The sequence below is a fragment of the Ahaetulla prasina genome, chromosome 10 (genome assembly GCF_028640845.1).
Source record: "Ahaetulla prasina isolate Xishuangbanna chromosome 10, ASM2864084v1, whole genome shotgun sequence".
Lineage (NCBI taxonomy): Eukaryota > Metazoa > Chordata > Lepidosauria > Squamata > Colubridae > Ahaetulla > Ahaetulla prasina.
This window is the reverse complement of record NC_080548.1, coordinates 30,737,682-31,023,120: the sequence shown is the minus strand read 5'-3', so window position 1 is coordinate 31,023,120 and position 285,439 is coordinate 30,737,682. Positions and strand designations below refer to the sequence as shown.

Sequence of the window (285,439 nt, the reverse complement as noted above, 5' to 3'; positions counted from 1 at the left end):
AGCCCAGTAGATGGCTGCCACGGACCAGGCGACCCCCAAGCCCAGGAAGACGTTGACCGCATTGCTGCCCGTCACGTTGCCGATAGACGCATCCGCGCACTGGTCCTGCAAGGCCGCCACTTTGCTGGCAAAGGTATCTGCGGGAAGAGGAGAGCGTTGAAGCACGTACAACAGGGGTGTGTCAAACTCAAGGCCCCTGGGCTGGATGTGGCCCGTGATGTGGTCTACTCAATGTGAAGAGAAAAGATTGGGCCAAGTCTGGCTTCGGCCCGGTCTACCCAATGCGAAGAGGATATATGCCAGCAGTTTGGGGAGTGGCGTCAAGCTGGCCACGCCCACCCAGTGACCACACCCACCCAGTTGGCCATGCCCACCCAGTCACCCACGCCCAGCCTCTCCCCCGCCCCCCGAGGTCAATCACAGCCCTGATGCGGCCCTCAATGAAATTGAGTTTGATACCCCTGATGCAGGGGTCTGCAAACTTGGCTCTTTTAAGACTTGTGGACTTCAACTCCCAGAGTTCCTCAGCCAGCAAAGCAAAGCAGGCTGAGGGACTCTGGGAGTTGAAGTCCACAAGTCTTAAAAGAGCCAAGTTTGCAGACCCCTGCCCTGATGTATAAGTTCAGGACAACCAGCCAGCCATCGACTAAATCTCAACTGTCTATACAGGTAGTCCTTTGACTTCCATCGGTTCGTTTAGTGACCGTTCGGAGGTGACCTCGGCACTGAACAAAGGCACTTAGGACCGTGTTTCACCCTTACGACCACTGCACCATTCCCCAGGGTCACGTGATTTACATGCTTGACAATGTGGTTCGTCTTTACGACGGTCTCTGTGTCCCGGGGGTCCCTTTTTGATCAGCAAAGTCAACGGAGGAAGCCAGATTCACTTAACGACCGTGTGACTCACTTCATGGTGGCAGGGATTCGCTTAAGAACGGCGGCGAGAAAAGTCGTAAAACGGGGCAGAAAAACCCGCTTCAGAGATGTCTTGCTTAGCAACCTAAATTCTGGGCTCAGTTGTGGTCGTATGTCGAGGACTACCTGTAACTGTCCTTCCATCTCCCACGCCATCCCAATGCAACTGATGAAGCTACCGGGATAGGGAGCGAAACGTCTTTTTTTTGCTTCTTTCTTCCTCAAAAAAAATAAAAAAAATCAGTCCAGTTGACTTTTTAAAAAATAAAAATACCACTTTGGATACAGCTAGCCTTCTATTCCCCGGTGATCTGCCTCTGTCTGCCCATTTTCAAAGCCCTTCTGCACAGGTGGTCCTCAACTTACAACCACAATTGAGCCCCAAGAATTCTGCTGCTAAGTGAGACAGTTGTTAAGGGAGTTTTGCCCCATTTTACAACCTTTCTGGCCACAGGGGTAAAGTGAATCACCGTTACGTTGTTAAGCAAGTAACACCGTTGCTAAATGAATCAGATGCTTCCCTATTCCTCAGAAGGTCACAAAAGGGGATCACATGACACCCCCCCCAGGATATTGCAACCGTCATAAAAACGAGTCAATGGCCAAGCATCTGAATTTTGATCACGCGACCATGGGGACGCTGCAATGGTCGTTAAGTGTGAAAAACAATCCTAAGTAACTTTTTTCAGTGCCGTTGTAACTTCGAGCGGTCACTGAACGAACAATTGCGAGTCGGTCAGTTGTTAACCGACTGGAGTTTGATTTCCTGGCTGATTTTCCAGCAGAAAATACAAAAAAAAACCAAAAAAAAACCACCCGCCCATTGGAAACGCTGGATTCATTTCGTCATTCCTCCTGGTTCACTTAATGACCGTGGGATTCGCTTTAAGACTATCCTAAAACAGTTGTCAGATCGACACAGGGTGCCTCGACGGACAACTGTCATGCCTTACGACCAAAATTCTGGGCTCCCCGGCGGTAGTAAGTCAAGGGGCCTCTGTGGCTCAGACTGCTAATGCAGCCTGTTATTAACAGCAGCTGCCTGCAATTACTGCAGGTTCTAGTCCCACCAGGCCCAAGGTTGACTCAGCCTTCCATCCTTTATAAGGTAGGTAAAATGAGGACCCAGATTGTTGGGGGCAATAAAAAGTTGACTTTGTATATAATATACAAATGGATGAAGACTATTGCTTGACACAGTGTAAGCCGCCCTGAGTCTTCAGAGAAGGGCGGGATATAAATGCAAATAAAAAAAATAAAAAAATGGATGGATGGATGGTTGGATGGAGGGTGGATGGGTGAATTGATAGGTGAATGAATTGCTGGAGGGATGGATGGATGGGCAGGTGGATGAACTGATGGATGGACAGATGGATGGATGGATGGATGGATGGAGGGCCCCTGGTGGCTCAACAGACTAAGCAGTCTGTTATTAACACAGCTGCTTGCAATTACTGCAAGTTCAAGTCCCACCAGGCCCAAGGTTGACTCAGCCTTTCATCCTTTATAAGGTAGGTAAAATGAGGACCCAGATTGTTGGGGGGCAATAAAAGTTGACTTTGTATATAAATATACAAATAGAATGAAGACTATTGCTAACATAGTGTAAGCCGCCCTGAGTCTTTGGAGAAGGACGGGATATAAATGCAAATAATTTAAAAAAAAGGACCACCGGAAGTGGCCGACTGGGCGAAGGGTCTACTTGCAAACGGGGTAGCAGCACACCTGGGATGGAGGTGCCTAAGGCCACGAAGACGACCGCATTCACCGAGTCCTTCAGCCCCACGGTGCAGCCGAAGTGGGAGGCCAGGTCACCGATCAGGGCAGTCAGCATGCCGATGACCAGGATGCTAACACTGAAGCAGGCCCAGCCGTTCCAGTACTCGGTGGGCGGCACGCAGGCGAAGAGAACCTTCCAGAAGACGGTCAGGAAATGCATGACGTAGTCGAAGCAAGACGGCAGCCTCTCCTCCCGCCCGTCTTCATCCTCGTCTTCAACACCTGGGAGGAAGAATACCCCGAGTCAGACGTTCAGCACAGACGGAAGACGGTGGGCAGGAAGAAGATGGGTAAGGGAGTTGAGACACGAAGGTCTCATAAGGTGGCATATAACAGGACCTTCCCGTGTGGTCCTTGGGAGCGGGACCCGGGGAGCAGGGTTCGGGAGGGAGGAGGAGGAAGAGGAAAAGGAAGAAGAAGAGGAAGAGGAAAAGGAAGAAGAAGAAGAGGAGGAGGAAGAGCAGGAGGAGGAGCAAGAACAGGAAGAGGAGGAGGAGGAAGAGGAAAAGGAAGAAGAAAAAGGAGGAGGAGAAGGAGGAGGAAGAGCAGGAGGAAGAGCAGGAGGAGGACCAGGAAGAGGAAGAGGAGGAGGAGGAAGGAGGAAGAAGAAGAAGAGGAGGAGGAGGAGGAAGAGGAAAAGGAAGAAGAAGAAGGAGGAGAAGGAAGAGGAAGAAGAAGAGGAGGAGGAGGAGGAAGAGGAGGAAGTGGAAGAGGAGGAGAGGAAGAGGAAGAGGAAAAGAAAAGAGGAGGAGGAGAAGGAGGAGGAAGAAGGAGGAAGAAGGAGGAGGAAGAAGAAGAGGAGGAGGAGGAAGAGGAGGAAGAGGAAGAAGAAGAGGAGGAGGAGGAAGAGGAAGAGGAAAAGGAAGAAGAAGAGGAGGAAGAGGAGGAGGAGGAGGAGGAGGAGGAGGAGGAGGAGAGCCAAAATATTGCCAAAAAACAAAACCATCAAACAAGTTCTAGATTTCTGTTATGTAGGAGGTTGACCAATAGAGGGCGCCCTGGCCTTGCGAGAACATTACACCAGACCCAATGGAAGGGGTGTTTTTTTTGTATCACTGTCCATGGGGGGGGGGAGATAAGAGGAGAAATAAGGACCCCCCCCAAAGGGGTTCAACTCCAGCCCCTATTACATCCTTCTATTACTCTAGGAAAGATCAAAATAGTGCAGAAATCGATGCTTGCATACGGGCAGAGTCCATGAGCGCACATTTAAGCAGTTTTCTGGGCCATTCTGTCAATTTTATTTACAATTTGGCTTACAGAACGGTCAAGATTTTCTCCTGATATCCTTCGGAAGCAGGACAGAAATGGGGACTGTTACTTCTGGAACTCTGGGGAAACTCCTGAAAATACTACGAAGAAACAGAAAAAGGAACAAATGCGCAATCATTGCACAATCACGCCGGAGTTCTCTTTCGAGGCACAAAGGACCAGGCACAAACTGTCCTATAAATGGATGCATATTATGAAAAGTAAATGGAAGGAAGAAGGAGGGAGGAGGGGGAGGAGGGGGAGGAGGAGGGGGAGGGTGGGGAGAAGAAAGAAGAAAGAGGGGGGAAGAAGGGAGAAGAAGGAGAAGGAGGAGGGAGGAGGAGGAGGAGGAGGGGGAGGGGAGGAAAAATGGGGAAAGGGGAGGGAGAGGAAGGAGGAGGATGAAGAAGAAAAGAGGAAGAAGAAGAGGAGGAGGAGAAACAGGAAAAGGAGGAGGAGGGAGGGAAGGAGGAGAAAGAAGGAGGAGGAGGAGAAACAGGAAAAGGAGGGGAGGAGGATGAAGAAAAAGAGGAAGAAGAAGAGGAGGAGGAGGAGGAGAAACAGGAAAAGGAGGAGGAGGGGAGGGGAAGGAGGAGAAAGAAGGAGGAGGAGGAGAAACAGGAAAAGGAGGGGGAGGAGGATGAAGAAGAAAAAGAAGGAGGAAGAGAAGGAGGAGGAGGAGGAGGAGGAGGAGAAGAAGAAGACCACCACCAAAGCGTATGTCGGAAGGCAGATTTGCTAAACAACCACACGATTCACTTAACAGACTGTAATGATTTGTTTAACCATGGCACAAAGGGTCATAAAATCTACTCCCGGCCCACTTAACAACTTGTCTTGCTTAGCAACGGAAATTCTGGCCTCGAGGACAACCCATATTGACGTCCAAAACAGCCAGAAGGATGGCAGCCCATCCCAATTTTGACTCTCTCTTTTTTTCTTTTTTTTTTTTGCCTCCTTACACGTCTGCATTTGCGGAGAAGGAAATTCGCAGCCGGAGGCAGCCTGATCGAATAACACAACTCCAAATGTCTTTTATCTCCAGAGCTTCTTAATTCCAACTTTGGAAAAGGGAGAGAGGAGGAGGAGAGAGATGAGAAAAAGGGACACCATTGTCTTGTCACGTGAATTCTGCATTCGGAGAAAGACGGTTCCTGGAGACAGATGTACTCATGAGTGTGTATAGGACAGTTTGTGTGTGTGTGTGTGTGTGTGTGTGTGTTTGTGTGCACACATGCGCCAGGGGTGGTATTCACTTACCTTCGCTATCAGTTTGCAAATGTGAGCGTGTGCAGAGCATCAAAAACGGAACGTGATGACGTCCGGGCAGGTAGGCAGAGCCTCCTGCAGCGGCCGCTAGCGGTTAGCCCGAACCGGATAGAACCAGCTGAATACCATCACTGGTGTCTGTGCGCTTGCCAGGTAGAGCAAAGGAGCCGGCATTTTCTTAGCAAGGAGTAAAAGGTGACATGTGGCCATCAGCCATTCTGGTTTGCTTGCTCCTTTGTGGGTCACCAGGATTTGCTAAACTGGCTAAACGCTCCCACCAAAGTAATCCCAGTCTGTTCTTCCTGCATGTGCAGATTTCTCTCGTCCTGAGCAAGGACGAATAACGGACTTGATTCTCAACCGGATCCATTTTAAGATGCGTGGATTTCAGCTTCAACGGAAGCCTTCTTTTTTAGTCACTCATGCCCCGGTCATCTCTTGTATGGACTATCGCAATGCGCTCTATGTGGGGCTGCCCTTGAAGAGTATCCGGAATGTGGCTGCCTGATTTCAATTATTTTTTTGTTTTGTTTTGCTCTTTTAATTTGTTGTGCCAGTTCTTCTTTTTCCATGATATTTAACTTAGGTTTAATTATTTCCATTTGATTTTTTTTAGAGTCACCTTTTGTGGTTCTTTTTGTAGCTCTGATTCAAGTTTTTTTATGCTGTTCTTCTAGTGTCTTTTGGTATTGTTTCTTTCTCTTATTTTTCCTTGCTATATAGCAGCGTTGGTGAACCTTTGGCGTTCTCTCGTGCCGGCCCGCTTGCTGGAAGTGGCACGCAAAACTGTCCCGTGCCAAATGCACAGCCTTGCCGGCTCCCATCGCATTCCTGTATTCAAACGTGCGTCGGTCAGCTGGCCGTCGGCGCGCATGGTGCCATCAACCCTGGAAGTGTGACCGTCCATCGCACATGCGTGCAATGCCAACCCAGAAGGCCGGGTGCCAGCTCGCGTATGCGCGATGGACCACTGCACTTCCAGGGTCCGCCGGCACCGCGTATGCTACGGCCAGCTGACCGGCATGCGTTTGACCACAGGAATGGGATGAGGAGCTGGCGAGGCTGTGCATTTGGCACGGGATGGTTTTGTGTGCCGCTTCCAGCACATGTGCCATAGGTTCCCCAACACTGCTATAAAGGTTATAGCCAGAGCTGGTATTCAGCCGGTTCGGACCGGTTCGGGTGAACCGGTGGTGGCGATTGTGGGTGGTTGGCCACCCACCCGCCAGCCCTGGCGTAATGCAATCCTATTTAGTCACTTTTTGAGGCCAGGGGCATGCGCAGAAGGTAGGTGCACATGCGGCGAACCAGTGGTAAGAATATTGGAAACCCACTGCTGGTTATAGCTAGTCCCCTAATAGATGCTTTTACTGTATCCCAAAAATTTTGTAGTGAAGTCTCCCATTTCCTTTTCCATCATCTGCATAAATTCTTTTGTCTTTTAATCTAGATCAGTGATGGCGAAACTTTTCAGCACCGAGTACTTCCAGAACTTGTTGAAGTCTGCCCATCTTAAAGCATGCTGGCTGGGGAATTCTGGGGGTTGAAGTCCACCCATCTTCCACCTGTCAAGGTGAGGCTATCTTGCAATAGGGTTTTGTATCCTGGCATTTGTCTACTGGCTTCCTAGCAGCTTCATTTGGTGGCACAGATTTCCCTAAGGGTGCCGTCTCTCGATCCCTCCAAGCTAGCTCCAGTTGGGGGAGTGGTAGTGTGTTTGTGTGTGCGTGCGTGCGTGTTTGAGTGGGGGAGGAGTGTCACTTAACATAACATAACAACAGAGTTGGAAGGGACCTTGGAGGCCTTCTAGTCCAACCCCCTGCCCAGGCAGGAAACCCTACACCATCTCAGTCAGATGGTTATCCAACATTTTCTTAAAAATTTCCAGTGTTGGAGCATTCACAACTTCTGAAGGCAAGTCGTTCCACTTATTAATTATTCTAACTGTCAGGAAATTTCTCCTTAGTTCTAAGTTGCTTCTCTCTTTGATCAGTTTCCACCCGTTGCTTCTTGTTCTACCCTCAGGTGCTTTGGAGAATAGCTTGACTCCCTCTTCTTTGTGGCAGCCCCTGAGATATTGGAACACTGCTATTATGTCTCCCCTGGTCCTTCTTTTTATTAAACTAGACATACCCAGTTCCTGCAACCGTTCTTCATATGTTTTAGCCTCCAGTCCCCTAATCATCTTTGTTGCTCTTCTCTGCACTCTTTCTAGAGTCTCCACATCTTTTTTACATCGTGGCGACCAAAACTGAATGCAATATTCCAAGTGTGGCTTTACCAAGGCATTATAAAGTGGTATTAACACTTCACGTGATCTTGATTCTATCCCTCTGTTTATGTAGCCCAGAACTGTGTTGGCTTTTTTAACAGCTGCTGCATACTGCTGGCTCATATCTAAATGGTTATCCACTAGGACTCCAAGATCCCTCTCACAGGAACTACTATTGAGCAAGGTACCACATATATGGTACTGGTGCATTTTGTTTTTTTGGCCTAAAATGTAGAACCTTACTTTTTTCACTGTTGAATTTCATTTTGTTAGATAGCGCCCTGCACTTACCTGCACTCACAGTGATGGCCTCCAGGAACTGCTCCCGCCAGGAGTGTGTGCCAATCACCAGCGCCAGATTGGTTTTCTTGATGAGTTTGTCCACCGTGTTCTGCGGCAGAAACAAACGTGGTGAGGAGGCTGGGTTGAGGAGCAGGTCTTGGTATCTCGGTCAGCTCCAGGTAGGGAGAGTGGAGGTGACAGCAGGGAAGGCATCTCCTGGGGAGTCACTAAATTAACGCTTGTAAGTCGGGGACTTGTATGTGTTGTTATGCGGTTGGTAGTTTACTTTACTTTGGCAAGATTCTGTCTATAGGTGCGGAACCAGGGGTGAAATGTTCCCGGTTCGGACCAAGATCGCGCGATCTGGTAGCGATGGCGGTGGGTGGTTCGGAGAACCGGTAGCAAAAATCCTTGCCCCCCTCGCACCATTCCCAGCTGAGCCACACGATCATCAGAGTTTTTTTTTTTTACTTTTAAAAGCATTTTTTCTTCTGCCAAAAAAATGCTTTTAAAAGTAAAAAAAAAAGCCCCAGATGATCACGCAGCTCAGCTGGGATCGTCAGAACTCTTTAAAAGCATTTTTTCTTCTGCCCAAAAAAATGCTTTTAAAAGTAAAAAAAAAAGCCCCAGATGATCACGCAGCTCAGCTGGGATCGTCAGAACCCTTTAAATGCATTTTTTCTTCTGCCCAAAAAAATGCTTTTAAAAGTAAAAAAAAAAAAGCCTCTGATGATCACGCAGCTCAGCTGGGATCGTCAGAACTTTTTAAAAGCATTTTTTCTACAACCTCTTCAGCCGAAGAGGCTGCAAAAAAATCGCTTTTAAAAGGATCTTTCTGGCGATCCCAGCTGAGTTGCCTGATCATCAGGGGCTTTTTTTTTTTTACTTTTAAAAGCATTTTTTTTACAACCTCTTCGGCCTCTTATTTTGCTTTTAAAAGTAAAAAAAAAAAAAAAGTTGGCTAGGCCCACCCAGTCGCATAACCCCACCCACCAAGCCATGCCCACAGTAACAAATTTTACATTTCACCCCTGTGCGGAACTGTAAAGAAATCTGCTTGGTAGGTTCACCGTGTGACTTTCTTGGTTTTGGGGCTGGGTGGGGGGGGCTGACAAGTCACCTCTCTCTTCAGCATCTGGCAAGCGTCGGTGTAGGAGGGTGTCATGGAGCGATGTCACACCACTTCCCAGAAAAAAGACACAGCCTTCTCGTGTCGTTCCCTCGAGGGGGTCTTGAAACTCCCTGCAGGTTTTCTATGTACATCTCCCCAGAACAGCAGGGCCCCCCCCAGGGATATTCTCAGCCCTGGAGGAATTAGACGGAAGGTACCAACTGAGGCAGGGACAGGCATTCTGCACAACGTCCAGAGGGACCCCAACCCCCACCCCCGTGTTCAACGAGCGGCCATAATAATGGCAATCATAAATATGACATTGTTCTTAAAGGAGCCGTGGGTGGTTGGGGTGAGCAAATCAATTCGGTTTCCGTTTTGATCGGCTTGTCGTGTTTGCAGATCGATGGGTTTGGGGTTTTGTTTTTTTCCTCTTGATTTCTCATTCCACATTCATTCTATGCCATTCGTTAGATTAATCAACTTTTTTTTTTTAAAAAAGTTTGCATTAAAATGTATCTATATTGCTGTGCAATTTTGCAAAGCCAATGTAATGCATCACTCAATCATTGGTACAAAATTTTCTCTAGTCTGTCTGCCTGCCTGCCTGCCTGCCTGCCTGCCTGCCTGCCTGCCTGCCATCCATCCATCCATCCATCCATCCATCCATCCATCCATCCATCCATCCATCCATATTTGTCTGTGTCTGTCTGTCTGTCTGTCTACCTACCTACTGTATCTATCTATCTATCTATCTATCTATCTATCTATCTATCTATCTATCTATCTATCTATCTATCTAATCTATCTATCTATCTATCTATCTATCTATCTATCTATCTATCACCTATCTATCTAATCTATCACCTATCTATCATCTCTCAATATCTCTCTCTCTCTCTCTCTCATTTATCCATCATTTGTATCTGTCTGTCTGTCCGTCTGTCTATCCATTCCCTCATTTATCCATCGTCTGTCTATATCTATCATCTACCTGTCTTATATCTATCTATTTTAGAATAACAGAATTGGAAGGGACCTTGGAGGCCTTCTAGTCCAACCCCCTGCTTAGGCAGGAAACCCTACACCACTTCCCAGAAAAAAGACACAGCCTTCTCGTGTCGTTCCCTCGAGGGGGTCTTGAAACTCCCTGCAGGTTTTCTATGTACATCTCCCCAGAACAGCAGGGCCCCCCCCAGGGATATTCTCAGCCTCGGAGGAATCAGACGGAAGGTACCAACTGAGGCAGGGACAGGCATTCTGCACAACGTCCAGAGGGACCCCCACCCCCACCCCCGTGTTCAACGAGCGGCCATAATAATGGCAATCATAAATATGACGTTGTTCTTAAAGGAGCTGTTGGTGGTTGGGGTGAGCAAATCAATTCGGTTTCCGTTTTGATCGGCTTGTCGTGTTTGCAGATCGATGGGTTTGGGGTTTTGTTTTTTTCCTCTTGATTTCTCATTCCACATTCATTCTATGCCATTTGTTAGATTAATCAACTTTTTTTTAAAAAAAAAAGTTTGCATTAAAATGTATCTATATTGCTGTGCAATTTTGCAAAGCCAGTGTAATGCATCACTCAATCATTGGTACAAAATTTTCTCTAGTCTATCTGCCTGCCTGCCTGCCATCCATCCATCCATCCATCCATCCATCCATCTATCCATCCATCCATCCATCCATCCATCCATCCATCCATCCATCCATCCATATTTGTCTGTGTCTGTCTGTCTGTCTGTCTGTCTACCTACCTACTGTATCTATCTATCTATCTATCTATCTATCTATCTATCTATCTATCTATCTATCTATCTATCTATCTATCTATCTATCTATCTATCTATCTATCTAATCTACTATCTATCTATCTATCTATCTATCTATCTATCTATCTATCTATCTATCTATCTATTACCTATCTATCTAATCTATCACCTATCTATCATCTCTCTCTCTCTCTCTCATTTATCCATCATTTGTATCTGTCTGTCTGTCCGTCTGTCTATCCATTCCCTCATTTATCCATCATCTGTCTGTCTATATCTATCATCTACCTGTCTTATATCTATCTATTTTAGAATAACAGAATTGGAAGGGACCTTGGAGGCCTTCTAGTCCAACCCCCTGCCTAGGCAGGAAACCCTACACCACTTCAGACAAATGGTTATCCAACATCTTCTTAAAAACTTCCAGTGTTGGAGCATTCACAACTTCTGAAGGCGAAGTTGTTCCACTGATTAATTGTTCTCCCTGTCAGGAAATTTATCCTTAGTTCTAAATCTATTTTTATTATTTATTCTCTCCCTCTCTCTTCTATCCATCCATCGATCTATCCCTGAGCTTAAGTTTAAATTGTCATCCAAAGATAATTTTTTTCCTTCAGACCCAAACTGGGCTCCTCTGCCGTCTCTCGCTTGAAGGGAAGGGGAGCAGCCAGAGGTGGGTTTCAGTGGGTTCTGACCAGTTCTGGAGAACCGGTAGCAGAAATTTTGAGTAGTTCGGAGAACCGGTAGTAAAAATTCTGACTGGCCCCTTCCCCCATCTATTATCTGCCTCCCGAGTCCCAGCTGATCGGGAGGAAATGGGAATTTTGCAGGATCCTTCCCCTGCCACACCCACCAAGTCATGCCACACCCACCAAGCCACACCCACAGAACCGGTAGTAAAAAAATTTGAAACCCACCACTGGAAGCTGCCCTGAGTTGGTGCTCTGCTCCTTACCTTGAAATCATAGGACTCTTCTATGACGACCTCCAGGCGGGAATTCTCCCCCAGGATGGGTTTGCCCATCTCAGCAATCCGCCAGGCCTCTTCCTCCTCAGCGGAGAGTTTCTTGTCACCGTCGGCTAAATAAAAAAAGAAACAACATCACCCAACATCTTGATTGGACCGGATGGTTATTTTACTCGAGTGTATTCCAATCTTCCCTGCCTCTTTTCCTCTTTTTTTTTTCATCACAACAATCCTGCGAGGTAGGCTGTGCCTGGGCCAACGTCAGCTGGCTGAAGTTGGAATTCAAATCTAGAGCTCTCCAGTCCTAGTTTACTCTGGAGTTGTTGTTGTTTTTGGTCTATTTTCTATTAGATAAGAGATACACTGCTCCTAAATAGGGAAGATCCATTTAATTGTCAGAATAAATCACGTTTGATCAGGAGTGGTGTTCACTTATCTTCGCTACTGGTTCGCAAATGTGAACTCGGTTCACAAGTGCGGTTCGCAAATGCGCTTGCTTAGCTCACTCGTACCACCTCCGCGCATACGCACAGACTTTCGCGCATGTGCAAGAACAGGATGTGATGACGTCCAGGCAAGTAGGCGGAGCCTCCCGCAGCTGCCGCTACAGGTTCATTGGAACCGGATAGAACCGGCTGAATACCACCACTGCGCTTGATGTATTCCCTAGTTCCCATGTTGGTTGGGAATTCTGGGAGTTGGAGTGCACCAGTCTTAAAGAGGTCGAAGATTGGAGACCCCTGTTTTCGAGCACTCTTCCTGGACTGTGTGATGAAACTGCGTTCTCTATTTTTCTTAGCTTATCTTATTCTTGGGCAGAAGGGGCCGTGATAGCTCAGGTGTCAAGGTTCCAGAAAAACCTCTTCTGCATTAAAAAAAACTCAGAAGCCATTGTTTTCCAGAGTTCTTTACTAGCATGAGGAAACTGGCACATGATGAGTGAAATTCCAAAACTGAATTTCCGGATTCTTTTCCCAGTTATACAAACCCCAAGAGTCCCACCCCCCTGACCCCTTTGATGGTCACATGGTCCCACGTTCTCCCAATTCATTCAAATATCTTCTTGCCACTCTTCCTGCAGATGTGAACACCATCCGACCTTGACCGCTTGAAGAATGTTACCATACCCCTCAGCCCCCCTTCCTCCCCTCAGGGGAAAAATATGGCAGCGTCTGGAACCCTAAAGTCTAATATGGTTTCCAGGCCTGACATCCGGCTGTTAAGAAGCCTGTTATTAAAACACAGCAGCCTGCAATTACTGCAGGTTCAAGCCCGGCCCAAGGTTGACTCAGCCTTCCATCCTTTATAAGGTAGGTAAAATGAGGACCCAGATTGTTGGGGGGGCAATAAGTTGACTTTGTAAAAAATATACAAATAGAATGAGACTATTGCTTTATACACTGTAAGCCGCCCCGAGTCTTCGGAGAAGGGCGGGGTATAAATGTAAATGTAAACAAAAAAAAAAGAAGTGAGAGCTAGGCAGAACCCCCCAAAAAAAATCGGAAGGAAAAAAATATTAGAATTTATTGAGCATTCCATTGTCAAGTTTCCCTCCACCATCCCAAGATGTATACTATTTCTCAAATTCAGCAGCTGTTAAGCTGGGCGGATTTCAATTCCCAGAATTCCATGGCTGGCTGGGGAATTCTGGGAGTTGAAGTCCAGGCGGCTTAAAGCGGCTGAGGTTGAGACCCACCGGTCTAGAGACTTGAAAAAAGAAATCTAATATTGTAGCTTTGCTTCTCAGGCTGAAAAACACAGTCCAATTCCAAGTAAAAGCAAAATAATAATACTTTAAAAAAAAATATCCCACATTTGTGCAAGATACACTGAACACTGGAAGGCATACATGGGACCAACAACATGAAAATTATTTGCAGATGCTTTGGCTGGAATATTTGCATGGCTCTCCAGAAAATTTTCCCAGTTCTTCCATCTCTCTTGGAATTCAGGAGCTCCAGCTTGGCTGTCATGTCCCCCCTCCGACGACCGGGTCTAGGAAGTCCGTATCAAACGTGGCAACGAAGTCTCTGCAGCTTGTCAAATTCCTTCGAGGTTTCTCAGGGCAGGCAGGAGTCCAAGTTGTGACTTCAGCGATAGAGTCCGATAGCAGCAAACTAGATGAGACTTTGCTTGACTCAAAAGTTGGAATGCCAAAAGCAGGTCCTTTATATAGGCTGTGGGGTGTGGCTCCATGACTTAACATTTATCCAGGCCTGCCCCTCCCTTCCTTCTGCTGGCGTCGCCTCTCAGATCTCCGGAAGCGAGGATCCTCCCACTTTGAATTCTCTTCAGCTGGATCTGCTGTCAGTAATTCCAGCACATGGCTGGCTTCCTGCTCACACGCTGTAGGAGTGAGGTTTATCGGGTTTGTTTGTTCATTCCTGGAATCCTCTCCGGGCATGGGGCCAGGGCCGGGGGCTGGAGGCATGACAGGCCGTTCATCTTCATTATCAGACTCGGAGTCTGATAACAGGCCCGGATGGAGACGGGAGGGGCCCGGCTGAGGAGAGGAGGGAGGACGAGGCACAACATTGGCTCTTCCCATCGAAACTTCATATTCTCCACCTTCTCATGCAATTCAATTGTCTTCTAAGGTCTGATTTGGTGCATCGTGTGTCAGGCCTGGAAACCATACTAGACTTTAGGGTCTGAAAAACAATGGCTTCTGAGTTTTTTTATGCAGAAGAGGTTTTTCTGGAACCTTGACATCGTGGAGTCTACCCAGAAGTGTCATCTGTCCCACTTTACTGGGGAGGCTATTCATGGCCAGCCATTCCCAAGTCAGGTTATGCTACCACTTCAAAAACCCCAAAGGGACACAAATGTGCTTTGAATTTTTCAGCGAGTCAGGAACAGGAACAACCGAGAACGGTGGGGGTGAGGTGGGGGACAATGTCCCTTTTCCTCTGAGCAACTGGGGACATTTAAAAGATCCTAGGGAAGACAGAGGCCTGGCCCAAAAGGCATTTGCATGTCGGCTTGCAATTTGGTGGCGATTTAACAGAACAGATTTAACATCATTGGGAGGGACTTTGTGGGTCTTCTAGCCCAACCCCCTGCTCAAGCAGGAGACCCTATCCCATTTCAGACAAGCGGCTGTCCAATCTCTTCTTTAAAACCTCCAGGGTTGGAGAATTCACAACGTCTGGTGGCAAGCAGTTCCACTGGTTAATCGTTACAACTTTTCAGGAAATCCCTCCTTAGTTCCAGGTTGCTTCTCTCCTCGGTTAGTTTCCATCCGTTGCTTCTCCTCCTGCCTTCAGGCGCTTTGGAAAATGGCTTGACCCCCCCCCCACCTCTTCCTTGTGGCAGTCCCTGAAATATGGGAAGGCTGCTATCGTGGGCCCCCCCCACATTGCTTCTTCCCTTTTTTGCAGACGCTACCAGTCCATTCCTTGCATGTCTTTCTGCCAATAAAGGAGAATATTTATAGCTCAGGGTTGACCTTGGTGCCAGTGATGGGTTCCTACCGGTTCCCCCCGGTTCGGGAGAGCCAGTAGCGGAGATGTTGAAGTGACAGCGAACCGGTTCGTCCCGACCGTCATCTGGGCCCTCCTGCCTGCCCCTGCGCTATACCTACCTTTCTTCTTCTGCTTTTAGCCCAGCTGAAAGCTGTGGCAGAGCGGATTGCACTGCCTCAGCTGTTCAGAAAATCAATGCTCTTGCATGAAGCGCAGGTTTGGCGTGCGTGCGAGCGAGCAAAGTGAGACACACACGCACTGATTGCACACAAAGCACGTGTGTGAAGCGAACCGGTGGTAACACCGGTTAGAACCGACCACTGCTGGGTGTCCTCTGAGCTGGGTGGTTTCTCTTGCATTCTCTTGTCTCATTACCCAAACTAGGGTAACATCATTTATTCGGGAACAAGGCCCAGCGAGCAAGATTCTGAACATTTTGCACGGAGGTGGCCGGATTCTTGATTCCGCCAGGTTTTAATTTTGCCTTTTGGCAGTCATGAAATTCCATCTCCATGTGTCTCTCTCTGCTGCACCCTTCCCTTAAACCCCCTGGTCTCTTGGCAGGTGCTGGAGAATTGGGTGGGGGGACGGTCTTTTCCCCAAGCAAGAAGGGGCTTCTGAAGCAGGACAGGCAGGCTCGCTCTCTCGAAAACAGCTGCACACTCCCATTCCTTGCACAGTGCATAGTTTCTCACCCACACATTCCCTCTCCCCCAGAACGGAGCTAATGTACAAAATGCTCAAGCGCACCGCACACACTTTCTCCTACGCACTGCCTCCCATGGCACACACACACACCCCATTGGACGGAGCCCTCCTCCTCCTCCTCCTCTCTGGCACAGATGTTGAGAAGCAGGCAGCTGTCATGGATCTGGGCTCTGTGCGGCCCCTGACGGTGTTTCCCTTCCAGTCCAGTCGGGCGGTGGGGTAGGAAAGGGGTCTGAGCCCCCATTTGCCAGCAAGCAAGCAAGCAAGCAAGCAAGCAAGCAAGCTAGCTAGCAAGGCAGGGCAAAAGTTGCAAATCATTATTCTGGTTGACAGGTGCCCATTTCCAGCACCTGGGTCAGGAGGTGTGAAGCAGACACATTGCCTGTACCAATCTGTGTGCCCACTCGCCCCACACCCCCCCCCCCCCGCAAAGGAATTCTTTCACCCTCCTTGGAAATTCAATTTCACATTTTGCAAAGGTTGTTTCGACAGAATAACAAGAATGGGAAGGGGCCTTGGAGGTCTTCTAGTCCAACCCTCCCAGGCAAGCAGGAGAAGACCCTATTCCAATCCGGACAAATGGCTGTCCAATCTCTTCTTTTTTTAAAAAAACAACCCTCCAGTGTTGATGATGAAGAAGGTGTGAAATTCTGCTTGACTTTCCCTTTGGTGCAGATTCAAAGGCTCACGTGAGGGTGAAGGGGATATATTTAGCAATAGCAATAGACTTATATGTACCGCTGACTTCATTGCACTTTCCAGCCCTCTCTAAGCGGTTTACAGAGTCAGCCTCTTGCCCCCAATAATCTGGGTCCTCATTTTACCCACCTCGGAAGGATGGACGGCTGAGTCCAACCTTGACTGGTCAGGATCAAACTCCTAACAGTGGGCAGAGTTAGACGTCAATAGCAATAGCGGTAGCATTTAGACGTATATACCGCTTCACAGTGCTTTTACAGCCCCTCTCTAAGCGGTTTAAAGAGTCAGCCTCTTGCCCCCAACAATCTAGGTCCTCATTTTATCGAACTCAGAAGGATGGCAGGCTGCGTCAACCTTGACCTGCTCAGGATCAAACTCCTGACAGTGGGCAGAGTTTGCCTGCAATGCTGCATTCTAACCACTGTGCACCATGGCTCTATATCTATCTATCTATCTATCTATCTATCTATCTATCTATCTATCTATCTATCTATCTATCATCTATCTATCATCTACCTATCATCTATCTATCTACCTGCCTAGTAGCATTTAGACGTATATATCGCTTCACAGTGCTTTTACAGCCCTCTCTAAGCAATTTACAGAGTCAGCCTCTTGCCCCCAACAGTCTGGGTCCTCATTTTACCGACCTCGGAAGGATGGACGGCTGATTCAACCTTGAACCGGTCAGGATCGAACTCCTGGCAGTGGGCAGAATCAGCCTGCATTACTGCATTCTAACCACTGCACCACCAGGGCCCTTCCTTCCTTCCTTCCTTCCTTCCTTCCTTCCTTCCTTCCTTCCTTCCTTCCTTCCTTCCTCCTTCCTCCTTCCTTCCTCCTTCCTTCCTTCCTTCCTTCCTTCCTCCTTCCTTCCTTCCTTCCTTCCTTCCTTCCTCCTTCCTTCCTTCCTCCCTCCCTCCCTCCTTCCCTCCCTCCCTTCCCACTTAGCAATAGCATTTAGACTTATATACTGTAAAGCTTCATAGTGCTTTACAGCCCTCTCTAAGCAGTTTACAAAGTCAGCCTCTTGCCCCCAACAATCTGGGTCCTCGTTTTACTGACCTCAGAAGGCTGAGCTAACCTTGAGCCCGTCAGGATTTAACTCCTGGCAGTGGGTGAAGTTAGCCTACAATACTTCTTTCTAGCCACTGCGTCACTATGGCTCTTTACACAAACAAACACTTTGCTAACCATCTATATCACATTGATGAAACATTTAGAATCTGATCACTGGTCAAAAGAATGACTACATCAAACAGCAATTAATATACAACCCTTCTTGTTTAGCGGTAGTAGCTGGGGTGAAATCCAGCAGGTTCTGACAGGTTCTGGAGAACTGGTAGCGGAAATTTTGAGTAGTTTGGAGAACTGGCAAATACCACCTCTGGCTGGCCCCAGAGTGGGGTGGGAATGGGGATTTTACAGTAGCCTTTCCCTGGAGTAGAGAGGGATTGGAGATTTTGCAGTCTCCTTCCCCCAGGAGTGGGGTGGGAATGGGGATTTTGCAGTCTCCTTCCCCTGGAGTGGGAAGGGAATGGGGATTTTGCAGTCTCCTTCCCCTGCCACGCCCACAGAACCAGTAGTAAAAAAAATTGGATTTCACCACTGGCTAGTATATCTTTGACCTAACCATCCCTTTGTCTCCCCGCCTTATGGGGAGGAAGCCAGCATTTCTCCCTGCAAATTAAGATCAATTAATCCTACATCACTGGAATTGTTCAGGGAAATTTAGCACCTCCCGTTGCTAAACTCTTCATTGGTCTGTTTGCAAATGCAAGAAAGAAACCGCAGAACCTGCTTCGACCTGGATTTTAGAGGATATTCCCATTTCCCCCAAACTGGTTTCAAAGGACTTGCCCCTCTTGCCTGAGAAAAACAAATTCCAGACTAAAATCGGAGGTTATTTGGAGCGAACATGTAGGAAGGAAGGAAGGAAGGAAAGGCCCTGGTGGTGCCTTTTCTTCTCTCAGATCCTCAGTCGCTCCCTCTGTAAAATGGGTGCAGTAAAACACCCGAGTACATTACTTTGATGCAGAAAGTGGGGGGGGGGAAACTTATGGCAAGCGAGCAAAACATCAATACATTTAAGAGCTGGGCCCCAAAAACTCATTTGCAGCTGGGCAGATACCGTTGGGTGGCCTGGGATGCATTCAGAGTAGGTACCCCAATTATTATTATTTTATTATTATTAAATTTATTTGCCCTCTAGCTTGCCGTGGGGCTCATCTAGATCAGGGGTCTCCAACCTTGGTCCCTTTAAGACTTGTGGACTTCAACTCCCAGAGTCCCTCAGCCAGCAAAGCTTGGAGGTCATCTAGTCCAGGGGTCTCCAACCTTGGTCCCTTTAAGATTTGTGGACTTCAACTCCCAGAGTCCCTCAGCCAGCTTTGCTGGGAGTTGAAGTCCGCAAGTCTTAAAGGGACCAAGGTTGGAGACCCCTGATCTAGAGCGGTTTGCAACAATAATAAAAAGGAAAAAAAAAACACATGAAAAACAGATGTAAGATAATAGAACGATAAAATAAACAATGAAAGAGAGCACAGCGAGAAAGACAGCTATATGACTACCCAAAAAGTAAGAAAGATGGACAGATAGAGAACAACAAAGTGAGGAGGGGGTCAATCCAAATTGTGGAAGGAAAACTGGCTGGAGAAGGGGGACAAGGGGAAAAAGAGGAGGGGGCTTACCTTGATGGAGCAGGAGAGCTGCAACCAGAGAAACAGAGAGAGAGAAAGAGAGAGAGAAAAAAAATTATGCAATTAGCATAATTGCATAATAATTAGCATAAGGTAGCACCAAAGCTTAAGACCCTAAATTGGGTTAGTCCTCGACTTAGAACCATTCGTTTAATGACTGTTTGAAGTCACAAAGGCACTGGGGAAAAGGAGCTTATGATCGGTCCTTGCACTTACGACCGTCACAGTATAGGGTGGGCTTCAACTCCCAGAATTCCCCAGCCAGCATGCTTTAAGATGAGTGGACTTCAATTCCCAGAATTCCCCAGCCAGCATGCTTTAAGATGGGTGACTTCGACATCCAGAATTCCCCAGCCAGGAAGCTTTAAGATGAGTGGACTTCAACTCCCAGAATTCCCCAGCCAGCATGCTTTAAGATAGGTGGACTTCAATTCCCAGAATTCCCCAGCCAGCATGCTTTAAGATGAGTGGACTTCAACTCCCAGAATTCCCCAGCCAGCATGCTTTAAGATGAGTGGACTTCAACTCCCAGAATTCCCCAGCCAGGAAGCTTTAAGGTGGGTGGGCTTCAACTCCCAGAATTCCCCAGCCAGCATGCTTTAAGATAGGTGGACTTCAATTCCCAGAATTCCCCAGCCAGCATGCTTTAAGATGGGTGGACTTCAATTCCCCGAATTCCCCAGCCAGCATGCTTTAAGATGGGTGGATTTCAATTCCCAGAATTTCCCAGCTAGCATGCTTTAAGATGAGTGGACTTCAACTCCCAGAATTCCCCAGCCAGGAAGCTTTAAGATGGGTGGACTTCAATTCCCAGAATTCCCCAGCCAGCATGCTTTAAGATGAGTGGACTTCAACTCCCAGAATTCCCCAGTCACATGCGTTAAGATGGGTTGATCTCACCAGCCACCCAGCCCTAAAGCCACCCCATATTACCACCTCCATAGGGCCTGTTTTCCTCCTGCCCTAGAGGGGGCATCCTCCTCCTGACACCCCACTTACCAGAGATTCCTCTTTTCAACCAACGGGGTTGGCCCAGTTCAATGAAGAAACTGTCTTTTTTCTCATATTCTTCGACGTCCACAATTTTCACGTGAAGCGATTTTCTGGGCAAAGCGAAGAAAGTGAAATGCATTAAAGTGGAAAGGACTGGATCAGCCTAGAAGTTTCTACTGTAGTAGATCCCTCTCTAAGTGGGTCGATTAATTGATCTGACTTTTATCCTGCCTTCATTATGGTTTCCTGAAGAGCACAAGGCGGCGAGGATACTTTCCCTCCTATTTTTCCCCACAACAACCCTGTGACGTAGGTTGATTGACTGAGAAAGTGATTGACAGTCACCCAGCCAGCTTGCATGCCTATGGTGGGATTAGAACTCACCGTCTCCTGGTAATTGGCCTATCGCCATTCAACTGACGGAGGACATGAAAGGAGCCTTCCTGAAGATTGAATTACCTTTGGCAACCAGGTACCCGCTGGCCAGAAAGTGGTCACCAGCAAATCCTTCCAAACCAGAAGCACCCTTTGGTTAGTTTTATAGGTGCTTCTGACCCAAATATAGACAGATCCAACTGGCTTTCACGGCTAAGGTGGAACTAGAACTCACTGACTCCTGGTGCTTGGTCCAAAGATACTCCCCCCACAAGCCGGCTTTCCCGGCTAAGGTGGAACTAGAACTCACTGTCTCCTGGTGCTTGGCCCAAAGATACTCCCCCCACAAGCTGATTTTCACAGCTAAGGTGGAACTAGAATTCACTGTCTCCTGGTGTTGGCCCAAAGATATCTCTCCCCAGCCAGCTTTCACGGCTAAGGTGGAACTAGAACTCACTGTCTCCTGGTGCTTGGCCCAAAGATACTCTCCCCACAAGCCGATTTTCACGGCTAAGGTGGAACTAGAATTCACTGTCTCCTGGTGTTGGCCCAAAGATATCTCTCCCCAGCCAGCTTTCACGGCTAAGGTGGAACTAGAACTCACTGACTCCTGGTGCTTGGCCCAAAGATACTCCTCCCACAAGCCGGTTTTCACGGCTAAGGTGGAACTAGAACTCACTGTCTCCTGGTGCTTGGCCCAAAGATATCTCTCCCCAGCCAGCTTTCACGGCTAAGGTGGAACTAGAACTCACTGACTCCTGGTGCTTGGCCCAAAGATCTCTCGCAGCCAGTTTTCATGCCTAAAAGTGGGACTAGAACTGGTGATTGGCCCAAAGATACTTCCCATCCCCCTCCCAGCCGGCTTTCACGGCTAAGATGGAACTAGAACTCACTGTCTCCTGGTTCCTAAGTCAGCAGACCAAAATGACAATGGTCGCCACTCTGCAGCCACTATGACCACAAGACCCCATGATGGATACAGGCAGAGAGGAAGAGGAACGGATACTCTCATAACCCTGGAGAGTTTGATTGAGGGGTTTCACCTAAGAGGGTCAACATTGTCACCTCTCTTCATCCTTCCCCCACTCCTAGGATTCTTCATCTAAAAAAAGGGTCCCTTGAGATCATCAAGTCTAACCCCCACCCCCGCTCCAGGCAGGAATTTATTTATTTATTTATTTTGTTTATTTTGTCACAACATCATACAAAAAGATTATATAGTATATAAACATATATATGAGTAAATATTAGGAGGTATAAGCATATATATATATATATATATATATATATAAGCATATATATATATATATATATATATATATATATATATATATATATATATATATATATATATATACATATATATATACATATATATATAGGAAGAAGAAAAGAAAAACAATAGGACAGGAACGGTAGGCACGTTTGTGCGCTTATGCACGCCCCTTATGGTCCTCTTAGGAATGGGGTGAGGTCAATAGTAGAAAGTTTTTGGATAAAACTTTTAGGATTGTGGGAAGAGACCACAGAGTCAGGTAAAGTATTCCAAGCACTGATGATTCTGTTACAGAAGTTGTATTTTCTGCAATCTAGATTAAAGCGGTTGACATTAAGTTTAAATCTGTTGGTTGCTCTAGTATTATTGCAATTAAAGCTGAAGTAGTCTTTAACAGGAAGGACATTACAATAGATGATTCTGTGAGTTAAACTTAGGTCTTGTCGAAGGCGATGGAGTTCCAAGCTTTCTAAGCCTAGGATTTCAAGTCTGGTGGGGTAAGGTATTTTGTTGTTTTCAGAGGAATGGAGAACTCTTCTTGTAAAATATTTCTGGACACGTTCAATTGTATTGATGTCAGAGATGTGGTGAGGGTTCCAAACAGGTGAGCTGTATTCTAGAATTGCATCCCTTAAGTGGAAGCGAATTTGGGGCTGGCACGGAGGCCTTTGAGAAAGGAAGGATTGGGCACCGCCTCCCACCAGCCCCCTCCCGGGCGCAGCACCAGGGAAGGGTTGTCATGGAAACAGAGATTTTTGTTGTTGACATGAAACGCTAAGAAATCAATTACTGACAAATGATGGGGTGGGTGGGTGGGCTTTCTCTCTCTCTCCACCGCCCGCCTCTGGAAAGGGAGTGGCTGATGGGTTGGGCAGTCAGAGAAAGAGCTCAAGTCCATCAGAGGATTGGGAGTGGGGGTCGGGGGTGGGCTCAGGCAAAAAATAGAGAGGGGAAGCGCGACTGATTTTGACTGATCGATTGGTTTGGATTGATCGATTGGCTGGATCCCAGATTAGCATCCCTGATCTTAACTGCAACTGGTCTCAACATTTAGGAAAAGATGATGCAACACGAGCAGGTCCCATACATCACCAGGTCCCCCCATGCACCCCTGCCCAGAATCTAATCTCATTCCAAAATCAAGAAATTGCCAAACTACACTATTAGGATAGGATATGTAAGGATAGGAGAGGAGAGGAGAGGAGAGGAGAGGAGAGGAGAGGAGAGGAGAGGAGAGGAGAGGAGAGAATAGAATAGAATAGAATAGAATAGAATAGAATAGAATAGAATAGAATAGAATAGAATAGAATAGAATAGAATAGAATAGAATAGAATAGAATAACAGAGTTGGAAGGGACCTTGGAGGTCTTCTAGTCCAACCCCCTGCTTAGGCAGGAAACCCTACACCACTTCAGACAAATGGTTATCCAACATCTTCTTAAAAACTTCCAGTGTTGGAGCATTCACAACTTCTGGAGGCAAGTTGTTCCACTGATGAATTCTTCTAACTGTCAGGAAATTTCTCCTTAGTTCTAAAAGTTGCTTCTCTCCTTGATTAGTTTCCACCCGTTGCTTCTTGTCCTGCCTTTAGGTGTTTTGGAGAATATCTTGACTCCCTCTTCTTTGTGGCAGCCCCTGAGATATTGGAAGACTGCTATCATGTCTCCCCTAGTCCTTTTCATTAAATTAGACATACCCAGTTCCTGCAACCGTTCTTCATATGTTCTAGCCTCCAGTCCCAATTGTATCTATCGGATTTAAAACTGATTTTAAACCACCTCTTGGAACCTATATTGGGTATTCATTTAATGAAGAGAAGGACTGGGGGTGACATGATAGCAGTATTCCAGTATTTGAGGGGCTGCCACAAAAAAAGAGGGGGTCAAATTATTCTCCAAAGCACCGGAAGGCAGGACAAGGAACAATGGAAGGAAACTAACCAAGGAGAGAAGCAACCTGGAATTAAGGAGCAATTTCCTGACACTTAAAACAATTAATCAGTGGAACGGCTTGCCACTAGAAGTTGTGGGTGTTCCGACACTGGAGGTTTTTAACAAGAGATGGTCCGGAATGGCATGTTGCAGTCAACATATGACCACAATGGAGCTCAAAATTTACGTTGGTAAGTGAGACCTTTGTGAAGTGAGTTTTGCCCTGTTTTACGACCTTTCTTATGACAACCTGCCTTCCATTGAGGACCTGTATACTGCACGAATCAAGAAGAGGGCCGTGAAAATATTTGCAGATCCCTCGCATCCTGGACATAAACTGTTTCAACTCCTACCCTCAAAACGACGCTTTAGAGCACTGCACACCAGAACAACTAGACACAAGAACAGTTTTTTCCCGAAGGCCATCACTCTGCTAAACAAATAATCCCCTCAACACTGTCAGACTATTTACTGAATCTGCACTACTATTAATCGTCTCATCGTTCCCATCACCAATCTCTTTCCACTTATGACTGCATGGCTATAACTTTGTTGCTGGCAATCCTTATGATTTATATTGATATATTGATCATCAATTGTGTTGTAAATGTTGTACCTTGATGAACGTATCTTTTCTTTTGTGTACACTGAGAGCATCTGCACCAAGACAAATTCCTTGTGTGTCCAATCACACTTGGCCAATAAATTCTATAAAATTCTATAAAAGCACAGTAAAGCGGTATATAAAGCTATAGAGCACTGCACACCAGAACAACTAGACACAAGAACAGTTTTTTCCCGAAGGCCATCACTCTGCTAAACAAATAATTCCCTCAACACTGTCAAACTATTTACTGAATCCGCACTACTATTAATCTTCTCATCGTTCCCATCACCAATCTCTTTCCACTTATGACTGTATGACTGTAACTTTGTTGCTGGCAATCCTTATGATTTATATTGATATATTGACCATCAATTGTGTTGTAAATGTCGTACCTTGATGAACGCATCTTTTCTTTTATGTACACTGAGAGCATATGCACCAAGACAAATTCCTTGTGTGTCCAATCACACTTGGCCAATAAAATTCTATTCTAATTCTAATTCTATTCAATTGCTAAGTGAAGCACTGAGTGGCTAAGTTGGTAACACAGTTGTTAAGTGAATCTGACTTTGCTTGTCAGAAGGCCACAAAAGGGGAACATGTGATTCCAGGAGGTTGCACAATATGCGTCGGTTGTGCCAAGCATCCGAATTATGCTTTGGGTGGCTGCGGGGATTGCTGCAATGGTCATAAGTGTGAAAAATGGTCATAAGTTTTTTCACGCTATTGTAACTTTGAACGGTCATTACACGAACTGTTGTAAGTCAACGATTACCCATGTAGGATTTCTGGCTTGAGCCGAGGGTGGGGTTGGACTAGAAGACCTCCATGGTCCCTTCCGACTCTTGTTATCCTCTTATCTGTGGACCAGATTCTTTAAGGAGACCCAAAAAATCCAAACCGCCTTTTAAACTTTCTGCCTTCAGCTCCCACGGATTGAAAACCTCTCTGTGGCGGGGCCGGATCCATTAGCCGGGTTTCGCTGAATGCATTCGGGCCAAAGAAATTCCCCTTTTTCGCCCTCGAACAGACACACCGACACAAACAGAAAGTAGGAGCAGCTGTGAATATTTCATTCGGTGCTAAAAGATTTATGGCCAGCAGCCCAGCAACCCAATCTCAGCAACTGAAGCAGCGCATATGGGTCACCCCCTATGCTAAATAGATGAGCAAGAGAGAGAGAGATGTGAGGAAAAGAGATGCAGAGAGAGAAATGATAGATAGATAGATGATAGATAGATAGATAGATAGATAGATAGATAGATAGATAGATAGATAGATAGATAGATAGATAGATAGGGAGATGGAGATAGCAATAGCAATAGCTATTGCACCTAGCAATAGCACCTAGTCTTGTAGACCACTTCACAGTGTTTTCCAGCCCCCTCTAAGCAGTTTACAGAGGCAGCCTCTTGCCCCCCAAACAATCTGGGTCCTCATTTGACCCACCTTAGAAGGATGGAAAGCTGAGTCAACCTGAAGCCTGGTGAGATTCGATCTGCCCGCAGTCAGCAGAAGTAGCCTGCAGTACTGCATTCTAACCACTGCACCACAACAGCTCATAGATAGATAGATAGAATAGAATAGAATAGAATAGAATAGAATAGAATAGAATAGAATAGAATAGAATTTTTTATTGGCCAAGTGTGATTGGACACGCAAGGAATTTGTCTTGGTGGATATGCTCTCAGTGTACATAAAAGAAGAGAAAAGATACCTTCATCAAGGTATTATCTATCTTCATCAAGATAGATAGATAGATATGATAGAGAGAAAGAGATGATAGATAGATAGATAGATAGATAGATAGATAGATAGATAGACAGATAGATGATAGATAGACAGAGAGAGACAGACAGAGAGAGAGAGAGAGAGAGAGGAACTGCCAGGGCACAACCTGTTCCAAGGGGAAAAGAGAGCCAGCCATAGGTTTCATTTTTCTCTCTTTCCACCTTTCCCTTCGGGGAAATCTTTCACAAGCTCTGATTTTCAAACCAGCTTCCTTCCTCCCCCCCTCTTTTGAGAGAAGGCCGTTTTAGGCCCTGTTGATCAAGTTGGATTGAAATAGCCCTTTTAGCTGGGTGGAAAAAATGGATTTTTATGGTAAATTGCTGAAGGAGGAAACTGTCTGTTTCTCTCTTCTTCTCACCTGACCCCTTTCTAAAGTGTTCAATAGCAAAGAGTTTTTCAACCTTAGCTATTTTAAAATGTGAAGTCCATCTGTCTTAATGGAAGTTGCCTGGGGAATTCTGGGAGCTGAAGTCCACCCATTTTAATGGATGTTGGCTGGGGGATTCTGGGAATTGAAGTCCCAATTTAAAACTTCAGAGCTTGAGAAACATCATTCTAAGCCACCAGAGGCTTTGGTTTCTTCGTTTATAAAATGTTACTCCTACTCAGTTCTCTTTTTGCTAGGTCAACCTACTCCCTTTTGCCTCCACAACTATGTAAAACTTATTCTCACATCTCCTGTTCATCCTCATGGCTGATGAACCGGAGGAACTCTCTGCCCCTTGATTTTAAGGCACCTCCAGTGCACCTAGGGAGCTACAACTCTCCTAGGGAAGCCGGCTGAGGATGAAGTGGGCACATCTGAGCAGATGCTGACAGGCAGGGGAGGAATTCTGCTTATGCTCTGAAGCCCTTTGTCTTTGCTGCTGGGATTTTAGCAAGGGAGCGGACCGTCCTCCAATGCCTGTCCTGCTTTAGCAGCCTAACTTAATAGGATAGGATAGGATAGGATAGGATAGGATAGGATAGGATAGGATAGGATAGGATAGGATAGGATAGGATAGGATAATTAGAATGGAATGGAATGGAATAGAATAGAATAGAATAGAACAGAACAGAACAGAACAGAACCCAACAGAACAGAACCCAACAGAACAGAATAGAATAACAGAGTTGGAAGGGACCTTGGAGGTCTTCTAGTCCAACCCCCTGCTTAGGCAGGAAACCCTACACCACTTCCAACAAATGGTTATTCAACATCTTCTTAAAAACTTCCAGTGTTGGAGCATCCACAACTTCTGGTGGCAAGTCGTTCCACTGATTAATTGTTCTCACTGTCAGGAAATTTCCCCTTTGTTCTAGGTTGCTTCTCTCCTTGATTAGTTTCCACCCATTGCTTCTTGTCCTGCCTTCAGGTGCTTTGGAGAACAGCTTGACTCCCTCTTCTTTGGGGCAGCCCCTGAGATATTGGAACACTTCTATCATATCACCCCCTCGTCCTTCCTTTTCTTAAACGAGACATACCCAGTTCCAGCAACCGTTCTTTAACATGCTTTTTAAAAAAAATAAACACGTTTGGGAAAAACAAGTCCGTCTACTCTAACTGAGCAACATAATCCCCAACGGGGCCTGGCATTAACCTGTCAAAACATCCCTCGGTACCATCGCTCCGGAGCCTGACGCTCCCCGAGATACAAACAGGCAGATGATTAATAAGCTTGGCAACCTTTTCGCCTCCCTCTAGCAGCCAGACCCTGTCCAAGACACGGCTGGTGGGGAGGAAGGATTAGTCAGATCACGATACCCATTATCCTCAGCTGGCCTGGTTCATGCTAGGTTAGAGGGGCTGGATCCTGTCACCGATAAGCCAACCAATCTCCTAAGGGTTGCATGCTAGTGAGAAACCATCTTTATCAATGGCCATTGATTCTGGTTTGTACAGGGGAAACTTGGAGTCGGTACCAGGGGTGAAATCTACTTACCTTCCCTACCGGTTTGGAAGCACGTATCCTGCGCACGTTCGTGCGTAACCTGCAATTTTGGACCCTTTGCGCATGTATAAAGACTTCTGCGCATGTGCAGAGGGTAAAAAACCCATTTTTTTACCCTCTGCACATGCGCAGAAGGATTTACACAGGTTTTAACCAGAAAGAAATGATGTCCAGGCTGGTGGGCAGAGCTTCGCACCGCTGCTGCTACCGGTTCTCTAAACCGGTGCAAACCGGTAGCATTTCACCCCTGGTCGGTACCCTGGTTCTTTGTTAGGCTGGGTTGGAAAAGCCGTCCTTGAAACTCCGCAAAAGTTTTTGGCTGTCACCTACGTTAGCCTAGATCAGTGTTTTTCAAGCTTGGCTACTTGAAGATGGGTGGACTTCAACTCCCAGAATTCCCCAGCCAGTTTCAAGTAGCCAAGCTTGAAAAACACTGACGTACCCTAGATGGGTGTCCCCAATCTCCCATCATTACCTTCCTAAGGGAAGAGAAGCTCGACTCTGCTTCCACCTGTTAGATTCAGAGCCCTCTTAATTCCAGAGGGGAGAGTGATCTCATTCAAGAATTGAATCCTGACCCATCAGCGTTTCCCCAGGGTGACTGCAAGAAAAGGTTGCCTCGTTTCTGTTTTTAAATATTTTCCATTCAAGGGAGAAACAGAACTGAGTATCTCTTGGGCACTTGCAACTCCAGGTGGAGATCTTCAGAAGAGATTGGTAAGCCGTGGATCGTCTGGCGCTTAACCCTTTCTTTCTTTCTTTCTTTCTTTCTTTCTTTCTTTCTTTCTTTCTTTCTTTCTTTCTTTCTCTCTCCCTTCTGTCTCTTCACGGCCGACTGAATCCACGCCGGCTCACGATAATGGCAATATCGATAGAAGAGAAGATCCGTAGCTCGGGGGTTGAATGCTGGGGGTCCTTGGCGCTCTCTGAGCTTGATGGTTTTCTTGCAGATTGTTTCGTGACCCAACTAGGGAACAGCATCAGTGCTGGAAGGGACCGGGGTTTGTGGAGAAGAAGAGGAGGAGGAGGAGGAGGAGGAAGAGAAGGAGGAGGGGGGGACTGTGGGGACCTTGGTGTTCTCTCAGCTTGGGTTTTTTTCTTGCAGACCTTTGATTATCAAACTAGTAGCATCATCAATGCAGTAACAAGAATATGCTTTGCAGGCCTTCGTTTCTGGGAGTTGCAACAGGCCGATTTACTTTCCTCCATCCAGGATTCCTTCCTTCCTTCCTTCCTTCCTTCCTTCCTTCCTTCCTTCCTTCCTTCCTTCCTTCCTTCCTTCCTTCTTCCCTCCCTCCCACCCTCATCTCCATCTGTGGACCTGTTAAAATTGCAGCTTTTCCAGCCATGTTCCTCTCCTTCCACCCACAATGTGGCTGGTTAGGGGCCACGTCGCCTCCAAACCAGGGCACGCTCCTTCAAACGAAAGACAACATCTCTCCCTCCCTCCCTCCCTCTCTCTCTCCCTCCCTCTCTCTCACACACACACACCATTTCGGATCTTCTGTTCTACTCGATCCCCCTGCTAAATTTAGTCCGGCAGACAGAAACCTGTGACAGGTAGCAAATAAATAACTTGCGCTGAATAAAACGCACCGGCTTTGGAAAAATATTGGCAAAGATCATCCATCATCTCGGGGCTCTTGGATCAAGAGAGGCCAGGGAGGGCTCTTGACACACCGGGCCGGGAGAGACGGGAGAGGGGCGAGGGGAGGGCGGTGGGGGCGGCTGGAGTGCTTTGCTGGGAAATGCACCCGGAGGCTGGGAGTGGGGGTGTTGCGAGAAGTGGGGGTGGGGAGGAGACACCAAGGTCTCTCCTGCGGCTGGCTGGCTTGTGGGAAAGGGCTCAGCCCGCCTTGTTTTGCTGTACTGGGCTGGAGAGCCAGGATTAGGGCGGTGTGGTTCTTGGGCTCGGACTTTCCGGAGTGGTGGAATAACAGGGTAAGAGAACTGGGAGGGCTCTTGGAGGTCTTCTAGTCCAGCCCCCGGCTCAAGCCCTCACACCACCTGCTGACACTCTTGGCCAGCGACCGCAAGCAGATCTGCGCCCCTCTCTTTTCCCCTGCAGGTCTTGGAGCCCCTCCGGCCTCTCCCTTCCCTTGACCGGCAGTTCAGGAGCCTCCGCACCGGCGGCCGGAGAGGCGGCGGCGCTGCCGGAGGGAAGGGGCTCCTCGTCGGGACTGGAGGCGAGCCGCGCCGCGCCGGCCTGGGCTGTGTGGGCGGATGATGGAGAATTCGCCGGCTGCGACGGCGGGGGTGGATTTGGCAGCCGCCAGAAACGAGAACACGCGTCAGGGTGCGAATTGCATGTGCCGCGCTGTTGGAGCAGGAAAAGAGGCGCTGCTCAGGTGCGGAGCTCAGCTGCCAGGACGACGGAGAAGGAAGGAAGGGAGGGAGGGAGGGAGGGAGGGAGGGAGGAGGAAGACAGGAGGGGAGGAAGGAAGGAAGGAAGGAAGGAAGGAAGTGGGAAGGCGGGAGGGAGGGAGGAAGATGAAGGGAGGGAAGAGGGGAGGAAGGAAGGAAGGAAGGAGAGAAGAGGGAGGAAGGAAGGAAGAAGAAGGAAAAGAGGAGGGGAGGAAGAAAGGAAGATGAAGGGAGGGAGGAGGGGAGGGAGGGGAGGAAGGAAGGAAGGAGGGAAGGAGAGAAAAGGGAGAGAGGAAAGAAGGAAGGAGGGAAGAAGAAGGAAGGAAGAAAGGGGAGGAAGGAAGGAATGGAGGGAGGAATAGAAAGGAAGGGAGGGAAGGGAGGAAGGAAGGAAGAAAGGAGAGAAAAGGGAGGGAGGGAGGAAAAAAGAAAAGAAAAAGAAAGATAAAAGGAGCGCGAAAAGAAGGAAGGAAGGAAAAAGAAAAGGGGAGGAATGAGGAAGGGAGGGAGGGAGGAAAGAAGGAAAAAGAGAAAAGGGAGGGAGCGAGGAAGGAAGGAAGGAAGGAAGGAAGTCCTCCTCCACATAAACCTCCCTCCCTTCGAGCACTGATGACGTTACCTAGTTGGGTCATGAAATGTCGGCAACAAAACCACCAAACTCAGAGACCACCAAGAACCCTAAAGAGATTTCAATTTGGAAAGCTCTATAGGTAGGACAGAAGGTCTTCAGAGGAGGAGGTCCCTGGGCTTCTCTCTCCTTCTTCTCCTCCAGGTCATAACCTCTCCAGTCCCTTCATCCTGAAACCAGGAGCGGAATCGGGGTGGGGTGGGGGGATAATTGCTTCCTTTATCCTTGGGCTTACAGGAGATTAAGCCCTGCTTTGCATTATGACTTGGTTTGGGTGGGAGGGGAGGGAAAGGTGGATGAACAGAAGAAGAGGATGTGCCGAACGGAGAGGGTTGACCTCGCTGGGGAAGGGGCAGGAGGCACAGCCGGGATAATTGCACACCAGCAGCGGGAAGCTGACTTCTGGATTAAGTTCTCTCTTCCTCTTGCAGAAAGAGGTCACTTTGGAGCAAAGTTTCCCCACAAAAGGCCTGGAATCCACTGGCTTTTAAGGCAGAATATCTTAAATTCCCTTCCTTTTTCCCCCAGCTTCCTAGAAGCCCCGCTTTCAGGGGTGAAATCCAGCAGGTTCTGACAGGTTCGGAAGAACCGGTAGCGGAAATTTTGAGCAGTTCGGAGAACCTGCAAATACCACCTCTGGCTGGTCCCAGAGTGGGGTGGAAACGGAGATTTTGCAACATCTTTCTGCCAGGAGTAGGGAGGGAATGGGGATTTTGCAGTCTCCTTCCCCCAAGAGTGGGGTGGGAATGGGGATTTTGCAGTATCCTTCTGCCAGGAGTGGGGTGGGAATGGGGATTTTGCAGTATCCTTCTGCCAGGAGTGGGAAGGGAATGGGGATTTTGCAGTATCCTTCTGCCAGGAGTGGGGTGGGAATGGGGATTTTGCAGTATCCTTCTGCCAGGAGTGGGGTGGGAATGGGGATTTTGCAGTCTTCTTCCCCCAGGAGTGGGGTGGGAATGGGGATTTTGCAGTATCCTTCTGCCAGGAGTGGGGTGGGAATGGGGATTTTGCAACATCCTTCTGCCAGGAGTGGGGTGGGAATGGGGATTTTGCAGTACCCTTCTGCCAGGAGTGGGAAGGGAATGGGGATTTTGCAGCATCCTTCCCCGAGGAGTGGGAAGGGAATGGGGATTTTGCAGTATCCTTCTCCCAAGAGTGGGGTGGGAATGGAGATTATGCAATGTTCCCAGAATTCCCAGAGCCAGCATGGAATTGAAATCCACAGGTCATAAGGGGGCCATAGTTCTCCATCCCTGGTCCAAGGTCCAAGTTCTTCAACCTCCCATCCTCCAGATCTGTTAATCTACCTCTAGAAGTAACAGGTTTTGGGGAGACCAGTGGTGTAATTCCATTGACTCATCATTTGCATTTTTGGCTACCACCACTGGAGAGACAAACACTTTAGCCCTACCTACACCCTGTAGGTCAGGGGTCTCCAACCTTGGCCACTTTAAGACTTGTGGACTTCAACTCCCAGAGTTCCTCAGCCAGCAAAGCTTTAGAACAGGGGTCTCCAACCTTGGCCACTTTAAGACTTGTGGACTTCAACTCCCAGAGTTCCTCAGCCAGCAAAGTTTTAGAACAGGGGTCTCCAACCTTGGCCACTTTAAGACTCGTGGACTTCAACTCCCAGAGTTCCTCAGCCAGCAAAGTTTTAGAACAGGGGTCTCCAATCTTGGCCACTTTAAGACTTGTAGACTTCAACTCCCAGAGTTCCTCAGCCAGCAAAGCTTTAGAACAGGGGTCTCCAACCTTGGCCACTTTAAGACTTGTGGACTTCATCTCCCAGAGTTCCTCAGCCAGCAAAGCTTTAGAACAGGGGTCTCCAACCTTGGCAACTTTAAGACTTGTGGACTTCAACTCCCAGAGTTCCTCAGCCAGCAAAGCTTTAGAACAGGGGTCTCCAACCTTGGCCACTTTAAGACTTGTAGACTTCAACTCCCAGAGTTCCTCAACTCTGGGAGTTGAAGTCCACAAGTCTTAAAGTGGCCAAGGTTGGAGACCCCTGCTCTAGGTGGTTTTCTTGACTCAGTTTTCTTTCTCCAATGAAGGGGAAGAATCCCACATCTAGTGGAACCAAGGACAAGACCCACAGCACCCCCAACAAAGCTCTCAAGTTGCTTCAAGCTCCAAAAAGGAACCAAGATCCAGTTTGGGACTCTGCAGAGACATTTTTGATTGACATCCAGCCAAACACAGCTGTGAATGACTCATCCTGTGGGGCCGACTTCCCAGGAACACCGGTTGTGTGTGGGGGGAGGGCTGGGCCTGGAGGGTCTGGGGGTGGACTTCCGAAGCCCAACTGCAGAACAGATTCTATGGAGGCAGCTTTGAGTCACTCCTAGGGAAGCCTTTTCGCCCTGTCTTTAAGCTTTGCCATTGCCCGCCTCTTGAAACTTCTTGGGAACTTTCAAGGTGTTGGATTTTGTCAGCCTCCAAGTGCATTAGAAAGAAAGATGGAGGGAGGGAGGGAGAGAAAGAAGGGAGGGATGGAAGGAAGGAAGGAAAAAGATGGAAGGAAGGAAGGAAGGCAGGCAGGCAGGCAGGCAGGCAGGAAGGAAGGAAGGAAGGAAGGAAGGAAGGAAGGAACAGAAGAAGGGAGGGAGGGAGAAGAAAGGGATGGAGTGAAAGAAAAAAGGGATGGAGGGACAAAGGAGAGGAAGAAGAAAGGGATGGAGAGAAAAGGGAGGAAGAGAGAGAGGGAGGGAAGAAGAGAAAGAAGGGAGGGATGGAGGGATGGAAGTAAGGAAAGAAAAAAGAAGGGAGGGAGGGAGAAAAAGAAAAAAGGAAAGAAGGAAGGAAAAAGGGATGGAGGGATGAAAGGAAGGAAAGAAGAAAGAAAGAAGGAAGGAAGGAAGGAAGGAAGGAAGGAAGGAAGGAAGGAAGGAAGGAAGGAAGGAAGGGAGAAACAGAAGAAGGAAGGAAGGAAGAAGAAAGGGATGGAGTGAAAGAAAAAAGGGATGGAGGGACAAAGGAGAGGAAGAAAGGGATGGAGAGAAAGAAGGGAGGGATGGAGGGATGGAAGTAAGGAAAGAAAAAAGAAGGGAGGGAGGGAGAAAAAGAAAAAAGGAAAGAAGGAAGGAAAAAGGGATGGAGGGATGAAAGGAAGGAAAGAAGAAAGAAAGAAAAAAGGAAAGAAAGAAAATGAAAGAAAGAAAGAAAGAAAGGAGGAAGGAAGGAAGGACGGAAGGAAAAAGGAAAGGAAAAATTTCCTCATTAATTTCCTCTCGTTTGTCAACAAAGCTCGTGAAGGCGGGCATAAAGCATCTCCCAGAGTGTCCGATCAATATCAATCAAGGCCTCTTTTCAGGCTGCTGGGTTGGGAGAGGCAAGACAAACACCAGAGTTTCCCCAGGAGCCCCAAAACAAACCTCAAGCTACCATCCGGACCTCATTTCTCTACGGGAAAGTGCTGAGCTTTCAGATTGTCCAGACTGTCTGATGAAGAACTACGGCACTCAAGGGGAAAAAGTCCATCCATCCATCCATCTATCGATTGACCGATCCATCCATCTATCTATCTATCTATCTATCTATCTATCTATCTATCTATCTATCTATCATCTCTATCTATCTATATCTCTATCTATCTCTATCTATCATCTCTATATCTCTATCTATGTATATCTATCTATCTATCTTTTATCTATCTATCTCTAACTATCTATGTATCATCTCAACTATCTCTGTCTGTCTGTCTGTCTGTCTGTCTGTCTGTCTGTCTGTCTATCTATCTATCTATCTATCTATCTATCTATCTATCTATCTATCTATCTATCTATCACAAGAACAGTTTTTTCCCGAAGGCCATCACTCTGCTAAACAAATAATTCCCTCAACACTGTCAAACTATTTACTAAATCTGCACTACTATTAATCTTCTCATCGTTCCCATCACCAATCTCTTTCCATTTATGACTGTATGACTGTAACTTTGTTGCTGGCAATCCTTATGATTTATATTGATATATTGACCATCATTTGTGTTGTAAATGTTGTACCTTGATGAACGTTATCTTTTCTTTTGTGTACACTGAGAGCATCTGCACCAAGACAAATTCCTTGTGTGTCCAATCACACTTGGCCAATAAAAAATAAATTCTATTCTATTCTACCTATCTATCTGTTGTTGTTAGTTGCAAAATCATGTCCGACCCATCGCGACCCCATCTATCTATCTATCTATCTATGTATGTATCTATCTATCTATCTATCTATCTATCTATCTATCTATCTATCTATCTATCATCTATCTATCTATCATGGTTCTGTAAATTGAGGACTTCCTATAAATCTAACATCACTGATTCCATTTCCCCAAAATGTAGACCACCCGCCCCCCCATTAGCCAGGGCTAATTCTACAATCAGAATTCTCGCTCTTCAGGAACCATGTTTAAAACTCGGGAACTTGGGTTTTACTTATCTGGCAAATGTTTGCAAAGTTCATCTCCCCAGAAGCCGCCCCCTTCCCTGACCTTCCTGTTCCTGCTATCATCACCCTCCTTCTTGGCGGCCCAGGTCAGCTATTTCAGTCTTAAACCCCAGCTTGAAAAGCAAAGTGATGGACTGGGAAGGGAGAAGGTGTCTCACTTTCTCCACTCAGCTAGTTTGGCTCTGCTCCCAGCCTTTCAAAATGTACCACCCCCAATTTTTTTGGACATCATCCCAGAGAAGGGCTGGGGGTGGGGGAGAAAGCAATCCCCAATGGCGGCTTTAATTCGCAAAGCGCCAGATTGCAAACCAAATTTCTTCACCAGGGATAATGAATTTAAATTGTAACTTTATTCTCTTTTGCTTACTTTTTCCAATAAAACATTCTTTGTGTGGGGGGGGGGAGAAAAAGAGCATCACGCAGGGGTGGCGATAAAGTTTAGGCTGGATCTGGAAAGAGGTCATCTTCATTTTTAAAGAACCTGAAATTTTGGAATGCTTTGACGATCTACTGCTGGCTTAATTTCTCTCTCTCTCTCTCTCTCTCTCTCTCTCTCTCTCTCTCTCTCTCTCTCTGTGTGTGTGTCTCTGTGTCTCTGTCTCTCTCTGTCTCTCTCTCTGTCTGTCTCTGTCTCTCTCTGTCTCTCTCTCTCTCTGTGTCTCTCTGTCTCTCTCTGTCTCTCTCTGTGTGTCTCTCTGTGTCTCTCTCTCTCTGTCTCTCTCTCTCTGTCTCTCTCTCTGTCTCTCTGTCTCTCTGTCTCTCTGTCTCTCTGTCTCTCTCTCAGTGTCTCTGTCTCTGTCTGTCTCTGTCTCTCTCTCTCTGTCTGTCTGTCTGTCTCTCTCTCTCTGTCTCTCTCTGTGTCTCTCTCTCTGTCTGTCTCTGTCTCTCTCTCTCTGTCTCTCTCTCTCTGTCTCTCTCTATCTCTCTGTCTCTCTCTGTGTGTCTCTCTCTGTCTCTCTGTCTCTCTCTCTGTGTCTCTCTCTGTCTCTCTCTCTGTCTGTCTCTGTCTCTGTCTCTCTGTCTCTCTCTCTGTCTCTCTCTGTCTCTCTCTGTCTCTGTGTGTGTGTGTGTCTCTCTCTCTCTCCTTTTAAAAAAGGGGATGTGAGGTTTGTGGAGTGGAGGAGGAGTTGGAGGAGGACTGTGACTTTGGGCCAATCACCAGGAGACAGTGAGTTCTAGTCCTGACTTAGACATGAAAAGCAGATGGGTGCCTTTGAGCCAATTCCTCTCTATCAGGCCAAACCACCTCATAGGGTTGCTGTGCAGAAAATAGATAGAGGAAGGAGTATTAAATTTGTTCACCATATACATATATATATAAAACAAATAAATAAATGTTTTGGAAGACACCCTTGAACCAGCTCTCTGCGCTCCAGATTAAACTATCTTCCCCAGATGGACATCAGGTGAACCAATTCAATTCAACCCAACCCAACCCAACCCAACCCAACCCAACCCAACCCAATCCAATCCAATCCAATCCAATCCCATTCCATTCCATTCCATTCCATTCAGTTCAATTCATTCCCCTAGTAACCACCTGTTTCTGCTATCAGGAATGTGATTTCCAAACATTCATTCAGGCTATCTAATTTCTGTCCTCCGCTCAGCATCACAACTGACCTCCGCAGAGACGGGACCCCCTGTTTACTTACACAGTTTCATCGTCCTTGAACTCCAGTTCCCCGCAGGAGTCCTCATAGTCCACACCCCCTCCTTGAGCAGTTCCCTCTACCGTCTGGTAGGGGACCATCACAGTCCCTCGGGCCCCCGAGCTCCGGGTGACTTTGACCTCCAGGGTCCCTTGGCACTCACTGACCCGTAACAGTTTGTCCTGGAAAGCAAAAATGCCAGCATGGTCATCGTCCAGAATAGTCACGGTGGCCACCAGCGGGGCCACCAAGCGTCCCTTGGGGTGCTCAGCAGAGTCCGACTCAAACATGCCTTCTGCATCGCCCACCCGCAGGTTCAGAAGCCGGACGAAAAAATGTTCATCTTCTTCAAAGATGTCATCATCAATGATGCCAATCTTCAGTTCCTTCTGGGTCTCGCCGGGTTTGAAGATCAAGGTGCCCTCACTGTACTCGTAATCTGAGCCTGCTTTGGCTGACCCATCCTCGGTCTTGTAGTCTACGTAGAATGTGTTGTAGGTGTCTCCACCTTGTTGGCAAGACACAGTCAACGTGACCGAGCCGCAGTTCTCCAAGCAGTGGTACATGAATGGCTCAAAGAAGATCTTGCTGAAGTTCTCCTCCACCTCGGCTTCTGAAGGCACCTCCAGAAGGTTGGTGGCCTTCTTGGAGAATTCCGTGACGTGTTTCTTGAGGATGTTGCCCGCCCCGGTCATCATGCGTGTCGCCTGGATGCGGTAGAAAGCTCGGCTCTTCTGTTGATGCAGTAGAGCGTAGTAGTTAGCAATCTCCACCAGCTGTTCCAGCTCTTTATCGGGGTGCTTTTGCTTCAGGTCTTTGAGGATCTGGATGACTTCTTTGCGACTCTCGTCCAACTCTTTCTCCTCCTGGGTGACGACGGGAAGGGGAGCCACAGATGCCGCGCTGCCATCCACGAAGACACTCTCTCGGTGGTCGTTGGCCACGAATCCTCCGTCCATCTCAATGCCTTTGGGGAACTCCCCCTCGGTCCCAATGATGATCCCGCTGCGTGGGTCTGCCCTATATCTCTTGTAGACATACTTGTAGAACAACAGCCGTTTGTCAGCTATCCAGGCGAAGACAACACAGACTGGGAAGAAGACCAGGGTCAACAGGGCCTCCCATACTTGGACGATCCCCGGTGAGAAGACCGCCAAGATCAGGTACAACCAGATGTAGGCGAAGATGCTCCAGGAAGCGGTGACAAAGAAGACCCTCAAGTGCTTGATCTTGCGGCTCTCGCCATTGGGGATGACGTAGACGCAGACGGCGAGGACCACGAACATGTTGAAGGCCGCGCTGCCCACAATCGTGCCAGGACCCAGTTCTCCTGCCTGGAAGTTATGGCCGCAGACCTCAATGACGGACAGGAGGATTTCAGGAGCTGAGGAACCCAAAGCCATGAGGGTGAGGTTGGAGACTGTCTCGTTCCAGATTCTCACGGTGCCAATACTGGTCTCTCCGTTGGCTTTGGTGATGGTGATCTCTTTCTCTTTGGAAGTGATGACTTCGATGGAGGCCATGAAGCGGTCCGCAATGATGGAGACCCCTAAGAACATGTACATCATGGCCACAAAGTAGACAATGGCCCGGGCAGCTTTGTCTCCAAAAGAAGGGTTGTCCGGTTGCCAAACCGGAAGGAGGACTCCGGGTTGACATTTAGTATAACCATCACAGGTGCCGTTCGCTTCTGGGTCAATTTCATTGGCACCAACCCAGGAGACATTCCCAGCACAAAAGATCCCGGCGACCAAGATTTTGGTAAGAAAGGAAGAAGAGACCCTCAGCCTCCACGACAGGAGCAGCATCTTTCTTGAGTCGTTGGGGGCCACAGGATCTGGGAGGGAAGACAAGAAGAAGGAAGAAACATTAGCGTTCTCGGGAGCTGCCCTCCAGGGTTAAAGCACCAGGCTAAGAAGGAGACTGTGAGTTCTAGTTCTGCATTAGCCATGAAAGTCAAGGGGGTGACTTTGGGCCAATCACCAGGAGACGGTGAGTTCTAGTCCCGCCTTAGGCAGGAAACTTAACTGGGTGACTTTGGGCCGATCACCAAGAGACGGTGAGTTCTAGTCCCACCTTAGGCATGAAACTTAACTGGGTGACTTTGGGCCGATCACCAGGAGACGGTGAGCTCTAGTCCCGCCTTAGGCAGGAAACTTAACTGGGTGACTTTGGGCCGATCACCAGGAGACGGTGAGCTCTAGTCCCGCCTTAGGCAGGAAACTTAACTGGGTGACTTTGGGCCGATCACCAGGAGACGGTGAGCTCTAGTCCCGCCTTAGGCAGGAAACTTAACTGGGTGACTTTGGGCCGATCACCAAGAGACGGTGAGTTCTAGTCCCGCCTTAGGCAGGAAACTTAACTGGGTGACTTTGGGCCGATCACCAGGAGACGGTGAGCTCTAGTCCCGCCTTAGGCAGGAAACTTAACTGGGTGACTTTGGGCCGATCACCAGGAGACGGTGAGCTCTAGTCCCACCTTAGGCAGGAAACTTAACTGGGTGACTTTGGGCCGATCACCAGGAGACGGTGAGCTCTAGTCCCGCCTTAGGCAGGAAACTTAACTGGGTGACTTTGGGCCGATCACCAGGAGACGGTGAGCTCTAGTCCCGCCTTAGGCAGGAAACTTAACTGGGTGACTTTGGGCCGATCACCAAGAGACGGTGAGTTCTAGTCCCGCCTTAGGCAGGAAACTTAACTGGGTGACTTTGGGCCGATCACCAGGAGACGGTGAGCTCTAGTCCCACCTTAGGCAGGAAACTTAACTGGGTGACTTTGGGCCGATCACCAGGAGACGGTGAGCTCTAGTCCCACCTTAGGCAGGAAACTTAACTGGGTGACGTTGGGCCGATCACCAGGAGACGTTGAGTTCTCATCCTGCCTTAGGCAGGAAAGCCAGTTGGGTGTCTTTGGGCCAGTCCTTCCCTCTCAATACAATGAACCTCACAGGGTTGTTGTTGTGGGAAAAATAGGAGGAGGAAGGTATGTTGGATATGTTTGCTGCTTTGTTAAGACCACACTTGGATTATTGCATTTAGTTGTGGTCACCTGAGAAAGAGGGAGTCAAGCTATTCTCCAAAGCACCTGAAGGCAGGATAAGAAGCAATGGATGGAAGGAGAGAAGCAACCTGGAACTAAGGAGAAATTTCCTGATAGTGAGAACAATTAATCAGTGGAACAACTTGCCACCAGAAGTTGGGGGGGTTTCATCACTGGAGGTTTTTACCAAGAGACTGGATAGCCACCTGTCTGGAATGATAGAGGGTCTCCTGCTTGAGCAGGGGGGCGGACTAGAAGATCCCTCCCACCCCTCTTATTCTATGCTCAGAGTTTGAATCCTGCCCTAGCAACATTCTGCACACCTCTTTAGAGAAAGCATTTTTCTGAGCCTGGACAACCCCTTGTTTACTTCGCTACCCGGCAAGTAAACAAATGACTCATTTGCCCACTCAGATAACAAATTAGTAAGGGAAGAGGGAAGATAATTATTATTGTTATTTTTTTTTAAAAATCTGCTTTTAAAACAATTCCTGGAGGAACACAATATTTAAAGAGCAATAGCAATAAATAGTGGTAAGCAGGGAGGCGGGGGGAGAGAGAGAGAGAGAGAGCCCTTCACACTGTAATTTTAAAAGCCTAGGAACAATCTTCCACAAGAACTTTTTTTTTTAATTAAAAAAAACAAAATGTTGTAGTGATGGAATTTGCCTGCTTCTAGAAGATGAGAAAAGAGCGAGGACAAGAGGAGGTTTTGCCAGGAAGAAAAGGTTTAAGGCAACAGTCGGCAACCTGTGGCTCTGGAGCCTCATGTGGCTCTTTCATCCCTCTGCTGCGACTCCATATTGCCAGTTGGTAAAAGGAAAAAGGACACCATGCTAAAAGGAGACTCTATGGTAGGGGAACTGGACTTCTGGTCGGCAGAGGAAAAAGGACGCCACGCTAGGAGGAGACTCTATGGTGGGGGAACCGGACTTCCAGTCGACTCCAGTATTGAATGGGGGGCTTCCGGTTAGGACCTTTGTGGCTTTTGGAGTGTTTAAGGTTGCCGACCCCTCGTTTAAGGGAACAGGTAGAAATGAGTGGATTTATCATTTTCATGTTCTCAGAACACCCAGTAGTGCTGGAAGGAGAAATGGACCAAGAAATTGGCTGTCACCCTCTCACCAAAGTGGTACCTATTAATCTACTTGCATTTCCATGCGTTCGAACTGCTAACTGTCTATGGAGATTCTCGGGCATCCAGGTCACGGTTGTCCCAAAAGTGTTTTTTCCAAAGGCAACTGGACTTTCTTCCTTTTTCCTTGAAGACGTTTCGCTTCTCATCCAGGAGGCTTCTTCAAGTTCTGACTGAACGGTGGAGAACGGAAGGATTGCTGTTCTTTGCAGTCATCTGAACGGAAGAACATAAATCCTTCCAATCTTCATCATTCAGTCAGAACTGAAGAAGCTTCTTGGGTGAGAAGCGAAATGTCTTCAAGGAAAAACAAAGAAAGCACCTGTTGAATTCCGTGGGCCATCTTCTGTTAAACAGGGTAGCCTTGAGGTAAGGTGGGTGGCCAAGAAATGTAAGGACAGGACAGGACAGGACAGGACAGGACAGGACAGGACAGGACAGGACAGAATAGAATAACAGAGTTGGAAGGCACTTTGAAGGTCTTCTAGTCCAACCCCCTGCTCAGGTAGGAAACACCACTCCTTCCCTTCCCTTCCCTTCCCTTCTCTTCTCTTCTTTTTCCTCTTTTCTCCTCTCCTCTTTTCTTTTCTCCCCTCTTCTTCTCTTCTTTCCTCTCCTCCTCTTTTATTCCCTTCTCTTCTCTCTTTTCTTCTTTTCTCCTCTTCTCCTCTCTTCTCCTCTCCTCTTTTCTCCCATCTTCTTCTCTTCTTTCTTCTCCTCCTCTTTTATTCCCTTCTCTTCTCTCTTCTTTTCTCCTCTCCTCTCTTCTCTCTTTTCTCCCATCTTCTTCTTTCTTCTCCTCCTCTTTTATTCCCTTCTCTTCCCCTTCTCTTCCTTCTCTCATCTCTTCACTTTTTTGTCTCCCCCTTCTTCTCCCCTTCTTTCTTCTCCTCTTTTATTCCCTTCTCTTTCCCTTCCCTTCCCTTCTCTTCTCTTCTCTTCTCTTCTCTTCTCTTCTCTTCTCTTCTCTTCTCTTCTCTTCTCTTCTCTTCCCTTCTCTTCTCGTCCCTTCCCTTCCCTTCCCTTCCCATTTCTTCCCTTCTCTTCATTGAATTTATTTGTCCCGCATCTTGTAATCTCTGGGCAGCTTTTGAACAGTTGCTAAGCTATCTGTCGTAAGTCGAGGACTATCTATCCTTGACTTGAACGTCCTGATAGCTCTGGTTTACGATGGCTGTCCTCTGGGGGCAGCAGGTTTTGCTCTGCGCTGAGCAGCTGCTGCTTATGTGATTTTCCAGCCGCTGCTCCGGTTTCTGCGAAAGAGCTGCTGACTCAGCCGAGAGGCCTCGGAAAAGCAAGCTGGTTGGGAAAGCCCTCCGACAGCAGCAGGGAGAAAAACTGGGCTGGACGAGGAGCTTGGTTTCTTTTTCCAGGGGCTCCGGACGACTTGAACCTAAGTCGCTTTGGGAGAAGGCGGATGAGCTGGGTTGGCTAACAAGAAGGCCTCCAAAGGGCTCAGAGGTTGCCGACCTCATGGTTGGAAGCCAGTCAAGGAGAGAAGCCACCGAGAACTAAGGAGAAATTTCCTGGCCAGGAGAACAAGTGCAGGTAGTCCTTGACTTATAACAGTTCATCTAGTGACGGTCACAAAGCATACAGTTGTAAGTCGAGGACTACCTGTATCGGATGGGTAGGGGCTTGGGTAGCTAAATCCTTGTTTCCCAACCATGATCACTTGAAGATGGGTGGACCTCAACTCCCAGAATTCCCCAGCCAGCAAGGCTGGCTGGGGAATTCTGTGAGTTGAAGTCCATACCCATCTTCAAGTAGTCATGGTTGAAAAAACCTATCTAAAATAGTTTCCAAAAAATCTGAATCCAGGATTCCTGATTGTCTAGAGAAGCTTAAAATGGCCAATTAGAAAGAAGGACTAAGAGCTGACATGATAGCAGTCTTCCAATATTTGGGGGGCTTCCAGAAAGAAGAGGGAACCAAGCTATTCTCCAAAGCACCTGAAGGCTCAAGCTTAATCCCTCCAAGACGGAGTGGCTGTGGATGCCGGCACCCCGATTCAGTCAGCTGCAGCCGCAGCTGACTGTTGGAGGCGAGTTATTGGCCCCAAAGGATAGGGTGCGCAACTTAGGTGTCCTCCTGGATGAACGGCTGTCATTTGAGGATCATTTGACGGCCATCTCCAGGGGGGCCTTCCACCAGGTTCGCCTGGTTCGGCAGTTGCGCCCCTTCCTTGATCGGGATGCCTTGTGCACAGTCACTCATGCGCTCGTTACCTCTCGCTTGGATTATTGTAATGCTCTCTACAGGGGGCTCCCCTTGAGATGCACCCGGAGGCTTCAGTTAGTCCAGAATGCAGCTGCGCGGGTGATAGAGGGAGCTTCGCGTAGCTCCCACGTAACACCGCTCCTGCGCAGACTGCACTGGCTACCTGTGGCCTTTCGAGTGCACTTTAAGGTTTTGGTTACGACCTTTAAAGCGCTCCATGGCTTAGGGCCTGGGTACTTACGGGACCGCCTGCTGTTACCGCATGCCTCCCACCGACCCGTACGCTCTCACAGAGAGGGACTTCTCAGGGTGCCGTTCGCCAAGCAATGTCGGCTGCCGGCCCCCAGGGGAAGGTCCTTCTCTGTGGGGGCTCCTACACTCTGGAACGAGCTTCCCCCGGGTTTACGCCAAATACCTGACCTTCGGACCTTCCGTCGCGAACTGAAGACATATCTTTTCACTCGCGCGGGGCTGGCTTAAATTTTATCGATTTTAAATTCTCTATTAATAATTTTAAATGGGGTTTTAGTTTATTATATATTTTAAACTTTTTAGGCTAATTTAAAATAAGCTTTTTAATTTGTATTTTAAATTGTACATTGTATTGTCTGTTTTTATTTTGCCTGTACACCGCCCTGAGTCCTTCGGGAGAAGGGCGGTATAAAAATCAAAATAATAAATAAATAAATAAAATAAAATAAATAAATAAAAGGCAGGACAATAAGGGGCGTGCATAAGAGCACAAAAGTGCCTACCGTTCCTGTCCCATTGTTCCCTTTCATTATATCAAATTAATGTAGTTGATGCATACTTTTGCTCATATATATGTTCTTTTCTTTTATGATGTGTTGTTGTTTTAGGTCGATGTTTAAGTATACAAAATAAAAAAAAGAAGAAGAAGAAGAAGCAACGGATGGAAACGAATCAAAGAGAGAAGCAACCTAGAACGAAGGAGGAATTTCCTGGCAGTCAGGACAATTAACCAGTGGAACAACTGGTTCTTTAACCTCCATCACTGGAGGTTTTTAAGAAGAGATTGGACAGCCATTTGTCCAGAATGGTGTAGGATTTCTGCTTGGGCAAGGGGTTGGACTAGAAGACCTTCAGAGTCCCTTCCAACTCTGTTATTCTTCCTACACACCCACTCCTTCATTTCATTTCTGTTTTCTATTAACCCCCCAAAAAAGCCACCTGCTGAAAAAGGCCACTGGATCAGGAAAACCACATTTGGTCCACAACTACAAAGCCGGCGGCCGATTTTGCAAACGCCAAGGCTACGTTGGCAAGCAAGAAAGCCACTGGATTCCTATCGGCGTGATCTTTCCTGCTCGGTGAAATGTAAACTCCAATGGGGCCTCCTCACCTGAGCCTTTTGCAGGTCTAGCCAAGATTAGGATAATTTTTTACAGAGAGTCAAATAAGTTTTCTGGTGGCCCCAAAGAGATTAACCTGCTGGAGCCAAAACCTTTTTTGCCTTTCTTTTAGAACCAAAAAGTTGCCCTCCGAGATTAAATCCCCGGTGAGCTCTGAAATAGGGATAGCTGTGTTACTACCGAGACAGAAATTACTGTAATTTTCTTTCGCTCTCCCACTTCATGCTTTATCCTGTTTTGATTACTGTCATGGATAGCTGAATACTAATTTGATTTTAATAATGACCTGCTGGGTTTCTTTAAAGGGCAGAAGACATTTAACAACATAAAATTAAACTAACGTCAGGCTGGAAGTTGTTGTCCAACATATTCAATTTTACGCGAGTCCCGTGATGTTTGGAAATTTTGTGCTCTTCCTGGTGTGTTTTATTCTTCTTTGGTTTCCTTGGTTGCTCTTGATTCCCCCTTTACTTCGTGAGAATCCACGCATCAAAGGAAACTAAAAAAGAACGGAGGTCATCTAGTCCAGCCCGCTCTTCTTTGGTAGGGAGGGGTACATTGCACACAATCTTTAGACTGTCAATCTTGCAAAGCCATGTAGTTGTATAGATAGTCCTTATTTGTTATTTATTTATTTATTTATTTATTTAATCGAATTTTTATACCGCCCTATCCCCCGAAGGACTCAGGGCGGTTTACAGCCCGATAAAAATACAAATATAATACAAAATAAAAACTAATTAAAAAACTTATTTAAATAGGCCAAAATTTAAAATTACAATTAAAATGATAAAACCCCATTAAAATTAAAATTAAAATTGAAATTCTAGTCCAGTCCTGCACAAATAAATAGATGTGTTTTAAGCTCGTGGCGGAAGGTTCGAAGGTCAGGAAGTTGACAAAGTCCTGGGGGAAGTTCATTCCAGAGGGTGGGAGCCCCCACAGAGAAAGCCCTTCCCCTGGGCGTCGCCAGTCGGCACTGCCTGACAGACGGCACCCTAAGGAGACCCTCCCTGTGAGAGCGTACGGGTCGATGGGAGGCAATTGGTGGCAGCAGACGGTCCCGTAAGTAACCCGGCCCTAAGCCATGGAGCGCTTTGAAGATAGTTACCAAAACCTTGAAGCGCACCCGGAAGGCCACAGGCAGCCAGTGCAGTCTGCGCCGGAGTGGTGTCACATGGGAGCCACGAGGGGCTCCCTCTATCACCCGCGCAGCCGCAAGTCCTTAACTTGCCAACGTTCGTTTAGTGACCATTTGAAGTTATAATGGCACTGGGTGGGGGGGGGGAGGGAAGAGGAACATAGGACTGGTCCTCACATCCCCAAAGTCCCTTGATCAAAATTTGGGCACCATCCAAAATTTGCAACAACGTGTATTTAAAACAATTGCAGTGTCTCCCAGCTGGCTTCTAATAAAGCAAAGTCAACAGAAAAAGCTGGATTCACTTAAACACCATGTGATTCGCTTAACAACTGCAGTGATTCACAGAACAACCGGGACAAAAAGCATCAAAAAAATCAGATGCAAGTCACTTACCAAACCACCTTGCCTATGTATTTTCCCTATTAATTTTTAGAATAATAAAGGTGGAAGGGACCTTGGAGGTCTTCTAGTCCAACCCCCTGCCTAGGCAGGAAACATTCAGACAAATGATTATCCAACATCTTCTTAAAAACTTCCAGTGTTGGAGCATTCACAACTTCTGCAGGCAAGTCGTTCCACTTATTAATTGTTCTAACTGTCAGGAAATTTCTCCTTAGTTCTAAGTTGCTTCTCTCCTTGATTAGTTTCCACCCATTGATTCATTTCCTGCCCTCAGGTGCCTTGGAAAATAGCTTGACCCCCTCCTCTCTGTGTGCTCTCATGTCTCCCCTGATCCTTCTCTCCACAAGACTAGCCGTACCCAGTTCCTGCAACCGTTCTTCATATGTTTGAGCCTCCAGTCCCCTAATCCTCTTTGTTGCTCTTCTCTGCACTCTTTCTAGAGTCTCAACTATATATTTTCCCTAGTTTGTATATGTATTTTACCTATATATTTCACATATTTTGCATACGTATTTCACCTATGTATTTTACATCTTTTGTATTTATCTCCCTCTTCGATGAGGGGTTTGGAAATAGGAAATATAAATAAATAAATACGTTAAAAAAAGGGTGAGGCTTTGGTGAGATGGGGGTGGCCCCTGTCTTTTCTTTTCTTTTTTTACTTCCTTCCAATGATTTTATCATTGACCCTTGAGTTTAGGAAAATCAGATTGTCTCCCAGACAAAAGAAAGAAACCCCACCGAAGTAGTTTCTCCCTCATCTGCTGACACGACTTTAAACGAAAGAGAGCCGACGCACCCTTCTTTGCAAAACAAAACAAAAAATAATAATTAAATTAAATTAAATAAATGCAAAAATATTATTTTAGAGAACCAAAGACACCCCACTTTCAAATGAGCTCAGTTCCCTGGGATCCATGCATCTACCACGTCACTAAGAAGAGAAACGGAGTTGCAGGGAGCCGTGAGAAGCAAAAGAGTCTCCTGGTGTGTATGTATGTGTGTGTTTGTGTGTATGTGTGTGTCCACCGTTTATCAAGTTTAGCCTAGGCAAAAAAAAACGTGGACCCTGAAAGTCACGTCTGTAAAGACCCATCTGCACCTCCTTTGGGAGGCCAGCTTTTGCAAGCATCGCTGTGCTCAAGCCGTAGCAACGCCACTGTTCCCGTAGCAACCGAACTATAAAAAGGATGCTAAACGCGGGGATATAAAAAGAAGGAGACGCATGAGAGACGCTGTAGCAGAATAAAAGAGTTGGGAGGGACCTCGGAGGTCTTCTAGTCCTAGTCGCTCTGCTCAGGCGGGAGAGCCGATGGCCATTTTTTCAGACAAACGGTTGTCCGATTTCTTCTTAAAAACTTCCAGTCTGGGAGCAGCCACCATTTCTGGAGGCAACTCTGCTTAGCTTCTTGAGATCAGCCATTACCAACAATGCCGTGTTTCCAGTGGTGGGTTTCAATTTTTTTTTACTACCAGTTCTCTGGGCGTGGCTTGGTGGGCGTGGCAGGGGAAGGTTATAGTAAAATCTCCACTCCCTCCCCACTCCAGGGGAAGGTTACTACAAAATCCTCATTCCCACCCCACTCCAGGGGAAGGTTACTGCAAAATCCCCATTTCCTCCCGATCAGCTGGGACTTGGGAGGCAGAGAATAGATGAGGGTGGGGCCAGCCAGAGGTGGTATTTACCGGTTCTCTGAACTACTCAAAATTTCTGCCACCGGTTCTCCAGAACTGGTCAGAACGTGCTGGAACCCACCTCTGCGTGTTTCCCTGAAAATATGACCTACTCAGAAAGTTAGACCTAGCTTGATTTTTCCATGTGCACCCAATATAAGCCCTACCTCCAAAATAAGCCCTAATTGAGACCCCGCCCACTCCAGGGTGCACGGGTAAAAATTAAGCTAGGGTGTGTGGGGGATGGGGAGTGTGTGGAGCTGCCCTACTACTTCCCTTTGGACAGTTGCAGCCAGCTCTTGCACATCCCAACACCTGCCTTGCCGGCTCATTTCTTCTGCAGCCGGCAAGGCTGGTAAGCCTTTTGTGAAGGCCTCTGCAGTCAATAACAGAGCCTCGGATCGATCCCGGAGCTCTGTTATTGGCTGCAGAGACCTTCAGGAAAGCCTTGCTGCCCACAAAGGAAGTTCCTGAAGGCCTCTGACAGCAAAAAGGAGACTGGGGACGACACACGCAAGTGAGGTGAGTCGGTGGATGACATCCAGGTGTGAAATGTAAAATTCGTTACTACCGGTTCTGTGGGCATGGTTTGGTGGTGGTGGGGTAATGTGACTGGGTGGGTGTAGCCATCTTTGTTTTTTAACTTTTAAAAGCATTTTTTCTACAACCTCTTTGGCTGAAGAGGTTGTTTAAAAAAATGCTTTTAAAAGGCTTCTCTGACAATCCTAGCTGAGTTGCCTGATCGTCAGATGCTTTTCTTTTCTTTTAAAGGCAAAAAAAATGCTTTTAAAAGAAAAGAAAAGCGTCTGACGATCAGGCAACTCAGTTGATCCAGAGAGTTTTAAAAGCATTTCTCTACAATCTCTTCGGCCAAAGAGGTTGTAGAAAAAATGCTTTTAAAAAGCTCCTCTGATGATCCCAGCTGAGTTGCCTGATCGTCAGACGCTTTTCTTTTCTTTTAAAAGCATATTTTTTGGCCAAAGAAAAAATGCTTTTAAAAGTTAAAAAAAACAACCCTCTGATGATCGTGCAGCTCAGCTGGGCATGGGGAGGAAGGGATTTTTGCTACCGGTTCTCCAAACCACCTGCCACCATTGCTACCGGATCGGGTGATCCAGTCCGAACCGGGAGCATTTCACTCCTGATGACATCCCCTCAAAATAAGACCTAGTGCCTTTTTTTGGTGGCAAAAAAAAAAAGAGGACAGGGTCTTATTTTTGGGAAAAGATGGATAGATAATCATCAAATTACAATCATTCACTTAATGACCTTTCAAAGTGACAACGGCATTGAATTCCCAGAATTTTCCAGCCAACTGGAAGTTCCAGAGCAAAATTTTTTATTTTCCATAATAATTCCCACAGTTTGACCAGTGTACAATACAATCACTTATCCAACAATCGATCCTACACTCAAATTATACTCCATCAGGGCTGCTCGACCGCCACTCCCTCCCTTAATCCTTTCTACCCTTCTCATCCTTCTTCGACTTTCCCCACCATCCTTCTCCTTGCTTTCCTACTTCCCCGCCTCTTCCCCACTTCTCACTACCATCCTTTCTAACCCTCTATCTTCTCCTCCTTCTTCTCCTCCTATCCTTTCTTCTCCCTCCCTTCTTTCCTACCTGCCTACCTACTTTCTTCCTTCTTTACTCCTCTTTCCTTACCCTTTCCCTTTCGGGAGTGGTTACCGAGCAGCCCCGACTTTACACCATTCCAACTTGTTTAATTCTACCATTTTTCCTGTGCAATGGCAATCAATCAATTTATAATCTTCCCCTTCCCCCCCTGCCAACTGGAAGTTAAAGTCCTCAGGTCTTAAAGTTGCCACCCTTGGTTTAAAGGGTTTAAACCCTTGGACAGCTAACATCAAAAACATCATTAAAAAAGGACAACAAAGAATGTTCTTTCTGCGCCAACTCAGTAAGCTCAAACTGCCCAAGGAGCTGCTGATCCAATTCTACAGAGGAATTATTGAGTCTGTCATTTGCACCTCTATAACTGTCTGGTTCGGTTCTGCAACCCAACAAGAAAAACACAGACTTCAGAGGATAATTAGAACTGCAGAAAAAATAATTGCTACCAACCTGCCTTCCATTGAGGACCTGTATACTGCACGAATCAAGAAGAGGGCCGTGAAAATATTTGCAGATCCCTCGCATCCTGGACATAAACTGTTTCAACCCCTACCCTCAAAACGACGCTATAGAGCACTGCACACCAGAACAACTAGACACAAGAACAGTTTTTTCCCGAAGGCCATCACTCTGCTAAACAAATAATTCCCTCAACACTGTCAGACTATTTACTGAATCTGCACTACTATTAATCGTTTCATCGTTCCCATCACCAATCTCTTTCCACTTATGACTGTATGACTGTAACTTGTTGCTGGCAATCCTTATGATTTATATTGAGGTATTGACCATCAATTGTGTTGTAAATGTTGTACCTTGATGAAGGCATCTTTTCTTTTATGTACACTGAGAGCATATGCACCAAGACAAATTCCTTGTGTGTCCAATCACACTTGGCCAATAAAAATTCTATTAAATAATAGTAGCACTCATAATCCGCACAATACAAGTAGTCCTGGACTTACAACAGTTCATTTAGTGAACCATTCATAGTTACGACGGCGCTGAGCAAATGGACTTGCGACCGTTTTTCATCACCGACGACTATTTCCACATCCTCAGGGTCACGGGATCAAAATTCGGATGCGTGGCACCTGACTCATATTTATGACGGTTGCAGTGTCCCGGGGGTGGTGTGTGTGTGTCACGTGATCAACTTTTGTGACCTTGTCACAAGAGAAGTCAACAGGGAGGTCAGGGTCACTCAGCAACCATGTTACTAATTGAACAACGGCAGCGATTTGATATGGCAAGAAAGGTTGTAGAGTGGGTCAAAATCCCGTTTTACAACCCTTCTCACCACAAATGTTTCTCTTAGCAAACAGAAAATTCTGGTCGTAAGCCAAGGACTACCTGAATGAAGACTGACTGAGAAGCTGTGGGGAAGGGGATCGTGCAACGGGCCAATTAGATGTGCTGAACGGAGAAGCCAAGAAGCCCTTCTACCATCCGTGCACAACTTTAAGGAGGCCTCCAAACCTTGGAACAGGGCCAGATATTCTGCTAACCCACAACTAAAGGATTAGGCGAATTACCCTGCAACTCTGCAGGGTATGTTAATGGGCTGCCAGAAATCAGAAATACATTTGTTTGTGACAATCTTACTGGATAAAAAAATCAGTAAAAAATGTTGGAGATGTGAGATGGAATTGGGGACTTATGAACATATGTGGTATAATTGTGATAAGGTTAAAAAGTTTTGGCAACAATTGGAGAAAATGATATTTGAAATGATGGGGAAAGTAATAACATTGAGAGTGGAAACTATATTATTGTTGGTAATTAAGGAAATAGAATTAACAAAATATGAAAAAGAATTGATTAGAATTATGATTATAATAGGTAGAATTATAATAGCTAGATATTGGAAACTAGATGTGATTTTTAGAATAGAAGAGTGGATTCTGAAATGTGGAAATTAGCTTTAAATGATAAAATGACATGTGATATTAAAATTAGAAGTGGTGTGTATAAAGAAGATATTTTCTGGAAGACTTGGAAACCATTTGTGGACTTTGCGCTTGGAACATTGGACGCTTCAGTACCTGTACCTCGAGAACGTGGATTTTGGCAATCATGAGGATATATCCGAAGACCCAAATCTTCCTTTTATGTATAGCACAAGGGTGTAATAATGTATTTTTTTTGTTTGTTTGTTGTAAAAAAAGTAATTAAAAAAAAAAATGCTATTGCAGAAATTATAAAGAAAAAAAAAAATCAGAAATACAAAATGAGCCAATCTGAGCCATTGGATAGCCTCCTCCCGAGCTGCCAGGTGAGACAGAGGCTTTCAAAACACTCCCTTTTGTAATGTGACACAGAGGCCATCCTGACCTGAGTCTGAAGGCTAAATTGTATGACGAATAGCGATGGATTTATATACCATGTCACAGGGCTTTACAGCTCTCTCCAAATTGTTTACAGAATCAGCGTCTTGTCCCCAACAACCTGAGTCAACCTTGAGCCCGTCGGGATCGAACTCCAGACAGTGTGCAGAGTTAGCCTCCAATGCTGCACTCTAACAGGAAGGAAGGAAAGGGAGGGAGGGAGGGAGGGAGGGAGGGAGGAAGGAAGGAAGGAAGGAAGGAAGGTGGGTGGGAGGAAAGAAGGAAGGAAAAAAAGGAAGGAAGGAAGGAGGGAAGGAAGGAGAAGGTGGGAGGGAGGGAGGGAGGGAGGGAGGAGGAAGGAAAGGAAGGGAATGAAGGGAGGGAGGGAAGAAAGAAGTTGTCAGGGTTCCAATGGATGCTTTCCGAGTTGAAGGGAGGGAGGGAGGGAGGGAGGGAGGAAGGAAGGAAGGAAGGAAGGAAGGAAGGAAGGAAGGAAGGAAGGAAGGAAGGAAGGAAGGGGAAAGGGAAGAGCAATAGCACAGACTTATACACCACTTCATAGAGCTTAACAGCCCTCTCTAAGCAGTTTACAGAGTCAGCCTCTTGCCCCCAACAATCTGGATTCTCATTTTACCGACCTTGGAAGGACAGAAGGCTGAGTCAACCTTGAGCTGCTCAGGATCGAACTCCAGATGGTGGGCAGAGTTTGCCTGCAATGCTGCATTATAAACACCGTGGCTGCGGGAAGTAAGTAGGTTTAGCCTAACGGGTAGAGACGGCTTAGGGAAGACATGATAGCATCTTCGAATACACATCCACAAGGAAAAGGGGGTCAATTTACACTAAGGATGGGACAGGAAGCAGCAGATGGAAGCTGGTCAGAGGGAGCTCCAGGCTGGAAATAAAAAGACATTTCCTGACGGGGGAGAACAATTAATCAATGGGACAGCTTGCCTCCTGGAGTTGTGGTTGTTCCATCACTGGAGGTTTTCAAGAAAAGATTGCACAACTATTGGTGTAAAGGACTCCTGCCTTGGGCTGGAGGGGTTAGACGGGAAGATCACCAAAGTCGTTTCCAGCCTTAGGACTCTATAATTCTATGAATCCGTGTTCTCTGGCGCATGTGGGCTTATCTTAGAGCGTGTTGGTTTACTGCCATGGGGAGCTGTCCAGCATTCTAGGAGCTGTCCAGCATTTCAGAATCTGTTCAGCGTTTCAGGACAACTTCAGCGTTTCAGGAGCTGTCCAGCATTTTGGGAGCTGTCCAGCATTTCAGGAGCTGTTTAGCATTTCAGGAGCTGTCCAGCATTCTAGGAGCTGTCCGAGCATTTCAGGAGCTGTCCAGCATTTCAGGAGCTATCCAGCATTTCAGGAGCCGATGGGAGAAAGAAGCCTATAGCCTTCCTCATTTCCAGGAAGGAAAAACCAGGACTTCTACTAGTTTCCAACATAAACATTCCTGTAATTAACATAATAGCCTCATTAAGAGTATCTGGGTGAAACACCAATTAAAAGATCCGGGAGACTCGTTCTACCAGAGGACAACAATGGGCCTCGAATTAACATGTCTCCCCTTTCCGATTGAGGGTTTGCTACTTCTTAATAACTGCCTTAAGCTGCCTTCATGACTAACACAGACACACACAGACAAACACACACACACACACACACACACTGGCACATTCAGGGCTGGAAATCCAGATGGCGTGTCTCCCAATGTTAAAGCAACAACCGGGAAGGTCTGCCAGGGAGTTTTTGGACAGCTGTAGAGGACGAAGAAGAGGGGGGGGGGTTAGGCTAAGCAGGAACATGGCCCAACAGGTGGGCTCAAGGTAGACCTGTTTTAAGGGCCCCAGCTGGAATCCTATTGGCTGCCTCCTGTCAGCCCCTGATTGGTGGAGGTGAAGCTGCAGTACCACCCCACAGCCAGCAAAGGTTGAGGGGGCGCTGCTGTGGCATACCCCCAGAAAAGACACCCCTAGTTGGACAGCTCGTTCCCACCTCAGTGACAACAGCACTGAACAGAAGCGAGTTACGACCAGTCTTTCCTCACACTTACAACGGCGCTCCCAACAAACAAAGTCAAGGGGCGGGAAGCCGCATCCACTTAACCGCCCTGGGGTTCCCTTCACAACTGCAGTGACTCGCTTAAGAACCGTGCCCAAAAACCGAGGCGATAAAATTGGATTGCTTTCCCTCTCCACCATCTTCGTTAGCAACAGAAATTCGGGGCTTCAGCGTCGTCGTACGTCGAGGACAACTTGTATTGCCCAAGAGCCTGAAACCAATATCTTCCTTGCTTTTTCACTTCAAACAGGCCGACAGGATTACACACACACACACACACACCCGCGGTGTGGCTCAGGCTGTAAGAAGCCTGTTATTAAAACACAGCTGCCTGCAATTACTGCAGGTTCTAGTCCCACCAGGCCCAAGGTTGACTCAGCCTTCCATCCTTTATAAGGTAGGTAAAATGAGGACCCAGATTGTTGGGGAGGCAATAAGTTGACTTTGTAAATATACAAATAGAATGAGACTATTGCCTTGTACACTGTAAGCCGCCCTGAGTCTTTGGAGAAGGACGGGATATAAATGTAAATTAAAAAAGAAACAAAAAACACCCGCCCCCTAACAACCTGGCCCCAGAGGCGGCTAGGGAATTTTTATAGTCCTCCCCTTCCCCACAGGTTTTCTGACAGCCAAGGGCCCGCCTCCTGATTGGCTCGGCGCTGGCCTCACATCTGCAGCCTTCCAATGACAGCCTGCCTGCCTTTCCAAGCGGGGTCCCTCAGGGAAGCCCACGAAGGGGACAAGGGAGGATTGTGATTGGCAGATCAAGGCTGCCAGTTTGACGCTATTCCGGCCCTCCGGCTCCGCCTCCTGCAGCTGGCCCTGCCTTGCAACCAGGCAAAGCCCTGCTAAGAACCTGTTTCTACAAAAAGTCTACCTGAAAAGCCACACGGAGGCAGTTCACTCGGCCAGAGAAGAACATGATTTTGCAGTGCAAGAAATACCTAATTCAATCATTTTTTTTCCTTGCATGTTTTCTTCCCCTTCCAACTGGCTCCTCCAGCCTTCTTCTTCTTTTTTTTTTTTGATGTGCCTCTAAACACAACAAGGCGGAAGCTCCCACCAGCTTTGGAAGAAGGGAAGAAGCTTCTGGGATGAAAAGCGAAATGCCTTCCAATAAAAAAATCAGAAAGCCTGGTTGCCTCTTGGAAAAAAAACACCTTTGGGACAACCAGGATATCCTGGATGATGGAGAATCTCCAAAGAGAAGAAAACAATGAGTAAATGTTTGGCATGGTAGAGACTCCATATTCAAGAGCAGTATACCACTACCTAACAGGGACGCCTAGTAATATCTTGATATTTCAAATATCAGGATTGAAGACCGGGATTCTACATATATTCAGTGACTGTGTTACTGTTACATTTATTATTATTATTATTATTATTATTATTATTATTATTATTATTATTATTATTATTATTATTATTATTATTAAAATCAATCTTTTCTGAGAGGTGATTGTATCTAATGCTCTGTCCTCCTCCTATTTTCCCGACCAGAACAACAATCCTGTGGAGTGGGGTAGGCTGAGAGAGAGAGCGACTGGCCCAAAGTCACCCGGTCAGCTTTATGCCTAAGGTGGAACTAGAACTCACCGTTTCCTGGTGATTAGGCCAAAGTCACCCAGCTGGCTTTCATGCCTGAGGTGGGACTAGAACTCACTCTCTCATGGTGATTGGCCCAAAGTCACCTAGCCAGCTTTTATTCATAAGGTGGGATTAGAATTCAGCATCTCCTCGTAATTGGCAAAAAGTCATCCAACTGGCTTTCATGCCTAAGGTAAAACTCATAGACTCCTGGTTCCCAGCCCAACACTTTCCCCAGTCCACAAAGCTGACGGTCTCTTTATTTCTGTTCTAGGAAAATAGTCTTCTTTTGGAAAAGAATGCATAGAGATCCCTCCAAGTGGGGGAAGAGATCGGAGATAATAAGTCAAACCACTTCCTTTTGATGTTTAGAGATTCTTGGGGATGGATGTGCCAAAAATCAATACTAACGTTTATTCTGGCCTTCCGGAAGAAAAAAGTCTTTAGATTGTGAACATCCCTCCCCATTTTTGTGTGTGTGTGGAAATACATGGGGATTAGCACACGTCTGAATTACCGCAAAACGGCAAGGCAAAGGAGGAAATTCATGAAAATTAAAAAGGTCTTTTCTCATTAATTCACAGATCGGCTTCCAAAATGGATTGCAAGTCAATAAAGCCTCATTAGAGAGGGGTGGAATTTAATATCCTCTTGAGAGCCGCGTGTTCTATGTGGGAGAAATGGACGTTATTCCTAAAACGAAGCACATGGGAAGCTGGTTTCCCATGTGCTGCCGAGGGGGTAGCAGCATCCCCCCCGTAAAGGGACAGCGATGGGCTCCCATTGAACGATCCCAAGTCACGTCATCTCTACCGCTAGAAACAGTTGCTAGGGAACTCCTTTGGGCCCGCCCACTTTACACAGCCCGTGTGCTCTTGCACACATGTCTGTCTATAATCAATGTGCAAAGAACATCAGCAATAGATGCCTTGGTCCTTTTAAGACAGTGTTTTTCCAACTTGGCAACTCGGAGAGGAGTGGACTTCAACTCCCAGAATTCCCTAGACAGCATGCCAATAAACTTAATATATGTGGTCTTTAATTCCCATGCCTTAGACATGAAAACCGGCTGGATGACTTTGGGCCAATCACCAGGAGATGATGAGTTCTAGTCTCACCTTAACCATGAAAGCCGGCTGGGTGACTTTGGGCCAATCACCAGGAGACGGTGAGTTCCAGTCCCACCTTAGCCATGAAAGCAAGCTGGCTTGGTAACTTTGGGTCAATCACCAGGAGATGGTGAGTTCTAGTCCCACCTAGCCATGAAAGCCGGCTGGATGACTTTTGACCAATCACCAGGAGATGGTGAGTTCTAGTCCTGCCTCAGTGATGAAAGCTGGCTTGGTGACTTTGGGCCAATCAAAAATCTCCAGTGATGGAGCACTTACAACTTTTGGAGGCAACCATTCCATTGGTTAATTGTCCTCACTGCCAGGACATTTCTCCTTCATTCTAGGTCACTTCTCTTCTTGATGAGTTTCCATCCATTGTTTCTTGCCCTGCCTTCTGGTGCTTTGGAAAATCGGTGGACCCCCCCTCTTCTTTGTGGCAGCCCCTCAAATATTGGAACTCTGCTTTTCTCTAAACTAGCCATACCCAATTCCTGCAGCGTTTCTTCAAATGCATTAAAAGAGATGCTTATCCTGAATTGCAGCTGTAGTTAAATTCAGAATTCCAGTTTATATGAACAGATTTTAAACCAGAAGGTTTTCTTAGAGAAACTTGACCCATAGCCTTGCAGTTACCACCATGACAAAAAAAACAACAACCCAGCTTTAAATCTGGATTCCTGCCAAGATTGCCTCTAAAGTCTTTAGAGGCTAGGATGGCAAATTACAGTACTGGGGGAGGGGAGGGGGGAGCACTGGGAACTTCTGCATACTTAAATTTTGAAATATTATACATGCATACGATGTTGCATCTTACAAAGATGCTATACTATAAATGGTTTTAGGAATTTAAAAAGAAACAGAAAATCTGCATTCACTCTATTTCTGTTTCTTAGAGTTTCTCATTTTTTTTAATGAAATCTGTCCAAATACCCACAATTCAAGTTGTTGGTTTTTTTTAAGTCTTTGCCATTAATATTTTAATGCACTCGGCTACAGGTTAAACTTCAAACATATGCATTTTTTATTTGCAATTTTGTTATGCTGTGCAGGTTTTGTTTTTTTGTTTTGTTTTTTTCCCTTTCTTTTCCTGAAACTTCTGGAGGTCGCATTTCCATAAATACATGCATATTTGGACAGGCTTTTCCTTATTATACCCTTATTATTTTTTTAAAATGGAAAAAAAACACTGCTACTCAAAGAATGATGAATTTTGAATACGTAGGGCTGGAAAATGCAAAACGGCGTAAGTCTGCATTCCAGTGGGGAGGGGGGAGGACTCTATTTCCCCCCCCTCCTCACTTTCCCTCAGCCCCATATAAGTCTGATAGCATCTCCAGGGCTCCGTTTTAATCTCTGGCTACCAGGAGATAAAATCTGACATTTGTCGTTTTTTGCCAGAATGTCTTTTGTGTTTCTCTTCCCTTTCAGCGGTTGGAATAAGGTGGCAAATTAGATCACAGCCAGCCAGCTCAGGGACACAGATCTACCAATTCACCCTGGGTGTTGCCTAAGTCTACTGTGTGGGAAGGTAGTTCCTACGGTTTGTAGAGAGAGATCACAAAAAAGGGAGGGTTTTGCAAGGCACAGGAGGGGAGGACGAAAGAAAGCAGGGGACTTTCACTGGGGAAAGGACTGTATGGGGAGGGGGTTGCCTATACTGTATGACAGCAAGATAAGGGGGGAGTAAGTGTCTTTTTTGATGGCAGAGACAGTGGAAAGTGGAATAGATCTTGTCCACGTTTTGATGCACGCATATACCCGTCTAGTTTTTTTTCTTGTTTTTTCCCGTAGCAGATTGGGACTTGTTACTAGGATATCTGCCTCTCGGAGTAGAAGGTAGTTGGTGCAAATTTACTCATGGTTCGGGTTCCCCCTTTTGGGGTGGGCTGTAGAAAGCACCTGAGTGCATTCCCAGATACCCGAAGGATGTAAGAAGTGCATTAGAATGCGATTACCTTATCAAGTAGGTTGTGTCTTCTTTATTTATTATATCCTGTCTTTGTTATTTTATAACTAACTCGTGAACATCTCTAATATACGTAGCTTCCTCCTACTGTTTTCCCCACAACAACAACCCTGTGAGGTTAGTTGAGGAGGGAGAGAGAGAGGGACTGATAAAAAGTCACCCAGCTGGCTTTCATGCCTAGACTGGAACTAGAATTCACTGTCTCCTGGTGACTGGCCCAGAGTCACCTAGCCAGCTTTCGGGTCTAAAGTGAGACTAGAACTCACTGTCTTCTAGTGACTGGCCGAAAGTCACTCAGCCAGATTTCAGGTTTAAGGTGGGACTAGAACTCACCGTCTCCTAGTAACTGGCCCAAAGTCACCTAGCCAGGTTTCAGGTTTAAGGTGGGTGTTCTGTCCCCCCCACCTCAGTCTGGGAAACACGTGAACTGATTCAATTAGCCAGCAATGTAGTCCACGGCAGCTATCAGCTCTGGCAGCAAACCAGCAATCGTCTGCCAAGGTTTTCTTTATCTTCCCAGATGCCAGCGTCACCAAAGCTCGTTACTGGAGCAACCAGGAAGTCAGGAACAAACAGCATTCCAAGCCAAATGCTCAAGTTTTCTCCAGTCAGTTTGATTTGTCCGTCACGACGTAGTAGAGCAGCCCCTCCTGCTTTTATACCCTGTGGGGTGTGGCTCCGTGACTCAGCACTTTCTAGGCCTGCTCCACCCCTTCTTCTGTTGTTCCCGCCTCTCTTGTCTACGAAACCTGGGATCTAACCAGGACTGATTGTCCACAACTCGGTCTGGAAGCATTGCCTGGGTGGGGGGAGATACAGGAGAAAGAGGCCTCGTTACTTCCTCCACCTGGCCTGCCTCTGGCTCCTGGAGCTGAGCCAGAGAGGCTGGCCCTGCATAGGGGAGCCCTGACAGCCCTTCCCCCTCACTTTCTGAGTCATTTTCTGGCAGGGGGCCAGGCCCGGGGGGTGGGGGCTGATGCCACAACAGTGGGACTAGAACTCACCGTCTCCTGGTGACTGGCCCAGAATCACCCAGCCAGCTTTCATGTCTAAAGTGGGACTAGAACTCACCGTCTCCTGGTGACTGGCCCAGAATCACCCAGCCAGCTTTCACGTCTAAAGTGGGACTAGAACTCACCATCTCCTGGTTTCTAGCTTTCACCACTAGATCAAACTGGTTCATATGCACCCATGTTTTAGAAAGGATCTATGAGGATGCATAAACAGAGATTTAAATGTGCTTCAGGATGGTCCCCTGTTGGGTATGGCAACGAATGTTGGGTCTGCTTTTTTCCTTTCAAAGAAACTTAATCAGATAGACTGCCCCTAAACATGTAATCTCTCTTAAGACCACCCAAGCTGATTATCATGTCTGATGGAATCTTTTCTCCTAACTTAATTAGGCATGGAACAGATTTTGCTCCTTCTAGCCTTTGGGAGGACTAATTAATTCTCACCCCTGCTGAATAAATACAATCTTGGAGTAAAGAGACATTTGTCTTTGGGACAGTTCTTTGGTATCTGACATGGTGACCAGAGAGAGTGGTGCGGTGGCCTAGAAGTGGAGCTTCTTGCCTCACAATCAGGAGGCTGTGAGTTCGATCCTAGGTAGAGGCAGATATTTCTACTCTCTGGGCACAATGAGAATAGATCTCTGCTGAACAAAACTCCGCATTGACAGGAAGTAACCACTCCGCTCCAATCAGTTGCCCAGACTCCACCCCAATGCAAGAAATTATGGGGTCGTTAAAAGATGACGATGATGGTGACCAGAGAGAGATTCAGCCCAAATGGGACAGAGGTGAAAGGAGCATGAACTTTCTGATCTTTGTCACCGTTTCTTGAGTTTAAGGGAAACTTTTCATTTCTGTTCCTCCTTTCGCACAATACATTGTGCAAGTAGTCCTCAACTTACGATGGTTCACCTACCGATCGTTTGAAGTTACAACAGCATGGAAAAAAGTGACTGGTGACCATTTTGACAAGGTTGACTCAGCTTTCCGAGGTGGGTAAAACGAGGACGCAGATTGTTGGGGGCAAGAGGCTGACTCTGTAAATTGCTTACAGGCGGCTGGAAAAGCACTGTGAAGTGGCATATAAGCCAAGTGCTATTGCTATTGCTATTGCGATGGATGGATGGGTGGATGATACAGTAGGCAGGTAGATAGATAGATGATAGGTAGATGATAGATAGATGATAGTTAGATAGATAGATAGATAGATAGATAGATAGATAGATAGATAGATAGATAGATAGATAGATAGATAGATAGATAGATAGATAGATAGATAGATAGATAGATAGATATAGAGCCATGGTGCACAGTGGTTAGAATGCAGCATTGCAGGCAAACTCTGCCCACTGTCAGGAGTTGATCCTGAGCAGGTAAGGTTGACTCAGCCTTCCATCCTTCCAAGGAGGACCTAGATTGTTGGGGGGCAAGAGGCTGACTCTGTAAATTGCATAGAGAGAGCTGGAAAGCTCTATGAAGCGGTATATAAGTCTAAGTGCTATTGCTATTGCTATTATTATTGCTATTGCAATTGTTATTGCTATTGCCATGGATGGATGGGTGGGTGGGTGGGTAGATGGATGATACGATAGGTAGGTAGGTAGGTAGGTAGGTAGGTAGGTAGATAGATAGATAGATAGATAGATAGATAGATAGATAGATAGATAGATAGATAGATAGATAGATAGATAGATAGCCATGGTGGTGCAGTGGTTAGAATGCAGCATTGCAGGCAAACTCTGCCCACTGCCAGGAGTTTGATCCTGCCCAGGTCAAGGTTGACTCAGCCTTCCATCTTTCCAAGGTCGGTAAAATGAGGACCCAGATTGTTGGGAGCCAGAGGCTCACTCTGTAAACTGCTTAGAGAGGCTATAAAGCTCTGTGAAACGGTATATAGTTTATAGTATATAGTATATAGAAACTGGCCTAATAGTTTTAAATTTTAATTGGGGTTTTAATTGGGGTTTTATTATTATTTTAGGGTTTTTTAAATTTTAAATTTTTATTTGTCGGCCATTTTGTAATATGCTTTGTTTTAAAAAAATTTTAATTGTATATACATTGGGTTTTTATCTTTGGCTGTACACCGCCCTGAGTCCTTCGGGAGAAGGGCGGTATAAAAATCTAAACAAACAAATAAATAAATAAAATATAAGTCTAAACGCCCTTCCTTCCTTCCTTCCTTCCTTCCTTCCTTCCTTCCTTCCTTCCTTCCTTCCTTCCTTCCTTCCTTCCTTCCTTCCTTCCTTTCCTTCCTGTTAAAAGGCAGCATTGCAGACTAACTCTGCCCACTGCCAGCAGTTCAATCTGACCATCTCAAGATTGACGCAGCCTGCCATCCTTCTGAGTTCGATAAAATGAGGACCTAGATTGTTGGGGGCAAGAGGCTGACTCTGTAAACCACTTAGAGAGGGCTGTAATGGCCTGCAAAAAAGGCCCTATAAATCTAAGGGCTAGTGCTATTTTTCACACCTATGACCATTACAGCATCTGCATAGTCACGTGATCAAGATTTGGATACTTGGCAACTGACTCCTATTTGTGATGGTCGCAGTGTCTCCCGGGGTCACATGATCCCCTTTTGTGACCTTCTGACAAACAAAGTCAATGGGGAACCCAGATTCATTTAAGAACCTAGTGGCTCTGGGGCCTCTGGTGGCTCAGACTGGTAAGACAGTCTGTTATTAACAGCAGCTGCTTGCAATTACTGCAGGTTCAAGTCCCACCAGGCCCAAGGTTGACTCAGCCTTCCATCCTTTATAAGGTAGGTAAAATGAGGACCCAGATTGTTGGGGGCAATAAGTTGACTTTGTATATAATATACAAATGGATGAAGACTATTGCTTAACATAGTGTAAGCTGCCCTGAGTCTTTGGAGAAGGGCGGGATATAAATGCAAATTAAAAAAAAACACCATCTTGCCAACGTAACCTTTGCAGTGATTCACTTAACAACTGTGGCAAGAAAGGTTGTAAAGTGGCCCAAATTCATTTCACCACGTAAACATTGGGCTCAGTTATGGGTCATAAGTGGAGGACTAACTGTAATAAGATTTGCACTGAGCTCATAATAGCGGAAGTCCCAAGACTGACATACAGGGGGTCTTCGTCTTACGGCCACAATTGGGAGCAGGATTTCCATCGCCCAGCAAGGCCAGTTGTGACGTGAGTCGTGCCCAACATTACGACCTGTTTTTTCCCCATGGTCGTTAAGCAAATCACTGCAGTCGTTCGGTGAATCAGGCAGGGTCATTAAACGAATCTGGCTTCCCCCATTGACTTTGCTGATCCGAAACTGGGTTGGGAAGGTCTCAAACGACAACCCATCGACAGAAATACCTGCCGGTTGCCACGCAGCCACATTTTGTGCCCTGCCGTAAGTTGGAGGGACCGGACGCAAGTCACAGAGGCTGTTGTAACTTTGAATGGTCGCTAAAAGAATGTCAAGGACGAGCCATGTTTCATATCTATCTATAGCAGGGGTCTCCAACCTTGGCAACTTTAAGACTTGTGGACTACAACTCCCAGAGTTTCTCAGCCAGCAAAGCTGGCTGAGGAACTCTGGGAGTTGTAGTCCACAAGTCTTAAAGTTGCCAAGGTTGGAGACCCCTGATCTATACAAGCAGGCACAGATTGCTTCTGAATTTGGAGTCTCTTCGGCCACCCATACCTGTGTGATAATAGGGCCGATCTCAGAACAAAGACACACCTTTTCATCCGTCTGAGCAGCGAACAGTTTCCTCCGGCCGAAAGCATCAATGCGATGGAGTAAACAACCAGCTACACCTGTCCCTCAGCCCTCCTCCTTAACGCTTCCTCAGCAAATTACAAGGTAGCGATACAACACACTGGCGCTTTTCATTACAAGGTAGCAACGTGAGAACATCTGGCTTTCTTATCTATGGCAGGGGTCTCCAACCTTGGCAATTTGAAGCCTGGCGGACTTCGATTCCCAGAATTCCCCAGCCAGCAAAACTTGAAGCCTGGCGGATTTCGATTCCCAGAATTCCCCAGCCAGCAAAACTTGAAGCCTGGCGGATTTCGATTCCCAGAATTCCCCAGCCAGCAAAACTTGAAGCCTGGTGGACTTCGATTCCCAGAATTCCCCAGCCAGCAAAACTTGAAGCCTGGCGGACTCCGATTCCCAGAATTCCCCAGCCAGCAAAACAAATGTAAAACCCTACAGATCAGGGGTCTCCAAGCTTGGCAACTTTAAGCCTTTAAGCTTTGCTGGCTGGAGCATTCTGGGAGTTGAAGTCCTCCAGGCTTAAAGTTGCCAAGGTTGGAGACCCCCGATCTAGAATAAAGGAGAAACTTCCTAACAGTGAAGACAATTAATCAGTGGAACAACTTGCCTCCAGAAAGTTGTGAATGCTCCAACACTGGAAGTCTTTAAGAAGAGATTGGACAGCCATTTACCTGGAGGGTTTCCTGCCTGAGCAGGGGGTTGGGCTAGAAGACCTCCAAGGTCCCTTCCAACTCTATTATTCCAATACAAAACCAGTCTGGCACTTTGGCTTCACTGCCAAATCTTGTGTGAGAAATGGGACAGGCCGTTTAGCATCTACACCTTTTTCCTGTCTTCCCTAAGAAAAACTCAAAGCGTGTGCAGGTAATTCTCGATTTATAACAGTTGCAGCCTCCTCAAATGGTCACGTGATCAAAATTCAGGCAGTCGGCAACTGGTTCGTATTTATGACGGTCGCAGCGTGCTGGGGTCACTTGATCCCTTCCAACAAGCCAAGTCAAGGGGGAAGCCAGATCCACTTAACAACCGTGGCAGGAAAGGCCGTAAAAAAAGGGAGCAAAACTCCCTTAACCCCTGTCTCGCTTAGCGACAGAAATTTGGGGGGCACAACTGTGGTCGTAAGTCGAGGACAACCTGGATTCTATACATCTGGAGAACAGCAGGCGGAAGACAGGATCTAAATTTGATAAAGGAAGAAAATAATCCCTCCCAAACACAAACATGCAAGCGCGCGCATACACACACACACACACACACACACACACACAAACACACACACACACCCTCCTGTGGACAGAGGACAGCACTCAACCCTACAGATGGCCAATTTGGGCATTTGAAGAGACTTTAAAACCAGAAAACCTCCTTTTTTCTCCCCAGATTTTTGTTTGCTTCCTTTCTTGGTGCAGTTGAGAGGTATAATGGATTCAAAGGATTTTTTTTGCAGTTTCACACTTCTCCATCTTTCAGCGAAAGAAGGGCTTCCCACAGGGTCATTGCTTGCTCACGCACCCCAACCGCTGAGGCCGGTGGGACCCACCGTCACCGCCAGGCCAGCAAAACGGCTTAGGAATCTTTCCTGGGGAAAAATATATTTTCCCCCCCCCTCCATTAGTTCCAAGTATTTTATTCTGTTCCTTGGGAACCCAACAGTCAGCGTATCCTGCCAAGCCCAGAATCTGGGCACCCGGATGCCACACGATGGGCAATTGAGTTTCTTTTTTTAATTTTTTTTTAAAAGAACCAAATCACGTCCACTGGTTGTTTGAAACTCCGGGAATCTGGGTGGAAGATGCTCGAGACGAAAATACACGACGCTTTAAAGGCATTTAACGGACAGGGTGTGTGTGTGGCTGTTCCTAAATCTCCGTAATGAATCGTCCCTTCAACCTTTCAGCACTTCCCGGCGCCGTCAAAGCTCTCCCAGAGACCCAGATCTGCAACTTTTTGGTGGGGTGTGTGGGGTGGATTCGAACCCTGTGCCGGTTGCCAGATGCAGCTCTTTCCCTGGATCGAGCTATACGGAGACCCCAAAGAGATATTTGCTGGACGCATCACGCTCCGTCCCTCCTCCCATCCCCAAGATCGCTCGTTCCTTTGCCCCCCCCACCGCCCATTCCATCGGCCCGGTGGTGAATCACAAAAACATTTTGAGACGGGCGAGACGGACGGATGGAGGGGTAAGGCTCGAACACGCATCCCATCCCCCCACCCCCACCCCGCTGCGCCCGTAGCGAGGGGAAAATCATTTTCTCAGTACCTCGGAAGTTGTGTCTATAGCAACTGTCCTAGCCCGACGCCTGGGAGACACCCAGGGACGACGGAGAAGATGGTGAAGGGGGGGGGGGGAACACGATATAAGGAAGAAGGTTGGGGCTGCTGGCTCCGTTGAGTTGGTTCTTTGCCTATCCTCCTCTTTGTAAAATCCAGCTGGGTCTCGGTCCTCACTGGCCGACAATTCCTCGAGGGTATTAAAGCCGTCTCCCTCCCTCCCTTCCTCGGTCCTTCCCCACCGCCGCTGGTAGCCAGGGTGGAGATCCCCTGCCAGGAGGAGAGGGAGGGACCCCGGGGGTGCCCTAGTCCAGCCCAGACTGGAGAGGTGGGGTCGGAGCGGAACCCCCAACAGGGTTGGGGAGGGTGAGGCTGGGCAGCAGGCGGAGGGGCTGGGGTGGAGTGGAGCCAAGGAGTCGACGCACGGCCGGGAACGCTCAGCCCCCGGGGAAAGCGGGATGGAGCCCCGCAAACAAGCTGCGACCGCCACTTACCTTCCCCAAGCCCCTTCCTCCTCCGCGATGGCTGAGCCGAGCCCGGTCACTTCTTGGCCATGCGGGCTCCCGGGGTGGGTGGGTGGGTGGGTGGCCGGCCGGCAAGGCGGGAAAGGGGAGGGGGACCCCAAAGACAGGAGCCCCGGGAGAGCGGCCGCTGCCAGAGAAGCGGCCCCAGCCAGCCCGCCAGCCCGCCCGCGTGCCTCGCTTGCAGCCCAGAGAGCCCGCCTCTGGGGGAGGCGACGAGGACTGAAGGGAGGGAGGGGCTGGCGGGCGGGAGAGGAGGAAGAGGAGGAGGAGGGAAGAGGAGGAAGGAGGAGGAGGAAGGAGGAGGGAAGAAGAGAGATGGAGGAGAAAGAGGAAGGAAGAGGAGGAGGGGGAGGAAATAGGAGGAAGGAAGAGGAGGGAATAGGAGGAAGGAGGAGGAAGAGGAAGAGGAAGGAATAGGGGGAGGGAGGAGGAAGAGGAGGAGGAGGAGGAGGGCTGGCGGGCGGGAGAGGAGGAAGGAGGAGGAGGGAGGAAATAGGAGGAAGGAAGGAGGAGGAGGAAGAGGAGGAGGAGGAAGAGGAGGAGGAATAGGAGGAAGGAAGGAGGAAGGAAGGAGGAGGGGAGGGGGAGGAAATAGGAGGAAGGAGGTGGAAGAGGAAGAGGAAGGAATAGGGGGAGGGAGGAGGAAGAGGAGGAGGAGGAGGAGGAGGAGGAGAGGGCTGGGCAGGAGGAAGGGGGACCCCGGGAGGATGTGCGGAGGGAGCCAGCGCCCCCCAACGCTGGGTATTGACAAAATTGAAGCGGGGAACAAGAAGGCGCCCAGCAAATGGTGGGGGAACTACAAGCCCCATCATCTCCAGAGAGGCTGACTCTATCAGGGGTCCTCAGATAACCCCAGGGGTCCGGCATGCCTTGGCAGGAGCGGTGCGACATAAAGGGTCAATTCTGCCGGTTCTCCCACTTGGCCTTCCCGGAGTCTTTTGCCTCTTGCCCAGAGACGGAAGAGCCACTTCAGCACCCAGGAGCGGCGGACAGCTCCCCGACTCGGACGGCCGGTCCAGCCGGCTTGAATTTTATTTTCCTGCCTTCAAATTGGCCGATTCGATATTTCCAGCTCGATCCATGTTCATTCAGCCCAACCGGCTGCAGGACTCGATCTCAAATCCTAGCTGGTGCTTCCCAGTAGAAATTATTTATTAGATTTTTATCCTGCCTTTTATTTCTTTATAGGTGACTCGAGGCCACCGCCATTCCAAATACAGATAATCCTCGAGTTACGACCGCAATTGAGCCCAAGATTTCTGTTGTTAAGTGAGATTTTGTTAAGAGAGTTTTTCACCCCGTTTTACGACCTTTCTTGCCACCGTTGTGAAGCGAACCACTGCAACTGCCAAGTTAGGAACGATGCTGTTAAGAGAATCTGGTTTCTTCCCCATTGATTTTACCTGTCAGGTCGCCAAACTGGGATTAGATGAGCCCAGAACACGACAACCGTCATAAATAAGAAACCAACCTCCTGAATTTTGATTACGTGACCATGTGGGATGTCATAAGTGCAAAAAACGATCATCAGTTACTTCTTTTTCTGTGCCCTGGTAACTTCAAACGGTCACTACACAAAATGCTGTAAGTCCAGGACTAGCTGTACTCCCTCCTCCTCCCATTTTTATTTATTTATTTATTTATTTTATCACATTTATATACCGCCCTATCTCCCTAGGGACTCAGGGTGGTTCACAGGCGAGTAAAAATACATATAAATACAGACTAAAATACAATTAAAAAACTTATTCTACATAGCCGAATTATTAAAAACAATATAAATAATAAAACCCATTAAAAACCAGTATAAATTTAAAATCTAATCCAGTCCTGCGCAGATGAATAAGTGTGTTTTAAGCTCGCGACGGAAGGTTCGGAGGTCCGGAAGTTGACGAAGTCCTGGAGGGAGTTCGTTCCAGAGGGTGGGAGCCCCCACAGAGAAGGCTCTTCCCCTGGGCGTTGCCAGACGACACTGTCGCGCCGACGGCACCCTGAGGAGTCCCTCTCTGTGAGAGCGCATGGGTCGGTGAGAGGTATTCGGTAGCAGTAGGCGGTCCCATAAGTAACCCGGCAATTTTCCCGTAAATTTCCCCCACAACAGCAACCGTCTTAGGTGGGTTGAGGAAAAAGTGATCTCCCTTTCCAAATCTCAAAAATGGGAATGTTGTATAGACATTTTTTTCTTCTAGGCAGGTTGGAAATACCTGTTGTGGTCCGCCAGCAGCCTGTGGAGCTGGCAACGGAGTCAGGCAGCGATGAGGCTGAGGTGAGGCCAGGACCATCGGGGAGTGAGGTGCAGACTCCAGAGCCTCCAGAGACTGAGGCAGAGGAACAGGAGGAGCCTGTTCCTAATGCACGCATGAGAAGAGCTGCCAGAAGGCAAGAGCAGCTCAAGCAAAGAGGACGACTCAGGAGTAGGGCCAAGAGATGATTGGCCCCTCCCATAAGGCTTAAAACAGACCAGCAACAGTGTTTGGGCTTTGCCGGAAAACAATGCTGGTAGCTTCGTCTTCTTGCATTTATTTTTGTATCAATGACTTCTGAATGTTTGCCAAGAAAGGCCTTTGGCAATTTGCCTAATTGGACCAAGTTTTGCAATAGGATTGAGGAATTTGTGTTGGGAGGAGTTTGCTTTAATTTGAGTTGAACGACGCTGGGAATGAAGTAATTCTCAGCTGTTCGAATAAAGTTTGTTTGTGTTTTCACGGACTGAGCTTCCTACTACCTACTTGGGCCTGGGTCACAACAATCCCAGAGTTCCTAACTATGATCCATAATTCTGAGGAGTGGTCCCACGCATTTGGAGGCCCACGACATGGAGAATGTTGAGCAAAAGGCCCGGAGAAGGGAGAAACTCTGAATCTCTTTGGAAATTCGACGAAGGCAGGGAACCGCATTCCCTCGGGAAGCAAACACATCAACACAGCTCGTTTTCAATTTATGACTCTGATCAAGCCCAGAATGACCGCTGCATGCCGTGTTGTGTCATTAAGTGGATCAAATGTCCACGCCCAACGTTACGACTTTTGCAAGGGTTATACCAATGTGGGGTTTGTTAAACAAATCCATTACACCCGGAAACTGGGGAGGAGGGATGGGGAAGTCAAAAATTTTGGTCATGGGGCTGCTGTCAATTGTTGGTTGCCAGCCACCCCAAAACGCGATGTGGCTGCGTGGGCACGTAATGTGTGCAGCCATTAGAATTTCATAATCGGGTCGTAACTATTGTTTTTTTGGGCAGGGAGTGGGAGGAAGGCTCGTCGTAACTTCGAATGGTTGTTAAGCGAGGACTACTTGTGTACGGCGGCTTTCCCTAGCTTCTGATTAAATGTCTTAAAAGGAAGGAGAATCCGTTGCCTCTTGAGGCAGACAGTTCCATCCCTCTGCAGTTCAAAGGCTTCTCCCCCCTCCCCCCCCCCCGTTTATTTATCTAGTCCCATCGATCTGCAATAGCTCCCTTCTTGGCTTTCTGGTGGCTTTTCGGCTTTTTGAAAGCCAACGGTGCCTTCTCCTTCATTTTCTGCAGAACAGCTGCTCAGGGCCGGCTTGCCATCCTCACCGATCCCTTAATCTCCTCACCAAGATCAACAAAAGCCTGGGCTCTTTCGAGGGATCTTAAGAAGGATCTAGATTTTCTAGGCGCCTTGGAGGGTGGAGGCCTCCGTTCCTGCAAAAGGTTCGGAACCCCAGACCTCGCTTTCTGCAGGTTTAAGAAGTTCATAGAGATACAGCAGAATCCGGCTTGATCCCTCCTCAAAATTGGATTCCTGGAATTCAACAGCCTGAGGCACACACAAGCACGCACACACACCTCCATCCCCAGGAGACACACTGTTGTGTGACTTATGCAACGCGAGGAACTCTGGCTCCGCCTCCCTCCCAGCCGTGGGGTGATTTCCCCTCGCCTGAAGCCGAGGCGTCTGAACGGCCCACACTCCCTACAGGTGAAGACAAAAACACACCTTGTGTGCCAAGGAGACACTGTGGGGCTTCCTGAACGGACAAGGGCAAGGCTACGGTCACAGTCCCCCACCCCCACCCCCGTTTCCCAGCAGGCTAAGATATCACACACACACAAAAAAACCCCTTCCTAATTGCAATGCTGCAAACTTCATTCTCTCCTCTTTCTCCCAAGCCATCTGCTCTCATTGGCCAGCAAAATCTGGAACAGGGACAGCTCTGTCAAGCTGTGCTGAGGAATAGGAGGAAGGAGGAGGAGGGAGGGAGGGAGGAGGAGGAAAGAGGGAGGGAGGAGGAAGGGGGAGGAAAGAGGAAGAGGAAGAAGGAGGAGGAGGAGGAAGAGGAGGAGGAGGAGGGAGGGAGGAGGAGGAAGGAAGGGAGGGAGGAGGAGGGAGGGAGGAGGAAGGAAGGGAGGGAGGGAGGAGGAAGGGGGAGGAAGAGGAAGAGGAAGGAGGAGGAGGAGGGAGGAGGAGGAAGGAAGGAGGAGGAGGAGGGAGGAGGAAGGGGAGGAAGGAGGAGGAAGAAAAGGAAGGAGGAGGAGAAGGAAGGGGAGGAAGAGGAAGAGGAAGAAGGAGGAGGAGGAAGAGAGGAGGAGGAAGGAAGGAGGAGGAGGGAGGAGGAAGGGGAGGAAGGAGGAGGAAGAAAAGGAAGGAGGGAGGAGGGAGGAGGAAGGGGGAGGAAAGAGGAAGAGGAAGGAGGAGAGGAGGAGAGAGGGAGGAGGAATAGGGAGTAGGAAGAAAAGAAGGAGGTGGTAGAGAAGGAGGGAGGAGGAAGGGAGGAGGAAGAGGGAGGGAGAAGGAGGAAGGAGGAAGAAGAGGAGATGGAGGAGGAAGGAGGAAAAGGGAGTAGGAAGAGGAGTAGGAGTAGGAAGAGGAGGATGAGGAGGAAAGCGAGAATCTGGAGGTGTTGATGTGGGGAAGAGCAGCTGCACCCCACAGCCTCCTCCGTTTAGTACCAACATCACCTGAACATATAAAACAAAAGACTCAATCGACTGGTATTCTTAGCCTCAACGTTCAAAGGGTCAAAATTCCAATTCCAATTGGAAAACTTCTCCTGAGTTCTAGCTGGGGAGGGTAAGATTCTACGGGGCAAAGGTCTCCGGCTTCGGATGAGAGTAAAAAGGGCACTTGGGCCATTCAAAGGCCCGGTGGGAGGCGCTTCCTTGCCTCTTAAGAGCCACTGTGGCGCAGTGGTTAGAGTGCGGTACTGCAGGCTACTTCTGCTGACTGCTGGCTGCCTGCAATTTGGCAGTTTGAATCTCACCAGGCTCAAGGTTGACTCAGCCTTCCGTCTTCCCAAGGTCGGTAAAATGAGGACCCAGATTGTTGGGGGACAAGAGGCTGACTCTGTAAACCCCTTAGAGAGGGCTGTAAAAGCACTGTAAAGCGGTATATAAATCTATTGCCCGCCCTTCCTTCCTTCCTCCCTCCCTCCCATCCATCCATCGTTTGCAGTGGTTAGAATGCAGTATTGCAGGCTAAGTCTGCCCACTGCCAGGAGTTCAATTCTTACTCAGCCTTCCATCTTTCCAAGATTGGTAAAATGAGGACCCAGACTGTTGGAGGGCAAGAGGCTGACTCTGTAAACCGCTTAGAGAGGGCTATAAAGCACTATGAAGCAGTATATAAGTCTATTGCCCGTCCTTCCTTCCTTCCTTTTATTCCTTCCTTCCTTCCTTCCATCCATCCATCCATCCATCCATCCATCCGTTTGCAGTGGTTAGAATACAATATTGCACTGTGAAGCAGTATATAAGTCTGCTTATTGTTATTGCTATTATTATCCCCCTCTGATACTTTTCTTCCGTTCTGTTGGAAGACTTAAGTGGGCCCTTAGTCTCAGCAGCTCTGGGGTACTGCCAGCTGGACAGAGAGGATGCCGAGTTTGAGTAACTTAGCAGCAGTTCCAAGTCTTGTGGTGCCAGATTATCTGTCCCGACAGAGAGCAGATCTCACTCCTCGTACACGCAGTCCTCGATTTACGGCCACCACCGAGCCCAAAATTTACATTGCTACGTGAGAAATTTGTTAAGTGAGTTTTGTCCCATTTTTGTCTTGCCACCGTTGTTCAAGTGACTCACCAAAACTGTTCAGTGAATAACACGGTTGTTAAGTGAATCGGGTTCCCCCCCATGGACTTTGCTTGTCAGAATGTCGCAAAAAGGGGATGGGGTGATTCCCCGGGACACCACGACCGTCATAAATAGGAAGCGGTCTGCCAAATTTTTGATCCCGTGACCCCCCGGGGGATGTTGCAACGAGGTCCGTTAAATGTGAAAAACGGTCATAAGTCACTTTTTTTCCCAGTGCTGCCATTGCAACTTGGAACGAACAAAAACAAATTCGAACGCTTGTCACTAAACGGACTTGCTGCCAGTCAAAGGACTATCTTTGCAAATATTTAATTTATTTATTTATGATGGTGTGACACATTCAGAGTAGCCCCCACCCCCTTGGAGGCACAGAGACAAATAACTTGCTAAAGTCTGCTGGCTGCAGAGCACTTTCTGTGCTTGTGGTACATCCTTTTGTGTCGGTGGCAGTGAAAAAGTGTCATGGGAAGGGATTGGTTCTTTCCACCGCCCTTCGCAGCCGCCTAAATTAAATTTTCACGCTCTTTCCGGGACCCATGAGAAGGCGGGGAGAATCCTTTGGGTGAGGTGAGGTCTCCCGATTCCATTCCTCATTTCTTGGGGATGAAAAGAGAAGGGGAGGGTGGGGGGTGGGGGAGGGGGTGCAGGGGTGGAAGGCACAGCCAGGACCTCATGTTCTTGGTCTTTGGCCATCCGTAGCTTCAACTCCGGAATCTTGGTCCTGTACGGGACCATTCGGTTGGGACGCCCGCTTTGCTGCCTCTTCCTGAAGGCGCTTCAGAAGGCACCGGACGACGTCGGCCAGGCTGTGCTGCATTGAGGAGGGGAAAAAGCAGTTTGCTTGTTTGAAAATTTATATCGCGGCCTATCCGCACATGGCGACTCAAGGCGGATTACAGGGGTATAAAAACATCTTTCCCCGAAAATATGACCTACTTAACTTAGTTAAGTCCTAGCTTGATTCTTATACCTGCCGCCCAATATAAGCCCTACCAGTTGTGAAATCCAAATTTTTTTTACTACCGGTTCTGTGGGCGTGGCTTGGTGGGCGTGGCAGGGGAAGGATACTGAAAAATCCCCATTCCCTCTACACTCTGGGGCCAGCCAAAATCAGACTGGCCTGATTTTAAATTTTAAATTTTTAATTGAATTTTGATGGGTTTTAAATTTTTGTAATTCTTATGGGGTGTAATGTTATTTTAAATTTTCTGGCAAATTTGAATCAGTTTTTTAAGGGTTGTTTTAATTATTGTGTATGTTTCTGTTTGTATTTTATTTGCCTGTTCACCGCCCTGAGTCCTTCGGGAGAAGGGCGGTATACAAATTAAAACATTATTATTATTAGTAGCAGTAGTAGTATTGGCCAGTTCTCCGAACTACTTAAAATATCCAAAACAAGATATAACCTGTTTGCAATTGTTAATTGTAAATCAAATTGTAATTTAACTGTAACTTAAAAATGAACGTTCTGGTCAATGTTGCTTCTGCCTCTTGGGCGGCCTTTGCTGAAGGCGTCTTCTATCCCCCTCCTTCTCCTGGCACACAAACCTGGAGTATATGCAGCCCCCTCAGACACACCACGGCCAGCTCGCAGAGTCCGTCGCTGGTCAGGTCTACGTAGTCCATGGACAACAAAGGGCTGGGGAAAGAGCGCTGCCACAGGAGGTGGAAGTCCCCGCGAGGCTGCTGGGAACAGTGGGGTCTCGCCGTGATTTCAGTCCGGTATTTGTAGCATAAAAGCTCCTAAAAAAAATAATCAAGGAGGTTGCATAATACTGCTGAGCTGAAAATGAAAAATAAAAGCAATGTAGATCTCTAGAATCTCAGGGTTCTTTAAAAAACCAAGTTTCTATCCCTCATGACTGTGGAAGCGAAAAAGGGACATTTTCAGCTGCTGGCATCTGATCCTCTCAAGCGAAAGATAGATTTGTGGCATAAAAGTAAAGGTTCCCCTCGCACATACGTGCTAGTCGTTCCCGACTCTAGGGGGCGCTGCTCATCTCCGTTTCAAAGCCGAAGAGCCAGTGCTGTCCAAAGACGTCTCCGTGGTCATGTGGCCGGCAGGACTCAATGCCAAAGGAGCACGGAAGGCTGTTCCCTTCCCACCAAAATGGTCCCTATTTTTTCTACTTGCATTTTTTTACGTGCTTTTGAACTGCTAGGTTGGCAGAAGCAGGGACAAGTCACGGGAGCTCACCCCGTTACACGGCAGCACTAGGGATTCGAACCGCTGAACTGCCGACCTTTCGATCAACAAGCTCAGCGTCTTACCCACTAAGCCACCGCGTCCCTTGTGGCATACAAGCTCCTAAAAGACCAAGGAGGCTGTATAATACTGCTAAGCAAGAAATGAAAAAATGATTGACCTTCCTGAAGTCTCAGTATAGGGAGTCCTCGAATTACAACCGTTCATTTAGTGACTGGGCAAAATTACCACAGCGTTGTGAAAAAAGCGACTTACGGCCGTTTTTCACATTTATGACCATTGTAGAATCTGAATCAAAATACAGATGCTTGGCAAGTAATTCGTATTTATGACGGTCGCAGTGTCCCAGTCATCCGCTTTTGTGACCTTCTGACCAGCAAAGTCAGCGGGGAAACCAGATTCACTTAACAGCCGTGTCACTAACTTACAACGGCAGTGATTCATTTCGCAACCGTGGCAAGGAAGTTCGTAAAATGAGGCAAAAGTCATCTAAATGTCTCGTTGAACAACGTAAGTTTACTTCCTTAAACAACTGTCCCACTGAGCAACGGAAATCAGCTGCCCAGCATTTGAAATTTCAGGCTTCATGACGGCTGCAGTGTGCTAGGGTCATCTGAGCATGTGAGAGGTGTGAAAAAATGCTCATAACTCACTTTTCTCCAGCGACGACATAACTTTGAACAGAGGGTCGTACATCCAGAACTGCCTGTGTTTGAAATGCTGAATTGCTGGCTAAAATATTTAAACTTAAAATCCATTTGTATTTTTTACCCCAAACAAACCTTCCAACGATCTAGGACAGGAGTGTCTAACTCAATTTCATTTCAATGCAAACTTGATTGCAGAAAATATGACTTCGGTAACAAGAGCTGTCAATGCCTGGAATGCACTAGCTGACTCTGTGGTTTCTTCCCCAAACCCCCAAAACTTTTACCTTAGATCAGGGGTCTCCAACCTTGGCAACTTTAAGCCTGGTGGACTTCAACTCCCAGAATTCCCCAACCAGCAAAGGACTAGATCAGGGGTCTCCAACCTTGGCAACTTTAAGCCTGGTGGACTTCAACTCCCAGAATTCTGGGAGTTGAAGTCCACCAGGCTTAAAGTTGCCAAGGTTGGAGACCCCTGCCTTAGATCATCTACTGTTGACCTCTTAGGAGGTTTGTAAGGGGGGTGCATAAGTGCACCAACGTGCCTTCCGTCCCTGTCCTAATATTCCATTTTTTTACTTACTCTTTTCATGTATCCAAATTGTGTTTATACTTTCACCTGTTATCTTATATATCAGTGGTAGTCAACCTGGTCCCTACCGCCCACTAGTGGGCGTTCCAGCTTTCATGTTGGGCAGTAGGGGTTTTGTCCGATACTGAAGCACTTTCCTTTTTTTTTAATTTAATTGACTTTTTAAAACATGTTCATAGCATTATTTAAAAACATTTTCATTAGGTTTTCATAAAATTCCCTGTGACAATTTAAATTTCTGAAAATATACTATTTGTATCGCCCGCGCATAAGTTTAGTTCACGTTACGTAAGTGAAACTAAATGGCGCTATAGTGCGACCGCAAACAAAAGAGCCTCGTCCCAGAATAGCTCGCGGATCTCCCCCTACACTACCCAGCTGTAACAGACAAGCAAAGCTGGTAGCCGGTGCCTCTCCCCCCCACAAACCCAATCCACGATGCGCAAGAGGCATGCGCAGACGATACATGGCGCATTACTGTGGAACCGGTGGGCGGTTAGAAAATTTTACTACTAACAGAGATACAAAAGTGGGCGGTAGGTATAAAAAGGTCGACTACCCCTGTTATATATGATTGATAAAAATAAATAAATAAATATATATCAGGGCTGTGGCTGACTTCCTGGGGGGGCGTGGCCAACTGGGTGGGTGGGTGTGGCCAGCTGGATGCCACTACCCAAACTGCTGGCACGTTTCCTCTTTGCATTGGATAGACCGGGCTGAAGCGACGTGGGCTGTATCCTTACATTTTCCAGGATGGTCCTGCGGGCCAGATCCGACCTTGTGTTTAATGCACTCGATTAAAGGAAAATGCCTTTAATCGTAATCTAATTGGAAAAAAAACGAACAGCCAGGCTTTGCCACAAGGACAGGAATGGCCAACCTCTTTACCTGCCCATAGGTGCCCAGCAGGATCTCCAGGTCGCCATCGAAGTCGACATCTGTCACCAGCGCGCAGAGCACGCTGTCATACTGGTTACTCAGGGGTAAGACCAACTGGTCCTCCAGACCACTGTGTAGCACGTTCCTAGAAGGGATAAGGGGGGAAAAAAACACAACGAGCTCTCGAGCAAGCAGAAGCCAAGTGCATGGATGGACAGATTTCCCGTGCCACCTACATATTTTACTCACCGGTAAACCACCGAGAGTTCGAGCGTGCTGGTTACGAGGACGCTGTAGATTGGAGGATTGGGATCGGTGTTGCCTGGGTGAGATTCAAAGGATCATAGAAGAGAGAAGTTGGGTGGAGTCAATGCCGTGCTCCCCAAACGTGGAGATTTGAAGAGGGGTGGACTACAACTCCCAGAATTCCACAGCCAAAAGTCCACCCCTCTTCGAGTTGGTTGAAAAAGATGGAGATAAGGATTTACATCAGAGGTGGGGTTTCAGCAGGTTCTGACCAGTTCTGGAGAACCGGTTGAGGAAATTTTGAGTAGTTTGGAGAACCGGGAGTAAAAATTCTGACTGGCCCCGCCCCCATCTCTTCTCTGCCTCCCGAGTCCCAGCTGATCAGGATGAAGTGGGGATTTTGCAGTAACCTTCCCCTGCCACGCCCACCAAGCCACACCCAGTAAAAAAATTTGAAACCCACAATTTACATGGTTCCTCTGGGCCCCCAAGGGGGAGACTGTCCTTCCCAATCCCCACTTCCCCCTCCCTTCGGATCTGACCTCTCGAAGACACCATCCCAGAGGGGTCATCCGGCTGGCTGATGCTTGGAAGATCAAAAACCAGGACCTTGGAGATGGGACCGTCCTGTTGGATGCTCCAGCTCTGCAGCACCACTTTGCGTCCAGAGGAAGAGAAGGGGCACCAATCAATCAACCCAAACGCCCTTCGATTAACAGGTTGCAGTCCAAGCTTTGAGGAAGTGCCAGAGTTAAGCCCCCCCACCCCAACCCCTGGAGGAAAGTGGGGGAAGAGGAGGAGGTGGAAAATCTTACCTCGCTCAGCTGGTTCGACCTGAGCGACCCGGATGTATCCGCTCTGGCAGCCAAAAGCTGTGATCCGCTGCCCCGAATGGGGAATGTTACAGACGTCGAGCCAGAGGACACTGCGAAGAGGGGAGGGATGGTGAGAGAAAGGTTGGGAGGGAGGGAGGAAGGGAGGGAGGGAAGGAAGGAAGGAAAATGGAAATGAGAGGAAGAAAGGAGGGAGGGAGGAAGGAAGGAAGGGGAAGGGAAGGAAGCAAAATGGGAATGAGAGGAAGGAAGGAAGGAAGGAAGGAAGGAGGGAGGGAGGGAGGGAGGGGGGGAAGAAGGAAGGGGAAGGGAAGGAAGCAAAATGGGAATGAGAGGAAGAAAGGAGGAAGGAAGGAAGGAGAGAGGGAAGAAAAAAAGAAAGAGAAAAAGAAGAGAGGGAAGGAATGAAGGAAGAAAAGGAGAGAAGGGGAGGGAGGGAAGGGAGGGAGGAAACAAGGAAGGAAAGAAAAAAAGAGAAGGCTCCATTACGGTCATAAGCTGAGGATTACCTGGGTTAAGTCCCTTCCACACCCAACACACTAATCTCTGGTTTAATTAGCAAACCACAATGGTTGGTTTCACACAAGACGTCCAACTAAACCCAATCAGCCACATTACGGCTTAGCGGGTCACTGAGCCAAGCCACGATCCTCCTTTCCATTCTGTGTCCCCACGCCAACCCCAACCTCAAGCCTTGATAACAAACCAGGTTTGCTTACATGCTGGGCAGTTCCTTAAGCTCTGGAAATAGATTCTCGACTGGCTGCTCCTCAAATTGATGGAGCTCTTCATTCTGCAAAAATAAATAAATAAAATAAGGTACAGGTAGGTCCTCGTCTTGCGACTCCCACTGAGCCCCAAAATTCTGCCTACAGCCTTGGGATTTCCAGGGGGTCTCCTGTCCAATTGCTGTTTAGCTCTGCTCACATAGAACAGGGGGACTGCCATGCCCCTTTCGGAGCCTGACTCTGAAGGGGAAGAGGAACAGCTGATGGAAAGTGAGAGAGTGGATCCCTTAGCTGTGGAAGAAACTGGGGAAGGGCAAAGTCAGGCTGGGCAGAGCAGGGGAGAGGTAGAACAAGGGAGAGGGGGTTCAGATGAAGACCAAGACCCACCCCCTCCTCATCCTAGGCAGCGCAGGGAGGAATGGAGAAGAGAGCAACATGGGTTGCGTGGCTTACAAGGAAGGAAAGGGACCTGATCCTCTTTACAAGGCACAGGTGCTGCTGGAGTTTAAAAGGAGAGGCAAATGGGAGGGGCGGTTGTCGGAAACAAACGCTGAGTTTATCTGGTGTTTCTTTGAATCCTGGCTTGATTTAGTGCCATGCTACTTTACTTGTGGAATTCCTTATTTTGCTTGCCCTGCCGGATTAATTGCCTGGTCTTGCCTTGTTGGATTTTTTGTTAGATGTTTTCTGCTTGCAATGTTTGGGACTGAAGTATTGCCAGCCAAAGACTATGACAGGTTGGTGGAAGAGTTCTCTCTCCAGGCCAGAGAGTTGAAAGGGACATTGGAGGAACAGTTGGTGATAACAAAGGGACTCCTATCGGTTCTCTGGCTGTGTTGCCTTTGTGTCATCACAGGGACAAAGAAATCCCTATTTTCTGCTTATCCCTTATTCTTTCTTTCCCCAGTTCACCTTTTATTTGCCTCCCCCCAAGAATTATAAACACAGGTAGTCCTTGACCTACAACACAATCGAGGCCCAGATTTCCATTCCTTAAGTGAGTTTTATCCCATTTTTACGACCGTCCTGGCCACGATTGTTTAGCGAATCACTGCAGTCGTTAAGTTAGTCACATGGTTGTTAAGTGAATCTGATCCCCCCCCCGCCTTGGTTTTCCTGGTCAGGAGAGGGGATCACGTAACACGCCCCATCCCCCCCGGGGATATTGCAACCGTCATGAATACGAGTCGGTCTGAATTTGGATCCCGGGATCAAGGGGAGGCCACAAAAGGTTTGCAGCTCTGAAAAATGGTCCTTAAGTCACTTTTTACCAATCCCGGCGGTAACTTTGCACGGTCGCTAAATGAACCGTTGGAAGTCGAGGACTACATGTAGTTGAGAGGTGAGGATTCCTTTCCAAAGACTCCGTCAGAAATTTATAAATCATGACGACTCAAAGCTTTGCCAGTCCCTCCTTCCTCGCTCAGCTCACACCAGAGAAGGTGTAAAAACTGTTGGCTTCCTTTCTTTTTTTTAACTTTAAGACAGGAAAAGCTTCATTTCACCACACAGTGATTTGATCGGGGGGGGGGGGGGGGGGAGGCGGGGGGGGGGGGAAATACCTGAGATGCGATGGAACAAAAGAAAGAAAAGGAGAAGGGGGCCTTTGCAGCAGAATCATCATCATCTTTAAACGACCCCACAATCCCTTGCATTGGGGTGAAGTCTGGAAAAACTGAATGGAGCTGAGTGTTTACTGACCGGATGCCCTTCCCTGTCGCCAGTGCGGAGTTTTGTTCAGCAGATATATTCTCAAGTGTGCCCAGAGAGAGAAATGTCTGCCTCTACTTAGGATAGAACTCACAGCCTCCTGATTGTGAGGCGAGAGCTCCACCTCTAGGCCAACCTTTGCAGTAGAATGCTGGGATTTAAAGAAGAAGAAGAGGAGGAGGAGGAGGAGGAGGAAGAAGGAGGAAGAAGAAGGAGGAGGAGGAGGAGGAAGAGGAGGAAGAGGAGGAGGAGGAGGAAGAAGAAGGAGAAAAAGAAGAAGGAGAAGGAAAAGGAAAAGGAGGAGAAGAAGAAGAAACAACTACCACAAAGGACCTAAAGAAGAATTCCAGGGACTAGAATGCCCAGGGAGGCCACGTCCATCTGGAAATCTCACCTCTTTGTAAAGATGAATCGCAGGATCGTTTCCACTCAGGAGGAAGACAGTCTCTGGCCGATCAGCAACTTGGACCCTAGAACACCAAAAAGCAGCATCGAACGTGTCAAGTTTTGAAATCCCACCACCGTACTCCACAAAGAGAATGCGTGTCTTCAAATGCAAAATCTGTGTCTAGTTTAATGAAAAAGAGGAGTAGGGGGGGTGGGGGTGGCATGATAGCAGTCTTCCAATGTCTGAAGGGGCTGCCGCCAAGAAGAGGAGGGGGTGTCCCACCTATTCTCCCCAAGCCCAAGAAGCAACGGATGGAAACAACTCAAGGAGAAGCAACCTAAAAGTAAGGAGAAATTTCCTGACAATTAGAACAATTTAATCAGTGGAACGACTTGCCTCCAGAAGTTGTGGGTGCTCCAACCCTGGAGATTTTTAAGAAGAGATTGGGCAACCATTTGTCTGAAATGGCATAGGGCAGGGGTCTCCAACCGTGGCAACTTTAAGACTTGTGGACTTCAACTCCCAGAATCCCTCAGCCAGCAAAGCTTGGAGGTCATCTAGTCCAGGGGTCTCCCACCTTGGTCCCTTTAAGACTCGTGGACTTCAACTCCCAGAGTCCCTCAGCCAGCAAAGCTTGGAGGTCATCTAGTCCAGGGGTCTCCAACCTTGGTCCCTTTAAGACTTGTGGACTTCAACTCCCAGAATCCCTCAGCCAGCAAAGCTTGGAGGTCATCTAGTCCAGGGGTCTCCAACCTTGGTCCCTTTAAGACTTGTGGACTTCAACTCCCAGAATCCCTCAGCCAGCAAAGCTGGCTGAGGAACTCTGGGAGTTGAAATCCACAAGTCTTAAAGTTGCCAAGGTTGGAGACCCCTGGTATAGGATTTCCTGCCTGAGCAAGAAGGTCCCTTCCAACCTCTCGTATTTTGTTATCACTGTGTTTCTCCAAAAATAAGACCCAACCAGAAAATAAGCCCTCTCGTGATTTTTCGGGATGCTTGTAATATAAGCCCTACCCCAAAAATAAGCCCCAGTTAAGATCGTCAGCCAGGCAGTTAGTACCGTCTTTCTCTGAAAGTAAGATCTAACCGGAAAATAAACCCTAATTGCAAAAATTAGGAGCAAAAATGAACATAAGACCTGGTCTTATTTTCTGGGAAACACACGTAATATCCGTTTAGAGCAATTTTCCCCAACCAAGGAAACTATTGGATTTCAAAGATCAGCATCTACAACTAGGCATTGCCAAAAGGTGAGTTAAGGCAGTGGTGAAATCTGAAGCGGTTTACTACCCGTTTGCTATTTGTGCATGTGTGTTGCGTGCGCGCATGTGTAACATGCACAAAATGCGAGGTGCGCATGTAGCGCACGCCAAAAGGAGGCATGGGATAAGTAGAACAGCGCAGGTGGGGGGGGGCGATCAGCAGTGGCGCGCAATCTTTTTTTTTTTTTTAACTTTTAAAAAAAAATTTTTAACAACCTATTCACCCGAATAGGTTGTTTTAAAAAATGCTTTTAAAAGTTAAAAAGAAAAAAAAGGCTCTGATGATCAGGCAGCTCAGTGGTCATCAGAGCCTTTTTTGAATCTTTTAAAAGCATTTTTTTTACAACCTATTCAGCCGAATAGATTGTTAAAAAAATGCTTTTAACAGTAAAAAAAAAAGGCTCTGACAATCGCTCGACTCAGCTGTGATTGTCAGAGCCTTTTTTTTTTAACCTTAAAAAGCATTTTTTAAAAGAAGCGGCAAACGGGCAAGCGGGTGATTGAGTGGGCATGGACGGGGCTGGGAGTGGGATTTTTGCTCCTGGTTCTCTGAACCACCCGCCGCCATCGCTACCGGATCGGCTGATCCGGTCCGAACCGGGAGCATTTCACCCCCGAGTTAGGGGCATGTAATTTGAGGCTGGCTGTACGTCAAAACACCAGAAAGAGGCCAGTTTAAGAGAATTGCTCTCTCGCCAGTTCCACTTAAGTGGACATTGGGCAAAGGAAGGAAATAGAAAAGAAGTCATTATCCGATGTTCCTGATCAGATCCTTGTTCTTTCTTGAGTATCTCAGAGGAGACATGGCTAAGGGAGTGACTCATGATGAGGGATAAAGGACTGGATCATCAAAGAGGAAGCAAGGCTGAGTTTAACCATAGTAACAACTTCGGAACTGCAGTGCACCTCCAACCAGTTTCATTGAGAAGATTCTTGGAGGTCTACTCATCAGCTGGTGGAGAACTCAAGCACCCCGAGTGCTGCTGACAGCCACCAGCTCAGAAAGTGAAGCAGACAAATATAGAAAGCCTATGTTTTCCCTGAATTGTATTAGTCATGATCGACCTGCGTCATCTCCAGGTTCAAGGCCATGAAAAATCACTCGCTGGAGAACAACAAATTTTCTTTCTTTCTTTCCTCCCTCCCTCCCTCCTTCCTTGTCCTGCCTTCCCCTTCCTATTTCCTTCCTCCCTCCCTCGTCTTGCATTCTCCCTTCTCTTGTCTTCCCCTTTCTTCCTTCCTTCTTTCCTCCCTCCCTCCTTCCTTCCATTCCCATTTCCTTCTTTCCTTCCTCCCTCGTCTTGCATTCTTTCTCTTGTCTTTCCCTCCCTTACTTCCTTGTCTTGCCTTCTCCTTCCTTCCTTCTTCTCTCCCTCCCACTCTCCCTCCTTCCTTCCATTCTTATTTCCTTCCTTCCTTCCTCCATTCTCCTTTCATTTTGTCTTCTCCTGCCTTCTTCTTCCTTCCATTCCCATTTACTCCGTCCGTCCCTCCCTTCTTTCCTCTCCTGCCTTCTCTGTCCTTCTTTCCTTCCTTCCTTGCCTTTCCTAAAACACAAGTAAACACCGATGTGTGGCGTTTCTGCATGGATACGTCTGCGTTAACGTCAGCAGGGGAAGGTGGCTAACGGCGAAGGCAAAAAGTTGGATCGCTTCTTTTGAGGTACGTACTGTGCATGGTACAGCTGGAAAGGTGTGAACTGCAATTCCAGGTTCAAGCAGCTTTCTGTGAAGAACCCAAAAGGGATAAAAAGTTAACGTGTATAAAAACCAATGAGAAACAGGCACGGTTCCCAAACTGATACAGGTAGCCCTTTGTCGTGTCCCACTCCTCCGCTGACGGCTGGGTCAGGGAAATCCGAATCAGGCTTGCCTCTGCAGCTCTGCTAAAGTCCTAGCAAAGTCCTCAGAGCAGGCAGGAGACCAGAAAGTGACTTCAGCAAGATAAGTTCGACTTTGCCTGACTCAGAGACTGCCAGAAAGCAGGTCCTTTATATAGGCCATGGAGTGTGGCTCCATGACTCAGCACTTATCCAGGCCTGCCCCTCCCTTCCTTCTGTTGCCTCCGCCTATCCAGTCTTCTGACGCGAGGGTCACTCCAGTCGGCAGCTGTTGGTAATTGGCCTCCCTCAGGCTCACATGCTGTGGGGGAGGGGGAGGGGTCTAGTTGCTCCGTTTGCCTGGGCATGGAGCCAGGGCTGGGGCCAGGAGGTGCTTCCTCCTGTCTGGGAATGGAGCCAGGGCTGGGGCCGGGAGGCATACTAGGACATTCCTCAGCGTTCGGAAGCAGATAAGAAGGCCCCGGCTGCGGTGAGAGCGGGCAAGACACAACACCCCTGACTTACAACCATTCGTTTAGTGACCCTTCAAAGTCACAAGAGCACTGAAAAAGTGACTTACAGCCAGTCCTCGCACCTACGACCGTCACAGCATCCCGACAGTCATGCGATCAAAATTCAACTGGACTCTATTTTCAATGGGTTGAAGCGTCCCAGGAACATGTGATCGTCCTTTGGGTCCTCCCCAACTGACTTCCAGCGAGCAAAGTCAACGAGGGAAGCCGGATTCACTTCATGACCACCTGATTCACTTAACAACCCCAGTGACTTGCTTAAGCATGGTTAAGAAGGTCACAAAATCAGGCGTGGCTCACTTAACAACTTCCTTGCTTAGCAATGGAAATTCTTGTCCCAATTCTGGTTCGTAAATTGAGGATTATCCGTAGCAGGGGGTCTCCAATCTTGGCAACTTTAAGCCTGGTGGACTTCAACTCCCAGAATTTGCTGGCTGGGGAATTCTGGGAGTTGAAGTCCTTCAGGCTTAAGGTTGCCAAGGTTGGAGACCCCTGATCTGTAGGGTTTTACATTTGGGGATTATGAGAGTGTCCAAGAGAAATAATATCTTCGAATTGAAGGGAAATTATCACTATCAAGGAGTAGGTATTATCCCAGCTAGGTATAATTTCCTGGATATTCTTTTAAAAACATACCAAGCCAATTGTCTGCAAAAGGAATCTCTTGACTGCAAGGTAAAAGGCACTGCATGCTGGGTCTTGTAGTCATCATGGGTTCTACCACTTGGGGCAACTAACTAAGTGTCTCTTTCCTCTTGTTACATGCAACAGCCGTGGAGAATCAATTCAATAATGAAGAAAAAAGTCATTTTTTTTTTATAACAAGAAAACATTTATCCCGGGGACAACTGCGGGAATGTTCTCGCTATTTTTCTTACATCCATTCTTTTTAGAAGGCAGCAGCGGTGGGTTTCAGATTATGTTACTACCGGTTCGCCATGAACATGCACGCCTGCCTTCCACACAGGCGCTTTGTTTGCACACATGTGTTCCGCGCATGCGCCCAGCCTCAAAAACGTGCCTAAATACGATGGCATAGAGCTGGAGCAAGTGGGCAGGGCCAACCCACGGTTTCCGCTACCGGTTCGGGTGAACTGGTCTAATACGGCTGAATACCACTTCTGAAAGGGAGGCTCTTTAGAACAGGAGTCTCCAACCTTGGCCACTTTAAGACTTGTGGACTTCAACTCCCAGAATTCCTCAGCCAGCAAAGGACTAGATCAGGGGTCTCCAACCTTGGCCACTTTAAGACTTGTGGACTTCAACTCCCAGAATTCCTCAGCCAGCAAAGGACTAGATCAGGGGTCTCCAACCTTGGCCACTTTAAGACTTGTGGACTTCAACTCCCAGAGTTCCACAACCAGCAACGCTGGGAGTTGAAGTCCACAAGTCTTAAAGTTGCCAAGGTTGGAGACCCCTGCTTTAGAAAACCTCAAAGAGGCCAGGGAAGGAAAAAACAAGGAAAAAAAAGAGATGGCCTCGCAGAACAGAGGTTGTGCAGAGAAAACTCACGTGCAATAGAATCCAGATTATATTCGGAGCCGGGCTCATAGTCGCAATAAATATTAAGGAAGGGGCTGGCTTTGTCTCCCGAATCCTGAAAAAAAGGAAAATAAGACCATTAAAAAAAACCAACAACGTGGTTTATATTCCACAGTGTGAAAAAGTTTAGGGCAGAAATTTTAGAAATGTAGAAATTTTAGAAAGTTTAGGGCCTCTGGTGGCTCAGACTGATAAGACAGTCTGTTATTAACAGCAGCTGCTTGCAATTACTGCAGGTTCAAGCCCCACCAGGCCCAAGGTTGACTCAGCCTTCCATCCTTTATAAGGTAGGTAAAATGAGGACCCAGATTGTTGGGGGGGCAATAAGTTGACTTTGTATATAAATATACAAATAGGATGAAGACTGTTGCTTGACACAGTGTAAGCCGCCCTGAGTCTTCGGAGAAGGGCGGGATATAAATGCAAATTAAAAAAAAATAGGGATGGAAATGCCTAGAATTCATCCATTCATGATCTCTTGCAGACAGACTCTAGCTGTGCAGAACACGCCAGGTAGTGGAAAACATTTTTGTGATAACGACAAAGGAATAAAATTAGTTAGTCCTCGACTCGTGACCACAATGGAGGCCAAATTTTCCGTTGCTCAGCGAGACAGTTCTTAAGTCAGCTTTGCCCTGTTTTATGACCTTTCCTGCCACCGTTGTTAAGCGAACCCCCACCGCTGTTCAGTGAGTCGCATGGTTGTTAAATGAATCTGGCTTCCCACCCCCTCCGTTGACTTTGCTTGACAGAGGGTCGCAAAAAGGGGATCACGTGATCCCGGGACACGACGACCGTCATAAATAGGAGCCCGCTGCCAAGCGCCTGGATTTTGATCACGTGACCGGAGGGATGCTGCAACAGTTGTTAAGTGTGAAAAACGGTCATAAATCCCTTTTCTCAGTGCTGCCGTAACTTCCAACGGTCGTTAAATTAAATTGGGCCGTAATAGCTCAGGCTGTTAGAAGCCTGTTATTAGAACACAGCTGCCTGCAATTACTGCAGGTTCTAGTCCCACCAGGCCCAAGGTTGACTCAGCCTTCCATCCTTTATAAGGTAGGTAAAATGAGGACCCAGATTGTTGGGGGGGGCAATAAGTTGACTTTGTAAAATATACAAATAGAATGAGACTATTGCCTTATACACTGTAAGCTGCCCTGAGTCTTCGGAGAAGGGCGGGATATAAATGTAAATAAATAAATAAATAAATAAATTAAACCACTGTAAGTCGAGGACTACCTGTATTATTCACCGACCTGTCACTAAGTGAATAAAGATGAGCGATGGAGAATACAGGTTCCAGGGAAAAGATGAGAAATACATTTAGCAAAAAAAAAAAATAGGGGGGAGGGGGAGGAAACCAAGAGAAAATTCATACACAATTATCATATTAATGGTATTTTTTTTTCTTTTAACACCAGCATAAAGCTTATAAAATATCCTTAGGCTGCTGTCAATCATTCCGTCCCACCCAGTTGCTAAGCAACAGCAAGAAGAGGCGGAATAACCAGTAATAGGAATATGAGGGACAGGAGATACTCCGCCCCCCCCACCCGAAAAGAAGAATCCAGCGCATGAGACATAGAAAACCATAGATCTCAGAGTGTCTGGAGGGCCCTCTAGATTTTATCTTACGAAAGCAGCCTTCTTTATATGGATGGGGACAATCCCATGATTGATTGGAGGCGCAGTGGTTAGAGTGCAGTACTGCAGGCTACTTCTGCTGCCTGCCTGCAATTTGGCAGTTCGAATCTCACCAGGTTCAAGATTGACTCATCCTTCCATCCTTCCAAGGTGGGTCAAATAGGACCCAGATTGTTGGGGGCAAGAGGCTGACTCTGTAAACCGCTAAGAGAGGGCTGTAAAGCACTGTGAAGCGGTATATAAGTCAAAGTGCTATTGCTATTCCTTCCTTCCTTCCTTCCATCCATCCATAGTTTGCAGTGGTTAGAATGCAGTATTGCAGGCAAACTCTGCCCACTGCCAGCAGTTCAATCCTGACCAGCTCAAGGCTGACTCAGCCTTCTATCCTTCTGAAGTCGGTAAAATGAGGACCCAGATTGTTGGGGGCAAAATGCTGACTCTGTAAATCGCTTAGAGAAGCTTGTAAAGCAGTGTGAAGTGGTATATAAGTCGATTGATATTTATGCAAATGAATAATCCAGACAAATCCATGGGATTCAAGGAACCCTTTGAAGTCACCTCTGGCCATGGCACGGCCTGCAATAATTCTGTTTCATTAGCAGCCAACCTACAGTTGGCCAAAAAGTTAATAGGCTATTTTGCTCTTGCATCGATGCGAATGAAATCGGCTTGATTCACAGAAATCAGATCGAGCACTAGGGGGCCTTCCATCGTTCCAAAGTTTGCACAGGTACCCTCTGCTGTTTTAAATGGTAGTTTCTGTGGTGTTAAGAATAAAGCTGTGAATTGCTCAGATGCACCAGAGACCTTAGAGGCAGCAAAGAAAATGTTTGATTTGCAGCCCACAACATTTCTGCAAGAATGCTACTGTTGTGACTTGTCCTCCTTACTCTCCTCAGCGGGGCCCCTCCTGTCTCCAACCGGGCCTTTTATCAGACTCCGAGTCTGATAATGAAGATGAACGGCCTGTCCTGCCTCCAGCCCCCGAGTGGGAGGACAAGCCCGATAAACCTCACTCGTACAGCGTGTGTTCCTTTGGCTCAGCCGTCAGAGCAGGAAGGCAGCCAGGTGCTGGAATTACTCGGCCCTGCTCTCTCTGACCCATCCCTTTCCCAGAAGCTGCCAGCAGATCCAGCTGAAGACAATTCAGGGTGGGAGGACCCTCGCTTCCAGAGATCTGAGAGGCGATGCCAGCAGAAGGAGGGGTGGGGCAGGCCTGGATAAATGCTGAGTCATGGAGCCACACCCCACAGCCTATATAAAGGACCTGCTTTTGGCATTCCAACCTTGAGTCAAGCAAAGTCTTATCAAGTTTGCCGATACCGGACCCTATCACTGAAGTCCCAACTTGGACTCCTGCCTGCCCTGATAAACCTCGAAGGCACTTGGCAAGCTGCAGAGGCTTCGTTACCAAGTTTGTCACGGACATCCTTTGACTCGTTCGTTGGAGTGGGGGGGTGGGACACGACAGCCACATACCTTAAATGAACACAGCAAACGTAGGCACATCACTGTAACGAACTGCAGGAAAAACAATGAATGAAATGACCTGCATACCTTAATGAAGGTGATGCCCACGACAAGGCCTCTTTTGGGAGATGGTTTGTTGAAAGTGTCGATAGAAACAATCTCAGCATCAACTGGGAGAAGAAAAAAAGAAGAGCTATTTATGTTATGCACGCCTACCAAAGATCACAGAAAAAAAAACAAACAAACCACCATCTCCTCTTGCAGAAAGCACAGAGTTATACATACTTTACAAATGCACTATTTCTAACTTGGAATCTCCTTCATATACAGGTAGCCCTCAATTTAAGAACACATTCGAGGCCAAAATTTCTGTTCCCGAAACATTTGTTAAGTGAGTTTTGCCCCCATTTTATGACCTTCCTTGTTAAGTGAACCGCTGCAGTTGTTCAGTGAGTAACACGGTCATTAAGTGAATCTTAATGTGAATCTCTGTGGGGGCTCCCACCCTCTGGAACGATCTACCCCCCGGACTTCGTCAGCTTTCGGACCTTCGGACCTTCCGCCGCGGGCTTAAACATACTTATTTAATTGTGCAGGACTGAGCTAGATTTTAAATTTTGGGTTTTAAATTGGGTTTTATTCCTATTTTTAATTGGACGGGCTTTAGAATAAGTTTTTTAAATGTTTTATATTGTATTTATATTCTATTTATCTGTTTTTAGTGCCTGTAAACCGCCCTGAGTCCCTTGGGAGATAGGGCGGTATATAAATATGATTAATAAATAAATAAATAAATAATAAATCTGGCTTTCCCCATCGACGTTGCTTGTCAAAAGGTCAAAAAAAGGTGATCACATGACCCCAGGACATTGCAACCATCATAAATATGAATTGGTTGACAAGAATCTGAATTTTTGATCATGTGACCAAGGGGGGGGGATGCTGCAAGGGTCCTATGTGAAAAACGGTCATAAGTCACTTTTTTCAGTGCCTGTCTAAGGCTAGGCTCTTCTTAAAAACATCCAGTGATGAAGTGCCCACAATTTCTGATGGCAAGCTGTTCCACTGGTTAATTGTCCTCACTGTTAGGAAGTTTCTCCTTAATTCCAGGTTGCTTCTCTCTTTGATTAGTTTCCAGGCATTGTTTCTTGTTCTGCCCTCCGGTGCTTTGGAGAATAATTTGACCCCCTCTTCTTTGGGGCAGCCCCTCAAGTACTGGAATACTTGAGTTGGAAGGCACTTCACATGTCTTCTAATCAAACTTCCTCTCAAGCAGGAGACCCTCTATCATTCCAGACAAATGGTTGTCCAATCTCTTCTTTAAAACTTCTGTGTTGGAGCACCCACAACTCCTGGAAGCAAGTCATTCCATTGATTAATTGTTCTCACTATCAGGAAATGTCTCCTTAGTAGTTCTAAGTTGCATCTCTCCTTGATTAGTTTCCACCCGTTGCTTCTTGTCCTGCCTTCTGGTGCTTTGGAGAATAGATCGACTCCCTCTTCTTTGGGGCAGCCCCTGAGATATTGCAACACTGCTATCATATCACCCTTAGTCCAGGGGTGAAATCCAGCAGCTTCTAACAGGTTCCGGAGAACCGGTAGCGGAAATTTTGAGTAGTTCAGAGAACCAGCAAATACCACCTCTGGCTGGCCCCAGAGTGGGGAGGGAATGGAGGTTTTGCAGTATCCTTCCTCTGGAGTGGGGTGGGAATGGAGATTTTGCAATAGCCTTCCCCTGCCACGCCCACCAAGCCACGCCCACCAAGCCACGCCCACAGAACCAGTGAAAAATTTCACTCCTGCCTTTGTCCATCTTTTCATTAAATTAGACATACCCAGTTCCTGCAACCGTTCTTCATATGTTTCAGCCTCCAGTTCCCCTTATCATCTTTGTTGCTCTTCTCTGCACATTTTTTCCCACAGTCTCAACATCTTTTTTTTTTAATTATTATATGGTGGCCAAAAGTGGATGCCAATATTCTAAGTGGAACAACTTACCAAAGTTATTATAAAGTGGCATATTACAAAGTGGCATATAAGGCCACACTTGGAATACTGCATTCAGTTTTGGTCGCCACAATGTAAAAAAGATACTGAGACTCTAGAAAGAGTGCAGAGAAGAGCAACAAAGACGATTAGGGGACTGGAGACTAAAACATATGAAGAACGGTTGCAGGAACTCGGTATGTCTAGTTTAATAAAAAGAAGGACTAGGGGAGACATGATAGCAGTCTTCCAATATCTCAGGGGCTGCCCCAAAGAAGAGGGAGTCAAGCTATTCTCCAAAGCACCCGAAGGCAGGACAAGAAGCAATGGGTGGAAACTAATCAAGGAGAGAAGCAACTTAGAACTAAGAAGAAATTTCCTGACAGTTAAAACAATTAATAAGTGGAACTGTTGGAAGAAACATCCATCTGGGTTCAGTTCCAAGTGGGGATAAAGACACTGGAAACATGGAGACTGCTTGGAAAGATGGTTTAATGGTGGTCAGGATCACATGGCTTGAGTTCCTGAACAGAAACTGTCTCTGACCCATTGACAAAGGTGTGGTGGGGGGAGGCTGGAAGCTGCAGAGAGCTGCTTCGTCCTTAAAACATGTTTTTCCATGTCTTACCCAGGGAAATATAATCTTCTGCCCTTTTTAATATTTCCTAAGATATTTCATTCTTCTAGGACGGGTGGGTGCTAACTTCCTACAGAATAACTTGCCTGCAGAAGCTGTAAATCCTCCAACACTGGAAATTTTTAAGAAAATGCTGGATAACCATTTTGTCTGAAATGGTGTAGGGTTTCCTGCCTGGGCAGGGGGTTGGACTAGAAGACCTCCAAGACCCCCTCTTCCGACTCTGTTGTTATTATTATTATTATTAACACTTCACGTGAGCTTGATTCTACCCCTGTTAACGCAGCAGGGAAGGCCAGGAAGGAGACCCCATGGGCCCCCTCCCCTAACCCCCTCACCCCTAAACCCCCTCCTCTAACCCCCTCACCCCTAAACCCCCTCCCCTAACCCCTCCCTAACCTCCCTAACCCCCACCCCTAACCTCCTCCCTAACCCCTCCCTAACCCCTCCCTAACCTCCCTCCTCTAACCCCCACCCCAACCCCTCACCCCTAACCCCTCCCTAACCCCTCCCTAACCCCTCCCTAACCCCTCCCTAACCCCTCCCTAACCCCTCCCTAACCCCCACCCCTAACCTCCCTCCCTAACCCCCACCCCGGATATGGGGCAGGCCCCCCCCACCCTTACCTGGGATGTAGGTGAACTGCAGCTCCCTGGCCACCGGCCGCAGGCTCCACTTCATGTGTTGGTAGCGGAAATAAATGACTTTCCCTTTGAGGGTGGCCGCCAGGAGCCCCACCGGGCCTTCCCCGGGGGGCCCCGCCTGTCCTGGCCCCGTTGCAAGGTCTGCTCCCCATTGGGACGAGAGCTCTCCCCCGGCTTCCTCCGACCCCGCCCCTGCGGAGCCTTCTTCTCCTCGCCTGACCCCGCGAGCCGCCCCGGGCAAGGCGGCCAGCCCGTAGACGTTGCTTTGGGAAGAGAAGCGGGTGAAGCTGTCTTCCAAAAAGGGGGCGTTGCGGGGGGTCTCCATCCCGACTCAGGCACCGCCGGGGGCAGCCCCGTCTTTCGATGGCTTCTCTCCCACTCCCGAGACGCGACGGCCGGTGGAAGGGGGCTTTCGACGCTTGCAGTCGCGTTGCGGGTGACGTCTCCTGGAGGGTGCGGCGCCGTGGGACTCTCTGCGCTGCTTTTATGGCAGCGAGGCTGGAGGCCGGGCGGGTGACGTCATCTAACAACCAAGCTGGAATGTGTGACCCAGTTTAACATAACATAACATAATAACAGAGTTGGAAGGGACCTTGGAGGTCTTCTAGTCCAACCCCCTGCCCATGCAGGAAACCCTACCACCATTTCAGACAAATGGCTATCCAACATTTTCTTAAAAATTTCCAGTGTGTCCAATTGCCTTCTGCAGGCAAGTTGTTCCACTTATTGATTGTTCTAACTGTCAGGAAACTTCTCCTTAGTTCTAAGTAGTTGCTTCTCTCCTTGATTAGTTTCCACCCGTTGCTTCTTGTTCTCCCCTCAGGTGCTTTGGAGAATAGTTTGACTCCCTCTTCTTTGTGGCAGCCCCTGAGTTATTGTGTAGGAATTTAGCACCCACCCCCCTCCTAGAAGAATGAAATATTTTAGAAAATATTTCAAAAGGCAGAATATACTTCCCTGGATGAGAAATGGAGAAACATGTTTTAAAGACAAAGCAGCTTCCTGACTCCCCCCCACCCCCGCTTTGTCAATGGGCCATTAAAGCCTCAACCAAGCTCACTCATTTCCCCCCCACCTTTGTCAATGGGCCATTAAAGCCTCAACCAAGCTCACTCATTTCCCCCCACCTTTGTCAATGGGTCAGAGGTAGAAACTCAATCCCCCCACCCCCTGGGAGTCTGACAACCAATCAGGATACTCTTCCTGTGCCCCAGAAAGTTCAAAGCTCAGAGAAAGCATAAAGCTAGGGAGCGCACAGGATCCCATCCCTTTTTCTGTTCAGGATCTCAAGCCATGTGATCCTGACCACCATTAAACCATCTTTCCAAGCAGTCTCCATGTTTCCAGTGTCTTTGTCCCCACTTGGAACTGAACCCAGATGGATATTTCTTCCAACAATTGGAACACTGCTATCATGTCTCCCCTAGTCCTTCTTTTCATTAAACTCGACACACCCAGTTCCTGCAACTCTTCTTCCTATGTTTTAGTCTCCAGTCCCCTAATCATCTTTGTTGCTCTTCTCTGCACTCTTTCTAGAGTCTCAACATCTTTTTTACATCGTGGCAACCAAAACTGAATGCAATATTCCAAGTGTGGCCTTATCAAGGCATTATAAACACTTCATGTGATCTTGATTCTATCCCTCTGTTTTTGCAGCCCAGAACTGTGTTGGCTTTTTTGGCAGCTGCTGGACACTGCTGGTTCATATCTAAATGGTTGTCCACTAGGACTCCAAGATCCCTCTCACAGTTATTACTATTGAACAAGGTATTGAGCAAGTTTTTGGCTTTTGTTTTCATTCTAATCTAAATTGTTTTTTTTAAATGTAGGCTTTATAGAACAGACCTTGTTCTGTCCGCAGTTAATACATTTGTCTCGTTTTCTTCTTCAACTTCGCTTCATCCCTGGAGGGTTTTTTAAAGGAGAGACTGGACAAGCCGCTTGTCTTTCTGCTAGAGCAGGGGGTTGGACTAGAAGACCTCCAAGGTCCCTTTCTAGCTCTATTCTGATGGATGGATTGACTGTAGATATTGTAAGAGAGCCTATGGTGACCTCAAAGTGACATTTTAGAAAAACTGGGTTTTTCTAAAGCAGGGGTCTCCAACCTTGGCAACTTTAAGTCTGGAGGGTTCTGGGAGTTGAAGTCCACCAGGCTTAAAGTTGCCAAGGTTGGAGACCCCTGATCTAGTCCTTTGCTGGCTGGGGGGTTCTGGGAGTTGAAGTCCACCAGGCTTAAAGTTGCCAAGGTTGGAGACCCCTGATCTAGTCCTTTGCTGGTTGGGGAATTCTGGGAGTTGAAGTCCTCCAGACTTAAAGTTGCCAAGGTTGGAGACCCCTGATCTAGTCCTTTGCTGGTTGGGGAATTCTGGGAGTTGAAGTCCACCAGGCTTAAAGTTGCCAAGGTTGGAGACCCCTGATCTAGTCCTTTGCTGGTTGGGGAATTCTGGGAGTTGAAGTCCACCAGGCTTAAAGTTGCCAAGGTTGGAGACCCCTGATCTAGTCCTTTGCTGGTTGGGGAATTCTGGGAGTTGAAGTCCACCAGGCTTAAAGTTGCCAAGGTTGGAGACCCCTGATCTAGTCCTTTGCTGGTTGGGGAATTCTGGGAGTTGAAGTCCTCCAGACTTAAAGTTGCCAAGGTTGGAGACCCCTGTTCTAAAGGATGACAGCAGCACCAGCAGCATGAGAGATTTTTTTGGGACTCAACGTACTTGGAAAGTTTCAAAAGGTGTCGACAAACACAATGGATATGTGACCCATTAAAATTAATTGATAACATGCTTGAAATTTAACTAATGCCCGCTACCCATCTTCTCCTCACCCTACCCCAATTTAAATCCCACATGAGTCATTATGTCTTTAGTAAGTCAGATTCCTGATCTGTTCTGTAATAAGTTTGCCCGTGCTTTCACCCAATTTCAGGTAGTCCTCAACTTACGACCACAATTCAGCCCCAAAATTTCTATTAAGTGAAACATTCCGTGTTAAGTGAACTTGCCCCATTTTACGGCTTTCCTTGCTGCAGTTGTTAAAGTGTCCTTGCAGTTGTTAAATTAGTAACACGCTTGTTAAGCGAATCTGGCTTCCCATGGACCTTGAATAGAATTTTTATTGGCCAAGTGTGTTTGGGCACACAAGGAATTTGTCTTGCTTGTCTGGTTGCAAAAAGTGTTCACGTGACACACACACACCACACACCACTGCGACTCACAAATATGAATCAGTTGTCAAGCATCTGAATTTTGATCATGTGACCATGGGGATGCTGCAACGGTCGTTATGTGTGAAAAAACAGTCCTCTCTTTCTAGTGCCACCGTAACTTGAAACGGTCACAACAGTTTGTTGTAACTTGAGAATTTACACCTGTATTACAGAATGTACCATCTCTACGTTTCTCTATTTCACCCGTCACCTTGGTTTTAAATCCCACCCATTTGTGTTCCAGCCTCTTCAGAATGTTTCAATGGCTGGGCAGTGTTTCTACCAAAGGTCATACAGAATTAAGGTATTTGCTTTTCAGGCAATACGAGATCTAGTTGGAGTCACCAATTCCAGCTTCATGCTTTATTTCTAGTTTGTACTGTTAAACGTGGCAAGAGGAGTTGACAAAACTCTACTGGTCTAAATCAGGGGTCTCCAACCTTGGTCCCTTTAAGACTTGTGGACTTCAACTCCCAGAGTTCCTCAGCCAGCTTTGCTGGCTGGGGGACTCTGGGAGTTGAAGTCCACGAGTCTTAAAGGGACCAAGGTTGAGACCCTGACTAGATGACCCCCAAGCTTTGCTGGCTGAGGGACTCTGGGAGTTGAAGTCCACAAGTCTTAAAGGGACCAAGGTTGGAGACCCCTGGACTAGATGACCTCCAAGCTTTGCTGGCTGAGGGACTCTGGGAGTTGAAGTCCACAAGTCTTAAAGGGACCAAGGTTGGAGACCCCTGGGCTAGATGACCTCCAAGCTTTGCTGGCTGAGGGACTCTGGGAGTTGAAGTCCACGAGTCTTCAAGGGACCAAGGTTGGAGACCCCTGGGCTAGATGACCTCCAAGCTTTGCTGGCTGAGGGACTCTGGGAGTTGAAGTCCACGAGTCTTCAAGGGACCAAGGTTGGAGACCCCTGATTTAAAGTAATCTTGATAATTTTTGGGGGGGGGTATGGAGGGTATGCTTATTTGTTACGCAACTTCAGAAGACCTGTAACTCTCGCTCCTGTAAAGCAGGACTTCTCTTCCAAATCTACTGCGGTCACAAAAATTTGTACACAGACACACAAATACACACAAACACGCACACACAGAGGCAGCCAAATTCAAGCATGCGAGTGTATTTTTAGACAGGTAGACTCATAGAAGAACTGAAAGGGAATCAGAAGTGGAATCCAGAAGGCGAGGCAGCAGGGAAGGACAAGGAGGTGAGATGGACCTGAAAACAAGCCAGACTTTGATAGAAGCACAGAAATGTTAAAATTAGGGGGGAGGAGGAGGAGGAGGCTATCATCACACTTGATGCTAACGATGTTTCCACATGCAAAGTCGGTTTGGTTTGGTTTTTTTTTCTTTTTATTGTTTGTTGTGTGCAAGTTATTTCACTATTAGTTGTTTTCCCGGTAGACGTTTTTTGGAACATGCGACAGAATTGAAGTCCACCTTCCAACAACCGAGTAAGGAAACATTAAATATGAGGAACCTTCATGAAGGTGCTAGATTACATGATAAAATGCTCTCTCTCTTAAAGCAAAGACAAGGGGAGGGAAAAAATACAGCGGCTTTCATGACGATGTATCGGGAACACTTGGCTGGAGAAATGCTCTTTTCAAACTAAGCCAGGAGGGAGAACCATGCGAGGCGAGAGATCGAGACAGCTGGGACACTGAGCGTCTAAATTTTAAATTAGGGGTGGGGTGGTTTTTTGTTTTTTTTTGGCTACCTGCTGCATAGTTCAAGATTGATCTGCCTCTTGCCCCAAGGAGGAACCAGGAGACTGGATATCCTATATCACTCTTGACAGGGATAGGCAACGCCATACTTCTGCACCAATCTCTAAAGCTGGGGTGTCCAATCTGGGCAACTTTTAAGACCTGTGGATTTCCGGTTGGCTGGGGAATTCTGGGAATTGAAAGTCCGTAAGTCTTAAAAGTCGCCAAGGTTGGACGCTCCTGCTCTGAAGGGATAAAAGTGGGTTAATACACATAAATTCAAGGTCATTCAGGGTGCAAGAAAGAAACATGGAACAAAGCAGAATTATTTCATACAGCTCAATGATGACAGTTAGCATTTCTGAAGGGAGGGTCTAGGGTTTCCTGCATTATTTGAAACAAGGCAGGTGAGAGACGCTTAGTAAGCCCAGCTCCTTCATTTAGAGATCGGTGCCATTCTGTCCACCTTTAAAATATTATTTTTGGAAGAAGGGTTGACTGAAATTCAAGGGGCTCCCTAGCCTTGCAATGCCTGTTGGAAAAGGGAATTGGAAGTGCTATGGTCAAAAAGGGGGAGGGGATGAGATGAGATGAAGCCACAAATATCACAAGGTCTTCTTTCCACGGTAAAGAAGCAGCCATTTTCCATATCGGTTTCCGTTGAGATTTTGGGGGGAGAAGGAAAGGAGAATGGCACCACCAACAAAAACCGAACGTACTAAAGATGCTTTAAATATTAAACCATCAACGAAGCCATGGGGAGGAGGATGTAGATGCTGACTCAGGAAGCGAAGCAAGGCTTGGAGAACTTCCAATCTCTCCCGGAGCAGTCCGCGGGTGACGCATCCCAGCCCTGTTCACTGCCGCAGCGCAAAGAGGCGGGATGAGAAAGGAAGCGAAAATGAAGAATTTGCCACTTGAGTCTAATTCCTTTGTGCCAAGGACCCTCTCTTTCCCCGCCCCCTCCTCAGGAGCTGATCCAGGCAGAGTTCTGCAAATAAGAGGCCAGAGGATGGAGGGCAAGAGGGGTTTGGGGTTTTTTTTTTAACGCAGATCTTCCTCTTCACCCTGTATGGTTTTCTTGATGCGCAGAAGCATGGTAGTCAGCCATTGGTCCAGGCGAGAGATTGAGTCGTATTCCTTCACCTGGGGGGGGAAGGAAAGAGAGAACTGTAGACAGGAATATTTCCCAAAAGGTTTCCACAATTTTGACCACTACTGTACTGTCCTTCCAGCCTGATGTTCCCTAGATAGGTTGTATTTGATCCTCCATGATCACATCTTTGGAATCCTGTGTGTCCAGGAGGCACCAAGCTTTTGGGATGGGAGTGGGGATTGAACGGGGGACAGTAACAGAAAGGAGGAGTTTAACCCAAACTTACTGATTCAGTGTAACTGTCAATATTCTGTTCCTCATGAGCATCCAGCAATTTCTAGGAAAGAAGACAGGACAGGCGTTGTTAGAGCAGTTTCCAAAGAAAGCAGTATTGACGGAGGGCAAGGTTCAGCCGTTGAAGCAAGGGAATTAGAAGACTCATTCACTGGCCAAAGAGCTTCTCCTTGCTCTTGGGGACATTGGGGGGTCTTGGGGAGACCAACCTGATATAAACGATCAAAGGGAAAGGTTTCCCTGTCAATCCTAAAGGTCTTTTTTTTTTCCCCCACCCAAGAAGGAACTGGACTTCCTTGGTTTTCTTTGAAGATGTTTCGCTTCTCCTCCAAGAAGTTTCTTCAGCTGCAAATCCTTCCATTCCCCACCATCCGGGCAGAGCTGAAGAAGCTTCTTGGAGGAGAAGTGAAACGTCTTCAGAGAAAAACCAGAAAGTCCACTTGCCTCTTGGAAAGAAACCTTTGGGATACCCATGACCTGGATGACTTGAGAATCTCCACAGACATTTCCCTGTCAGTCATGTCCGATTCTGGGGCACGGTGCTCATCCCCGTTCTTTGTCCGAGGGAGCCAGAGTTATCCAAAGACAATTTCCGTGGTCGTGTGGCCAGCGTGACTGTACACCGAGTGGCACAGAATGCTGTTACCTTCCCACCGAAGTGGTACCTATTAATCTACTGTTTCGAAATTCTAGGTGGGCAGAAGCCAGAGCAAATAATGGGACTCGCCCCATTGCATGGAGCTCAGGTCTCGAACACAGGCTGTCAGCTCTGCAGCTGACAAGCTAACCGCTGAGCTATTGTTGGACTGAAAAAGCATCCCACAACCAAACATCTCCAGCTTTTTCTGAAAATCTAACCCCCACCAGTGCCTAAAAACAATGCCATTATTGTATGGCTTAACTCCTAGCTCTCCCCCCCCCCACTTGCTGACCAATCATGTAACCAAGTTCTAACTCACGGCTGCCGTAATCTTTGTATGATATCACTCAAAGTCTTGTACCTAACAATCTTATTCAAGTTCCCCTTCTGTACTTTGAGACTGAAAATGTCTACCTCCTGTCAGATGCATGCATTCAGGGAGACTGGCCTTAAGACTTAAATAATATATGTGGGTATATGCATAATTTTGTATTTATGTTTTTATTTTGTCGTGTTGATGTGGTGTATACTGGAAGTGGGGACCCTTTGAGAACTGTATGCAACTAAATTTCATTTTTAACGTTATGACGATTAGTGTACATTCGAAGTGACCATAAAGTTATTCTAAGTCTTCTGAGTGTAAGGACTACTCACTTTAACCAGTTTGCATTCTCTGGAATCCGTAAAAGCCGGGAACATTTCTTCATACTTCTGTACAGCCAGCTGATTAAAAGGAAGGAAAAGTACGGAATCCCAGTTAGGGGGCTGGGTGAATCCAAAGGCATAATAATAGTAAAGGACCTCAGGTTTTACAAAAGGTGAAACAGCAGATAAGCCTTTTAGACTGCAACACCACTCTTCCTGCATTAAAATACTGTGCAGGTAATAAATCACATTACTTTTAACTACAAGGTCTCAAGCCTTGACTCAGCCATTGCTCAAGCTTATACATAGGAATCTTCTCAGACTGGCTACGCTGTATGAGGTTCAAAGGCATTAAAGGGGAGGGTCACATTTGACTCTCTTGTGTCCACAGAGGGATTCTAGACTAATTCCCCATTTGACTCCTCCCCTGGATTGGCCAGCCTCTTTCCAACACCTTCAATATAAACTTCCGTTTGGGGGATTATTAAAGCAAAAATAAAGTGCCTATTTGTCGTGATGGTCATGAAGTTTAAGCTATCTTTTTCTCAACCGTACACATGCTTATTCTGAAGAAATCAGATTTTTTCATGCAGAAAATCCCTGGCCTAGAGCAGGGGTCTCCAACTTTGGTCCCTTATACACATGCTTATTCTGAAGAAATCAGATTTTTCATGCAGAAAATCCCTGGCCTAGAGCAGGGGTCTCCAACCTTGGTCCCTTACTCTCAGCCAGCAAAGCTGGCTGAGGGTCTCTAGGAGTTGAAGTCCACAAGTCTTAAAGGGACCAAGATTGGAGACCCCTGGCCTAGAGCTCCTTCAATACAAAGCTTTACAAAGAAGCATAAATCGAAAACATTGCATATGTCCCATTTAATTTTTATTTGTAAAGTTTTAACCCGTTTTTTAATTTTTAATCTATAGTTAATTCACATGTGGATTTACTATGATGCTGTAAATCGCCCAGAATCACTTAGGTTAAATGGGCAGCATAGAAATTTAATTACAGAAATTGACAATTATACGCTTCTGCATGGGTTTGGTATTTACGGATACTACCTGACAGAACTATTTACTGAGACTTTTAACAACTGATTATCTTGTTTCCTTCAAGGCACAAATATTTATGTAGCCCCTAGAACCAGTAAATTTACAGTCAGGTCTGTCCAACAGAGAAGATATCTTGTGGAACGCATTGGGATTGCATGCAATGGTGAATTCATTTAAACATACAGCGCTTTTGAACTTTTAAGATTCATTTTATGCTGTCAGGCACGAAAGACCAGGTCTACACATGAAAGTTCAATTAAACTGATGTATTGCTACTTATGCCCATACACAAGAATATTTTCAACTAATTCACCTGCTTGGGATTAGATAAGGATCAGTGGAATTCAAAGGGGAGGGGGATTGGATTTACGTTTGCTTGTGGCTACTTAGGGATTCTAAGCTGATCCCTCGTTTCACCCCACCCTCAGGCTCTGCCATTCCTTCTCCCACAATTATATATTTTTGCATTTCATTTTACCTTTTATTTTACTCTTTTATCTCGACTCCATTTTATCTAGTCCCTTTTTAGTCAGTGGTGGGATCCACTGGTTGTAACAACTGGTCTGCTTCGCGTGCCCTCTGGAGGCCGCAAAGAGGCCTAATTGTAGTCCCGTTTTTCTCCATCCCCAGGCTCCAGAGGCTTTCCTGGAACCTCCATGAGGGCGAAAACACCCTCCCCCCAGGCACCGGAGACCCTTGGAGCCAGAAACAGGCCTGTCTCTGGACTTCCGGTAGGCCCGTTTTTCACCCTCCCAGAGCCTCTGCAAGCACCCTGCACTTACCTAGCATCCAAAACAGGCTGCGTGGAGACTCCTGGGGGGGCAGGGGGGTGTCAGACAACTCCTGGAATAACCGGTTCGTTGAACCAGACTAAAATTAACATCCGGCTTTCCTGAACTGGTCCGAAGCGGCTAAATCCCACCCCTGCTTTTAGTCCATTTTATTCCACCGTAGTCTATTTCATCACATTTCACTGTATCCTAACTTATCTCATTTTATTGTATCTCACTGTGGCTGCAGCTCATGCTTGGATATGGTCAGCTACCTCAATCAGCAAAGAATGCCATGAAGTTTTACACCAGTTCTAGAAACAAAACGACGTTGTCCAAACCTTGGCGTTGAGCATGTCAATGCAGAAATGGCAGAGGGCTGCTTTGAAGAAGTATTCCTTTGCGCTGTATTTCAGCAAGGGACTGTCCATGGCACTGGTCCCGACCTGGGGAGATTGCAGAAAAGGTGGAGAAAAGAAAAAAAAAATCAGAAAGGGGGTTTTGTTTTGAAGGACCAGGGTTTTTTTTAAAAAAAATGGAAGAAAATGATATGGTATTTATACCCTCATAGTCAGGACACAGGACCTGCCACAAAAGAGACATGAAGACATCTGGTTTGGTTTTCTTAAGAGAAGTCAGCAAATCTTACATTCTGAGAAGTCCAAATATGGCAAATACAGAACAGAGAAGTGGGGCGGGACGTGGTAATTATATTAATCTGTGTTATTGGTGTTTTTATTGATTGATTTGTATCTGTGATATCTCCCTTGGACAAGGACGACTCCCCAGATACCTGGTTCAGATGTCAGCTCAGGGGAGGATAAGCCCATTCCTGGCACATCAGGAGCCGAGTTGACTGATGGCTCTGAATGGCCATCTGGAAGGGATTTGGAGGAGGCTTCAGCTAGGGAAAGTTTGTGTCAGAATATTCATGACTGGGAAGACACGGTAACAAGGTCAGCCAATGAATAGACATAGTAACTAAGTCAGCCAATTGGAAGCCGAGGCAGACTGGAGCCAGGGTAAGTCTTAGTCTGCAGCTTCTAAGTCTGTGCAGAGAAACTGAAACTAAGCAGTGTGTGTGAACTTGTCTGCTGAAATGAAACTGTTCTCTGCTGTTGGTATTGCATATATATTCTTGTATATAAAGAAGTTAATGAATCCTGCTGAATCAGTTTTATCTGTGTGTGCTTCTGGATTTGATTTTTGCAAGAAACTCTTGATAGTTTGCAGTGGCAAAGGGGGAACTGCCTTTTGCACCTCATCTGAGAACATGTAGGACAGAGAAAAGCACACCGTGTTTGGAATTGTACCTTGGAGCCCCAATCTTGTAATCCTTTAAACAAATAAATCTTGGTGCTCTCTGAGTTTTGTTGTTTTCTTGCAGACGTTTCATGAGCCAACTAGGTAACTTCATCAGTGCTAGAAGGGAGTGGAATTTGCGGTTTATCAACCCCACTCCTTTTTAGCACTGATGATGTTACCTAGTTGGGTCATGAAACGTCTGCAAGAAAACAACAAAACTCAGAGAGCACCAAGGACCCCACAGTTCAATCCTGAGCTACAAATATTCTCTTCTTTTGAAACAAACTATGAAAATAATTTCTCCCCCAAGTTCTTCAGGCAAGTTTGGTACGTATCCATTTGGCACTGACTGCTTGGGTTATGGTGTATATATGTTCCTCTGCTATTATGCTTATTCTTGTGCTTGAATGTATACATTCTTCAGAGTCAGCGTTGAGCTGGATAGCCTTATGAGCAAACTGATGAATTATCTGATGTTTAGCAAAAACAGAACTAATCACAATAAATTTGTAAAATCCACAGAAGCAGCATCCCTGTTTCTCTTTAACGCAAGATTCCTCTTAACTGCCCCCCTTTCATTAAAACTGGCAAATCTCAGCCCTGGTAGACTTTTGTTTTCACACCTCTATTGTGGTTCAGTATGTTAAAGAGGTGCAGTTTTACCAGGGTTCAATGGAAGGAGGGGGAAAAAAGAACAGAAGCAACTGGACCTGCTCATAGATTTCAATAGCTTTCTGGTACTGCTCCAACTGAGCTGCATAGGTGGCCACTTTCAGCAAACATTTGTTGGCAGAGCTGCAGGAAGAAAAGAAAAGGGTGGGGGGAGAAAAAGGATTGGAAGCAATTGGACACAGAAAGACCAACAACTTCTCTTCCCCACCTGCCATCCCAGCCTCCATCATGCCCACCTGGGCAACATCAGTGGACCTCAAGACACCCAAACCAGCCGAGATGCAAAATGCAAATATGAGTTTTAAAAAGTAGCTTGAATGGGAGACAGTTGGGCTGGCATTTTCCCCAAGGCTTCTCTTCCTAGTCTAGGGAGACTTAAGAGTAGAACTCTACCACTCCAAGGCAAGCATTGAGATAACGTGTCTGTAATGAAGATTTCCAGAAAGTGCTCCTAACAACCTCTGGTGGCTCAACAGACTAATGCAGCCTGTTATTAACACAGCTGCTTGCAATTACTGCAGGTTCAAGTCCCACCAGGCCCAAGGTTGACTCAGCCTTCCATCCTTTATAAGGTAGGTAAAATGAGGACCCAGATTGTTGGGGGCAATAAGTTGACTTTGTATATAATATACAAATTGGATGAATACTATTGCTTGACATAGTGTAAGCCGCCCTGAGTCTTCGGAGAAGGGCGGGATATAAATGCAAATTAAAAAACAAACAAACCAGGCTCTTTGCTTTACCCAGGAGCCAAGATCTTTTCAAACTCGAGGACTAAACTGAGGGTGGAGGGTGACCTAAGACTCTCAGGTCTTGAATCTGCTGCCTAAGCAATAAGTCCTTTCTCCATGGTAACTGAATTCAGAATAATCCATTCAGACTAGGTAACATATAAGGAGTTGGACCCTGGGTGTAAAGAATTATGAAAAGTATGATGCCACCTTGGATGGCTGATGGCCTGAAGACACTCCCACCGCCTTGTTAGCCTCCTAGCTTTTGAACTTTTTAACCCGATTCATTTCAATTTGCTTTAACCCTGTTCTTAAGCTATGCTTTTTTTTATTTGTGTGTTTATATAGTTTTCATTAATTTGTTGTAAAATGCCCAGAGTCATTTAGGGTGAGAGGAGTGGTGTAGAAATTTCTGGGAGTGATGAAGCTGCTCGTTCTGAGGCTGAATCAACCTTGAGCCGGTCAGGATCGAACTGCTGGCAGAACTAGCTTGCAATGCTGCATTCTAACCACTGCGCCACCACAGCTCTAGGAAAATCATTTGATGCAAATTTAGTCATCTGGGGCAGATTTCAAATGACTGCTCCAAATCTCCACCACTGTCCCAAAACAGATCAAGTCATTTTGGTATTTCAAACCTGCGGCAGCCATTCACATGGAGAAAGGAAAAAAAAAGGTCTAATATGCAGTCAAAATAAGGCTGGATTAGTAGCATAAGCTTTAAATCAGAGAAACTCGTGAAAACGTGAAGTACCAGCCAAGCCAGAACCACATTCTCATTGCTTTCATGTCCCCCAAAGCACAGCTATGATGAAATATTACTTCAACTTTGCTTCAGGGAACTGAATCACAAGGTCAACTCAAAATATTCCATTAGCTTGCCATCAGTGGAACACAAAAATCCTCTGGCCATTTCCAAAACAGGTAGGCTGTCCATCCAGCTTTGACCCTTTCAAGCCAGTCTGTTTTCTGACAAACAGGAACGGAACCACCGTAAAGCAGTCCAGAGCAGAAATGGAAACAGGAGTGCTTGAATTACCTGTTTGATTCTTCACCTTTATAGTAATCTGCAGCTTGTTCGTAATGAGCTATTGCCTAGAAAGGAAGAAAAAAGGGAAATGGAAAGAAAACTGAGCATATATGTGGCTTGAGTTGAGACCAAAAGTACACACACATACATAGACTTTTTCCTTGCAGGATCTTAGCCAGTATTCCTTACACAATAGCACCTTGCATGCCGAAATTACTAGACACAAAGAGTTTTTTTCCTCGTGCCATCACTCTGCTGAGCACCTAATTCTCACAGTACTGTCTTATGCCTAAAGATATTTACCCAGGCAATAGGGCTGTGTTACTATTATCCTTCTCATCTTTTCTACCATCGTCTCCTATTGGTACCTCGTGATTATATTACTTTGTTGTTGGCATGTACACTGAGAGCTCATACATCGGAGAAAAAAATTCTTCTGTGTCTAATTACACTTGGCCAATAAAATACTTCTTCTTCTTGTTGTTGTTGTTAGTTGCAAAATCATGTCCGACCCATCGTGACCCCATGGACAACGTTCCTCCAGGCCTTCCTGTCCTCTACCATCCCCCGGAATCCATTTAAGCTCACGGCGACTGCTTCAGTGACTCCATCCAGCCACCTCGTTCTCTGTCGTCTCCTTCTTCTTTTGCCCTCCATCTTTCCCAGCATTAGGCTCTTCTCCATTCAAAGTATTTGAATTTCCCCTCAGGATCTGGCCTTCTAAAGAGCAGTCAGGGTTGATCTCCTCTAGGACTGACCAGTTGGATTGCCTTGCAGTCCAAGGGACTCGCAGGAGTCTTCTCCAGCATCAGAGTTCAAAGGCCTCAATTCTTTGGCGCTCAGCCTTCCTTATGGTCTAACTTTCACAGCCATATATTGCAACTGGGAAAACCAGAGCCTTGACTACACACACTTTTGTTGGCAGAGTGATGTCTCTATATCTATATCTAAAATATTGCATTCTGTTTAAAGACTCCAGCCCTTCTCCATTTTGGCAGTTAATTGTACTTAGGTCATTTGCAATGGGAGACACGATCCACTCATCTTTCTAGTCAAAAGTTGTTCAAAACTTCCAAATGAACTTTTAGTTCTGACTGTAACTCTGACTACAAACTGGTTTAATAAAGCACTAAACCTAATTCCTGGCGCCCCATCAGTTCCCCTTCTCTGCCCATCCACCAAGCAAATCCTTTGAAACTTGGGTGTTAGCAAGAGGAGAATTGAATATGAACTTTTCCAAAGTTCTCACAATCTTAGAGTAAAGCCGCCAGAGTCGCTGTTACAGTGAGAGGGGGCGGCCTAATTGAATGAATAAATAAATAGCACACTGTGGGGCCTGGTGTGCTAAGGTCCTTGGGTCGCAAAGAGTCGGACACAACCACTGTAGGCAAGCTTGTTGAGACAGGGTCTACATGACCCGCCTGTTCGCCGTACCTTTTCAATGTCCACCAGCTCAGACTCGTAGATCTCCGCTATGGTTATATGGTGCTTGGCTGCAATGGTGAAACGTCCCTGGAAAAGGAAGGCCAGAGAAGTAGAATGAATGAGAAACCAACTTTTGGGGATACCTGGATGTCTGTGTCCCACCCAAGGCAGTGCTAATCTCCATGGGTAAATCTTCCTCAGCTAGGCTGAAATCAGGAAATTATCCTGAAGCTCCAGATTCTGTAAAGGTCATAAAGTTAGCCATGGCTTATTTAACTTATTTAATGTCCACCTTCCTTAGCCACCTGGCCCCCACTGTGGTTGTAACTCAAGGATTATCTGTAGTTTATTGCAAATTCTGTAGCAAGTGGCACAATTCATCTGACAGCCAGGGAAAGTGCCATCCATCTATAATGGGGGTGTTTATTTCATCTATGTGCAAGTCTGATGCACAAGCCTTTGTCAGCATTATGACAGCACTACGCAATTTGTGCGTTAACCAGACAACGCATGTCCCCCCCCCCACACCCCATTTGTGGTTCCTTGCTTGGGAGGCATGTCTAAAAAAAAAAAACCAGCACGGAACACATGAAAAGCCATCCTCTATATGGGTTTGCCAAGTGAATGCCTTTTTTCCAAGCATAAAATATTCCCTGTTTTTAATTAAGAAGGGAGCTTCCGAATTCTATAAGCAGCTTACCATGTCTGTGTAGATCTCAATAGCTCTGAGGAGACAGTTAATGGCCTCTATTTAAAAAAAAACAAAAAAACACAAAGCAAGCCATTTTAAATACAGCAACATGAAGAAACGAAGCCATTCATCAATGCAGCTCCAGCTAACCTCCCTGAAAGGAACAGAAGGCAGGAATATTTATAGCATATTTCTTTTCTTGGATGAGATCAATAAGCACTCAAGGAAAAAACTGCTGAGTTCTTCTTGGAACTGGGACAGAGTATTTTGAGAACGGAAGGGACTTTTCTGCGTGGCGTTCTTCCTGAAGTGAGAACAGGGCACGGTGCTGGCATCAGGGACAGACCCAACTGCCAAGGATAAGCAACCCTGGGGTGGGTTCCAATGCTGCCATCATGTGGCTGCTTGAAGAACTGCAACACTGAATCTCTAAAAACACCTGGACAGGTAGTCCTCTATTTAGTGACCGTTTCGTTTAGTGACCATTCAAAATTACAGTGGCACTGTAAAAAAAAAGTGACCTATGGCCCTTTATTTTTTTTTACAGTTACAATTTTTGCAACATCCCCACGATCGTGGGATCAAAATTCGGACGGTTGGCAAATGACTCGTATTTAGGACGGTTGCCGTATCCCCGGGTCACATGCTCCCCTTTGGCAACCTTCTGACAAACAAAGTCAAATTCTATTCTATTCTAATTTGTTTTTCTTTGGAACACCAGTTCTGGGTGGACAAGGACCACCACCACCCCACCCCCGGGGTACAGATTTGTAACCAACACTGTTTGGCTCCAAAGCATCAGAATTGTTTCCTTTTCCAGACTCCAATCCCAGGAAAAGCCTTGCTTACTACAAAAAAAAAAAAGAAAAGAAAGAGAAAGAGAAAGAAAAAGGCAACCCAAAGGCGACAAGCATCATATTAAAATCCTTGGGGAAACTTGGTGCAACAGCTTGGATCGTCTCTTATTTCATCTCCCTCTCATAGCCGATAATCAGCTTCCAAGTCTTCAAAAAGATTAAACAAATCCCCGGTGAGGATTAAACATGTTTTCTCCTCAAGTAACATTTTCATCTTTCCAAACTATTGTCTGAGCCATGGTAGCTACCGAAAACATTTCTCTTGATTCAATTGCCCGCCCTTTCCTCCTTAACAAGTGCTAGCAACAAGGTGCAAAAAAAAAAAAAGTATTTCTCATCCTAGAAATAGTCACAAAGGCCCGGGGGTGGGTGGGTGGGAGGGAGGAAGAACAGCAGATTCATAATGCAAAGCTTAGATTTACTCTAAGCTACACAAAAGGCTGACTTCTCTGGGCAAGCCTTCCTAAACTTAAGCAGTAAAACATTAAAATGAAGTGTGCACTCATGGATTAGAATTAGGCAGAATTGTTAAACTGCAACACTGCACCTAAAGGAAGGTATCTCTCTATATCCTGACAGGAGGTGAGCTGGCGAGATTTTGCTCTTCGGCATTCTAGCAACCTGCAGCTTGATGGCCCGTTTAAAGGCAGATCAAGTTGGTTAAGAATTAAGAGGCAAAGTGTAGTTCACTAAAGACATCGGATTAATAAAGCAAATACTCAGAAGTAGAGAATAATTGCAGGTTAGAGCTAAACTGTGAGGTCCTTGATGTTCTCTGATCTTGGTGGTTTTCTTGCAGATGTTTTATGACCCAACTAGGTAATGTCTTCAGTGTTAGAAGGGAATAGGGTTTGGAGGGGGAGGAGGGGAGGGGGAGGACTGTGGGGTCCTTGGTGCTCTCTGAGCTTGGTGGTTTTCTTGCAGACATTTCATGACCCAACTAGGGAACATCATCAGTCCTACGTGATTATGCTACTACTGATGATGTGACCTGTTGGGGTCATGAAATGTCTACAACAAAAAACAAGGCTCAGAAAATACCAAGGATCCTGGATACTCAAAATCTTTTCATCCCCTATGATGTATTTAACCAGAATCTAATTACTCATATTTTCTTATTTGAGCTGAACCAGGAAACTATGATTAACAGTCTCTCAAGAGAAGCCAGGGCCTTGAAGCTATTTCCATAGGCCATGGAAATGACTTAACAACAGGAGAAGGTGCTGCACATCTGGATGGCAGGGTGATATGTGACTTGGCCCCTGAAGCCGTTGCTTAGTTCAGTTCTTGTCTTCCCCCTCCTAGTCATGCTTGAAATGACCAAAAAGGGGAATAACTATCAATAAGTCAACAGCTACGTTGATTTATTTATTTATTTATTTATTTATTTGGGGGGGGGGAGAGAAAATATATATTTGTTGAAGTCTAAAGCCTTGTTGGATACACTGCATGATGGAAACTCACATACTGTAGATCGGGGGTGACAAACTCAAGGCCTGCGGGCCGGATTCATCCCGCAGGGTGCTTAGATCTGGAAACAGTGAAGGACTGGCCCGTGGTGCCTCTGCCAGCGAAAACAGAGTTCGGGAAGATTGTGTGTGGCCCTCCCAATCTCTGTTTTCGCTGGCAGAGGGCTTCAGGATGCTATCGCAGCTGAAAACGGAGCTCACTGGCAGAGCCACCACCTGTGCCCCCCTCCCAATGTGAATGATGTCGAGCTGGCCACGCCAACCCCGGACCACCCGAGGTCAAACACAACCCTGATATGGCCCCAAAAGAAATCAAGTTTGACACCCCTGCTGTAGATTAAACCGGTTTGCACAGGTTTAGTGGACATGATGGGAGATATGAACGGATCATCCTCATGCCCTGAGGGGTAATCCTATCTTATTCTGCTAAGGCCGCAGGAGGACCTTACCCCCTTTTACTTACCTTGAGGATCAGCCTTTTTGAAAGCATTACCGGCGTCCACAAAGCTCATCGCTGCGTCATGCTTGTTCTGCAGCTGGAGATGGAGCTGAGCAGCCTGACAGAATGCGTTCCCAGCAGCTACGAGAGAAAGAAAGGCGTCAAGGGAGGGGGAGGGGGAATGAAAGGCTAGGGAGTTTTTAATCTGTAACTTAAAAGTTCAAACACCAGGGCTAAATTCTGAAGAGTTTGTGCTTTGTCCTCAGCTAGAAACAAAAGGGTAACAGGAAGGAAAATGCTTGGAATGTACAATCTTAGTCACTTTGTCATCACTGCGATCAAATCTTAGGGTAAACCCATTACTTGTAGAACTCTTACTTAAAATTGCAGCACCTCCACAACTTTGGGCAGTGGCAATTCCACAAACAATGAGGCTAGTGTGAATATTAGTCACTGTTCCATGAAACTAGCCGGAACGGCACTTGCCCAGCCTTTCCTGGTTCTGTAAGGCTGTTCAGGTACTTCCAGCAACTCGGGCTGAGGAAAGTGCCTCTTTATGAGGATGATCTATCAGCAGACAAAATGATGTACGTATATCTTAGCAAGGCAAATAAACCACAGGATGGGACACAGGATCAGATAGGCTACCTACCACTCCAGTTCTTGGCCATTTTGAACATATTAGCTGCTCTGGCATAGATATCACATGCTTCTTCAATCCTGGAGGAGCCACCTCTAGGGAGGAAAAGAACACGGTGCATCAGCAGAAAGCAAGTAGAATCATGAGCCAGAGGGAGGGGTCAAATGGGTCATCAGTCACGAGTCCCTTCCTGCCCATAAGGCATCTAAGTCCAGCCCACCTTGAATTCCACTGACTCCTATCTACTGCTAATTTGCTTTGATCGTTAGTAGTTCAGATTCTTGTAGAGAGCTTAAACCTCTATATCCATTTGAACTGCCTGGATCTTCTGATTTCCCTGGTGCTTCCCAAGAAGCATCTTAAAAAACCTTCCCTTTCTCCATACCGAATGTCCAACAGTTGTAGTGCTTAATATGTTGGCAAACAAAAGAAAGAATATACAAGTATATTTTATATTTTAAATATACAAGTATAACTAAAGAATATTCTTTGTTTGTGTATAAACATCTACATGTTTACACCCTTTTGAATAAGAAGCTACTATTAGCCACATAATTCTAACAAAAACTTTGCATGCAATTAAATAATGGCACGGCCATAGGGGCTCCAAATACAGGTTGTGTATTTCACAACAAGGAACATGAATCAAACAAAAGGCAAGTATAGCTTTATTTCATTCCAGATAGTAATATGATTTATGAACAAAACGACTGCTGTCTAAAGTATATGCCTTTGGTAAATTAGATCTGCATTTCACTTTCAGTTAATACTTAGAAAATACTAAAGCACAAACCTTTGGAAACATCAAGTCTTCCTTTTTCCCCCTCTTAAAAATAAATGAGACAACTATGTGCTACTGAATTTTATTAAACAGACACCAACATAAATATTAAAAAATGGAGCTTTAGATTTATAGCGTAATCAAGTCACACAACTTGTACGTTATTGGATTTTAGTATTTCAGTTCAAATAGCATCGGTTACTGAGACTTTTAAAACATACAACTTAAAAGCGCTAATGCTTTAACTGTGCCCACTATAGTTAAAAATATTAAACCTCAAGGCTGGAACTCAGGAAAAAATAGTTGATTTGTTTTTTCCAGAAACCACACATCATATCTGCCACAAAATGTTGCACCTGGTTATACCAGCTCTGCTCTAATGCCACCAGTTTGTAGAAAGCTTAAATTTTGTCCTACAGTTCCAGCATATTACCTTCCAGAAAGCAATTTCCCTGCTGTCACTAGAAACCTACAATTCATTTTCTTCGAGAATCACTTACAGATGGTAGTCAGACTTTGCCAAATGCCAGAGTTTCAACCAAATAAAACCCAGGAAAAGAAAGTATTTTTAGTTAATGTTCTCTCGAAACCTGAGAACAGAAGGGGCCAAACTAAAGGGGCCAAGGAACATAGAAATAATATCTCAATGCATGTATTTTGAGATGTTAAATTTCTTCAGTCAGTTCTGAAAAATGTACAGAATCCAATTTGGGAGATTTCCAAGCCATAGTGGTTGGAAAGCTTATAGCCTCTAAGGAAAGTTGAGTTGTCAGTCACGGTTTAGCTCAGAGACATGAGTGATAAATTCCAGAAAATATTTTAACTGTTGCCCAGGATATATGGAGTATGCTGGCCTAGGAATAATTCACAGGGCTGAATGCAAAGAGGCATTTCAAATAAAAAAAAAAACTTGGAAAATTTTGGACAATACAGCTAAAAAAAGGTGGGTCATTGTATATCCAACATAGATGCTAAATGCTAGGAAGCCAAAATGTTTCCTCAGACTACAATTCTGCACAACCTTTTATCCTTGTAACTAAGGAGAATTTCTTAAAAGTAATCCAAAATGTTGCCTGCCAAATAGTTAAGAGGACCTTTTCTTAACAAAAAAAACCCCAACCCCCATACCATTTTATTATTTTTTCCAAAGTCAAGGACATGTTTAACATGGAATGGATGGATGTATTGCCTTATACTAGCCAGTCAGTGGCATGTAAACAAAATAAATGAGTGTTACAAATATTTTAATCCACACAATGCTTCAGCTGTCCAAAGCATTTAATCAAGCTTGCATTTTTAAATCCTTTAAAATCAACATATTCCAATTTACGGTACATAGCTAGCATTTGTTATACATGCGATGGACATTGTCTCTTGGGACCTTACTATTTTTGTAATGCACAGAAGGAATCTAGAGTAAATTTGACTGGACCACAAACCTCGACCAATTTAGCAATCAGAATTCTTATCCTGGGAATTGCATTTTGCTATGAGGTAAATAATTTCAATGGTCTCCTTTCACAGTATTTCCATAATGTTTTTTTTCTGGGAGCAGAGATTTGTGAATTTAGGTATTGTTCTACACAAATCCCACCCAGTTACTACCATTGTGTGACTCCCTAATTACCTCTGCACACAGTTATTCCCACCAAAACTAGCACAAAAACAGTTAGGGAACATCATTATTGCTTGCACAAGAAGAATCTGGAATCTTTATAATCTATCAGTTTCTTTACAGTTTCCAGGTAACATACACCATCAATGCTGGCAATAAAATGGAAACTAATCTACAATTATTGTCATACTAGGCTTTTATTCACAGCCTGTGAGGAAAAAAATAAACACGAATGTCCTGCTGCAGAAGTGTGTGCCATCTTTCAAGTCCCAGACTGACATTATATAAATACAAGGAATCAACCTTTATCATATACCCTCCATTCTCTCTTTGCCCATCTCCCACTTGGCAACAGTTGGTTGTATTGCCTGTGGTCTCTCTAATATGGGAGGTCTCTTTCCTCCCATATTAAGGCTCCCATATAGCCTTAAAAAAAATTGAAGATCAAACTATTGCTCTTCCACTCACGGGGCAGACAATTTCTCCTGAACTAAAGACATTACTCAGGTGCATGAAGAAATAAACCTTAAGCAATTGGTTGGGAAATATTTTGCCCTACTTAACTGACCTACTTTTGGCATAGGGCAACTATTAACCTCAGTGACTTGGTTAAGATATTTAACATCTATTCTAAAGTTGACTTCCGTACTAGACCTCTCACTGTATGAAGGCTCATTGTAGTATGTATGCATTTCATTCTCCAGCTCTTTCTGAAATGCAATGGGACTTTCGTTCACTCAGTTTTGTAGGTTGACAACTAATTTTGTGTTCTATTATGCTGCCCTATTGAGGAAATGGACGGCAGATACATTTAATAAATACAATGGAATGTACCTCATTTGCTTGTAAACAATCCCTTGAATACTTTGCAGAATTTCCTTCTGTGAAGATAAGCTGGATCCATGCAAGCCTTGTGTGTGTCTAGCTTACTCTGATCTGCAAGCTCCTAACACTACAGGTAGTCCTTGACTTACAACCACTCATTCAGCAACCACTGCAAGTTATGACAGCCCTGACTGAGCGGTAGTTGCAACTGGTCCTCAAAGTTCCAACAGCTGCCGTGTCCTCGTAGTTACATGATCATGACGACACAAGCGCTGGGCAACTGGCTCACACTTATGGTGGTTGCAGCCACTCATGATCACAGGATCACCATTTGTGACCTTCCTTGATGTCTTCCCACAAGAAAAGTCAATGGGAAAGCCAGCAGGGGAAGCTGCAAGTCATTCGCGTAAGTTGCTGCCACTGCTTTTTCTCAAGAGGAGTTCTACTCCCTGCTCAGCAGCATCTGTCTACAGCCCTCGCTAGCCAGTTCACACTCCCTAGAGCAGGGGTGTCAAACTCAATTTCATTGAGGGCCACATCAGGGTTGTATCTGACCTTGTGGGGGGGGGAGACAGGGGAGCATGGCCAGCTCAACCTCGCACTCTGCCAGCAAAAACAGGCTCCCAAGCTCAGTTTTCAGCTGCAATGGCTTCCTGCAACCCTCTGCTAGTGAAAACGGAGCTCGGGAGGGTCACCTACGGCAGAGGCTGGCAGAGGCACCGTGGACCGATCGTTCATTTCCAGGGTGGCCCCGTGGGCCAGATTTAAGCGCACTGTGGGCCAAATCCGGCCCCCGGGCCTTGAGTTTGACACCCCTGTTCTAGAGCCCACCTACCACCTCTGCAGACTCACCTACAGTCCCTAGCACAGGGGTGTCAAACTGGCGCCCTGCGGGCCAGATGAATCACGCGCAGGCCACATCCACCCCAGCTCCACGAAGGGGAAAAACATTGCGAAACGTCATGTGACAAAAATGTGACGCCGGAGGTTTGACACCCGTGCCCATGCAGCCCTTGCCAGCCCCCTGTGCTTCCTAGTGCCAAGAGCACCCTCCACACTCCTTGCCTGGGGCTCCCATCTCTTCCCACTTAATATTCTACAAGGTCCTGCATATATGATGGCAACAGGGACTGATGTCACTAACTGGAGTGGTCACATGAGGTTACACTTTACAACTGTATCATTTAGCACCAGAGGTTTTGGTTCCAATCGCGATCATAACCTGAGGACTGCCTGTAGAGCTCAGCAGAATTTTAATTTTAGTCAAATGAAAATTCATGAAGGCATGACAAACTACACTGTTGTCCTCTAATAACATCATTCACACCTCTGTCATTCCTTAAGATTAAATTAGCACAGGAAATCTATCCTCTTTATGACCTCTTTCAATCCTGTTTTGCCAACCACTAAAATCTGCTCATTTTTTTAATACTGGGTTTCAAATAAAGAATAAGTGCATTAAATTAGGGCAGACTAGCTGTTCTAGACTAGCAGAGCTGTGCTTAGCTCTGCTGCCTGCTCAAATTTTTTAATATTTCTACTAACTTGATAGTAAAAAAATTCTACTAGCACCATATTACTACTAAGACCCATACTTTTTTACAACTTCTTTTGAGTTCCTGGCAGTCTTGGCCACACATTTTCAGACAGTTGTTGATTGGGTACTTTATCATCATTCAGTATCTTTTCTAGATCAGTAGAAGGCCCCAAATGTGAACAACTATGCCAAATCAAATAGGGCACAAAGTCCATCCTTCTACAACTGATGCTGTTCCCTCGTTGGGTCATGAAATGTCTGCAAGAAAACAACCAAACTCAGCGAGCACCAAAAACTCCACAGTCCTCCTCCTCCCATTCCCTTTTGGCACTGAAGCAGCTGAGAGAGAACCAAGGACCCCACAGTCCTAGTCCTCCTTCCCCAATTCTCCAGAATCCCCATTCCCTTCCAGCACTGATGATGGTATCTAGATGATACCTGGTAATGAACCCTCTGCAAGAAAACAACCAAGGACCACACAGTCGTCGTCCTCCTCCTTTCCACAAACCCCTCTCTCTTTTAGCATTGATGTTACCTAGTTAGGTAATGATACGTCTGCAAAAAAACCACCAAGCTCAGAGAGCACCAAGGACATCACAGTTCAACTTGGAGCTACAAATATTCTCTTCTATGTGAGTAATTTGTAATTGCTTGTTTGCCACTTTGGGGCAGCCTCTACTGAGATGCTTAAGGCAACACAATTCTGGGGATTTTTGGTGTGTGGGTAGAATGTCTTTATTTGAGACCAGGAAAAGGGGCGATTCATTCTAGCATTTTAAGAACAAGGTGTCTCCCTAGAGGTTGATAAGTCTACCCATTATTGTGGCTAAACTAGGATTTATTTATTTTTCATCTAATACATATTTGAGAGTCTCCTGCCTTGGGCAGAGGGGGTAGGACTAGAAGACCTCCAAGGTCCCTTCCAAACCCCATCGTTCTCCGAGTCTGAAACTTCATGAAGGGACGGGATGAGCTGAAGGTACAAATAATCCCCGGTTTACAACAGTTTATTTAGTGACAGCTCAAAGTGACATCACTGAAAACAAAAAAGTGACTTATGGCCATTTTTCACACTTACGACAATTTGCAGCATCCCTATGATCACATGATCAAAATTCGCACACTCAGCAACTAAAATGTATTCAGGATGCTTTGCAGTGAGTGTCCCTGGTTACGTGATCCTCTTTTTTTGCAATCTTCTGACCAGCCAAAGTCCATGTGGGAAAACCAGATCCACCAAGCTGCATTTTTTTTTTATTTAAGTTTTATTAAGTTTTAACAATTAAACAATTTTTATTCAACTCTTGTGCATGACTGTGACCATTTACATATCATCACACTAGTGCTCTCCTCTATACAATTTTACTAAACCTACTGTTATTTCCTCTTTTTTCTAATTTCAAGCCAATTATACTATTTCTCCCATATTATGTAAAAATCTGAAACCATCAGTCCTTTCAATTCCAGTGTCATTTTGTCCATCTCGGCGCAATCCAATACTTTTCTAATTATTAAATTTTCAGAGGGTATATCTGAGCTTCTCCAACATAGCGCAAACACCAATCTTTCCACCGTTGTCATATGTAGAATAATATGGGGTTTTTTTTCATATTTCCTTTTCATTATTCCTAAAAGAAAGAGTTCTGGTGTATATTCTATTTGAACGCCTGTCCCTTCTTGTATCCAACTATGTATTTTCATCCATATTTTTGTTTTGTTTTGTTTCGGAGCATAACCACCATGTATGAAAGAAAGTACCTTGCTTCTGTCCACATTTCCAACAACTGGGGTTTAAATTTGGATATATTTTTGCCAGTCTAGAAGACGCCCAATACCAACCGTAAAACATTTTATATTGATTTTCTTTGTATTTATGGCGAGCTGCATTCTTAACCAACTGCGGCGACTCACTTAACAACGGTGGCGAAGACGGTCGTAAAACGGGGGGGGCAAAACTCCCCTTAACAAAACCAGCCCCCTTCTTCGCCTGGCCACCTAAATTTGGGGGGGGGGAAGGTGGGGGTGAGCGCGCGCTCTCTTTCCCCCCCCTTGTGGTCGTAAGTCGAGGACTACCCGTACCAGAGCCGCACCTCAAAACCGTTTCCTGCCCCTCAAAAATCCCACCTTGCCGAAGGGAAGGAAGCGCCGCCAAAGCAGCAAGGCCCGCATCCACAAGAGACCGGGGCCCGCCTGACAGTTTCGCCTGGACGGGCAAAACGCCTCAGGGCCCCTCAAGGCGGGAGAGGCCGGCCCGCTTCGGCCTTCTCTCTCTCTCTCTCTCTCCCTCCCTCCGCCCGTGTCGTCGGTTCTTCGCCTGACAGGCCGCCCCTCTCAGGTTCCGGCGACGGCGCTGGGCCTTACCCGAAGAGCCCCGAGAAGAAGCCGTGGGAGCCGCGGACTTTCTTGTCCGCCTCGGCGAGCAGCTGCAGCGCCTCCTTCTCCTTGCCGCTGGTGTCCATCGCCATGGCCGGCGGAGAACGGGTCCGCGCCCCGCGAAGAAGCCGAAGCTGAGGGAGAGAAAAAGAAAAAAAAGAGGCCGGACTGACGAGCGTAACTGTCTCGCCTCACGGCGGTCGCTCTCCCTTCAGGCTGAGGGGAAAGGGGGGGGAGAAAGAAGAGACGTCGCCTGACGCTTCCACGTCGGCACGCACAGCCAATGGGCGGCGGCGGCGGCGTGTCATTCCCGCCCCCAACCTGCCGGCACGTGATCTAAGCCGCGCCCCCTGGGCCGCCGACGCACGCCCACCGCTAGAGTCTCCCTCACGTGATCCAAGGCCGTGCTGACTCACCAGCGTCACGTGAGGCCGGCGACGTCCACCGCCGCAAGGGAGGTAGAGACGTCCAGAAGAAAGGGAGGGAGGGGTGGAGCTTAAGACAGAGTTGGGCTGTACCATTTTTTATTTATTTACGGGGGTGGTGGTTAGGGAGTTGACATTCAGTTCTTGGCTCAAAGTTAAACTGGAACTGCGGACTTTCCAAGGGGCGCTTCGATGTTGGTCTTCCAAATTGCCCATGATCCGCAGCCAGATTGGTTATGGATCATGGGAGTTGTAGTAGGCCCTGTAAACTGTTCGGCCTGCCTCTTGATGCACCCAGCTGGGGAAGATCTGGGTTGCTTGAAAAAATCACATTTTGCAGGTGCCAAATTTGCAAAAATTCCAAATTGCAGCAGTCTGGCCTTTCTTGATTCGCTCCAGTTAAAGGATTGTGCCCATCTCAGGATCTTTAGATCTGCGGGTGGGGTGGGGGGATCTCTCCAAACTTGGTAACTTTTAAGACTTGGGGACTTTGACTCCCAAAATTCCTCAGCCAGTATGACTGGGAAATTCTGGGAGTGGAAGTCCCCAAGTCTTAAAAGTTGCCAGATTTGGAGACCCGTTATACATCTGGTAGAGGAAACCATAGAATCCCAACGTCCATTTTCCAAATTATTGAAATGCTAGTTGGGGAATTCTGGGAGTTGAAGTCCATTCATCTTAAAGCTTTGCTGGCTGGGGAATTCTGGGAGTTGAAGTCCTCCAGGCTTAAAGTTGCCAAGGTTGGAGACCCCTGTCATAGAGGAAACCAGAATCCCAACATCCATTTTCCAAATTATTGAAGTCCAACAAGCATGTTGACTGGGGAATTCTGGGAGCTGAAGTCCACACATCTCAAAAGCTATCAAGATTGAGAAACACTGATCTAGCTCACTTGAACTGGCTGGACTTTTGGCGTAATCCAGAAAGTCTAAACTATAAACCATCCTAAAAGATCCAAAGTGTAAAAGACAAGTCTGTCTTTGCCTTCACATCACCCTCAACCCCTGGAAAGTTCCTGAATTAATTGCTGCAGTTTTTCTTGGCAACATTTTCGGAAGTGGTTTGCCATTGCCATCTTCCTAGGGCTGAGAGAGTGACTGGCCCAAGGTCACCCAGCTAAATGCCTAAAACAAGACTAGAACTCACAGTTTATTAGTCCGGTGCTTCTTTTAGCCACTAGACCCAAGTGGTTCTCTTAAAGAATGGTGGTGAAATAAATTGTAGGTTTAATCTGATTAAAAGTGTATTTCTCCATACAATGCGTGCTTGTTGCAAATTGCATACTGTTCAATCCCCTCGAGAATCAAAGGGCATTTTCAATATCCTTTCCAACTCTTTTATACTGTCACTCAATCAGAATAAAGCTGGAAGGGACCTTGGAGGTCTTCTAGACCAACTCTCTGCTCAAGCAGGAGACCCTATAACATTTCAGACAAGTGACTGTCCAGTCTCTTCTTAAAAACCTCAAGTGATGGAGCACCTACAACTTCGGACGGCAAGCCATTCCATTGGTTAATTGTCCTTGCTGTTAGTTTCTCCTTGGTTCTAGGTTGTTTTTCCTTGATTATCATCATCATCATCATAATAACAGAGTTGGAAGGGTCCCCGGAGGTCTTCTAGTCCAACCCCCTGCTTAGGCAGGAAACCCTACACCACTTCAGACAAATGGTTATCCAACATCTTAAAGATTTCCAGCGTTGGAGCATTGACAACTTCTGTGTGTTCATCTACTTCCTGTTTGTTTGTTTGTTTGTTTGTTTGGGTGGGTGGCCTATAATATAGACCAGGGGTCTCCAACCTTGGCAACTTTAAGACTTGTGGACTTCAACTCCCAGAATTCCTCAGCCAGCAAAGCCGGCTGAGGAATTCTGAGACTTGCAGTCCACAAGTCTTAAAGTTGTCAAGGTTGGAGACCCCTGGTATAGACCTATGGCAATGTCATTTCCCCCCCTCCCCCATTTAATTTTGAGCCAAATGCATTCAAGTTCAAATGATTAGTTTCTATCCAGTTTCTTGTCCTGCCTTCTGGTGCTTTGGAAAATAAGTTGACCCCCTCCTCTTTGTGGCAGCCCCTGCTATCGTGTCACCTGTAATCCTTGATTTATATTGATATATTGACCATCATTTGTGTTGTAAATGTTGTACCTTGATGAACATATCTTTTCTTTTATGTACACTAAGAACATATGCACCAAGACAAATTCCTTGTGTGTCCAATCACACATGGCCAATAAAAAATTCTATTCTATTCTATTCTATTCTATTCTATTCTATTCTATTCTATTCTATTCTATTCTATTCCTTCTTTTCTCTAGACTAGCCAATCCCAAACCCTGCAACCGTTCTTTTCACTGTTAATATCTGTTAGCTCTTGTCCTCAGTGTTCTTCTTTTTCCACGGGAAAACCAGAAAGTTACAGAGGTCAGGCAGTCTTCGCCAGGGAAATCCAGCATCCAGGTAGCAAAAAAAATCCCAAATGCTGAGGACGCACCTGAAGGGGGAAAAATATAACACCACTAACAACACAATCTTTTTGCAGTCATTGTACACACTCCAAGCGGTGAAAGGGGGCTTCTAACAACTCTGGCAGATAAGGGCATCCTTTGTGGCTTTCCAGCTAAGCTTTCCAAAAATAAAAGGCAGAAACGTTTTTTTAGCCTGGTTGTCCCCACTCAATCCGGGGGACGCTTTTAGCCCTGCTGTGAACTTTTTAGAGGAGCCCTACAAGAATCACTTCCCCCGAAGAAAGGTTAGCCTGTAATCCCATTTTGCTGCACCAGGAGCTCTGAGAGACCGGGAAGAACTGGAGGCTGCCCTCCGCTCTCCATAACAAAGGAGTGAGTATCCGTTATCTCCCGTTATTAAGGATGGCAGGAATCTGGGCTGCCAAGTAGGTTGCCTTGGCTCCTTGAAAACTTTCGCCTTGCCGTTCACACGCTCCCAAAAGCGGCATTTGATGCGTTTTGGGGGCGTTTTAACGGGAAGGGGGGGAGGCGGGATGGGCAGAGCGGAATTCCAGCAGGAAATTCACCTGTCCCTAAGGAACCTTTTGGCTTTTCCTGATGGATGGATCCGGTGAGCGGTCATCTGGCAAGATTGGGTTGAGCCTCTAGTAGGAATTAAAATCTAATTCGATGCCTCCATCCGGATTTAAGGAGGTGTGTTTTGAAGCATCTCTTCAGTTATCGGATGAAATTGATATGGGGGAAACCGTAGCAGAAATCCATACAGACAAAACAATACATTCAAATTCGCATCCTCGTTTTAAATTGCTGCCCTGAATAGGTACGTTATTGGCACATGAACGATATTCGTTGTTGTTGTTTTTTTCTTCTTAGGTGGTTGCAACAGCAATACAGAATTTTTTTGAGAGGGAATAACGGGGGTTAGTGTGCAACAGATAACAGCACCGTGGCTTTTCCTACCCTGATGTAGTCCGGTTGTGCTGGATTACAATTCCCTTTAACTCCAACCAGCATGGCTTTAGAGAATGATGGGGGTTGGAATCTATTTTATGTAATAATAATAATAAAAACCCCACGGGGAAGGCTGCGCTGGCAATATGGGGCTGCGAGCTTGAATGGAATAAATTGTGTACGATTCTGAGATTGCGAGAAACAAGCGATGGAATAAAACTGTGTAATTAATTAAACTTATTAAACATACAGTGCCTATTTGTTATAAGCCAGCCTACTGAATTAGATAGGCTTTTTAAAAAAAAAAGACCAAAAAATCTGGAGTACTAGGACAAAGAGATTTCTAAACCGTTTGGTTGTACGTTTGTCTACGTACGAAAAGGATATTAGATTTTGCTGACTTAATAAATAAAATGCTGGCTGGGGAATTCTGGGAGTTGAAGTCCATGCATCTTCAAGCTACCAAGGCTAAAGAACACTGCATTAAACCTGATTTCTGAATTGTCTTTTAATATAATTCCAAGGACCTCTTTAGATCCTCTCCCTTAGCTGGACACTGCTGTTTTAGGTGATGGGAATTGTAGTTAACAACATGAGGACATTAAGTAGAACAAGGAATTTTTTCGGGATGAAATGAGGGTGTAAAAACCAATATAATGTCATTGACCAACCTCTTAATATTTTATATTTTAACCTTTTATACTAGCACTGGATTACATGCCAATGGTTTGCCCCAAACCACAATAGACAAGGCTTCTAGTTCTGCTAACAGCAAACCATGATTGTTTATTACAGGAAAGAATCACGATATACAGGTAAGTCCTTGACTTGTGACCACATTTGAGTTATCTGTCATTCAATGGATATTCAGAAAGAACTGAATAACTCCTCCAAAGGTAGTCCTTGACTCATGACCAGTTGCTTAGCAACCATTCAAAGTTACAACAGACCCCGCCCCCTCCAAAAGCTACTTATGACCCGGTTCTAAAATTAGATTCTCAGCAAACCAGCTCACAACCCGCATAGCGTCACATAACCACAATTTAGAACTTTTTTTTTTTCCCCCTGGAAACCGGTAAAATTTTATTTCTGGTTTGTTCAAAAAAATAAAATCCCTTCGCGAACAACGGGTTCGCTTAACGACTGCGGTGTTTGCTTTACAACTGCAAATTAACAGAGCGCGTGCGCAGCTACCGAACCGATAGTAAACCAGTTCAGATTTCACCTGTTCTGTCCCCCTCCTCACTTCACAGAGCAAACGCAAAGACGCGTGTCTCCCAGTCTTTTTATTTGCCACAGACCTGATTTTCTTCAGTTGAGGAAATACTTGGCAGTGACCGTGCAAAGACCTGCCAAGTTCTGAGTCCGTTATCTGGTGTCCAAGATCCGTTGCCAAAACTCACTGACAAAGTCCTTTAACCCTCCAACAACCGAGCTGCAGTGCACCCTTGGTAGCTTTTTTGTCCGCCACAAGGGCCACATGGCAGGTCCACCCACTTCTATACCCTGTGGGGTGTGGCTCAGTGACTCAGCAATCTCTGAGCCTGCCACACCTTTTCCTCTGCTGCGCACGCTTATCTTTTCATCGCTGCCTCAGATCAATCCAGGATTGATCGTCAGCAGCTGGGACTTGAGGCGTTGCCAGGGAGGAGGAGGGTGCGGGAGAGGGAGGCCTTGTCAGCTCCTCCTCCTGGCCTGCAGCTGGAACTTGGGGCGGTGCCAAAAAGGAGGTTCCCGGCAAGGGAGGCCTTGCTGGCTCCTCTCCCTCACTTTCCGAGTCACTCTCCTCCATGAGGACAGGCTCGGGGGGTGGAGTCACAACATCACCACTGACGCAAAGCCATCCCTCCGGGCACGTGAGCCGTCGCCCCTGGCTCTTCCAACTGGTCTTCATGCACACGGGAGTGCTAGAAACCAGAACAGCAGCTGCATGGAACCCCTGTGCATTTCTGGTTTCCGGCATCCCAGCTGGTCTTCGCACATGCATGCGCGCCAGAAATCAGAAGACCAGGTGGCTGGTGCACATGTGCGCGCTGGAAACTGGAAGATCATCTTCCCGGTGAGCGCATGCGCACTGGACGGCTGCTTTTCCAGTTTCTGGCATACACGCACGTGTGGGCAGCCCCATTTCGGCACTTGGTGCTGAAAAGGTTCACCAACACTCTCTATATCAGGGGTCTCCAACCTTGGTCCCTTTAAGACTTGTGGACTTCAACTCCCAGAGTCCCTCCTGGCTTTGCTGGCTGAGGGACTCTGGGAGTTGAAGTCCACAAGTCTTAAAGGGACCAAGGTTGGAGACCCCTGCTCTATATGAAGTAGGAAGATCGGATTCACGTATTGTTTCTGATCCTCTTCTGCCGTTTTTCTCCCCCCCTCTTGATCCTCACTTTTAAGACCGCAATGGAAGATGTGAGCTCCAAAAGGATCAGCGACTTCCTATCGAAATGCGTCAAGCTTGAGGACAACGAAGGGGAGCCTTCCCCCAAAGAGATCTTGGAAGTTCAAAGTCTCCCTCTGCTCGCTCCATCCTATCCTCAGACAGTGCAAGGTATGGGAATTTCTCCACAAATCGCTGCACCTAGAGCGGTTGTTTTTCAACCTTAGCAGCTTTTAAGGCAGGTGGACTTCAACTCCCAGGGTTCCCCGGGCAGCAACTCTGGGTGGCTCTCTTTAAGCAAATTTATTTATGTATTTCTCTATTTATTGATTAGGGTTTTTTCCTCGCCTTTACTATAAGTAAGTTAAGGCGGCAAAAATACCTAATACTCTCCTCCTCCTACTTTTCCCACAATAATTCTATGAGATGAGTTGGGCTAAGAGAGAGAGCGAATGGCTGAAAGTCACCCAGTCGGCTTTCATGTTTAAAGCAGGACTAGAACTCACCGTCTCCTGGCGATTGGCCCAAAGTCACCCAGTCAGCTTTCATGTTTAAGGCAGGACTAGAACTCACCATCTCCTGGCGATTGGCCCAAAGTCACCCAGTCAGCTTTCATGTTTAAGGCAGGACTAGAACTCACCGTCTCCTGGCGATTGGCCCAAAGTCACCTTTCATGTTTAAGGCAGGACTAGAACTCACCGTCTCCTGGCGATTGGCCCAAAGTCACCCAGTCAGCTTTCATGTTTAAGGCAGGACTAGAACTCACCATCTCCTGGCGATTGGCCCAAAGTCACCCAGTCAGTTTTCATGTTTAAGGCAGGACTAGAACTCACCATCTCCTGGCGATTGGCCCAAAGTCACCCAGTCAGCTTTCATGTTTAAGGCAGGACTAGAACTCACTGTCTCTTGCCGATTGGCCCAAAGTCACCCAGTCAGCTTTCATGTTTAAGGCAGGACTAGAACTCACTGTCTCCTGGCGATTGGCCCAAAGTCACCCAGTCAGCTTTCATGTTTAAGGCAGGACTAGAACTCACCGTCTTATGGTGATTGGCTCAAAGTCACCCAGCTACCTTTCATGCCTAAGACAGAATAATGCCTTAGTATTCTAGTATTTCTAGGTCAGCCCCTTAACTACCAAACCAACATCCTGGTCATTTGTAAAGGACAGAGTGATTGTATCATGAAAGTTAGGAATGCACCTAACATAAAAATTGTCATGAGGTCCAAGTAGCCTCACAATAAGAGTTTCCTGAAAGCGTTGTCAGTCTTTGACGATGGGGTCCCCCATCCCGGCTCTCCCTTCCCAATCCTTTGATATGTGGCCCATTCAACTATGCTGTCATTAACCACAAATGTTGGGGTTACTATGTCCTCTCCTGTTCCATTTTGACAGAGGAGATTTCAATGGTTTTCAATACTTGTGCAGTGCCGGCCAATCTGGGCCCCTGTGCCAGGAGGCGGCGCGAGAAAGGCAACGGCCACGATGGGACCAGCACGTCTCTCTACGTTGACCGCCGGAAGTCCAAAGTGTGGAACTACTACACCAAGCTGGGAGACGCTTATGTAGAATGCAACGTCTGCAAGAAGCAGTTGTCCTTCCACAACAGCACCACCACCATGAGGGAACACCTGGTGCGCAAACACAGCATCCGCGACACCCTCCTCTCGCAACTGAAGGACGACCAGGTGCCGGACCCCGACTACGTGGCTCAGGAGAATGCCATAAAAAGAGCTCGCCAGCTGACCCCCGAGAACAATAATCCCTACCACGCGGTGGCCTGCACGGAACCCAGGACGGACGTGATTCTGGAACTGGTGCTAGAGATGATCTTTCGGGACTTGCATCCGCTCTCCGTAGTGAAAGACAAAGGTTTTGGCCTTCTCATTGGCTACTTGGAACCTAGCTTCGTTCTCCCATCCCCTGTGCAGCTCTCTAGCATGCTCTGGCATCGATACAACGTTGTCAAGCAACACCTAGAACACTACTTGCAGACCGCTCAGTCAATTGTCATCTGCGCCGAGTTCTGGCTGTCTCACCCCAACCAGAGGTACCTGACCATTGTGACAAATTTTATTGACGGGGAGTGGCGGCGGGCGAGGTGCATCCTAGAAACCCAGCAGGTGCACGAGAACAAAGAGGAGAGCAACCTGGGAGAGAGGCTGTACGCGGTCCTCACGGACTTCGGGTTGTCCAACAAATCAGTCTTCTGCATGATGCATGACAGCCTGCAGGATCTGGAGGCCAATTCGTCCCACCTGAAATGCGTCTACGGCTGGACCAGCCTGTGCTGCGCAGCTCACCTGCTGCACCTTTGCGTCAAGGCCGGCCTCGAAGTGGAACAGGTGCAGGAAGCATTGACCGCGGCTCGAAGCGTCGTCCGTTACTTCCAGCAAGACGCCAAGGCTACTTGCTCCCTGAACAGCAAACTGGAAGCCATCAACAAAACTAAGCTGAAGTTGGTGACGGACACTGGGGCTCGATGGATAACAACCATCGAGATGTGCGAGTGCCTGCTAGACCTCAAGTGGGCCATCATGTCTGTTTTGGAGGAACATCCCAAAGGACCTTCAGTGGTCCAGAATTTGGCTGACAGCCAGTGGAAGCTCTTGCAGGACCTGGTGCCCGTGATGAGGACGCTTAAGATCGCCACATCATTCTTGCGAGAGGAGCAGAACTTCTCCATCTCCTCCCTGATGCCTTGTATCCATGGTATCGTCACCGCCATCGGACAGCAGTCCGAAGAAGCCAGCGGCATCATCAAAATGGTGGTCAACAATATCAGAGGGGAGCTAACCCAGCGTTGGGGTATTTTGGAAGACAATAAGTTGCTGGAGAGCCCAGCGGTCATTGCGTCGTTTCTAGACCCTCGATTTAAGGAAATGAGGTTCCTCAATCCAAGTCTACGGAGCGAGTTGCACAAGAAAGTCAAGGCCATGTTGTCTCAGTTCTTCAATCCTCAGACCCCGCCGACCAACCCATTCTGGGTGCCCAATTCTGATTACAAAGCAGAGGTTAGCGAAACAGTCAGCCAGCTGGCTGCTCATAAAGAGAGAGGTTCAAGTGGACAATCTCAAAGTATGTATGACATCCTTTTGGGAAAAGACCCTACGGAAAGCATGCCCGAGATCCATCAACAGCTGGAGAACTACATCGTAGAACCTCTCTGCAAGCGTAGCACTAACCCCTTGGATTGGTGGAAGAGCAACGAACACCGGTTCCCCTCGGTGGCCCGATTAGCCCGGCAATATTTGGCTATACCGGCAACAGTTGTACCGCCAGATCAGGCCTTTGCCGCTAGCGAAAGTGCACTGGAGCACCGGAGAGGTGTGCTGGCCCCCGAAAACCTGGACCAAATTCTTTTCTTGCACCAAAATTTTGACTTTTTAGAATCGATGCGAAATGGGAACGAGAACCTGAGTAAGTCTGGGCACAGCCAGTACTGAAAAAAAAAAAAAAAAAAAGAACAGGCATGGAAAGAGCATAGAAAAGTAGCGTATCCTGACGCAGCCAATATCACCGGGTAGGGAAGGAAGGAGGAACAGGATGATCAGTTTTTTAAAAAAGAATTAAAACATGATTTTCAGGTCACTTTAGTCAAAGTGGAGTGGGGTATGAGCTCACCTTTCAATTTAAAAACCAGTTTGCCTACTGCCTAAGCTTTCCCAATAATGCAGAGTATCCTGTAACCACCAATTACGGTTAGTGCTTGAAAATAACCATGATTTATAAAATGCCAGAATATATGCCTGCTTTCCAAAGTGTTCCGTTTAAACAGACAGCCCTGGAGGAACCTGGGTTTCGTTTCCAAGTCATAATAATGGCCACTCGCTTTGAAAAGGTTCATCGAGATAAAACTCGTAATGCTTATTTATTCCGTTTTAATCCTATTTAGCAAGTAACTAGATGCAAAAGCTAGGAAAGCCCATTTGGCAAGTATCTGTCGTTGTGTTTGTCTCCAGTCATACCCCAGCCCATTTTCACAGCTCTGCCGTTAACAGTTAGGGCCACATCACATGCTACCTTAAAAGTGTGGAAAGAAATACCACTTGGTTCATCTACAACAGCGGTTCTCAACCTGTGGGTCGCGACCCCGTTGGGGTTCGAATGACGATTTGCCAGGGGTCGCCTAAGACCATCGGAAATATGGGAAGTATACTTGCGAGTCGAAGAATCGTGCTCCAATGGTTGACTCCACAAGCCAGCTGCAGGGCTCTTCAAATCGCTAGTCGAATTCGGCTTCAGGCGCGATGAATTAAAAAAGAGAGAGAAATCTTTGCTCTGATGTCTCCCTCTCAAGCCAGCTGCAATCACTTCCAATCGCTAGCCTAATCTGGCTTCAGGCGCGATAATCTTAATAGGGGAGGAGTCTCCGCTTTAATGCCTCCGTCCTGTATTAAAGGGGTCGCAGCATGTATTAAAGGGGTCGCAGCATGTATTAAAGGGGTCGCAGCACTATAAAGGTTGAGAACCACTGGTCTACAATGAGTGTAGATTATTAATTCTAGTTTCAGGATCTCCGGGATGCCCTGAGGTTGTCCACAGTGATTGCAAATGTGAATGCAAAAAGCTGGCCACGATGTAAGGAAGTGTAAGACAGCAGCAAGCAAACGTGTTTTTAATGAGTTTTACGGCTCTGAAGATAATGTAAACACAACTGCAGCCATTTTTATTTATTTTTTAAATGTCCTGCTCTCAGGCGTGTAACTCAAACGACGACAAGACCCCTATGGAAAGAGAGGTAGACAGCAATAACTTACTGGAGTCTGAATGACGAGTCAAGTTCTGAAAGGTTTTAGTATCCAATTTACTCGTCCATTGATTGAAGGTGTATTTGTAATCCTGGTTCCCTCCCTCAATGGATGAAGTCAGAATAAATGTCCATAGGAGGAAATTGTACAGTGGAACCTTGGTACTCGACTGCTTTGAAACTCATTGAGTTTTTGTACTCGACCCATTCTGATGCGAAAATTTTGCCCCGGGACTCATCGTTTGTTTAGTACTCGATGCACAAGCTAGAACTTGTCGGTGTCGACTCACTACATTATTCCTTATGGGAAAAAAATGGTTTAGTAGCCACTGTTTTTGGTACTCATCATGCCTCTCAGAGACAATTCATGATGAGTGCCAAGGTGTATCTGGCAGGGAGGGGTTAAACCAAGTTCCCTTAACCAGGATTAACAAATTAATTTCGGTTTGATGTTCCATAGTTTGTTTCCTCTTTCCTATAAGGGCTTGTCAACTTATGCAAAATCGTCGTGCAATAAACCGAAACAAGGTTAACAAGATAAGCACCGAAGGCTATTCAGCGCGATGAATTGATTCGGTGGGTAAAATAAAATAAAATAATTCAGTTCATCTGTCTGGTGTTGTTACTGGGCACCGCTGAGGTTGACGTAAAATTATATTGAATACGTACACGAAGAAGCCTAGCAAAATACAGGTAGTCCTCGAGGTACAGCAGTTCGTTTAGTGACTAATCAAAATGATGGCGCTGAAAAAAAGTGACTTATGACCGTTTTTCAGTTGCGAGCTTTGAAGCATCCCCGCGATCGTGTGATCAAAATTCAGATGCTTGGCAGCTGGTTCACACTTACGTCCATTGCTGTGTCCCCTTTTGCGACCTTCTGGCAAGCCAAGTCAAAGGGGAAGCCAGATTCACATAACAACCAGGTTACTAATTCATCAATGGGGAAAGACTTACCGTATTTTTCGGACAATAAGACACACCGGTGTATAAGACGCACCAAGATTTGGAAGAGGTAAGTAAGAAAACAAAAGTTTTTGCCCTCCTTGGCCCCCCAGGAGCACTCTGCATGCCCCCCAAACCCTCTGCGCACCCTGTTTTTGCAAAAAACGGGCCCATTTTTTGGAAAAATGGGACAAGCCAGGCAGGGTTTCGGGAGGCCAAAAATGGCTCTATTCGGTGTATAAGATACACCAACATTTCCACCCTCTTTTAGGGGGGAAAAAAGTATGTCTTATACCAGAGGTTCCCAATCTTTTTCGCCCGCGGCTCCCCCGGAAATCCGACCTGCAACTGCGCATGCGCACCAGACGCGCCCGCGGCTCCCCCGGAAATCCGACCTGCAACTGCGCATGCGCACCAGACGCCCCAGAAATGGCGCATCAGCGCCGGACCCAGCGGGCGCAGATATTCCGCGGCGCCCCCATGACGATAGCGCGGCTCCCTGGGGAGCCGCGGCTCACAGTTTGGGAATCACTGTCTTATACTCCAAAAACTATGGTATAACAAAATTGAGGCCAAATTTTTCCTTGCTAAGCAAGGCAGTGGTTTAAAGTGAGTTTGGTCCCATTTTACTACTACTTTTTTTTGGTTAAGCAAATCTCTGGGGTTGTTAAGTGAATCATGCAGTCATTAAATGAATCTGGCTCCCCCCCCCAATTGACTTTGCTTCTCGGAAACCAGCTGGGTTATTGCTAACATAGTGTAAGCCGCCCTGAGTCTTCGGAGAAGGACGGGATATAAATGCAAATAAAAAAAAAAATGAGGATCACATGACCTCGGGAAACTGTCGTAACTACCTGCCGGCTGCCAAGTGCCCAAATTTTGATCACGTGACCATGGGGATGCTGCAACGGTTGTTAAATGTGAACATTGGCCATAAGTCCCCTTTTTTCAGTGCCGTTGTTAACTTTAAACGGTCGCTAAACGAATGGTTGTAAGTCGAGGATTTACCTCTATATAATACATTCCGATGTTGTAAAAAGCCAGGGAAACAGCCTTGAAGCAAATCCTTGGAATCATTCTGTAAACAGGCAGAAGTATTTCTTAAAGGGAAGGGAGATGATAAGGATCAGATCCCCCTCTGATTCGATGGGATGCAAATTTTGTTCCGGCCTGTTGGGAAACTGCCAGTCAAGCTGAAGGAGGAATCAAACGAGGGCCTAGCTTGGCATCCTTGCATAGCTAAAAGTGGCATAGGCTTAAAGCCTTTTCTGGTTATTCCCAGGGGAAGGCAAGCAGTCTGGAGAGATTCTTGTAACATAGGTGGGAGGCAATAAAGTTATGGACTTCAACTATTCACGTGTGGCTCTGGGTGCTGCTTTCACTTGACATTACAACTCAATAGTTTTCTGCTTTCCTATAGAATGTTGTTCCCTGATCTGGTCTACCTGGTAGGGCTGACGGATTCTGATCTACACAACAACAACCAAGCCCCCGTTCTCTCTGGATTTCCGCCTTGCCATTTGGATCGGGAGCTCGCTAGCTAGTCAAAGAATAAATCCAGAAAGCTGCTGCGGTTTTGGTTGCAAAAACCCAATTTAATAACCAACGCTGAGTGCATACAAAATAACAAGAACACAGGTCACTTCGGCACTATATAAGAGTGAATCAAAAAGCAGTTGTACAATATCAGTCACAGAAAAGATTCAAAATACAATGTCAATTTCTCACTGATCGGTTCTACTTTATCCTCCTTCAAAATAAAAATAGTAATATTAACAGAACTCTACAAGACACAGCTGGGGAGGGATGGAGGAGAGAGAGAGAGAAAGAAAAAGAGAAAGAGAGAATTAGAGTATCATAACATTTGAATTGAACAAGTTATGCAACAAAATACGATAGGCAGAGGATGCGATTTGTAAGTTAAATCAACTGTTAAATTACCTGTTAAGGTTATACCTTCAAGTCTGGAAGTTAATCCTCCAGATCAGTCTGTTTTGTACTGAACTACCATAAAAACCCTTCTGGTTGGAAAGATTTAAGTTCCAGAAACCATCCTTAAAACAGCCTGATCAGGAGATCTTGCACATGCTTAATAAAACATACTTTATTTAATGCAGTCTTAATTTTTGAAGTCATGTAGGGATGGAATATGAATTGTCCGGTGCAATATAATATTAAGGTTTTTTTTAATCTGTACTGGCACAGAAACTCCCCCCAAATACTTGAATACAAATGGTTAAAGCTGACATCGTAAGTTGATCTCTAAAGATGCTGCTGCTGTTATTTTTTGTTTCTATTGCAACCAATGCGGTTCACGCTTCTTAGAACAGAGATTGTAGGGTAGTCTCTTGTGTTAAAAACTAGGCAACGAACTGCTGGCATCAACAGTAGTTCGAGCATCTTAACTTTTCCCCTTATTCCTTGTAAATTTTACGCCTCTCACTGTGCAGGTTGTCAGCAGTGAATTCCCTGCCTTCTCCTTTGTCAGCTTTTCCTAGAGTTTAACACAGAAGCTGAGGACATGATCGTGTCAAATCCTACGGTGAATTTAGCTACTTGTAACGAAGGATTCAAGGAGGATTGGGTTTCTTTTCTTAAGGGCACCACCGCGCCCATCCAGGATGTCAACTCCTGGCCTGTAGTGAGGAATGAATAATCTTTGCAGATGGTAAGCTGGCCTCTCTCTCCCTTGCTAACTCAAACCCAGGTACGTCAAAACTAGGAATCGTTTGATCTATTGTGGGAGTGTTAAAACATAATTTTTACAAGAAACCTGATTTCTTTTTTTTTTTCTCTTCCCCCCCCCGGGGCATCTGGTAGTTTTAACAGCATTCTTACCCCAAAGCGGCTCTTTCCCAGTTTACCACTGGAGGAAATCCATGTCCAAGTTTTTTTCTTCCTTCTTTGGTTCGTTTTTCAAGTGCTTTATGGGCCACTTAATTTTTATCATTGGTTCCATTTGTTCCTGTAGGCGATGGCGCTTCATGTGGGCATTCCGACTTTTTATCTTGTCAAACACTCTGGAGGTAGACCAGAGAGAAGCACTCTTCAGTTGTACAGCTCTCTCCCTCTCTCTTTCTCCCTTCTTCTTTCTCCCTTCCTCTTTCCTCTCTCCCTTTTTCTCTCCTTCCTTTTCTTTCCCTCCCTTTCTTGCCTTCTCTCTCTTTCCCTCTCTCTTTCTCCCTTCTTCTCTCCCTTCCTCCTTCCTCTCTCCCTTTCTTGTCTTCTCTCTCCTTCCTTCCTTCTCTCCTTCTATCTTTCTCCCTTCTTCTCTCTCTTCCTCCTTCCCTCTCTCCCTTTCTCTTTCCTTCCTTCTTTTCCTCCCTCTTTCCCTCTCTCTCCCTCCCTTTCTTGCCTTCTCTCTCCTTCCCCCTTTCTCCCTTCTTCTTTCTTCCTTCCTCCTTCCCTCTCTCCCTTTCTCTCCTTCCTTCTCTTCCTTCTCTCCCTTTCTTGTCTTCTCTCTCCTTCCTTCCTTCTCTCCTTCTATCTTTCTCCCTTCTTCTCTCTCTTCCTCCTTCCCTCTCTCTTTCTCTCTCCTTCCTTCTTTTCCTCCCTCTTTCCCTCTCTCTCCCTCCCTTTCTTGCCTTCTCTCTCCTTCCCTCTTTCTCCCTTCTTCTTTCTCCCTTCCTCCTTCCCTCTCTCCCTTTCTCTCTCCTTCCTTCTCTTTCTCTCCCTCCTTCCCTCTCTCTTCCTCCCTTTCTCGCCTTCTCTCTCTCCTTTCCTCACTTTCTCTCTCTCCCCCTCCCCCTCTCACACACACAAACACACAGAAGCAATTATCAGCTAGTGTAAGCAAACACTAGTAAATGCTGCGAGATGCATGGCACCATGTAACACCATTTCTGCGTGAGCTGCATCGGTTAAGTTACCAGTGGGTTTCGGAATTCAATTCAAGGTGCTGGTGGTTACTTTTAAAGCCTTGCATGGCTTGGGACGGTGGTGCCTGAGGGGGTCACCTTTGCCCAAGACCCTCCAACTAGATCGAGAGGAACAGGTATGCTGCAGATCCCGTCAGCCACAAAATGTCACGGACTAGAAGAAAGGCCCCTTCTGCAGTGGCCCCTGCTCTATGGAACACCCTCCCTTCAGAAATTAAGAGTGGCTCCAACCCTGTTAAGCCTTTTTAACTTGGCTGTGTTCTCGTTCTGAGCTGCTGAACCTGCTAACTGTTAACTGGCCAAGTGTCTTGCCTGCTCTGTATATTTATTTTGGATATCTTTATTGTTTTAAAATGTTTTTAGCATTTCAAATGTAATGCTTTTCTTTTATTATAAGCCGCCCAAAGTCATTGACAAAGGCGGGAGGCTATAGAATGAATGAATTATCATCCTCTTTTAGAGACCCCATAACTCCTTGCAGGGTGGAGTCTGGGCAACTGAATGGAACTGAGTGATTACTGGCCGGATGTCCTTCCTGTCGCCAGTGTGGAGTTTTGTTCGGCAGATATATATTCTCAGTGTGCCCAGAGAGAGAGAAAGAAATATCTGCCTCTACCTAGGATTGAATTCACAACCTCCTGATAACCCACCGCACCACCACTCGAACGAATGAATGAAAATAAAAGTAAATATAAAATAAAACGGGCTGTCTCTTTGCTCCAGCTTTTTCTGATACGCATGGACCAAATGGATGAAGGCAAAACTTACTGAGATGCCATAGCAAATGACCCCCCCAACCAGGGGTGAAATGTAAAATTTGTTACTACCGGTTCTGTGGGCATGGTTTGGTGGTGGTGGGGTAATGTGACTGGGTGGGAGTGGCCAACTTTTTTTTTTTACTTTTTTTTACTTTTACTTTTAAAAGCATTTTTTCTACAACCTCTTTGGCCGAAGAGGTTGTAGAAAAAAATGCTTTTAAAAGGTTCAGACGATCCCAGCTGAGCCGCGTGATCATCAGAGCCTTTTTTTTTACTTTTAAGAGCATTTTTTCGGCCGAAGAAAAAATGCTTTTAAAAGTAAAAAAAAAAAAAACAACCTCTGATGATCACACAGCTCAGCTGGGCATGTGGGGGGAGGGAAGGATTTTTGCTACCGGTTCTCTGAACCACCTGCCACCATCGCTACCGGATCAGGCGATCCGGTCCAAACCGGGAGCATTTCACCCCTGTCCCCAACATGTAAAACGTGGAAACGGGGAACTCTTTTGGAGATTAAGCCTCGTAGCCAACCACAATCACAAAACATCAAGAGCATGAATAAACTTCCGTACTACCTGGCACACTCTTTACAAGGGAAGACCCCCTGGCTGCCTGTGCTTCTGGGGGTATCTAGAACGTCCTTTTGGCTGCTGGCTGGACTGAAGGCACTCTGCGCTGTCTTTTTGTAATTCCTTGATTTCGGCTTATTCTCCTGTTCGGGCAGGTGGCAGAGCCTTTTCTTGGGGCTGCATAAAATCTGCAAGTCACGGAAGGATAAAATAAAAAAAAAAATTGCCAGCAATTTTGGAAAACTGCAAGGGCACAGTCTGCAAACGGGTACAGTACAGCCGCTTCTAATTTACGAGGCGGTCCGTTGTTCTTAAAAGAGTTTGTGAGGAGCCCCCGGAGACATAAAGGAGCTGCGACAACTTCGACCTGAAAGTCAACAAGCTGCAACAAGTGTGGAAAGAACTACTTTCTAGAGTGCAAAATACCAATACGGAAAAATACCACAAATTTTTACAGAACAAATATTTATTCCGACAGCTTCACGAAAGGGAAAGAGAATCAAGATTAGGGAAACCTCCTCCTGCGTGACACTGAAAATTGGCTGCGCGGATTCTGCATTTCCTAAAGTAAGCGGCGGATACGGTAAAAGGGGAGGGGGTGGGAATGTGGCTTTTTATAAAATCCATCTCCTAAATCTCAGCTGTCGTTCCCAACAAAGTTTTCAATCTTGCTCTACCTTTTCTTCATCCAACTCCGTCTCATCCTGCTCAGTCCTGGGTCTCTTTTCTCCCACCTGCGCTCGGTTGCAGTCAAATTTTAGTATTTTTTTCCAACTGTAGTAGTATTCGACACACTGAGAAACGGTCTTGGTTTGTATCTATTCAAGGAGGAAGAAAGAAAACAGATCATCTCAATGCAGGCAAAAGAGAAGGAATCCCTTTAAACGGTTAGAAGATGAACAAGGTATAGATGCTGCCTTTCTCAGCACACCTCCTGCCTTCAAAAAGATCCGAGGTCAGAATTAAGGTTCAGGGAAAACTCGTCCTCAACCTACGACCCCAACGGAGCCCAAAATTTCCACTGCTAAACAAGACTGTTGCTAAGTGAATTTTGCTCCATTTTACGACCCTTCTTTATCACACTTGTTAAGTGAATCCCTGCCGTGGTTCATGTCACCCCTGGAGGCCGTTTTTTTCTTTTGGATCTTTACGGTTGCCACGCTTAGTGCTGTGGGAAAGTAGGAGGGGGGATTGCATGGAGTTGGTAGAGTTACGTAGCCACAACAACATTCTTTTCTCCGAGAGTCAAGGACGTTCAGCCTGCAGCCTCACCTGGAGTGAGGTGACTGGGAGGCCTCTCCAGTTGGGACGGTGCATTGATTGGACCATGTGATGGACATGTGGGTACAGGGGGAAGGGAATTTGATTTTCTTTTGGGGTGGTGGTGGTGGTGGGAAAACCCGGGCCTTCTCAGATTCAGGTTTTCCCAGATAAGGGCCTCTGTGGTTCAGACTGGTAAGACGGTCTGTTATTAACACAGCTGCTTGCAATTACTGCAGGTTCAAGTCCCACCAGGCCCAAGGTTGACTCAGCCTTCCATCCTTTTATAAGGTAGGTAAAATGAGGACCCAGATTGTTGGGGGCAATAAGTTGACTTTGTATATAATATACAAATGGATGAAGACTATTGCTTGACACAGTGTAAGCCGCCCTGAGTCTTCGGAGAAGGGCGGGATATAAATGCAAATAAAATTAAATAAATAAAATAAATATGCCAATATGACATCTCTAGTAAAATGGATCTTTGAGGAATTGCTTGCCTTGGAGTCTTACTTGGCTGAGGGTATTACTTGGATGCCTGACAGTTCACTTAGCAGCACCATCATTCATCTGGCGTCCCCACTGCCTTTGCTTGCCAGAAGGTCGCAAAAGGAGATCACGTGACCCCAGGACTCTGCAACTGTTGTAAATATGAACCAGTTGCCAAGAGTCTGGATTTTGATCCTGTGACCCTGGGCATGCTACAGTGGTCGCAAGTATGAAAAAACGGCCGTCCCTTTTCCTTCCACTGCTGCTGTAATTTTTTTTTCTAATTTTTTTTATTTTTATTTTTTAATAAAAAAGTTTTATTTCCATTTTCCAACAACCTATTCAATATACAGTCTCTTATTCAACATTAGTCATTAATTTTCATTTGTTACTTATTCGGACCTGCCCAGCTACCACTTCCTGTCTTAACAAACCTTTCCTCCTCCCTTCTCTACTTTCTTCTACTTTCTTCATCCTTCCTCTCCTTCGCTTTTCTACATCCTCTCCTCCTTCCCTATTCTTCTCTTCCACCCTTTCTAACCCTCTCTCTTTCCCCTTTCTTCTTCCTCTCCTTTCCCCCTTTTCTACCTCTCTCTTTCCTACCTACTTTCTTCCTTCACTCTCTCCTCTCCCTTTCCATTCCCTTCTGAAATGGCAGCTGAGCAGCCCCGATTTCATTTCAAATTATTTCTATTTCTTAATTACATATCTTCAATCATTCCTTTACATTGATCCTTCATCTCCCCCCTCTCCCCCCTTCCCCTTACTGCTGCTGTAATTTTGAACAGTCACTAAACGAACTGTTTTAAGTCGACGGCAATGGTGAAATGTAAAATTTGTTACTACCGGTTCTGTGGGCGTGGCTTGGTGGTGGTGAGGTAATGTGACTGGGGGGCTCAGCCGGGCATGGGGGGGGAGGGATTTTTGCTCCTGGTTCTCCGAACCACCCGCCGCCATGGCTACCGGATCAGGCAATCCAATCCGAACTGGGAGCATTTCAACCCTGGTCGAGGGCTGTTTGTGATAAAAATGACCTCAATAGCTCTAATGTAAAAGGAGCCACTGAGCTCTCCATCCTGAGAACAACTAATGGATTGTAAAGGGAAGAGAAAAGCTGGGATATATTTTGGGAAGAGGAAGTGAAAGTGCTCCTTTGTTCGGAAGGCTCACCTTCTTCTGTATGAGGTAGAAGTCCTTTTTGTGCAGGGCAAAGGATTTCTTGAACAACTGCTTCTCGGCAGGCGTCCACAGGTGTGAACCTGGAATCCCAACCAGAAACAAATTAGCAGTTATAAGCCATCCGATTAACAAAATTAACCTCTTCGTTGCCTCCTTTTGGTTTATTTTTGTCTCCAGGGAAAAACCTTTTTTATATAAAAAGTTTTTTATTTATAATACAAATTAAAAACAATGGCCATAGCATGACATCTCCGGTTTAAACATTTACATCAACTTTTGTCGTATAATTGATACACTTCCTTATCTCTATACATATCTACTCCAATTTAATGAAAAGAAGGACTAGGGGGAGACATGATAGCAGTTTCCAATATCTCAGGGGCTGCCACAAAGAAGAGGGAGTCAAGATATTCTCCAAAGCACCTGAGGGCAGAACAAGAAGCAATGGGTGGAAAACTAATCAAGGAGAGAAGCAACTTAGAACTAAGGAGAAATTTCCTGACAGTTAGAACAATCAATAAGTGGAACGACTTGCCTGCAGAAGTTGTGAATGCTCCAACACTGGAAGTTTTTAAGAAAATGTTGGATAACCATTTGTCTGAAATGGTGTAGGGTTTCCTGCCTGGGCAGGGGGTTGGACTAGAAGACCTCCAAGGTCCCTTCCAACTCTGATATTATTATTATTATTATTATTATTATTATTATTATTATTATTATTATTATTATTATTATTATTATTATTATTATTATTATTATTATTCACCTTTCAAATACGTATATTCTTTCACCCATATAGGTTATATCGGTATCTAATTCAATCATATCTGTCGTAACAAATTAGCATAAAAAACTTCCAAACATTTTACTCGTCAATGGTCCTATATCCCAGCATTTCTTCTCCTTTCCAGCTAATAATAAAATTTGTTCCAGATTTCATAATACTCCGATTCGTTCTTATCTTTAAGTTCCAAGGTCAATCTGTCCATTTCCCTGCAAATTAATATTTTAGCTAACACTTCTTCTTCTGTGGGAGTATCTTTGTTTTTTTCATTTTTATGCAAAAGTTAATCTTGCTGCTGTTAGAATGTGTATTGTGCTCTTGTTGTATTTGCCCTCTATAATACCCAGTAAAAAGAATTCCAGTTTTGCTTCTATATTTTGCGTTAGTATCTCCTTTATCCATTGTCTTATCTGGTGCCAAAATTTTGTGGCTTTTGGGCATTCCCACATGATATGATAAAAGGTCCCTGGCACTGCTTCACACTTCCAACACATCAACAAATATTTTTTGCTTATTTTTGCTAATCTTATGAGTGGGAGATGCCACCTAGAAAACATCTTGTATAAATTATCTTTGTACGTAGTAGCTAAGGTAATTGTTATGTTTCTTTCAGGGAAAAGCTTTCCAACGTCGTGAGTTTGTCGATACCTCTGAAAAACTGAAAATGTTGCTTTATTAATTAACATTTAACAGCCACAAAGGTGAACGAACCAATTCACATTTCCCAATAAAGGAAATGCAACAGCAGAAGTATTTCCCATCTCAGTAGTGGACAGAACGTCCAATTTTCTCTGAGTTTTGCATTAACGGACATCCCTTTTTTATTATTTCCTAACTCCTGGTTTTTAAATTTTGGAACTTCTTTTCTTCCAAGGAGTTACTTCATCTTGCCAAATATCGCTGATTTTACAATGGATGCCAAAATTGTAATTTTCCATTTTTCTTTTCCCATTTTTAAAAACTGGATTCTCTCCCCCAAGCTCCCCCACGCCATAAAATCAAGAATGATGAGAAAAGAGCAAGGAACTTAAAAGATTTCAATAGGGTACAACTACCCTCTACCCAAAAAAGTTAATATCCTAGAAGAAAACAGAGATGGGCTCACTGCACACAAGCCCACTGCTCCAGCTGCTAAATTTAAGTATCTACCGCTACTACTATTACTAGCACTGATGATGTTATCTAGTTTGGGTCATGAAACGTCTGTAACAAAACAACCAAGCTCAGAAACTCCCCCTCCACATCCACAGCAGTCCAATCAACCACAACTGTGTGTTCTGGCTGACTGCTCAACCCCACTGCTCCAGCTGCTAAATTTAGATATCTTAACCCCATGGCTATGTATCTTGACCAATGGAGGTCATTTTCTTTTACCTGAGTAATGGTAGTTAGCAAGAGGATGGCCAGGAGGCTTCTGTGGCCCTTGGAGTAACATCATCTCCAGTGCTTCCTAGAATTGTTTTTAGAGAAGAAAGTCATTAACATTGGGGAAATCTTTAGATATGGGTGTATGCACGATGCTAAGCTTTAATATGATTCAGTTGCTTTTGTGTTATTACGTTTGCCATCAACTACCGTGTTTCAGGGGTGAAATCCAGCAGGTTCTGACAGGTTCTGGAGAACCGGTAGCGGAAATTTTAAGCAGTTCGGAGAACCAGCAAGTACCACCTCTGGCAGGCCCCAGAGTGGGGTGGGAATGGAGATTTTGCAGTATCCTTCCCTGGAGTGGAGTGGGAATGGAGATTTTGCAGTATCCTTCTCCTGCCATGCCCACCAAGCCACGCCCACAGAACCAGTAGTAAAAATAATTGGATACCACCACTGCCGTGTTTCCCCAAAAATAAAACTGGGTCTTATTATTAATTTTTGCTCAAAAAGATGCATTAGGATTTATTTTCTGGTTAGGTCTTATTTTGGGGGAAATACGGTTCTAAATCCATCCATCTGGCTGACAATCCTAACTGGGGCTTATTTTGGGGGGTAAGGTAAAGATAAAGGTTCCCTTCGCACATACGTGCTAGTCGTTGCCGACTCTAAGGGGAGGTGCTCATCCCCGTTTCAAAGCCGAAGAGCCAGCGCTGTCCGAAGACGTCTCTGTGGTCATGTGGCCGGCATGACTCAACGCCAAAGGCGCACGGAAGGCTGTTCCCTTCCCACCAAAGGTGGTCCCTATTTTTTCTACTTGCATTTTTACGTGCTTTCGAAACTGCTAGGTTGGCAGAAGCTGGGACAAGTAACGGGAGCTCACCCTGTTACAGGGCAGCACTAGGGATTCGAACCGCCGAGCTGCCGACCTTTCGATCGACAAGCTCAATGTCTCTTGCCCACTAAGCCACCGCGTCCCATTTTGGGGGGGGGGGTAGGGCTTACCAAAATGTTTCCTTGGGCTTCGTGCAGACAGTGTATAGCTAGTTCCAAATTGGTCCCTCCGCCGGGCATCGCACTGGAGCAGGCCAATTTTAACAGATCCGCCACTGCAAGTGAATTCGTTTTTCAAAGGATTACCGTATATACTCGAGTATAAGCCGACCCGAATATAAGCCGAGGTACCTAATTTTACCACAAAAAACTGGGAAAAACTATTGACTCGAGTATAAGCCTAGGGTGGGAAATGAGGCAGCTACTGGTCAATGTAAAAAATAAAGATAGAGCCAAGTAAAATAACATGAATATTTATTTGAACGAAAAACAATAAAAGTGCAAAAGTGCAAAATGTTCGGCGCTCATTTTTATTATGCAGCGCCCCCTGCTGGACATCTATCAAAAAAACGTGCTGAAAAACTCGGCTTATACTCGAGTATATACGGTAGTTAAGTTCTGCTTAGCAGGAGCTACAACTACACGGTACACAGGCCGACCTCGACTTACAAGAGTTCGTTCAAAGTTACAACAGCCACTGAAAACAGTGACTTAGGGCCGTTTTTCCACACTTAACGACCGTTGCCGCATTCCCACGGTCACGTGATCGAAACTCAACACGCCTGACATCTGACTTGCGTTTATGACGGTTGCAGAGTCCCGGGGTCATGCAATCGATCCCCTTTGGCGACCTTCTGATCAAGCGGAAGCCAGATTCACTTAACAACCGCTTTACTCGCTTAAACAATCGTAGTGAATCGCTTAACAACCGTGGCAAGAAAGGCCGTAAAATGGGGCATAACTCACTTAACGCATTTTTTCACTTATCAATGGAAATTTTGGGCTCAACCGTGGCCATAAGTCGAGGACTCCCTGTAGAAGTCAAAGGAGAGCATGCATGTGGGGTGGGAAGAGCCTCAAAGAGGGGAAAAACTGCCCGTCCCCCACACCTCTTTTCTGGGTCTCCTTGTTGGTGACGATGTCTCCCCAGGGCTTCCAGACCAAAGAGGCTGGGTGCTCATAGTCCTCAGTGTCTGATCTGTCTTGGAGATCGGGTATAGCCGCCTGGAACCGGCTTCCAATGTTAATGTGCCTGAAATGACGGAAAAGAGATGTGAAACACTGTAATTTCTTTCTTTTTTAAAAAAAAAAAAGCATGAAGGAGGAGGTAACTAATTGGACCAACGTTTGCGATAGGACTGAGGAATTTGTGTCGGGAGGAATTTGCTTTAATTTGAGTTGAACGACGCTGGGAATGAAGTAATTCTCAGCTGTTTGAATAAAGTTTGTTTTTTCACTGACTGAGTTTCCTACTACCTACTTGGGCCTGGGTGACAACAAACCTTTTCCAGATCCAAGTGCCCAAAGTGCGAGCCCAAACTCCCAAAATGCAATGCGTGCGCAGCCCCCATGCATGCACTCCGCCTCCCTCCCCGGTGTGGCCCCCTTGCATGCGCCTCGCCCCCGTGCATCACGCACTGCCCCCTGCACATGTGTGCATGCCCCGACCCCCATGCATGCGTGTATGGTCCCCCACATGCGTCCTGCACATGCGCGGCAGAGATCTGAAGACCAGCTGGCCGACGGGAGGCACACACGCATTGTGTAGTGGGGCTGAACTGGGGCAACCGCTAACATGCCCACGGAGAGGGTGCTGTGTGCCACCTCTGGCATGCGTGCCATAGGTTCGCCATCCAGGACCTAGTGGAATTATGAAATACCCTGCAAACTATCTGCAGGACAGGCGATGGGTTCTTAACGGGTGAATTTTTAATTTGACACAAATGAGCTCAGAGAAAGAGTTCTCAGTGGAAGCATCTTGATTACAGATCCTCTCCTAAAAGCGAGGCTTTTATCGCTGATAAAATTTTAAAACAAAGTCCAGGCCATTTGATTTCGTCAACTTTTCACAGGCTTGCTGGACTGGGGTGTTGTTGTTGTTGTTTTCTTTTCAATTGGGTCATCCAGTTTGTCTTTTGTTTTTGCAAATCACCTTGTGAGGCTGAAAGACTAAAAACATGTGTACGAATTAAATCGCCAAGAGAAGATTTGAGCAGAGAATACGTGGAAGGAAAAAAAAATGGAAGGACAGTTAACGACAGTCAAAATATTGTGCTTGCTAAAGCTACATGACACTAAAAAGGAGAGAACATTAAGATTAAGGTGTTACGGCATCCACTGATTAACACTACTGTCGTGTCACTTACGGTTCTATGTTAATTTTGGTAGTGTCTTTCACAAGGGAGAATAAAAGGGCTCCATCCATCCCATCTAAAAATAAAAGCACAAGTTAGAAACAAAATCAACATTTTATGGAATCTTTCTCTTCTCTTTAGCATTGTTCATCTGCAACCTCAGCAGCAGGACTGGAGCCATATGGTTCCTTCTGTTTTCCACTGCTCTTTTACAGGTTCAATCACAAAGGTTTTTCAAAAAAAAATTTTTTTTAAAAAGGAGGGGGCAAAAAAAGAGATAAAAATGAAGGTGTTCAGTGAGGATCGACCATTTTCAATAGCTTATTTATTTATAAAATTTATTGGCCATCCATCGTACCACAAGGTAACTCTTTAATAATAGCTGTAATAAATAAAGACGGAACAATACTGTTTTTTGTGGGGGAGACTGATTGGAAGCAGGAAGAGGAAAAAGGAAAGAAGGAAGGGGGGAGAGAGAGAGAGAGAGAGAGAGAAAGAAGGAAAGACAGACAGACAGACAAGGAAGGAAGGAAGGATAGAAGGAAGGAAGGGAAGGGAGAGAGAAAGGAAGAGAAAGAAAGGAAGGAAGGAAGGAAGGAAGGAGGGAGGGAAGGGGGAGGATACAAATAGTGGATTTATTTTGCATTGGGCAGCTTTATGCAAATGTCCCAGAGGATGAGGGCTGGGCAATTACCTAAAACGGAGGTGTACATGGAGATAGGAGTGGGATTTGTCGAAGTAGAGCAGAGGGTGTTGAAGTAGAGGCCGGAGCCCTCACGAATGGGGCTGAGCATCGGGGGTGGTGTGTATGGAGAGCACTGCATTAAGCCTTGAAGAAAATGGTCCATGAGGAAGACAGGTGAGCGAAGGTTACTCTGGTAGCATCCTCCAGTGCCAGGCTGGATTTCATTCCCAGCAGGTGAAGGAGGTGGGATGAGCAGGGATTTGGGATGAGCTCGCTTCTTCTTCTTCTTGGGGGGCATGCCTTCCTGAAGATCTTTATCATCCTGGCTTTCCTTCTCATTAACCTGACCCGAAAGAAATGGAGCCAAGGACTTTAGACTGATTAACTGGAAAAGAAAAATTAAGGTAGCCTGCACAGTAGTGTATCCTTAAAAGGAATACTATATCTTTGTCCAAACTAAAGGTAAAGTTAAAGGTTCCCCTCGCACATATGTGCTAGTCGTTCCTGACTCTAGGGGGTGGTGCTCATCTCCGTTTCAAAGCCAAAGAGCCAGCGCTGTCCGAAGATGTCTCCGTGGTCATGTGGCCGGCATGACTCAATGCCACGGAACGCTGTTACCTTCCCACCAAAGGTGGTCCCTATTTGTCTACTTGCATTTTTTACCTGCTTTCGAACTGCTAGGTTGGCAGAAGCTGGGACAAGTAATGGGAGCTCACCCCGTTACACGGCACTAGGGATTTGAACCGCTGAACTGCCGACCTTTCGATCGACAAGCTCAGCGTCTTAGCCACTGAGTCACCGCGTCCCTATATTGTCCCAACTATTCAAGCTATTAAAGACTACCTACAATCAGTGTTTTGTAAGTAGGAATCCTACACTGCTGGATTCCTGCAATTATAGGATCCAGTCCTGCTTCAGTTTCTCTAGAATCCACTTTACCCAGGTTGTCTCTTACACTATCAAACAGCTTTGACTTCAGAGCCTTCTTCTATTACTTTTCTTTTTAACAACCTCATAATCTCTTGCATCAGGGTGGAGTCAGGGTGACTGAATGGAGCTGAGCGTTTACTGGCTGGATGCCCTTCCTAATGCCTACATGGAGTTTGCAGATTTTTTTTTTCTCATTGCGCCCAGAGAGAGAAATATCTGCTGCTACCTAGGATTGAACTCACAGCTTCCTGATTGTGAGGCGAGAACTCCACGATGAGGCCACTACACCCCCTAAGAAATTTCTCCTACGTTTAGTTAAAATCATTTTCCTTTTCCTTTCAGTTTTATGCTAGCTATGCTGCTCTTTAACAGAAAATAAATCTACCTCAACTTTTATGGCGTGTCTTAAAATTATTTTAGTTGTATCCTGCCTATATTATTTTTACAAATAAGTCAAGGGCAGTGAACATATTCAACACGCTGTCCTCCACCTATTTTCCCTAACCACTACCACCAACCACCCTGTGAGGTGGGTTGGGCTGAGAGAGAGTGGCCCTAAGTAACCCAGCTGGCCTTCATGCCTAAGGCAGGAGTAGAACTCACCGTCTCCGGATGTTTGGCCCAAAGTTACCCAGCTGGCTTTCATGGCTAAGGCGGAACTTGAACTCGCAATCTCCCGCTTTCTAGCTTGGTGCCTTAACCGTTAGACCAAACTGGCAAATTATGTTTCTTTCTTAAACATATACAAACCATCACGCTTGGTTTTCTCTTCCCTACAACCAATCCCGATAATCAAAGATTTTGTCGATATTAGCCTACCAAGGTAAATAACGATCAAGATCTACCCACAGTATCAAATATGATCAGGTTTGATACCATATTAAATGTTATCTCCCCAAGGGAATCTTAGGAATTGTAAGCCTGTCAGAGATACTCAGAAAATCCGTTATCTGTACCGCCTGCCCCATGCCCAGAGGACTTCAGAAACTCGACCCTGAATAACCATCTGGGGGAGGGGGGAATCAATAGCCAAATAAAAAAGAATTACTGCTACACTCTAGTTTTCAGTTTAAAAAAAAGTACTTTAAAGAAGGTTGAAAGCTGCAATCCTGAAGGGAAACTGAAAATGCCAACTCGGTTAGTGATGGGATTATGACATCACCATGCTGTTCTTCCAGCTACAGCCTTTCTATCTATAAATGTTGACCTAGGACAGGGGTGGGGGGACTTCAACTCCCAGAATTCCATGCTGGCTCAGGAATTCTGGGAGTTGAAGTCCACAAGTCATAAAGGATCCATCGTTCCCCACCACTGATTCAGAACTTCCATCTCTCTCTCTCTCTCAGCATTGATAAAAGCTAATGCTACCTGGCAAGTCCCAAATCTAGGGAGCCTTTAAAACGTACAAATTTGTAATTTCACCCACCAATGATTTTCATTTAATGACCCCATGACGCGGTGGCTCAGGGGCTAGGACGTTGAGCTTGTCGATCGAAAGGTCGGCAGCTCAGCGGTTCGAATCCCTAGTGCTGCTGTGTAATGAGGTGAGCTCCCATTACTTGTCCCAGCTTCTGCCAACCTAGCAGTTTTGAAAGTACGTAAAAAAATGCAAGTAGAAAAAATAAGGACCACCTTTGGTGGGAAGGTCACAGCGTTCCGTGCGCCTTTGGTGTTGAGTCATGCCGGCCACATGACCACTGAGACGTCTTCGGACAGCGCTGGGTCTTTGGCTTTGAAACGGAGATGAGCACCTCCCCCTAGAGTCGGCAACGACTAGCACGTATGTGCGAGGGGAACCTTTACCTTTTTTTAATCCCTTCCAGGGCAGAGTCTGGGCAACTGAATGAAGCTAGCAGAGTGATTTAATGGCCGGATGCCCTTCCCTGTCGCCAATGAGGAGTTTTGTTCAGCAGATATATTCTCAAGCATGCCCAGAGAGAGAAACATCTGCCTCTACTTAAGGATCGAACCCACAGCCTCCTGATTATGAGGTGACAGCTCCACCTCTAGGCCATCGTACCACTCCATTTCACCCACTAAATGACTATAAAATGGAGGTTTCTATTCCTCTGCTGGATTTTACTCAACCGTATCTGTTGAGGACATGATGGTTTCCGCTTTTCCTGAGGAGGGACAGAAGGGATACTGAGAAATCCCTGGGTAGGAATTTAAGAAGCTGAACCACTGTGAAGCAGAAGGCCAGGAGAACTTCTAGGTCCAACTGGGAGAAGTAATGGCCTACGCGTGGCCTGCTTCCTTTAGGGTTTGACTTGTGACATAAACATGGCTGAGCTCAAATCAGGATGCGGTGACCTACATCACAACTGGGTCATGATTAGGTAGCTTTTGGCAAATCATTGTTTCTCAATCCTTTCCCAGGCAAGCCTCCATCTGTCCCCTCCATGGGGACAGCATTACGGGTAGGTACAGTAGTGGCCAAAATTGTGGAAACCTTTTGAGAAAAGTGTATTTTTGAGGTTTGATGGCTAATAACACCACTTTTTATTTTTTGGAGTTTCAAGATAATCCTCTTCCACTGCTGGAATGGCCTGGGAATAGCCCAGACCTTCACCCAATTGAAAATCTATGGAGAAACTTGTTAGTCAGAAGCGACCCAGGAATAAAACCCAGTTAATAGAAGCAATCATTCCATCTTGATTTCACATGATAACAGCTGCAGAAGTAAAAGACTTGGTTCGCTCCATGGGAAGACGTTGTAAGGCCGTCATTCATGCTAAAGGATACCCAACTAAGGATTAACTGACATGGTGATCATTTTTGTATATCTCATTTTTTTCTATGGTGATCACTTTTTTATATCTCCTTTTTTCTATGTTTCACTTTTCTTCTTTATTCTGTAACTGCTATTCTAATAGCAAATCCTTCATAAAAGTTATTGCATTACATTCTTGATTAAACTATCTTTCCATTGATATATAATTGTATGGTACTACTCCCCCCCAAAAAAGTTATTAGCTAGTTTTAGAAAATCCACTTTTCCCAAAGGCTTCCACAATTTTGGCCACTATTGTAAGTCTATAAGTGCTATGAGCAATAAAAAAAAAATGGTGAATTTCTTACTCTTCAAAACAGCCAATTTTGCACCGGGAGGGACTTTACATATACTGCTACGTGACACGTAAAGTTCCATGAATTGCTGCTTTTAACCAGAACTTAAAAACAATTCATTTTATCTTTGTTATTTAAAATTTGAATGCTACAAATCAGCACCTACTTGCTGTTGGTTGGCAGCCATTATGGGTACCGAGACAGGCATTATGATCGGCGCTACTGCTCCATCTTCTGAAAACCTTTTCGTTTCGGGAGGAACCGCTTGGTCAGCTGCTGCCTGGAAGGGCCACTTCTCTGCCTCATAGGCCTTAAAGGAAATATAAAAAAGAAATATCTATTCTAGCAAGAAGACTAAGCTGTAATACAAACACTGGTTCGTTCTTTTAAATTGCAAGTAGTCCTCGACTTACAACCGTAATCGTAAATTGAGAACTACCTGTCTTTTGTCCCAGATTCTGTATTGGTCTTTCTAAAGGCCTTAATCCTGAAATAGGGTTATTTCCTATTTCGGAATCCGGAAATTAATTATAATCCGGAATTAAGATTTAAGAAGCAGTGGAGAGAAAAGGAAAGTTTTGTTTTTCTTTTTTCTTTTTTTATAACCCGGTAATTTCTTAATTGGGGGTAGAGTCGAGGTGACTGAATGGAGCTGAGAATTTACTGGACGGATGCCCTTCCTGATGCCTACTTGGAGTTCACAGCAGAATTTTTATTTTTTGTGCCCTGAGAGAGAAACATCTGCCACTACCTAGGGTTTGAACTCTCAACCTTCTGAGTGGAAGGCGAGAGGGTCCGCCACTAGGCCATCACGCCATCCTGGAAAGAAATATCTAATGAAATAAAAAACCAAATTGTTCACATTCCCCCGGTCAAAGCTGTTAGAACTGCAATCCTAGATAGATTTAACTGGCAGTTAAATGCCATTTTATTCAGTTCTAGTTATGCCTTCCTGAAAGCCAACCCTAAGAAATAACCGTGCTGGGATACGTTCAAATAAAGTCAAAAGACTGAATTGTAGATTAATAATTATTAGCATTTTATGTAGTAATTTCTCAACATTCAAAGCATTTCACACACATTAGTGCAATTATCTTCTTTAATATAGCTTCGTATCCCCATTGGCAAGTTCACCATCTCTTTTTTAAATGCAGTGGGTTGTTTTTTTTCTACATGGATTATTAGCTGCCTGGAGCTTTTGCCAGTAAAAAAACACACAAAAAAAACACAATAGTAAAGAAGTTCTTACAGTACAACTGTCTGGGAAGAGGATAAAAGCAGGACATTTCTTAGTGTGTGAAAAGATGTTTCATTTCCCTGAATACATCCTGGCAATATTTGAGTTTTAAAAAATAGCTGTGCTCAGAAATAAGATGTTTAGTATGCAGATTTCTTCTGGAAGCCTTAGCAAAGATCTGGTGATCAAAGGTAAGGAATGCAGTGAGCAGACTACCAATATCAAAGAATATTTGTAGCCCAGGGTTGAGCTGTGGGATCCTTGGGTGTTCTCTGAGCTTGGGGGTTTCCTTGGAGACATTTCATGACCCAACTAGGTAACATCACCAGTGTTAGTAAGGAGTGGGGTTTGTGGAGTACAGAAGGGGAGGAGGAGGAGGAGGAGGAGGAGAACGACGACGACTGTGGGGTTCTTGATGCTCTCCGAGTTTGGTGGTTTTCTTGCAGATGTTTCATGACCCAAGCTAGGAAACATCATCAGTGCTAGATGGAGTTTGCAGGAAAGAGGAGGAAGATGAAGGAGGAGGAGGAGGAGGAGGACTGTAGGGTCCTTGATGCTCTCTGAGCTTGGTTGTTTTCTTGAAGACGTTTCATTATCCAGCTAGGGAACATTATCAGTGTTAGAAGGGAGTGGGGTTTATTTTAATTTTCCCCCTATGTTTTTTATTTTATAAACAAACATAATATATAATCAGTCGTTCAGTGTGTCATCTAGGTGTTATCTTCAGTGACTTCTTGTTACTCCTCCTTTCTTGGTATTTTCCATAGGGAGTGGGGTTTATAAACAGAGAGCAAACCCCGCTCCCTTCTAGCACTGAGGACACTGCCTTGCTGGGTCATGAAACGTCTTGCCGGAAAAACCGCTAAGTTCAGAGGGCACCAAGGACCCCACACGGAGCAGAAACAAGACTTAAGTCAGGCTAAAACACCGAGATGGCCTCCTTCTTTTTACGGCCTCCTTCAGCATCAAGTGATAACGAACATTGATTTACCAAGGTGATATTCCTTTTACCTGTTGCTTTTCCTTCCCTGACGGAGACTGCCACTGCTCACCATAGAAACACATGTGGCTGTTCAGGCCCCTTTCGGTATAAAACAGCTGATTGCAGGTTGCACAGCGAAAGCTGTTCCCTTTCTCACTCCTGTCTCCAGGATCTGCCTCAGACTTACTACTGCTGGCAACGATCGACGTAAGCAAGGGGAGAAATGCAGGATTAGGAAGCTTAAATGTCTACGTTATGATTTATACTCCAACCTTATGACAACCTTAACTGTGTTCTCGTACTTCAGAGACCCTTTGAAGCCAGCCGGGGCGGCGGGGGGGAAGGAATTGGGGAAGGAATCTCACTGGGACACCATAGATAAACAAGGGCTGCCCAAGAGATGATAACTGGGAGGGGGAGAGCTGCTTAGGGCCGTATCCTGCCAGCCCAATCAAATTTATTATTTTCTTTGCGTGCCTGCTTATAAATCACTTTTGAAATTGCATCTTTGGAAGCTTCGCTTGTCTCTCCGCTTCCCGGGTGTCTTTCCCCATATATGTACTCCAGGGGTGTCCAAACTTGGCAACTTGGCAAGATTTGTGGACTTCAAACTCCCAGAATTCTGCAAAGCTGGCTGAGGAATCCTGGGAGTTGAAGTCCACAAGTCTTAAAAAGTTGCCAAGTTTGGACACCCCTGATGTACTGAATGATATAATCTGTTAAACGCCAGAAGCTTATTTACCTAACTCCCGTTTCATTAGCACCAGGAAGAGAAACCTCACGTTCTATTTCTTCCTGGGTTTTTTCCAAATTCTGTCTCTGATAGACTAAAATTAAGAATTACGATTTTGTGGGCCAGGTTTTAGCTCTCTTCTTGTTTATTTTTTCTGGGTGCTTTTATCAGACGGGAGAAGGAATCTCAGGGAACTTCAGCTGAAATTACCTGAACAAAAACTGTGTGTGTGTATCTGAGTGTTTATCCAACTATGGTGAAGAATATTTGTTTTGTAACCATAATTGCAATTAAGTCTCTCTCTCTATGTGTATGTGCATACATACATACATACATACCAGAGGTAGTATTCAGCCAGTTCAGACCAGTTTGCCCGAACCAGTAGCGGAAATCACGGAAGGGCCCGCCCCGCCGACTTGCCCCAGCTCTACACACATATACACTTACATACACTAATATTTTAGGCAGTATTAAAGCATAATAAACCCCTGCTTACCCTCCAGGAGAAAAGCATTCCTCTTTGACTGCATTAGTAAAGCTGTAGATATTTCCACCCTGTGTTTTAGCAAGGCAGGCAGGCAAGAAAAGAAAAAGGAAGGAAGGAAGGAAGGAAGGAAGGAAGGAAGGAAGGAAGGAAGGAAGGAAGGAAGGAAAGAGAGAAATTAAGTACATGTACAAATAGTTTTTTTTATCTATAGATGAGGGCTATTATTTAGAACAGGGGTCTCCAACCTTGGTCCCTTTAAGACTTGTGGACTTCCAATTCCCAGAGTTCCTCAGCCAGCAGAGACTTGTGGACTTCAATACCCAGCAAAGCTGGCTGAGGAACTCTGGGAATTGAAGTCCACAAGTCTTAAAAGAGCCAAGTTTGCAGACCCCTGGACTAGTGCAAGACCTTCTGTCATGGCTGCCAACTTTTGGCGGGTTCCTAAAATACATATAACCATTCCAAATATTGGAATGAAAGTCCACCAGGGGTGGACTTCAAAAATTTTAGCAAGGGGTTCTCTGCCTGGTTGCTGGGTGGGCGTGGCCTAATTGGCCTCCTGCACTGCAGCAGGGGGGGGGGCTTCCTGCCCTCCCCGGGCTCCGGAGGCCCTCTGGAGGCTGGAAAAGGGCCCTTTTCCGGCCTTCCCAAACTTCCAGTAGGCCCGTTTTCACCCTCCCTGAGCCTTTGCGTGCACCCTGCACTTACCTGCATCCAAAATAGGCTGCATGGGGACTCCTGGAAGGGGAGGGGCAGAGCCAGCTAGGAATGGGATTTGGGGGTTCTCCAAACTGCACAGAATCTTAGCTAGAGGTTCTCCCGAACCTCTGCAAATCCCCAGCAGCCCCACCCCTGGTCGCAGCCGAAAACGGATGTCGAGCTGGCCACGCTCCCCCAAGGTCAAACACAACTGTGATGAGGCCCTCAATGAAACCCGACCTAGACCAGGGGTCTCCAACCTCGGCCACTTTAAGCCTTGTGGACTTCAACTCCCAGAGTTCCTCAGCCAGCAAAGCTAAGCAAAGCAGAACAAAGCTGGCTGAGGAATTCTGGGAGTTGAAGTCCACAAGTCTTAAAGTGGCCAAGGTTGGAGACCCCTGACCTAGACGACTGAGCATAGGCCCATTCTGATTTCTTTTTTTAAAAAAAGCCTTTAAAAACATGCCTGAATTCTGTTGAAAATCGTCAGCTTGGGCTTGGCTCTGGACACGCTCTCAAAGGAGGTGCTGGGCAAGGAAAAGGAAGCCATGGCGACTTGACTAGGAGAGGCCATGGAGGCGATATCAAACTTGGGTTTCTCCTTCCGGCGGGGTCTACCGCTGCGAGAATGCCCTTTGCTGCCGGACTCTTTAGTAGCACAAGCTTTGGCCTTCTCCTTCTTCCTGGGTAAAGGGGAGTCGTTTTCCAATTCCCTCGGCTTCCCATAAGTGTGGTTTCCTGGGGTGTTTTCGTACTGATTGGGGCTGGGAAATTCTTTACACTCTAGGCATCTTTTGGAAGGCCGGGAGTGCTTCGCCTGAGAAATACCGCTTGTGGTGACAGAAGGTAGGGCGGACGAATGAAAAGAGGGCATCGGCAGTTGGTGCCCGTCTTTTTCGAGATCAGGTGAAAATTCGGCTTGAAACGGAGCCAAAGGAGGCCCCTCATTTTCCAACGGCTGTACGGCCGGGCAAGCCAAATCCGCCTGTTCCTGAAACCCACCGGGAAGCGGTTTGGCTCCCACCGGTTCGGCCTCCTTCGGCGGGGGTAACACCTTGGTGTGGGACACGATGTGCTGAGATTTGGTGATCCTCTGGAAAAGGTGACTCTGGACTTGCTGATCCTGGCTCAGACAGGATTCCTTAGATTTCATGAAAAGCTGCCGGAAGAGCGGCGTGGCCTCGCCCTTCTGGAGCAGGCTATGTTTCGGGGCGTCCGAAAGTCTCGCCGCTGGGCTGAATGTCTCTTCAAAGCAACGGAGTCTGGCTTCTCCGGAAACTTCCCCGTGGGTCTTTAAAGAAGCCGGCGGGAAGGGTAAAACATCTGGACACTCGAAGGTGGGTCTCACGGAGTCGAACGCATGAGACGGTCCCATTATTATCCCTTGGGAAGCTTCGTGACCGGCAGAAGACAGTTGAGCAACGTAAAGGCCGTGTCCTTTGGCTTTGGCGCCAACCGGGGCCGCATTTCTGGCCCACTGGACGCTGCCGCTGGGCTGTTGGGTGGGGGCAGGAAACTTCTGGCCTCTGAATAAGGGGAAACGAGGCATACCGCTGCTGGACCAATAGTCCAAAGCGCTGGCTTCTATAGGGAAGTCGCGTTCCGAGTGGGAAGGCCTGTCTGGCAAATTCGCATGGCTTTCCGAGGGCCCAAGAATGGATAAATTCCCCGTGTTGATGATAGTGTACATGCTGGAGGAAGGTAAGTTCTTTCGGCAAGGATAAATGTCCTTCATGGCTTTCTCGCCAGGGGTTTCTCTGACCGCGGTTGCGCTGCAGGTGGGCGCGCAGGAAATCTGGCCGTAGACCGAGCCGGAAGGTGGTAAGGATCCCCTGGAGTCGGTTTCGTTCGGTCCTACAGATGAGGAAGGAGCGGACGGAAGCTTCGGGCCGACCAAGCTGCTAACAATGCATCTCAGCAGGTCTCGGTTGGGCAGGAGGGAATGATTGGGCGCTGGCGATTCCGGGTGAGCGGCCAAGCTTTCGGCCGCTCTCAAACCGCTCTGCCCCGCCTGGCCGTGCGAATCGTGCGGAGGCGGCGTGCTCTCACAGGCTTCCTCGTCCTTCAGCAGCCGCAAGCCGTGGTGCATTTCATAGTGCCGGCGCAGCGATCGATGGTCTGAGTAGCTCTTATTGCAACCTTCTTCTATGCAAATGAAGGGCTTTGTTTTTTGGTGGGTCAGCATATGACCGCTCCTGATTTGTTTTTGGTTTTTTAAATAAAAAATAATTAAAAAAAAAAACATTAAGGCATGAAGCGTGCAAAGAAGTTCTAGGCTTAACACTCATTGCTATCCAATACTAAAATCACTTCCATCATTATACACCAGCGGTGAAATCCACTTTTTTTTTTACTACTGGTTTTGTGGGCGTGGCTTGGTGGGCGTGGCTTGGTGGGCGTGGCAAGGGAAGGATATTACAAAATGCCCATTCCCCCTCCACTCCTGGGGGAAGGCTACTGCAAAATCTCCATTCCCACCCCACCCTGGGGACAGCCAGACGTGGTATTTGCTGGTTTTTCTGAACTAATCAAAACTTCCGCTGCTGGTTCCCCAGAAGCTGTCAGAACCTGCTGGATTTCACCCCTGTTATACCCTGATACAGATGCAAGAAAAGGAATATGATGGTTGGAGCCTCTAGCACCCAATGTATCCGCTGCCTTATCCTAGAGGACTTCTGGGGCTACTGCTTCTTCAGTTGCTTTGCCAACAGAAGTGGTCAGAGCTGGCAAGAACAATAAGGAAGGCAAGGCTGAATAAGCAGTCCTTATGATTTATATTGATATATTGACCATCATTTGTGCTGTAAATGTTGTACCTTGATGAACGTATCTTTTCTTTTATGTACACTGAGAGCGTATGCACCAAAGACAAATTCCTTGTGTGTCCAATCACCCTTGGCCAATAAAAAAATTCTATTCTATTCTATTCTATTCTATTCTATTCTATGGCGACACCCAGGGGAAGGGCCTTTTCTGTGGGGGCACCCACCCTCTGGAATGAACTTCCCCCAGGACTTCGCCAACTTCCTGACCTTCGAACCTTCCGCCGCGAGCTTAAGACACATCTATTTATTTGCGCAGGACTGGACTAGAATTTTTGAATTTTTAAATTTTGAATTTGGTTTTAATGGGGTTTTATTATTTGTATTTCTATTTTAAATACTCAGCCTTATTTAATAAGTTTTTTAATTGTTGTTTTATCCTGTATTTATATGTATGTTTTATTCTAGCTGGAAACCACCCTGAGTCCCTAGGGAGATAGGGCGGTATAAAAATGCGAAAAATAAATAAATAAATAAATATTCTATTCTATTCTAATAATTCTGATTTTTGGGGCCAAACATTCAACTCAGTATTTTTTTTTTTTTTTTAAAGTTTAAATCAAAGTGAAAGAATCTACCACAGCCTTCTAACACAATGAGCCTTTTTTCCCCCCCAATCCACAAGGGCTTTTCTGTTTCAAGTTACCATACATTCCTTCCTGTTAGCCTTTGCCTTCAGACCGAAATGATACTGCCGAGCACAAATTTATCAATGATCACTTGGACTCCGGATTACATGCAAAATAAATAAATAAATAAATCTCACTTTGTGACTTCCCTTCCACAATGGGAGAAAGAGGGCAGGGTGGATATGTTCTAAAATAGGGGTGGGGAAGGAGGGCCCCTTTGTGACTAGTGGACTTCAATCCCCAGAATTCTTGAGCCAGCGTGGTTCTGGGAGTTGAAGTTCACAAGTCATAAAAGGAGCCATTGTTCCCCACCCTTAGAGCAGGGGTCTCCAACCTTGGCAACTTTAAGCCTGGCGGACTTCAACTCCCAGAATTCCCCGGCCAGGCTTAAAGTTGCCGAGGTTGGAGACCCTCGTTCTAAAGGAAAGTAGTATCAACAATTTGCTAGCCATTAAGTTTTATTTATGGCTAGTTCCCTGTTACCACAACCCATCACTCAACTGCTTCCAAACAGTTAAAGGAGACCTGGGCATTTTATGGTCCCCTGGTCCTTCAGCTATCCCCATCCAATTTGCGTGGATTGCTTTTATTTTGAAGGGGCCTGCTATTTTTTATTTTTTTTTGCAATGTATATATGAGAGGGGGGGCATGCTTGCACACTTTCACAGCCCTCTTACTTCAGCCCTCCACAAGTCTCAGTTTCTCTGGGGAAATTAATTGCCCACCCCAGTTAGAGGACTCATTTTTTTTTCCCAGGCGTTAGAAAACCTTTCTACTTTTCTTCAGCTGCCACTTCGTCCCTAATATCCAGGCTAAACTGGCGCTGTACGTGAAAACTTGGCAAGCTGTAAAGCACCAGCAGCTCCATTAAGCGGAGCTATACTGGCAGCTTTGCCTTTTTTTGGGACGGAAAAAAACCCACAGCACACGTGACTCTGCAAGGCCGCCACACGAGCCCCTGCATGGCCTGGAGCGGATTCCACCAGGGAGGCTTATCGGTTACAGTAGTGGCCAAAATTGTGGAAACCTTTTGGGGAAAAAAAATTATTTTTTTTTTGAAGTTTGATGGCTAATAACACTTTTTTTTTTTGAAGTTTCAAGATCATCCTATTTCACTGCTGGAATGACCTGGGAATAGCCCAGACCTTCACCTAATTTGAAATCTATGGAGCTGACACTTGTTAGTCAGAAAGGACCCAGCAATAAAATCCAGTTAATAGAAGCCATCCTTTAATCTTGGTTTCACATGATAACAGCTGCAGAAGTAAAAGACTTGGTTCGCTCCATGGGAAGACGTTGTAAGGCCGTCCTTCATTCATGCTAAAGGTTACCCAACTAAGTATTAACTGACAGGGTGATAATTTTTTTATATCTCCTTTTTTCCTACGCGTTTCACTTTTCTTCTTTATACGGTAACTCCTATTCTAATAGCAAATCCTTCATAAAAGTTACGGCATTACATTCTTGATTAAAATATCTTTCCGTTGATATATAATTTTATGGTACTGCTCAAAAAAAAAAAAAAAGTGGTGTTATTAGCTAGTTTTAGAAAATACACTTTCCCCCCCAAAAGGTTTCCACAATTTTGGCCACTACTGCATGTAGCACTTAAGTCGGGGGGGGGGGGGTTGTGTGTGTGTGTGTGTGTGTGTGTGTGTGTGTGTGTGTGTGTGTGTGTGAAGAAGATACCTACAAGTGGTCCTGTCGCTTGAAAGCTTTGCTGCAGATCTTACAGATGTGCTTCCGTTCCTGGCTATGAGTCACGTAGTGCTTGCTGAGGGAGCTGGTGCTGCTGAAAACCTTCCCGCAGAGGCTGCAATCCAGGAAAGGAGCTTGAAGGGCGTTTTGCTGGAGTCTTCCTTTTCTCCCACCGGATCCGGCAGAACCGGATCTGCCTCCTGGCTCCACTTCTTTCGGTGCCGAAGGGGCAGGAAGCCCCAATTCTAAACGAGTAAGGCCAACTTTTAGTTCCACCGGTACAAGACTCTGCCGCAAGGCACACACAGTACAGGTAGTCCTGTTTCGTTTAGTGACCGTTCGAAGTTACAACGGCGCCGGAGAAAAAAGTGACTTATGACCAAATTTCTCGCAGTTACGACCGTTGCAGCATCCCCGTGGTCAAGGGATCAAAATTCAGATGCTTGGCAACTGGCTCGTATTTACGACGGTTGCAGTGTCCCGGGGTCATGCGATCCCCTTTTGCGACCTTCTGACAAGCAACGTCAATGGGGGAGTTAGAGTCACCTAACAACATTTTGACTCGTTTAAGAACTACCATGATTCACTTAACAACTCTGGCAAAAACCAAAAAAAAAAATAAACAAGGCCGTAAAACTGACTTCACATGTCAGGGTTCCAAGTAATAAATCCATATCAAGCAAAACTCCAAGGCCTGTAGATTCCTCAAAGGATAGCTTTATTGGAAATATCATATTGGCACAGATCTGGTGAAAACCGACTCTGAAAAGTCCAACGGGTTTCACCTAATTAAGAGTGAAAGATTTTCTACTTTCTCAAAACAAATCAGTCACCATGGTCCAATCATGGGCCGTGATAGCTCAGGCTGTAAGTAGCCTGTTATTAGAACACAGCAGCCTGCAATTACTGCAGGTTCAAGCCCGGCCCGAGGTTGACTCAGCCTTCCATCCTTTATAAGGTAGGTAAAATAAGGACCCAGATTGTTGGGGGGGCAATAAGTTGACTTTGTAAATATACAAATAGAATGAGACTATTGCCTTATACATTGTAAGCCGCCCTGAGTCTTCGGAGAAGGGCGGGATATAAATGTAAATAAAAATAAAATAAATAAATAAATGGTGAAGTCTGGCAACCGGGTAGCATCACTCCGCCTTCCTCCAGCTAGGTGTGAGAATGTCCTTGGTTCCCAAGGGAAAACATTTTGTTTTGGCTACAGAATCCCAGCTATCCCAAATCCCTCCTCCTCTTCCCTGAGCTCCAGTGCAGCAACACTGAAGCTCCAAGATGGCTTCGGTTAGGTCAGCTTCTGGGTTGACGGAACAAATGTTTCACTTAGCAACAGAAATTTTGGGCTCAATTGTGGTCATAACTCAGGTAGTCCTGGATTTACGACCACAATTGAACTCCAAATTCCCACTGCTGAGCAAGGCAGTTGTTAAATGAGTTGCATCCCATTTTACGACCTTTTCTGCCACTGTTAAGGGAATCATGAGGTTGTTAAGGGAGTACGGCTCCCCCCCCTCCCCAATTGACTTTGCTTGTGGGAATCCAGCTGGGAAGGTCACCAAAGGTGATCACATGACCCCAGGACAGTGCAACTGTCATTAAGTACAAGCCAGTTGCCAAGCGCCTGAATTTAACATAACATAACATCAGAGTTGGAAGGGACCTTGGAGGCCTTCTAGTCCAACCCCCTGCCCAGGCAGGAAACCCTACACCATCTCAGTCAGATGGTTATCCAACATTTTCTTAAAGATTTCCAGTGTTGGAGCATCCACAACTTCTGCAGGCAAGTCGTTCCACTGATTAATTGTTCTAACTGTCAGGAAATTTCTCCTTAGTTCTAGGTTGCTTCTCTCCTTGATCAGTTTCCACCCATTGCTTCTTGTTCTACCCTCAGGTGCTTTGGAGAAGAGCTTGACTTCCTATTCTTTGTGGCAACCCCTGAGATATTGGAACACAGCTATCATGTCTCCCCTAGTCCTTCTTTTTGTTAAACTAGACATGCCCAGTTCCTGCAACCGTTCTTCATATGTTTTATCCTCCAGTCCCCTAATCATCTTTGTTGCTCTTCTCTGCACTCTTTCTAGAGTCTCAACATCTTTTTTACATCGTGGCAACCAAAACTGGATGCAATATCACCTGTCCGCGGAGGTGCTGCAATGGTTGTTTACGTGTGAAAAACAGTCGTAAGTTAATGACAAGTTAGCCATTTGGTTGCTAAGTGAATCTTGCTTCCCCACTGACTTTGCTTGTGAGAAGGTCGCAAAAGGGGATCACATAACCCCAGGACATGACAACCATCATGAGTCAGTTGCCAAGCATCTGAATGTTGATCATGTGACCACAGGGATGCTGCAAAAGTCGTGTGAAAAACGGCTGTAAGCCACTTTTTTCAGTGATGTAACTTTCGATGGTCACTAAACGAATTGCTGTAAGTTAAGTAAGTTACCTATATGTACAAAATATCCAATTACCTCTCGTTTTACCTTTAGCCTTATACATACACAAAATATACCGTAAGCAAACAACCTCCTGGCACAGCTGTTTCTTTATATTGGCTGAGAATTCTTGACAGTTGAAATCCCAACCGTTCTGGGAAAACATCCAACTAAAAAAAAACACCACCTCAGCTGAAAGAATATGAAGTTTAATGAGACAAAAAGACCCGAATCCACAGCTGAAGTAAGACCATTCCCCTCTTATGTATCGCCACGTTAGCTCTGCACTGGACTACTCACCATGCAAAAGCGGTTGTGAATCTGTGTCACAATCATCGAGGAGTTTAGTGGAATCACAGTCTTTTACCGAATACAAAGACAAGGTGTCCAGGTTGTCTTCCAATGAATCACTATTTATATTTGTAGTTGAAAGGCTGGGATCCACATCCAGATTGTTCAGTCCAGCATAAATCATGTCCCTCATATCTGGGCAAAGGTCATGGCTGAATGTATCACTACAGTCCAATGCCTGATTCCCAGAAAATTCAGGGAGCTGAATTTCAGAATGGAGTGAACTGTCGTCACTCAGATGATACTGGTCCATATTTAATCACTTCGGTATTTGAAGTTGTTCCCTAAACACACACAAAAAGAGACAATGGGGCCCCCTCTTCAGTCAGCAATATCTAAGGAATTCAATAATTGATCATGAAATTCTATATAGCAGAGCTATTCAAAACTGTTTCTGCTCAGGAAAAATCTAAAACTTATGCAAACTTATTTGATCCACTGTTTGTTATGCCAAACAGCTTTGTCCCTTTTATTGTAGCTTTTTTTGTTGCAGCTTTATACCTGTTTGTTATGGTTTTATGAAAAGTATACTTTTTGGCATACCATCTTATTTTTAATGATGATGCTATTCTTTTATTGCTTTGTGCAACACTCTGGGTACTTTTAACTAAGGCAGTGTGTTAAAAAGCATTGCTTTTTAAAGCATACGTGCAATTGTCTCATCTCTAAAACAGTACTCGTAATTTAGTAACAGGGCAAATAACCTATATTGCAAAATTATGCATGATGATTCACGTTTGCTGAGTCAGTATTTTCCTTCTATAAAACCCTTAATTAAACATTTGCTTACGAAGTGGCATTCACTAGCAATAAAGCTAAAATCATCAGTGCTTATTTTCGTTTTATATCAATAGTGAAAACAAGTAGCAAAATTTCAGTTATCTGTATTTTAGGCCATAACATACCTTTTGGGAAAATCTTGGAAAAGGAGTCTCCTTCAAATAAAAAGAGTAAAAGGAATTTTAACTCACATTCACTCAGAAGTAAATTCAATATTTAATCTGAAGTTCACTATTTGAAGCATATGCATACTTTTTTTTTAAAAAAAAAGAACTTATGTTCATAAGACGCATCATCTATAAAACACACTTGTCTTGTCATTTAATTGTTATATAATCATTTACTGCTAGGAAAACTGGAATGGGGTAGTTTTCAACAAGGGGGTGGGGTGAGAGTGAGGAATTCATTAGATAGTCAAGATAAACACACAAAAAACTTTATAGCAATCAAACTTTTAGGGGATTTTTTTAACTTTATGTAATTACATGGCTGACAATAAAAATAATAGTCAAAGCACTATTTTCAAGTAATGTTAATGCAAATAAACTTTTTCTGCATTGCAGTGTGTGCTAACAATGTCATAACTCAGTCAATATGCCTGTGCAAAAACATGCATTTGCTGATGTGCAAGTTTGTTTAAAAAGATCACTTTAACAGCAGGAAGATTAATCAACCAAAGCCTTTCAATTATCTGTCGATATTCACTTGCATCATATTGATTTTTCACAATAGTTTTTTTTTTTAAGTATTGATGGTCTGAACTCTGGTAAAAATAAAGTCAGCGTTTAAAGGAAATTGTGCCATTCCGACCCAAATAAAAAAATCTGATTAAAGAAAAAAAAACTGCAGAATTTGATTTATGAAAAAATCTTGATTAAAGTGGTGGCAAAAAGATAGGGCAACAGAATTTGAATTTCTCCAGAGTGGTTTAGAAGGAAGACCTGCAACCACCAACAGAAAAGATCTTCCATTTCATCCACATTCTATTTCTTGGGCCATAAAATATCCCCCCCCCTTTCCCACATTTGCTCCCGTTTCATTCAGACAACTTTTGAACCAACCAAGGAATGCTGATTATCAGTGTCCTGCTAGGCTTTTAAGGAGCCCCCATTTCAAGGGTGGGTTCTAACTTTAAAATAGTTATTATTATTATTATTATTATTATTTTTTTTTTTCATAAAAGGGATCTCCAAAACGGGCCCTGCTTTTTCCTTCCCTTCCGGGCCAACTCAAAACACATTTTTTCACACTTTCCCCAACTTGGCAACCTCACAAGACCAACAGGCTTGGAGTGTGTGTGTGGGGGGGTACTTCCCACTTCCCCCCCCCTCCTCCAGAGGCTCAAAGCACCCCCTTCTCTGAATTGCAGGGACCCCCAGCAAAGTCCAGGCTGTGCAATGGCTGCAGACCCCCTCCTCCTCCTCCTCCTCCACCTGGGGGGGGGGGAGCCTAGAAACAGCCTTTTTTGCACCCAGCCCAGCAGAAACCACCCCCCTCCACAAGAAGGCGGGGGGGGGGGCGCGTGGTGGTGAGGAGGCCTCTTACCACAGGCCCCAGAGGGAGCCCTTCTTTTGTTTGCTCCTCGAGTGGGACCCCCTGACCGGGGGGGGGGAGAGGGGTTTGAGAAATAAAATAAAGGGGGTGGGTGAGTGGCTTGGAAGGACTACAAAGCCCCTTTTTCTTTTCTGCTGGGAAATGGGGACGTTGTTGCACGCACAGGCGAGCGGGGAGGGGGAGGCAGAGAGGGCTGTTCCCACCCTTGGAAAAGGGGTGGGTGGGTTTCCCTTGAAGAGAGGGAGGAGGGAGCTGTTTGAGGGCGGGGCCGTTGCATCTGCACCTGAAGGGGCAGGGCGAAGTTTGGCCGTCTCCCCAAAGAAACGGAGGGAGGGATCCAAAGTGGGACCGCCCTTTCTTGAGGAGGGGAGGCAGAGGGCTGTTCCCACCCTTGGAAAAGGGGTGGGTGGGTTTCTTGAAGAGAGGGAGGAGGGAGCTGTTTGAGGGGCGGGGCCGTTGCATCTGCACCTGAAGGGGGCGGGGCGAAGTTTGGCCGTCTCCCCAAAGAAACGGAGGGAGGGATCCAAAGTGGGACCGCCCCTTTCTTGAGGGAGGGGGGAGGCGAAAGGCGAGCGAGCGCGCGCGGGGCGGAGCGAGCGAGCCAAACCCCAGCGACTGGCTTTACCCGTCGCCTCGCGCCGGCCCCTCCCTCTTTTTTTTTTTTTTCCTCCCTCCCTCCCCCCCCCTCGACGTCGTCGTTCTTCTCTTCGGGCTGGCTGTGGGCAAAGAAGAGCGACAGCGCGCAGGCTCCGCCTTCTCCCCCGACGCCGCCCACGCGCCAGGCCGGGCCGGGGGGGGGGAGGGAAGAAGGAGGAGGAGGAGGAGGAGGAGGTGGGCCGAAAGGGGCGGAGCTCGCTGGCGACCTTTTTTTTGTGTGTGTGTGTGTGTCTTTATTTTTTTTTTTTCTCCTCCTCCTCCTCCTTCAACTCTTTTGGGCGGGAAAAAAAAAAGGCGCCGCCATTTTGGGAGGAGGGAGGGAAAGGCGCGAAAGCGAAGCGAGGGGAGCCGGCCGTGAGGGAGATGACGCGCGCGGGGGGGGGTGTTTAATTAGAATAGAATAGAATAGAATAGAATAGAATAGAATAGAATAGAATAGAATTTTTTAATTGGCCAAGTGTGATTGGACACACAAGGGATTTGTCCTGGTGCATACGCTCTCGGTGTACATAAAAAGAATTTCATGAGGGAAATACCGGTGGGGATTTAAAAAAAAAAAAAGACACGGGGGGTTTGTATGTGTGTCTTCCTACGGCGGTTCGGTGTGTGCAACATTCATTCCTGAGGCGCCGAACCCTCCCCTCAGTCCTAGAAGGCGAGGTTGCCGAATTCGGGGCCCCTTGAGAGTCACTTTTTATATAGTTCTATATAAAACTCCGCAACCAGCCCAAATAGGATTAGGGATGATGGTCCAGCACACGTGGGAACGTGGCCTGTTTGGGTCTGGGTTTCCTTTGTGGTACGAACCCTTTTTCATTCCATCCTCGTTAGACCAACCAAGCGCCATTCAGGGGTTTTTTATTCTGTTATGAATCAACTACTTATTTTAAAACTGAGCTATGCCTTATATATAATTTCTTACATTCCTCAAACTTTACAAAATTGACAACATATGTCCACCATGCGTGCCCAGTAGTAGTATGTGCTCCTGTATAATTTTATTAGTTATCCATGTTCTCTATATGCCACATGTTAAATAAATGAGGGTTTTGTAGCTCTAGCTAAAAGCGCCCCTATTTTGCGGTCATGCTGGCTTAATTTTAAGGATTGTGTCTTTATTTATTTACGTCCTGCCTTTATAACCTTTTAAAAAAAAATAAATTCAGAGTAACAAAACACAGTACAGGTAGTCCTTGACTTACAACAGTTAATTTAGGGACCATTCAAAGTTACAACGGATATTGAAAAAAGTGACATCTGACTTTCATACTTAATAACCGACAAGAATCTTACCCAAATTTTTGTCCATGTTTGCTTGGTCTTTATAAGGTATTGCTTGTGGCTTCCTTCTCAACCGGTATAATTTCTATTTATTTGATTTGCACTAAAAAGTTGGGAAGCTCTGAAAATATGCATCAACGGAATAATTAAACGCACTAATTAAAACAAACCATATCAATAAAAACTATCTACAACAAAGGGTTGAATAAGTCAAGCTAGCAGAGACAATTATGCAACTATAGGTAGTCCTCAACTTGCGGTTGGTCACTTAGTAACCAAAACTATGACAGACCTCCCAAAAGGTTTTTTCCTAGTAGTTTCCTGAAAGTTCAGGATCTTTTTTTTCAGATCATGTGTTGATCCATTGGTTGCAACAGGAATTGACCGACCAGCCTGTTGTTTGGGAGGAAAGCCTGAATCTGAAGCAAGGAGAGTCTTCTGAAAGAAAGATTTGCAGATCCACAACATACGTAAGTAAAGATAATAGGAGTGTGTGAACACATTCCTATTAACAAACTAAAATACTATTTGTGATTAAGCAGTGAAAAAATGTTATAGACTACTTATGTCTGCCAGTGTGTCAATTAATCAAAACTCAGGACAAGCTGTATTAGGACTGGCTTAAAACAACTGAGAAGAATGGTTGTGTGGTAGTTCTAAACTCAAAAAAGTGATTAGTGCTATTCCAATTGTCAAGATACTGATCTGGGGTCCTTTTCATAACTGCCACAGACCTCTGCTGTTCATATACCCACTTAATTTTTAAAATAATTTTCAAATTGGAAAATGCATTGCTGTATAATCAACATTGCCCAATCCAATTGCAAAGTCCCAATTTCAGTAGCCTGAAAGCTCATAACTTCTCTATACATAGACTAGATCACGGGTGTTAAACTCAATCACGTCACGTGACATATTGCAACATGTGTTGCCTTTGCGGAGCTGGGGTGGGCATGGCCTATGCGTGACGCATCTGTCCCACGGGCTGCCAGTTTGACACCCTTGGACTAGATTGGGAAAAAAACAATGCAATATATAAACAAGGGCATAATTAATGAAGCAAATGTAATCCAGAAAATAAGTTTGAGACTACTGACATCTTGCAAGTAAAGATTCAATAATTCTCATTTTGAATTATAGTACAGATTTTTCTAGAGTACCATTCTTTATGTCACAATCTTTAAAATTAGGTTGCAATTTAATAACATCTTCTACAATCTGTTCCTCCTACAGTCTTCCATTTTTAATTCACCACCATTGAAAAATGCTAGGTAAAATTATTTCCCAGGGAAGCGGAGGGAGGGGGGGGAGAGAGTGAAAGCGACTGATACACACCAGTCTACTTCACCGAACAGACGTCTGTCACCACACTCTACTCCTAGCTTTGGCTTTTTATACATGAAGCCCCCCCCTCCCTGTGTGTGTGTGTGTGTGTGTGTGTGTGTGTATACAGTACAGAATTTAAAGACAGTTCAAATCCAGCCAATTACAGAGTATAAACATTACGAAGTTCCACCCTCTTTTAATTACCAGCAATAGTCAATCACATTTAACCTGTCTAATCAGGGTGACGAGTACTGCTTTTAGCCCATCCCATTACTTTCTGATCCGCTTCACTTTTGGCCAATCAGGGGAGCGCTCTCTCCTGTGAAACCAGTTTTTAATTAGTACGCCAAGGACCCTTTCCTGAGTTGTGCTTTCAGCTGCCTGATAACAGTGCTTGTTTTAAGACCGATGCTTGATTTGACTGTCCGACCGGAGTTAAGAACATCCGCAGCGAATAATCCAAAAGTCATATTTTACTTTGATGATTTCAGGTTTTTTTACTATAGTTTTCAGAGCAGCAATGAATGCTGTCTTCATTACTTTTGCTTAATTTGTTGGTTATAAAAGTGAGAGACTATATTTTATTTCGTTTGGGGACTAAGTTATAAAAACTAGAAAGTGTTTCCTTTACAGTTGATTCGTGCAGAAACTGGCCTGTTAACAACATTGCCAGATGTAATGAATCCATAATACTATAAAATCAACTTTATGTTTGTGTTTCTTTCAATAAAAGGTAGTAGTGACCTAGTCGCACATTTATACTAGATTAGAAATGTTAAGCTTTGAGGCCGTAGAACTAATCTATATTGTTAAGCAATAAACTACAATTATTTTGATAAACACACATTGGGTTGTCCTAAATAGCCAGACTCATGTTTTTTGGACTACTTGAACAATTTTCCTAAACTAATAACATTTCATTGAATTAGATTTATTTTATTTATTCCATCAGATTTGTTTCCTGGTCAACCTGTTTAGGATTAGGTGCATACCTGCTGCCCTACATGTACATTTCAATGCACCACTTTACACCATAGTACTTTGTCCTCTGGTAAGATGCACTGCTTTACACTTTACCAAGCACAAAACCTATTAGAACCGATGCTGTATTTGGATAAAATAATACGCAATAAAGCAAGAGACAATAGGTTTCAAGGCTATGCATTTCCATGTATATGTTAAGCCAAACACCAGGCAGATGGATTCATGCGTCATGCTAAACCAAAATATAATATGTTTGGTTTAATGCATTACGTGAATCCAGTCATTGTAGTTATGTTTAAACAAACTATGGTCTGGCACAATGTATACTCATCCGTATTTATTTATCAGGTGCTTCTAAACTGCAGTCCAATTCAGAGCATCTTGTTTATTTCAATCAAATATATCCCCAAACAATTGTGATTGAATGTTGTTGTTGTTCAATGTGACACCTATCGTTATATCCCTATAGTAGGAGACCCAAAAAACAACTATTTAGCTAACTAAATAGGGAGCATTATAAACTCAATTTGTGTAGTTGGTTCAGGGTTCAGTGAACCCAAAATTAAATTAAATTGAGCGTATTATCCATAGGTAAATAAGCCAAGTGGAATGTAACGTGTTGTGTGTGAACATTTCCAATAAACCATGCTTAATGACATCAATGTGTTCGGGTGGGGTGGGGTGACGGAGGCTTAGTTAACTTTATTTGGCCCAATCTGGGTTATAAACTCCAGATAAACTGCTTCTGTCTCCTTAAAATCAGCAGTAAATAAATCCAGCACATAACTTTTAAAAAAAACCAAAACCAACCCTCTGAAATGTTTAGTATAATAAAGGTTTAAAGTTATGTTTGGGCCTGCTTAGTGGTTGGAAAGGAGACCACTAGGAAATCTCAGGGCTGGAGATTAAAGTAAAAACCATTTTTATAGCACTGCCAAGAAAACTGCACGGATGCCTCCCTTTAGTGTCAAACTCGGAGCTTTCTATTTTTTTCCCAGTGTAACATTTATGCACCGTAACACCAATTGAGGAAAATAAGACTCGCACCACACAGGCTCGCTTTATTCCTCCGTTTCCCCCCCCCCCGTGGTCCATCACATGATCCCACGTGATCCTAAGTACCGGTATATTAATTTCTAAGTAGATCCTGCAAAGTCCAAAATGTAATATGATCTTAATATAAAGCACGCCTAGGGTTGACGGGGTTAAAGCCATTCCCGTCCGAGCTTTCCCCATACCCCCCCCGATCCAATTTCTACCCCTTGAAGGTTATTTATTTATTTTTCTTCTAACCCCATCAGTATTTCACCCCTCCCCCCCCCCAAAAAAAAAAAAGCTTTCAGGAAAGGAGGATTTCGAGCGTCCTTTCCTCCGCCGCTCCGAAACGCCGTCCGCAGGTCGCGCAAAGCCCGTCCTGCCGGAAAGGGGGCGAGGGGCACAACCGAAGGCGTCCGCCCGGGGGGACGGGGACGGGGGGGGGGGCAAGGAGAAGCTCCGCTGGCGGTGCCTGCCCCTTTAATGCACCCTTGACAAGCCCGGCCGACGGACGTCTCGCTACAATGCTCCCTTTTGAGCGTGCGCGCGTGCGGCGACAGTATTTTGAAAGAGCCAGAGGGGTGGGGCAGCACCAATGCAAATTAGCCCGAGTGGGAGGAGGGAGGTTGTTAATTTTTTTTTTAATAAAAAAAAAGGTTTCGCTGAAAATGTACAAATAAAACTGCCCATTGGGGTTTGGTTGTTTTTTTTAACCTTTTTTCGCCTGCTTCGGCTTTTTTCTTCCTCTCTCTTTTTTTATTTTTTATCTTTCAGAGGAAGCCTTCGTTGGTTGCAATCAGGCATTGAGCTGACCCTCTATGAGCTGTGCCTGCTAGGGTCCTGCCTCCGGAGCCCGTGCGGGGATGTCTCGGAGACCCCGCGCTGACTGCTGCTCAAACATCACGGTGAGTTTGTTACAATGTAGCAATTTCTCTTTAAATCTCTTAACTCTCTCTACCTGCAACTCAGGGCTGTGACAGGGCGAAAAAAAACTGGGGGGAAGGGGAACCGTGTCCCCCCTCCTTGGGTAGTAGCACTGATCTCTTTCCACTGCTCCCCCAATTCAGTTCTTCCCCCCCAAACAGCCTTCTATTCCTGCGCCTGCAGAGCACGTCTACAGAATACAATGTAGCTTTATAAAATGATATACAATCTTCTAAATCGTTGTGGTGGGGGCTGGGAGATTCTTTCCCCACCCCCATCTCTTCCTTCGCATATCTCTACAGGCTTCTAGAATAGATTCTCCCTCTCCAGTAGAAGGGGTGGGGGCTTTGGGGAACGGGGAAAAAGAGAGGAGGTTATCATTCGCAGGGCTGGGTGATTATGTGTAGCTTTTTTGTTTTTCCGGTTGTAAAGGCATCGTCTATTTCATTTTTCCCCCACCCCCACGCCATCTCCAAAGTAAAAGCAAAGGAGAGCTCCAGCCGATGGGTCTTCTCCCGTGGTTTCTGAAAGGCTGGAGGGGGAGTTGCAAAGCAAAAACATGTTTTCTTTGGTGTCTTCCTTAAAAAGGGAAATAAGATGTTTACACTGCTTGCTTCTAAAGATATTTCCAGATAGTATAATGTAAAAAGGTGTTTTTGAGCTTAGTAAAACAAGGAGGAACTGCCAGGTGAGGTTATCCTCTATTAACCTGATCTTCTCCCATCTCCTTTTATAAAATCTATACTTATGATTCCGGCCTTGTCCCTGCAAACACACTACATGTCTATTTTGTGCTGATTTGGCTGAAGAAAAACAGCAATACTACACAATTAAAAACAAGTCATTTGTTATTTTTTCCCCCAAATTACTTCATTTCAAATGGAATGTTATCGCCCCTTTCTATTATTCCTACCCTTAAGTCTCATGGCTTTATGTGGAATAAAAACACATTTCTTGCTTTTAAGGTATTATTTTAGTTTTGTACATTAACCATGGTCATTGACCCCAATTTTTCTGCAATTTGTTTTTTGTGTGTTTCATACCTGTTTATACATTGGTGATATGTACAGACTCGAATTCTCCAGCCTAGCCTCTTGTGTATACTTAACTTAGTAGTCCAATTTGGTTTAAACTCTGATAGTTTATCACTTGCATGCCTCAAAGTTCATAGTAATAAACACTACAATATGCCAGAGGTCATTTTGTGAAGGTTTTGCAAAGTCCAAAAAGCACCATTTTCATCCTTAGCAAGAGCATGTCAATGTTTCAAATGATGGACATATTGAGTGGGCATCTCTGAGATAAATGTTAGTAGTCTTGGAAATAGTTTTCAAAGCTATAGTAAAATGGAAAGTTTAATAAGTGTTTGGGGATCTTTGAAAGCAGAGATGAGGTCCTTCCTGCCACTCTGTTTCTTGTCTCAGGATATTTGAAAACTGGCTTTTAACAATTTCTATTGATTGTCTCCCAAGCTTTGTTGATTTGGAAGTACTGTGGAACTCTATTTAGAATATTCTTGTTTTTAAAGTTACGTTTGCATTGATTAGTAACTCACTAGAAAGGGTTATCCCATCATGTGCACATACCTCATTAAGCAGGGACAGAGGCTTAGCTGAAGCCATATGTGTTTTGCCAACTTAGAGCTATTTTCAATTTGTAGAAACCAGATTTTGAAATTACTATATACCTTGGTTTCAAATGTCCATTTCCACAAACAGTGGAAACTGAGCTAGCTGAAAGGTAATTAACCACAATTAGTAGCATAATTTCTCACTGGTTAAACAGAGGCAGATATGACTTGGTATGGACTAGTATTGGAACTATAGGTTAGATTATTGTTAAAGGGCTATCCCATTACTAGGAAATTGAATGTAGGAACATAGCTGTAGCTATTTTGTGTTTTTTACTCCTTTCAGGCCCATAAGGTATTTTTTAGGTAACAAAAACTTTATTCCATCACCTCAGATATAACTATTCTGATTTTGTGAGCCACTACTACTTTGTAGCTATTTGCAATGGGGGAAAGGCAGGGGTGGGTCTGCTACCAGAAAATTGTTGAGATATCAGCTAAAAAGGAGAGGGAGTGACAAACGGGTGAAGTTGTAGGCATATGACAATTGACTTGCTTTAAACACAGATAATGTTCAACGATTGTGTCATGAAAAGTGATCGGTTACTGTACTAAGTCAACATGCTAAACTATCACTTGTTAAGTATGATTTGAATAATCCATATCTGCATGGGTTTACTTAGGAAAGCATAAATTTACAAATTACAGTTCATATATTTGTATAGAATGCTAAGCAAAAATCAAATAGACTGCATTAAAATTTAGCATACAATAGATGAATCCAGCCAGTTGTCAATAGTTCAGAAAATAATAACTTAATAAACCACCAATAAACTTTATGTGTGATCTAGTCTAACAACGTACAACATGTTAAAACACAATCTGGTTTTGATTTATTGTATGTGAGCCCAGCAAATTATAGTTTATACATCAAACTATAAAAAAGCTGGCTTAGAAAATTATGTGATCCCACTTATAGAAAATATCCATTCATAATACTAAGCTATGGTTTAATTGAGTTTTGGAAAAAAAACCATTGTTACGCCTATTGAGCAAACTTAGGAACACCACATAATTTTGTGCGTGCTCTTATAACCTGATTCAGACACTAAGCACATTCTTAATAAGCTGGGTTGAACTAGCTATGGTGCTTTGGATTATATTTAACTTTTTTGAGTGAGTTTATGTCATACTATGCCAAAAACAACCTGTATTATGAAGAAGCTTCTTGGATTAGAAGCGAAACGTCTTCAAAGGAAAACAAAAGTCCAATTGCCTGTTGAAAAAGCACCTTTGAGACAACCTGTATTATTATGGTTTAGCATTTTGTGTGAAGTTGGCCACAAAAAGTATGGATTCTATTTCATTTGCATTCATTATCACTTACTATTATATTTCTAAATATTTGCTTAAGTGCTTGACCAATCTACTTTTTCACACCCACTGGTTATAAATGTGCACACATTATGCTACTTAAACTCTGAACTTACATTTTCAAACAGTTCCTTTACAAATTGCCAAGATAGGCTTATAAATAGGTTTCAGAGAAAGTTTTTCAGTATCAAAATTCAAATAATATACAACTACTCTAAAGCAATTTGCTACATAGTTTTTGCTATATTGTCGTTAAATGCAGCAATTATGGGGGGAAATTGAACAACTAAGACTTCTTAGCTGCCACAGTTTTTGTTGATGTTCTAGAAACATGGTTTATGTTTTTCATGAGTTGCCATTGTTTATGTTTGTGCCAAATTATCTGTGCCAGTTGGTACAGATCCACTATATTTAATCAAGTGGGAGCTTGTGTTTTGTATCGTTTAATTCTTTTTTACCAAAGTAGTAAATGTATATTTTATACTTGACAGCCAAGAATGTTTAGGGAGAAGTTAATTGATAATATTAAAATTTGGAATTCTTGCTATTTTGTTGGAATGAAGTTATAATATATTCTGAATGTAAAATCTATTTTTGTTCTTTTTAATATAAATGCAAGAAATATAAACTTATAAAATATGGAAGCTAACTCTAGAGTATATGCTATTTGCATTTTAGAATGTATGAGTCATTTTAAAAAATTGTTTTTAAAACCAATTTACCTTTCTGTGCATCTTCTCTCTCTTCTCTTGACTTTCTAAGATAGTGCCCCAAAAAAAAATCTGGAAAGTTACTCAGTTAACATTTATATGTACAGGGAAGAGCAATATTTAATATTATAAAATGTTAATGCCACATATTTGAAAATATTAATCTGAATGAGGGAGAACAAACTGAAATTTGAGCTAAAACAGATGTTATTAATTAAGAATCAGATGATTTAGAAATTAAGGGTTCATGCTGTTTTGCATGATGAGCACTACGTAGAAAAATCAATATTATTGTGGAGGGAGTTATGAAATTGGATTTGATTCTGAAATATTACCTTGGAACTCAGGATTGCCTTTCTTGAGCTTGGGTGATATGTCAAATGTGCTTGATCACAGGAAAGCCAGAATAAGAAATGTAAGTTATATCCAGAATGGATTCATTCCACATGAGGCTGCCCTTCAACAGAAACCTCAGGTAGTCCAAAATGCAAGAGAGGGTCTTGATTGGTGGTTTTGGAGTACCGTAACATTGATTTGCAAGAATGACAGTGGCTTCCTCGTTTCTTGAAAAGTTTAAAGAACCCATTTAAAGCCTATAATGATTTGCTTTCAGAATAACAGAACAATCAGAACTGTTTGCTTTTTCAAACACTTATGAGGAACCTGATGGTTACACTTATTGGGACTTCTGGAAGGCCAAAAATTCCTCATCTCTGCCTTGAAAGCTGTAAAGGAGGCATTTCAGATTCTGACAGAGTACTTGCCCAGTGGTTCATAGAGTTGTAACTTTTTGTGGCAATATCTAGATTATGGAACATCATACCTCTAAAGATTCCTTTTATCCCCTTAAAAGAACATTGCATTTAAAGACATTTTGTTCAAACAAGGCTTCAGCATATTAAAGTTGTTAGAGGCATGATAAAAAATGCTTTGAACACAATCTGTGTAAGATGTTTTATCTGTTGCATAGGTCTCCATTTTAATGTATTCTTTATTGATATATTTATTCATATTTCTATATAGCCTTGAGTATTATTTTCTTAAATAAATGTATCTCTTAATCCAGGGGAAAATCCTCCCAGGCAATGAAAACATGATGTTAGCATTATGAAGTTTCAGGTGACAAATGACAAATGTTCATGATTTTACAGATGGAGGACTTCCCATTCCATGGAGGAACATTGGTTTGTCTGTGCTAAGTCCATGGCTTCTGGAAATTTCTTATACTTGGACAGAGTCAAATATGTCTAGCTAGTTCCTGGATCATTTCTCTTGCCAGTTAGATAGCTTACTTAATGTCATAATATGTGAATGTCAGGTCAAACAAAAGCCCTGAATTTCACTGTTCTCACTTTGCTTTTTCCACAAAAGATATATAGACTACTTGAATCAGCCTTTGAATTGTGTTTCCAGGTGATATAAAGGCTTTATTTAGTTGGAAACCATTACTTTTAATTATTATAGGAATCAATTGATGTATAACTTTGTTCAAAAGCAGATAATTCACACACATACACACACAAAAAACACCAAGCCCCAGTTTGGAATTCCAAAATCTCTGATAAAAATGTAAAATGCTGTCATGCAATACCATGTGCTTCTAGTGGTCATGTTTGTACTTTGTGGTAATTTAAATTCTAGTTGATCAGATTTGCTTTGGCTCTCTTGCCATGAAAGAACTAACAAAGCACAGAAACTCCTGTGATTTGTTTCCCATGAACCATGAATTGAAACCCTTTGCCAAACAAGCCAAGAGCCAGAAGCTTTCAACCAGTCTGAGGAAACAAACCAAACGTTTTGGTCCCTGTTTGCTTGTAAATAAACTACCGAAAGATCTTTCATGGTTTGTTTACCTCCTCATGCTGGGAGAAGGATTTAGAACCGAAGTAACAACAGTATACAGCAATGGACAAATTCATTCATTTGTAAGTAAGCCAGAATTGTGAAGATTTTTGTTTTACTGCAACATAACTAGGTATGTAGGTATAACTATCTTCTGGAACACTAGAAATTGTGCATAAGAGAGGTTTCAATTATTCCAATTGCTCAACTGTTACTTTTTGTTTTAATCAAAGCTATAAAATAATGTTTCATTTATTTTTTATTAAATCAAAGTCTTGCTTATTTTATAGTTTCAATTTAAAAAAAAATGAACTTCAGCAATTGGAATAATTGTAGCTAACATAACTTAGTTTTAAATAGTTTTTCATATGACTTATACCTAGGAGTTTGGACCTTCTAGTGCCAAGGTTCTTCCACTTTTGGCCCTGGGGTGGCACTGATCCAGATAGATCTGGTATGCAATCTAGGGTTCCTCCTAGACCTGTGATGGGTGGCACGCAACACTGTCTCTGTGGGCACACGAGCCATCTCCCCAATTCAGCTCCACCACGCATGCACTGGCCAGCTGATCTTCAGGTCTCTGCTGCACATGGACAGGGGGTGGGGGGTGCCTGTGCATGGACGGGGCGGGGCGCATGGCTGCACATGCATTGCACTTTGGGGGTTCGGGCATGTTTGCATGCTTTGGGCACTCAGTCCGGAAAAGGTTAGCCATCACTGTCCTAGACTCTTGACTTCTGTTGGAAGAACAATTGGCAGCTCTGGCCAAAAGGCTTTGGCACACCTTTGGGTTATGTGCCACTTGCACTCGTACCTGGACAGGGAGCCTCTGCTCATTGTCACTCATGCCCTTGTGAGCGACAGACCTCTGGTCTAGATTATTCTAATGTGTTCTAGTGGAACTCTCCTTGGAAGGGCATTTGGCAGCTTCAACTGGTACAGAATGCAGCTGCACAGATAGTAAATGATATTGGGTACTTGGTACATGTAACACTGCTGCATTAGTTGCTGGTGTGTTTCTGGATGCAACTAAAGGTGCTGATTGTCACCTTCAAAGCTCTTCATGGCTTGAGATTAATTTACCTGAGAGACCGTCTTCTCCCAGTTGTTTCTACCTCCAGTCCCATCAGGCTGGGCACACTCCAAGTCCCATCAGCGAAGGAATGTCAGCTGTCATGAACTAGGATACATGCCGTTTCTGCCATAGTACTTGCCCTCTGGAACATTCTTCCTTCAGAGATTAAGATGTCCCCATGTTTGCTCTTTGTAAGACATTGGGAGTCATGGTTATGTGCCTGGGCCTGCCCCCCCCGGCCCCCCTCCCGAGTATGTGAAGTGTCCCATTTCCTAGATATGTTAACATCTACAGATCATAATTTTCTCAGCTGCTGTGTATATTTAATTTTTGTATCCTGTTTGTAATTTGGTTTTAATTGATTTTATGACAGTTCGCTGCCCAGAGTTACTTGTTTGAGATGGGTGGCTATATATATTGAATAAATATATCTTGACATAAATGAAACTTCTAGATTACAGAAGAGGAAGTGGGTTGAAAGAATAATAATTTGTTGAATTACGTAATATTTTTTTGTAATTTTCCTAACTGCAAGTGTGTGGATATATGTAATAAATATTATACCCAGGAAGATACACACATACAAAATTAGGTAACCAAGGTTGTTATTTAGTATTAGAGAGCAGTTCCTAAACCAAGATGAAAACTGCTTGAGTATCCATGTATTGTGATCAATGCAAAATAAAAAGCATTTTTTCTGAAAGTTAAATTTTCTCTTGTCCATATCTGTTAGAAATTTGATTTTATTTTCTATCCCATGTTTCTTCTACTTAGGAGAAGAGAAGATAATTTAATTACAAGTCAATGATCCAAAGTCGTTAAACAACCTGATATCTTCTCGGCACCAGAAAATACTGTTAGGACCATATATAACTTCCTCTGGGGCAATTTTACACATCAATATTGCAATCAAAACTCTGACTGAGAAGAATCAAGTCAGGATAATGTTGTGGTTCCCCACACCTTTTCCATTGAGAGAGATGTTAGAAGCTGGAAAGGATTTTTTTTTACCAAGGATAGCCTACTTTATATTTCAAGAGGCTTTTATATGCAGTTATTATTTAAACTGAAAATTTCAGCTAATAAAGTCTGTATTAATTAACTCTAGTAGGAGACTCATCACACAGTTCTTCCTGGCCCAGGTCCGGTATCAAGAATCACTACCACCTGTTAATTCAGAGACTAAGAAAAACGAATAGTCCATTCTGGCAATTCTAATGAATGACGTGTTTGGGAAAATATTTAAAATATCTAGCTGATATTGGGAGAAATCATAGAACGATCCAATATTCTGTCTTTAATTTGTTTATTTTGAACTCACTTGAGATATTCTTGCCAGTTGATTTCATACTGTAGAATTGCTTGCATATAATGGTAATAAATGGACCTGGTTTAAATCCATCCTTGCAATAATTTATTTACAAATGCAATCACTAACTCTGTTGTTGAGAGTCCTCATAAGCCTTCACCTATTTCTGTTAGGTTTCCCCTTCCAATTTTCTTATTTAGTAATCCCTAATGTACAATAGTCTTTCCCATTTTGGGTTTATAAGAGAAAAAAAAAATTAGCATATGTCTGTTTCAACCCTGTAGATGTCCAGATTAAATACATGTTTCATAGTATTTAATTCATTACATTTATTATAGCCACCCACTTCAACACATGATGTATGATTAATCCTGGTGTTCTAATTCCAACTTTCTGAATTCAAATAACACTCAGATATAAACTAAGTATACAGGTTGAATCACAAGCTATGTTTAAAACTTATTGATTTATTTGTGGTTCAGTGTATCATGCAAATACTGCCACTATGGCCAAAGGGGAAAAAATATCTAACAATACACGCATTAGTGTTACATTGATTTTCAAATACCGAGATTTCAGATTTTTCTACATTTAACCATGGAAATTCAATCTATTTATAGTCTGCTTAGAAGCAGCTCTAGAGAGGCATTTGAAGCTTACCCATAGCAGCCTACGTGCCATTGCAAGCTGAGAATAAGTTCTAGAAACTGTTTCAAACTGATTTGATGATACGGCAACTTCTTGACAGTTACTGACCAAAATGTAGAATCCTTTTATATGGTTTTGGAAAATTTCAGTTTCACACAGACCATTCTTTAAAAGTTATAGAGGTTACCAAAACTAAGCTGATAATTGCATGAGTTGGGTAAATCACTATAAAAACTATCTTCAGGGGATCGAGGCTGGATTATAAAATAAATGTATGTTTTTAATGCTTCTGTATCTGAAGGGTGTGTTATTTTTGACTTTAGAGGAAATCTGCACTATAGTTCACTGGGTAGTTGGCTCAGAAGGACTTTAAATTTAATTCAAATTTGTTTAAACTGGAGTACGTGTACCCTAATCCTTGTTCAAATAAAGAGTAGATTAAACTGGCTGTTAGGAAGAATAATGCTAGCAAATAAACATTCTTTGGTTGTTTTGAGCTGAAGTCACTGAAATGTCTTTGGTCAATGTCTGTACTCTGAACCAGCAATACGGCGTTCAGACAAACGATAAAGAAGTTAATTGAGTTGTGGCTCACACTGTCTGACCTCCAGGACTCTTATTACACTGCAGGCTGAAATGCAGAAGTGGCTCCAAAAGAAAACTGCTGGTTTTGAAATATTCCCTTCCTCCTCCTCCTTCTGCTACTCATATTGACAAATTTTGAATCTCGCGGTGTTTTATATATGTGTTCAGAGAGAAATAACTGAAAAGAGTTATTCTCGAGTATTAGGGTAATTGGGAAAGATAAATGCATATGTTTAATGCAATTAATTGGGAGAATAAAGTTGTTATATTTAGGATTGCTTGCTCTCTCTTAGGGATCTTAACTGTAATGCAGAGAACCCTATTGGGATCTCTTTGTAATCCATATACTGCAAAGTAGTACTCAGTCCCCCAAGGTTCATAACGACTGTTAGTTTCTCAAAAGAAATTTTGGTAGTTAAAAACAAGAGGACCTGGGACCGTAGATACTTTATTTATATATTAAACATTCACTGGAGAGGTCATCAGATTTCTTAATCTCTCTCTGTCTCTGCCCCCGTTTATTGTTCCTTTATTCTTTAAGCTACATTTTATGTCACTTTCCTCATCTTTTAACTATCTACATCGAAATAGTTAGTTTTTAAACAGAGCTGAATTTTGCTCTTCCTTTTTTCTTTTTGCAATTGGACTTCACTACTAGCACTTTCTTGATATTTCTTTCAGAATTAGGAGGATGCAGACACATTTAGCACTTTTGTTTTGGGGATGGGTGCATACAGCTGTCTTCTATACATATTCCAGTTTGTGGTATGCCTACTTTGCATTTATTTCCTCAAAGACCTTTGTACTTTGACCAATTGCTTGCCATAATATATTGTTTTAAAACAAAAATCAGCACACAGAAAGTTAGCTACTAGTTCATATGCTGGGTGGAAGAGTTGTTTGGTATGTGTTTTATTTTAAATTGTGCAATACTATAAGTACATTATACTACCATATTTTATTGCTTTCCATTAAGATCCTATGCTCCCATAATACGGTTCATACCTAAGGACTAAAGTCATAGCATGGATTTTGGGCTTAGCGTAATGTGTAAATCACCTATTTGTATTGAGTGCAGAATGGGCTGTTGTAATATATTCAATAAAACATGGTTTAAAAATCCTAATCTAGCAATTATGTGAAAATATTCTCCTTTTCCCCCCTACGGAATGTAGTATATAGAATTAGGAATCAAAACACAAAAGTCATGCCTCATTAATAGCAATTGTCTGATCCACTCTGTGGTTCTTTAGTTGTGGATATATAATCCATTCTCGTTTTAGGCATCAGCAATACAACACTGTGACATTGGTAGACTAGATATGGTGTATACTAGCCATAGCATTGGTAGGCTGTTCTTTAGATTCTTTGGATATTCCCAAAGGATATGTTGATCTAGACTTATAAAAATATAGTAGTTCAGAAATACTTGAAGGACCCCATTTGTTCTGTGCTATAATTTGTCTATAATTTGGGAGGAAATTGAATTTGGATAAATTCAGCCCTACAGGCAATCCTCGACTTATCACCACAATTGGGACCAGAATCTTGGTTATTGAGTGAAGCAGTCATTCAGCGAGATGCCCACATGACCAATTTGCTCAATGACTGCAATCCCAGCTCTCCTAGTTGCAGTTGTTAAGCAATTGTGTGGGTTGTTAAGTGGAGTATGGGATGCCTCAGGCTGGGGAGGCCTTGGCTGGCACAGGGTTCACTGGTGAAAGCAAAGTTGCTGCAGGGCAGTCAGCCTCAGCCAGTTGCAGGGCCCAGCAGCATACAGAAATTGTTCCATTTACATTTTATGTCCAGCCAATGCAAGGTGCCTTCCTAGAGAGGCGGCCCTGCACCATTCTGTAAGAGGGCACCATTCTTTCAAGGCCTCCTGGGTGTGTTGAAATGGTGAACATGATCTGCACCTCGCAGGAGTTCAACTGCTCTTTAGGCACAGAAGGAAACTCCTCCAGTGGGGTACAGAAATGAAGCTTATATCATGAAGCTCCAAAGTCCCTTCCTGTACCCTACTGGGTGCAGGAAGTTCCTTTCCGTGCAACGAACTGAGCTGATGCCCTTCCTCAGGTTGCAGAAATGGAACTTAGATCTTCATGATCTAAGCTTTGTTTTTGCATCCCATGGAAGAATGTCAAGTCTCCTCAGCCAGCAGTTATTTCAGCCAGCCCCTAAAGACTAGAAGGAGTCCTCCTGGCATGTAACCTTCTTCTGACTTTCTGAGGAAGCCAGCAGAGAAGATTGCAAATGGTGTTCACATGATCACAGGGCACTTGGCAACTGGTTGTAAGTGCAAATGCGGGATGGGTGTGGGTGGGTACAATGTTTTATGATGGCCAGAATTGCTTTATGGGCCATAATTTACCTTTTCCAAGGTCATAATTACTAACTGTTATTAAACAACAGTTGTAAGCTGAGGACCGACCACCTGTTTAAATATTCAGGGGAACACAGTTGGAAAATTGTTAAGGTTAAATATGGATTAAGATGAGGCTTTTAAACAACCACAATTTTTCTTATGTTTCCTTTTCTCTCTTCACAGCCTCTACAAACCTCCATAATGAGTTAATACAGTGTTGTTTATTATTTATTTTATTTATTTGTATCTCTTTTATTATTTTTACAAATAATTCAAGGTGGTTAATGTTTCCAACACACTTTCCTCCTTCTATTTTCCCTGCAACAACAATCTTGTGAGGTGGGTTGGGCTGAAAGAAAATGACTGGCCCAAGGTCACCCAGCTGGCTTTCATGCCTAAGACTGGACTAGAAGTCATTGTCCCCTGGTGAATGGTCTCAAACTACCACGTCTTATAAATTTTTTTTAAAAAGGATTGAGCCCCCCCTTTTTTAATTTTTAATTTTCAACAGAATGTGCAATACAGTAACAAAAACAAAATAAGGATTTTATATTCCCAAGGAGGTACACCAAAACTTTACTGCAGGGGTAATAACTTATTTTTTATGTTATTTATTAAATTTGTAGACTACCCCATCCCTGACTACTATAAGCCTATCCATCACCCTAAATCGAGTCCTAAAACAAAATACAGGTTTTTAAAGAGCACTTGAAAACAGGGAAGGTGGCTCTCAGAGCTCATCCCTGTTCCAATTTGCACTTTTTTTTCTTTTGAATCAAATTGAGTTTTTTACTCATATTGAACTTCAGCTCACTCAAATCATAATGAAATCTTTTTATTGATATAAAAATAAGTGTACCTAACCTAACCCTAACCATGGACATCTGGCAGTTCACTAAAGAGACCAAAAGCTAGGATACATAAGCCTGACGACCTTTTTTCTACTGTCCTGTTGGCACACCCTAAACCAAGTTGGTCAGATGAACTGAGGATGATTTGGGATACCCTGCAAATAGGACTTGTCCATCTGTTCAGAATGCCAGATGAAGGCCAATTTACACAGCCAGTGTTGGCAAAATTATAAATCTCTTTATTAAATGTAGTTCAAAAATCATATGCCCTGGTTGCTTTTGCCATTGTCCCCATCATTGTCTTTTAACAGCAACTTATGGGCCTTTTTCCCCCTGTTCTCTTTTAATAGCAACTTACAGGCCTTTTTTTCCTATTTCTTAATAAGTCCTGCTTAGCTTATCTTTGCTACAATTCCTTACTGAGGCACCTCATCTTTCTGACTGCTATTTAATACATTTCTACTCAGGTCTGCTATACTAGCAATAACGCTTAGACTTGTATACTGCTTCAGTACTTTACAGCCCTCTTTAAGCAATTTACAGAGTCAGCCTATTGCCCCCAACAATCTGGGTCCTCATTTTACCCACCTCGAAAGGATGGAAAGCCAAATCAATCTTGAGCTGATCAGAATTGAACTGCTGGCAGTCAGCAGAATTAGCCTGCAATACTGCATTCTAACCACTATGCCACCATGGCTCGTGTAAGTAGCTGGATCTAGCAACCCCACTAGACATATATAATCTTAATTGGTTGTTATTCTATTATACAATGGCTATGCCTTTTAAAAACAGTTGTATGTAACATCAGCCAGATGGCCAATTTCTGCTCCAAGACACACTCTGAAGACAGGGCAATGCAACAGCTTGAAGAGTGTTTTTGTCCTTCTTCACCCCCACCCCCAGCTTGGCTGCTTTTTCTTGCTGGGTTTTCAAACCCCTGTCTTTCTTATAAACAAGGAACTGAACACCCCACCCCCCACCCCCAGGGAAGCAAAACAGCTTTTATTGGGGAGAACAGTAGAGAAAGGGTTAACTGTAGACTGATTCTGTCTTATAAGTTATCTCATCCAGAATGTATTTGCAATGGAGATAAAGTGAACTAACTTTTTATGCAATTTTAAAATAGTCTGTAGTTGATTCTGGAAAACACAGAATTTGAGGTAATAGAACAGAAAACCAATGACAAGAAGCAGTAATATAGTTTTTATTTGTACATTCTTATTTGCACATCTTCAAAAATAAAATCCATTGGATTTGGTAGTGCTTCATCTCAGAAAAGAATTGCCATCCTAATCTTAGATCTGGATCTATAATAGCTATTTCCACTTTCATCTCAACCTGAATAATGGAGTCCAGACACAAATTCAGTTGCCTCTGAAAAAAATATTCCTTAACATCTCATTAAACATATCCTAAGTATAATGATTAGTATTTTGTGGCATGGCTTTTTGCCTTTTTATTTTGGTTCTTTCTATAGAGGAAAGAAACTTTTAAAATATTTGAAGTTTCTACCTCTGTGCTATCATATTAAAAGACAGGTAAGCGGAATCAACCAAATTATTATTGAGGGTTGCACATCCTCCCATCTCTGCCAACTCTTTTATTTATCATAATAAAAGTGTCCTACTTCACTGCACTGATAGATATGACAAATTAACACACCTGTATTTTTATTTTAATCTGAAAACATTAAGCCCTGTAAAATTTTGCACTCTGTATGTATAAATAATGCAGAAATGATTATATTGGACAGAAGCTTGCTTTGATGAAAGCCTGATTAGGAAGAATTAAATACTGTAACTTGTTGACATCCACAAGTTTATGGATTTTTCCCCCCGGTAAATAATTTCAGTAATATTCTAAATTAATGGCAGAGTTTCTGACAAGTTTCTATTAACACAAAATAGACTGAAATATTGCCTTTAATATACTGTAATTGTATGTAGCTTATTATAGTCTAAGAGGATGATGGAGAAATTGAGAGATAATCTTGAGACTGCTGTATTAAAATGCTGATTAATAACCCACTCAAAACATGCTCTGGATCCTGTTGTATGATGCCTCCTTGACTATATCACCTTTGTTTAACCAACTTCTTGTCTTTCAATGTATTAGTCTCAAGGATGGTTTCTAATTCTTTGCCTCTATCTTTGGTTTCCAGCAATCCTGGATTTTTGAAGCTAGTCCATCATCCTATTTTGTTCTGGGCCCATTTCTTTGTCTTTTTTCACAACTACTGATATTTCTTATGGGAAAATATTTAAAATTCAAAGGGTTCACAAACTTTTAAGCACCACTGTATGCCTTTTTCACCTCCTCTGTTATCTATACCGCAAACATCTTTTAATTAGTCCTAAAAGCAGGAACCCATTGGATTTTGCAAGGGAAGTGAAAAACATTTTCAGAGAAAAAAGCAAGTGAGCTAGTGAAGGATTCTTGGGTTCAGAAGGTGAGACTTTTTTTGTGTTTAGATTAACAAAATTGTGGAATGCAATTTGCTATATTAGTGGATTCTCTGCCAAGATGTCTACAACTGATTGTTGTTGCCATTCATAAGAACCAAAGTCTTCAGTTTTCCTGAAACAATCAATTTGGCAACTTTTTACTAGCTTGGAATTCATATAAATAATTTGCAAGTAGAACATGTAAGGTTTTTGTCAAGACAGTTTTTAAATACATTTTTTAAAGTAACTAAGTAGGGGAAGTGTGAAGTGTGTCTGGATTTCTGGGAATGAAGTAATGTTTATCTGCAACACACTAAAAAGTGTATGTGTGTATAATTATAAATAAATCAGAGCTTTTTATCTCTTTCCCCCCCCCCCATTTGTTGAAAAAAGAGCACTCTGCCTCCCTTTGCACTCTCCCTGCTGCGGTTTGAGGGAATGCAAGTCTGGAAATGATTTCAAGCAAATGTTAGAAGTAAATACAGCATGTTTGGGGGGGAAGGGAGGAAGAAAGGTAGAGAGGGCACTCCAGCATGACTTTTTGTTAAGAAAGGAAGTGAATGAGGCATTTCAGTCACCATCTATAGTCTTTCAACAAACTGAAGTCAGGAAATTGATAACCCGTCTTCAAATATTCAAAGTGGCTGAACAGCATTAGAGACATTTTCAGTGGCTGGATTCAGTGATATTATACTATCACTGAATCCAGCCACTGAAAATGTCTCTAATGCTGTTCAGCCACTTTGAATATTTGAAGACGGGTTATCAATTTCCTGACTTCAGTTTGTTAACATGCACCCCCGGCCAAATTATTCAGAAGAATTATTGATTGTGTGTGTCAATTTTTCTATACTCAATCTTAGCAACTTTTAGATGTGTGGATTTCAACTCCCAGAATTTCCCAGTTAGCATGGCTGGCCAGGGAATTCTGGGAATTGAAGTCCACATATCTTAAACTTGGTGTGGTTGAGAAATACTGCCATGCTGTAATTCCTAAAAGGAATTCTTCTCTTGCAGAAATTTACCTCAATCCTTTCTACTTTTTTACAATGATTTTTTGCCAGTCCACAGTGAATGAAAAATATTCTTTTACCCTTCCAATAACTTGAAATAAATGCACGTAAACATTGCATGGGTTATTGTGCTTTGGATATGAAAATTAGTCTTTGTGTTGGTTTCTATTTATGCAATAGGAGCAGTTGTTTGTTTTCTGTATACAAGCATTCACCTTCTTTAATATGGGAATACAGTATAATACTCTATTTATTCTCCTTTATTGGTACCGCACTGGTTTTTCAAAACTATAAATGCATAATATTGATTTTTTCAGATGCAATTCATGTCAGATCATTGTCTTGGTACAACAGGTACAATTATCTGTCATTCTACAGAAGATATGAAATCAATGTCCAAAAATAATACTATATAACATATTTATTTGTGTTTGTACTTTTAGCTTATTTTTCAGACAGTTGTTTCCTAAATTAGCTTCTATCAATTTTCTGGCATCCTTTTTATATATACTTTAAATTTAAGATCTTCTGTTAGTCTACAAGAGAGGCCCGGGTAGAAAACATTTCTTAAGGTTTGAAAGTAACTCATGAGAGTTTACTTCCTACTTATTTTATCCTGCCTGCTGTCACCTGTTGCCATACAGGTTTTGAAACAATACAGAACCTGTTTAACCAGCTTATCAGGTGAGAAAAGGAGATGAATATGCCTGCAATGAGCTTCAGCCTCTCAATTAAGCCACTTATTTATTCCAGCCACAGATACTCAGGTTGTATGTAAACAGTGTAGTTACATTTTTTTTAAAAGTCTGAATTTATGAACAAATTGTGTGACAGGAACTGAAGCCATTATGCCTCAGTAATCTGGGACCAGGAATTAAACAGGGATTGTGTTCTTCCTCTAGGTCTTTTGTGCAGCATCACTATCTAAAATGACACTTGACAGGTTTTTTTTTAATATGCAATCTGGAAACGGATCCAGAATCGAGAGTAACTGCAGGGCACACAGAAGTTCAAAAAGAATGAACCTGAGAAAACACTGCTACACTTATTTAGATTTTGCCGTGACCACATCACACTTGCTTTATGTGGTGCCCCAAGATCTGATGTCTGCTAGTTCTGATTATTTCAGTGATAGATGTGACAAATTCATGGCAGAATAGATCTATCACAGTGATGAGTTTTGATGTCTAGCTAGACATCAGAGGCAAATGCAACATTGAAAACAAATTACTGAGGATGGAGGTTAAACACTTGTTTGTGGGTTTCCAGAAGCATGAATTAGTCATTGTGAGAAACTGGATGTTGAACCAGATGGACCTTTGGTCAGATTTAGCGGGATTGTCCTTATGTTGTGTGCTTTCTCTGTTGTGAAACCTGCTTTCTCCAGTGACACACACACATTCAGTTTCCATTCTAATGGCATTCAGAAAATCATTAAAAACTTGATTGTTCTCTTAGGTCTTGGGTTAGAGTATTTCCAGAGTCTCTGTAGCTTTGTTTGTTATTGGTAGCATGCTGTCTTCTGTTGGCGATGGGTTTCTTTTCTATATATGGTTTTTTTTAATTTTCATTATAAACTTCAAGTTGTTAAGGGAGCAGGGCCGCCTCAAAATTGAATTAATTAATTAATTAATTGCTTAGGGACAAAGATGGACTGGAAGTTAGACTCTTCATAATCAAACCCTGCTAATTACCCGGATAAAATTAAGCTATGTTAATTTTGTTTGAACATTTATAGATCTGGCAGCATAAGGAGCTGTTAGAATGAATACTTTTCATGTATGGGGAAAAGTCATGATATTAAAAAAACATCATTGCTACATTTTTAGAAAAATTGTTTACTGTTTGACTTTCATGAATTAGTTTAATTGCTAATTGGTCTCTACTGTCATCCCAAGATCCAGGTACTAAATTCTTAGGGTTTCGGCTGTTATTACTCTATAGTAAAACTATCCTACTCAGGAGGCCTTTTTCACAGTTACGTCATATGAACCAATTGCAGATAATCCTGGATTGTGATCATTGTGTCTCATCTTAATGTCCTTCAGAGAGTTGTTGGGCGGTGGGGGGGGGTTGTATATGAACATAAAGCTGGATATAAATTTAACAAATAAATACCCAATGTAAGACTTTGTCAGCCTTGTCCACACTTAGCTACTTAGCCTGGTAGATTTAATTAGTTTTTATAGACATAGGAGTAGAGGAATTGCTCCTAAAACAAATGTAGTTAGAATTTAAAAATATATTAATTGGTAGCCATTAATAGCTATTGTAAGAAGTAACACTTATCCAGGAGCTGAAGTATTTTGCCGGTGGCTTCACACTGTTAATAAAAAAAAATTATACTTGCTTTGACTATCTGTATCTGTAGTCTGTTGACAGTGGAAGCAGTCAGTTGGTTGATTGTGTCTTTGTTGGGTTACTGCAATAATCATTGTGCAAGTTACTTCTAAAGAGTTTTCACAGATTCTGGTTTGGTTGGTTCAGATTTTGGCAGCAAAAATGTTGGTGAGCACTTATGGAGCTTCACTGATTATCAATCTGTCCCTAAATACAATTTAGAGCACTAGTAATTACATTAAATCCTTAAACAGCTTAAATCCAGGATGCCTTAGGGACCACCTTCTTCTGCAAAGATCTATTCATGCAGTAGGAACAGATAGACTGGGCCTTCTCCAGATCCCAGTTACAAAGTAGCTCAGTTGACAGGAGTGAAAGACTTTAACCATCATTCCCCAACTATGATATCCTTTGCCTGTAAAGGAAGCTATGCTGTCTTGATTCTTATTTCATCTACTCCAGAAAGCTTTTGCTTTGCTGGGGAGATGATGTATCTTATTCATTTTCTGTGTCTGCTTATTGAACTGTCTCTTTTTGAGGAGGGTGGGGGATATTTTAATGGAATGTTGTTTTATAACTTAAAATTAAATACTAAATTGATATGTATTTTAATGAAAAGACTATATGGGTGAAATAAATATTTCTTTATATTCCTATACAACAACATATAATTGATGAGTCTGACTACAGTAACTGAGGTTAGGATGAGTTACAATCCTGTTTCCCTCACTTTGATGTGAACTAGAAGACGCGCAGAAGAAGGATTAGTGACTCTTTACTGTTTAACATGATCTGGAGCAGCGGTCACCAACTGGTGGTCTGTGGACCACTGGTGGTCCACAAGAAAATTTTGGTGGTCCGCAGAAAAAATATTTACATTTTTTGTATTGCACTAAATCAGGGGTCCTCAAACTACGGTCCCTGGGACAGATACGTGCAATGAACGTTTGTGTTGCTGCAGAGAGTCTCCACCTTTGGGGTCTTTTTGTATGGGTTGGAGGGGAACAGAAATTCTGACTTGGGGGTCTGCTTTGGCCTCCTGGTCCAGGGCTTTGGCCAAAGGCTGGAGGGAAGTGCCACTGGTGGCAAAGAGCTGGAGGACCTTCTTCTAGTGGGACTGCATCATGGCCTGGAACTGGCTGACCATCTCAGCTCGCTGAGCATCCAGGCACTGGTACCTGGCCTTGCACTCCCGCAGGTCTTCCCTCTGCTTGAAAAGCCTATGCTTGCGGTCCTCAGTGAGGTGCTTCTACTGAGCCTCCTTGTCAGTCAGATCCAATTTGAACTGAGCTGTTTTGCCAACTCTTTCTGGAGGTGGCTGCTTAGCTCCAACAACTGCTTCCTGTTGGGGCCCTAAGGAGAGGTGAGAAGTCACTGGGAGGGGAGGGGTGAGGCGCTCCTTGACGTGACATCGAGTTGGCCACTCCCACAGTCACATGACCACCTAGGCATGCCCATCCAGCCGGTCATTAGATAGATCATATTAGTGGTCTGCGGGATTTAAAATTACGAATTTAGTGGTCCCTGAGGTCCAACCCATCCTACCCAGAATTTTGTCTTTAATTTCATTAGTGTACTTTTTTGTGTGAGGTGTTGCAAGGAAAGAACATTTTACATTTGGTAATCTATTTGAGTATGCTGTATGCTAATATTAGCTAATGTATGCTAATATGCTGGAAACTGACTGTTGCAAGTAGCTTACCCTGACTGTTAGTTGTTATTCTATTACAGTATCACAGTAATACTGTAATGTACAGTATTACATTACATTTTTAAAACGTAACTATGTTTTTGGTAGATTGACTAGAAGAAAAAGATTTAGTAAAGAATTGTTACCAAAAATACTACACATTTTTTTAAAGAGAAAACAGCATAATTGACTCAAGCTATAGGGTTTATTTTGAAGATGTTTTTCTTTTTATTCAGTTTGAACCATTCTTAAGGGGGAAACGTTGCTTTTTGATCTTATTTGGAAATACAGCTGCATAGACATATTTCTGCAGGAATCCCTCTTCAAAAAGCTGTTGTCTGTCCCTTCTTCCTCCACCCCCATTCCACATACACAGCTGAAGGGAAGAGGTAGTATCCCTGCTGGTTATGCATTGAAATGGAGATTTCCTGGATTCCCAGTGGAATTCTTGCAGACTCTACAAATCCCTTCCTGTAGGGAGATTTTAATTTTCAGTAATATGCACTACAGTATGCTTTATTGTTGTTGAGATGTCCTCATGTATATAGCCCTTTACTTATTTAATGGAAAATATGTGCATTGTGATGTCCAGCAAACTCACTTAAAAGCCAAGCTTCCTTCAAAATGCGCATGTGTATGATTATTGCCACTGTGGTTGTGTTATATTAATGTCATAGTCTACAGTATGGAATGCTAAACTCTCCAGAGAGCTGGTATTCTCCTCTGCCTGCCCCCCCCCTCCCAGTGTTGCTGTAATAATCTCTGATTCCTTTTGCTTTCATTCAGTCCTGACATTTTCTGGGGGGAAAGGAACAAAATACCTAAATGAAAAACATTCCTTAAAAGACTACTCTCAAGAATGTTCAGTAGTTCAAATAACTTCTAATCCTTATTTTGTCTTTTCTCCACTACTGCTGCTTTGCATTTCTATGTCCTTTAAAATGGTAATTTTGCATTTCTATATCCTTTAAACCTGTCCTTTAAAATGGTATCCATTTTTTTCTGTTTTGCAGCAAAACTTTTTCAGAATGAGGGTTTTGTAGATGTTGCCTTTGTAGTCACTGACTTCTATGGAGGTTTTCCAGCGGTCATGGCGATAATTTGGCAATTAACAGTAGAGGCCAACAAATCCTTCACTAAAAGGAAAGAATAATTTAAAGTATTGTGGTTTCAATTACTTTCCAAGCTTTTATTTGCTGCAGCCTCAGGAGGTTGATAAAAATTATGAATATATCAAAATAATATATCCACATGCTGTATTCAAAAAAGAATGTTGCTGTTTTTAATTCCTGTTCAGGCATTTTCAGACAAATTTGTATACACCCCAGATCAAAGAGAAACAATGATAATTGTTCTGAAATCATAATTGACACTAAACACTAAGGCAGTTGCAGAGTGCATACATCAGAATCAAAATTTTGTGTAAACCCAGCTAACTATCTCTATCCCAGCCAATTATCTCTATTTACTAGTAAAATTCTCATCACTGTGAGTTGAAGATTAAGAGAACCTCTGAAGTGGCTTTGAAGTGAAAGGGGAGGCTGGTTTTATCTGGTTTAGTGGTTTATGTTTAATATTTTTCATGATAGTGAATGGCAATATTTATAAAAGTAAGTAAAATAATCTTAAGAAAGCTTTAGGATGTAGCCGGTCTTGCTTCCTCACTTGATGACATTATTGAAGAGGGAGAACAGGCTTTTAAATTCATTGATTTCAGCTCCTTTTAATTTGATCATATAGAATTTATCAACAACTATTTTTATATATCTCTGTCAACTTTTCATGATGTGAGACATGAACAACATTGAAGTTAATGGATCCTAGCATAGCTTAATGATTTTGAGAATTGTTATAAACATTTTCAGAGAAATTACAATTGTTCATAAGAACAGTTATAGTCACCACAATAAGTAGACATTTTTTAAATGTTATAATGGTGATAAGAAGTTTTACTTTTTGATAATATCAAAGGGAACTTGGAAAAAATGGATATGGAAGTGAAAAAAACAAAAGTGAAAGTAGACCGCAGGAAAAGAAAGCATGAGTTCTGCAAGCTTGTCCATTGACTTTGCTTGTTGAGCCACCCAGAGTCACATTCCATGAGATGGATGGCCAAATAGATTTATTAAACAAATAAATTTTAGGACTTCATTAAAGTGATGCATCCTTCAAGTTTTCATGATAAGCATTAATATTATGAAGGTTTCCTATGTTGTTGGATTCCTGTGATACTTAAAACAATCCTAATTTGATTTGCTAAAATGCAAAAATCATAAACATTAGTTTTCTCCTATTTGGAGTCAATGAGGTAGACCTACTTAAATGTCTCAGGCAGAGCACTGCATGGATTTCAACTCCCAGCATAACATTTTTTCCCTCCTGGATTCCAAAGGTAGATCATAGTTATAAGCTAATTACAGTGCAGCCTGTTGGCAATCATAGATGACATTTACCTATGTAACAAGCTGTTAGTTTTCATGAGATGGCACTCTTGGGTTCTCTGTAGTTATCTGCCTGAAAAAAAAAATTCCTAGAATATGTCCCTATGCATCTGAAGATCCAATACGTTGTCTTACAGGAAAAAGAATTTTGTGTTCCACAGACATTGTGTTTTAATTGCAACCTGTAATTACGTTGACATGGAAATCACCAAGGATTAATTTCTCTGCTAGGAAGGATAAAATGTGAATATTCAGTCGTAAAGTAAAAGCTCTCTAAGAGGTATGGTAGTGTTAATTTTGAAGTAAAGTTTTAACAGTGTGTCTTTAACCTAGTGTCTTTTTGTTGTTGTTTGGGGGTATTACATCAACTAAACCAGCTTTTATCAAGCTAGATGCTCTCCAAGTGGAGTGTTATTGTTTTTTTTAATTCCTCATTCTGGGAATTAAGACCTAAAATCTACAAATCGGGGTACACCTAAGTTCTGAAAGTTTGAACTGAATGGTTGGTTTTTGGGGAGAGAACCATAACTCAGCAGTATATTTGTATATGTGTATGCTGAACCTCCCAAATTTTGCTCAGGGTAGTTAGTCCCTACAATTCCTGGCCTACAGTTCTTCTGACTACAGTAAACAGTTGTGTCCCAAAAGATCTGAAGGGCACCAAGTCGCCTTCCCATTATACAAGATGCTGAGATAGATGAGCAAATTGTTCAGCCTGGCAAATTGTTCCACTCTCTAGCCTTCAGAGGCCACTTGTTGGTTGCAGAAGTTATGGAAAAAATAATTTCCTAACTCTAAGAATTATCAGAATTTTGAAGCTTTGCCCAACTTTCATAGCCTTCCCATAGGGAAATCACAACCACCTTCATTGTTTATAAGAAAGGCAATGTATGCTTCCTCTGTAGAATTAAAATAACAGCAGGTCTCCAATTGAGACTTGTGTAACACAGCAGTGTCATATGATTTCAGTGAACACTACAGGTAGTCTTCAACTTATAACAGTTCATTTAGTGACCATTCAAAGTTACAACAGCAGTGAAAGAAGTGATTTATGACAATTTTTCAGACTTAACAACCATTGCCGCATCCTCAAGGTCACATGATCAAAATTTGGATGCTTGTCAACTGACTCATATTTATGATGGCTGCAGTGCCCCACTGTCATGTGATCTCCTTTTGCAACTTTCTGACAAGCAGAGTCAATGGGGAAGCCAGATGTGCTTAACTGTGTTACTAATTTAACACCTGCAGTGATTCACTTAAGAACTGTGCCAAGAGAGGTGGTAAAATGGGACAAAACTCATTTAACAAATGTCTCACTTAACAACAGAAATTTTGAGCTCGATTGTGGTCGTAAGTCGAGGATTTATTACCTGTAATTTTGGAGCCATGTTTTGCCTATTGCTGTTTAATGGCTGAAAGCAGAATAAGAACCGACACTTGGAACATCCATATGTTTTTGTGTTTTCAGCATGTTTTATTTTACATTGATACTTTGGGATTCCACACTTAGTGGTTAAAATGTATAGAGCAGCTGATTTCCAGGAATTTTGGCTGTTCTCTTCCTATCAGTGTCATTTCTACTTCACAAAAAAAAAAAAGCACTACAAACTGAGAAGTTGCTTCAATTCTATTGCAAATGGTGCCTCTAGGAGACTTTTCCTTGTTTCACAAGTGTGTGATGTGTCTCTGGGTGTGAGTTCTAAAAATAGGTGTAACACTGAATGTTATTGCATCATAAATTGAGTTAGAGCTACTGTTGGCAGGAAGCATCCCCTTGCTTTAAGTAGAATGAAAACTGTGGCTAGCTCCTCATATTATTACAGTCAATTCTGTGTACATTTGCACAGCTGTTACTGAAACATTTAAACATTCTTATTGCCAGAAATATGTTCTCCTCTGTTCTGACAAATAAAGAAGAGGTGAAATAAGAACCCCAGGCAAATATTTTTTTCCATGTTTTTGTCTTTAAGCTCTTGTCTTCTTCCTAATTTAGCAAATTGTTTAGAAAATAGGAGCCCCTATTTTGCCTCTTGATATATTTTTTTAATAACTTTTTTGCTTCAAAATTTTGGTTGTCCTGAAATTATTTACTCACAAGTAATTTCTGGATTGTGGCTTCTCAGATTTCATAATTTTTAAAGAAACATTTAAACATAGCTAATTTTAATTTGGAGAAATGTAATAGATAAAATACCCCTCTCCCCTTAGTATGGCATATGAATATTTCCCATCCTTTCCTGACATGCCAGGAATACCTCAGATTTTTGTGACAGCATTTCACACTTCCCCCAAAAGCTTATACTGTACCGAAGAATATTTACAAAGAATAAGTTAGCACAGTTGTACTTTTGGATCATATAAATAATGCAGCAAATTTTACAGGGTGATATCAAAAATACTGGCTTATTGCAGCCAGATAGCATGAGTAGATGAGACTCCCAAGTGTAGGAGTTGGGGCATATGGATAAACTGCAGACACATTAGTCACAGTGTCTATAAGTCATTATTTAAGGCATTGAATGAGGGGAAGTAAAATGAAAACAAACTATAAACAATACACAAAATTTCTTCAGGTTTCTTTTTTTATTTGTTAACAGAAATTAAGAGAGATTGAAGTATTGTATTAGCTGCTCTTTAGGACATGACAAAATAGAGGGAGAAGACAGTTCCTCCTCTTTCTAAGTTGATCTCATATGTGCTTTTTATGTGAGCCTTCTATCTGTTTTATTGTTGCTCTGCAAAGTTAAAGGCTGCAGCTCTCTGTGAAAGCTCTTTCCATGAAAACTCCACTGGGGATTGTCATATATGTTTATGGGAGGAAAACCAAGAAGTGAACTTACTTTGCTGTGTCTTCTGGAGAAACTGGCCAGAAAGATAGCAGTCAGGCTTTAGGGTCGGATGAAAAATAAGGAGAACAAGCATTTGGTGTTCAAAATCAAGGAAATCTGATAGCTATGTTCCACATAATCAAATTTAAACAAATTGTCGTTAATGAGAACTATAAGGGCTCGTTTCAGTAGAGTTTCAGATTCAGGCACAGGATAGGTAGTTCTCAAGTTACAACAGATCATTTAGTGACTATTCAAAGTTATAATGACACTGAAAAAATGACTTACGACCGTTTTTTACACTTATGACTGTTGCAGCATCCCCATGGTCAGGTGATCAAAATTCAGATGCTTGGCAAGTGACTCATATTTATGACCATTGCACTGTCCCAGGGCTATGTGTTCCCCTTTGGAGACCTTCTGATAAGCAAAGTCAATGGGAATGCCAGTGTTAGCTACTTAACCAACTGCAGTGATCCACTTAACACCTGTGGCAAGAAAGGTGGCAAAACGGGGCAAAACTTACTTAAGAAATGTTTCACTTAGCAACAGAAATTTTGGGCTTAACTGTAGTTATAAATTGAGGCTTACCTGTACTCAGACTGCATTAATGATTGTTGGTGGGAGCATAATGGTTCTCCTTAATCTCTCAGATTTTGGTAACATTAATCATGGTATTCTTCTGAACAGGATCTGGGGATTTAGGAGTGGGAGGGGAGGTCAGTCTTACAGTGGGTTTCCTCCTTCTGTAAATATTGATGTGGACAGAGATCCAGCCCCATGCCCCTGTTTTATAGTCTCTCAGGGCTCTACACCCGCCCCCCTGTCTCCTGTTTAACTTCCACACAAAGTTACAGTATAGGTCTAAGGTTAGGGTATGACACATGGCCAATTCCACTAGCATGGCATTAGATACCATCAATAGACTGTGAATATTCAGCTGGTATCTCTATCCCAGATTGATGAAGTGATGCGTGAAGTGCAATGAAGTAATAAACAGTAGATGTTACTCACCATCATGCTTTGCTCACTACATTGCTCACCTGTCAGGTTGGCTACTGCAGTGCATTCTGCACAGGTCATAGGGAGATGATTTCAAATTGGGTTGGGTTGCAAACAATGGTCCCTAGAGGGACCCAAGAAGTATGTTGTGATACCTGCCCTCTGAAACAGTATAGTCCCTGAAATTTAGAATAGCAGAGTTGTAAGGGACCTTGGAGATCTTCTAGTCCAACCCCCTGCTCAAGCAGGAAACTATACCAACCCAGCTTGCTTTTTGTAGTAGTCGCACATTACGTCCAGGCGGGTGGGCGGAGCCTCCCACAATCGCCGCTACCAGTTCGTGTGATCTGGACAGAAACAGCTGAATCCCACCACTGCCTGACTTCCGGTTAAATGGATATGTTATAGGGGCATATGAGGGAGGTACAGTGGCTCAGACACTGGATTTGTCAGCTGGAGCCTAGTGCCATGTGGTGGGGTGAGTTTCCATTCTTACTCCAGCTCTTGTCAACCTAACAGTTCCGAAAGCATGCAAATGCAAGTAGATAAATAGGTACCACTATGGTAGTAAGGTAACTGCTCTCTGTGATATCATGCTGGCCACATGACCACGGAAACATCTTCATAGAGTGCTGGCTCAAAGGCTGTGAAACAGAGATGAGCACCTCCCCATATAGTCAGCAACAACTTGTGGAGTAAAATCTGCAGGGATTCCCTTACCTTTTACTTTTTTTATAAGGGCATATAATTTCACAATAGCATCTGCTGTGTTAAGGGATACCATCTAAGTACATTTATGCCTATAAATTAAAGTGTGTTTGTCTCTTTGCACTTTAGTGAACAAGTTAGCTTTGCATTTTGCCTGTTTATTACACTTTCAGAAAGTTATTTTTTACTGTGCGGAGGTAGTTAATAAAAATGTGTTGTTTACTCTGCTCTTGTTATACTGTCGGTTAAGCTTTTTCTTTCTTAGTGTTCAGCATTGTTGTTAGAGTTTAAAATGGAAACTATCATCCTAAAAATACCTTCTCTCCAGGTATTACCTTTATTCCCAAGTTGCTTCTAGGTGCTTTTTAGCCATTAATTAGTCTAGCTTCATAACTCTCCTAGGACACTGTCAAATATATTTTGACTGATAAACAGAGTCACATAAAGGTGAAGGCATTCTCTATAGGCATATGCTTAACATAAAGTATTTAGGAATATGGAATTCAGAGAATCTTTGCACCCAATCTTCCTATCTCATTAGCCCCTGCTTCTTTTTGGATTTGGAACTGAACTGTTCCGCTCCTTTTCAAGTGTACCAAAATGTCCTGCTACCTGTGCCTTAGGGCATTTTTAATTGTCCATGCCTCTGCCCTAATTCTTACATGAAACATGTAACAGTCTAGTTTCTGGACAATTCCCCAAATCAAATGTTTAGTTTACAGGTAGTCCTTGATTTATGACAGGTCGAAGTTACAAAGGACCACTCAAAAGCTATTTACTGTTTCAAAGTTATAGCTGCTGCAGTGCCCCTGCAGTCACGTGCACAAAATTTGGGCTGATTCACCCTTACAGTCGACAGCAGACAGGCTGTGTTATTTGTCCAAAAAGAGGCCATTATCCTTATTTCAGTAATGTGTTTAATGTGCAACATTTCTTACAATGATAAAGTGTAATGTAACATCTTTTAGCTTTGTTAATATTTTTCATGTTGGTAGTATTTTCCTTTTATACTTTGTTGCTAGCATTTTCAAGATTACGTTAGTTGTATGTTTCAGATGGGGACTGCAGCCAAGAAATTAAAAGACGCTTGCTCCTGGGGAGGAAAGCTATGGCAAATATAGACAGCATACTAAAAAGCAGAGACATCACCCTGCCAACAAAAGTATGTGTAGTCAGGGCTCTGGTTTTCCCAGTTGCAATGTATGGCTGTGAAAGTTGGACCATAAGGAAGGCTGAGCGCCAAAGAATTGAGGCCTTTGAACTCTGGTGCTGGAGAAGACTCCTGCGAGTCCCTGGGACTGCAAGGCAGTCAAACCAATCAGTCCCAGAGGAGATCAACCCTGACTGCTTTAGAAGGCCAGATCCTGAAGAGGAAACTAAAATTCTTTGGCCACCTAATGAAAAAGAAGGACTCACTGGAGAAGAGCCTAATGCTGGGAAAGATTGAGGGGCAAAAGAAGAAGGGGACGGCAGAGAACGAGGTGGCTGGATGGAGTCACTGAAGCAGTCGATGTGAACTTAAATGGACTCCAGAGAATGGCAGAGGACAGGAAGGACTGGAGGAATGTTGTCCATGGGGTCGCGATGGGTTGGACACAACTTCACAACTAACAACAACAACAATGTTTATATTAACATTCCGGCTATCTTCAGAAGTTAATTATGCTATAAATATTACAAGTCCAGTGACAAGTTATTGGTCACTATAAAATTGTGTCATTTCCCACATACTGTATATTTGTGTGTTGCAGTTTTAGGTTTTTCAGTACACCAAGTTTCCCAGGGCTTACTTTGTGAACTGTAGTACATATAGTGACACGCTATATGAATATAGGAGCTATATGAACTACTCCTTGCTGCATGGTCATCTCCTTGTTTGACCTCTTTGACTCCATCTCAGGGTTGGTGACATCATTCTCTAAGCTATGGATTTCAATTTGCCTTCCTTGGGAATGGGTCTGAGGTGGCTCAGAAGTTCGGGATCATGGTGATGGCTGAGAGCTTATTTCCAACACAGTATACACCTGATCCAGTTTTCTTGACAGAGCAGTGGCAAAGTGGACTGGAATTTGGGGAGCTGTGGTCCCCTTTGTGGTCAGGATCAGATTATGTCCTGGTAACCATGAGATTCTTTGATGCCTTCCCCTTCCCCCACAGGAAAGCTGAATCTATTAGATTAGACCAATGATGGTTAAGCTTTTTGGTGCCAAGTGTCTAAACCACAGGAGAACGCGTGCATGTCCGAACCCCCAAAATGAAATGCGAGCACCCCCCGTGCATGAATGAGCATCCCCCATGCATGCACCCCAGCCCTCCTGGGCATGTCCCCCCCCCCGTGCCCCATTTAGGCTTCCAGGTTAGTGCAGGAGGCTTTTCAGGCTCAAAATGGGGCGGGAGGGGGGGCCCTCATGGCCGTCCCATGTCCCATTTTGGGCCTGGAAAGCCACCTGCACCAACCTGGAAGCCAAAATGGGGTGCTGTGTGAGGCCCCCGCGTCCCATTTTGGGCCTGGAAGCCTCTTACACCAACCTGGAAGCCAAAATGGGTGCAGGGGGCCACACGAGACCCCCCCCCGCACCCCATTTTGGGCCTGGAAAGCCTGCACCAACCTGCACCTACCCATGCATGCGCCCCACGCATGCACAGCAGAGATCCAAAGATCAGCTGGCCAGCGGGAGGCGCATGCGCATGCACAGTGGAGCTGGGCTGAGGCAATGGCTGGACTGTCTGCAGAGAGGACCCTTCGTGCCACCTGTGGCACACGTGCCATAGTTTCACCATCATGGTCTGCTGCATGGAACAACTGAGACTCTCTAGCAGGGGTGAAATGCTCCCCGTTCGGATCGGATCACCTGATCTGGTAGTGATGGTGGCATGTGGTTCAGAGAACCGGTAGCAAAAATTCCTCCCCCCCCTCCATGCCCAGCTGAGCTGCGCGATCATTAGAGGCCGAAAAAATGCTTTTAAAAGTAAAAAAAAAGCCTCTGATGATCCCATGGTTCAACTGGGATCGTCAGAGCCTTTTAAAAGCATTTTTTCTACAACTTCTTCTGCAGAAGAGGTTGTAAAAAATGCTTTTAAAAGGCTCTGATGATCCCAGCTGAGCTGCCTGATCGTCAGAGGCTTTTTTTTCTTTTAAAGGCAAAAAAAAATGCTTTTAAAAGAAAACAAAAGCCTCTGATGATCAGGGAACTCAGCTGGGATTGTCGGAGCCTTTTAAAAGCATTTTTACAACCTCTTCTGTGGAAGAAGTAGAAAAAAATGCTTTTAAAAGTAAAAAAAATGGCCACGCCCACAGAACTGGTAGTAACAAATTTTACATTTCACCACTGCTCTCTAGTCATTGCTTGGAATAAGAGAGAGGCTGATACCTTGTCTCACATCCATGCAATCTCCGAACCCATTTTCCATGATTCATAGAAGAGTTGAGAGAAATAAAATGGCTTGAGATATGTCTGGAACACCACTGGAGATCAATGAGGAATGAACGTGGACAAACATAGCTGAGATATACTATTCGTATCTTCCTTGTGGCACTAAGAGTGGCAACTCCCCAGTGTTTCTCTGCCCTGATTGCTTCTACAGACAGCCAAGTGGCAGTTCTGTTTAATGATGCTACTTAGTTTGGGTAATGAAACGTCTGCATAAATCTAACCAAATTCAGAGAGCACCAAGGACCCCTCATTTCAATCCCGAGTTAAAAATATTTTCCTTTACTGGTATTCTGCTCTCCATGCCCCTTCTTGAGCCTGTCCCTTATTTGAAATCTGTACTGTCATTTGACTTGTTGAGGAGTCTTGTGTAATCTGAAAGCCTAAATGGTCAGTTAAAAGCTGTAGTCTCTTCGAAATCTGTTTGTCTTCCCAATTTGATTTAAGGCAATCTAATTTTCAGGGTAGATAATTTCCTTACATAAACAGCCTGGCACTTCCTTGAAACAGTCCATTATAAGTGCAACTCTTTTTTCTCAAAACAATCATTAGTAGCCTGTTGTATCTCTTCCTTCTCTGACCAAAGACACCCCCTTTCTCAACAACCCTTTGTGGTTATAGTGGCATTTCAGTCCCTTCTTCGCCCCCTGCTGCCACTCGGCAGGCAGTCTTGCTGCTTTAGAGATCTGCAGTGATTCAGTCCTAGTGCTATTGGTCAGGACATGAATCCCAGCCAAGCTAAAAGGAGGGGGAGGGGGGGAAGAATGACACACCATGTGTTGGCACACAATACCAGATGCCGGGTTTTCATAATGGGGAAGCCTTTTTGGCCCCAGGCAATGCTCATTGTTCATCAACCCCTCCAGAAGAGCTGTAAAAATAAAACCTCTGATAGGTGAATGTAAGTGTAAACAGCGGGTGGCGTTCTGGGTAATTTTTAATAGACTATACCGCTTAACTGAAAAGGCAAATACTACAGAATATTGCTAGCTCTTTGCCTCTGTTTGGAATGGCTTGCATATTTCCTGCAGTTTCTTGCTGTAATAAATGGATAGCCATCTTCGAAGCTTCATTGCTTTTCTGCCAATTTTGTATTTATGTAGGATCTAATAAGATTGCTAAAATGAAAGCTTGGGGGGAAAAATAATCTATCCACTTTCCATTCAGAGCTCTTTAAAAAAAACCCGGACTCTTCTGGTAGTTGTCTTCTTTCTAGATATGTGTATTTATGTTAACTGTTCAATAGAAGCAGGGGATTTTTACCATTAAAGAGCATCTCTTCTTGTACTGAAATTTTATTTATGGCGGATAAGCCTTGAATAAGAGACTCTCAATTGCAGACTACATAGAAGAAAAAGGTTTGAAATGAATGTGCAATATGTACAGAATGGTGTGCTTGTGCTTTTATACTTATATATACATATATGTAATCTCCATGCACTACTCTTAATATTGCGATTTCTACAGACATTTGTTTCTGTATTTGTAGGAAATACTTTTGTTGCATAAAGTATAGAACATCTTACTGGGTCCGAGATGCTGATGGAGATGGAATTAAAAATATGGTGGCCAATAAAAAGTGTTTAGGTCCTACAAATTCGGTTTCCTTTATAGCTGGATGGCTTAGAAAATGACACCAGAATGGCCACTCTTGGCTGATCTCAAAAGCTAAGAAGGATCAGAGCCAATTAGTAATTAAATTGGAGATGACATGGAAATTCCAAGGATGCAGGTTAGACTGGGAAAACAAAAATGTCCACAACCAAGACAGTGACAATAACAATGGCTTCCCAACAACAAAATGAAAGTGGTATTTTATTTATTTATTCACTTATTTATCCCATATATATAGCTGCCCATCTCATATATATAACACACCTGTGTTCGTGTAGTCAGCAGCCCAGTTCAACTCGATGGAATCCTTAATAAGCTGTTGCCATTGATATCTCTAGCATTTGCGGAAAATTGAAGGAAGACATCTACAGGTAGTTCTTGAAACCTTTCATTTAGTGACCATTTGAAGTTACAACGGCACTGAAAAAAGTGACTTACAACCATTTTTCACACAAGCATTGCAGCATCCCCATGGTCACATGATCAGAATTCAGATGCTTGGCAACTGGCTTGTATTTATAATGGTTGCAGTGCCTTCGGGTCATGGGATCCCCTTTTGTGACCTTGTCACAAGCGAAGACAATGGGGAGGCCAGATTTACTTAACAACCGTGTTACTAACTGAACAACTGCAGTGATTCACTTAAAAACTGTGTCATGAAAGGTCGTAAAATGGGACAAAATTCAATTAACAACTCTCTCACTTACCAAGAGAAATTTTGGGATCAGTTATGATCATAATGTGAGGACTACCTGTGCTTTGTACAGAATATTTGAAAAGTCCAATCTAATTTTTTTTCTCCTGCAGCTTTTCTAAACGCCAGTGTAAAGGTATGTCTCTAACCGGCTCAGTTCTTCCTGCTAAAGGAGGTCATTGCCTTTTGAAAGAGGACTCCGCATGTTATCTGAATTCTTAGGGAATGGATGACAGTATAAGTGATCCCCAACTTACAACTGGTTGCTTAGTGACCTTTTGAACTTATAACAGACCTATCTTGGCACTACTTACAACCCCGTTTCAAAGTTCTGATGGTCCTGCCCCCCTGCAGTCATGTGACTGGACTTTACAATGGCTTTGCTGAAAACCAACACTTAATGTCCATGGTGTTCACTTAACAACTACCACAAAAAAGTTTGTAAAATGAGGTTGATCACGCTCCCTTACAGTCATAAGTCAAGGACTACTTGTAAGAAATGCTTATCTTAAAGAGCCTTGAAAGAAGTTGTTGCCTGAGGAGAGATGTGAAAACTAGTGGTTACTTGACAACTGAATTCTAGATGTGTAGAGACAAATTACTCTAGGCCTGTGGTCCATGGACTCTTGGAAGGGCACAATGGCGTCACAGGGTGTGCTGTGGAATAATGGGAAAAGGGAGAAAGTGCAGTAATTAAAAATAAATAAAGTAACTTTAACATTGACTGGACTATATTTTTGCATCTGAAAATAACTTATTGTGGGATCTGTATTTCTAAAGAAAGAAACTGTTTGGCTCTGTATTGTGTATCTGGGCTAGCATGACCATACTTCCTTTCTTTCATAATGACTTCCGTTCTTTTGAGTTACTTTTTGACCTAAAATAACCCGGCATCGAATAAGCCACAGATATCATTGGTTGGCTTTAATGACTGTTGCTGTAGTTTATACAATGTATTACCGAAATGTAATTGCACATGTAAGCTTAGTGAGTATGAAATCATTTGATCATGACTCAAGATATGCATCTCTTCTGCAGTACCTGTGAAAACTAGAAACAGAACTAAACCAGGCTTCTGTTTCATTTATGATAGCAATTCAGTCTCGGTGTTTCATTTTCTTGCCTCAGAATACATGCAAGATCATTTTAAAATGAGAATGCACAAAGTTCTCCCTTCAGTAAGGCTCATGAGCTCCAGAGCTGCTTGTCATAAAAGTCTTCTGGGACCTGATTGCATGCATTGTTGCATCTGTATATCATGTTGCCCTGAGCAATGCTGTGATTCTTTTAATATGAATTTGGAGGAAAGCAACCACTCAATTCATAGGAAATGGTGCCTCGGATATCAGTTGTTCTGTAATAGGTCTTGGATAGTTAGTGGTTTAAAAATCTCTGGTTTTGCTAGCAGTAATAGTAGTGTGTGGCATTTACAGCTGAAGACTAAATTATTCTATTTAACATTGCTTTTTTATATGGAAAAAAGGAAATCACAGTTGATGTATCACTACTGTTGCTATTAAACAAAATTGGCTAGGTGCTAACTAATGACCCTGATTGTTTACGTTTTGTACATAGAAAAATGAAAATACTGTTGATATTAATATTTTACATGTTCCCACGTAATTTTGAACCAGTTAGCATGTGCTATCCTTGCTTCCTTGGACACAATTAGTCTTTGAGGGTTTTACAGCTGTATATTACATCACTCAAAGGCTTCAGGATCTGGTGTGTATCTGGTTCTTTCTCTTGAGAAAAATTAGAAATGTCTAAATCCTAACTTTTTCAGCAAAACTATTGACTTTTTGTGGCATCAGACTAGAAATTGCATTCTAGTCTTACCTTAGGGATGAAGCCAGCTGGGTGACTTTAGGCCAGTCACTCTCTCTCAGCCCTTGGAAGGAGGCAATGGCAAACCACTTCCAAAAATCCTTGCCAAGAAAATCAGAGGGACTCATCCAGGCAGTCACCAAGAGTCAAAAACTGACTCAGAGGCAACCCCTGCCCCATAAAATGGATGTTTATCCAGACAATTATTTTAATGCCCATCATTTCCAAAAAAGTATGGCTGAAAATGATGGGCACTGGAATCCAGCATATCCAAAGAATGTCCGTTTGTGGAAAGTTGACGTAGGACAACTACTCTGCTGTCTTTCAAAAGAGCAGCGTCTGCTAATAGAGCACATTTCCCTTCAGGACTGTATCTGCTCCACTGTACACAAATGTTGCAGACCAAACCAACTGCACATCTTCCACAATACTTAACACAGCTTTTCTTTGTCTCTGTGAACATGAGACATAACTGTGACTATTATGTAATGGAATTGCTTTGTGTAAAAGAAAGACATTTATGGCAGCTCATTGGACTTCTCCTTGGAATTGCTAGCTGTACTGTATAACCTATGGGTCCGTATGAACCCAGATTGATTTGACTGCCAAAGTTTTGATTTGCTTAGTATAGATGCATGGGAAATGTGCTAGGGTGAGGAGACACTATTAGAGAGACAGCCACTGCCTTGCTAAAGGCTGGTTTACAAGAAAGCATTGCCACATTAAAAAAAAATAGAACTTTGCTTTGGGAAAGAGAGAACATTTCTGTGGGGGAGGGGGAAATTTTGCTTTTCTAAAATGTGTTATATGATCTCAATCATCTATTTTATTTTGCTGAGCTCTCCTTTCAATACAGTATCTGGATAATTATCTAGCTTACTATTCACCTTTTTATGTAGACATCGTAAAGTGCCTTTTCACATGAAGTGAAAAAGAATTCCCCTGGGATGTGTTAATGGGTGCTCTGTGCTTGTTAAAATTTCTTTAGATTTAAAAGTTAGGGGGGAAAAACAAGAAAAAAATGGATCTTAAGAAATAAAATATCAGTAGTGTCAGATTGTAAATTGGTGTTTTATGTCAGTTGGCAAATGTTCTGGCAATTTAAGTCCCTTTATATCTAAATATTCTGTCTTTGTGTAAGTGTAAATATATTTGTATTGATACTTCTATTCTACTAATGAATATTCATCCAAAATATTAGGAAATAATTATGGTGACTAAAATTTCTGAATTTTGCTGAACTATCTTAATATCTTTGTTTTTCCACATTGGTTTCCTCTGATACCAGTTTCCTTCCACTGGGTTGAGAGATACTGGGATGATTACTGTACACCAGGACATGGCAAGTGTAAAAGGATTGAGCTGAATGGTTTAAATCAAGAGCTAAGCTTTGCTCTACAAATGTTTCCACAGTATGTATTTTATGAATGCAGAATATGTGGCCATCCTAATATAGTTGAGCTACATCTCCCAGCATCTCTCATTATGCTAGAGGGGGTTGATGTGGCAACATCTGCAGAAGTGTGCATTGGGCACTATGCACATTCATCTTGCCATTTGATATAAGCAGCAATGTTACTATTTCATTCAGATTATGTAATTTCTAGATTTCTTATTTAGTCCAGATTTTTCCAGTAAATTTAATGTTATTGCTCTGTTAACGTTGAATCTCTGATGAGGAAGATTCCTTACTTGATGGCAAAAGAGAGCTCATATTCATTAGGCCTGATTGGTTATTGTTGTATTAAGCAAGGCTATCAGCCAAAAAGCTGTTTTGCTGTTAAATGCAGAAATCTGCTAATTGCCCAACATTTCCTTAGCTTCTATTGAAATTCAGAGGTGATATTGTAGTTTAAAAGCAACTTCAAAAATTCCATGTAGGAAAGATTTGAAATCCATCAGGCTGATGTTGTGGATAAGAGAGAGAACTATGATGGTAGTGAGAATAAGAAAGTGATTATAATGTAGTACAACTAGTGGGGGATATAACTTTTTACTTCAGTGGGTGACATGAAAAATCTTCTGAGTCACTGGTACCAGAATAGAGCACATCTCTCTTGCTTCACAGAATCTTACTCTGAACCATTTATTGTGGCTTGTGTAGGTTCTGTATTGCAGATTATGTCAGCTGAACAGGTGACATCTACTCAATATGTACCAAAATTTACTGTCATACATATATGCATTTCTTCCTTTAAATCAAAAGGATTTGTTCAAACCTTTTCTCTTTGACTGGTGTATGTAAATATGTCCACACCTCATGTGTTAACACAGTTAACCAGATTTTGAGCATAGAAAAAAGTATATCGTATATTTGGAAATGAATTCTCCTAAGTATTTGAGCTTGAATACTACTTTGCCATTACCACAACATGGATGCATGCGTTAGGCTTGCCTTGCTATTTAGCCCGAGTTGTTGCAACTACAACTGACTCTTTCTTCTAGTGGGGAGGGGCAGGAACTCTTTAAGTTGAACTGAGCTTTGGAGCTGTTAGCATTCTGAAGCCAAACACAAGGACTAGACCAGTGTTTCTCAAACTTGGCAACTTTGGGATGTATGGATTTCAAAAAGCAACCAACGAGGGCACGGGTGCCAAACTGGCAGCCTGCAGGCCAGATGCATCACACACAGGCCACGCCCACCCTAGCTCCGCAAAGGCAAAAACCATTGCGATACGTCACGTGACTTTACGTGACACGATTGAGTTTGACACCTGTGAACTAGGGTGTTTACACATCTCAAAGTTACTAATGTTGAGAAACACTTGTCTAGGCTTACTCCTGACTTTTTTGTAGTTTAAGATCAGGAGGGCTATGCTAAACTCTAGAGGCATTATTAGTGGTTGTAAGGTGTAACACAAGTAGAAAAGCACTTCTTTTTGTCCTTTAGAAGACAATAAACATGTCACATTCTTCACAGCAAAGAAGGTTGTTTCCTGTATCCAGCAAATTTGTGAATTTCAAAGTAAAATGCACTTAGTTTGTTTGCTAGTACTACATCCACATGGTTTACTAAGCATACTTTTTCCCATGCTTTTTTTGATCAGCTAATAAAGAAACACAACTTACCAAGTTGTCATTTTTATGGATCTTTGTAAATTTGTCTTTTCAGAAACAATCCCATCCAGGGATGTCAAAGCAGTCTTTTTTTCAGGTAAATACCATTGTTGATAGGAAGTGTGATAGAATATTTTAATCATTCTGATTTTTTTAGTTAACAGTCTAAAATTATGCTGTTTAATGGTATCGAAACATTATTAAGTAGGTAAAAAAAAAAATTAAATGTGCCAAAAAATTTCTAGTCATTTTAGAAGATACACTAGTTGTAGAATTCTACAAGGAATACACTAGGCCTTCATGACTTGGAATTGGGAAAGGGCGACACTGATAAATTAATCATGAATCCACAAAGTAACACTTGGGGCTCTGATCAGCTGTTTAGCAAGCTGGTAGTTAAGCATAGAGACTTGGATAGGCTCAGCAGAGTGTTTTTAAGGTGGCAGCAGCAGCAATGAACTTACTGACTTTTTTTAAAATGCCGGCAGGCCACACGAGGCTGTTTGGTGGGACATGTATTGTGCCAGCCTGATTTATATCAAGTAGTAATGAGGATGCTTGTCTTTCAGGCAAAACTCAAGTGTCAAGGAGATGTGTTTTCTATAGTGATAAAGTGGAGGTGTGTGTCAGAAAACTGCACTTGGCATCACTCACTTCGTGGCCTGCAAGTTGAAGCATTTCTTCTGTGCATAGTTTTGAATGAAGTCCAACAAATGCTGCATCACTCATACTAGATGTATATGCTGTGTGTCTGTTTCTATTCCTTGATTAGAATATTAAACAGGCTCTACAGGTTAAGATTAACATTGATAGTGTGTTTATCTTTGCATTTTGATATGGACTTATGATTGAACCTACTTCTTGAATCCAATTCACATTTTAGTTTTAAAACTTGAGTGCAGTATATATCCAAGAAAACAATTTGTGCGTTCAAAACTTTGATTACAGCATACCTATACCTAGCAAGTTGTTATACCTTACTAAGTATCCATTTTGTTTCTGCTGTAGAACTCAATATTCCAGAAGCATTGTGAAATTTTTGCAGTTCTTCCTTCTGTATTTATAGAAGATAATTCAATCTGTTTAAAATAAGTGTTTTTTATATGAATATTTTACTTCTCCAGAATGAGAACTTTCTTTCACAATTGCCAATTTTTTTCCCCATTGGGAAAAAATGGCTTAATTTCAACTGGTATTGTCCAGATATTATTTTATCCCGCCTTTCCCTTTCATGTATTTATATATTTGGTCAACTCAAGGCAACATACCTATTATGAGACGTTTGAGCTAGGATGTTAAAACAACTTCTAATAGTTGATCTGTTTGATTGCTATTTTTTTTTTTATTTTGGAATGATTTTTAAATTGAAAATTTGAGTTCTTAATGTGAGCTGCTTTGGATTGAGCATGGGAATAATTTCTTTTATATTGCTTTTGTCTTAAACATTCATAAAACATTACAGTATCTTTGCCAAACAAGAAATAAATATAGCCAAAATGTCTTCCCCTAGAAATTTTTGGTAGTAATACTGTACATTTAATAAAATGTAGTTGGATTATCACCAGAAGAAAAAAAATGACACAATTATCATTTATGCATGGATGCATTGCCAGTTCCAAAGAATGATTAGTTGCAGCATATGCATGATTGCAAAATTGGCCAAGTACCATAATTCTCAACAACTGTCATTTTTAATTTGCACAGAGTATTAAAAACTGATAGAAGCAGTATAAGAAAATAATTTGACGTCCCAAATCCTTTCAGGTTAATAAAAGTATAAATGAGAATAACTTGCCCCAAACCTTGGAACTAGCAGAGCTTAAATAGTAGAAATGTCTGTAGAAGATTGCTACGGTATTTTGAACTAGTGTCTTAACACAGTACAGGTAATCCTTGCTTATGACCACAATTGAGTCCAAAATTTCTGTTACGAAGGGAAATAGTTGTTAAGTGAATTTTGCCCCATTTTACAACCTTTCTTGCCATAGTTGTTAAGTGAATTACTGCAGCTGTTAAGCTAATAACATGTTTGTTTAATAAATCCAGCATCCCCATTGACTTTGCTTGTCAGAAATTCGCAAAAGGGGATCATATGACCGGAGGGCACTGCAACCGTCATCAATATGACTCAGTGCCCAAGCACCTGAATTTTGATCATATTCCATGGGGATGCTGAAAAAGTCATAACTGTGAAAAATGGTCATAAATCATTTTTTTCAGTGCCAATGTAACTTCCAATGGTCACTAAAAAAAACTGTTGGAAGTCAAGGACTGCCTGTATATGGTGTCTTACCATTTTTAATGTAGACTCCAATATCTCATTTCAGTTGACATGGATGATGAAGATGGACGATGCTTGCTAGATGTAATTTGGTGAGTATTTGCCCTTGATGTGATTTATATAGTCTTCTTTTCTACTCTTCTTGTAGCGAAGCATTTAGTCAGTTATTTCTGTTAATTTTCACAAATATCAACCAAATACTTTTTCATTCATGCTTGGTCTATAAACTTGGAATGTCTCCTATGTGTCCACTAGTTGCTTTTCCAACTGAAATTTGGCTGAATGCCACTTGGCTTTTTCTTAAGCTTTTTGGAGGTGAGAATGGAATCAGAAGCTTTTGAATTGTGTCTATAGTGACAGCTGGATGGAACAGTTGTACGAGAAAATAGTAGACCAGCTTTCCCCAACTTGGTATCCTTTATATATGCCAGAAATGTAGTTCCCAGAATTTCTAACAAGCTGGTTTTGGAATGCTGAGAATTATTTGGATGTACAAACATTGAGGAATGTTGTTTTAGATAACAGTAGGTCAAAGCGGAGTAACTTAGTTGTTATATTTTAGAACAATATTTTATATTATAGTCTATTTCATGTAAACAAATATTATTAATGGTTTAAGAATTAAAATCCTAAATAAGTGGAACCAAATGTTTTTGTGGTCGAAAGTAAAAGGAGAGAAACCAAGAAATCACTCTTAACTTGTAAAAATTGAGATTAATTATGTGTGTGTGTGTGTATGTGTGTGTATCCTTTTATCTTATCTATACATATATTTGTGTTTCTTTCTATATAAGAATAGAATAGAATAGAATAGAATAGAATAGAATAGAATAGAATAGAATAGAATAGAATAGAATAGAATTTTATTGGCCAAGTGTGATTGGACACACAAGGAATTTGTCTTGGTGCATATGCTCTCAGTGTACATAAAAGAAAAGATACGTTCATCAAGGTACAACATTTACAACACAATTGATGGTCAATATATCAATATAAATCATAAGGATTGCCAGCAACAAGCAACAATAAGGTGTATTCTGCCAGAATACCAATAAATCAATGTTGCACACTAATGTAGTTTGTAATCTATAAAGACAATAGATAAAATTAAATTGTTCTAGTCATCGTTAAACAAATTTATCTCAACTATTTTTCCAGTGATCCTCAGGCCTTGAATGATTTTTTACATGGATCTGAAAAGGTAAGGTTTTATTCTTCATTTTAAATGAAATTAAATGTTTACTTAACAAATACCTCTATGCAATAATTACCTTTGGCTTATGTGCCTTTAAAAAGAAAAGTGATGCAGAAAATTGAGATGGTACCAGTCTTAGAACTAATGATCTGAGCAGACTTTTCTCGAAGTTATTTACTCCAGAAACTTTGAATGGTGGAAAATAAATGTTATCACAAAATTACTATGTAGGAGGATAAACTGTTTATTTCCTGACTAAAGTGAAGAGGCAGATAATTTCACCTCATAAGGGAAGTATGTGCCTAGTTTCCTGACAGGAATTTAAAAATTATCTTATCCAGATAAACTTATACCGTTTCATCTCTTTTCCATAGTAGTCCAATTCCTCAAATATCGTCATCTTTGAATTTACATACAATAACAGTATTTTTATTTTTATTTTAATAACAGATTGACAGCGATGATCTCTTGGACAACACAGGAGATGCAGCCAGTGCCTTCTTTGAAGGTGCTGGGGTATGTATTTTTCACCTCATTTTTAAAGCCTAAAGCTGAACATCGTATGACACGGGAGACGTAGTACTACCAGATCTTCGGTCATTTTGTTCGTTGCCTAAAAGCCTATGGGGGTGGAAGTGGATAAGAGTTAGAATCATGGCTAAGAATGAGGATTGGGTTTTAACTAAGTTTCCCAGTACTATTCCTCAACTTGAATTGTCTCTACCACTCAGTTTTTTCCACTTCATTTTTTATCTAGCTTTTCTCCTGTGTGGCTAATAGAACTGGGTTTAGTGAAAGAGGTTTGTCTCATGGTAATTATTGAGTAGATGTGAGAAATCTAAACCTAGCTAACATAGATCTAAAGAAAACTAAACCATTAAATTTTATGCATTAAATAATAGAGAAAGGTCATTAACATGAGGAGGTTATGGAGTAATAGAATTGTTATTTATATGCTAAAAACATAAAACTACAGAACACAGAAAGATCCACAAGTTCTGTTCCATTAATATTTATTTCACTCTCACTGTGCTTTCATTTTCACTTGACACTAGCTGCATGTGCAAGAAACCTCTGGCAATCATTTGAACGCTGAGCAAAGCCAACCCGCAACCAGTGTTGATTTAGACTTCTTGGAAGATGACATTCTGGGCTCGCCTTCAGGAGGTGGAGCCAACCTACAGAATTCAGATCAACCATGTGATATCCTCCAACAGAGTTTGCAGGAGGCAAACATCACTGAGCAGACTCTGGAAGCAGAGGCAGAACTCGACCTGGGTTCTTTTCAGCTCCCTACGCTCCAACCAGTGGTGCACACTGCCTCGGATGGTACCCCGCAAATTTTTTCCGGTGGGGCTGACCTCATTGGACTACAGCAACCTGCTGTCCTAACTCATCAAGCACTGGTGCAGCAGTCCGTCGGGGCCGATGTGGTCAACAAAGCCATCAGCGTGCAGCCTTTTCTTCAACAAGTTGGCTTAGGAAATGTCACCATCCAGCCAATTTCCAATCTTCAAGGGTTGCCCAATGGGAGCCCGAGTGGGGCACTGGGCATTGGGCAGATTCAAGTTGTTGGCCAGCAAGTCATGGCAATTAACCAGCCTGCTCAACAGATCATTGCTAAGCAAGTTCAGTCTTCCCAAGTGGCAACTATGCCCGTAGGAAGTTACATCACTCAGACGGCACCAGAACAACAGCAGGTCACCTTGGCCTCCGCTGGCGTCTCCCCCCAGAATGCCGGTCTTGTGATCCAGAAGAACCTCCCAGCAGTGGCCACTACCACTCTGAACGGAAGCTCAATGTTTGGAGGCGTATCGGCTGCTCAGGGTTCCCAACCGCTCACGGTCTCATCAAACTTGAGCAGCCCACTTGTTCAAGCCCAAAATGTCATCATTCACCGGACACCCACGCCGATTCAACCCAAACCTGCAGGTGTCCTTCAGCAGAAGCTGTACCAGATTACCCCCAAACCCTTTGGCCCCAACAACACCACGCTGACCCTCCAAAACGAGGCTGCTCTCCAGCAACAGAAAGCTCAGCAGAACTTAACTTTCATGGCAGGCAAAGCGGGACAGAATGTGGTGCTTTCTGGCTTCCCACCAGGGCTGCCTGCCAACATGTTCAAGCAGCCACCGCCACAACAACAAACTCTGAACAAGCCAATGAGTGTTCATCTGCTTAATCAAGGCAGCAGCATTGTTATCCCCGCACAGCATGTCCCCCAGGCTATGCTACAGGGTCAAAATCAGTTCCTCCTCCCAGGCCAGCTCACCGGGACATCGACAGTTCAAATCCCTCAGCAGCTCTCGGCATTACAGGCTAACATGGGTGGTCAGATTCTGACGACCTCACATCCTAGTGGGCAAACTCACATCATCACCAGCCAAGGCCCAGGTGGGCAGCTAATAACAAACCAAGCACTGCCTGCCCAAATTCTCACCAATCAGAACCTGGCAAGCCAGCTCAATTTGGGACAAGTACTCACCTCACAGAATGCCCATGGAACAGCTCACATTCTTTCTGCACCCATTCAGTTGCAACCAGGGCAGGTGGGCCAACCAACTCTCTTCCAGATGCCTGTATCTCTGGCTGGTAGCCTGACAACTCAAAGCCAGCCCACTGCTGCGGCCTCACTGACTGGTGGGGCCATCAATCAGAGCGGTCAGACTGTTATCCAAGGAGTCACTCTGCCTAACCAAGTGGCTATGTTAAATGCCACGGAGAGCCTCAACCAAACCGTGACCATACAAGCCCCCCCTAATGCCACCAGCCAGAGCCCTGGTCTTATTCAGCCACAGTCAGCCTCCAGCACCAACCTGCTACCCAGTGACCAAGCCAATATGCTAACTGTCCAGGCCACCTCTCAGCCCTCTGCTCCTTCTCAGCTTCAGTTGAACGTTCAGCAGCAAACACCACCACCTCAGCAACAAGCACAAATACCCGTGACTTCCCAGTCGAGCCCTAATTTGGTGGCATCAAGTCCTGAAAAGATTATTTTGGGCCAGACAGCTAGTGGAACTGTAATCTCCCAGGATTCCATGCAGATGTTTCTACAGCAGGTAAGTTAAATAATTCTTGGCACCACAGCTTTTCCTGTTGCTTTGGTTAGTCTGTTTTGTCTCTCTTGAAGGGTACTCCAATTTACTAGCACAACATGAGTGGATAAAGAGTCAAGAAAGTTCGTGGCCGTGACAACTCAGAGCCTTTGAATTACTCTAATTTGGAAATTTTCTAGTCTTCAAGATTAGTCTTTGCAGGTCACTTGGTAAAAGTGAAGAACAGCGGAAAGGGAGAGGCCAGCTTTTGTATTAACAAAGTATAGCAGCTTTTATATTCTGTGTTGCTTCTTTTTTTTCCTTATTCCCAAATCTTGATATGCAAACTTCATTTCTTTGACTTTGTTCCAAAGGCTCAGCACTTCTTTCTGACAGCTTGTTGTTTGTAACCATATCTTCCCTCGCAATTCTTCAGCCTTTTGAGAATCAGGATAAGGCTGACCAGGTGACGTAATTTAAATCAACAAATATAAATATCTTAATGGTCATATAGACAAAGAGTAAGAGTCAGCACTTATTCAGTGACACATAATTGATTTAATAATTAGGGGAACAATCAAGTTAGCAGATTGCAGACATGAGGTGAGGATATACCTTCTCTCATAGGTAATACTGATACTTGTTTACCTGGGTCAAATTTCAGGAGGCTCTCTACACACAGCAAGTAAATAGAAAAGGCTGGATATGTTTGCTTTTCCAATCCGTTTGTGATTAGAAACTACATTCTTTAAAGGGCCAGAGTCTGATTTGAATGTGAATATACTGTAGATTGTGTAGCTTCCATTAATTATGAGCTTTTGTACATTACCAAATAATTTTTGGTGACAAAATTACGCAGAGCACAGTTTCAGGTGCGACTTTCTACATAAGCTTGATTTTTGTGACCAAGGGGAAAGCAGGGAAGGAGAGTAATAATTTGATAAAGTTTTTCAGTTTGGTAACATTTTTACATGTGAATCTAAACAATAACCAGCATTGCTAAAGATGGGCAAATAATGTGAAGATGGTCCATGCTAAATCTCTTGGATTACAGAAGGATCAGAGCCAGCAACAGCAGCAGCAGCAGCAATTTTATTCGCCAGCTCTGAAAATGCAGCAGGAGAGCAGTATGAATGACTCTGCCGTACCTCCCCATCTGCCAATGCCTCTGCCCATCTACAGCCTAGCCACCACTGCGCTCAGCACCACAAGCAGTGTCCCAGCCTCGGTGATAGTCAGCAGCAGTGTAGGCACAGCCCTGCAGCCACCTGCCAGCCGAGAGCTGAACCAGAGCCACAACCTGCCACCGGTGGATTCCAAAGTACCACAGTTCTCGACTGGCCCTTCCCAGCAGGCACTGGCTTGCCAGGTAGACCTTACCTGTTTGCAGATCCGTAAAGTTGCCCTGCTTTGGCCTGTCCTTCTGCCTTACTTCCTCCTGTCTAACATGTCTGCCCTTCTTAATTTTCCCTTCACCTACTTGCTTTGTCCTGCACATTCTCCGTGCAGAACATAGAGTGAGTGAGAGAGAGAGAGAGAGAGAGACTGAGGGAAATATTAGCATCTCATCTAGGTTTATATTCTCCCACACTTCAAAACAAAGGCTTGGGTGTTGGTGGTTACGTGATTTCTTTTATTGCAATAGAAGTCTCCCCCTTGTGGAAATAGTATGAATAATACAAAGAGGAAATTCTTATCAGAACAGTTGCCTTCTGGCTAGCAATCAGGATAAATATTTCTGTTTAAATATAAGATTATCTCCTCCCGTTCAAATTTATAGCACCCATAGCAATAGCCGTACAAACAAAAATAAAACAGAAGCATTTTTCCTACATTGAAAATAATTTGACTGAAAATGGTAAATTCTTTTGTACCCAAACATTATTTCAAAAAACAAAACAGATAAACATTCACTTCTTCCTGCACTTATTTTATTTCCTTGGTGTTGCTGTAGTTCCATGAAGCAAAAATATTTTTAGAGAGAGTCAGAGTAGATAAAAGAATATGGAAACAGCCACTGTGTTTGTTTGTCTTGAAGTGACTATAAAAACAGAAGAAAAAAACCAAATTTGTTCAATTGTTTTTTAAAACTAAAAGAAATTGACACATACCCAGAAATCTGAAGTTTTGAGGATGTCATTTTGTATTGATCCAGTATGTTGTTGTTTTTTAGGTTGCAATCCTGTACCTGCTTAGTTGAACAGAATTGTTTCTAAGTAGATACGGGCAGGACTGCATGACTTCATAAGCGTAGATGGCAAATCCTTCAAACTTTGAATAATAAAACAAGATCAGATTACCGTATATACTCGAATATAAGCCGATCCGAGTATAAGCCGAGGTCCCCAATTTTACCCCAAAAAACTGGGGTAAACTGGGGACTCGAGTATAAGCCGAGGGTGGGAAATGAGGCAGCTACCGGTCGGGGAAACCCTCCCTCCCTCAGCCGAGAAGGCTGGCGGCTCCCCCGCCCCGCCCTCTCACTGCACCGGCAGGGCTTCCCCGCGCTAATGCAAAAGCCCGCCAAGTTTGCGCCATCCGGTATAATGTGAAAAAAAGAAGAAAAAAAAAAACCTCGAGTATAAGCCGTATATACTCGAGTATAAGCCGAGGGGACGTTTTTCAGCACAAAAAACGTGCTGAAAAACTCGGCTTATACTCGAGTATATACGGTAAGTTCACAGGAAAGAGTAGCACTGCACAGTTCTTTGGATTAGATTCCGAAAAGGAGGCTTTGGAATGCGCAAATGCGTCAATCTGGCAGTCGCTAGCAGTTTGTTAAAGGGTCCATTTCTTGGATTGTGCAGCTGCTGCAGGGGAGCTTCTGCTGCAGCCATGGGACTCCGGAAACAGGTGTGGCTGCTCTAAAGAGCTGTCAACGGAGGGCTCATCCACCTTTCTCTCCATTCGAAAGCACACTTTTGGAATCAAATCTGATGCATTGTACAGCCTTAGTCAATACAGGTAGTCCTCGACTTACAACAGTCCGTTCAGTGACTGTTCAAAGTTACAAAGGTACTGAAAAAAGTGACTTGGGACCGTTTTTCACAAGACCATTGCAGCATCCCCGTGGTCACATGATCAAAATTTGACTGCTTGGCAAACGGTTCATATTTATGACGGTTGCAGTGTCCCGGGGTCACGTGATCCCCTTTCGTGACCTTCTGACAAGCAAAGTCAATGGGGAAGTCAGATTCACATAACAACCGGGTTACTGGCTTAACAACTGCAACTATTCACTTGGCAAGAAAAGTCGTAAAATGCGCCAAAGCTCTTACTTAACCACATAAATTTTGGGCTCGCTTGCGGTCATAAGTCGAGGACTACCTATAATGACATGCAGTCCTGGACAGCCAAGGTACATGATGTTTTATATTGTAAAGATTCTGAATACCTGCAAAAGAATAGAAGTTGCAGAATGTCCCAAGATAACAGGCTAGCTTCCTCTACCTTAATACAAATTATAATACAAATAAGATGTATTAATACATCTTAATACATCTTAATACAAAAACTTCCAGCTGTAAATATAAGGTGAGTCATATGGGTCTTCCCAGAGTTCGGGGAATGTGCCCAAGTGGTCCCGAAACAGGCAAATATCCCAGTTTCTGATTGGTGGGACCGAGTCTGCTAAACCGTCTTTGCCCTTCCTTGGATCTCTGTGGCCTTCACTGTTTGTCTCTTTCCTTGTTGCTGCTCTTGCTTGCTTCTCTTTTGATTCCAACTAACCCGGGAATTGGTAGTAGCGGTGCTGCTGCTACTACCACTTTTGTTGCTTTTCTCCTGTCTTCCCTGCGTTGCACTCACGGTACTATTCTCTTTGACTAAAACCTGCATCTCTATTTGTTTGTTTAAAGAGATGTGATTTGCGAACTTGACTTTTCTTAATATTAGTGTGTCTTGTAGCCCGTATGTCGAAAGTATTGCAATGTAAAATCCTGTGCCTTCCTAGTATAAAAGGGTGGTATAGCCGAGATTCAAAGATAATGATTTGAGACGGCTTCTTGATATGAAAATAGATTATAGAAATGCAACGAAAACAAGGTTATAACAGTGGGACTTGAAGCTATACAGGTTGTCCTCGACTTACACCAGTTCATTTAGCGATTGTTTAAAATTACAATGGCACCAGAAAAAGTGACACATTGACCGTTTCTCACACTTACAACTGTTTCAGCATCCCTATGGTCAAAATTCAGACACTTGGCAACTGACTCATCCTTATGACAGTCGCAGTGTCCTGGGATCACGTGATCACCTTTTTAGACCTTTACTGTATTATTAACTTAATAATTGCAGTAATCCACTTAACAACTGCGGCAAGAAAGGTCCCTTAGCAACGGAAATTTTGGACTCAGTTGTGGTCCTAAGTCGAGGACTATTTGTATCTAATATTTAAGGTTGATTCAATAGCATCTAGGAAGGTTTTGAAGCCAAGACAGGAAAGATTGAAAGGGAAGCAAAGTACCTTGCAAAGGGCTACAAAACCTTCTCCGTTATCAAATAGCAAAAAACAATACAAAACAAAAAACCAGCTTCTTCATAACTTGCTGATATGGAGACCCAGAAAACAATAATATAGTTCAGCAGCTCTGTTGCAATCTGCCTCGATGTAACATTTTGGACTTAGATTTCTGCTTGAACTCTATGAGGAGGCAAAGGCAGAGACTTTTTAAAGAGTTTTAACTTGCTTTCCTTCCAAGACCAGGTAACTTTAATTTTATTTCAATATTGATTTATTTTCATCACCATAATCTTAAAAGGCACATCTTTAAAACAACATATTGAAAGAAAATTTGCTGGCATCAAAAATATTCTTCATGAATGTTTCATATTCTACCCTTGAAATCTTCCCTTCATGGCACAGGATCTCTTCCAGAATAAACTGGAAATGAAACAAGAGAGGGGGGAAAACTGCTTCTTTCTTAATAAAAAGAGTTTGCTAAAGTCTTTTTTTCGTAAGTTGACAATTGGGAGTCTGGGATTTGTAACCTGTTGGCTCCTCCTATTGCATTCTGGTGCTCAGCCACTTGCGAGTGCTGTATCTCGACCCATTTACCTCTATTTCTTCCTTTTTCTTCCTCTCTTTCAGTTGCCTTCAGGGCAGCAGAAACTTCCTGGAGCTTCCCCATCCCACTCACTACCTCATCCTTCAATGGGGGAAAGCCCCCAGCTCCAGCCCACGCACCTTTCCCAGATCCAGTCTCCACACCAGTCCCGTCCTCCATCCCAGCCTCAGCCTCTTTCCCGGCCACCTTCCCGGCCTCACTCAAGACCCCCTTCCCAGCCCCAGACTTTATCCAGGCCGCCTTCTGAACCCTTGTCGCGGTCTTGCACCCCTCAAGCTCAGATGCAGAACTTATATGTGATCCAGAATCAGATTGCTTCCTCTCCTCATGGTTCCAACCAGCATCCCCTACGACCTCCCTCGCAGCCTCAGGTACCATTTCAAGCCCCACAAGCCCAGCCAGAGGGACAGCCTCAGGTAGCAACCCCTCCACATCTCTCATTACAGGTTCAGCTTGCTCCTCAACTCCAGCCCCAGTCTGAGGCTCAGGCACGGTTGCAACCCCAGATCCAGGCCTCTTCTGAAGTGCAGCATACTCATTCCCCCCATTTCCAGTTACAATTCCCTGCCCAAGGCCCTATCAAAGCGCCCACCCCAACCCAGACCCTTCACCTGACAGCCGAACAACAGAGGAGCTTTCAGATGGTGTCAAATCAGTTCCAGGCTCTCTCCACAATCCCAGTTCCTGTTCCTCAGCAGAAACAGCTAATGGATCGGTTTCAGCAGGTATGGTAATAATGTTAAATAAAAAATTAATCTGAAAAAAAACTTGTACGCAGTAGGTCCCTCATTATTGCAGTTATATTTTTGCATATAAAATAGCTTCCGGGTGCTACTTAGTCATTTATGGTGTTTGTGAAACTTCCAAGTGGTACAATACAAGAAAAATTCCATCCAACTAGAAATCTTATTTCCATATGATTTTTTTTCTCTTTTTTTTGCATCTTTACTAAATTCCAAAGATTCCAATTCTCCCTAGGGAAGATTGGACAGTCCTACAGCTTTTTTGTTTTTGTTTTTTGTTTCTGAATTCTTAAATAAGGTTAATGTTTTACCTTTGTTTTTTTCATTGACTTTCATTGAAACTAAAGAGAAACTTAACCTGAAACTTTATTTCAAGCATGTTGGATTTTAAAAGTGTGTTAATATGGCAGAATTTGTGGAATCTAAATAGTCAGCGTTGTTGCTGTTGTGTGTAATGATGCTTGCCACCAGAAGGGCTTAATTTTAAACAAAATCCAAATCAGTTCTCATCTTGGATTGCTCCACCAGTTAAACAGAAGAAAGTAAAATTTCTGTTTGAGAAAGACTTGTGTCAAGCATTGTAAATGATGGAGGCAAAGGTGGCTTTTCTATTTTTTGTATTTGGTATCTGTATTTGATGCCTTTGAATCAACATTGATTTCTGGAGACTGCCTGGATTAGTCCCTGCGGTTTTTTTGGCAATATTTTCAGGAGCAGCTTTCCATTACCTTCTTCCTAGAGTTGAGAAAGACTGACTGGCCCAAGATCACCTGGCTGTCTCTGCTTAAGGCAGCACTAGAACCCATGGTCTCCTGCTATCTAGCCGAAGGCCTTAAGCAGTACACCAAACTGGCTGTCCTGTATATGATACAGGTTATCCTTTATAACCACAAAATCTTCATCCTCTTTATAACCACCAAACTGATCTTTGAGTTACTGTCTAGAATAATATCTGTTTCCTGGGATTAACTGATCTAGAAACTTTAATCCATTTTCCCAGTAGTTTTGGTATTATAATTCTCAAGTGATCAGTAAAAATCTACATGCTCAAAAACATTACTTTCTGCATTCCCAGGTGAATCAGGGCTTGTTCTGATAAAAGCAATGCTATATCCAAAAGGAATGTGTGTTTTCCAATCCTTTGGGATACAGTTTTTGGATTTGACTTTTCCTACTCTACCTTCGTATTTTACACAGGTACCCCAGGGAATTATCCTGCAAACAAAACAGTCAACGTCCACTAGCCAGGCACCACCCGCCTTGAGCCAATTTAGCAACCAGTCTTCTTCAGTGTTGGTTAGCAGCCAAGGACAGCAGCTCACAATGACAACAATTCCGGCTCAGGCACCAGCAGTCCATGGCCATACGCCTGTTCCCACAACCATTCAGTCTTCCAGTACAGGTTCCAGCAAAGCAGCTCCTGTACTTGAAAAGGGGCAAGTACCAAGAGGAACAACAAGCGGAGGACAACAACCGGCACAGGTTCTTCAGCAGCAAACTCCCGTATTGGTCAAATCAGCATCAGTATGTAAGTCGATAAACAGCATTATATGTCTTGGTGTCCTTTAATTTGGAAAAGGGAATAATTTTCCTTGACTGTTGCTGTTCAGCTTTTGACTTGTCGATTTATATTTATCTGCTTGTTGTGAGAATTGAAGGAGATTACTTCTTATTTGCAGCTGCTAATAGTTGTATCCCTGTCTATCTTTTGAAAGGAATGGGGTGAGGGGTGAAAAGATTCCGTTTACTGCCCTGTCCTTTTCAATAACAATAGACCTTCGACTTACAATCACAATGGAGCCCAAAATTTATGTTACAAAGCAACAGAGTTCTCAATGAGTTTTGCCCCATTTTACAATTTTTCTTGCCACATCACTACAGTTTTTAAGTTAATCACGTGGTTGTTAAATGAATCTGGCTTCCCCCTTGACTTTGCTCATCAGAAAGTCGCAAAAGGGTCTTGGCATAAGATTCATAAAATTCTAAAATTGTGCATCTTTGTAATTATTTTCCTGCTCATATAATTTAAATTTCCAAGTATGGAAGGAACCGGCAAGCAGGCCCCAAACATTTTATCATGAGCAGAGGCACATAAATCTGTTTTTGGTCCCGTATAAGTTATCTTGTTTCCAGAATTATGTAAGATCTAGGATATATATATATATATTTTAAATTTGCATTTATATCCTGCCCTTCTCCGAAGACTCAGGGCGGCTTACACTATGTCAAGCAATAGTCTTCATCCTATTTGTATATTTATATACAAAGTCAACTTATTGCCCCCAACAATTTGGGTCCTCATTTTACCTACCTTATAAAGGATGGAAGGCTGAGTCAACCTTGGGCCTGGTGGGACTAGAACCTGCAGTAATTGCAGGCAGCTGCTGTTAATAACAGACTGCATTAGCAATCTGAGCCACAGAGGCCCCCTATTATATTAGCCCTTAAAAAAAAACCCAAGGTGATAATGTTTGGAATTTGTTCCTATATCTCATTCTTGTGTATGTGTGTCTCTTCCTTTACCGTATTTCTCCAGCAATTGCTGCTGCGGTTCCTACAGAGAATAAAACATTTTCCAGCAGCTCCACTATTATTTCTGGAGGAAAAGCAACTTCAGGGCAAGGAAAGGCCACAATTCCTCATGCTGTACAACAGTCAGTTCAGGTGGGTTTGTTATAGCTGGCAAGCCATTTTTTGCCAAAACATTCATCTTCGCTATTATTGTTGAACGTTTGTTGTTAGCACTAGACAATGCTAGGGACTACTGACTTTAAGATAGTAGTGAATACTGTCAACGACTACAGTTATCTAAACATTAAAGCTAAGTATATATCTAGGCCCTGAAGGATTTAAATATTTTTAAAGTGCCAGAATGTTGATCATGTGACTACAGGGACACTGAGACAGTCATAACTGCAAGCACCGGTCATAAAATTATTTTGTCAACACCTTTGTAGAACAGTCTCTAAACAAGGCAGCCTTTAAGCGAGGTCTACCTGTGTTTGTTTTTAATTCCTTCTAATCCATTTGATATAAAGCTGCCTTCTTGGGGTTGTTGTTGTTGTTGTTGTTTTGGTCAGGCCAAGCCTGGAGTCATTAGCTCCGCATCAGGTCTGAATCTTGGGAAAGGGCAGCTGCCACTCCAGGTAGTTGGAAAAGGCTTGTCACAAGTCATGTCTTCAGCACCAGCTCAAATCCAGCAGCAGGTGAGAATCTATGTTGTTTATTGTAAAATTACTTGATAAAGAGTTTGTTTCACAAATGAAGGCAAATATATTGGTCCAGGATAATGTTGCAGGATCCAATCTGGGTCAGTCACCAGGACCAGAGGTTTAGTCTTCCAAACTTTTGGACTCCTGCTGGAGCCCATCCTCGGGGAACTTCTGTCTACCAGAATCCACAGTCCGGTAGATCCAGATTGGATCCTACAAAGAGATTTGTGTGTGCATGTGTGGATTTGGTACAATGTCTAAAAACAGCACTGGGTTTGTTCATATATTGAATTAAGCGGTACAGTGTACACAGTGCATAAATGTTTCATATGTATTCTTATAATTTAATCCCCACATTCCCCAGAAAGCTTTTAAAATGGAAACCAATCACTTAAAGCAATAAAAAAATACAGAAAGCAAATGTTAAATTTCATTTCAAAAAGAGCTATGTTAGTCTATTGTGACAAACTTAAAAAGAATAATGGCAGCTTAAACAGATTTAATATGACATAATTTTCATAGGATATACAAACCATTTTTATTAAAAGAGAATTAAAAGCACTGAGTAAAGCAAACAATTTCTAACAGTTATTAAAAGTCTCATATTCTGGGAAATCATCATCATCATCATCATCATCATCATCATCATCATCATTATTATTATTATTATTATTATTATTATTATTATTATTATTATTATTATTATTAGTGTAAGCTCTATATCAAGCACGTTATAAGTAGTCCTTGCTTACCAACCGCTTGTTCAGCACCCAAAATTACAACAGCACTGAATGAGGGGGACTTCTAACCAGTCCTCAATGTTGTGGCCATCACAGTGTCCACATGGTCAGGTGATTGTGATTTGGGCTGTTGGTAACTAGCTTGCCCTTGTGACTGTTGGCAGTGGCCTGCAGTCATGTGATCACAATTTGCAACCTTCTCTGCCAGTTTTCCATCATCAAAGTCATTGGGGTATAGTTGTCTTTTTATTAACCAGAATTCATCTTGAACCACTTTCATAGATACGCTGGATTGTGCTTTATTTGGAATTCCACCTAACTGCATCTTTGTTTTATATTGTCTTTCTTTGCCAGTATGACAGCAAGCTGGGAAGCCTGAAGAAAGCACCCCCAATGCTACAACCAAGCAAGGAAGCTTGGTAAGTCTGAACTGGAGCAATCCAACAAACAGGTAGCATAGAAATAGGAGCACAACAGTAGAAAAAGATACTGTATTAATGTCAAAATAGAATAATTTAACCAAGCTGTGGGGATTTCCCACAGATAAAGCAAGCCAATTTTGTATGAAAAAATGAAATGTATTTAATTATTATAATATAGTGGATCAAATGTCAGTCGTATCTCGGTAGTACATCATTTAAATTGTCATCCAAAGTTTTCTGAATTATGATCTCTCACTCTAACCTAACTCATTTTTTTCTGAGAAAAATATATACATTTAAAGTAAAGCTGTTTGCACAAACAGCAGACAGCAGATCGTTTTCGCACTGTGCAGATATAGGCATGTCTCTTACTTTTTCTGCCTTATTAAATTATTTGTTACTTACAAAGTTATTAATTGCTATACAGGTAATCCTCAATTTGCAACCACAGTTGTGACTAGAACTTCCATTGCTAAGCTAAGCAGTCGTTAAGTGAGTCATGCGTGATTTTATGACCATTTTTGCCACAGTCATTACTTGGGGGTCATATTTTGAATCAAATTTTGATCACACCACCATGGGAACACTGACAGTTGTAAGTTTGAGGACTGGTCATGTCACTTTTTTCAGTGCTGTCATAACCTAGAATGGTTGCTAAATGAGGACTACTGGTATAACATAAAAATTGCATCTAGAACCGTAAAGATGTTATTTGAGCGAACCAGTTGAACAGTTGACAATGGAAAAGGTCTTTAACTTAGGTTCATCCTAGAAACAGCTTGTGGCCCCAGGAACCAGATATAGGAGATAGCAAAAATGAATTGGCAAACAGTAGTATAAGTCGTCCCCCCCCCCAAAAAAAAACACACCTCCTCCATGTTTGTATCAGGATATATTACATAGAAAGTAGAATAATTTCTTATCTCTTGTAGATTAGCAAAGGAATCCAGGATACCGCAATGTCAAAAGAAAACGAAACTTGTTTTTGTTTTGCAGCCAGCTTATTATAGCTTACTACAGATTTCAGCAGGCTGAAACAATTGTTGCCTGCCTGTATTATAATATAGAGATAGGCTGTCTGTGTTCATTGTTTTCTTTTGTTCCATTTAGCTTTTTGGAACAGTTACATAAACACCAAGGAGCAGTTTTGCATCCTGATTACAAAACTTCATTTCGGTCATTTGAAGATGCTTTTCAGAGGCTCCTACCTTACCACGTCTATCAGGGAACGCTGCCTTCTTCCCATGACTATCGGAAAGGTGAATTCATTGGGACTTTTCTACTTTAGATGCAGATAGATCAGGATCAAGCTGTCTGTTACATTGTTTGGCTTTAGTTGCCCAATCTTTTGCTGATTCTAATAGCGCTTTTTTCCCTAACTGTCCAAAGTGTTTCAATATGTTATTTTCATTCTGGTATGGTTTCCTGACTCCAGAAGGTAATTAACATGTACAATATAATACAGTCATTTAGCCAGTGATGACAAAGATATGATTGCTTTCCACATCCAATGACTGAAGGGAATAAAGAAGAAACCCTCCTTTTGTTCAGTCCATTGAGGTTTTCTGCTTGTTGATCTCTTGAATGCTTATTGCAAATTTTGCTATACTGTACATAGATAATATGTCATTTATATCAGATGGGAGAGAGGCTATAAAGGGCTCCATTTGCTATACAGGTAGTCCTCAAGTTGCAGCCACAATTGGGATCCGAATTTCCATTGCTATGGTTATGCTATGGCTCTCGAGGACGTGGACAGGTTGCTGGGGAGGTTACATGCAACTACATGTTTACTGGACCCGTGTCCTTCCTGGTTAGTGCTGGCTGCTCAGGAAGTGACACGAGGCTGGCTCCAGGGGATTATAAATGCTTCTTTGGTGGAAGGGGTTTTCCCTGCCGCCTTGAAAGAGGCGGTGGTGAGGCCCCTCCTCAAGAAGCCTTCCCTGGACCCAGCTATTTTGGGAAATTATCGTCCAGTCTCCAACCTTCGCTTTGTGGCGAAGGTTGTAGAGAGTGTGGTCGCATGGCAGCTCCCCCAGCACCTGGAGGAAACTGTCTATCTAGACCCGTTCCAGTCCGGCTTCCGACCCGGTTATAGCACGGAGACGGCTTTGGTCGCGTTGGTGGATGACCTCTGGAGGGCCAGGGACAGGGGTTGTTCCTCTGCCTTGGTCCTATTAGACCTCTCAGCAGCTTTTGATACCATCGACCATGGTATCCTGCTGCGCCGGTTGGAGGGATTGGGAGTGGGGGGCACCGTTTATCGGTGGTTCTCCTCCTATCTCTCTGACCGGTCGCAGACGGTGTTGATGGGGGGGCAGAGGTCGTCCTCGAGGCGCCTCACTTGTGGGGTGCCTCAGGGGTCGATTCTCTCGCCTACCCTGTTCAACATCTGTATGAAGCCGCTGGGTGAGGTCATCAGTGGTTTTGGGGTGAGCTATCATCTGTACGCTGATGATACTCAGCTGTACCTTTCCACCCCGGACCACCCCAACGAAGCGGTCGAAGTGCTGTCCCGGTGCCTGGAAGCTGTACGGGTCTGGATGGGGAGAAACAGACTCAAGCTCAATCCCTCCAAGACGGAGTGGCTGTGGATGCCGGCATCCCGGTACAGTCAGCTGCACCCGCAGCTGACTGTTGGGGGCGAGTTAGTGGCCCCAAAGGAGGTGGTTCGCAACTTGGGCGTCCTCCTGGATGGTCGGCTGTCCTTTGATGAACATCTGGTGGCCGTCTCCAGGAGGGCTTTTTACCAAGTTCGCTTGGTCCGCCAGTTGCGTCCCTTCCTTGACCGGGATGCCTTATGCACGGTCACTCACGCTCTGGTTACATCTAGGTTGGATTACTGCAATGCTCTCTACATGGAGCTGCCCTTGAGGTGCACCCGGAGGCTACAGTTAGTCCAGAATGCGGCTGCGCGAGTGGTAACGGGAGCCGCTCGTGGCTCCCACGTAACACCACTACTCCGTAGCCTGCACTGGCTTCCTGTGGTTTTCCAGGTGCGCTTCAAGTTTTTGGTTACCACCTTTAAAGCGCTCCATGGCTTAGGACCCGGGTACTTACGAGACCGCCTGCTGTTACCTTATGCCTTCCACCGACCCGTACGCTCTCACAGAGAGAGTCTCCTCAGGGTGCCGTCCGCCAAACAGTATCGGCTGGCGGCCCCCAGGAGCAGGGCCTTCTCTGTGGGGGCATCGACGCTCTGGAACGAACTTCCCCCTGGCTTACTTCAAGTGCCTGATCTTCGGACCTTCCGTCGTGAGCTCAAAACACACCTATTTATTCAAGCGGGACTGGCATAATAGTGTCAAATTTTAATTTGGGGTTTTATTAATATTTTTAAATTTTTAAAACTAAATTTTAATATTCAGCCTTTTTGTAATTTGCTAGGTTTTAAATGTTTTAACTTGTATATATTTCGTGTTTTATCTTGGCTGTACACCGCCCTGAGTCCTTCGGGAGAAGGGCGGTATAAAAATTTAATAAAATAAATAAAAATAAATAAATGCTCAATTTTACGACCTTTTTTTTTTTCCTTTTTTTTTTTTTTTGCCATTTTGTTAATTGAATCGTTGCAGTTGTTAGGTAAATCTGCTTCTCTTGTTGACTTTGCTTGTTGGCTAGGGAAGTCACATAACCCTGGAATGCTGCACCTATCATAAATACATGCTGGTTACTAAGCAAACAAATTTTGATCATGTGACCATGGAGATGCCACAATGGTCATAAATGCCAGGACCAGCTGCTTTTTCAGTGCCATTGTAACTCTAAATGGAGGAATACCTGTATGGAATTGTTGGCTTTTTCGACATGCTTATTGAATTAGTGAACATCTTCCAAATAATTCAAAGAGCTTTCTTTATTGCGCTTCCCATTCAAGAGAAGACGAGTTTCCCTCCTTTGTTTTCCTTTCTCATTGTGTGTTTTTCTCTATTAGATGAAGAATTTGAAATGGTGTCCACGCAGCTGTTGAAACGTACGCAAGCCATGCTGAACAAATATCGGTTACTCCTCTTGGAAGAGTCCCGGGTAAGGCCTTTTTTTCCCCTTATCTTCCTCGTTGAACAGGTATAATAACATCAGCAAGCACCTCGGCCCTCTCATTGGCCTTCGACTGATTGACTGAGTTGTCATGGAACAGGCCAAAAACTGATAACATTTTTATCATATTGGGGAGAATCTGTCACAGTAATCTGGAATACTCCATGTTAGAGTTGCGTGTTTCATTTATTAGAACTTAACAAACAGTAGTTGATGTTTTTATAAAAAGAGATGAATGGGCAGCATGGGTTAAGCAGTAGCTGGTTCTAAAATATTTTATCATGTTAGCACTTCTGAATTAAAAATAGTGAAGTTATTAATAATCAAGACATATCAGGGTCAATGTGCCTTTTAAAAAGCTGTATTATTTCAACAAAGGTAAGAGTCTGTTTGAGTCTTATCATCAGATATACCAATCCAGGAATCTGTTCCAAATACCGTAATACAGAGTTTTCAGAATGCAGTGAAGTTAAATAAAACCCCCGAAAGTGTTAATTAAGGTAGAACTTGGTTTTTTTAATGCTTTTTTATAAATTTATTTATTGCATTTAAAATACTGACAGAAAAAGAAGAAAAACAAAAGAAACCGGACAAGAAAATGCATAATAAAAAATACATATCAAGTGCTTTAAAAATTTGAAAAATATAACAACAAAAAACAAAATGTAAGATACAATATGTTGTTGCAATAAACAGTTACACTAAACATAGCACACATATATACACACACATATTCATTTCTAATAACTTTATATAACTATCATGTTTTTAACCTATTGTATTCTGTATAAATGAGTCCCGTATTTCATTATATTTATCCATACAATGTTTACGAAGATAATGCAGTTCACTCATAAATGACAAGTGTTGTCGTATTTTCAATCCATTCAGTAAACCGGGCCACTTCACAGGGTTAGAACTTGGTATTATTGAGCTGTGAATTAAAAATCATTTCATTAATTCTTACCTTTCTCAATTTATGGCTTTAAAGTGTATTCAATAAAGTTGGGTCTCGTATTGAGCATCATGTAGTTTTTCAGCAACGAGAGATGGCAGAAGGAAAGAAATGACCAGGGATGTACAAATTTGGGGGCATGGGTTATTAAGAAGCTCAGATTGGTGATTCTGATAGCATTTGCCAATACTGCTTTCTATTGCAGAGAGTTAGTCCTTCGGCAGAGATGGTGATGATTGACAGGATGTTCATACAGGAAGAAAAAACTACCTTAGCTCTCGATAAACAGCTAGCAAAGGAGAAGCCAGGTAAGGGAGCATTTGTTTCAGCATTTTGGGCATCTTACTTTTTTGAAAGTATTTACTGCCTTCCATCATTCTCTTTTTCAAAATGTTATTTGTCCAATAAAACATGAAGGACTGCCTAGTCCAAGAGTTCGCTTTTAAGCCACGACATTTCCAGTGGCTCTCATAGCACAATAGTAGCGCTTCTGCGCAGAGCGTCGTAATACAGATAATTTGAAGGAATCGGGTGGGGAAGAAATTAACTGAAGTTCTTAGCTTATGAAGAATTGATTTTATACTTTCAGTGCTGATTAAAACACATGTTCAATTAAGGAATGGAGACTGAATTTGGACAGTGAGATGTCGATTTAATCAGCTAAAATATAAAGGAATTTTATGTTTGTGCATGCAACTTTTTATTCCACCCTTCACAATACAACTCAGTGGGATGTGGAAGTTGCCACTTGACCAGGCTTTCCTGTTTTGTCCAAGTCAGAAGTTATTGTTATTTATTTTAGAACAGAATACACATCCTAATACACAGCTTAAAATGAATTTAAGTTCCTAGTTAATTGTGAAGATAATAACTTTAAAAAGATTATGGTTATCTGGAAGTGGCCATATTCCATAGTATGTCATAAAGGGCAGACGTAATCCGCAAAAGACATTTTTATATTTTGGTTTAGTAATGATTAGTAATGACCGTTTAATATTTGGTCATCCACGACTTTAAAAAGAAAGCAACCCAGAATAGATCACAGACCAGTTTTATCTTATGTCCATTTATATATCCAAATTTAAATTATTCTGTGATATTTTATAATGTTCCACTTATAAGGACAAGAAGCAATTGAGCTCTTTTGTATTTTTTTTATCAGTATCTGAAGGCAAGATGGCAAAACTATTTCTAGAGAGCCAAAAGCTCTGGTCAGCTACTCCCCTTCTAAGAACATTCTACGTTTCTTTTCTCATCGAGCGAACTTGCTATGGCGCAGTGGTAGCAGTGTTATGTAACTGTCTATTTATGAAAGGGGCTGGACTGATTTACTTGGTCAATTCCAGTTCCTGAGAAAGAGAAATTGGCCATTCCTAGATTGAAGTTTATTATTGGTCATTTTGGCAGGTTACCCGAGCCAAAAATGTCATGAAAAATACCTGCTTTTGACTAATCGAGCCCTGTACGTTCTTCTCTTGCAGATGAGTACGTCTCCTCATCTTCCCGCTCACAGAGTTTTGCTTCTTCTTCTGCGGCTCAAGGGTCTCTGCCCAGCCATGTTCCTTTGACCTCCGAGAACTTGAAATCGCCTCCGGTACAGATGCCAACTCATATCAACCCCACCAAATTGGTCATCAAGCACAGCGGAGGGTCTCCATCCGTAACGTGGGCCAAAGCGTCTCCCTCATTGGATGGCGACGACGATGCCCTGCCCTCCAGGAGCAGGCCGCCCATTAAAACCTACGAAGCCCGGAGCCGGATTGGGCTGAAGCTAAAGATCAAACAAGAAGCCGGACTTAGCAAAGTGGTCCATAACACTGCACTGGATCCCGTTCACCAGACACCGCCCCCTGTGTGCACAGTGATCAAAACGGCTGACCAGCACTCTTCCGCATCATCCATTAGCACCACTACAGCTACGACGGCGACCGCCACGGCCTCAATGACGGGACAAATGAATGGGACCGTTGACCATATCGGTGCAGCTCCAATGGAGAAAAAACCCATGGTGACCTACTGCAGGCTTCCTCTGCGTAAAACGTACCGAGAGAACGTGGATGCTTTTGTAGCCGAGAAGGCTCCCGACGCCTCTCTCAAAGGGAGCGTTTCAAAATCCGATACGGTGCCAAGTACTCTTATCATCAAGCAGGACGGAGGGTCCCGAAGTGTTATCACATCCCACAAATCTCAGGAGAGTCCTTCCGGCACGGTGGCCGAGAAGAGCAGGTCGGAGGAAAACACCAAACATACTTTTTTCAACCGGAGCGATGCCCGTTCTTTGGTGATGCAAGGAAGCCCTGCCCCTACTAAGACCGACGATTCGACCAGTGGCCTTATGAAGGAACTAGCAGAGGTGGAAGATGAGTTTTACCAACGCATGATAAAGACTGAGCCACTCGACCATGGGTCGGCCTCCGAACTCGCGTGGGAGGTGCCCTTGCCCCCAGCCAAACGAAGAAAGTCCGAATCTTTTGATGTGGACAATGCCAGCTTCTCTAGCGACAGCCCCCCCGATGACTCACTAAACGAGCATCTACAGAGCGCCATTGACAGCATCCTGAATTTGCAGCAACCTCAGGCCGGGAGTCAGAACACTCGAACGCCTTCCTCTTCCTACAATTCGTCCTCTTCCCCTTTCTCCTCACCCGTCCACCGCACGGACACGTACCTTGCCCCCAATCACAACGGTGGCCTTGGAACCAGGACGTTAAACAGATAACAGAAACTGAAAAGCGAGTCAAGACTGTAGAAAAAGGAGAGCCAAGGACTGAAGCTGCAGCAGCTTCTGCTGGCTGGGAACGGTTGGAAGCCAAGGTGCCACTTCCCAGAGACCTGCTAGAATAGGGCTGATACCAGAAGGGAAGAGTGGGGGTCCTGGGGTGGGGAGGGCAACAAGAATGTCCTACAGAGGCTTCATCCATCCAAGTGTTGATTTGATGGGCTTCGGTTTGTTGTAAAGTACAAGCTTTGGCTGGGTTTACAATATACTCACCTTATCACATGCACCATTACAAACAAAGAAAAAGAAAAAGTTCGGCAAATGCCAAGCAGGCAGGCGGGAGGGGGTTGGATCGGGGCCCATAGGTAGTGTTGGCTGTGTAATATTTAGATTCTGTAACAAATTGCTAATTTGAATCTCTGATGATAATTGGGTTTGTTTTTCCTCCTCTCCCCAAACTCCACTACTATATTTAGGACATGTTAACAAATCTTAAATCAGAAGCCAGCAGGGAGGCCAAAGGAACGGGGCAGGGGGTAAAGTGACAATTTCCAGAAGGAGTTGGCACGCGGGGCAATTATGTAATTGATTTTGTCAGGTTTCTTAAGTTATTTTAAGTATAAACTGTCTGATATATATATATATATATATATATATATATATATATATATATATATATATATATATATATATATATATATATATATATATATATATATATAAAATAGATTCTGAACAAGATGCAAAAATATATATATATAAACACTAATGCTTACAAACCAATAAGCATGGATGAATCTACAAATAAATCACTTTGAAAGAGGAAACCAGTCCAATTCTGGACAGGGATGGGTGTCGTTACCATAACCTTGGTGGGTGGAACAAGGAAGGGTCTGTCAAGAGGATGTGCATTTCTCTGTCCTCTTTTCCCCTCCCATCCTAAAAGAAAGAAAGAATCAAGTTGGGATTTTGATCATGTGATGGTCCCAAGCTAATCATTTGCATGCCGGGGCTCAGGTAAATGTTTGCTTGGAAGCTGGACAGTTGCCGAAAGAAAAGCTGGCTCCCTTTTCTCTATACTGATGATATTTTGCTCTGTGCCACAGTTGCCTGTGTTTGCCTAGATTTGCCTCTCATGGTTCAGTCCTCTCTGTGGTTGTTCCTATTTTTAAAAGATGGTTTGGCCATGCCTTGGTTGGAAGGTCTCGGCAGCCCCCAGTAGTCATGTAAAGCAGGGATCTCCAACCTTAGCAACTTTAAGACTTGTGGACTTCAATCCCAGAATTCCTCAGCCAGCTTTGCTTTGCTTTGCTTTGCTTTGCTGGCTGAGGAATTCTGGGAGTTGAAGTCCACAAGTCTTAAAGTTGCCAAGGTTGGAGACCCCTGATGTAGAGAAGAAAACAGTGATGTTATTTTAGTACTCCTATCCAAACTAAGTAATTTTTACTTACCCTTAATTTCAGTTAAATTTTCCCACGGAACCTGGTTGAGTCCATGTTACTCTGGGTCTAATCCCACAGCTTCTCTGGAATTCATGTTCCCATTTGTCTCTGATAAAGATACCCATGCTTTCAGATTTACTTAGTTCTCTCACTAGACTTGTTGCACATGCTCATAATTCATTCACCAGCACTTCATTCCTGGTTTCCACATGTCATGTTTGGTCCACCACTATTTTTTCCCCTCACAACCTATGGACTTTAAAATATAGGAATTGTAGGACTATTAGACTTGTCCAACAACAAGAAATACCTCCCACCCACCCACCCAAATTAGAGGTTTCCCGTTAATTTAAAGCTTTCTGTGAACGCCAAGCAGTTTCCAAGATCATGAATTATCTTAGTCTTGATTTATAGATAAGCATGAAAGGAAATGTCCTTCCCACATTATAGCTTATCATAGGAATCCTTTGTGTGAATGTTGAAATAGGATACAGCCTTCATTATCATTGGCCCCATAAAACAAAAACTCAACCAGTATGAGGGACTAAGGTGGAGCAGGCATACAAAACAGATCTGTTTTCCCCATAGTCCCAGTCCTTCTAGAAATAATGAAAGAGGCAGCCTTTCACAAAAGTATTCACCGGTATGCTGATAAGAAAAAAGTCTTAATTACTTTTGCACCCTGGAATTCTTTCTAATGGCATTATCTATAGCAGGGGTGGGGAACCACGGCCCCTTTATGACTTGTGGACTTCAACTCCCAGTATTCCTGAGCCAGCATGCTCAGAAATTCCATACTGGCTCAGGAATTCTGGGAGTTGAAGTCCACAAGTCATAAAGAGGTCCTGGGTTCCCCCAGCCCTGATCAATATAGTCTTGTGCTTCTAGCCTCTGTTAGTTGTAAGCTTCACTCATGTCTTCCCTCTTCTAGTTTCCGGGGGCCCAATAAGATAGCGCTCAAACCTTTCGCAACCCCTTATTTTCTTCCTCCTGGTACGTCTTACTCATGTTGTCTATTGCAACTTTCTCTGTAAGTGGGGGTGATTTTCATTCTGTAAGTGTACTCATTGGCAATATAGCCCGCTGTTTTAGGTGACATGGTTTAGCTTTCTTTGAAGAGTTGGGTGCATTTTCAGTTCCTCTTTAATTGGATTCTGCGAGGGGTGGGAGGAAACAGCTGAGGAGATCCTTTGTTGGCATACAGTTAGACTACAATAATACTCACGTCTGTTAGCAAAAAAGGCAATCTGAAAGACCGTTGCTGTTAGGCTGTTTCTTCTTTAAAAGGAGGAGTACTTTTTAAACACTTCCAGTCTTCAACGGCTTGTTATGACCAATTTTGGTGCTGATCTTACAAAAAAGCAGTGAATTGAACTGGTATAAAGTTCAAAAAGCGGACAATTTCTTCCTTATTTGTAACCACGTAAAAGGATCTTTGCTCTTATCTCTTTTGTCCCAGCACAGAATTCTATTATATCTTGAAGGCTTCTTTGCTCTTTCTGCCAAAAAGCGTGATGAGAACTGACTGACTTATCTTTTCTTAATTTGTATCTCTTTCTGGTTCTATCAGGGCAGTAGCACCCCACATCAAGTGTTTCATCTTTTTTGAGTTTTCACAAAGGCTCCGTAGCAGTTAGCTTTCATTTGGCCATTCTTCATTAATCTTGTATCGACCCAGTGGTCCACTGAAGTTATAACAGTTGGGCTTGAGTCTTAATGCTAGAAAGCGTCAAAAAAAGTAACTCCGCGTGAGAGATGTAATGCAAAAACAAAGAAACCGGAATCGTATTCTTCTGCTTTTAAGTATCAAAAGTTCCTATGGCCTGACTGCAATTCTACCTCTTCCCGTTACTGTATATTACAGTAGGTATATTATGGAAGGAACTTAAGGTACAGACAAAGGTTCCTACCAAGTACAAAGGAAAGAAAGTGAAAGATATAAACCTCTTCAGTACATTTATCACAACTGTATGTGTGTGGTGGGATTGTTTACATAAACACAACTCACTTAAAGACCAGCCTTTTTAGGGGAATCATTTACTGGCTGTCACCTGTACCATTTGGCTATGCATGTAGTAGTCCCCCGCTCTCCCCCTTTTTTTTTTAATTTAAAAAAAAATAGATTTTCTACACGATAGAGAGCTGAGAAGACAAAACAATGGGGTAATGGATCATTTTTTCATAGTGTCAGAGCACAAGCTTGGTTCATTGTGCCAAGCTCTCTCAATTGATGAATGATGTTAGCAAGCAAAGAAGCCGGGAGATAAACACGTTAGACTGGATGAGAATTGGTCCTTTCTCCTTAAACAGAAGGTGCTGAACCAGCACCTTAACAGTAGAAGTTAGCTTTCTTAGCTGTAAGCAAAGAGGAAGAATCTGTGTTTTTGATTCAGTATGTAGTTGGAAGCTCCTACATAAGAGTGTGATACATTGTTGTTTTTTCTAGTTTATCAAACTGCCAATAGTACCTTCTGTATTTTTGTTGGGACCGATCCAGTTGTAAGCACTACTGATGTTTAACTTTAGTACGTCTTCCCCTTTCAGCCACCATTAACCTTCCATTTGCATTTGCTTTTTTCCCAAATTTGTATATTATTTAAAATTGAAAGGCTTACGTGACGCCTTCCATGCAATTCAGAAAGCAGCTGGTGCTGCTCTCTCTTTGACAACTGTCACTGCCAGAACTGCCTAATAACAGGCTGCAAAATTGTCTGTTGCAAAATTGGATTGGTGACATTACATTCCCCCCACTACCTGCATGAAAATGAAGAGATACTTTTCTTGACATCAAATTTCAAGTTTCAAATTTCTTGTCCCACAAATTAAATCAAGAAGCAAGATCCAAAATGTTCAACTTGGAGATAAGTTGTCCTTTTGGAAATGTGCCAAAGGAACTGGATTTAGCCATTGCTATAAACCTTTCATTTACTCTCCGACTTCATTTCTTTCCAAGAAAAAAAAATTAGGCTTAATTTCCACATCCAAATCTATTGCAGATATTTTTTTCTGGATTCCTTCACTCTCCTTTTTATGTTTGGTGGAGTTTTGTTTTGCAGGCAGCTATAAAACAATGTATTTTTGATACTTTTCTTCTCCTTGTCTCATTCTGGCCTGTAGATAATGTCCTGAGTAGATAATGTCCTGAGAAATGTTGAACTTCGTTTAAAAAGCAAATTCTCCCACTTTTTGGAGAGAAGGGTACAAAAGTGGGAAATCCGTAGATAACAACAAATTTTCACATTAAAATAACAAAGCGAACACCTATTTTCAGATATCATTTTGTGAAATTGGGTATGTTCCTTTTAAAAGACTAAAAATAAACTTCAAAAATGGATAAACACATGTTCTTAAAGCCAACTCATCAGAATGATTTGGCAGTTGGAACAGTGAATAAGTTCAGCTCTTTTAGGTACAGAAAACATAATGCTCTGAGCATTTTCATTTTTCCCCTCTCCAAATGACAAGCACAAATAAAGCCTTAATATCATCCATATGTTCATTTTATACATCCATTAAAAAAATAACGATCAATTTGTATAAACACAGAGATACATGCGTTCGTACAATACTGTGGTTTTGGTGCTTTCAAGAAGACTAGTTCTTTTAAGACCATGTTTCTCAACCTTGGCGATGTTAAGGTATCTGGACTTCAATTCCCAGAATTCCCCAGCCAGCATTTCCACTTCTGATAGGTGTGTGTTGCTTTATTATTATTATTATTGTCTCATTCTCCTTTATTAATTGGTGCCCACAAGCCTACTTTAATATACATTTATTATCATACAGATATTTTAAATATAATGAGTCGGCATCAAAGCGTAATTGATAGATACCTATACAGTTCTAAAATTCAAAGGTAGAGGACCAAGCAGTGTGTATACTTTTAACCAAATGAAAAAAGGAGTGAAGTTAGGCCTATTTTAATTATATATATTTTCCCTCAGAGATCAGGTTCTATAACATCTTGCATTTCATTTCTTATTCCAGATCCTTTTCTATTCATTATACAATATAAAATACATCTGCGTTCATTTTTCTGAAGTCTGGATTTTGCCCCTTGCCATTCCTTACCACGCACTAACTTCCAAAGATAAGGGCAATATCGGCAGTCCCTCTACCCTAAAATATACAACGTGAAAATGCTTAAAAGAAATTTTGGATCCAAGACTATTCATTAGCATCAGTTCCATCTCCTTTAAAGTTAACTGTGTCTCGTGGTGTGCTGTGGTGGGATATTTTGAACTTTAAAAATGAAGTTAGGAAGATAACAGAACCAAAAAAAAGAAAGAAAAAGGGAGTTAAGCGGTCTACATTTTTGTATTTCTAAATCTCTTGGTCATATTTTTGCAAAGGGTTTCGGATTTGCTTAACAAATTGTACAACAAACTCTCCCCCCGCCGCCGCCCCAGCATCTTCCCAGCTTTGTGTATTCCATTTCGAAGAGTGCCTTGTGCATATGAAGTTGTGCTTACATGAGAATTTGCAGGCAGGATTGCTGGATCGGGCTCCAGATAATCTTGAAAAGATACCATTCCACGGAGCCAGTTCTCCTGAATTCCCAATCTGAAAACTGTCCGAGGGATTTATGTCCGAGAAGTTACTGTGTTCCTGTCTCTTTATGCTTTGTAGCAGTGTGCAATTTAAATAGTATCGCTCCCATTTTAATTTTTGGCTCTTTTTTTTTTGGTAAGGTGACATGCATTGCAATGTATCTTTCTTGTTAAGGTGAAGAAGCTTTTTGTCCATGCTCAAAAGCACTTGTCCAGCAATTGTTCCTCTTCCGTCCTTCCCCCCCACCCTCATCTAAAGTGGCTCTCGATTGCAGGTCATTTCACCTTCTGGAAGGAAGTTGCTCTTAGCAATATGTTCATACAGTCTGTGATCCAGTGCCCTCCAGGTAGACCATGCCTATCCACGTAGGTTTTACCAGCACATGTGCAATGGAGCACACATGCAGTTCTTCCCTCCACTGAATTCAAAGAAAGGCTGCTTTGGATGCTCATGTAATAAAAAAAAAGTTGTCTAAAGAGCATCCCAAATTAAATCAGATTTGGTGTTTGTGGAAAGCATCGTTTGCTAAAGTTACAGTGCAACCATGGTTTCTCAACTTTATTCCTGGGGAGGGGGGGACGACAAATGGTTAGTAAGCAATAAAAGGGATGTGGATGGGTTTTCTTCTTTTATATATATATATTTATATATATATATATATATATATATATATATATATATATATATATATATATATATATATATATATATATATATATATATATATATATATATATATATATAAATAGAGAGAGAAATGTATATGAAATCGTTTGGCTTTCTGTTTAGTGTCCTTTTTTTCTCTCCTTTTAAAAAGTGTAGATTTGGGATGTTAGCTCATTTGGTTTTTATCTATTTATTAATCAAATTTGTATAGCTGCCTGTTTCACCCAAAGCGACTCTGGTTGCCATTGGTTTTTCTTTTGTTTTTTTCCTTCTCGCTGCAATACGGTTAAGTGGAAAAGTTCTTCCCTTCCAATTCAAACCTAATAATTAATGTGCACTGTTATGGAGAAGTATGTGTAACACCTTTTCCAGTATTTTGAACAAAGTGATTGTGGGGTTCCCCCCCTTCGCCATAATTTTCATAGGCACAAAACCAGAAGAGAAATTCCCATCTCTTTGCGCTTAAAGTTTCATTATTATTATTATTATTATTTTATTATTATTATTATTATGGTTGGTTGTACAGCCAGCCAGATGTTGCTATTACTGAGAGAGAGAGAGAGACGGTGTGAAAGAGAGGGTTATGGGAAAAAGAAGAGAGAGATAGATCACAACTTTTGGGAAGGCTCCACCTGCCTAAAGTCAATTAATCCCCAATTTTGATCTTAAGTGGCTTTGAGAGGGTAGTTTTAAAAGGACACTTAAAAATTAAGAGCGTACATTTTACATTCTTCCAGCTCTTTCTACTTTCCTACCCAATACAACCAAATAACAGGAAGAGTTTCCATATAACAGGAAGCCAAAAGTAATACCCCACTTGTTTTAATATTTGAAAGAAATAACAAAAAGAATCTCCATAGACAGAAAAAAATAACACATTTTTCTTCCTTTCCTCCTGCTGGTACCAGTTTGAACATCACAGTTCAAAAAAAAAACAAAAAACAAAATATAGTACTATAAAATAATTTTGTACTGTATTTATTGTGTATAACGATTTTTTAAAAGAATTATGTACATTTAGTACTTCTGTGTAAATTAAATTGCTCTTTTTAAAAATGGTATAGAAATTGCCTTGGGTTTTCTTGAATGAAAAGAAAAAATGCTTTGGAAATCACCCGAATTCCACGGTGAAAGACTTTTGCTTGGGACTTTTGTTCGGGTCTTATACAAAGAACAACTATGACCTTAATGTAAGCACTGGAGAGCAAACCAAACTATAAAAAACAAAAAAAACCTTGGTTCTTCCATTACATGTGACTAATCACAGTTCGTGGCAATAATACATTGTGTCCAAACCAGAAACAACGGTCATTAGGGGTTTAGCTTGTTTGGGAAACTTTCAAGTGCTTTGTGGACCAGACGTAGTTTTCAACCGGTTCGCACCGATTCACGTGAACTATTTGGAAATTTGGCCAAGGTTGCTGAACCGGTAGCGATGGCTGGCTGGCCATGCCCCCAAACCGGTCCCCTGGTCGCCGCACACTCACCCCGCCTGCCCTTTTCGTCACCGCCATGTTCTTCGCGCATGCACATCCCATTGGAATTACAAGGCAACGGGATGCACGTGCGCGAAGAACATGGCGGTGACAGCAGCAGCTTTTTCCGCGACCTCCGGAAACCCATCGCTGTGGTGGACCCATTGGCCATTGGTCTGTGGTCTAGCTTCGGTCTGCTTTTTGGCTGGACATAATTGGGACAGTTCTGGAGTTTTACTGAAGGGAATTGCTGGGAAATATTAATAAATCCACTGAACCAGAGGGCTCCAACCTTGGCAACTTTAAGACTTGTGGACTTCAACTCCCAGAGTTCCTCAGCCAGCAAAGTTGAACTGAGGAAATCTGGGAGTTGAAGGCCGTAAGTCTTAAAGTTACCAAGGTTGGAGACCCCTGCACTAAACCGCTGTTATTATGTCTGTGTGAGAGAGAGAGAGTGAGCGGGACAGCACGAGAGGTACCACTTTGGTGGGGGTGGGTTCCGTGTGCCTTTGGCGTGTAGCCATGCTAGCCACATGACCATGGAAATAGCTTCAGTTAACGCTGGCTCCTAGGCCAAGAAACAGATGAGCAACATCCCCCTTAAAGTCGGACACGACTGGCGGGGAAACCCAAAGGTGCTTTTCCAAGAGGCAACTGGAGTTTCTTGTTTTTCTTTGAAGACGTTTCGCTTCTCATCCAAGAAGCTTCTTCAGCTCTGCCTAGATGGTGGGGGGAGCGGGAGGATTTTTACTCCTTGCAGAGAGCTGGTCATTGGCCTCCTTTTAGAGAGCGTCATTGAGGCTGGCCTGTCTCCTCAGGGTCACCCGAGTGATGCAAATGGGTGTGGAGCCTTTTTGGAACTGCTGAAAGGACCGTGTCGTGGAGCTGTGCTTTCTGCAGGATTGCTTTCCATTTGAGATGCAGACCGCACGGACTCCTCCCCCGACAGCCTGCACCTGGGTTCAACAGTGAAGGGAAACGGGGCAGAAAGCTTCCTGCTCCCCAACGCCGTCCTTTCAGCGGTCCCAAGAAGCCTCCACACCCATCTGCACGAATCGGGTGACCCCGAGGAGACGGATAAACCATCAAGGAGCCTCAACGACACTCTAAAAAGGATGCAAAGGACCAGCTGTCCCATCCCCCAACATCCAGTCAGAGCTGAAGAAGCTTCTTGGATGAGAAGCGAAACAACTTCAAGGAAAAACCACAGAAAGTCCAGTTGCCTCTTGAAAAAAGAAAAGCACTTGTAGGACAACCATGACCTAGATCAGGGGTCTCCAACCTTGGCAACTTTTAAGACTTGTGGACTTCAACTCCCAGAAGTCCTCAGCCAGCTTCTGAGGACGTTTTCTTGACTCGGATAAACCGGGATGGTTTAAGGCCGTGATGGCAAACCTATGGCATGCGTGCCAGAGGGGGCACCCAGCGTCCTCTGTGTTGGTACGCAAGCTGTCGCACCAGTTCAGTTCCGCTGCACATGTGCGCGCGCCTCCCGCCGGCCAGCTGGTCTTCGGGTCTCTGCCGCCCATGTGCGGGGGAGGGGTTGGGCGTGCATGTGGGGGTCACACACACACATGGACGGAGGTGGGGCGCATGCGGGGCCCTGTATTTGTATGCACGGGGCATGTGCAGGGGCAAGCGCACATTGCATTTGGCGGGTTCGCTTTGGGCAACTTGGTCTGGAAAAGGTTAGCCATCCCTGGTTTAAGGACTCTTAACCTTGAGGATGGGGTTGGATTAGAACAGGGGTCTGCAAACTTGGCTCTTTTAAGACTTGTGGACTTCAACTCCCAAAGTTCCTCAGCCAGCTTCGCTGGCTGAGGGACTCTGGGAGTTGAAGTCCACAAGTCTTAAAAGAGCCAAGTTTGCAGACCTCTGGATTAGAAGATTAGAAGTCTCTTCCAGTGCTAGGAGTCTGTGGTTGATTCTGTGAAACCCATTTGGGTCTACAATTCTTTGCAAAAAAAATAAATTGAAACTTCCATCCTTCCCCTTCCCCTTCCCGTACTTTTTACTGCTACTTTTAGTTTCTCCTCTCCGAACCACATGGTGGCATCAGAGGCCTTTAGCTGCCAATCCCACATTCCTTTAACTTAGGGAGTGGGGGGGGGGGTGCGGTGCAGTTCATGTGCATCATTTTTTGCGCATTACTTATTCTCCAGTTCTTGGCCGTCCCGACGACAGTTCTCCTCCCTTCCTAGATAATGTATGCTAATGTATTCATCTCCCTGCACGCCTCTTGACAGCCAACTTCTTTTCATACCAGAGAACTCTTCAGATATTCTTTGGGACCCCAGAAGTGGGGGGGAGGGAAGGGGGGAGGAAAAAAAAAATCAGGGTTTCTACCAACAACCAACCAAGAAGGATTTTATTTATTTTTTTCCCATCCGAAAGTGACATCGGTGTGTGGATCTTTGTGTCCCAGCCTGCCCTCGTCTGCAACATATTTTCTGCTGGCTGTTTGCCTCTTCCCACAGCCTTTCCGAAAATAAAGGGACGTGTTTTATTCAAGGGCTGAAGAAGCTCAGTAATTCCTCTACCTAGAAGGATCCCTTTTATCCACAGATTTTGTCGAATCCTCAGCCAAAGGGTGAAGCCCGTGTTTCTTTTTTGCCCTGAAGCTTGGAGGAAGCAAGTTCTCGAACTGAAGCAGCGGCGAAGGTCTATCGACTTCTGCGAAAAAGATTTTCCTTGCTCTCTCTCCAGGAAATCGAGTGTAAGTGCTGGACTTCCTACAACCGGCTCGCTAAAAGTTCACCGACTTTGGAGACCTTGCATTCCTAAAAGATTAAAGGATCCATGAGCCTACTGGATAACTCTTGAGTAGCTTAGATTTTTTTTGTGTGTAGCTGGATCGAGTCCCTGGATTTGATCGTTGGGCCTTGCCCGTCGTTGACATTCCAGATCTAGTTCTCTTTGAGGTCTATGGTTCTCCCTGCCAAAGTTTTCCTTCTCTTCAGCTGCACCCTCACCTGCGTTTAGAATTTATTACCAAGAAAGCGGACAGGGGGTGCTGAGTTCTCAGGGCGGTCAAGATGTTTAGCTGGATGAAAAAGAACGAGAAGAAGACCCCGGAGGTCATCCGTACGGTGACCGAAGGTTTGAAGGACCTCTACAAGAGGAAGCTCCTTCCCGTGGAAGAGTTTTATCGCTTCCACGATTTTCACTCGCCGGCTCTGGAAGAGGCCGACTTTGACAACAAGCCCATGGTGTTGGTGGTAGGCCAGTACTCGACTGGCAAAACCACCTTCATTAAATACTTGCTGGAGCAAGATATCCCCGGGAGTCGAATCGGTCCCGAACCCACCACAGATTCTTTCATTGCTGTCATGCATGGTGAAACGGAGGGGATCATCCCGGGCAACGCGCTGATTGTCGACCCCAAGAAGCCCTTCCGAAAACTCAACCCGTTTGGAAACACCTTTCTCAACCGGTGAGTACCCCGCATTGTGACCTGCTCCTTTCCCCATTGGCCTGTCATTTTTGAAGGTCTAGCTTTGAATGAAAGGGTATCGGGGTGCTGGGCATCCATCGTGCCAGTAACAGGGCGTTTATTAATTTCAGCATGCCACGTGGCGCTGAACCTGGAAAATTTGTGTGTGTGTGTGTACTGACCACATATGGACAAATTATCCACATGTAGAACTCTTCTGCTTACCTCACTGATACTCCCTTCCAGGGTGCCGATATAGTATTTCTCTTTTTTCTTCCTCCCGGCTTCTAATAAGTCAGATATGACTGCCTCCAGCACTCCAGAACAGAATAATAACAACGTTGGAAGGGACCTTGGAGGTCTTCTAGTCCAACCCTCTGCTCAAGCAGGAGACTGTATTCCATTCCAGACGAATGGCTGCTCAATCTTTTCTTGAAGACCTTCAGTGATGGAGCAGCCACAACTTCTGGAGGGAAGCCGTTCCGCTGGTTAATTGTACTACTGTCGGGAAATTTCTCCTTTAGGTTGCTTCTCACCTTGATTAGTTTCCATCCGTTGCTGCTTGTCCTGCCCTCAGGTGCTTTGGATAATAGCTTGACTCCCTCTTCTTTGGGGCAGCCCCTGAGATATCAGAACACTGCTGTCATGTCACCCCTGGTCCTTCTTTTCTTTAAACTAGATATATCCAATTCCAGCCACCGTTCTTCCAGTGTTTCAGCCTTCAGTCCCCTAATCATCTTCATTGCTCTTCTCTGCCCTCTTTCCAGAGTCTCCACATCTTTTGGTTATACTGTGGTGACCAAAACTGGATCCAGTATTCCAGGTCTTACCGAGGTGTTATAAAGCGGTACTTTGAAGCATCACAACCACACTGTGAAATAGATGAGGCAGGGAGAGATTGACAGAGCCAAATTGAGCTTCCTGACTTGAGTGGGCTTTAAAACCTTATGTCTCCACTCGGGTGCCACACCCTAAGTCAGCCTCCCTGGCAGTAACTGTTAAATGGGCCCAGTGGGAACTGTTATCCCTATAAAACTAGAAGGCGTCAGACTGGCAAATGGGACGCAAAGGGTGGGCAGATGACCAGGTAATCAGAACTACAAACATGTGTCTGGGGAACATAGGATTTGGAGTCCAACACATCTGAAGCGCACCTTAGCATTCGAAGTAGCAATGGGTGGAAACTGGTCAGAGGAAGATCCAATCTGGAAAGAAGGAAGAATTTCCTGATAGAACGATTCATCCATGGAATTGCAGGCCTCCCAGAATTGCAGCTGTTCTATTGCTGGATATTTTCAAGAACAGACTGGACAACCATTTATCCAGGATGGTATAGACTCCTGCCCTGGGCAGGGGAAGGTCAGACTAGAAGACCTCCAACGTCCCTTCCAGCCCTAGGATTATTATCAGCACTTTTTTTTTTTTGAATTTATATCCCGCCCTTCTCCGAAGACTCAGGGCGGCTTACACTATGTCAAGCAATAGTCTTCATCCATTTGTATATTTATATACAAAGTCAACTTTTATTGCCCCCAACAATCTGGATCCTCATTTTACCTACCTTATAAAGGATGGAAGGCTGAGTCAACCTTGAACCTGGTGAGATTCGAACTGCCAAATTGCAGGCAGCCGGCAGGCAGCAGAAGTAGCCTGCAGTACCGCATTCCGGCCACTGGGCCACCACAGTTCTTTGATTCTATGAAAAATGCCAGATTTGGAAAAGTCATTGAACCTGGACGACTATTTTTTATAGCTTTTATGAAAGCCCTAAAATGTACATAAACATAGATCAGAAGAGAAGAAGTGGGAATTTCAGCAACTTCACCTTATCTAGGCTGGAAAAAAAATTTTTTTTTTTAAATGCATTTCTTCTTCTTGCCAGTTGAGGTGACAGCCCTAAGGATTTGGCTGCTAGTTTCACCTTTTGGTAACTTTGTCTTTTGCGTTAAAAAGAAAAAAAGAACATTATTCTATAAATTTGATCAGGAAAACCCAAACCATTGTCCTCCTGCAATCCACCCATCGTGAGAGTTGTGGGGGGAAAGGAAGAGTCTGAATTAAATGCGAACCTTGAGATTGTAAAATAATAGGATTAGCTCCCTTCTTCAAAGGCTCTCTGACTGCCAAAAAATCACGCCCATGGGAGCCCTCATCATTTCCTTCTCCATCCATGATGCTCTATAGATTCGGTCTAGATCAGAGGTTCCCAATCTTTTTCGCCCGCGGCTCCCCCGGAAATCCGACCTGCAACTGCGCATGCGCACCAGACGCGCCCGCGGCTCCCCGGAAATCCGACCTGCAACTGCGCATGCGCACCAGACACCCCAGAAATGGCGCATCAGCGCCGGACCCAGCGGGCGCAGATATTCCGCGGCGCCCCCATGACGATAGCGCGGCTCCCTGGGGAGCCGCGGCTCACAGTTTGGGAATCACTGGTCTAGATTATACAACATACTGAATCTGCCTGGTTTAAATCATGGTTTAGTTTCATAAATAAACCATGCATCTGAGTTCATACACCCTAAACCCTACATCCTTGGCTGCAGAACCGAAGGAGCTTCTTGGAGGAGAAGCAAAACGCCTTCAAGGACAAAGAATGCCCAGTTGCCTTTTTTAAAAAGCGCCTTTGGGACCTCCAGAGAATGGAAATCCTCTGGGATTGAATGCCTCTGGTTAGAATCGAATAGAATAGAATTTTATTGGCCAAGTGTGATTGGACACACAAGGAATTTGTTTTGGTGCATACGTTCTCAGTGTACTCCGTTTTTAGCATATTTGTTTAGACAGGCTGGGCCAAGCTTCCTCCCTATGTCAAGCCGTTTTTAAAAAAATTTCAACTCCACCCTTTGCCCCACTCAAAAAATTTGGCAGCTGTTGCTGCCATTCTTTCTGGCTTTACCTCTTCCCCCACAAAAGGGACTATCAGCTGGGACTCCAAAATTGGATTGAGACCTAACAGAAGCATTGCAGGAGATGAATTTTGAAGGCTGAAGGAGCATAACCAGTGGACAGACAGATGGGATCAAAGGTGAAAAAAGACAAAAATTGCCAGCTTCCTCTTGATGTACTAGAATAGAATAGAATAGAATAGAATAGAATAGAATAGAATAGAATAGAATAGAATAGAATAGAACTGGGAGGGACTTTGGAGGTCTTCTAAGGCAGGAAACCCTCTACCATTTCAGACAAATGGTTATCTAATCTCTTCTTTAAAACTTCCAGTGTTGGAGCATTTACAACTTCTGGTGGCAGGCAGTTCCACTGGTTAATTGTTCTCACTATCAGGAAATTTCTCCTTAGTTTTAGATTGCTTCTCTCCTTGATGATGATGATGATGATGATGATAATAATAATAATAATAATAATAATAATAATAATAATAATAATAATAATAATAATAATAATAATAATAATGATCATATCAGAGTTGGAAGGGACCTTGGAGGCCTTCTAGTCCAACCCCCTGCCCAGGCAGGAAACCCTACACCATTTCAGACAAATGGCTATCTAATCTCTTCTTTAAAACTTCCAGTGTTGGAGCATTTACAACTTCTGCAGGCAAGTCGTTCCTCTGATTAATTGTTCTAATTGTCAGGAAATTTCTCCTCAGTTCTAGGTTGCTTCTTTCCTTGATTAGTTTCCACCCATTGCTTCTTGTTCTATGCTCAGGTGCTTTAGAGAATAGCTTGACTCCCTCTTCTTTGGGGCAACCCCTGAGATATTGGAAGACTGCTATCAAGTCTCCCCTAGTCCTTCTTTTCATTCAACTAGACATACCCAGTTCCTGCAACCGTTCTTCGTATGTTTCAGCCTCCAGTCCCCTCATCCTCTTTGTTGCTCTTCTCTGCCCTCTTTCTAGAGTCTCAACATCTTTTTTACATTGTGATTTACTTGTAAATCACTATTGCTGTGTGTCAGGTTCTGGATAATGCAAATCCTTCTAGAATACATACTGTTTGTTTGTTTGTATCCTGCCTTTATTATTATTTTTACGAATAATTCAAGGCAGCAAACATACAGTATGTACACACCTTCCTCGTCCTATTTTCCTCCATGACAGCAACCCTCCAAGGTATGTTAGACTGAGAGAGAGAGGGGGGGGAGGGAGAGAGAGAGGGAGAGACTGGCCCAAAGTCACCCAGCTGGTTTTCATGGTTAAGGTGGGACTCGAACTCACTGCCTCCCACTTTCTAGCCTGGTGCCTTAACCCCTAGACCAGGGGTCTGCAAACTTGGCTCTTTTATGACTTGTGGACTTCAACTCCCAGAGTTCCTCAGCCAGCAAAGTGAATACCACCCCTGCCCAATCATGACTTTTAATATGGCAGAAAGGTAAATTAAATCCGTTGGGAGCGATGACATCCACCCTCTGGAGTTACCTGAATTTCAGTCCAATCTAAACAAAATTAAGTTCAACCCACTGTGGTTGTTTTTCTCCTGCCCCCCCCGCCCCCCCCCCCATTATGAAGTAGATGCTGGGCATGAGTGACATTCCAAGGTCATGCTAGACTTGCACCCTTGTTCAAAAAGCAGATTTTATTAACACCACGCAAATCCATTACAGTGATGTGCGAGATGCTTTCCTAATGAACTTCTCCCTCTGATAGAGGAAAAAGGGCCCACCAGGTCTTCATAGAATTCTATATATATTCAATATAAAAGTAAAGGTTCCCCTCGCACATACGTGCTAGTCGTTCCCGACTCTAGGGGGCGGTGTTCATCTCAGTTTCAAAGCCAAAGAACCAGCGCTTTTCCGAAGACGTCTCCGTGGTCATGTAGCCGGCATGACTCAACGCCAAAGGCGCACGGAACGCTGTTCCCTTCCCGCCAAAGGTGGCCCCTTTTTTTCTACTTGCATTTTTTACCAGCTTTCGAACTGCTAGGTTGGCAGAAGCTGGGACAAATCACGGGAGCTCACCCCGTTACACGGCAGCACTAGGGATTCGAACTGCTGAACTGCCGATCTTTCGATCGACAAGCTCAGTGTCTTAGCCACTGAACCACCACATCCTCCCCCCCCCCAATATATATATATATATATAGAGAGAGAGAGAGAGAGAAAGAGAGAGAGAGGGCAGCTCCGACCACTCTTTGCTCAAGAAGCACGAAGCCGAAGACACCAGCCTGAAGATGATGAGTGAGACCTCGTCGAAATGTCGCCAAGATACTCTCAACCTTACACGGGAAAAGACCCGAAAATGCCAAGACCACCCCCACACACACACACATATATATTTGGCAGTGTCTTGGGAATTTTGTCTATGATATCTTCTCGCTGCTCCTGAAACAATACGGAAAAAAGAATCGGAATTGTTAGTCCGCTACTGCTGGGCTCAAGGAACTGCAGGCCCCACCGCTGAGACTGGCTGTCAGTGCCAAAATTCCTGGGAAGGTTCAGCGCTGCTAATAAAGAAAGAACAGCTGCTTGTGGGGTAACAGAGGAGGAGGAGGAGCAGGGTGGCTCCTTTCCAAAATGCAGAACCGAGATCCATCTCAGCTGCCGGGGTAACGCCGTCAAAGACTAGGAAAGCGAAAACTGGCAGATGCTACAAAGGAGAAATAACAGACTAACGGAACTGGAAGGGACCTTGGCGGTCTTCTAGTCCAACCCCCTGCTCAGGGAGGAAACCCTACACCAGGGATGTCCAAACTTGGCCCCTTGAAGAGTGGTGGACTTCAACTCCCAGAATTCCCCAGCCAGCAACTTGCTCATATTTATAGCTCATGCTGGCTGGGGAATTCTGGGAGTTGAAGTCCACCACTCTTCAAGGGGCCAAGTTTGGACACCCCTGCCCTACACCGTTTCAAACAAGTGCTTGTTCAATCATCATCATCATCTTCTTTTAACAACAACATAAACCCTTGCGGGGTGGAGTCTGGGCAACTGAATGGAGCTAGCAGAGTGTTTACTGGCCGGATGCCCTTCCTGTCGCCAATGCGGAGTTTTGTTCAGCAGATATTTATTTATTTATTATTTATTTATTATTTAGATTTTTATACCGCCCTTCTCCCGAAGGACTCAGGGCGGTGTACAGCCAGATTAAAACAATAATATACAAAATTAAAATAACAATTAAGATATATTTGCAGTGTGCCCAGAGAGAGAAATATCTGCCTCTACCTAGGATCGAACTCACAGCCTCCCTATTGTGAGGCAAGAAGCTCCACCTCTTGGCCACTGCATCACTCCTAGGTGCTTGTTCAGTCTCTTCTTAAAAACCTCCACGGTTGGAGCATTCAAAACTTCTGGTTGCTTCTCTCTCCTTGGTTAGTTTCCATCCGTTGCTTCTTGTCCTCCTTTCAGATGCTTTGGAGAACAGGTTGACACCCCCATCCCTTTCTTTGTGGCAACCCCTCAAATACAGATAGTCCTCAATTTACAACCACAACTGAGCCCAAAATTTTGTGCTGCTAAGTGAGACATTGCTTTAGTGGGTTTGGCTCCATTTTACAACCGTTCTTGCCTGATTTGATCTAACTTTATTGTGCCTCCTCCTCCTCCCCTTTCATTCCAGCTTGGAAAATAACTCCATATGTGATTGTCATTATAATAATGTTTGCTGGTGTATTTATTGCATGCATACCCTGCCCGAATCCCAGGGGACTATTGACAATTTTAGAGCGATACACGGATGACTAAAACATTCCCCCGTCCATTTAAAAATAGAATCCTTAAAAACAGATTTATTTATCTGTTAAGAACATTGATGTGGCCACCGAAAATCACTCACAGTGACTCCGAGCTGCTTACGATGATAAAAAACCCACTACAAAAAATAATAATACGCCCCTCCCCCACCACCCTGGCGACGACATTCAAACCAACCATTTGATGGGGGTCCGTCTTATTCTGGGGACCCCAGGCCCGTTGGCAGAACCATGTCTTCGGGACTTTGCAAAAGAAAGTTGGGGGGGGCGATCTTATCTTGGAATGAAGTTTATTTGCTTATCTATCTACCATGTGTCCCCAAAAATAAGACCCTGTCTTATATTTTTTTTTGAATCTCGAAATAAGTGCTTGGACTTATTTTAGGGGAGGTCTTATTATTTTGGGGCGCATGGAGCAAGGTGGAGCTCCTCTTGCTGTCTTACCTGATTTCCAGCTCTGTGTTTAAATATTTTCGGAGAGGGCTTATTTTAGTTCATGCGCTCAAAAGCCCAATTGGGCTTATTATCAGGGGATGTCTTATTTTCAGGGAAACAGGGTATCTATCTATCTATCTATCTATCTATCTATCTATCTATCTATCTATCTATCTATCTATCTATCTACAGCATCTATCATCTATCTATCTATCATCTATCTATCTATCTATCTATCATCTATCTATCATCTATCTATCTATCTACAGCATTTATCTATTTATCTATAGCTATCTACATGGGGCTACCCTTGAGGTGCACCCGGGGACTCCAGCTAGTCCAGAATGCAGCTGCGCAGGTGATTGAGGGAGCACCACGTTGCTCCCGTGTAACTCCGCTCCTGCGCAGTCTGCACTGGCTACCTGTGGTCTTTCGGGTGCGCTTCAAGGTTCTGGTTACCACCTTTAAAGGGCTCCATGGCTTAGGGCCCGGGTACTTACGGGACTGCCTGCTGTTACCTTATGCCTCCCATCGACCCGTACGCTCTCACAGAGAGGGTCTTCTCAGGGTGCGGTCCGCCAAGCAATGCCGGCTGGCGGCCCCCAGGGGAAGGTCCTTCTCTGTTGGAGCACCTACCCTCTGGAACGAGCTTCCCCCCCGGTTTGCGCCAAATATCTGACCTTCGGACCTTTTGTCGGGAATTAAAAACTTATTTATTCATCCAAGCGGGACTGGACTGATTTTTTAGATTTTTTAAATTTTTAAATTTTAAATTTTAAATTTTTAAATTTTCTGTAATTTTATATGGGGTATTTTAGGTTGGTCAATTTGACGGTTTTAATTCGGCCACTATTGAATAGGTATTTTATATTGATTTTTAACTTTGTATACTTATTGCTTTTTATCTTGGCTGTACACCGCCCTGAGTCCTTCGGGAGAAGGGCGGTATAAAAGTTTAATTAATAAATAAATAAATTAATTAATAAATCTATCTATCTATCTATCTATCTATCTATCTACAGCATTTATCTATTTATCTATAGCTATCTATCTATCTATCTATCTATCTATCTATCTATCTATCTATCTATCATCTATCTATCTACCGCATTTATCTATTTATTTATCTATTTATCTATCTATCAAAATTGTATGCCACCCTTCTCGTCAAAGGTGACTCTAGAGCAAAGTTGTCAAACTTGATTTCATTGAGGGCTGCATCAGGGTTGTGTTTGACCGGGGGTGGGGTGTGTGTGTTGGAGGGCTGAGTGGGAGGGCGTGGCCAGGGTGGGTGTGGCCAGTATGACATCACTTGTGTTGGGGGGGGCGCCTGGGGTGGCCCGAGCACTCTGCCAGCAAAAACGGGCTCCCGAGCTCCGTTTTCGGCTGGGATGGCCTCCTGCAACCCTCTGCCAGAGAAAACGGAGTTTGCTGGGCGGGGAGATGCACATGGCGCCCACGAGCTCCGTTTTTGCTGGCAGAGGCACCGCAGGCTGGTCCTTTGCTATTTCCAGGGCGGCCAGATCTAAGCACCCTGCGGGCCGGATGCAGCCCCCGGGCCTTGAGTTTGACGCCCCTGCTCTAGAGCAGGGGTCTCCAACCTCGGTCCCTTGAAGACTTGTGGACTTCAACTCCCAGAGTCCCTCAGCCAGCTTTGCTGGCTGAGGGACTCTGGGAGTTGAAGTCCACAAGTCTTCAAGGGACCGAGGTTGGAGACCCCTGCTCGAGAGTCTAGGCGGCTCAAGAGGCTTTGAATAAAACTGAACAAATAGACTTTAATTCCATTCTTTTCTTTCTCTCCAGGTTTATGTGTGCTCACTTGCCCAACCAGGTTCTTGAGAGCATCAGCCTCATCGACACGCCGGGCATCCTATCAGGGGCTAAGCAGCGGGTCAGCCGAGGTAAGGTAGAAGGCGGTGGGAAGCTGCCCAGGAGAAAGCGCCTTTTCCTCACCCTTGGAGCGCTGTGGTTCAAAGGCAAACCCCGGGCCCTCCAGGTCAGGGCTGGGACGTCTGTGGCTCTCGAGGTGATCTAGAATTGCGGCTCCTGTAATTCCCAGCTCTTGACTTGCTAAGTCATACGTGATTTCTTAGAGGAAGATTTGCCAGGCTATGCAAGCCAGAGTCCATCCACTGTGAGCCAGAAGCAGGATTACATCTGATTGTATTCATTTTCTGCATATCAGTCCTCCATCTCCTCCTCCTCCTCCTCCTCCTCTTCCCTCTTCTCCTTCTCCGTCTTCTCCTTCTTCCCTTTCTCCTTTCTCCTTCTTTCTCCTCCTCCTCCAGCTCCTCTTCTCCCTCCTCCTCCTCCTCCTCCCTCTTTTCATTCTCATTCTCCATCTTCTCCGTCTTCCCTTTCTCCTTCTTCTTTCTCCTCCTCCTCCCTCTCTCTTTTTTCCTTCTCTTTCTTCCCTTTCTCCTTCTTTCTCCTCCTTCTCCAGCTCCTCTTCTCCTCCTCCTCTTCCCTCTTTTCATTATCATCCTCCATCTTCTCCGTCTTCCTTCTCCTTCTTCTTTCTCCTCCTCCTCCTCTCTTTTCCTTCTCTTTCTTCCCTTTCTCCTTCTTTCTCCTCCTTCTCCAGCTCCTCTTCTCCCTCCTCCTCCTCCTCTTCCCTCTTTTCATTCTCATCCTCCATCTTCTCCGTCTTCCCTTTCTCCTTCTTCTTTCTCCTCCTCCTCCCTCTCTCTTTTTTCCTTCTCTTTCTTCTCTTCTCCTTCTTTCTCCTCCTTCTCCAGCTCCTCTTCTCCCTCCTCCTCCTCTTTCCTCCCCCTCCCCTTCTCCCTCCTCCTCTTCCCTTTTCTCATTCTCCTTCTTCCCTTTCTCCTCCTTTCTCCTCCTCCTCCCTCTTCTCTTTTTCCTTCTCCTTCTTCCCTTTCTCCTTTCTCCTTCTTTCTCCTCCTCCTCCAGCTCTTCTCCCTCGTCCTCCTCTTCTCCCTCCTCCTCTTCCCTCTTCTCATTCTCCATCTTCCTCCATTTCTCCTTCTTTCTCCTCCTCCTCCTCTTCTCTTTTCCTTCTCCTTCTTCCCTTTCTCCTTTCTCTTTCTTTCTCCTCCTCCTCCTCCTCCTCTTCCCTCTTCTCCCTCTTCTCCTTCTTCCCTTTCTCTTTCTTCTTTCTCCTCCTCCCCTCCCCCTCTCTTCTCCTTCTCCTTCTTCCCTTTCTCCTTTCTCCTTCTTTCTCCACCTCCTCCTTCTTTTTCCTCCTCCCTCTCCTCCTCCTCCTCCTCCTCTTTAGCTTCCAAGTAATGAACCAGTAACCTTTCCAGAACCTCAACTCACAGCAGTCGGGCTAATGGTGAGGGATGTTCTGAGCTGTAGTAATGCTGTATCTGGATGGTCCTTGGTTCTTAAACAAAACTCTTGGGCCTCAGAAACTTGATAACCCATCCAGCTTGCAAATACGCTTGGCCTCCTCTCCTTCTCCACTGATTCCCACATATCTAGAGTGTTCTCGACATCTCTCGGAATGTGAATAGAGCCACCTCAGAGCCACGTCTCTCTCTGGATGCCCTTTCTCTTCCTTGCACATTCCGTTCCCACTCAAGACGGCCTTTGCAGCAGTTTAATTCCTGCCTTTACTAAATATTTCCTTACCCGGTGTGATTTTTTTTTTTTTTTTTTTTTTTACACATGGAAGCAGAGGTAAACAAGCCTGCACTTTCCAGTTTCGGAAAGCTTCCAGGAGCCACAGATAACCTGGAAAGTATTTATCTGTTTAGCTTTGGTAGAAGTTTCTAGAAATGGCAAGGAAGTGCTGGAAAACAGCACATCTGCTCTATTTCCGCATGTTGCAGTGGCAGATGTGGAGATTCTGGAGGGAAAAAAAAACACCTTCCAATTTTAGTCAGTTGAGCTTTATCCCAAGGGTCTCCAACCTTGGTCCCTTTAAGACTTGTGGACTTGTGGACTTCAACTCCCAGAGTCCCTCAGCCAGCAAACCTTTTGTTTCTTCTGTTTCTTCTGTTTTTGAAATGAATTTGCTTGTACCCTCTTTGTTTCTTACGAAACCAACTTTTGAGACTGGATCAATATTTGCTAGCAGGACCAGGAACTCAAGAAATCCTCTTTAGTGCCAAGATCTCCCCATAACAATATCTGAAGAATGCCACCGGGCAAGGACCACACCAGCTTCATAGTTTGCAATCGGGGCCGGCTTGAGATGAGAAAGGGAATCCAGTAGCGCCCATAAATACAGGCAGCTCTTTGCGTTCCAACCGTTCATTTAGTGACCGTTGCAAGTTTTTTTTATTTATTTTTTAATTTGCATTTATATCCCGCCCTTCTCTGAAGACTCAGGGCGGCTTACACTATGTTAGCAATAGTCTTCATTCTATTTGTATATTTATATACAAAGTCAACTTATTGCCCCCCCAACAATCTGGGTCCTTATTTTACCTACCTTATAAAGGATGGAAGGCTGAGTCAACCTTGGGCCTGGTGGGACTAGAACCTGCAGTAATTGCAGGCAGCTGCTGTTAATAACAGACTGCATTAGCAGTCTGAGCCACAGAGGCTCAGTTACAACAGTACTGGGGAAAAAGGCTAAGGTCACCACCCCGGGACACTGCAACACTCGTCATAAATATGAATTTTGATCCCGGGACCGTGCGGATGCTGCGAAGGGTCATTAAGTGTGAAAAACGGTCATCAGTCACTTTGTAACTTCGAATGGCCACCAAACACAGATGAGGGTAGACAGATAGGTGGATGTAAACACGGTTTACAATAACGGAGGGCAGAATTTGGGTTGCTAACCAAACCGTGTGACTGGGATGGTGTAAGGCTGCTGCCTTGGGCAAGAGGCTGGACTAGAAGAGCTCTGAGGTCCCTTCCAGCCCTCGGCTTCTGTGATTCTTTGACTAGATGGAAGGTTGTAAGATGAGAAATACTTGTAATCTAGACTGCTTCCAGATGAGAATTTATTGTGGGATAACTGTGGCATATTCACTGAGCGCCTACTGGGGGTTTCCTTTTACAGATTATAGATTAACAGAGTTTCAAGGGACCTTGTAGGTCATCTAGTCCAACCCCCCACCCAAGCAGGAGACCCAACACCATTTCGGACAGATGGCAGTCCAGTCTCTTCTTGAAAGCCTCCAGGGATGAAGTTCCCACAACTTCCAAAGGCAACTTCTGTTCCATCGATTGATTGTTCTCACTGTCAGAAAAATTCTCCTTATTTCCAGGTTGAATCTCTTTCCATCCATTATTCCTTGTCTGGCCTTTGGGTGCTTTGGAAAATAGGTTGACCCCCTTCCTCCTCTCTGTGGCAGCCCCTCAAATACTGGAAGGCTGCTATCCTGTCTCCCTTGGTCCTTCTCTTCCCTAGACTAGCCAGGCCCAGTTCCTGCAACCATTCTTTGTATGTTTTAGCCTCCAGTCCCCTAATCATCCTGGTTGCTCTTCTCTGCACTCTTTCTAGAGTCTCAGCATCTTTTTTATAGTGTGGTGACCAAAACTGGATGCAGCACTCTAGGCGTGGCCTTACTAAGACTTTATAGAGTGGTATCAGTACCTCCCTTGACGTTGATCATATCCCTGTGTTAATGCAGCTTAGGACTCTTCAACGTCATATGGAATTTCTGGATTTTGTACTCTGGTTTGCAAGAGAAAGCCCAACAACTTCCAGAAGCCCTGCATTCTCCATAGGTATAGAAGACCCTCCCTCTTTCTCTTCCCTCTTTTTTAAGGGGAATTGCTTTGAAGTAGAGTGAACAAGTACACCTATGTTTTGGCCGTGGCCATTTCAGTTTTTTTGCCTGCCAAGAGTTATGGGTGGAATCATCCCGTCGGGGAAAGGAAAAAAAAAAGAGATTCATGGAAGCAAGCGAGACTAAGCTAAAAATGAAATGTTTACTTGTTTAAGCACGTCATGATTTGCACGTTTATTGCATTAACGAAATCTCTTGAACCACGCGGTGCTGGTTCTCTCTTTTGCTCCCTCGCTTTTCGTTTATGTTGTGCTTGTGCGTGGAAAGGAAACTGTCACTGCCCATAAACCAGAGCTGAGTAAACATTCCACCTAATCTTTGCATCAGCTGCTCTTTCAATTGTCCGTTTCTTTGTTTTTTAACTGAAGCTTTTGTGGAGGACTAAAACGACCCTTTTAAGAGAAATATAATACAGTGTTGTGTGACTTGTGTTGGGATGTTAAACTTGTTTTACACCGGTTGTACGTCAAGGACGGCAAGCAGAATGTTTAAAAGTACTGAATGTCTCCTTGGTTTGTGAACTACTCAACGGTCTTCTGAGAAAAGTCAGACATGAATAGTGGATATAGATTTACAAGAGCACTTAAGACAGAGGTTTAGTGGGGAAGGTACCAGGCTAGAAGTTAGGAGACAGTGAGTTCTGGGCACACCTTAGGAAGGAAAGCGATCTGGGTGACTTTTTTTGTTTTTGTTTTATTTGCATTCATATCCCGCCCTTCTCCAAAGACTCAGGGCGGCTTACAATGTGTTAAGCAATAGTCTTAATCCATTTGTACATTATATACAAAGTCAACTTATTGCCCCCCCCACAATCTGGGTCCTCATTTTACCTACCTTATAAAGGATGGAAGGCTGAGTCAACCTTGGGCCTGGTGGGACTTGAACTTGCAGTAATTGCAAGCAGCTGCTGTTAATAACAGACTGTCTTAGCAGTCTGGGCCACTCAAGGACTTTGGGCCAATCACCAGGAGATGGTGAGTTCTAGTCCTGCCTTAGACATGAAAGCTCGCTGGGTGACTTTGGGCCAATCACCAGGAGACTGGGAGTTCTAGTTTCACCATAGGCATGAAAGCCAGCTCGATAGGTTTTGGCCAATCACCAGGAGCCAGGGAGTTCTAGTTCCACTTTAGGCATGAAAGTGGTTGAGTGGCTTTGGGCCAATCACCAGGAGACGGTGAGTTCTAATCCCGCCTTAGGCATGAAAGCTTGCTGAGCAATTTTGAGCCAATGACTCTCTCTCTCTGTCCAACGACCTGACAGTGTGGTTGTTGTGAGGAAATAGGAGGAGGAAGGAGTACTTTGTGTGTTCACCGCCTTGGAATTATTTATAAAAAAAATAAAGGCAGGAAATAAATAAAAATACAGGTGACAGAAGGAGGTTTATCAATAGATGGGGAAAACTGCGTACAGGCTGGGGAGGATACCAGGAATGGCTGGCAAAGTTAGAAGTTAGAATCAAAGAGTTGGAAGGGACCTTGGAGGTCTTCTAGTCCAACCCCCTGCTTAGGCAGGAAACCCTGTACCATTTCGGACAAATGATTGTCCAATCTCTTCTTAAAAACTTCCAGTGTTGGAGCATTCACAACTTCTAGAGGCAAGTTATTCCACGGATTAATTGTTCTAACTGTCAGGAAATTTCTTCTTAATTCCAGTTTGCTTCTCTCCTTGATTAGTTTCCATCCATTGCTTCTTGTCCTGCCCTAAGATGCTTTGGAGAATAGGTTGAGCCCCTCTTTTTTGGGGCAGCCCCTGAGATATTGGAAGACTGCTATCATGTCTCCCCTAGTCCTTCTCTTCATTAAACTAGACACACCCAGTTCCTGCAACCGTTTTTTATATGTTTTAGCCTCCAGTCCCCTAATCCTCTTCATTGCTCTTCTCTGCACTCTTTCTAGAGTCTCAAAGGACAGACCTGAGGGTTACGAGTGCCTTTGTGTCAAATTTTCACATGTGTGTGTTCCACTTCCATCCCATCCCCTCTGCTCCATTGTTGAGCAGCGATCCCATCCGCCTTCCCAAAGTTGGCTGTAACCACTGGGAACCATAGCTTAACACATCTATAAAAGGCCAGGGGTGAAATGTTTCCGGTTTGGACCGGATCATCCGATCCGGTAGCGATGGCGGTAGGTGGTTTGGAGAACTGGTAGCAAAAATCCCTGCCCCCCCCCCATGCCCAGCTGAGCCACGCGATCATGAGAAGTTTTTTTTAACTTTTAAAAGCATTTTTTCTTCCGCCGAAAAAATGTTTTTAAAAGTTTAAAAAAACTTCCCAGAACCGAATACAAGGTATAAAACTAACAACAAAAATTAAAATATAACACATATAAGTCCAGCTGCCTCTTGAAATAAGCACCTTTGGGACAACCATGACCTGGATGATGGAGAATCTCCATAAATCCAAAAGACAGCCGATTGGAACAAGCTGGTGTATCTATTAGTGTTTCTTTCCATCCTCCTCCAGCCATCCAGGAGCTTCCTGAAGGCGCAAGGATAAAGGTGGAAGGCTGCCAAAAGACGTGGTTGGTTGGAAGAGGCTATGGAAATACACACACGTTCCCCGGAGACGAGCACAGCCTTCGGGGCTGGGTGCTCACTCCCAGCTCAGTGACTTCTCCTGGCTCGTCTGCAGCGAGCTCGGTTTGAAGAGAAGCGGGGTGTGGTCCCATCACCCTCAAACCCTACTGTTTTCCATTTCTGCCCTAACTAGAATTTCTACCATTTAGAAATAAAATTTCTGGATCACCGGTCAGTTCATTGTTGGTGTTGTTGTTGTTTTTTGCCGCTCTGAGCACAAACCGAGGCGGAGCACACTGCAGCCCTGAAACTAAAAGAAAGAAAAAGAAAGAAAAACAAGTTATAAGCTGGCAGGGCTTGGGAAGATCTTTCGATTAATCAGAATAGAGCTGGAAGGGACCTTGGAGGTCTTCTAATCCAGGGGTCTCCAACCTTGGCAACTTTAAGCCTGGAGGACTTCAACTCCCAGAATTCTGGGAGTTGAAGTCCTCCAGGCTTAAAGTTGCCAAGGTTGGAGACCCCTGTTCTAGTCCAACTGACTGCTCAAGCAGGAGACCCACCCGACGTATACCATGTCAGATAGGTGGTGATCCAGTCTCTTCTTAAAAGCCTCCAGTGATGAAGCACCTACAACTTCTAGAGCACCAGTCAGCAACCTGTGGCCCTGGAGCCGCATGTGGCTCCGCTGCGGCTCCCTGTTGCTCAAAATATGGGTCACAACCGCCAATGTGTGACACGCGCTGGCATGTGATTTATTGAGCTTTTTGACCGCCAGTAGGCCAGCCATGGATAAATCCAAGGGGAAAAAAAGTTTCAGAAGAAAACAGAACATTTAATTCAACTACATAGGCTAGTTTTGTGGCCGCTCAGGAAATAGTCAGGCACGGGAAGGGTTTTGTGGCTCCCGGTGTTTTTTTTGGAAAAGGAGTCCAAATGGCTCTTTGAGTGTTTAAGGTTGCCGACCCCTGATCTAGAGGCAAGCTGTTCCATTGGTTCATTGTTCTCACTCTTAGGAAGTTTCACCATAGAATAGAATAATAGAACCGAGCAGAATTAGAATTATTAGAATTAGAGTTAGAATTGTTGGAAGGACCTTGGAGGTCTTCTACTCCAGCCCCCTGCTCAAGCAGGAGACCCTATCCCATTTCAGACAAATGATCGCCCGCTCTTTTCTTAAAAGCCTCCAGAAAATGGAGCACCCACAACTTCTAGAGGCAAGCTGTTCCGCTGGTTCATTGCTCTCACTGTTAGGAAGTTTCTCCATAGAATAGAATAATAGAACCGAGCGGAATTAGAAGAGTTGAAAGGGACCTTGGAGGTCTTCTAGTCCAGGGGTCGGCAACCTTAAACACTCAAAGAGCCACAAAGCTCCTAACCGGAAGCCCCCCATTCAATTCTGGAGCTGACCGGAAGTCTGGTTCCCCCACCATAGAGTCTCCTCCTAGCACGGCCTCCTTTTTCCTCTACCTGTCCTAACCATTGCCTTAAAGCCTTATCAATTGTGGAGCCGACCAGCGACAGGGAGCCGCAGCAGAGGGATGAAAGAGCCACATGCGGCTCCAGAGCCGCAGGTTGCCGACCCCTGTTCTAGTCCAACCCCCTGCTCAGGCAGGAGACCCTATCCCATTGATGGCTAACCTTTTTGCCATCGTGTGGCAAAAGTGTGGGGGAGTTGCGCGTGTGCGTGGCCACACCCATAATTCTATGTGCCTTCCGCAGCCCCCCACATTCCTCCCCGCTTTTGGCACGGTGGGCCCAGTAGGCCTGTTTTTCCACTTTCCCCAGGCTCCAGAGCCTTTCTAGGAGCCTGGGGAGGGCGAAAACAGCCTTTCCCACCTCGCTCCGGAAGCCGGAGACTGCCCATTTGCTGACTTCTGATGGGACTGGAAGGCCTGCTTTTGAGCTCGCGCGCCCACCAATATGGCTCCACGTGCCATAGGTTCACCATCACGGCCCTATCCCATTTCTTTAATTCCAGGTTGTTTCTCTCCTTGGTTAGCTTCCCTCCATTGTTTCTTGTCTTGCCTTTCTGCAAGGAGATTCCAAGGAAGAAGCCGCTCTGGACAATGGAGCTAACCAGTTCCACCCTAGTTCCCCCCTCCCCCCGTGAGGACAAAGTGGGATATTTTTGACCCTCCCTCGGATGTTCACATTCCTCTACTTCTCTCCCCTCCTCTTGGAACCACGAGTTCTCTCTCTTGGGAGGGTTGGGTTGGATTGGAGCGTTCCTCTCTCTGCCTCTTCCCTCTCCTAGGAAGCCCCATAGAGGCTCTTATCTCCAGATTTCTGGCTAAAGTATGCTGAGAATCTGGATGTGCCCCACCTCAGGCTGCAGAAGCAGGGAAGGACCGCTGGCCGGTCAATTTTGGCCTTGTTTATCGTGACCGCTTGCCAGGAATTTGCATCCTCATGGACCGAGAGTTTTCCCTTGTTTCCTTGGCAAGAGAAAAAGGCAGCTCCCTTCCGTCGCCTCTGGAATTCAAGAGCAGCCTCCTCCATCAAGCAGGCGCCCTCCATACTTCTCAGAAAATAACTGTGTATATATATATATATATATATATATATAATTTTTCTAAGCAGGCTGCTTTGGGGGCTGAGAGCTCCTGACTGGTGCATTATCGTTTTTTATTTCTTTATTAAATTTATGCGGGTAATCCTCATTTTACGACCAACAATTGAGCCCTGCATTTTTATTTATTCTCATCTTACGACCAACAATTGAAGTAATCCTTATCTTACAACCAATAATTGAGGTAATCCTCATCTTACGACCAACAATTGAGCCCTGCATTTTTATTTATTCTCATCTTACGACCAACAGTTGAAGTAATCCTTATCTTACAACCAATAATTGAGGTAATCCTCATTTTAAGACCAACAATTGAGCCCCACATTTTTATTTATCCTCATCTTACGACCAATAATTAAGGTAATCCTCATTTTACGACCAACTGAGCCCCAAATTTTTATTTATCCTCATCTTGCGACCAATAATTGAGGTGATCTTCATTTTACGACCAATTGAGCCCCACATTTTCATTTATCCTCATCTTACGACCAGCAATTGAGGGAATCCTCATCTTCACGACCAACAATTGAGCCCCACCTTTCTGTGGCTAAGCGAGACATTTGTTCAGGGAGCTTCCCCCCACGGTACCACCTTTCTGGCCACCATCGTTAAGTGAATCACCGCAGCTGTGAAGTTAGCAACATGGCTGTGAAGGGAATCCGGCTTCCCCCGTTGACTTTGCTTATCAGACGGTCACAAAAGGCGATCACGTGACACCGCAACCGTCATAAATGCGAGTCAGTTGCCAAGCATCTAAATTTGGATCACGTGATCATGGGGACCCTGCAACCGTCGTAAGTGCGGAAAGGAATTCTGGGAGTTGAAGTCCACGCGCCTTAAATTTGCCAAGGTTGGCTGAGGAATTCTGGGAGTTGAAGTCCAGGAGTCTTAAAGTTGCCAAGGTTGGAGGCCCCTGCTCCAAAGATCCCTGGGAAAACGCAGGCCTTGTGCCCTGCCAACTCCGGGCGGAGGGAATGTCTCTCGCATGCCAAAAGCAGAGGAGGAAGAGGTTTTTCTCAGGGCAAAATGCCGGGTGCATCGCGGCAAAGTTAGTAACTAGGAAACGAGTGTGGGTGAAACATGGCCCCACGCTCAGGGCTTGTCTAAATAAAGCAAACCAATAAATAAAGGGGCGTTCCCTTTCCGAACTGTTTCCCAGCCCAGGGGTCTCCAGTTGTGGCAACTTTAAGCCTGGAGGATTTCGACTCCCAGAATTTCCCAGCCAGCAAAGCAAAGCTGACTGGGGAATTCTGGGAGTTGAAGTCCTCCAGGCTTAAAGTGGCCAAGGCTGGAGACCCCTGCTCCAGCCTGCCTCTCTGCTATCTGATTCTCCACTTTCATTAACTTCCACAAAATAATATGATTTTTAAAAACAACAGGCAATCCCAACAGAGGTTGACAAATTGAGGGACTCAGGGATCTGGTTTGGTCTAGTGGTAAGACATCAGGTTAGAAACTCACAGGGGGCTGTGAGTTCTTGTCCCACTTTAGGCGGGAAGTCAGTTGTAAAATTGTGGACCAATCCCCAGGAGACAGTGAGTTCTAGTCCTGCCTTGGGCATGAGACCTGCCTGCATGAGTTTGGGCCAATCACCAGGAGACGGGGAATTCTAGTCCCGCCTTGGGCGTGAAAGCCAACTGGTTGAGTTTGGGCCAATCACCAGGAGACGAGGAATTCTAGTCCCGCCTTGGGCGTGAAAGCCAACTGGTTGAGTTTGGGCCAATCACCAGGAGACGGGGAATTCTAGTCCTGCCTTGGGCGTGAAAGCCAACTGGTTGAGTTTGGGCCAATCACCAGGAGACGGGGAATTCTAGTCCCGCCTTGGGCGTGAAAGCCAACTGGTTGAGTTTGGGCCAATTACTAGGAGACGGGGAATTCTAGTCCCGCCTTGGGCGTGAAAGCCAACTGGTTGAGTTTGGGCCAATCACCAGGAGACAGTGAATTCTAGTCCCGCCTTGGGCGTGAAAGCCAACTGGTTGAGTTTGGGCCAAGCACCAGGAGACGGGGAATTTTAGTCCCGCCTTGGGATAAAAGCCAGTTGGGCAAGTCACACACACTCTCAGCCCAACCCAACCTTACAGGGTTGTTGTTGTGAAAAAAAAACAGAAGGAGGAAGGAGTACCGTATTTTGTATGTTTGCCACCTTGAGTTACTTATAATAAAGATGGAGATAACTTGCCCTGAATTTGACTTGGGTCAGATTCTCTCTCTTTGTGGGTCTCTCTGTCTCCCTCCCTCCCTCCTTCTATACAATACGTCATACAAAGAAAGTAACTCACTGGTATTTTTACTGTACAATTTCACTGAGCTGCACCCTCTGCGGTCTGTAGGACAGGATGAATTCCTCTCTCCTCACCTACCCACATGTTCGTCTCCCACTATGGATTAGAGTTTTATTGTCTACCAAGGAAGCAAAAAAAGGCCTGCCACAGGTTTTGCCAGCCTGGGCCTGCCTACCAACCGCCCTATTTATCAGCTCTTTCACCTGTACGGTTAAGGAACCAGGCATGGGCTTCCTAAGTCACGAACAGATCCCTTTGACGAGTTGACGCATGCTAAATCCACCTTTGCCCGCCCATCAGCCCGAAGCCTTGATGTCTGTCAAAGATATTTTGATCCTTGCATGCACAGAATAACCCCGTACTCTCCTCAAAATGCCATTTGAGGACATGCCATCAACGGGTTAACAACCGTATGATCAAGCCCAAATTCAACAGGTAAAGCCCAAGAGATGCAGGAGGTGCCCAGATTGGAGTCTTGCTTTTTTTTTTTTTATTTGAAAAGTTTTACAAAAAGAAATAAGTTTCTTCCCCCCATCCCTCCTCCCTCCCCACTCCCACAAAAAAACCCCTCCCCCCCAAACTTCCCGGAGCAAACACAAGGTATAGTTCAAAAAACTAACATTCATACATTAAATTTTTAAAGTCTAACACAATTATAATCCTTCTCTTTCACATGTCCTGACTTCCTCCTTTAAAGTCAAAAATTACGTCCTTCATTCAAAGGCAGTCCGATATCTCTTAGTCTGATATCTATTTTGAATATAGCAGTTTGGAGTCTTGTTTTTGCGTTGGGTTGGTGCACACCCATCCTTCTCTTCTGTGGATCTGCAGGGCAGTGCCCGAACAATTGTTGTATATTTCGTTGTTGGCAAATGGCAGCCTCTTTTTTTTTTCTTCCCTATTAAGTTTCCTATTGCAAAGGAATTCATCACTTGGCATCTATCCTAAGCAAGGTGAGATCTGTTTCACCTTTTTTACATGTCTTTTAATCTTCTGTCTCTCCCAACTTTGCTCTGGTTATCACCTGAATACGCCCTGCATCCTGGAACGTGATTTGCTTATTTTTTGGGCATCAAGTGTTTCCTTCCCAAACGAAACAGGAAATCTAGAATTTCAGAATAGTTCGATCAGTTGGCAGAAAAAAACCAGCACCCCAATAATGCTGCTTGATCAAGACCCATAATTTTACAATGCATTGGTTTAGGGGTGAAGGCACCTGGCTAGAAAGCTGGAGACAGTGAGTTCTAGTTCCTCCTCAGGCATGGAAGCTGATTGGGTATCTTTGGGCCAATCACTAAGAGACTAGAGAGTTCTATTCCCTCCTTAGGCATGGAAGCTCTGGGTGACTTTGAGCCAATCACTAGGAGACTAGTGAGTTCTAGTCTCTTCTTAGGCATGGAAGCTGACTGGGTAACATTGGGCCAATCACTAGGAGACGGTGAGTTCTAGTTCTTCCTTAGGCATGGAAGCTGACTGGGTGACTTTGGGCCAATCACTGGGAGATGGTGAGTTCTAGTTCCTCCTTAGGCATGGAAGCTGACTGGGTGACTTTGGGCCAATCACTGGGAGACAGTGAGTTCTAGTTCCTCCTTAGGCATGGAAGCTGACTGGGTGACTTTGGGCCAATCACTGGGAGACAGTGAGTTCTAGTTCCTCCTTAGGCATGGAAGCTGACTGGGTAACATTGGGCCAATCACTAGGAGACGGTAAGTTCTAGTTCCTCCTTAGGCATGAATGCCTGCTGGCTGATTTTGAGCCAGTCATTCTTACACATACTAGACTAGTGACATTGTGCACAAATTTCAACTCCGGAGACATTGAGGCACAAATGTCAGCGTTGCAAAAATCGAGAGAAATCTGTCTGGCAGCGCTCAGTCATTTCTTAATAGTCGGCCTTGCCATTTATTTATTTATTTTTTAAATTCACCTCTGTCTTTTATAAACCAGCTGTGTCCTATTATAAGCTTTGTAACTGGTTTCAGCCAGTCCTAATGTGCTTGGCAAATCTTTGTTGATAAATTTTTGCACAAAGTTAAACTGTTACGTAAAACGACTGCATGGTCTGCTTTTCTTTTTCATCCCCTAAATATTTTTATCTTGTGGGAGGGGTCCAAAACTTCAGTTTTTTTTTCTTTTCTTTAAGACTAAATATTTTTCCTTGTCAAGTCTCCATACCATCCATTTGGAAGCATTAAAGGTAGCCCTCAACTTACAATAGCGACTGAAGTTACAACGGCACTGGAAAAAAAGTGACTTATTATGACCGTTTTTCACGCTTGTGACCGTTGCAGCTGGTCACGTGATCAAAATTCAGCCGTTTGGCGGCTGACTCGTATTTACGACGGTTGCCGTGACCCCGGGGTCGCATGATCCCCTTCGGCAACCTTCTGACCAGCAAAGTCAATGGGGAAACCAGATTCACTTAACAACCGTGTTACTAACTTAACAACTGCTGCGATTCGCTTAGCAACGGTGGCAAGGAAGGTCGTAAAACGGGGCAAAATTCACTTAACAACCGTCAGCCCGAGAAATATTGGGCTCAATTGTGGTCATAAGTCAAGGACTATCGTTATGTGCCCCTCCTCTTCCTATTATATGAAAATGTAAAACAAAAAAAACATTTTCCAGCATAGGATTGCTTCTCAAATACCCTTCCTGAATCTCCCCCAGCCCGAATCTTTCTGCTTCGTGCCACTTGAACTGTCTGGAATCCAAAAACTTCCTGCCCCCCCAGAGGGCTGGCATTGGTGTGTGGGTCAGCACCTCCCCCACCACCCCAGTGTGGGCTCTTGTGGGCTGGCTGCAATACAAATTCTGCTGCCGAACAAGCCAGAAAGTTCCTCTGGAAACTTGCCATCTGCAAGGAATGTTAAAACAATACCCTGCTCCGTATTTGTGGCCTGCCTAGAGATTTGCGTACACAAAAAACCTGCCATTTTTAAAAGTGAAAAGGAAACGCCGTGGCTGACGGCAAAGGCTGAGTGACCGGGCTTTCCGTTTCCTGCAGAGTCCCCTGGTCCAGAAGGGTGGATGGATTTGCTAAAAGTCCAGCTCCAGCCTTCTTCGAAACTGTAATTTTTATCCTTAGGTTCCCTTTCCTTCCCTCCAGAGTTCCAAAAATATGAGTCAACCTGGATTTATCTTTTGAGTAGTGAGGGGAGAACACAACAGCACACACCCAAAGGTGCCTTCAATCTTTCAATCAATCAATCAGAATAGAGCTGGAAGGGACCTTGGAGGTCATCTAGTCCTGCCCCTCTGCTCAAGCAGGAGACCTTATACAATTTGAGACAAGTGGCTACCCAGTCTCTTTTTAAAAACCTCCAGTAATGGAGCACCCACAAATACTGGAATGCTACTATCCTATCACCTCTAGTCCTTCTTTTCTCTAAACTGGCCATACTCTTCTTAAAAAGCCTCCAGGGTGATGAAGCACCCACGACTTCTGGTGGCAAGCTGTTCCACAGGTTAATTGTCCTCACTGTCAGGAAGTTCCTCCTTCATTCCAGGTTGTTACTCTCCTTGATTCGTTTCCATCCATTGTTTCTCGTCCTGCCCTACTGTGCTTTGCAGAATAATTTGACCCTCCTCTTCTTTGTGGCAGCACCCCAAATATTGGAATACTATTATCATATCACCCCTAGTCCGGGGTGAAATCTACTTACCTTCCTTACCAGTTCAGAAATGCACACGCTGCGCACATGCACAGAGGGTACTAAACACATTACTTCCCGGTTAAAACCAGGAAGTAACGACAGCCCGGTGGGTGGGCGGAGCCTCGCCCCGCGATTGCTACCGGTTCTCTGAACCGCCAGCCAAGATCGCTACCGGATTGGGCGATCCGGTCCGAACCGGGAGCATTTCACCCCTGCCCTAGTCTTTCTTTTCTCTAGACTGGTTATACTCTTCTTAAAAAGCCTCCAGTGATGAAGCACCCACCACATCCGGTGGCAAGCCGTTCCACGGGTCAATTGTCCTCCCCGTCTGCAAGTCTCTCCTTCATCCCAAAGACCTTCTTCATCTCAATCTTGCGAGGGGAAGAAATCCAGATTCTTCCGCTGGAGCCAAACACAATTTAGGTTGACCTTTGCCAACCTCGGCTTCCCTTTCAGGCTAGAGAATCCTTTTGGTAAACCGAGATAAGGCCGCCTGGCCAACCCTTCCCCCCCTCCCCCGCCTCCCACTTATTTAGATCTCCCATCTTTATGAGTTTTTCTCTAATCGGTCAGAACAATGAGGCCCTTGGCTCAAACTTTCCTATGGATGGAGTCGGTTTCCTTTTTTGGTGCTGCGAAGCAGGCCCTCTGAACCCTCAGCTGCCAAGAGGGAGGCAGGAACAGCCCGGAGTTGAGTTGGTGGCTCGGCTCCAGCGCGAAGCTTGTTTAGATCCGACGGAGGGAGGGAGGCGAGTCCAGTCCATGGAAAATCTGCTTCATGGGACAGGAAGGGGGGGTATCCAGGTTGGTACGAGGGGAAGGAACTGTACCAGAACACAGTCTTGCTGGGTGTTGGTTTTTTTTCCCCCCTCTTTGCTCTGTCTAAACAAAAGTCGACTCTGTTTTTTTTTAAAAAGACGCAGAGTAGAGAAACGTGGATTGCTCCATCAAGTCGAGCTAACATCGGATTCTCTTCTGCTCCTGGCTGGTTAACTCTTCAGGCTCACCTGAGGGGTGCCAGTGGGTGTGGAGCCCAGAGTGGGGAGGGATAATGACATTATATGACACTATCTCCAGCCTACAACACAGCCCTTTCTGCACTTCCAAGAAGTCCCCACACTCCTTTTCTCTCTTTTGGTTGTCTCCTGTTTTTACTCTTCTTTTTTTAAGCTCCTAAAGCCTTGTGCTCTACAGCAGAGGCCTCCGACCTTGACCCGGGGGTGAAATCCAGCAGGTTCTGGAGAACCGGTAACGGAAAGTTTGAGTAGTTCAGAGAACCGGCAAATGCCACCTCTGGCTGGCCCCAGGAGTGGGGTCGGAATGGGGATTTTGCAGTATCCTTCCCCCAGGAGTGGGATGGGAATGGAGATTTTGCAGTATCCTTCCCCTGCCGTGCCCACCAAGTCACGCCCACAGAACCGGTAGTAAAAAAAAATTGGATTTCACCACTGCCTTGCCCACTTTATGACTTATGGACTTCAACTTCCAGAATTGAAGTGTGGGAAGAAGTAGGCATCTGGTTCAGCTCCAAGCCAGGAGAAAGACATCGGAAACATTGGAAAGATGGTTTAACGATGAAGCAGAACCACCAAGCATATGGTTCTGACCACATGGAGCTGAGAGTGGGTGGCTTTTATACCTTCTCTTGAGCTTTGCATTTGAGCTTCCTGTTCCTGTGCAACAACATGTATTCTATTGGCTGTTGTCAGACTCCCATGGGGTTATGTAGGGATCATAAGTGGCTGTATAGGTTGTCTGAGCTAAGTTTGGTTGAAGTTGGACACTAATGCAATGTCCTTAGGAGATTGTGCAATGTAGTGAGCTCTGTGTCTTAGTGGGTTAATCCTATTTTGTTCTGAAGGGTCATGTCTTAATCCCATTATCCTGGAGCTGAAGGTCTTTTGTTTTGTAGATAAGATAGCCCAGTCTTTCTGAATGGATACAAAATATCTGCTGGGGACAGGGAGCTGGGCCTCTGAGTTTCTGTCTCCCTTAAAAAAAAAATTTTAATTTCTCTTTTAGGGAAAATATTTTATCCTGCCTTTTTAAAATATTCCTAAAAATATTTCATTCTTCTAGGAGAGGGGTGGGTGCTAACTTTCTACAGAAGGAATTCTGGGAGTTGAAGTCCACAAGTCTCAAAGGGATTCTGGGAGTTGAAGTCCACAAGTCTCAAAGGGATTCTGGGAGTTGAAGTCCACAAGTCTGGAAGGGATTCTGGGAGTTGAAGTCCACAAGTCTCAAAGGGATTCTGGGAGTTGAAGTCCACAAGTCTCAAAGAGATTCTGGTAGTTGAAGTCCACAAGTCTGGAAGGGATTCTGGGAGTTGAAGTCCACAAGTCTCAAGGGGATTCTGGGAGTTGAAGTCCGCAAGTCTCAAAGTTGCCAAAGTTGTAGGCCTCTCCCGTAGAGAGCACTAGGCTTCAGGAGACGAAAAAGGAGGATGAAAAACGTGTTGTGCTTTGAATGGGTGTAGAAAACCACCTCTTATTCCCCGAGATCCTTCTTTCCTCCACAGGTTATGACTTCCCGGCCGTGCTCCAGTGGTTTGCCGAGCGCGTGGACCTCATCATCCTGCTCTTTGACGCCCACAAGCTGGAGATCTCCGACGAGTTCTCCGAGGCCATCCGGGCCCTCAAGGGCAACGAGGACAAGATCCGGGTGGTCCTGAACAAGGCCGACATGGTGGAGACACAGCAGCTGATGAGGGTCTACGGCGCCCTGATGTGGTCGCTGGGCAAAGTATTCAACACCCCCGAAGTGCTGCGTGTCTACATTGGGTCCTTCTGGTCGGAGCCCCTGATGATCTCTGACAACCGAAGGCTCTTTGAGCTGGAGGAGCAGGACTTGTTCACGGACATCCAGAACCTGCCCCGGAATTCTGCCCTGAGGAAGCTCAATGACCTGGTCAAGAGAGCCCGATTGGTCAGGGTAAGTGATTGGCGGGAAGCGGAAAGGAGGAAGGGGAAAGAGCAGGAAGAAATTAAATGAAGGAAGGAAAAGGAAAAAGGAAAAAGGCAGGAAGAAGCTAAAAAGAGGAAGGAAAAAGGCAGGAAGGAAAAAGCTAAAAAAAGGAAGGGAAAAAGAAGGGAGAAACTGAAAGAAGGGAGGAAAAAGGCAAGGAAGAGTCATCTAGATACTATTTCAGCGAGATGGTTAGTGACACAGACCAACATCATTAAGAACATACAGCTAGTCCTCGACTTACAAACCACAATTAGGAGCAGAATTTCCATTGCTAAGCAAGGGAGTTGTTCAACGAGTTGCGCTTGATTTTATGGCCCTTTTTTAAATGACCTAAAAGGATGGTTGTAAACGAGGAAGACCCGTACTCAGTTCTACCGAAAGAAGAAAAGAAAAAAAAAATCAGCCTTTGCTCATTAAGGCTTTCATTTTCATCTTCTTTTAATGCCCCCATAATCCCTTGCAGGGCAGAGTGGAGTTGAGTGTTTACTGGCCAGATGCCTTTCCTGTCACCAGGGCAGAGTGTTATTCAGCAGAGATCTATTCTCATTGTGCCCAGAGAGAGAGAAATATCTGCCTCTACCTAGGATCGAACTCACAGCCTCCTGATTGTGAGGCAAGAAGCTCCACCTCTAGGCCACCGTACCACTCCTTTCGCCCCTTAAAGGCTTCCATTGTAGTGATCAATCTTCTGCTGAATCCTTCTTGACCACGGGTGGAAGATTTGCATTCCAATGGAACCGGAGGGCAAAATATGTCCCGGGCATTAAGAAAACTTCCCTTCAGCATGCAAAGAAATAAAGAGGACGAAAGACGAGGCCGTCAATCACAGGGACAGGAAAACACAGGCAATTCAGTTAAGGAGGGAAAAAAGAGGATAGAAAGAACACTTAGATATCTGTGCCACTTCAAGGTACTTTACAGCCCCTCTCTCAGCGGTTGACAGAGTCAGAAACTTGGACCCAACAATCTGGGTCCTCATTTTACCAGCTTCAAAAGGACGGCAGGCTGACTCAACCTTGAGCTGGTCAGGATCGAACTGCTGCAGTTGGCAAAGTTAGCCTGCAATGCTGCATTCTAACCACTGCGCACCATGGAAGGGAAGGAGGGAAGGGAAGGGAGGGAGGGAGGGAGGGAGAAGAGGAAGAGCAATAGCACTTAGACTTATATACCGCTTCATAGTGTTTTACAGCCCTCTCTTTTTTTCTTTTTTTTTTACATTTATATCCCGCCCTTCTCCGAAGACTCAGGGCGGCTTACATTGTGTAAGGCAATAGTCTCATTCTATTTGTATTTTTATATACAAAGTCAACTTATTGCCCCCCCAACAATCTGGGTCCTCATTTTACCTACCTTATAAAGGATGGAAGGCTGAGTCAACCTTGGGCCTGGTGGGACTAGAACCTGCAGTAATTGCAAGCAGCTGTGTTTAATAACAGGCTTCTTACAGCCTGAGCCACACCGCGGCTCTCTAAGCGGCTTACTGAGTCAGCATATTTCCCCCAACAATTTGGGTCCTCATTTTACCGGCTTCAAAAGGACGGCAGGCTGACTCAACCTTGAGCTGGTCAGGATCGAACTGCTGGCAGTTGGCAGAGTTAACCTGCAATGCTGCTTTCTAACCACTGCGCACCATGGAAGGGAAGGAGGAAGGAAGGAGGAGGGAGGAGGGAGGAGAAGAGGAAGAGCAATAGCACTTAGACTTATATACCTCTTTACAGCCCTCTCTTTTTTTTTTTTTTACATTTATATCCCGCCCTTCTCCGAAGACTCAGGGCGGCTTACATTGTGTAAGGCAATAGTCTCATTCTATTTGTATTTTTATATACAAAGTCAACTTATTGCCCCCCCAACAATCTGGGTCCTCATTTTACCTACCTTATAAAGGATGGAAGGCTGAGTCAACCTTGGGCCTGGTGGGACTAGAACCTGCAGTAATTGCAAGCAGCTGTGTTTAATAACAGGCTTCTTACAGCCTGAGCCACACCGCGGCTCTCTAAGCGTTTTACTGAGTCAGCATATTTCCCCCAACAATTTGGGTCCTCATTTTACCGGCTTCAAAAGGACGGCAGGCTGACTCAACCTTGAGCTGGTCAGGATCGAACTGCTGGCAGTTGGCAGAGTTAACCTGCAATGCTGCTTTCTAACCACTGCGCACCATGGAAGGGAAGGAGGGAAGGGAAGGGAGGGAGGGAGGGAGGGAGGGAGAAGAGGAAGAGCAATAGCACTTAGACTTATATACCGCTTTACAGTGCTTTTACAGCCCTCTCTAAGCAGTTTACTGAGTCAGCCTCTTGCCCCCAACAATCTGGGTCCTCATTTTACCCACCTCGGAAAGATGGAAGGCTGAGTCAACCATTGAGCCTGGTGAGATTCGAACTGCCAAATTGCAGGCAGCCTGCAGTCAGCAGAAGTAGCCTGCGGTACTGCACTCTAACCACTGCGCCGCCGCGGTTCATATAAATAAAGGTTCCCTCGCTGCGGAGAAAGTAGAGAGATGGTGCCAATGGAAATAGCATGGCTCTTAATTAGAGATGAAGAGATGATTAAGAAGATACTAACTAGACTGTGCAGGAATGGATAGACTTGCATTGAAAATCCAACAGAGAGAAGACACAGAATATGATCAAACATGGAACTTATTTTACCAGTGGTTGGAAAAAAAGGGACGGAGAGTAAGAATCAGAGGTGGGTTTCAGCAGGTTCTGACCGTAGCGGAAATTTTGAGTAGTTCGGAGAACTGGTAAATACCACCTGTGACTGGCCCTGCACCCCATCTATTCTCTGCCTCCCAAGTCCCAGCTGATCGGGAGGAAATGGGGATTTTACAGTATCCTTCCCCAGCCACGCCCACCAAGCCATGCCACGCCCACCAAGCCACACCCACAGAAGTCAGCCTCTTGCCCCCAACAATCTGGGTCCTCATTTTACCCATCTCGGAAGGAATGGAAGGAGGAGTCAACCTTGGGCTGGTCAGGATCGAACTGCTGGCAATGAGCAGAGTTATCCTGCAATACTACATTGCACCACCAGGGACTCCTTCCCTTCAATCTCTCCCCTTCCTGGATAGGGGGCCTCCCTCCTTCCCATTGGAGAAGGCTGTTGCTGGGGTCCCAGCATTTATTGCTGCTTTTCCTGTTGTCCACAATTGCTCCATCCCCACAAAGGAAGTCTGCATTGTGCTGCAGAGTACAATCTGTTTATGGGTCCCTTTTCCTATTTCCTATACGCTCACCCTCTCTCTCTCTTTTCCTCCAACCCTCTCTTACTTCTCTCTTTTTCTTTCTTTCTTCTCTCTCTCTCGCTTTCTGTCTTCTCTCGCTTTCTTTCTTCTCTCTCTCTCTTCTCTTTCTTTCTTCTCTCTCTCTTTCTTCTCTCTTCTTCTCTTTCTTTCTTCCTCCCTCCCACTTTCTTTCTTCTCTCTTTTTTCTTTCTTTCTTCTCTTTCTTTCTTTTTTTTCTCTTTCTTCTCTCTCTCTCTCTTTCTTTTTTCTCTCTCTCTCTTTTCTTTCTTTCTTCTCTCTCTCTTTCTTCTCTCTCTTTCTTTCTTCCCCCTTTCTTTCTCTCTTTCTTTCTTCTCTCTCTTTCTCTTCTCTTTCTTCCTCTTTCTTCTATCTCTCTTTCTTTCTTCTCTCTCTTTCTTTCTTCCCCCTTTCTTTCTCTTTCTTTCTTCTCTCTCTTTCTCTCTTCTTCTCTTTCTTTCTTCCTCCCTCCCACTTTCTTTCTTCTCTTTCTTTCTTTCTTTCTTCTCTTTCTTTCTTCTCTCTTCTCTCTCTCTCGCTTTCTTTTTCTTCTCTCTCTTTTTTCTTCTCTCTCTCTTTCTTCTCTCTCTCTCTCTCTCTCTCTCTCTCTCTCTTTCTTTCTTCTCTCTCTCTCTCTCTCTCCTCTCCCTCCCTTCTACTCTGGTTTTCCAATTACATGTTTCTAATGAGGTCGTACCTTCCGTAGCCCTGATTAAAGGCATGGCTGTTGCTTGGTCATTCCTGGAAAAGAAGCCAGGGAAGGAATGGAGAAAAAATATTACGCACAAAGTTTGTTCCTTGGGTTGCATCATTTCCTAGTGGTGACATCCGTCCTTCTCGCCATCATTTTTGTCTCTGCCAAGGGACCTATTGTGTCCTTTGACCAGCTAATTATGAACCGGAGCCAACTCAGAAAAGACCGTTTGACCTGGTTCTCCATGGTGGCAGAATCATCGAAAGCCTTTCCAGAATGAGTCCCCAGTCTCGGCTCCTCTAGCTCAGAACGATGTAGGTTTGATTGATGGCTGGTTTTCAGGGTTTCAACCCTGATCTAGAGGCACTAGGTCACTTTGGTTTCAAACCAGGCCATTTTAAGAGGTGTGCATTTCAAATCGGGGAATCCATTTTCATGCTGGTTGGGAAATTCTGGGAGTTGAAGTCCACCCATCTTAAACTTGAATGATGACTGGGGAATTCTGGGAGTTGGAGTCCACACCTCTTAAGTTGCATGCTGGCTTGAGAATTCCGGGAATTGAAATCCACCCATCTTAAAGTTGCATGATAGCTAGGGAATTCTGAGAGTTGAAGTCTAATCTGGTGGCCTCTGGTGGCTCAACAGGCTAATGCAGTCTGTTATTAACAGCAGCTGCTTGCAATTACTGCAGGTTCAAGTCCCACCAGGCCCAAGGTTGACTCAGCCTTCCATCCTTTATAAGGTAGGTAAAATGAGGACCCAGATTGTTGGGGGCAATAAGTTGACTTTGTATATAATATACAAATAGGATGAAGACTATTGCTTGACATAGTGTAAGCCGCCCTGAGTCTTCGGAGAAGAGTGGGATAAAAAAATTTTTTAAAAAAAAATTAATTTTTTTTTAAAAAATCATCTTAAAAGTTGCATGCTGGCCGAAGAATTCTGGGAATTGAAATCCACCCATCTTAAAGTTACCAGATGACTGAAGAATTCTGGGAGTTGAAGTCCACCCATCTTAAACTTGCATGATGACTGGGGAATTCTGGGAGTTGGAGTCCACACCTCTTAAGTTGCATGCTGGCTGGAGAATTCTAGGAATTGAAATCCCATTCATTTTAAAGTTGGATGATAACTGGGGAATTCTGGGTGTTGAAGTCCCCCCCTCCCATCTTAAGCTTAAACTTGCATGATAGCTGGGGGATCCTGGGAATTGAAGTCCACATCGCTTAAAGTTGTCAAATCGGAAAACCAGTGTGATAGAGCCACCTTCCCCTGCCACTTTCCAACTTTTAGTCTCTTTCTCGCTGTATGAGAGGCTTGTTCCTAGCAAGTGAACCAAACCAAAACTGGTTCATCTCGTTTGCTGAACTGCAGATAGTTTTGTGCGTCCTTTCATAACAATGACAACATTCAATACCAATTTTTGCAGGCATGTTTAAAATCAGCCACAGACTAATTGGGCTCACAATGCAGATGCTTAACTCAATTAAATTGTTGTGTAACTGCGAACTGGAATGGAATGGACTGGGCCCCATCCATTTAGCGATTAATTTTGAAAAGGGGCCGAATCCAATTTTAATGCTCCTGGGGGGGAGGGGGTGTTTCCACGGAAGCCCACCTTAAAGGATTGAGGGTATTTATTTTATTTATTTATTTATTTATAATTACATTTGTATACCGCCCTTCTCCCGAAGGACTCAGGGCGGTTCACAGCCAGTTAAAAAATACAATAAATACAAATTAACCTGACTCAACCTGACAAATGGCTGTCCACTCTCTTCTTAAAAACCTCCTGTGTTGGAGCACCCACAACTTCTGAAGGAAAGTCGTTCCGTTGATTAATTGATCATTACAGAGTAATGGGATTAGAGAGTCAGGCTTGGATGGGACCTCGGCGGTCTTCCAGTCTGACCTCCTGGTCAAACAGAAGACCCTATACCATTCCAGACAAACGATTGTCCAAATGTCTTCTTAAAAACCTGCGGTGATGGAGCAACCCACAACTTCTGGTGGCAAGCTGTTCCACTGATAAATTGTTCTCACTCTCAGGAAATTGCTCCTTAATTCCGGGTTGCTTCTCTCCTTGATTCGTTTCCATTGGTTGCTTTTTGTCCTGCCTTCAGGGGCTTTGGAGAATAATTTGCCCCCCTCTTTTTTGTGGCAGACCCTCAAATATCAGAATACTGCTATCATGTCACCCCTAGTCCTTCTTTTAACTAGACTAGACACACCCAATTCCAGCAACTGTTCTTTATGTTTTAGCCTCCAGTCCCCTAATCATCTTTGATATAACTGTGCATTTAAAATAGAAGATTTTTTATTCATTTTTTCATTCAATTTTTTATTCAAGCTCCCATACCATCCATGTCCCCTCTCCTTTTTTAAAAAACAAAACAAAACAACAATTGGTGGTTTACAGCCCTCTCTAAGCTGTTTACAGCAGGGGTCTCCAACCTTGGTCCCTTTAAGACTTGTGGACTTCAACTCCCAGAGTTCCTCAGCCAGCTTTGCTGGGAGTTGAAGTCCACAACTCTTAAAGCGACCAAGGTTGGAGACCCCTGGTTTACAGAATCACCATTATTGGCCCCAACAATCTGAGTCCTCATTTTACCCACCTCGGAAAGATGGAAGGCTGAGTCAACCTTGAGCCGGTCAGAATCGAACTGTCGGCAGTTGGCAGAATTAGCCTGCAATGCTGCATTTTAAAAGGAAGGAAGGGAGGGAGGGAGGGAGGGAGGGAGGGAGGGCAATAGCAATAGCACTTAGACTTATATACTGCTTCACAGTGCTTTGCAGCCCTCTCTAAGCTGTTTATAGAGTCAGCCTCTTGCCCCCAACAATCTGGGTCCCCATTTCACCCACCTCGGAAGGATGGGTCAACTTGGAGCCAAACTGCCAAATTGCAGCCAGCCAGCAGTCAGCAGAATTTAGCCTGCAGTACCGCACCCTAACCACTGTGCCACCGCGCCACCGTGGTTCAGTGGATGGGTGGGTATTTGTCAAGGCTGTTCAGGAACAGCGTCCTCCTCTTTTAATGTATTTATCTGTAATGGCCAAACCGTGCCTTTTTTCCTACTATTCCTTTTCGTCACAGGTCCATGCCCACATCATCAGCCACCTGAAGAGAGAGATGCCGTCCGTCTTTGGCAAGGACAACAAGAAGAAACAGTTGATCAACAAGCTGCCCGTCATCTTTGCCAAGATCCAGCTGGAGCATCATATTTCACCGGGCGACTTCCCCGACTGCGACAAAATGCAGGTGAGGACATCTGATGAACAACGGAGGGACCAAGTTGGAAGGGACCAATGGTGAAATCCAATTTTTTTTTTAAACTACCGGTTCTGTGGGCGTCGCTTGGCTTGGTGGGTGTGGCAGGGGAAGGTCACTGCAAAATCTCCATTCCCTCCCTATTCCTGAGGGAATTCCTGAGGGAACTCTGTAAACCGCTTAGAGAGGGCTGGAAACCCTAAGAAGCGGTATATAAGTTTAAGGGTTATACAGGGTAGATAAATGGCTGATGCTTGAATCCAGGGGTCTCCAACCTTGGTCCCTTTAAGACTTGTGGACCAACTCCCAGAGTCCCTCAGCCAGCAAAGCTGTCTGAGGAACTCTGGGAGTTGAAGTCCACAAGTCTTAAAGGGACCAAAGTTGGAGACCCCTGCTTTAATTTACCTTCTTTCCGGCTTTCTTTCTAGGAGATGTTGATGGTCCACGACTTCACCAAGTTCCATGGGCTGAAGCCCCGCATGGTGGATGCCCTGGATGAGTTGCTGACCCTCGACATCGCCAAGCTGATGCCCCTCTTGCGCCAGGAGGAGGTTGAGGTCCCCGAGCAGATCGTCCAGGGGGGAGCCTTCGACGGCACTCGCAACGGCCCCTTCGTCGAGGGGGCCACCGAAGGCGCCTACGAAGGCATGGACGACGACGAGTGGATCGTGACCAAAGACAAGCCCAAGTATGACGAGATCTTCTACAACCTCTCTCCCATGGATGGCAAGCTAAGCGGCACCAAAGCCAAGAATTGGATGGTCACCACCAAGTTGCCCAATTCGGTTCTCGGGAAGATTTGGAAGCTGAGCGACGTCGACCGGGATGGTATGTTGGATGACGAGGAGTTCGCTCTGGCCAGCCACCTCATTGAGGTCAAACTCGAAGGTCACGGCCTACCCTCTGACCTGCCCCGCCATCTTGTTCCCCCTTCCAAGCGTCGGCAGAAGGGCTCGGCTGAGTAAACGGCTTGGTCCCCCTCCTCATCCTAACACCAGGCATGAACGACTTCAGGAGGTGCTGGGCCTTCTCCAATTTTCCTTGAAGCAAACTTCCAGGCTTGGATTCCTTACGAAGGCCTCACCTAGCCGCCGAGCACAGCATAAGATATCTGCTTTCTGCTCTTCTCTTCAAGCCAAGCTTCCAGCTCAAGCATTTCCGTCCCTTCTGGACTTTTAAGCGACTCTTGTCCACCTCAAAAAAGCCTCATTTCCCTCATACAGAATTAAGCCAGTTGGTCTCACAGCGTCTGGGACCCCAAGTATCTCTAGTGTTAAGACTTCTCCCAATGTCTGTCTTCCTGGAAACCAAACTCAACTTCATTGGCTTTCTGAACTAGCCTACAAATATTGCTTCCTCCATGCCTAGTTTCAGCTGTTCCTTTAGGCCTCGGTCTAGCCCACATCGGACCCATCTTAGGTTTTACTTCTCTTGGTAGTCCATGGCCAGATCTGCTATCAACCTCAGCTTCAGAAGATGGTCTGAACCTTCCAGCTTTCTTTATCTTTGGTTTCCCTAGAAATGGTCAACATCTTCCTCCTGTTCCATCTGGCCTTTGGCCACCAAGGAAGGAAGGAAGGAAGGAAGGAAGGAAGGAAGGAAGGAAGGAAGGAAGGAAGGAAGGAAGGAAGGAAGGAAGGAAGGAAGGAAAGATAAACAGGGGAGCAGAGATAGGTGGCTGGAAGCAGTCCATCCAGAACCACGAACAATGTTGATCCCAAAAGCCATGGTTGGAGGTGGCATCTGAAAGGATCATAGATCAGTCATCGAGATGTTTCCCTTCGGAAGCAGAGATAAGAGATGGATATGAGATCCTTCTGGCTTAAGGCAGGGATGTTCCATACTCTCCACTCTTTCTTCTGGGATGGAATCGGTAGACCAGACTAATTCTAGAAGACCTTTCTCAAAGCAAGACCAGGCGGTGAGAAGTCATACCACGAGAGGACCCCAGGGAGATTAAGCCAGAACCGGGCCTAGTAGTAGAGAAATTCACACACCAGGTCTGTGAAGGTTTCCACTTTGGTGGAGGCCTATAGCAGCAGTTGTTGGTGAACTTGCCTTCTCTGTCGGTCACTTGCAACAGTTAGTTTGCACAACTACAGTGGTTTCCTTCCCAGCCTTAAAAATGCGGCTGTGTTCCAGCATTCCCGGGATGGGACAAGAGAGTCTTATTCTGGAGATCAAGTGATCTTTCCCATATTTTTCTCCCCCTTGGGAAGTGGCCAAGGAGAAGACAACATGGCCCTTGGAATCAGTAGTGGGTTTGACTTAGCTTATCTACCGATTCGGAACTGTGAGCGCGCACGGCGCTTTGGCGCCTGAACAGAACCTTCTGCGCATGCGCAGAGCATCCGTGATGACGTCTGGGTGGACGGAGTGGGCGGAGCCTCCCGCCGCTACCGGTTCTCCCGAACCGGTGCGAACCGGTAGAAACCCACCATTGCACGGAATGCAAGAGAATCCTTCAAAGCTGTAGGGAATAAGCTCATTGCTGTGGTTGAGTTGAGCTGAAGAAAGGCCCGTCTTAAAAAATCAGCGGTAGCTTTCAAAGAGAGAAGAAAAGCCACAGGAAAACGAGAGGAAGTTAGGCAGGAAGAAAACTAGAACCGGGGCCTTTGTTAGAGGGAAAAGCAGGAAGGGCAGGTTTCCCAGGAATTTGGTACCGGGATCTCCATCCAGTGTGGAAGCCATAAGGTGAAGTCAGAATTTCATTTGCTTGAGACATCAGCGGCAGAGAGATTCTGGCATTGGCTAGCCCCGGGTTGGCAAGGTTGGAGACCCCTGGGCTAGAGGCCAATATTTGAGGCTAGGAAAACTGCAAGCTCCCTGTGTCATAAGAGAACAGCTGCCTCTCAACCACATACCAGGGCACCTAGAAGTAAATGCAAATAACGTGCAGATATATATATATATATATTTAACGCCATAGCAGTGGGAAGCTTGAGTGGTGCGGTGGCCTAGAGGCGGAGCTCTCGCCTCACAAATCAGGAGGCTGCGAGTTCAATCCTAGGTGGAGGCAAATATTTCTCTCTCTGAGTTTTCACACTGAGAATATGTCCGCTGAACAAAACTCCGCATTGGTGACAGGAAGGGCATCCGGCCAATAAAACACTCAGCTAGCTCCATTCAGTTGCTCAGACTCTGCCCCGCAAGGGATGATGTGGAAGGGGGCATTAAAAGAAGACGAGGATAGCAATGGGAAGCTTGAATAATGCGAACCGGAACGTTGTGCTACGTTTGCATCCCTGCTCTTGATCTCACGTTCAAGCTGGACTTCCCGTCCAAAGGCCAGAGTGGCTTTTAACAATTCAAAGCCCAAACCAGGACATCCGGGTTTTTTGCAAGAATAATGTCGTTCTCGCTCATCAAGAAAAGCACGAACCCCTTCTGAAGGACCACGGGAGGTCTGGAAAGGAGCTATCCTTTGGTGCTTGACCCAAGTGGAGAGCTCCATTTGGTGTTGAGGATAACTCTCCATCTCGACCTCCTGCAATCTCTATAGCAGGGGTCTCCAACCTTGGCAACTTTAAGACTTGTGGACTTCAACTCCCAGAATTCCTTAGCCAGCAAAGCTAAGCAAAGCAAAGCTGGCTGGGGAATTCTGGGAGTTGAAGTCCGCCAGGCTTAAAGTTGCCAAGGTTGGAGACCCCTGCTCTACAAAACCATTTTTGGGGACGACTCCCGGGGGAGTGAACATGCCATCCTGGGCGCTGCCGAGTTGCTTCTTCTGATCTGGGTGAGGACTGTACCAGACTAGGACATCTATATTAATACTGGCTTCACTCAGAGAATCCTGGGAATTCTCTTTTGGGAAAAGGACATCTCAAGAAAAAATGCATCCAATAGTCCCCGAAGAGCTGTGGAGCAAATTAACAAGCCAATGCATTTTTGGTGCCTCTTTCTGAAGGTGATGGCCACATCTTGCAATTCTTTGAAGGACCATGCATTTTGAGGCATCCCATCTGGGTTATCTACCACGTGGTATAGACCGAAGAACCTTAAATCGTGAATGGATTCCACATTAGACTCTTGGGGGGGGGAAATATGTGGGATTTTTAACGGCCGCTGGCTTTAGACTCACCTCTGATACTGAGAGATGGACCGATGAGCTCAATATTGTTTGCGGGGCCCTTTAAAATCACCCGTTGAGCCATTGGGATATTCGGCAAGGCCAGTGGTGGGATTCAGCCGGTTCGCACCATTTCGGGAGAACCGGTTGTTAACTTTCTGAGCAGTTTGGTGAACTGGTTGTTGGAAGAAATCACGAGGGCAGAGAACTGGTTGTTAAATTATTTGAATTCCACCACTGGGCAAGGCGTACAATTAACCTATTTAGAATTAGGACTGAATAGAGAGAAATATTACCCAACACAAGGTTTCTATTTTTTTTAAAAAAAAACAAGGCTAATGGGGGGAGGGGAATCCATAGATACCCAGAGGCTAAAGGATGCAGGAACAAGATTTAGAGGAAGATCAATTCAGATTTCAGCTACCAGTTCAAAATGCTAAATCTTTTCAGCCTCCAGATTTTAATGCCATATATTTGTAGGCATTTTCTTCACTGCGCATAGCTTTTTTTTTTTTTTTGCTGTTCTGAACAAGGGGATTTTTAAAAAAAGTAAAAAGGCACGCTGGAAGTGAGCGGAAACTTTCCAACCGTTTCTCTCCCGTATTGAGGTCTAGCCCCTTGCTTTAAGAGAAGTAAAAATAAAGATGCAACACGCAAGCTTAATATTAACAGCACACAATCAAGCCCACATTAGCTTTACTAAGCACACTAGCAGAACAAGGTTTAATTCCGCTTCCAGCTGCCGTGAAGATCAGGAAGGGTCCAAACCTCCTTTTATTCCATCCATACTTGTTTTGTTTTTTTAAAACTTCTTTTTCCCCCCTGTAGTTAAAATCTCACATTTGATCCGCTTCCTTTCCACCATTCCACCCCTCCATTTTTATCACAATGTATTGCTACAGCAAAAATGGCATGCATGTTATTATGATGATTATTATTATTATTTTGTTATGTGTAACACACATTTTTGCTCTTAATCTCTCCTGTCTCAGGGATGACTTGAGGCTATTGGGGAGAATTTGGGGGACATTTCTTCCGTGAGCGGAACAAAAAAAAAAAAAAAGACAAGGAATAAAAAACAGAACCTGGGTGGGAGATTCAGGTGGAGGCATCTCTCAATTTTATTTTATTTTTATTCCTGTAAACACCCTTAAATCTACTGCACAGGCCTGGCTCCCATCCGATAAGCAGGGATGGTTCCTATTTTCTGCACCGCCAGAGAAAATTCAGCCTCTTGAAGCCAAGACACCCCCCCTCCCCCAAGCGTGCAACCAGAACAACGATGAAAATTTAAAACATAAATACAAGTACAAGCAGTCCTTGTCTTACGACGGTTCATTTAGCGGACCGTTCAAAGCTATAACGGCACTGAAAAAATGCGTTTTCACACTGAACGGCCTTTGCAGCATCTCCATGATGACCTAAATAAAATTTGGATGCTTGGCAGCAACTGACTCGTATTTACGACGGTTGCAGTCAGAGGTGGGATTCACATACTGTCGCCATCAGTATTCGCCCAGCGAAAACATCCGTGCATCCGTGCGACGTTAAACAACGCAGTAATTCGCGTGCACGCGCCACCCGCACTTGCGTGCAGCATCAAAAACACAGGGATATAGGATGGGATTACGCCCTGGGCGGGTGGGCGGGGTCAGGCCCACTCACAGGTTGCCACTACCAGTTTGCCCGAACCTGTTTGAACCGTCTGAATCCCAACTCCGGTCGCAGTGTCTCTGCGTCACACGATCCCCTTTTGCGACCTTCTGACCAGCCAAGTCCACTTAACAACCGGGTTACTCACTTATCAACGGTGGTGATTCACTGAGCAACTGCGGCAAGAAAGGTCATTCAAATGGGGCAGAAACCCACTTCGCAGATATCTGACTTCACAACGGAACTTCCAGGCTCAGTTGTGGTCCTAAGTAGAGGACTGCCTGTAGCCCTCCACGGACAACCAGAGTTGGGAAGCAGAATTTCCACGGCTGGGCAAGGCGGTTGTTGAGCGAGCCATGCCTCATTTTGCGACCTTTTCCCTACAATTATTATGCATTTGCTCAGTGAATTGGGTACTCGTTAAGCGAATCTGGCCATCGATCGTGCTCGTCGGAATCCAGCTGGGGAGGTCCTGGAACTCTACAACTATCCTAAATAGTGGTTGCCAAGCCCCCCCAAGTTTTATCACGTGGCTGTGGAGATACGGCAATGGTCATAAGTCCGAGGACTGATCCTAGGTCACTTTTTTTCCGGCCTGTTGTAACTTGGAATGGCCTCCAAACAAACGGTTATAAGTTTTCTTTCTTCGTGGTTGTTCTTTAGCTTGGCTGGGTCCTTCTGCTCCCTCCAAAAGGCCCAGGTTTCCTATTCCACACCTGCAGAGCGCACCTTTCTCATTTCTAAAGAGGTGGGAGGGGGCGAGATCCACACCCCCTTCAGAGTTGACCCGCTCATTGGGGTGCTGAAGGAGGAAAGGGCAGCAGTTCCCCTCCGGGTGCTGAGAAAGCTTCACCCCATCGCTATGGGGCAGGAATGGGGAGAGTCAACCTTAGCTTAACAACCTTTGGCTGAGAGTCCGAAAAACAGCCAGGGCCTCGAGAGCAGTTCCCACAATGTGGTTCTTTTTATTGTAACAATCCTTCCGTTGGAATAAATATCGTATTTACCAATCTGAACCATGCCTGGCTGTTCACTCTGGATTGCTTTGCACAGATACACGCGTGGCGGTCTTAACAGAAGGGACCTCGGAGGTCTTCTAGTCAAGAGGTCTCCAATCTTAGTAACTTTAAGACTTGTGGACTTCAACTCCTAGAATTCCTCAGCCAGCTTTGCTGGCTGAGGGATTCTGGGAGTTGAAATCCACAAGTCTTAAAGTTTCCAAGGTTGGAGACGCCTGTTCTAGTCCAAACCCTGCTCAAGCAGGAAACCCTACACCATTTCAGGCAAATGGCTATCCAATCTCTTCTTAAAAACCTCCAGTGTTGGAGCACTCACATCTTCTGGTGGCCAGCCGTTCCACTGGTTCATTGTTCTCACTGTCGGGAAAACAGGCTTCACAGAAAAAAAAAAGGCTGGGGAATTCTGGGAGTTGAATGAATGAATATGAATGAATGAATGAATGAATGAATGAATGAATGAATATTTTAACTCAGGGCGGTGAACAGGCAGATAAAATACAGATACACACAATAATTAAAAACATCCCTTAAAAAACTAATTTAAATTTGCCCAAATGTTAAAATAACATACTCCCCCATAAAATTATAAAATTATAAAACTTTAAAAACCCATCAAATTCAATTAAAATTTAAAAATAAAAATCAGGCTAGTCTACCTGTCTTGAGAAATCCCGGTCTAGGAGTTACCTGCTGCCCACAGATCTTAGCAAAGGCTGCCATAATGTGGCATCTAAGCCACGCTTCACACATACAACATGCCAGGTGTGCATCTATGGATATTCTCAGTCATGCAAGTTTTTCACGAGGCAGCCGTGTTTTCTTTGAAGATGTTTCGCTTCTCCTCCAAGAAGCTTCTTCACTTCTGACCGAATGGTGGAGGATGGAAAGATTCCTTCGCAGGCTAACGACCAGATGACTGGCAAGGAATATAAATCCTTCCATCCTCCACTATTCAGTCAGAACCGAAGAAGCTTCTTGGAGGAGAAGCGAAACCTCTTCAAAGAAAAAACAGAAAGTCCAGTTGCCTCCAACAACAACCCACTTTTGGGAAATTCCAGGTGTCGTTGAAAAACAACACATCACCACTTACTGTTATAGTGATCAGGCCATGATAATATTTAGTTTTAACTGGGTTTTAATGCTTATTTATTATATTGTTTTAATATGCCTGTGAACCGCCCTGAGTCCTACGGGAGATGGTGCGGTATATAAGTTTGATTAATAAATAAATAAATAAATAAGATTAATAAATAAATAAATAAATAAGAGGGCCATAATTTCTCAACTAGTTGGGTTTTTTGGGGGAAAATGTTCCTTTTCTAGAGTCCCCATTTCCTCCTGACCTTAACCCTGACTCCAGAGACTTTCCCCCCTTGCCAAAGGTGGGCTTAGCAATAAGATGGCTAGTTTAAAATAGGACTGCCGTACATGGCCTTCAGAGGGATGCAGTGGCTCAGTGGCTAAGACGCTGCGCTTGTCGATCAAAAGGTCGGCAGTTCAGTGGTTCAAAACCCTAGTAACAGGGTGAGCTCCTGTGACTTGTCCCAGCTTCTGCCAACCTAGCAGTTCGAAAGCACATAAAAAATGCAAGTAGAAAGACAGGGACCAGCTTCGGTGGGAAGGGAACATTGTTCCGTGCGCCTTTGGCGTTGAGTCCTGCCGGCCACATGACCACGGAGATGTCTTCGGACAGCGCTGGCTCTTCGGCTTTGAAACGGAGATGAGCACCACCCCCTAGAGTCGGGAACGGTTAGCACATATGTGCGAGGGGAACTTTTACCTTTACCTTTACACGGCCTTCAAGAACCCAGATGGCCACTAGATGGCAGCACAGACCACGTTCCGCCAGGGGAGGCCAATGTAGACCCCCTGTAACATCCTAACTTGGACTTTTGCAGCTGTTTTTCAGCGAATCCTAGGGCTGGAAGGGACCTTGGAGGTCTTCTAGTCCAACCCTCTGCCCAAAGTAGTCCTCGATTTACGACCACAATTGTGCCCAACATTTCTGCTGCTAAGTGAAACATTTGCTAACTGAATTTCGTCCCATTTTACGTCTTCTCTAGCCCCAGCTGTTAAGTGAATCACTGCCATTGTAAAGTTAGTAGCACGGTTGTTAAGTGAATCGGGCTTCCCCCCTCCCCCCCTGGGACATTTCTTGCAAGAGGAAGTGATCGGGACACGGCCAAGCGTGTCGTAAATACGAGCCAAGCGTTGTTTGAATTCTGATTACGTGGCCACGACGGCAGCCGTTGTAACCGTGTCTCTTTTTTTCCCCCCCCGTGATGTTTTCACTTTGACGGGTCACTAAATGAATTTTTGTAAATCGAGGACGTCCTCTACCGTAGTTATATTCCCCACCGGACCGGGTTGCAGGAGGAATGTTGGGTTGCAAAGTTTTTGGCAGGGTGCAGCCCGGAGCTCCAGTCTATGAGTCAGCAGGGCCTGAGTTGCTGCCAGCCTCTTGCAGGCTGGCCAAAGCGGGGGGAAAAAACTGCATTCTTTTCTCTCCATCGGAAAAAAACAGGCGTTCCTTGGCTGCTACGATCATGGGCACGGTGGGGGGGGGGGGCGCAAAACCCAGGCCCCGATGGCCTGGAACGAGGAAGGCGGAGTGGGAAGG

The 285,439-nt window shown here is 44.5% G+C and overlaps 7 protein-coding genes across 26 annotated transcripts in view; 3 read left to right on the top strand and 4 right to left on the bottom strand.

The window, feature by feature from the left end:
- Positions 1-38,750, bottom strand: part of SLC8A2 (solute carrier family 8 member A2) — a 38,990-nt gene extending 240 nt beyond the window's left edge. The window contains exons 1-9 of one of the 8 annotated variants that reach the window (XM_058195800.1): positions 37,174-38,750; positions 20,212-20,291; positions 18,158-18,192; positions 14,187-14,210; positions 11,607-11,717; positions 7,781-7,880; positions 5,333-5,335; positions 2,644-2,919; positions 1-137 (exon numbers count right to left, since the gene is read on the bottom strand). The exon at positions 1-137 is cut by the window's left edge and continues 240 nt beyond it. In XM_058195800.1, coding sequence (XP_058051783.1) covers positions 1-137; positions 2,644-2,919; positions 5,333-5,335; positions 7,781-7,880; positions 11,607-11,717; positions 14,187-14,210; positions 18,158-18,192; positions 20,212-20,291; positions 37,174-38,738 — 2,331 coding nt within the window. In that variant the 5' untranslated portion in view covers positions 38,739-38,750. Of the gene's footprint in view, positions 138-2,643; positions 2,920-5,332; positions 5,336-7,780; positions 7,881-11,606; positions 11,732-14,186; positions 14,211-16,849; positions 16,868-18,149; positions 18,193-19,179; positions 19,198-19,526; positions 19,567-20,178; positions 20,292-37,173 lie in introns of all 8 variants that reach the window. The other 7 variants (XM_058195792.1, XM_058195798.1, XM_058195799.1 and 4 more) reach the window with 7 other exon arrangements.
- Positions 38,751-72,760: 34,010 nt separating this feature from the next.
- KPTN (kaptin, actin binding protein) lies at positions 72,761-92,658 on the bottom strand. The gene is made up of 12 exons (XM_058195093.1): positions 92,219-92,658; positions 89,057-89,139; positions 85,826-85,910; positions 83,632-83,686; positions 80,706-80,781; positions 78,593-78,666; positions 77,856-77,965; positions 77,583-77,696; positions 77,044-77,116; positions 76,804-76,939; positions 74,016-74,210; positions 72,761-73,278 (listed from the first exon to the last, which is right to left on the bottom strand). Exons 1-12 carry the CDS (start codon positions 92,559-92,561, stop codon positions 73,138-73,140), a joined length of 1,485 nt encoding a protein of 494 aa, XP_058051076.1. The 5' UTR covers positions 92,562-92,658; the 3' UTR covers positions 72,761-73,137.
- Positions 92,659-96,533: 3,875 nt separating this feature from the next.
- On the bottom strand, positions 96,534-118,259 carry NAPA (NSF attachment protein alpha). Its single transcript, XM_058195094.1, has 11 exons — positions 118,010-118,259; positions 110,903-110,985; positions 110,275-110,391; positions 107,495-107,541; positions 106,804-106,881; positions 105,379-105,434; positions 103,647-103,731; positions 101,973-102,077; positions 99,825-99,893; positions 98,523-98,573; positions 96,534-98,286 (listed from the first exon to the last, which is right to left on the bottom strand). Exons 1-11 carry the CDS (start codon positions 118,111-118,113, stop codon positions 98,185-98,187), a joined length of 897 nt encoding a protein of 298 aa, XP_058051077.1. The 5' UTR covers positions 118,114-118,259; the 3' UTR covers positions 96,534-98,184.
- A 2,966-nt stretch (positions 118,260-121,225) lies between these two features.
- On the top strand, positions 121,226-134,586 carry LOC131204170 (E3 SUMO-protein ligase ZBED1-like). Of its 7 annotated transcripts, none has more exons than XM_058195088.1 (5): positions 121,226-121,283; positions 124,257-124,410; positions 125,633-129,563; positions 132,418-132,636; positions 134,268-134,586. In XM_058195088.1, the coding sequence occupies exons 2-3, from the start codon at positions 124,263-124,265 to the stop codon at positions 127,681-127,683; spliced, it is 2,199 nt and encodes a 732-aa protein (XP_058051071.1). In that variant the 5' UTR covers positions 121,226-121,283; positions 124,257-124,262; the 3' UTR covers positions 127,684-129,563; positions 132,418-132,636; positions 134,268-134,586. The 7 variants fall into 7 exon arrangements, with proteins under 7 accessions (XP_058051071.1, XP_058051075.1, XP_058051068.1 ...); XM_058195091.1 differs by lacking the exon at positions 134,268-134,586 and adding an exon at positions 121,602-121,731 and having other exon boundaries at positions 121,241-121,283; positions 132,418-132,723; XM_058195092.1 differs by lacking the exon at positions 134,268-134,586 and having other exon boundaries at positions 125,666-129,563; positions 132,418-132,723.
- ZNF541 (zinc finger protein 541) lies at positions 131,594-163,354 on the bottom strand. Of its 4 annotated transcripts, none has more exons than XM_058195082.1 (18): positions 162,962-163,354; positions 161,065-161,094; positions 160,109-160,443; positions 157,363-157,612; positions 152,685-154,413; positions 151,529-151,587; positions 150,329-150,488; positions 148,247-148,390; positions 144,091-144,424; positions 143,409-143,472; positions 142,152-142,294; positions 141,214-141,317; positions 140,218-140,293; positions 138,054-138,142; positions 135,812-135,952; positions 135,141-135,322; positions 132,768-132,949; positions 131,594-131,725 (listed from the first exon to the last, which is right to left on the bottom strand). In XM_058195082.1, exons 3-17 carry the CDS (start codon positions 160,410-160,412, stop codon positions 132,790-132,792), a joined length of 3,939 nt encoding a protein of 1,312 aa, XP_058051065.1. In that variant the 5' UTR covers positions 160,413-160,443; positions 161,065-161,094; positions 162,962-163,354; the 3' UTR covers positions 131,594-131,725; positions 132,768-132,789. The 4 variants fall into 4 exon arrangements, with proteins under 4 accessions (XP_058051065.1, XP_058051066.1, XP_058051064.1 ...); XM_058195083.1 differs by lacking the exon at positions 162,962-163,354 and adding an exon at positions 162,485-162,704; XM_058195081.1 differs by lacking the exon at positions 162,962-163,354 and having other exon boundaries at positions 161,065-161,917.
- A 907-nt stretch (positions 163,355-164,261) lies between these two features.
- BICRA (BRD4 interacting chromatin remodeling complex associated protein) lies at positions 164,262-230,865 on the top strand. Of its 4 annotated transcripts, XM_058195077.1 has the most exons (18): positions 164,262-164,901; positions 166,710-166,808; positions 168,551-168,681; positions 206,177-206,218; positions 208,449-208,494; positions 209,561-209,603; positions 210,048-210,113; positions 210,653-212,656; positions 213,687-214,001; positions 217,725-218,426; positions 219,642-219,972; positions 220,981-221,108; positions 221,525-221,650; positions 222,751-222,815; positions 223,929-224,077; positions 226,753-226,844; positions 228,017-228,119; positions 229,293-230,865. In XM_058195077.1, the coding sequence occupies exons 5-18, from the start codon at positions 208,454-208,456 to the stop codon at positions 230,528-230,530; spliced, it is 5,403 nt and encodes a 1,800-aa protein (XP_058051060.1). In that variant the 5' UTR covers positions 164,262-164,901; positions 166,710-166,808; positions 168,551-168,681; positions 206,177-206,218; positions 208,449-208,453; the 3' UTR covers positions 230,531-230,865. The 4 variants fall into 4 exon arrangements, with proteins under 4 accessions (XP_058051060.1, XP_058051062.1, XP_058051061.1 ...); XM_058195079.1 differs by lacking the exon at positions 166,710-166,808; XM_058195078.1 differs by lacking the exon at positions 206,177-206,218.
- A 10,098-nt stretch (positions 230,866-240,963) lies between these two features.
- On the top strand, positions 240,964-282,816 carry EHD2 (EH domain containing 2). Its single transcript, XM_058195439.1, has 5 exons — positions 240,964-242,097; positions 250,983-251,080; positions 268,430-268,842; positions 275,905-276,069; positions 276,507-282,816. Exons 1-5 carry the CDS (start codon positions 241,700-241,702, stop codon positions 277,041-277,043), a joined length of 1,611 nt encoding a protein of 536 aa, XP_058051422.1. The 5' UTR covers positions 240,964-241,699; the 3' UTR covers positions 277,044-282,816.
- Positions 282,817-285,439: the final 2,623 nt, after the last annotated feature.

What these genes read in the sequence shown, in the direction of transcription:
- EHD2 (XM_058195439.1), top strand. Translation starts at nt 241,700, where the DNA reads ATGTTTAGCTGGATGAAAAAGAACGAGAAGAAGACCCCGGAGGTCATC. An exon ending in TAAGCAGCGGGTCAGCCGAG is followed by an intron (nt 251,081 to 268,429) that starts GTAAGGTAGAAG and finishes TTTCCTCCACAG; the next exon opens with GTTATGACTTCCCGGCCGTG. An exon ending in CCGACTGCGACAAAATGCAG is followed by an intron (nt 276,070 to 276,506) that starts GTGAGGACATCT and finishes CTTTCTTTCTAG; the next exon opens with GAGATGTTGATGGTCCACGA.
- BICRA (XM_058195079.1), top strand. Translation starts at nt 208,454, where the DNA reads ATGGATGATGAAGATGGACGATGCTTGCTAGATGTAATTTG. An exon ending in AGCAGGCACTGGCTTGCCAG is followed by an intron (nt 214,002 to 217,724) that starts GTAGACCTTACC and finishes CCTCTCTTTCAG; the next exon opens with TTGCCTTCAGGGCAGCAGAA. An exon ending in GGTCAAATCAGCATCAGTAT is followed by an intron (nt 219,973 to 220,980) that starts GTAAGTCGATAA and finishes GTATTTCTCCAG; the next exon opens with CAATTGCTGCTGCGGTTCCT.
- LOC131204170 (XM_058195088.1), top strand. Translation starts at nt 124,263, where the DNA reads ATGGAAGATGTGAGCTCCAAAAGGATCAGCGACTTCCTATCGAAATGC. An exon ending in CTATCCTCAGACAGTGCAAG is followed by an intron (nt 124,411 to 125,632) that starts GTATGGGAATTT and finishes CCATTTTGACAG; the next exon opens with AGGAGATTTCAATGGTTTTC.
- ZNF541 (XM_058195082.1), bottom strand. Translation starts at nt 160,412, where the DNA reads ATGGACCAGTATCATCTGAGTGACGACAGTTCACTCCATTCTGAAATT. An exon ending in GAATGCTTTTCTCCTGGAGG is followed by an intron (nt 150,489 to 151,528) that starts GTAAGCAGGGGT and finishes CGTTGCCAGCAG; the next exon opens with TAGTAAGTCTGAGGCAGATC. An exon ending in CATGTACACCTCCGTTTTAG is followed by an intron (nt 143,473 to 144,090) that starts GTAATTGCCCAG and finishes TTTTATTTTTAG; the next exon opens with ATGGGATGGATGGAGCCCTT.
- NAPA (XM_058195094.1), bottom strand. Translation starts at nt 118,113, where the DNA reads ATGGCGATGGACACCAGCGGCAAGGAGAAGGAGGCGCTGCAGCTGCTC. An exon ending in TTCTTCTCGGGGCTCTTCGG is followed by an intron (nt 110,986 to 118,009) that starts GTAAGGCCCAGC and finishes TTTCCTCCCTAG; the next exon opens with AGGTGGCTCCTCCAGGATTG. An exon ending in CAAAAAGGCTGATCCTCAAG is followed by an intron (nt 107,542 to 110,274) that starts GTAAGTAAAAGG and finishes TTTTTTAAATAG; the next exon opens with AGGCCATTAACTGTCTCCTC.
- KPTN (XM_058195093.1), bottom strand. Translation starts at nt 92,561, where the DNA reads ATGGAGACCCCCCGCAACGCCCCCTTTTTGGAAGACAGCTTCACCCGC. An exon ending in GCAGTTCACCTACATCCCAG is followed by an intron (nt 89,140 to 92,218) that starts GTAAGGGTGGGG and finishes TTCTTCTCCCAG; the next exon opens with TTGATGCTGAGATTGTTTCT. An exon ending in TGGGCATCACCTTCATTAAG is followed by an intron (nt 85,911 to 89,056) that starts GTATGCAGGTCA and finishes CCTTTTTTTCAG; the next exon opens with GATTCGGGAGACAAAGCCAG.